Raw genomic sequence first — 234,605 nt, 5'->3', positions numbered from 1 at the left:
AAGTACAAATATAAATGTGACCATTTTACCACCAATGGATGAGGATCAACCCTTGCGGTACCCTAAGACCTTAGGATAGGGGTAAATCAAAAACATGGAACAAAATCTAGTGGTCTTAACAAAATTTTTTAACACGAAATTTCTTACAACTTTTAATTTTATCTGCATAATTATATGCAGATGCATATCCGTGAGCAATATAATATATACAAGTGCATGAACAAATATAATGATCTGGGATTGGATCAACACTATTCTTATTATTATGCATGTTATAGGGCTTCGCCAAGATTGTGTTGTTGGTTTGAATTGTTGTACAAGCACCATTGTTGTAGGACAAATAAAAACAAAATTTATATGAAATTTCTTGGTAATTTTGGCTGCATATTTCCAATTTCTGGCTATAGTTAATTTGGCTTATGATGAATTTAATGGAGATAAAGAATCATAATTATATGGAAACTGCAAATATAGATATTTCCCAAAAAAATTGATCCCACCAGTGAAACGAGAGCATTGTAAGCTTGAGAACTAAAGTACATATAGGTACTTTCCACTGTCAAAAACTATTTGGAGGCCTTTGATAGGGGAAGCTTGGCCGCAAAAATTGGATGTCTGCCAGTTCCAATGAGTAGTATTTTCTGAAACGGAGATAACGAGTCATGCTCGTTTCTCATGCACTACTGATAAAGCTTGTTGGAATCAAAGGGATCGAATTTCTACCGCCTTACTGCTCGAATAAAAGGCCAAGATTCAAGGGATACATGTTATTGGCTGATGCACGAGCTCGGGCGTCGCGAGTTTGAGAAATGGCTGATATTTGCATTTGGGCAGCAAACCAAGCGACCACTTTCTGTTACACATGGTGAACTAATGGCCATACTGGAAGGACAAAGGATCTTACATGCGAAAAGATTTCAAAATGTCCAAACAAAGAGTTTTTTTTTGTTTGGTGGTGCTAAAGATCTAATGGTTTCATCAGTTTTCCGTATTAAACTATCAAAGAACATAATTACACACGCTTTAGCAAAAGTTTCTATTTTTACCTCTGTTTACGAATCTTGAATTTTTCCAAAAAACAATTAACATAAATTTCAAGTCATGAAGTGATGGTAGTGAGTGTTTCAGAGACTTTTTGATCAAGAAGAGTAGTCTGAAACAATGGATCACTGTTCACTCCAATTATAGCCCAAAAATGGTGTGGCCCACCAATTGACGGCCCATTTAAAAAAAAAATAGACCAACCCATTACCATGTCTGAGAATTAAGAAACAACCCATCAAATAGAACGAACTGCGAATTCCAACTTCCATAATCGCCTGAAAGAGAGAGAATCGGGGAATTCACTTCAATTTGTAGATTTGTACGCTTCTTGTTCTTCTCATTCTTTTTTGATTTTTTCCCTGCGTTGGATTTTTTCTGATAAATCGTGTGCTTGGAACCCGAGCGTTGTGCTCCTCGTGCCCGCGGGATCCGATTTGGCATGGATCCGCCGCTCCGTATCGATTATTCAAGGATTCGATCTGTGTAGTAAGAAGATATATTGATGTTTTTGTGCGTTCGTAGTGCTGCAGCAACTCTGTTTTCATTTGACAGATTTGAGAGTAGCTGCCCATTTTTTTCCTTGTTTTTGGGGTTTAAAATTTCTAAATGTGGGTAGGTTGTTTAAAGTTTATACACTGGAGCCTCGTGATCTGAAGTTTTTGTAGTAGATGATAAGCAGCGATTTTGTTTTAAAAAAATGTTTATTTATTAAGTTACTTCTGGGCCAAGAAAATTAGTTCTTTTGAATCTTGCTTTTTGTCTTGAGTTATTTTTTTTTTCTTGTCTAGGAGATTGATAATTTTCCTGAAAAGTGTGGGCTGCAGTAGTAGTTTCTGAATTGGAAGGATCGAGTTCTAAAATTTCGCCAAGTTCAGTGTTCATTTAAGCGTGCGTTCTTGATCCATCAAGGGAAAAAAAATAGTTTAAACATTTCTCAAAACGTTGCTTAGTTATTTTTCATTTTAGGGATCCCCTTTTCGTTATGAGCTGATGTATTAAATTGCAGAGCTTGCCTAATTTGCGGAGATGTATGATAATATTGGACCACAGACTGGGGTGCCTAGGCCACCTAACACGCAGCCAAATCCTTTTGGGAATACGTTCTATGGTGCGAGTTCAGGATTCATTAGAGGTGGATTGGGTGCTTATGGAGAGAAAATTTTAGGATCTAGCTCCGAATATGTGCAAAGCAATGTAAGTAGCACATGGTTTATGACCATTTATTTGTTTAAGCTTTTATGATTGGATATGCTAGTTGCTTGTTGTGCTGAGAAGAAGATTGGATATCACCGTGTACGATCCCCCATTATATAATTTCTTCCTTCTTTGGCTTTCAATTGTTGTTGTAAACAGATTAGCAGGTATTTTTCCGACCCTCAATACTATTTCCAAGTCAATGATCAATATGTGAAGAACAAATTGAAGATTGTTCTTTTCCCATTCCTGCACAGGGTGAGATATCTATATCCTCTAAGATACTTGGAAATGCACTTGCGTTGTATTATTTCTCCTTTCTCGTCTCTATTTTTTTTCCCCTTAGAAAGTAGATTCAACTTATGTGTTGGTGTTCTTTAGGGCCATTGGACAAGAATTACAGAGCCTGTTGGTGGAAGGCTATCCTATAAACCTCCAATCTATGATATCAATGCCCCAGGACTTATATATTCCGTTGATGGCATTTGGAACCTATGTTGTTCTTTCTGGTTTATCATTAGGTCTTCATGGAAAGTAAGTTCATCCTTTCCTTCTATATATGTTGTGTTGATTTAATTTTCTTAGAGTACAATCCACTGTTGCTCACCCCCCACCCCCCCACCCCCAACAATACAGTGCCCTTGCCTGGTGATTTCTTCTATATTTTATTTTTCTTCTTCGAGCTGAAGTGAACTTTCCATCCCTCTGTATATGTTTTAGCTCACCACCCATGGTTAGAATTTCACTTCACTACCTAATAAGTGTACATGCCATGCCAGGTTTAGCCCCGAAGCTGTAAACTGGCTTTTTGCCAAGGGAGTTGTAGGCTGGACTTTTCAAGTAGCCCTTCTAAAAATGACACTGTTCTCATTGGGTAGTGGTGAGGCACCATTACTCGATATTGTGGCTTATGCTGGATACACTTTTACTGGACTGTCTCTAGCTATCTTGGGAAAAATCTTTTGGAGATACACATACTACTTCATGTTGCCATGGACGTGTTTGTGCATGGGAATTTTCTTGGTGAAGACTATGAAGAGGGTTCTTTTTGCTGAAGTGAGGACTTATGATTCGAGCAGGAATCATTATCTTCTGCTCTTCATTGCCTTGGCACAATTTCCACTACTCATTTGGCTGGGAAACATTAGTCTTAATTGGCTTTTTTGAACTGTGTATTGTCTTCATGTTTGCAGCAGGGGAACACACTCTGTTAATACGGATGGCAGTTTCACGATGCAATTTCATTAGTTTGTGTTAAGATTCTCGTTCTTGTTTGGAAATTTTGTTTTAATTTTTTACTATATAAATCATTAGATACTCACTGATACGACTAATCGCAAAGTCCGCTTGGCCGGAAAATAAGAAGAGAGATGTGACTGCCTGAACTTTGCTATATGAAGTGATTTGAAATAAAAGATTTTTGATATTTTTGTGGAAAATTATTTTAGTTGTTTCGGATGATTTTAGTAGCCATTTTGTTTAATTCATGAATAATAAAAGCTAAATATGCATAGAATATTACGTTTTTTCAAAATTTCAATTCTTTTTTGACAAAAACTTGTCTGAGATGGTCTCACAGATCGTATTTTGTGAAACATATATTTCATTTGTGTCATCCATAAAAAAATATTATATTTAAGACAGATAAAAATTCGTTAGTCTGTCTCACAAGAGATTTACTTTTTTTTTGTTTGAATCCATTGAAATTATATTAATTTGGAATCAATTCCAATCGGCAAAGTCCTAATAATTCTACCCGTATCTGTTCCCTCGCAAAAATCTCTCGATCTCTTGTTTGAGGGATAGACGATTGTCTCACGAAAAAATCTGCAACCCGACACTTTCCATGAAAAATATTAATTTTAATGTTAAAAGTATGATATTATTTTGTAAATATAGATCATATCAACTCTCTGTGAGACAATTTCACAGGAGAGTCAATCGTTTACCGTGTTAGTTACAAATTATTGTTACTTTTTTTTTTATTTTGAAAGTTTCCTTGTGTTAAGATTAGGTTAACCATCAAATTCTTGGGTTAGAAATTGGAAAATCTTTGATTGCCAACTTTGATGCAAAGAAGAAAAAAATTTTGACGCAAAGACAATGAAAATTCAACCACCAAAATAGCATCACCTAAATGCTTTTTTTTTTTCCGGTCGCGTCACTAAAAGTAAACCAATTAAAGGATCGACAATTGTACTCTCTGCAATAAAGATTTTCTCAAGGGAAAAGAATGAAATCTAAAGTGGAAAAGAGATCTAGAGCGAGCATCCCTCATTCTAAGGCAGTGTCGATATGTAAAAAATGTGATTCAAACTCAGCACGACACGTAAAAGAGAGGGTAGTTCAAGGTCAGTCCCATTGGATAAAAGTGAGGATTGTTCAAGATCAGTGACTTAATGGAGTAGTGATGAAAGTGAGAAATTGTCAATGCCATCTAGACATAACGGGGAAAATGAAAAGCAGTATCCCAAAGAAATCTTAAAACCATCACCATCATCATCACCATGACCGCCATTTCAGAAGGGGAATTCGTGGGCTGGTCAATCCCAGAGTGTTGGAATTAGTTTGTCAAATGAGAAGAACCCAGAAACTTGTGTGTCAAAAGATTGTGGATGAGAACTCTATGAAAAAGAAAGTGGTGTCTTTTGAGCTGGAGGATGCATCAAACCAGGACGTTGATTCTCACGAGTTGAGTGGTGTAACTCCATTGTCACCTCATGGCAATCGGGATCTGCGGGAGGTTGTTGCTGAAATCAGAGATGATTTCGAGATGGCATCTGGTTTTGGAAAAGAGGTAGCCATGATGCTTGAGGTTGGGAAGCTACCGCATCAACCCAGTTTTCCTAAAGGTGCTATTCGTCCACGGTAATCGTGGAAAAAAGCTTGGATCGTGGAAAAAAGCTGTTGAAGATGCAATTACAAAAGAAGTGGCAGCCGTCACGAGTCCCGACCTATACAAAATCACTTCTTGAATATTAGAAGACTCGACTGTCCATGGTCCATAGGCACCTTGATACAAATCGTCACTCGGTGTCTCGGATGAGCTCCCACCCTCTCACACTGCTCCAAGTTCTGTCTTTGACTTGCTGCCTGAATTTTGGCAGAGGACTGCTGAAATTTTTAAGAGGAAAGCCGTGAGATTTGTACAAAATCGAAACTGAGATGTTTATCATGATTATAATCACCAGAGATTTTTTATTCATTCTTTTATATATAAAATAAAATAAGAATAATATTATTATATATATATTAGAATATTAGATAAAAGGATACGAAAGACAGGATTGAGGTAACTTTGACAAATTCCCTCCCTAGCCCCACCAAAATAAAATAAGATCCCCGAGTTGGAGGGCGAAGAATTTCCCAGTTCAAAACCCTAGATAAATACAGGCGAGGCCATAGAGAATACAAGGCCAAGTCAAGAGAAATGGAAAAAGAAAGAGAAAGTCATGAAAATGGTGAGAATAGCATCGTGTGGAATGAGAAAGAGAGGAAATTCGAGACGCGAGACAGAGAAGCTTACATCCAGTACGATTTGAGAGGAGGCGGCGGCGGCAAAGTGATGGACTTAGTTCACACATATGTGCCGCCGAGCAAGAGGGGCTTGGGACTAGCTGCTCACCTTTGCGTCGCCGCCTTCTCTCACGCGCAGGCGCAATCTTTATCCGTCATACCGACTTGCTCCTACGTCTCTGTAAGCACATTATTTCTTCTTACCATCATCCAAACTCTAGGGATTACACCTGAAACAAGGCTAGTTGAGTGTGCAGGATACATTTCTTCCGCGGAACCCAGCTTGGAATTCCATGGTGTACAAGGAAGATGTCAAATCTAACATGTGATGGAGTAAGGCAGCTGCCCTTTGTTTATCAACATGTGTAATAAAATGCTACAAAGTTCGTCTCCCCAATTCATAATCGTTATGATGAATAGTTTTATTTTAAGATAAATATTTGATGAATTTGTGCAAAGAAACGGACTTTCCCAAGTCATTAATTATCTTCACAAGTTTGTTTCCACGCGGACAATTTTGACTTCTCCGTTTGCTGAATTTACATTCTCGAAAACGTACAGGTTAAGGTAATTAAATTTATAACACAAAAAATTATGTTGAAATTTTACATGGGAACTTAGAAAACGGCAACAGTAGAATCTACTCAAAAATTCAGCATATTTCATGACACAAGAACAGCAACCAGGATATAATTCAAATGTATTACAAAATAGAGTAGCCCTATTTACAGATCTCCATACACATACAAGAAAAGCAACCGGGATCTTATTCGAATACAAAGAGGTTTCCACTGCGGAGCTCCAATCAACCAGGTACAAAATAATCCATCTTGTCCACAGGCAGATTCAATACTGATGTCCCAACCTACCATATGCAGGTCAAAGATACTCAGGATAAAACTTGAATACTAACTCGAAACAAATTCATATACCGTACTGGTGATACAATTGGACCCTTTTAAGAAACATTGAAATTATTTCATTGAGATGATCAAATGTTTTTCTCATTGATCTCGACTATGAGTACAAATGTCTTGAACCGAACCAAATATTGTTTTGATTCATATTTGATATTTCAAATCTGAAACTATCAAATGCGACCCCACCATGATCATGTTCAAATACATCAAGAATCTAAGTTGAGCTCAAATTATGTTGGTTGATAACTTGTGTGTCACCATGTGCTTCTTAAATAAACTAATGACCTCAAGCAGAGCATTTGCTCAATATCACTCGATAACACGAACCTTAATCAAATAAGAACTTCAACTCAAGCAAAAAATAATTCAATTTTCACGTTTCGAACCAGCTAAAACATATTCTAACCTGAGATCAAATAATAAAATATTCACCTTGATTTGGTTCATTAGCACCTTTAGTTTAAACCAGCCAATTGGGTCTAAAATCACATAAAACACACGGGTTCCTCATTGATCCATCCAACCGTCAAAATCCAACGTAGAAATACCCAAAATAAGAAATCAAGTGTAGATGAGACATCAATGGAGAAAAGAAATACGTACTTCATCAAATGGTACGAAGACGAAAGGAGTTAAACCCCTTCTATGTGAAATTGCTGGAACATCAAGATTATGTGTTTCATCTTCTTCCCATCCTTCAACTACTCCAAGAATCGCCTCATCAGGCCCGCTGGCCTCTGCATCATTCACACCACAGGTAACGAGTGAAAGAAGATCCATTCTATTGTTAGCACCTACAGTTGTACCCCTCAACCTAGATGACATTGCGCAAAGGTAAGGAAACATCAAAATAATCTTCGGAAGATAAGAATCTTAATATTAACTAATAAAACGAGAAAAAAAATCCCATATGAAATATCTTTGTTTAATTGTTCCAAATGCAGTGAACTCTAAAAGTACCTCAAGCGCATTCTTAGCACAGTTGGTCGCAAGCCAGGATATAAAAGGGCAGCTTCAACCTGAAAATGCTTATATCATTCAAAATAATATGCCTTACGAAAGTGAAACAGCTTTGAACAGCGAATATAAAATCTAACCTTGTCTTCGGCAAGTGTGTACTGCCCACTAAAAACACAATCAGTTTTTGTGGCCCGAAAATTCATGCATTTCACCACATCTTTTACTTTTTGTGACGAATTCTATCGACGTTGGCAAGAAGAAAAAAAGGTATTTATAATCAGATGCCATAATACAATTCTGAAACTGGACTACAACAGAACATCAGTGAACAATTCCGACCTTATAGAGAAACCTTCCAGAAGGATAGAATCTCAAGTACCGATAATAGCACACCTGGAATGCAAAATATGGTTGGTTATATAATTATCTTACATCCAAGGAGATATAGTAGGAAGTAAACCATCGAACTTGTTTGCTTTCTTGGATAATAACATACAAAAGAAAATATTTTCTTCTCCTGTATAATCCTTTTTTCAATTGTTTTAGGTAGCGCTCCTTAATTATGAGCTGATAAAAAAACATTCAAGATTTTGAAACAAATAGCAGAATATGCTTCCAAAGATTAAAATATTACCATTAATGACATCTTAAATATGACAAATCATCTCTCCAGCTGTCGAGAACAAATTTTCTGGAGGTTTTCAATAATGACATTTTAAGGCAATAATACATTAATGACATTTTAAGGCAATAATACATAATGGATTACTCATAGTCATCAATAAAGAAGGAAAAAATAGAATCTAATGAATTCCATGTGGCTTTTAGCTGACATAGTCTATTCTCTCATTGAAGAAGACGTTATCAATTTGGAATCTCAAGGCACATTTTTTATGAAACTCGTACCAATATTCTATCAGGGTCCGGGGAATATCAAAACTGAAAATACATAAAGCATACAATATGAACTGGATTGCTGATCTTCCACTCTGCAATTCCAGCACGAATATAGGTATTCCGACTGACATAAAGACCTGAAAATTAACATTTAGAGATATAATTCTATTAGTAAAATTCCAAAATATCAAAAAAAAAAGGAAAAAAAAATCCATGAATTAACATCTTGAAATGTTTAATGCTAGCAGCAAAACCACACAACCCAAATATTTCTGCTGCTCAGAAACATTTGTAAAAGTTAGTTCTCGTCTTCAAGGTATCCAAATAAAAAATGGCAGAACAAATTTCAACATGATATACACGGTCCGACCCCAAAATGTTGATGAAAATACCACATGAATTTACTAGGAACAGAGGAAAGCAAATCAAGTACCTGGAGTCTTGAGGTATATGTTAAATAAAATACGCTGGTAAAATAAATATACCTAATAATTCTTACCATCGGTTCGAAGTCTTGGCCTTAAGAGCCACATTTTCTTCCACGAACCATCATACTTAGAATGAAGAATCTTATAATTTTCTGTGAGTCCATTGACCTAGCCACATAACCAAAGAACTCATAATGAAATCCGGCACATGTAAATTATAAAGAAATGATTAACAGGAATAATAGTGGCCACCTGCCAAGCTTTTAGACATGCCCTGCGCCAAAACACAGGGATACGTATTGTATATCTCCATTTTCGGCAAACACAAGCTGCCCTCCCTAGGGTATATGGAGTCATTCTTGAAAAGATCTGCAATTAATACAATACAACATTTATGACCTCCGAGAATATGCAAGCTAAAGCAATACCGCTAAAAGCAATACCCTAATAGATTATATGATTGACACATGACCATTAGATGATATGATTGACACGTGACCAAGGGAGTCAATTGACCCTATTTTTCTTTGAAGAAAAGCATTGCAGTTTTTGGAAACTATTGTAGAAGCGAACATGACTTACAGAGATTATTATTCAAAGACCCATACAGAGTGTTGCAGTGAGACAATATGGTTAGTCATCATAAGAGCAATCCACAACCAGCCCAAAACCTATTTATGTCTTCTTTTTTTCATGTGGTCTAACTGGTTAAAGTAATGATAGAAAGCTGAGGGTTTAGAATGGCACTATATGACAAGACTTTCAGGATGCAGCAAGCTTTAATTCTATTACAGAAGATATTAACAACCTTAATTGGAATTTCTTAAAATTCCATTGATTAAAAATTAGGGAGAGAAAAGGAGAAAAATCGCATTCTTGTCCCAGTTTATGGTCTTTCTGAAAGAAATCGTAGAGCTAAAGGTGTCAACATGTTATCCAGGCATTCCTTATTTTGCAAAGCTCACTTCTAGTTTCCAAAACTCGCCTTCGTAATAGTATTGGATATAATTCAAAACGGTGGCCTGATAATCACTTCTCAAATGGTGGTTCACCACCTAACACTCCTACCAATCAAGTGTCTCTTTTTTCATTCCATTTTTGTTATCATGTTAGTACATATAAAACATGAACACGTCTACAAAATTATGACATTATCACTACAATCAAGTTTGAAACATATGCTTACTTCGCAGACGAGTCATACCTCGAAAAGCAACTCATCAGGCAAGCACGTGTGTATAAGTGCTAGATCAACGTATGGTTTTCTACTGACGCTCCCAACCGGAGCGACGGGTCTGACATTAATCCCATAAAGATCTGGCGATCACAGAAATGCATAACACAACATTCATAAATTAATGTTAAAAAAGTCATGTAAAAACACTTAATCATTTTAGCAAGTTCAATGTTAGCCAAATTAGTCAACCTCCATTTCACCTACTCGTTGTCCCCCTGTTTTGCCCTTCCCCTAAGGGGTGGTTGTGTAACAAGCACATAATGTCCATTGGAACGTCCATGGATTTTATCATCAACTTGATAAATTAATTTCAAGATAAGGCTTTCCTATTATAACGGTTGTTCAAAAGGATTGTCCTTCCTTCCATCAAATATTCTACTTTTTCCTGGATACTCAGGTTCAAATACCTATGAATTTGCTGTTTGTTTACTGGCTTCATATAATTAATTCAGAAAACACTAGTTTTCTCAAAGCTTCTTGTCCATATCTCTCGTCAAAAGGTGAGGAGCCGCTGAATTGATTCAATAAAGTTAAATCCAAAATAAGTGACTAGGAATATGATTAGTTATAATTACCAAGCCATGGCCTTTGCGTTACGAATAATCTAGCAGCCCTCGATTGCGAAGCTAATTCAAGCTCAGCCGCAAGGTTTGCCACGGTATCTAGTAAAAACAAACAGACTCTTCAGAAATTTTTGACCAAAATTGCATTGCATAAGCACCAAACATGACCCACACTAAACAACAAGACAGTTACCAAAAATCACAAGAGATCAATCAAATAAACACCCGACATCAAAGCAATGCAAGTTGGAAAACTGTTGAAAATCACTGATAAGTTTACATTGAAAAGAGGAAACTTTAGCAATTAACTCCAAATTCTAAGTTGAAACCCATTGAATTCAGACCACCAAATAGAGAATTCGACGTCTCCTAGATAAAACTAGATTCCCAGATAACAACAAGGCTCAAACAATTATAATCTCTTTGTAGCGAGTAATAGGCAAGAAGATTGAAATCCTTGTGCCTGAAGTCATAAGTTTGTGCTGCAATTGTGTTCCTCCTCCGCCAACACAGCTGGAAATTCGTTTTCCCAAGTTTGGATGGACGTCGAGGAAAGGAAGACTCAATGATTTTTCTGTAATAAAATCAAAACCGCAGCCTAACAATTGAGGTAAACTAACGGGTCGAACCGACTCAATTATTGATCCATGACCCGATCTCTTTTATTTACGCACTTCATCTTCAAATTATCATTTTATCTATCTATCCATCTATTTATTATAAAAATAAATATATGAGTTTTAATTATGAATTTACATCTATGTTTTTATTTTTATTAAGAGACGGGCTCACGAATCTTTATCTGTGAGATGGGTCAACCCTATCGATATTTTGGTACACATGATAGGACAAACATGCGATATATAATATAAGGATAAGTTAATTATAAATAAGATGTAGGATATTATATTTAATGTTTTGTATGATTTTAATAAGAGTGATTAAATTTATATATTATATTGTAATGACAAAATTAATTTTATCATAATAAATTTTATAATTTCAAAGTTGTTGCTTGAGTTCATATTTCTTATCTGTTCATGCGCCGACAGTGTTTGCATGATTTATTTTTTTTACCTAATTTTATATATTATATAATATGATAATTGAACCCTTAATTTTGTGAGTCAAGTCAAATATAAATTTTCAAGGTTAATCGAATGATACTAATAATTTTATTGAGATTTATACAAATCATTTATATAATTATCTCGAGTTCATTTATATAATTATCATATTATATAATATATAAAAATAAATAAAAATCTTTTTTTGATTTTAAGTTCTACCTACAAGTGAAATGAGATAACAATAGGGTTCAGGATTTTTATATATTGAGGGCAATTAAGTCATTTGTGGTGTTTTTATCATTAGATTAATATTATCACATCTCATAAAAGGGATATTTTACCACTATATAAATATCATGGGCTTTCTAAAAAGGTACCAAATGTAGGATAAGGAAGATTATTTATCAATCCCTCTCTTATCACATTTATCAAACTATACCTTAACATAAAAAATAATATTTTTTCATAGATAACCCAAATAAGAGATCTGTCTCACAAAATAGGACCCGTGAGACCGTCTCACATAAGTTTTTGCCTTTTATTAAATAATATTCATTAATACATATCACTTTATTTGTTTTGTTTTCATCTATTAAATAATGGAATCTAAACTACATTGAAGAAAAATAAAATTTAGCATATATATGAGTTTGAATTGTGATTTACATCTATGTTTTTTGTTTTTTTTTCTCCTAGCTATTAATGACTTCTACAATAAATTGTTTAAAATTAAAATTTAGCTACCATTTTTTAAAATGAAAAATTTAGTTACTATTTTTTAGCACAAATTATTGGTTGTTGAGATATTTTGGTAATCTTTGAAACATTATAAATATATGAGTTTGAATTTTGAATTTACATCTACGTCCTTATCTCCATTAAACAATATTTATTAATACATATCACTTCATTTGTTTTGTTTTCATCTATTAATTAATGAAATCTAAACTAAATTGAAGAAAAATAAAATTTAGCATATATATGAGTTTGGATTGTGATTTACATCTATGTTTTTTGTTTTTTTTCCCCTAGCTATTAATGACTTCTACGATAAATTGACCATTTTTTAGAATGAAAAATTTAGTTAACATTTTTTAGCACAGATTGTTGGTTGTTGAGATATTTTGGTAATTGTGAATTTACTTTATGTACTTATATGATCCATTAAACAATATTTATTAATACATATAACTTCATTTGTTTTGTTTTTATCTATTAATTAATGAAATCTAAACTAAATTGAAGAAAAATAAAATTTAACATATATATGAGTTTGGATTGTGATTTACATCTATGTTTTTTTTCCCCTAGCTATTAATGACTTCTACAATAAATTGACCATTTTTTAGAACGAAAAATTTAGTAACCATTTTTTAGCACGGATTGTTGGTTGTTGAGATATTTTGGTAATTATTGAAAATTGAGTTTCAAAGTTGATATTTGAATTGTATTTTTGGATTCCTGACAATATGTTCATCAACATATTGTTTTTAAGTTATTTTTAACAATATCGTGAGGGGTAAACGAATAATAAATTCAAGCAAACGAATACATAAAGTCTGGAGCGAAATCAGAATTATGTGGTAGCGAGACGGTTTCATGGATATATATCTCTGATACGGGTCGACCCAATCATTTCCAAATTGAAAAACAATATTTTTTCGTGATCCGGGTCGGATATGAGACATGTTTCACAAAATTGCCTCATGGAACAATCTCATAGGAGTTTCTATGCCATTTTATTTTTAACTTGAGTACATTAACATCAATAAATAATATAAATAATAATAATTAATATATGTCTCTTTGTTTATTTATTTGTTTTTTCCATCTATTAATAAATAAACTCTAAAATAAAGTTAAGAAAAATGAAATTTAGCCATCATTTATATATATATAAAATGAAATTTAAAATAATAACAATATCGTAAAAATGTGATTTTACATGTATGTCTTTATTTTCATTAAATAGTATCAATAAATACATGTTATTTTTGTTTTTCAGGTATTAATGAATTTTACAATAAATTAAAGAAAAAAGAAATTTATTTTGGAATAAAATTTACAATCCATTTTTTTAAAAAAATTATATCTTTGATAAAATTTAAAATAATCGACACAATGTTAGCAGTACGCACAAGAACTCCCTAAGAATTCATCAATCTCAGTATTATTTTCACGCATGCATGCTTAATCCAACAAAACTGAATGATAGTGAAAGATTAATCTTTTATTTCAAATGTTTCTTGATCTTAATTCAAGTCAAATGTTATATTTGTTACTCAAGACAAGAATTTTATTTCTTATAATTGTGATACACTGTGTAAAGCCACACACAAAGCTAATTATGAACATAATGAGAATTGCACTGACGCATGTGTCAATGGGTCAAACCGTAAAACTTTATGCATGACAAACTCAAATAATTGTTTGGTGCCATAAGAGAACGCTTCAAAAGAATGAAAATGAGTTTAAATTGGTTTTACGTATAATAATTACTCTTATATGCATCAAAGTGATAGAAAATGAGGAATAATAACGAATTCAAATCTTTTTTATGTGAAACAAATTAGTAATACATATATAGTTACTTAAAATGATTTATAAGATTTTAAAATTTTTCTTATGTTTTTTAAATATTTTTTTTACTCGAAAAAATAAAGTTTTTAGAAATATTACAATTATCTTCAGGTCAAATGTTATATTTATTACCTAAGACAAGACTTTATTTCTTAAAATTGTGATACACTGTGTAAAGCATATACAAAATTAATTGTGAACATAATGAGAATTGCACTGACGCGGGTGTCAATGGGTCAAACCATAAAACTTTATGCATGACAAATCCAAATAATTGTTTGGTACCATGAGAAAACAGTTCAAAATAATGAAAATGAGTTTAAATTGATTTTACGTGTAATAATTACTCTTATATCCATCAAAGTGATAGAAAGTGATGAATAAGGATGAATTCAAATCTTTTTTATGTGAAACAAATTAGTTTTACATATATACTTACTTAAAATGACTTATAAGATTTTAAAATTTTTCTTATGTTTTTTAAATATTTTATTTACTCGAAAAAATAAAAGTTTTTAAAAATATTATAATTATCTTCATGTTTTATGCCTGTCAAATTTCTTTCGATGAATACTTATAGTTACTTTTTCAATGACGTGATTTATATATAAGACTTTATAATTTCGAAATATATCATGAGAAATTCAGAAATTATTGTTGTTGTATGTTCCATCTTCGTATGATCCACACGTTTATAAAATATACGTATCTTACATAAATTAATGATACTATACGTTTAGGAAGGCTATCATTTAGAAAGAAACATATTGGCTCCGATCACTTTTGGTGGATAAAATACGCATCTTTCTATGGCGCGATCTCATTCCTACTCCGGTGATTTAACACCTCATCATTTGTTGACAGACGATATGTGTTTATTATGCAAGTCTTGTAACGCTTCTGCTAACCACTGCCTTATATTTTGTCCGGTAAGTTTGGAAAAACACCTCATTATATTGTTGGGCTAGCTTAAAATTGATTCGTGATGCTCCTTTCTCTGATTGTGCATTATTTATGCTAAAGAATATTAAGAAATAAGAGTTTGAAATGTTTGTGATTCTATGTGGGGCAATTTGGAAAGAGACTTGTAAGATTACTCATGAATCTCCAAGGAAGAATGTTAAAATATAACTGGATTGGGTTTATGTTTTTGTTGACAATGTTCGAAACAATAGGTTGGAGTTGGTCATGATGCACTGCAGCAATCGGAACAAATGTGGCCGGTCACCTCCGCCTACAAATCATTTCAGATTTAGTTTGATTCCAACAACAATAGATATAGCGTGGTAGCAGTGATTCGTGATGATCAGGCACACTTATGTGATGTGAAAGCTTGTCTGATCAGAAACCTAGGTAATGTGGAAGGTGCGAAGCTGATGGGTATCAGATATGGTATGAACTTTTCCTTGCGCCTTAGTATGGCCAATGTGTGTATCTTCTCGGATTGTCTCGATGCTGTGCGTGCTGTGAATCAACCTTCTGATGCGCTCGGCCCTGTTGGAGTTTTATCTTTGGAAATCTATTCTATGTTTGAGCTTCATGCGAAGAATGACAAACGATGTGGTACATCTTATAGCCCGTCAAGCCTTATTCTTTTCTTTGAACTTCGAATGGGTGTGATGAGTTTTGCCATCTTGGCTCACGAATGTTATCACCCGAGTCTCTCCGTTTAATTTAATGGTAATTTCATTTCAAAAATAATAATCTCAGAGACATGGTCTAATTATGAGGGTAGTATTTTATCATGGTGTCCGCTCCTAAGTTTTTATGGATTCCTTCTTTGTTAATGGGGTCGACCCAAAAGCCATAATGTCTCAAAACCAGGAGGTCATAGAGAAAATCTTTTTAATTTTTTTGTTTCGAACTTCGTGAAGAACTCCATGTCTCTCGTTACGAACAAAAAAGGGGTGCAAACTAGTTGTACGCTCTTTTCGTTCTACGAACCTTGTTGATTCTGAACTTCGTTCGCGAAAGAACCGGACTTTTGAAGGACCGGCCTTTTTTTATGCTACATGTTTATATTATGATGATCATGAAATAGATTAATGATAATTAAATATTATACTAGATAAAAAATTCTAAACTCGTGATTTAAAAACGTGAATATACTACAAAACGCATCAAGCCAGAACCAAGGTTTTCTACCTGATGACTAAACTATATGCGAATTATAATTTTTATATGAAAAAGATAATCTTTAATTTAATTAATGTGTTAAGATACATAATAAGTGTATTAATATTTAAGCATAATAACACAAAAACAATTCAGTCAAAAGGATTAAAAAAATACTAGCCATGGTAATTAATATAATCAAACAAGTTTAATGATATGATATTTTACATGCTAGACTTCCCGTCAAACTAATGTATTATCGATTCAACATATATCGAAAAAACAAATTCTCGCTCATCGTAAACAATCTTACAGTGTGACCGAATTTCGTATTCCATTTTATCATATGATCAATTGTATATTCACAGATTAATATGCTGATTATTAGATAATAATTCTGGAAATAAATCACTTACAAAGACTAGAAGAATTAAGCATACTAACACACGATAAACCCTAGTCATCAAAGGATGATTAAAAAAAAATTAATGATTTGACGAGGTTTGGATTAATTTAGGAAAAGACTAGCTAGATTGGGGGCTGCTTTAAAAAAAAAAAAATTTTGGAAAACAACTTTTTTTAAGAAAAAGGAAAGTAAAAAACAGAGCTTTCAGATTGAGATACTTTGTTATTTATTTATTTAAATTCAATACTAAACTTCAATTGTGCTGTTTTATATATATATATATATATATATATATATATATATATATATATATATACATGCTCGAAGTACGGATTGGTCCCTTAAATCTGAGACGTATTCAAGAAATTAATTGAAATAATGCAAACAGCAGCCGAGGTAGGAACGCAGAAGAAAGCTTCGAAAATTCGAGAGTGTGCTGGATTGTGTCTGATGGAGTTGAAGCTTGCCTTCTGTTTATAGGCACTCCGGTTCCATATGACTGTAACTGTTGGTCATCCGAAAGGCCAAAGGCCAGCCCAGCTGGAGCACCAACCGTCACCCAGCTGGAGCACCAACAGTCACGCAAGCCATATGAAGAGTTAGGCAGCTGGAAGGTCATTCATAACTGAAATTTCGAAAAAGAAAATTAGCAAAAGCCAGGTGAACCTTGGTGGGAAATTTTGCCTTGATTGGTCCGACATTCGACGCACCCAGGTCGCGCTCGTACGCTTGCACACAAGTCAAGCCTTTTTCCACTGCAAATCGGGCCCATGATTTGCACCCCCCCTGCGCCGGCGGGCGCGAGAGATAGCCTCTTGACCAATCTTACTTACACTTCTACAAAGTATAAATCAATATAAGCTCACCAATGCCTTGTTCTTTTTCCGATGTGGGACAATTCCCACTTACCATCCACTAACTTGTCCAATTTCTCATTCAAATGGACCAAGCCCAATACACATAAGTCCAACAATCCCCCACATGAATGAAAATTGAAAGATATTCAACGGTTTTCGTGATAAAGTTCAACAGTTGAATCTTGCATAGGATATATAGGTATTACCCTTTGAACCTTCCCTTGTGAAAGCATAATAATTCACTGGTTGACAGTAGACATGATGTCTTTGAACTGTACAACCGTTTGTGTGAGTTAATATATACTTCACACAAGACTCTTCCTAATACTATTCAGTTCTCATGATTGTGTTCGTTTTTGGCCATGAACACATTCCTGGTTCTGCAAGAGGGTCTAGAATTGAGCCCTGCAATTCCTTCGAAGCGGCCCCACTTCTCTCTCACATAGGTTATTCTATATTGCTTCTCATCAGAATCATTAAAAGCCGTAAGCTTATCCTCAATATTCACTGTTTCATGATAGGAATGGATTAGGGATAACCCCCACAGTGATTCTCCAAATTAGTGCGATTAGGTTGTCCCATTGAACCTAGTTCTTGGGATCTCCAGTCAGCGTAAGTTGGGTTTTCCTTCACACCAATTTATTCTATAGGCTTGAGCCCCATTCCCCTTGACATTTTCGCAACTAACTCTCTGTTTAACCCTTTGGTTAACGGATCCGCTATATTATCCTTTGACTTTACATAGTCAACAGAGATAACTCCAGTTGAGAGTAGTTGTCTAATGGTATTATGTCTACGACGTATATGCCTAGACTTACCATTATACATATTATTTTGTGCCCTACCAATCGCAGATTGGCTATCACAATGTATGCATATAGCCGGCACAGGTTTTTCCCATCCTGGAACATCTTCTAAAAAGTGACGCAGCCATTCAGCCTCTTCACCACACTTGTCAAGAGCTATGAACTCAGATTCCATCGTGGATCTAGCTATTACAGTTTGTTTAGAATACTTCCACGCAATAGCTGCACCTCCTAAAGTGAATACAAATCCACTTGTAGATTTTGAATCTTTCATATCAGATATCCAATTTGCATCACTGTACCCTTCAATAACAGTAGGATATCTGGTATAGTGCAGCCCATGATCACGAGTGTACCTTAAGTATCTTAGCAATCTGATAATTGCTTTCCAATGTTCAACTCCTGGATTACTCGTGAATCTACTCAATTTGCTTACTGCATATGCTATGTCTGGTCTTGTACAACTCATTAAGTACATCAGACTTTCAATGACTCGAGAGTATTCTAATTGAGACATACTCTCCCCTCGATTCTTTGATAGATGCTGACTGGTATCTATCGGGGTTTTAGCCAATGCAGAGTCATCGTTATTGAATTTCTCAAGTATTTTGTCAACATAATGTGACTGACTAAGGACTAGCTCTTCTGATGTTCTATGGATTTTAATTCCAAAGATTACATCGGCTAAGCCCAAATCTTTCATATCAAATCTTGAGTTCAACAGTTTCTTTGTGGATTTGATCATCTTATCATTACTACCAATGATAAGTATGTCATCTACGTAAAGACATAAAATGACATATCTCATTTCAGTGTTCTTTATGTATACACATTTGTCACATTCACTGAATTTAAATCCACTTTCCATCATGGCCTTATCAAATTTTTCGTGCCATTGCTTTGGTGGTTGTTTTAAGCCATACAGAGACTTCACCAGTTTACATACCTTATTTTCTTGCCCAATCGCAGAAAATCCCTCAGGTTGTTCCATGTAAATTTCCTCTTCTAAATCTCCATTTAGAAAAGCTGTCTTTACGTCCATTTGGTGTACTTCAAGGTTCCGCAAGGCGGCAATCGCAAGTATCACACGAATAAAGGTTATTCTCGATACAGGAGAATATGTGTCAAAGTAATCAAGCCCTTCACGTTGATGGTAACCTTTAATTACCAATCTGGCTTTATACTTATCTATGGTTCCATCTGATTTCATTTTCCTTTTGAAAACCCATTTACAGCCTAGTGGTTTACTTCCCAGAGAAAGATTTACTAATTCCCACGTATGGTTTTGTAAAATGGATTCCATTTCAGAATTGATAGCCTCTTTCCATAGAGGTCCCTCAGATGAACTAATTGCTTCCTTGAAGCTTTGAGGTTCACTTTCCATCATGAAAGTGATGAAATCCGGACCAAAGGATTTCTCAGTCCTAGCTCTCTTACTACGTCTAGGTTCAATATCTTGATCAAGCTCTTGTCCTTGATCAATTGTCTCATACAATCTTTTGGATGAACTTGATTCTTCCTTAGATTTGTATGAAAACATGTGTTCAAAGAACGAAACATTTCTTGATTCCATTATCGTATTCTTATGAATATCAGGTATTTGAGATTCGTGTACAAGAAAACGATAAGCGCTACTGTTTTGTAGCATATCCAATGAAAATGCAATCAACAGTTTTTGGTCCTATCTTTACTTTCTTTGGAGTGGGTACTGCTACTTTGGCAAGACACCCCCACATTCGCAGATATTGGTAGGAAGGACTTCTACATTTCCATAACTCATATGGACTTTTATCTTGCTTCTTTCGTGGAACCTTATTTAAAAGGTAATTTGCTGTTAGAATAGCTTCCCCCCACATGTTCTGTGGTAAACCAAAACTTAATAACAATGCATTCATCATTTCTTTCAATGTGCGATTCTTTCTCTCTGCAATGTCATTTTGCTGTGGAGAATAAGGTGCAGTTCTTTCGTGTTTGATAGCGTGTTGAGCACAAAACTCAACAAATGGTGATTCATATTCACCCCCATGATCACTTCTTAGCACCTTAATTTTCTTGCTAAGTTGATTTTCAACTTCACTCTTGTATTGGACAAATTTGTCAATCGCTTCATCCTTACTTTTAAGGAGATACACATAACAAAATTTTGTGCTATCGTCAACAAAAGTAATGAAGTATTTATTTCCACCACGAGTTTGTACACCTTTTAAATCACATACATCACTGTGAATTATATCAAGCGGTTCACTATTTCTTTCAATAGTTCGAAAAGATGATCTTGTTAGTTTTGCCTCAACACACGTTTCACATTTGTGTTGTTTATCAATTTGGAATGCAAGAATGCTTTTCATGTTAATTAGTCTACGAATTGTATCGTAATTAACGTGTCCAAGTCTACCATGCCGTAAACAAGAAGACTCAAGCAAGTAAGCAGAAGTATTAACTTTATTGATCACGGGCTTAATAGCCATTACATTTAGTTTGAACAAACCATTACAAACATAATCTTTGCCTACAAACATTCCACTCTTTGACAAAACCACCTTATCTGACTCGAAGACAATGCGGAAACCATGCTTGTTAAAAAGCGACCCGGACACCAAGTTCTTGCGAATGTCCGGTACATACAGCACATTGTTTAGAGTCAGTTCTTTTCCAGATGTCATCTTCAAAATAACTTTCCCTTGACCCTTGAATTTCAGAAGTAGCGGAATTTCCCATGAATAGTTTTTCACCATTCTCAGATTCCTCAAGAGTAGCAAACATCTCCTTGTCTGAGCGAACATGGCGAGTGGCACCAGTGTCGATCCACCACTCCCTTGGGTTAGAACCCACCAGATTAACTTCTGATATTACAGCACAGAGATTCATATTCGAAACCTCTTGAGATATGTTCTCTACCACATTCGCCTCTCGGTTTCTCTTCGGCTTCTTACAATCAGATGCCTTGTGACCCATGCCATCACAATTATAGCATTTTCCTGAGAACTTCTTCTTTGACACGCCTCCTTTGGGTCCCATGTTCAACCTTTTGCTGGAGGAGGAAAATGTTCTCTTTTTCGAGCTTTGGCCATGCTCGACAACATTTGCCTTAGCGGCAACAGGAGAAAATAATCGTCTTTCCGAACTCTTGTTGTCTTCCTCGATGCGAAGTCGAACAATGAGCTCTTCAACATTCATCTCCTTTCGCTTGTGCTTCAAGTAGTTTTTGAAATCCTTCCAAGCTGGTGGTAGCTTCTCAACAATAGCAGCCACTTGGAATGATTCGCTCAAAGTCATCCCCTCACCGTGAATCTCGTGAAGAATCACTTGGAGTTCTTGAACTTGGCTGATAACCGGCTTAAAATCCACCATTTTAAAGTCCAGAAAGCGACCAACAAGAAACTTCTTGGCCCCGGCATCCTCGGTTTTGTACTTTCTGTCTAGGGATTTCCACAGCTCTTTAGCCGTTTTCTTTTCGCAAAACACGTTGTAGAGCAAATCTGTCAATCCGTTTAGTACATAGTTTCCGTACAAGAAATCAGAATGATTCCATGCCTCAATCGCACTAACAGATTCAACATCTCCCTCACCCTCGTTGAGTTTAGGAGCATCCTCAGTGAGGAATCTGGCCAAGTTCAGCATCGTCAAATAAAACAGCATCTTCTGCTGCCACCTTTTGAAGTCCACACCAGTAAACTTCTCGGGTTTTTCACCGTGACTTGCTGGAACAGCAACCGCACCAGCACGTGGGGTACCATGAGGGACAACTTGAGGAGGGACAACATGAAGAGTTTCCCTTTGCACGTTAGTCTCAGTAGCCATATCTGAAACAAAACTCGTCATAAGTAATCTGTTTTAAGATTGTTATCCAAAATATATGGAATGGTACAAAGCAGAAAGCAATGTGCAAAAGAAGCGATGCAGTGCGATAAACAGAACAGCATGACAATGCAGAAAATAAAGCAAACCGAGGTCTGTATGAAATACAGTGTCCTTAAAACAGATTCGTCCCCTCCGGTGTGTGCTGCGAGGATGAACGTGGACGTCTGTTTCCAAGGATACAACGGAAAACCAGTAGTACCGTAGCACAAGGCACCACCACGGCGAACCGAGAAAGTACCTGAACTTTATCACGAGGGCAGAGGAATGACAGAGGAACAGCAGTCGTGGACAGCAACAGCAGCCGAGGTAGGAAAGCAGAAGAAAGCTTCGAAAATTCGAGAGTGTGCTGGATTGTGTCTGATGGAGTTGAAGCTGCCTCTGTTTATAGGCACTCCGGTTCCATATGACTGTAACTGTTGGTCGTCCGAAAGGCCAAAGGCCAGCCCAGCTGGAGCACCAACCGTCACCCAGCTGGAGCACCGAACAGTCACGCAAGCCATATGAAGAGTTAGGCAACTGGAAGGTCATTCATAACTGAAATTTCGAAAAAGAAAATTAGCAAAAGCCAGGTGAACATTGGTGGGAAATTTTGCCTTGATCGGTCCGACATTCGACAGCCCCCAGGTCGCGCTCGTACGCTTGCACACAAGTCAAGCCTTTTTCCACTGCAAATCGGGCCCATGATTTGCACGCCTCGCGCCGGCGGGCGCGAGAGAGAGCCTCTTAACCAATCTTACTTACACCTCTACAAAGTGTAAATCAATATAAGCTCACCAATGCCTTGTTCTTTTCCTATGTGGGACAATTCCCACTTACCATCCACTAACTTGTCCAATTTCTCATTCAAATGGACCAAGCCCAATACACATAAGTCCAACATATATATTTCATACAAAAGTTAGATATATATTTGCCATGGATGTACATGTTTTTATGAGATTGATGTGACGCCCGAGCAATAATAACAACCTTCCATTTTTCATATCTTGGAATAAAATGGAAAGGTGGATATGTTGTCTGAATTTCACCGAATTTGCAACCACAGACAAGCTTGCAGTAATCCCATATTCAAAAAGAGAGACGTGGATAATCAAAGCATGTGGAGGAGTGGAGAAACAGATTGATATGGAAACCCTAATCTCGTTACACTGGCCCATCGGTGTGCTCTTTTTTTAAAATCTTTTTCAGTATTATTATGTACTTTTAGGCAATGTTGCCCAAGTAACCTGACAAAACAATGTGCCTAATAAAGACTTCTTTGACTTCAAATTGCAAAAGTAGCTCCTTATTTACTAGTGAATATTTGAAATCAAAATACCTTTGGTACGCATCCTGATTTTTTTGGTGTAATAACAATAATGATTATACAAATTTATTTCAAGGATTGAGGTTTAAAAAGACGAATTTATATATAATTTTATATTTTTCGTCTTTAACGCAAGTTGTTCCGAGTTTTTTTGTTTTAAATTAAAATTAAAAGGGTATACATTAATCGCAGACAACGCTCGATCGATCAAACCTAGAGGAAGAATATAATTTATGATGGAGCAACCGAGAGTTAGTTGACTCGAGTTGTCATTTTAATTAATTTGCTCTTTTCTTAACACTAAAGCATTGATTGTCCAGTGGATATGTTAATTAAGACGACCTAACAAAAGGGACACACTACCCTACTATCTTCTTTATACCAGACTATTCGATGGTATAATTAATCGAAGTTCTCTGCACATGATGCTTTACAATTTGCACTTGTGGGGGGGAAAGGGCAAACTTTACTATATATTAAAAAATTTTGCGGAAAATTACCAAAAATTTTAGATGACATGAAGCATGTTTTATAATCATGCATATTTTAACTTGCTTTTGTTGAAAAACTAATTAAAAGAAATTTTCTTGATGGTAGAAATCGTGTGGCCCTAGCTAATTTGGTGGAGCACCTAACAGTATTTGTTTGTGTTCATCCCCTCTACAGAATCGGCAATTTTTTGATTTACGTGTACAAAATAAGACACATAATGGGTGGGAGTTGATAAATAATAGAGTCTAGCTAGCTAGTACTCAAAGACATTGATTGATATATGAATCAATCAAGTCTAATTTACGTGAATTTAGGATTATTATAATTTCAAATTCGCACAGAATAATAACAAAATTAGATAGATATGGATGGATATGTATGTATATATAACCTATCCTAAGTAGGTTTAACTCGGATAATGATGACGATTATGTTATGTTCACAGAACAGTATGTAGATTTTGTTATGGCATTCAGTCTTTGTGTGAAATAAAGATTCAAATATATACAAAAAATATATGTCACAGTACCCCATAGTTAATTAATGGGATTTAAGAAAACAAAGCACCCTCAAATTATTATAATATCATTTCAATCATATCGTAGATTCTATTATTACTTCCAATTTCATATCAAGACAAGCTCTCACAGAGATGTATAAAATGGAGCAGTGAAAGAAAAGCTCAAGTGTCGCGTTCTATATATACAAATCCCTTTATTTATTTTTCAAGTACTCTTTGTGAGAGTCCTTATCCACCCATATTTGAACTTTGCTCCTTCTAGCTTCGTGCCCACATGGCACATATTACCTTTAGTAGACCTCTTCCATTTGAGGACATGGAAGAGATGGCCAATCCGTCTTCGCCACCTCAGCGTCGTGCGTGGCTTCACATGCTCTACCACACTCTTGATCTCCTTGGCCTTGTGTATCGTATGATCATTCAAGGGCACTTTAGAGTTTTTGCCAATATTGTCCCACGAAGCGACACCATTTTCTTCAAACTTGATTGATATGAAGGAGTCTGTCTCACGACCAAAGCAAAGGCATGAAATTCTCAGTATTACTTAATATGGTAAATTTTAAGCAGAAAAAGGAGTCGGAAAAGTGTTTCCACATAAATCTCTATCGATCGATTATCGCCGTATGCGTCATTAAAAGTTCTAGAGTATATTTGATGATCATCGTGTATACCGAAGAATAGGAACTGAGAAATTTTAACAACAAACAGTAGACCAATAGGGTGCCTTTGGATCTCGTACCAATATTCTCTATAATATCTAGTGAAGGTTCGTTATAAGTAATTAATAAATTCCTCTCAAAAGTTGGTTACTTTACATGATCACATTAATATGTAATCGGCATCACCCAAGAAAAATTCTGCAGCGCGGTAAATATCATCGATGTATCATATACAATAGTGGGTATGTTGTCGTAATTTAAAAAGATCGAAACGAGATATTACTGATGTAGCTATGAAACACTAAAATCTTTTAATCTTTATTCAAACCCTTTTATCATTTTCCTCTTGATTATTCTTTTTCTTATTCCTGGCTCTGGAGAATAATAATAATAATAATAATAAACAATGAAAGAGAAAAAAAAAAGAAAATCTTACCTTCTTGACTGGTAGATGAAGTGCAAAAAACCTCAGTTTTCTGATGTTTAATGTCCAAACGACTAAGCAAATTTGTGAGGGCAAAAATCTTTGGTAAGGCTTTGGAGGGCCGTTTAGGTGCCACACTCGAAGAACTTTTTCTGATAATTTGGTGAAGATGGGCTTGTTTCGAAGCTAGAATTAAGAGCCTTTCATTCAAGCACAAGGCACAAACTCCTACAACCAGCATTTTGGGATGAAGATTGCAGCATTTGATCCTGTCATCGATATAATAGTCATTCATTTTTACGATTTTTTTGTGAAAAGGGATGTCGACAAGAAACTAGTTAGATAGAAATAAGAGCACCGAAAGAGGGTAATTTGATGGCATTATGTGTGTATGTGATGTGGTACTGGCTGTGAGGCAAGAATAGAGGGCTAGATGTCTAGGTGAGTGGGAAAATAGGGTGTCTAAAACAAAGTAACAAAGAGAAAAAATAGCATACGCATGTGAATGAAATATATATATATATATATATATATATATATATATATATATATTACTTGTATATAATTTATTCATTACTAAAATATTTAATTCGCTTTAAAAATTCACATATTATTTCTACAAATTAAATATCTAATATAACTCCATTTCACTATCCAAATATATTTAAAAGATCACTTACGTAGACGATCACATTCTTTGTATGATCCCGGAAGCAAAAAAATAAATTAACCTATAGTTTTCAAGAAAAGTGTGGCAGGAAAAAGTAAATTTTATTGGCAAAAACTTGTATGAGACGGTTTCACGGGTCGTATTTTGTGATACAGATATCTTATTTGGGTCATCCATGAAAAATTATTAATTTTATGCTAAGGGAGCGTTTGGTTGGGCGGATTAGGTGTGATAGAATATTTTATCACACCTAATCCTGCGTTTGGTACGATTTTTATTTAACCAGCTCAATCCTTCCTATGAGTGATTAGGTGGTATTACGTGTGATAAAATAATAACTCCTTCCTCCGTAGGATTATTAATCTATCCTCTATCCCTACTCTCTTTCCAATTTTACCCTTCTTCCTTCACCGCTATTGAACCACCTCGGCTGCCGGACCGCCGTCGCCGCCCTCGCCGGACCTCCGCCGTCGCCGGACCGCCGCCGCCGGACATACGCCGGACCGCACCGCACAGCCATCGCCGGACCTTCGCCGGAACGCCTACGCCGCCGTCGGACCGCCGACTCACCGCCGTCGTCGGACCGACGTCGTCGCCGTCACGTCGGCTGCCGGATCCGCCGCCGAACCACCGCCGGACTGCCGGAACGCCGCCGCCGGAGTGGAAGAAGGAAAAAAAGAGGAAGGGCAATTTTGTCCTTTCATAAAAAATTTCAAAATTATCTTACACTTAAAAATCTTACCAAACATACTACCATATATTACATATCTACGACAATCATTTTCTTTATCATTTACATACTAATCATTAGTTTATTTTATTCCTGCAACCAAACGCAGCCTAAGAGTATTACTTTTTATTGTGAATATCGGTAGGGTCGTCTCATAGATAAAGTGTCATCGATCATCCTCCCATAAAGAATTAACCCGAGTGTCGCCAAGGTCGGTCTCAGAGCGCGAGCTAGATGATCGGACCGATAACATCCAAGTATGGTGGAAATTATGACCGTCTTTTGATGGAAGAGATGTAAATGAGGCTTTTGGTTGGAGGTGATGAGAAGTTTTTATTTTATTTTTTATTTTTTTTAAGGTTAGTTTCTAATAGGTTAACTGGTAGATCGAAGTTTTTGAAATTTGACGTAACCAAATCACATCAAATTATTAGTTAGTAAATGTCTCTTGTACTTAATAAATAGTGGGGGATATGACTAAAGTATATATTTTGTGATATAAAGTGTTTGAGTATTATTTGTATTGGTGAGAGTTTATAGCGTAAGAGTGTGGAAGATGTTTAAAGGAATGAAAAAACCTACAAAAAAGTAGACAATTTTGGAAGTCTATAATTTGCGCTAGAGTTTGTCAAACACAAACTCGGAAGGCGTTCAAGCACGATAGTTATCTGAGAATACATTCTGGAAAAGTCAAGCTAAGTGACAGGCTCGATCGATATATGTAACCCTCAACGCATGAACGTGCATTCTAGAAATTTCATGGTAGTTGTCTCCGGATGGACATATGGAACCAAAAATAAATACCAACATGCCCGTTTCGAGAAGAAATTTATGCAATGCTTACAAACAGCGCATCTTCTTACTCTTGACAAAACCCAAAACCATCTTTTTGCTTAGCCACCGAGATATATAACCAATCATATATACATATTACATATATAATAGTTAAAAATGTGAAAATAGAGACTAAATTTTATGAAATTTAATACACATATTTGGGGAAAGCTCTACAAATCATTAATATCTAAGCCAAGAGCCAGAAGTTCTTGTGCCATCTGGTGCTGATGAGATACCCACTCACTCCTTTGCTCTGCTTTTGAACTCCAATTGTCAAGCATTCCATCTTATTGATGCATTGTTCCACAAATTCCTCTGTCCCGCTTTTCAAACAAAGGCTGCCAAAATTCCAGACAACACAAGCACACTCAACTAAGAATCCATATACCAAATAATATTTCATGTAATATTGGTGACATTTTGTACAGTATTATATATTTTTCATCTGTGGATATCATGAGTGAGATCTTGTTCCGATAAGCTATGAATTTGGGGATTTACAAAAATTTGGATAAGCTATGATAAATGGATAATGAGCTAACCAGTGGAGTAATGGGGAGAGCTTCTTCTGACCTAAGACCAGAACAGAAACTTCAAGCTTCTTCACCTGGCTCTTCACAGTAGCCATCTTTGGTCCTTCGATTACTAGTACTTCTACTTCCACCTTATTACATTCAAATCCCATAAAACGAAATGAAAATTATTAAAAACCCATCTCCATGTTCTATTGAAGAATATAGAAACAAAATGTTTATGACAATATCAAGTGATAATGAAAAAGCTAAAATCTTTTGAATCCCACGGTAATCTACACACATCTTGACATCTCACCGCACAGTAAAGCAAATTGCAATACGATCATAAGTTTGTGAACTAACCTCGGGCTTAGACGCTTTACAGAGTGAACCAAGTGTGGGAGCAAGAGAATTAGGAGATGAAGAAGAAGGAACAATGTGGAGCAGAGTGAGTACATCTCCCTTATTGGCCACATGAGTAAGAGCCCACATCATTGCGTGCTTCGAATATGAAGATTGATCCACTAAAACCATCACTCTTTTCTTCATAACAAACATCCCATTTTCACACACATTGCTCAGCCCTTCCATTCGCTTCGAGCTACCCGGCCCATACCCCACCCCGCCCCATCTCTTGGAACTTGACTTCCGATATCCTTCTTTGCTACTTAGCTGCCGTAGAAATGAATCTGAACTTGGCATTTTTGTTTTCTGCTCTAAACTTTTGAACCAGAAAAGATTGCTGGTTTTTCTTGAACTATGAGTCAATGCATGTACATAATCACAGGGGGAGGCGGTGGGGTGTGATGAAAAGTTCTTATTTTTAAATGCTACATATAGTCAGAGTGGTATTAACGTAACTTTAAATTGCTCCACGTGAATCTCTGGCTATTTTGTGGACAAATTTTCAAAATTTAAGGAAGATGACGAAATATACGGTGAACTATAAATCATTTGTTCAAATTTCGGGGAAAAAAGGTTGAATTTAACATCCATATTTTGTCTGTAGACAAAAAAAATAAAAAAAACGGTAGGCAATTTTGAAATTCGCCTCTTCAAAAAGTCAAATTTTTATTATTATTTCAAATTTGAAAGAAATATTGGAACCCATCTATCGCAAATGAATTTTATAGCACTTGGTCAAATTTTTAATTCTCGAATTTATGTTATGAGTAGATCTCTTGTGAGACGGTCTCACGAATCTTTATCTGTGAGACGGGTCAACCCTACCGATATTCACAATAAAAAATAAATACTCTTAGCATAAAAGTAATACTTTTTCATGAATGACTCAAATAAGATATCCGTCTTACAAAATACGACATGTGAGATCGTCTCACATAAGTTTTTGATTTATGTTACACACAAAATCTAAGCATGGACAAAATGATTGTTGACTAATTAAAAGGCAATAACAATTAACTCTCAAATCGTAATTAAGTCCGTGACTCATGAAGATAAAGTATATTCACGAGGAAATTGAATGCATTAAGATATGTATCACTTTTTATGAGAAAACTAATTTAGCTACAAAATCTAATGTTAATATTCTTATTATCATTATTACATAACGAAATAAAAAGGTAAAATGAAGTAATCAAAGTGAAAGGAAGCAAACAAGAAAAATGTAATCTCGTCATGTTACAATAGATTTTTATTTTATTCATATAACGTATATGTCTTTAAAAAAAATTTGTTCTTTTTTTACCTGAATTCATCATATTCTCTTAATAAAAAAGATTAAAAAAAATCTATATAAAATTTAAAAGACCAAAAACTTTAAAAAAAAATTTGCAAATTACAAGAATTAAAAAAAAGTTCACTGTAACATAAACAAAAATAAAAAAATTACAAATTATAAGACTAAAAATACAAATTTAATAAAATTAAAAATTTAAGAATATATATAAATTACAAACCAAAAATACTCCCCGGTCTTTTTTTCTACATTGTTTATGTACTATTCTGCCCTCCAATTCGTTTTCACGGATATGATCTAGAAAGAGAAAAATCTAAAGATTCTATATCTATAAATATGCATCATATATTATTATTGTATATATACTATATAGTATTATTCTGTTTGTGTTGAGTCAAGTTTTCCGGGCCTTGTTGTACGTTTTTCTTTACAATATTTTTTGTCCGATATTTCGTGTCCTGTCCAGGGGTGTCAGAGTAACATTCAGTCGATGTCTTTACTTATATGGTCTCAAATTTTGAAACGAAATGTAAGAATATTAGTTTACAAGTGAAAGAAATCTCCTCGCAATACAGTCGTACTTGAACACACGGTAATCTTCCAATTCTTTAATCTTTTGATCAAACAGAACTTCAAAAATAATCGATACAGTCATGTTCAAAGAGAAAATCAATGGTATTAACGGTACTCTATTTTTTTTCTTTTGAAAAATTTTGTGACTGTTTTACATTGTAAGATTCTAATTATACAAATTCATTATCAAAGGGGGTTATGTGAATTGAAAGGGGAAGAAACTGTACCAATCAGCTTCCAACGTCCTAATTGGTTACCAAAGAATCATGACAAATTGCCAAGTTTGAGGCATTTTTTAGCTGCACATATAGTCAACTGTCAACATAATCTTGTGCTCTATTCAATTTTGGGAGGGAAACTCATTGTAAATCCTGTTTACTCCGAAGGTTCATCGAACCAGCTGAACCATAATGGCTGTCGTTTAACTGAACCAGCTGAACCATAATGGCTGTCGTTTAACTGGGCTAGCCGTCGTCAACATGATTAGCTTTCGTTATTTGAGACCTTTCATCTGAAATTTTCATAGCCAAGAGAAGCATCCAATTTGTAGGCATTGTATTGCTCCAGGTAGGATATTTCTTCTAATGACATTGTTGATGAGCCGGAAGTCAAATAATGGCGAGAAGCACGGGCTCTAGTAGATCAGGATAATATTATTAGCAAATCAATTATAGATATAAATGCTACAAATCAACTTATATGATTGCTGGACTCGCACTCGGACATGCAAAATATACCTTCTTCGTTTGTTATTGCCAACGCTTTCAGATAAACGAGAGGTTTCAAATCTTGAAATCTGGCTTAATGTTGAAAGGTATTCATGAAATGCTTCACCCTTCACTGCTAGGTATGATCTCGATTGAACTACAGATTCGAATATATTGCAAATATGTGGATCTGATTTGCTGCATTGCAGAAAAAATTACAAAAATAGCATTATAACAAGAAGCTGCATATAACCAAAAGCTACCCCGTATGTCGTTGAATTAGGCCGATGAATTAGGCCGTTCTGCAATTCACTTGCATTATCGTATAAAAATATGGCGAGTAAAAGCAGCATGGCAAGTGCCACCAAATATGGTGGGTGAGTTAAAAACATCATACCATGTTAAGAGATTGGAGCTTTTGGTTGTTTTTGTGTCTGATAACTCAACCATTTTGCGCTCCAGACTAGACAATTTCCCAAGCGCAATCGAGCTTACTGAGGATGATAGCATTTCTGTGGTCAGATCCAAGCTGATTGCAGATCCTGTGATTGACCCTAAAGACGCAATTTCCTTGGCATAAAAACACATCCCATGTTGAGCAAGAACAGATGACATCTTCAATTGGTCATCATGAAAACTATATGAATGAGTTTTTTCACATGGACTCATCAATGGTCGCAAAGAATCCTGCGATATAAAAACAAATCATTATGCTCATCAAAATCATATGCAGAAAGTAGTATCAATATGGAATTGAGCACTCACATAGAGTAGAGTGTGGCAATCATTGAGTAAGATATCGGTGTTTGAAATTACATCAGTTATTCCATGCGACAATTTCAGAATTTGCCAATAACTTTTCTCCTCTGTAGTGACATAATTCCTCAAGTCCTTGCATTGACTACGCAACCGATTCCAGGATTCTTGCACAGAATCAAAAACATTATCAGTTTTATGTTGGTTGTCAAAGGATTTCAATCTACTTACAAAATCCACACAACTACACTCGTCTAACACTTGATACTCTCTTGGGACATCTGCCTCACATTTTGATAGAGACTCTCCAACCTCCTCTTGATAGACAAAAGCTACACCAGTCTCAGAATGATTTCCAAACATTTCCTGGTCAGTGGGAATTGCATGGAATGATTCATTATAGTAGGCACCAACTGTAGCTTCCAGGACAGGTAATGTATCTTGGACAAATGAATTAGCAGCAGTTGCATTTGCAAAATGACCATAAGATACTGTTGTTGAGTATAGATCTGTATCATGGATAAGCTCTGTCTCGGGAACATATGATGATTCTGGCACACACGATATGTTGGGTGACTTGCAGATGTAATCCATACATGAATAATCAACTCCTTCAGAAAGCTGAAAACAGTGTTCTTCCAACTTGTCTACAACAGAACTGTAGATTAGCTCAGTTGGAAGGGGGCCTATTTGAGTCGTTAAGCAATGGGAAGCTAGCATTTTGACATCGACATCTAGTAATCCACCTGAATCTAGGAGAGTACTGCCACCCAAAAACTCATCTTCAGAATCTGAAGAAAGAACTGTATTGGTTTTTCTCCGACGACGTTGCCGTCCAAATGCAATAGGGGAGCAAGAAGAATCGAAAAGCTCAAGGTTGGCATCAAAAGCTGTATATTCAGCTTCATCCTGATGCGATGTGTTCAAGCTTAACATTGCTTTCTTTTTCGCCACAAAGGGATCTAGTTCATCATTCTTCCTACGGATATTTTCTGCTATACTGTCATTTAGTTCCTCACAATTAATTGGGATTTCTTCTGTCAAAACTAAAGAATTAACCTCCTTAAACACAAACTCGGAAAGCTGTGAAAAGTATCCCCAGGGGATCATTTTAGGTAGGATGTGGTGCCCAGCGTCAAGATCAAAAGGAACCGGGTTGTATGTTGTATAAAGTTTATTGCCTGGACAATTAATACATTAGGTGTACATGAAATCAAGATGGCAAAGCAAGTTGAACAAGAATAATAACATGAATTAAGCAAGCCCAAAATTTTTACATACTCATGCAATATGCAAGTACTTGAATGCGAATAAAACATGAAACCTGGTGGAAAAACTCGAGAGAAATTGGTTCCATCAATTCACAGAACACGCAGAGTATTGGTGCAGATGAATCGATGAAATATAACAAAATTGATTTCTAGGATTTAAGCTTATGAATAAATTTCCAAGTCCTCATTTCAATGTACATGAATGGCAATGAGGCCTAAAGCAGTTAGTTGAATGTTATCCTTGAATTTATACATAAATGTTACTCATGGTCAAAAGAAGCCAGAAAGCATCTATTATCTTATTGGGCAGACACATTTATCTAAAGAAAAAAATTGATGGTTAATTTTTGACAGGAGAAACCAAAGAACATAAGGATTGGTTCAAAAATAGAAGATCTATGCCTAGTAAATCCATCAAGACGCATCACAACTTTATCAACAGAGAGAAATTGAAACATCAGTATTGGTCAATGATTATAACCTCTCTTCGTACTTTGTCCACAGCACCAAAACTGAAGAAGCATGATGGTTTTACGAATGTCTTTTTGACAATGATCGACAAATCTTTCCACCAAGAAAGGATGGATTTTGATATTTTCTGCAGCACAAATCTACAAGGGTGTGATAATATAGTCTGGATGGAAAGTACTCAGACGGTATTTTGATTGCATAATTCACTAGGAATGCATACCACACTAATATGTCCAAGAAGATCTTTCAATGATGGCAGAAAAAAGCTCAACTCTAACCTGTCCAAACTCTTAGGGAGGACAGGACTATTACCTGCATATCAAAAAAACAAAAACAAAAAGAAAAACGGAAAGAAAGAAAGAAATACAATCAATTAACCAGTCAACTGGCAAGGAAAATAAGGGTGTAAGTATGACGGATGAAACTTCTTACTGTTGCTAGTTAATATCATGGGCCGCTTTGCAGTCTCTGCTAGTTGTTGTATAGTCGATATAAAACCATGATCTTCACATAGAGTAGCATCCACATCCTCAAAAAGAATCATTGTCTTATTCCCATTTTGACACTTATCAGCAAGGTTATCTCCTGAGGTTATTTTGTCCGACAATGCATCAGCATTTTGTGAATCTTCCTTATCCAATAAAGGTGTCATCTCCAAAACTTCCATGTCAGGGCAATGAGTCTTGGTATTGACAGGCGAAAAGAACATTGAAAGAGACTTGTCCGAATTTATAGGGTTTCCTGATGTTCTGAAAGAAAACCAGGCGAAAAAATATACGAGTTTGTTTTCCTACTAAAGATCTATTTCATTTTAGCCTTCCAAGATTAGTTTAAATTTAAAAAAAAACAAATCAAAATTGCAACAGATATGCTTACACATTCATTTTTCAAAATGGTTAGTATCAGAAACTTAAAATGGTTAGCGCTTGATACTTCAATGTGCTCTAAATTTATGTTGCGAGAGTAATAACCACCCACATTTTCTTGTAATGGATTTTGAATGATTAAACGCGAGAAACGAATACACATGTTAACCTATTACAACAACTTCCTTATATCAAGCAATTTTACCACATGAAATACAATTTTCTTAGAAGGCTGTATAGAGTACTAATGGCAACTCATACATGGCTAATGAAATCGAATCTCATGAGGTAAAATTCATAGAGAAAATACTGCTTCAGACACCCACACATTGACCCATCTCTATCTTCCAATATTATAAAGTCAAGTAAATGTGAGAGATAAGTGTATGGAGACTGGCTATGAGCAGACTAGAAATCAATGCTGGATGAGTTATCCAATACGTTAGCACAACTCCCGTCTAAGGTATGATTCTGCTCCACTTTAGCGAAAACGAACATTCGACATTGACTCATTGGAGCCGCAAAGATCAGTAATGTGTATTCCTGATTGACCATACAAAAGTTACAAACTAGCCTTCCAAATGAGATTCATTTAAAAAGAGGCTTTCATTCAGAATTTTTAGTTGCTTTAGCTCGTGCACTCATTCCATCCAGTAGTCTATCACCTACACAGCACCTTTATTTGATATTTTTTGTCCCTCCCCATCTACCTGCTCTTCTGGAAACCCAGTATTGTACAAACACCGGATAGAGTTCTCATGTGGAGTCCTTTTACTTTCTTCAAACTTTATCTCACTTTGGTTCTCAGTTTTTCACTAAGCTATCTCATATATATATTCAGCCATATTAACAATAAAAATTAGTACAGGAATGTGTTTCTGCTAGCAAGAGAAAAACCAGACACTTGCTTTTGTAAAAACTTTGGCCGTTAAATGTAGGAAAAGTTTGAGACAAACCGTTGAAGCCAATGAGATTCCACAGCCTCGCCAAATTTTTGCTTTACAAGAGCTCCATTTCTCCAATCTGATGCATTAATCTAGACAGACCAGAAACATAAATTAGATGTCTTGTGTCCTCACAGCTTTTATACAGCTAAATGGTAAGGTCATATAGAGCAATAGAGTTAGTGAACTATTTTCCAGATAAAGCAGAGGTAGCTAATAAACAAGTTAAAGTTTGTTCCAGGAGTGTAGTCAGCAACCGATTCAATTTCTTCACTGGCGTCAAACATTTGATCCTAAATATCAATCAACAGATCTCGGATCTGACTTACCCATGAACCATGATAAACAAAATCCATTTTTGGTTTAAACACAGAGGGAGGAATGAACAATGGGAATTCAACCATGCCACAACTGAAAATCTCCTAACTATGACATATGGATAACAATTCAGTTTTACATTCTGCCACATGAACTGCATGCTAACAAATCATTTTCATACGTGGCATGACGTTAAAAGGTATTTATGACTGATGTATACCAAAGTTGCATAGCGTGAACCTTAAGCAAAGTCGTTCCAGTATAAGAAGTACCTCAATTATCTGAAATCCATGTTCTCTTGCACAAGCATAGATAGCAGCAGACTTCCCACTCTGCAAAAGCCAACTCTTTCAGATACCAACAATCAAATAAGCTTCGAAAGTAGAACTGCTGAAAAAGGAAATTTATGCATTTGATATAGTATGTTCACAAGAAGGAACTAATACCAGAAAATACCATAAATTATTAAAGAGATGGAACTTTTAAGCTAATTGTTGATCAGATATTAAAAGGGTAATGGAAAAATGGGAAGGTGGAATACTGGATCAATTTATTTTTTAGCTATTTTTCCTACGTCCGGTCAATTGATTACAGTCACTTCGCAGGCAAAATCAAACTTTACAAACGAGCAAGCAGGAAACAGATGAAATCTGCTACATACCCCAAACGGTCCAGTAACTAAGAGAACGTTCTTCAAGCTGTCGTCACCATCTGTAGTATCTGAGTCACAGTCACTTTGCAGACAGTAGTGACCATCATCTTGAGTGAGGCATTTATCTTCATCAATGTAACCCCTACTCGCCGGAGAACCCTTTTTCTGCCAGAGTTGAAGCCATTCACTTAAAAACTTCACTGATTCACCATTACCACATATCTGTCATGAAATTCATATGACTGTATTAAAAAAGAGACAAAAAGATCAAGAATGTCAAAGATCAGAAACTTTAAGAGCTTATAATCTAATTAATAGGGAAGCATTGATCATGTTCCCATAGACTAGTAACTCGTCCAAAATGGGTAACAGAAAAAAGTAATGCTCAACTTAAACAATAAGCATACTGACAACATCAACAAGGCATCCTATAGGATTCCAAGTAGGTGAGGAATGATTTCTTGTCCGGTATTCAATCACAGAAAGAAGGTATAACATGCTGCTTCCACAGAGCAGCTCAATAAGACACGAATTGATACCAATTAATGGAAAACTTTGTGCTTTGCTTTAGAGGAGTTTGCTTGAGTCACCAAAATAATTCTAAATAAAGTGAATGAAATGTAGACTAACATAGAGTAAAGTAAACTAAAAATTGTGCCGTAAAGAAACCATCAAGCATCCCATCAAAGTTATGCTCAATTAAACTCTTTTGGCTTTAAAACATATAATCTAGGTTCCTTGAACTGACCTCTATGTCTGGATTTCAATTACTACCAATGAAGCACAAATTTAAAGCGAAAAAATTGATCTACACTAGAAAAACTTTTAATGCACTTTCAACAAGAACCCACTAATGCTGTTGAATTTGACAGACAGATGCAAGAAACTGTAATTAATAGAGAAGGCTTCACTTGGGGAAAAAAAGTGTAAATGCTTGCTAAAATGGAGAAGCAGACATGCAAACTACTTAGGTAGTGTTTGCAAAAGCTTATTTTAAATGCTTCCAAGCTTCTGGCCAATAAATGTTTGGAAATTGTATGTAGAAGCTGGGAAACACTTAAAATAAGATATTGCAAACACTACTTTAATATCGTGTATCAACTGAAAAAGAGATATACATAATTGGTCTCTTCAGAAAATTGAAGTTATCACTAACACATCCTACAGAAATGATACATATAATTGCCTTGAAAATCAGTCGAATGTCACGTAAAAGAAATTAAACCTGCTTGGCATTATGAGGTCGGTATTTGTCGGTCCATAGGCAATTTTCATGCTGATTGTGACTGGTATTGTAATTAGACATAATCCTGGATTGGCAGCAGGAAGAAATACAGATAAAATGGTCAGATATAAACAGGAATGACATCTCCATGGAAAAAGTAATATGTTACCTTTCCTGGAGGTTGGAATCCAAGTTTCCGCAGCTAGAATTTCCAGCAAATAAATCATTGCTTTCAAGTGTGAGATCCTGCCAATGATGAAAGTAATGGTCTCTGGCCATGTTCACATTGATTTTGCCATGATAGACCAGACATAACTTTTTTTAAAAGAAAATACAAGAAGAATCATCAATAATTCCAGTGAATTTTCATATGCATCAGACACTTCTTTAAAGGAGCTCAATAGAAAGAAATGTCCAGTGAGATAGGTGTCGTGTCATGCTAGACATTCCAATTCTGAAATCGTGAGTACAACACCAGAAGTGAAAGTGAATATTACCACTGCAATTTGAACTGATGAAGCAAGTATCTCTTCTTTGTTGTATCTTATCATATCCACATCCTTCAGGTATGCATCACATAGTACTCTATTACCATCCGATGGTGAGGATGTAATAGGATGTAAACATTCAGGTTGATCAAGCGACCACATTGAAACCTCTTTCAGTTGAATAGAGCTCTGATGAGAGTTTGGGTGTAATGAAGTTCGTGTGAAACGAGAGCCACTCAAATAATTATCAAAACTCAAAGACTCAACTGATCCTTCATAAACTGGAGAGCATTGATAGTAAAGAGCATCGCTGACACTTGTTTCTGGAAATCGCAAATGTCCCCAATCAAGCTTTATGTGGTCCTCCTGGGTGTGCAGATTACAAATGGTAAATATTTTTTTACTAAAATGTTTTCACAGAAAAAAAAGACAAATGACATCCCAAACACTAATTTGGATTAAAAAAAAACAATTGGATAAATACCTCAACATTTTCAAATACATGGATAGGATTGAAAATAATGCCTTTCTCCTTTTTCTCAAAAAAGGACCACTTGCTATCTGAACCAGTCAAGTCTTGGTTGTTTTTCCCCGATTTCCATGATGTGAAAAATGGATGTACTTGTTTTCCAGCAAATATACGAGAATTTTCCTAAAAAGTGCAGAAAATCCTCAAAACCGACAATTATCATGCAGAGTTCTTGAACACATTTAAAAGCCAGAAGGTGTTGAGCAAGACAAGAGAAAAACATCCAATTTATATTAACTACCTCTGCAGTCAATTTTGCCTCCAATCTTAGATTAGGGATTGTTGGCAACTGTTGTTCATCCGGTGTAAGTTCAAATGCAATTTCAGTTGAACACGACTTTCTGGAACCATTTTTTGTCTTTTTGCTCGGCGTTGAGTTCATTTTTTCCTCTTTTGGACTAGCGTTATGCTGCCTCTTTGGCTTCTGAGGTGTACTTTTTCCATCTAACCGAGTCATAGTTAACAAATATTCAGGCATGCAGGATTCAAAATAAAAAATCTACAGAGTTCTCTCACTTGTCAAATGCCGTACATGTATTATATCACATCGTCATCATGTAGAGTGGCGGATAACAACATAAAATTTTAGAAGAATAAATTAAGGAAATTTACATGCTGGTGATATGGATTGAGAAGGAAAAAGTATTTGAATGTATTATTCTTTACCAATAGAGATGCATCTAATTAAAAACACAGAAAAAAACTGACTTGTAAATTTAAATATTAGGTGTTATATAGATTCCATCCCTACCCCTATTTAAGGGGGGTGGATTTTGGAGTCATTTGACAGTTTCAAGAATTTTCCAAAGATCTGAATATATCTAATCAAAAAATTGATGATCTCTGTAAATTCTACCTTTTTCAAGTATTAACTGCTTATTGACTCCTGTAATGCTCGAAAGTAATCACAAAACCCTTAAGAAAAAAATAGGCATAAAACCCTGTGATTTTAAATTTATTGTTAAAACCTCGATGTCTTCCGATGGCGCACAAGTACGCACATGTTCTGCACGTATTTATAGTTCTTTTACTTTTAAATCAACCACGCTAACATAATACACCTTTTAGCCTACTAAAATTGGAAGTTCGTTCATATAAATTGCAAATGTAATAAAAGAAGATGATTTGTGCTAATTGTTACCTTTTAAACCTTTCTTTCTCATAGATGTTATTAGACGGAGAAGAACCAAAAACCTTCAGACATGCATTTGAGTCACAGATTGCAAAGAAAAGAGTCCAAAAATTATAAATGAAAAACATGTGTGTGTTCAATCACAAGGACTTTTAGATGCATATTTTAGAATCAGATAGACTATGTGTCTATCTTTTTCAAGGGATTTTTTAGCTATTTTTGAATATCAATGGGGGCAAAATACACTTTACCCTCTTTTGCATATAAGCTAAATCATTCCCAACTTTATTCATTTGATCTAAAAGACTAAAACAATATCATACATTAGGGCCCACAAAAAACTGTGCAGCCTGCAAGTCAGTCCCTTACACAGAGGAAGCGAAAAGCATAGAGCAATTCAATTAGTCAGGCCCTCTAATCCATTATATTTAAAACTTACTAGTACCAATGGGTGCTCATCGTAGAATGGATAAATCATCACCATTACTTAATCTGGCACCTCTCAAAAGATTTTCTTTGACAAATCCTCTTTAAGACCACATTTTGACATGCCATTGCAAAATTAAAATATGAGCTAAGAAAACATACTGGCAACGGAGCTTGAAGGCGAACAAAATTCATCATTTTTTTCAGGTGAATCAACATGGACCAGCTGGTTTCGCTGCTTCTTGTTCTGCCCCCGTTCAGAGGCCTTCACAAAAAAACTTGACTCTACAATAAATTTAAAAAGCAATAGAGTCATATACCATTTAATCCATGTTTCTTCACCTATTAAATATCCCATGACATTATAAATCGAGAAGCGACAATATTAACATAATCCCCGCTGTTGCTTGACAAGGATCAAACAAAAGGTAAGATGAAATTGATAAATGTTCACTTACTAATAGTAATTGGGGGATCATCAAAGTCCACTTCTTTGCTTGAAGTCTCCTGGCTAATATTTTTAACCTGAACTCAAAGCACAGGAAAGCGAGAGGAAACAAGGCTGCTTGGGTTATACGTAATTTTTCAACTAAATTTTATTTATCACCATATATTCAGGTAAAAACCATGCAATACAGATGCCAAATACTTGCTTATGCCAGTTGTATACTTAGCTGTATTTACAATCATTCATGATTTAATGAATTCTTGAATTACTGAATCAGCATTTTAATATAACTTGTTTAAACAAAAAACCATTACTGTTAGAAAAACATCAATACAGTGTGTGCCAGAGACAGAATTACAACAACAGCAGTCTTATGATCATCAAGAAGACTAAACAAGCACTCCAGGCAACAATTAACTCGATACAGCCTCTACTAAGCTTACAAACTCATTAGTACCAAACCGGCACCGTGCAGGACAAAATATTATTTACTATAAAGCACCAGCACAAAAAATCATAAATTTTTGGAAAATATTTGAGGTTGAAACCATTGAGTACCCAATTCTAAATGCTGAGAAAATAAATGGACCCTTTAACACTTTACTTGGTTCTTCGCATTTCGTGCTCGTTTCGCCAGCCACGGGTTCAAAATTTGAAAAAATTGCCGCTACGTATTTTTAATTAATCCGCAAGTCAAAAAATATTAATTTTTTGAAAGGGAAAAGGAAGGTTCGATCCACTATTTTCCCTAATCTTCCCAGTGACAATGTCCTAAACTCATTGAGGTAGCAACAACAAGCTCTTCATCAAAACAAGCAAAAAGTGCCGATCAAGTCGAGCAATTAATAAAGTACGAGGTATACCACAAACCTTTGTAGAAGAACCTGGCGGTGTCGTTTTTTTTTCAGAATTAGGCTTTCTCTTAGTTTTCCTGCGTTTTTCTATGCTGCCACACTCCTCCTCTTCCTTCACCTCCTCTTCTTTATTCCCGTTTCCAACCTCGATTTGGATCAGATCGCAATTCTCAGCTTCCTTGACTGAGCTCTCCTTGTGAGGAAAGAGCGTGGATTGTACCATTCGCCGCCTGACTCCCATCCCCTCCATAGCAGAATTAAGGTTGGATTTTGACCGATCTCTCGCTCGATTACGTCGGGGAGAAGGGGAATTTCGATTCACGAGAGAATTGGTGAGCCAGAAATACTTAAAAACTGAATCGCACTTTCACCCCTGAAATAGGGAGCAAAAAGTAAATATTGAAAGTGGTAGGATTCCTGGAACCGGTGGAAGCGTTAGGTTATCTGTCGTTTGGATTTCCCGCGCGGTTCTGGCTTTTTTATTTTTTCCCGCGCTTGTATTCTGGACTTGAGCACATTGTCGTCGATTATACTTTGCCCGGCCCAATTTGTAATTTTTGGATCGGGTTTATTTCACAATGCACACTATTACAATCATCAGGGACGACAATAAGTCGAGACTGAATACCTGACCTATTAGGATTCTAAAGACACATCCCCGTCCCGATCCCCGTCCCGATCGATTAGTTAGTTATTGCCATATTAAAAAGTTCCTTTACAGATCGAATACAATCTCAAATAGCATATGTATTTGTCATGATGAATACCAGGTATGCATGTACTGAGCTAATTGTTCTTATGATTCAAAAGCAAGAATAACTTTGGTTCTTCTAAATTATATTTACGTTCGACACATATAATGTATATTTAATATCTAAAAGTACATTAATATCTAAAAAGGGATACATCATGATAAAGTGGCATAATTATTGAATAATAAGTAATATGTTACAAAATATGTCAAAATTATATGTCATCTTGATTAGCATTTCATGTCTTTTGGAGTGATAAAAACTTTGAATTTGCACCAATTTCGATATCTTTATCAAGAATCACTTGATTTTTTATGCCGACACCATCAGACAGTTTATGGGCTTTAGTCATATCACTCGTTAATCCCTTTGAATCAACATTCTCTTTGCTTTTGCCCCATATCACGGAGTAAAGTCCAAACACTATAACGACGGCTCCAATTAAACTACAATTTCAAAATAAAAGAACCCAAAATTAATCAATCACTTCACTAGCCTTATTTGCCGAGATAACTCAAAAAATTCAGAGTGAAATTTAACATCATTTAGATAATTACCTTCCAAGGTGAACCTGCTCGGACAAAACAATGGCTCCCAAGATAGCAGTAATGATCATACTCAAAGGGCTAAATGCGGTAACGAACACCGGACCCCTTGCTTTGTTCACTACACTTTGCAGGTAGTATGCAATTCCAGAGCAAACTATTCCCTTTTTGTCATCAAAATAAATATTAATTTGCTGTAATCTTCTCTTTTTTAAAAATAAAAATAAAATAAACTCACAGCATATGCAGCAGCTAGAAGCCTTAAATCAAATCCAATAACCCAAGCACTCCTGTGTGGTTCCGCTATCGCGGCGACTATTCCACCTTCCACCGTCCCCATTAAACATATCAAAGATGTGAGAGATAGTTCTGCTGGGTATTCCTTCAATGTTTTATTCTGTACAAAAATTGAACTCCATTTTTTTTCGATCTCAAGACTGATAATGCAGCAATAATTTAATGATTCTCTAATAAATAAATAAAAAAAACCCACTTGCAAGATAAAGAACATAGACCAGCCCACTATACAAGACAACACCATAATAGTGCCTGTGATCCAATGCTGATCAGCAGAGACGGCAGCGGTTTTTTGGTGGCCGCCGCCGTGAGAGTACCACAGAATATCCACAATGGGGCCTTTGTATAATGTCATTATCATTGCTCCCGCCACTGTCGCCAATGTACCGATCACTTTAGCCAAGCTGTACGTTTTTTTTAGATTGACTTTCTCCAACCTGAGGAATAGTACCAAAAAGTTTGCACTAAATTCATTTAGAAATTCTTTTATATATAAAAAAAAAATTTACATGGCTTTCGCCTATGATTTCCTGTTACCTTTGAAACAAATAGATTAAATCACTCGAGGTGATTGATCCAACATGAAGCTAATTTCAAGAACACTAAATTGAGGGATCTTTAATTTTATTTCAAAAACAATAATTAAAGAAACGTGAAATGCTTCTGATCTCACGACCAATATATTCGAGCATTGTGTGACCAAGATTTATCAATTTATATTAAAGTCAATGGAGAGATATTTGTACCTGAATATTACTGCCAATATGAAAGTGAAGGCAGGAAGAACATTAACAATGGCAGATGCAAATGTAGCAGACGTATACTGCATTCCCATATAATACAGGTTCTGGTCCAGCACCGGCCTGTTAATTAATCAATTAAAAGGTTTAATAAAAAAAATTATTATTTTAATATTGCAAGAATATAATAATGGCTTGCAAGAACAATAAACGAAAAATTAAAGAAGGATACATATAATAGAATTAAGAGAAATATTCGAATTAAGTTAGATGGAATCGGAAAGCAAAACACTAGTGACATTATGCAATTTTTCTATATATTGAGAATAGGTCTCTTGTGAGAAGGTCTCACGAATCTTTATCTGTGAGACGGGTCAACTCTACCGATATTCACAATAAAAAGTAATATTCTTAGCATAAAAAGTAATATTTTTCATGGATGACCCAAATAAGATATTTGTCTCACAAAATACGACTCGCGAGACCGTCTCACACAAGTTTTTGTCATATTGAAATTACCAAACTGCCACGAATAGTATGGATTATTTTAGAATAATAAAAAAATATGTTTTTTTATTAACCATATAGTCTCTTCAAGTAGAACTTTAATAGTTCCTTCACATATGCCAGCGCTTGAAAATATAGATGGAATGTTGAAAAATGCCGACATAGAGCAAAAAAATAACGACATGTCTGACATCACGTCAATAATTAAAAAAAACTCAAAATGAAACAATTTAGTTAATCACAAAAATTATTACCCCTTAAAAAAATATTTGAGGCGAATTTATTATATATGAAATTAAAGACATGCATGTCTAACAAAGAATATATATTGTTGCTGTAAGCTTCGGTAAGATAAAACATGTGAGAAGTCGGAGGACATTACTCGAGGAAAGCAAGCACAGCTATCTTCAATAATATTGATTTTGTCACTTTAGGCCTTGTTTTTCTGCAAAAAATAAAAATAACATCACATTAAATATCATATTCACATACTATATGAAAATTAACTACCAGCTAGTACATTTTACCATATAAACTTAAGTATAACTATGTGGTGCCATAGCAGGACCTACGCTCCATGCGAATTTCTCATGATATAACTTTTATCTTATTTTCGTGATCGTTTTGTCGCACACACGCATATATAATATACGTGTGTGTGTGTGTGTGTACCTTTCAAGAAAATATGCGAATGGAGCAAAAACTAGGGTGGCAATTGCATGACGATAGACAACCAAGATCCAGTGACTAAATCCACCCTTCAAAGCAACAAGGGCGATGATGTACATTCCGGAGTAGCCAAATTGAAGCGAAACCATGGCCAGATAAGGCTTCAACTTGTTGAGAAAAGGCGATTTTAGGAGTCCCCATAGACTTTGGCAACCCATTTGATTTCTCTCTTCGCATGGAATACACAAGCATAAATGTTGTGCCTTTTTATACCCACAAAAGCAAAACATAAAGCACAACTTTGATTCCCAAAATACAACGTCATATTTGTGAACCTGGAACCCATGACGAGACTGTGGTTGTGCATATCGATTATATTCTTAACATTCATCTTTCCATTGCCTCGAAATATTAACTCATTTAATTCGTGGTATGCTTCTTTAAATCTGCAATAAATTTTGGAAAAATTGCTTTTTGGTCGTTTATATTTGTTTTTTTCAATTTTAATCGTCTATATTGTCAAATTTCAGTTTTAATTATTATATTTGTTTTTTTAGCAATTTTAATCTTTATTGGATTTGACACTAACGTGACACTAAGACACTTTTGAATGCGACGCTGACGTATAAAATGTTATATCAGCATTCTCGATGAAAAATGACTAAAATTGTCAAAAATAAAAATATATATACATGGGACTAAAACCGAAATTCGTGATATAGATGACCAAAATCGCAAAGTAAAAAAAAAAAACAAAAAAACAAGACCAAAAAAATAGTTTTCTCATAACTTGCTAAAACATATATTTTATGTTTATGATATCTGTTTTGAATCAGAACTCATGACCCGCACTGAAAAATTAGAAAACAATCAGCGCACTAATCTTTTAAATACTTATATAATCTTTTAAATACTTATACAATTTATTAAGCATCGACACTTTTAAAGATTTTTTCTACCCCTTGATATTGTCCACTACTACACTAATCAGTCAAATTTATTGAAAGAACCAATTTTTAATTATTTCACTTAAACTGGAATTTAAATCTTTTTGTGAATTATCATTCGAACTTAATAAATAATAATTAAAAATAATATTTTTTATATGAAATATAAATCAAAACATACATACTATATAGCTGACCTATATTATCAATAATTTATACTAGATTTGGGATTGGGACCGGCTCAAAAACTAATTTTGATCTCCAAACGTGCCAAATTTTTCAAAATATCCTCTCCATTTACTAAAAAGAAAAACGAAATTTTATAAAATATAACTTAAATGTGACATTCGATGAGAATATATAAATTATCACGCCATAATTCATAGAAGTTATACATAAATTATTTATATTTTAAAATAGTTTTCATCAACAAAATTAAAATACTGCTAAAGGACTCTTTGATTAAAAAAAAAAAACTGAAAGAAACCCAAAGATACCAGTCCATAACACTAGGCCACAGGAATTTCACAATTGACTGAAAACAGCCAAAATAAAAATAAATAAATAAAACCATGGATCTCCATCAGATAATATATCGATGTGTATCATACGACGTCCAAAAAAAGGGTGTCCAATATCGTTATCTTTCTAAACAAATTAATTTATCCACTTTGATAGCTCCTTTTGTTAAAATTGTAGAGCTTTAATTCCTGGAAACTTGGCTCATTTGGTAATTTATGTTATATTATTTGGAAGTTTATTGACCAACAAATCTTGTTAGGGTTTAGTGGTTAGTGATTGTAATGTAGGGCTATTGTTTCTTCATTGTGGATGATGAGTGGACACTTTTCTCAAAAATGGAATACATTGTAATCAAGTTGTGTTCTTAGAATCTCAACTTTTAAATTAATCAGTGCTTGTAATTAAGATGACCACTATATCATTGATGATGTAAATATGGTGATTTGGGCAACAATTATTCATACTCGAAACATGGTGTTTGATCTGTCATACGATACGTACAAAAAATTAGATACGGAATTACAAATATTCAGTTCTATTATAAAGGATAACTCAAAATAATGTGTTTTTTATATATATAATTTTTGAGTTGGTATGCAATACTGATTATCCATATTAAAAAAACGACGATCTTATGTAATAATATCTAAAATATAGCGAAATTTTCGTGAAAAAATAGATACAACGTCACTCACTTCCGATCCAACCCTGTGATTTCAAAGTTGGGGTTAATTAGAAATATATTTTCAATTTTAAAATTAAAATAAAAAATGAATTGCAGGTCTCCTTGATTGACATTTTGATATGTAAGCGAAGTGCATCAAATGGAACAATTTATAGAATTAATATAAAATATTTTAATTTTGAGCATAATCGATCACTCCGAATCACATAATTTTTTTATTAAAATTTATAAAATTCCACGGTCGGTGATCATTATTGTGATAACGCGTCACAACAAACATCTTTATGGAATTATTATTTCGTTTATCGAGTAGAACGATTTATACTTTTTCAATCAAATATAAATAAATATATTTGTTTTTTTTACTCATAAATAAAGATATTTGAATAAACACGTGTGTTCAAATCTGATTAAATTAAAGTAGCGTGTGCAAAAGTTTAACAAAAAGTTATTATAATTTTTTATTTTTTTTTTGCAAATTTGTAAAGAAAAAGCTCACAAATATTTTTTTAAAATAATTTATAAATATTATTCAAGACAAGACGAGATAATCGTGAAATGCCATTAAATGAAAAAGAAATTAGTGCTTATCGTGTTAAGATTCCAATGTCCAATTTTGGTGGATTCCATTTTACATACGGGGGGGGAAGAAATATATTATTTTATTCCATTTTATTTTTCACGATGTGTGAATTCACGACCACTGTTTTTCAGGTGTATATTAGATAAATCATCTAGCTAACGCAATAGCTCACAAACTACACTTGTCAGATAAATCACAATGGATAAACGTTGTGCTATAAGCTCCGTCCGATAAGATGTTGATAGGAGAGATCGAACTACTTGTCACTGATCAAATAACAACTTTGAGATGTATATATATGTATCTTTGGCAGGTCATGCATGCATATTGACTATGTTAGATTTTCTTGTTATTTTTAAGTATACTTTTTTTATAATAATTTTTTCAGTAAGAATTATATTGTAAAAATATAAAAGCTTAAATAAAGATGAAATAATATTTCAATAGTTTTAAAATTTTTAAAAAGTGGATATTGTATGATAGTTATAGATAAACTGCAAGCATATGGAAAACGGAATTTTATGATATTTTTATGACAAAAACTTATATGAGACGGTCTCAAAGATTCGTGAGACCGTCTCACAACAGATCGACCTACTCTATTTTTATCAAATAAAATCATGTAACTTTTGTGGAGACCATTATGTATTCTGTAGACATCACACATGACAATGGATAAGAATAATTAGACAGCATCTTATAGCAATACCCTAGTACAAGAAGTCAATTACTCAAAATATTTTTCTCTCCAATTTGTCTATTTTATCGTTGAATATCGACTCACCCTCCGATTGTTCTTACCTAAATTTTAAATTTCTATTTTTGTTCATATTTCTCTAGCCATGCAAATTGCAAATCACCTACCAACACACAAAAGTATTCTATTTGATAAATTATTATTTTCAAAACATGTAGATGAATCACTTGACGTGAAAACAACTTATTGATACTTTAACAAGACAAAGTTGTGTTTAACTTGGCAACCCTTTTTGTTCTCACAATTAATCAGGGTTAATGAGATCCTACATATGTGAGCATTACACTCACTTCATTTCAACGGGTAAGATCTTGCTACATATACAATTTCAAAAAAAAAAAGTTGGTCCTACATATGCATGGGCAAATCTTGGTCATCCATCCTATCATGGGGGCAATGCCCACATGGGTATGATGAAATAAATCATTAATCAGTGTCATGAAATTAGGGGGTGTATTCATTCTATACTTTCAAAGATTTTTAATGACTTTTTTTAAATGATGGACTTTTGTGGAGTTAATAGATTTTTATTGACTTTTATGGAATCTCATAGAATTATAAAACAAATTTCATAGACTCTTATAGACTTTTTTTCAAGATTTTTGTAGACTTTTGTAAACTTTTTCATATAATTAAGTGAATTTTGTTTATAATTGTGATTTATTTTTTTATTAATTTTTTAAAATAATTATTGGACATAGATAACCTCTTCAATTTTAAATTATTATTTTTATTTATGAATGTAAATGAATTTTACTTACTTAAAAGTTAAATCAATTTAATTTGTGAAAAACGACAAATGAAATATCCAATTTATTGAAATCAAAATTTCAATTCTTTATGTCAATTCAACATATTAATGAATAATATTTTTATAAGTTCATAATAAAATTTTATTAAAAGAACACTCGAAATAATGAGTAGTTTTTTATAAAAAAAATCTAATCATTACTGACAATTTGATCAACATCGTTCTACATTCCATTGGCTATGATATACCTCCATGCATTAGAATTTGCTCGTTGTTATTTTTGAGTATTAAATAACTGATCAAAGTCGTCACCTTCATAAACTTGTGCTGATAAAGACAATTGAGTTTCATTATCTAGTTCAATTTGAAATTCATCAAATTGACACTTCTTTCAAAGAAAATTGTGTAATATAGCACATATCAATACAAACCCTGTTAGGGGTGGGAAAAAATACCGAATTTACGGTATACCGAGATTACTATAACAAAAAAATATTGAATTTACCGAATTTTAAATATACGAAGATTTCGATACGGTACGGTAACAATACCGAATTGTTCGGTACGGTAACGATATCCAATTTGAAAATTTTGGTATATATCGAAATAACGGAAAAATAAACAAAAATTTTAAAATATATAATATTTTAAAACAATAAATAATAAATTTTTTTAAAATGTAAGATTTTTTTGGTTCGGTATACCGAAAATTTTGGTATAGTATCGGCATGAATTTTCTTATACAATAATTTAATATATAGATTAACTAAAATTAAAGAAAATAATTAAAAATAAAATGTTATATAATAATTAATAAAAAAACTTAAATTTTAATTATGTTTTTAAAAAGTACAAATAAAAGAAAAAATAAATAGATGAGAAAAGAATGAAAGTTTGTATTGAATTTGGGAGATTTCTCAATTAAATGTACATCCAAATCTTTAGGTTGAATCAAAGACTTTTGTTGACATTTTATTGTTGTACCTTAGACTATAATTCTTGTACTTAATAGAATTCCATAGAGTCATTAAAAGTCTATTGATATTTTGAATACATATAGACTTTTGTAGAGTTTTTAAAAGTCAAGTTTGAATACCACATGACTTTTTAAAATTCTACAAAAGTTTACATTGAATACCACTAAATTTTTATGGAGCATATAAAAGTCTAGGTTGAATACCTCTAGACTTTTAAACTCCATAAAAGTCATTAAAAGTCTATAACCAATACACCCCTAAAAAAGGTTACATTGAGATAGGGAGACCCTATATGGAAATGGATTTGTATTCTATAGGAATGGAAATCGAGTTGGACTGGATATTATCCACATAAATCTATTTATTGTGTTAAAAAACCTTATTTATATTCCATTTTTCAGTTTAAATTTTGGCATGAATTGTAAAAGAGAATATTTACATTCATCTTCCATTCTATTAGATAAAAAAATGCTCGGCATATGTAAGCTTACTTTCTCTATGTCAAATCAAAATTTTACAATTTACATTATTTATCCTTTTTGAATAAATGAATTTTAAAATATATATATATAATTTGTGATTTTTGTTATCAGATACATTATTTATACTTTTTGTGCTCAGTTATTTGAGCATACAAGAGTTTTTATTTTACTTTTTTTAATCAATTTGAATTAATTATTTTTTATAAATTAATAATCGATATCCTCATTCTTAAGTACTCACTGCAAATTTATTTTTTAGACCGACGAACATTCCAAATCAGAGGTTTGATATCTTGGACATCTATTTTTGACGTAAATGTGAGCACAATTGAAATAACATCCACTTATTTGATTTACATCATCTCACCGATGCTCACAATGGATGTTCAGGAGAACAACTTTACTCTTATTAATCTAAGACATTCCAAAATATCATATAAAAATATTATGTTCTATTTTTTGACTGCTTAATTAACACTGCGGTTTGGTCTTATTGCCTCGAATAGCATCTTAACCACGACTCTTCCATCATAAGATAAAGTCGCATTTCAGGCTTCATCGGTTTCTTGACCCGATTTTGGAACAGGAAGCATCAGGTAGAGGGGACTGAAACGAAAATGGCGAGTTGGATTCCCATTCGAAATGTGGCCGCCAGACCATTACTATGCAAGAATTTGAGATTTGGATTTAGTCCCACCGTCCTTAATGCCCAAACGGTGTTATTCACCGCATCAGCTTTGTCTGCTTCGTCCTCGGCGCCTAGAAGAAAACTCATACTCTACTCTAAGCCCGGATGCTGTTTGTGCGATGGCCTCAAAGAAAAGCTCGATGCGGCATTCTCTCTTTCCGGGCCACATTCTATCCATGATGTCCAGCTACAGGTTCGAATACATCTCCTAATTTCGTTTCACTCTCTGCTGAAGTCTGGATGCATATAATTCTAAAGCGAAGGATTTGTTATGAGGTTCGAATCCTTCATGAAATTGCCCGATCGAAAAATTTTAAACTCTATTTTATGTGCAACTTTGGAACGCATTAAATTGCTCCAGTGTATTTAAAATTATTGCTTTTGAAACAATTTTCAAGTTCAAATTCCAATGTTTCCCATAAGTATTAAAAACTGCTTTGGGTTTTTGTAGATAAGGGATATCACGAGTAATCCCGAGTGGGAGAAGCTTTACCAGTATGAGATACCTGTGTTGGCCAGAGTCCGAGAAGATGGCACCGAGGTTTGCAATTAATCAGTGTCAATTAATCCTTGGAGAAATGGTGCTTAGCTTATTTCAAATCTTTTACCGAAGTGATGTTATTTTACATTTTCATACGTTGAATAAATGTCCCCACTTGTTGTTAAAAGATTTAGACATATACAAACATCAGATCCAGAGATAGCTAGCAAGAATGGGCTATATTAAGAAAATACATCACTTCATTTTATTCATATGGTCTAAGAGATAACCTTGATGGAGTGGAGTTAAGGATGGCAATGGGACAGATATTAAGAAAAGACATCACTTCATTTTATTCATATGGTCTAAGAGATAACCTCGATGGAGTGGAGTTAAGGATGACAATGGGACGGGGATGGGGATGGAAATTCTATCTCCACCCGTATCCGCCCGATCCCTTTTTTTTCGGGTTAGGGGAAACCGTGGGGATCAAATCCCCATCGTCTAATGGGACAAGACGAGAGCGAGAATTCCCCGAATAATTAAAATTTTGTGTTAGAATTTCTGGATCTATGCATGAACTTTCTTTAAGTTAGTTTAAAATATAATTCCTCGACCGCTTTCCCCAACTCGGATATGGAGATGTTGGATTTTCGCACAAGTTGTGAGAAATAGTTGTATTCGTTTTGTTTAATAAAGCTTGTTTAGGTTGTTTTCTAAATCTGAAAATCTCAGAGACTCCGATATCTGTTGCAGGAGGTGCTTCCAAGATTGTCACCCCGCCTTGGAGTCGAACTTGTTCAAAAAAAGATAGCCGCTGCATTTAGCTCATAGACTATTCAAAATGGTAGCTTACCTTGTAACTGTATTTTATTTAATATGAAAGTGATGGAGGAGCTTATTGCTATAAATTCATTTGTGATTTGTGTGCACACTTGATCATCAAAACATGTGTTATTCAGACATCAAATCTTATTTAAAATATACTCTCTTACTGAAATCATCAAACATGTTTTACAGGTGAAAGTTCAAATACTTTTAATGAAAGTTCTCGATAATTTTTTTTTTCGAATTGTACATTTTTTTACCACTTGAGATGCGGACCACAAGTTAATCCCATAGACCAAAAAAATATTCTTCAAAAATTGTTAAGCACTTCAGAGTACATTGCTAAGGCGAAAAAAATGAGTAATTAACGAGTAATTTTGTTGTCTCTAAATAAGCTTTTTCTTCTGGAAGTAGCGCCTCAGATACCACAATTGGAATACGGCAGCGACAATGCACAGGCCAAGGGCCATAATGCTATACCACACAACTCTAGCATTTGTTTTCTCGCTCACTTCCCTCATATCCGCTTCCCTGCAAAAAATAAAATAAATTTTTGGCCGAACATAACACGAAAACAAGTCATAATATAATCGGTCAAATAATATTTCTTTTATGTAGACCATAGGTTCATTCCATCAAAATAGTTCATCAAAAATAAATGGTTCCCCCTAGGTTTCAAAAAATTATCAATTCATTAAAATACACATTGATTTTCAAATAAGCAACATCTTTATTATTGTAATTTTCCCGATTCGTCGCCAACAACAAAAATACTGAACCGGCAAAGAAGTGATTGACTAGAAAGTTAGTAAATACCTTCATTGTGAAAAGAAGAAAATTTAAGATAGTTTCGAAACAAAACACTTGCAAGAAAAGGGAAAGACAAACTTGGCTGCATAACAAGGAAGGTGAAATTGGATGTGGCCTCGGAAATTACCTAGAAATCAGGTAATTTAAATTCTCGTGAATTGCTTGCACAATTCCTTCAAGCTTTGTCAACTCAAGCTCGAGACCCTACAAGCAGATTAAATTTACAGCTCATGATTATACAACAAGATAACTACAAATTTGAAAGTGACAGAGAGATAGTCGAATAACAACATATGAAAATTGCATGAACTTGCCTCAATTTTTTCTTTCTTTGCCACTGAATCCCAATCTTTTGCAGCAATCCCTGTTTTCCAGTCGATCCCTACCGTCACAATTTTGCCTCCATGATGATCACCATCCACGGTGAAGCAGGCCATGTAGCTACCAGTTTCAGACGCTGTAAATGCGAATTGTCCAATAGAGGTATTTTCCTGGTGATAAAGCTCGGTTCCATATGGCGAAGTAACCTAATAAAGATAATAAAGCGTCTATATGAGCTTCCATTTTTTAAATCTATAATGTAGAGAAAGCGAATCAATCAAAAGAGCAAAAAAAAAAAAAAAAGTCGAAGAACCCAGATCTCTTGAAATTGTAAGGGTTTTGTTGGTTTCATAAAATACAACCAGATTTGATACCGTGTATGAGGAAAGCAGCAGCTTTCTAACATATTGTTAAGACTTCAAACTGAATTGAACAAGAATTGGAAATTCAAGGCTGCCAGTTAGCTCCAGAAACTGAGAGAGAAAGATAAACCAACAACAATAACAACCAAATTGGGACAACTTATTTCTTTTATTAATTAACTATGCCATCTATAAGACTCGCCAAGACCATGAATTGGGCAGGTGCTTGCAACGCATATCCTCGTACATGATTAAGCAGTGGTGGATCGTGAATTTTGGAGACTTGGTTACATTTTAAGCATCATTGACATACATTTTAGAAAAAATAATCTGGTGAAATTTAAATACAAATTTATATGCGAGCTCCTGTGATCAAGTGCCTGAATATACACAACTTTAGAACAGATGGTAAGATTATGAGAACATCTTCAAACTAGTTAACTAATGCGATCGAGTGTCCAAATAAATTCAGCTCCTGATGATGAGATGGTAACACATTTACCAAGATACGTATAGATTCAGCAAACCAACGGTTAAATGGAGACAAAGGAAGTCAATATTATATTTTTACAACCTAGAATTTGTGCTGATCCCATCAACTAGGACAAGAGGTCAGATCTGCTCGTACTTATATCAGTTAGTTACTAGAATTTGCCTAAAGTATCGAATAAACACCGAAAGTTTTCTGGATCGAAAAGTTCTGCTGGGTCGGGGCAAGTTTATCAATCAACTAAACTGAAAAATTGAAGCCTCACCTTAACCGATACAGTGGGTGCGACAGTATTATTCGAATCATCTTGTTCGCCGAAGAAAGAATGATAATCACCCAGAACGACGACTTTGCCGTGCAATTCCTCTGACACGCACTTTGACCCCGAGCTCGGCAAGTTCAGCCATAATCCACGCGCCACCGGGATCATCACCACCAGCAATATCGCCGCCTCCACCAACTTCATTTTGATAATTATTTAAATACGATATATTGAATTTACACGTAAAAATGCCAGTGTTTTTTACTGGATGGATGTCTGAGGAGTTCGACGGGTTTGAAGCTGATGGAACCAGAAACGCAACGCTTGACTTTTTTGATCGTGGAATGCACGCGTTGTAAGGTTAGGTGTCGAGTTTGACTAAAGTAGTGAGCTTTTACAATTGAGGATTCCTGGCTCCACGAAGTTACAGGTCCTTTGAACAAATGAAAATTCGCCATGTCATTGACTGGAATTCCTAATTCGGACACGTACTATTATTTGGCACCTTCTCCCGCACTTTTCTTTTATCATTTTTCTTTGGGCTCTACCCACAGAAGCCCCGATGATTAATGGGCTCGTTTCAAATTATGAAATTTGGGCCCCAAATCCTACCCTCTTTTTTTTTCCCTTCATTTTTAGTGGTGGCCTGTGTCAATTAGAAAGTCCTGGCAAAATCATTCGCATATTATATTCTTCTTTTGAAACAAGTGGTGCCTAAGTGATCTAAAAAAGGGGAAGTCTCGGCCTGAATATATTAAAAACTACTTGTCCATGGAGTTGATTTTGTCATGAAAAATCGAATTGAATATATCGCATTCTTCTGAGTTATTTCCCTCCGGCATGTATGTGTCGTTGCCTGAGTCTTCATGGTCCGACAACCTCCGAGATTCAATGTTTCTGTCATCTTATCCTAAAACAAATTGAACATTTATGAAACCATCGATCACCAAATAACTTATTTGCCCTTTTTGACCTAAGAAACATAGTCCACGCACCATTAGCTGTATTGGCCTACTAATTAATGACAGTACAATGTCTCTTTGCGCAAATCGATGCTGGCTGGGGTACGTACGGAAGGTCCTCTACCCAGAGTTCACACTTATAAGTAAATAATTAATTATTATATAACCTAATACGAATCCAACAGCTATTCGATCATTTTAATTTCATTATAAATGTAAATTATTTACGCGATGAATAAGAAAAATAGAAACGTGATCGTAATTCACATATAAGAAAAAATAATTTAAAATACAACTTAAATTTATAATTTTGAAGCTGGAAGGAGGCGGGATGGTGTGTGAGAATGAGTTGGTACAATAATAATAATAATAATAATAATAATAATAATAATAAGAGCAAAGTCCATCAAAATAAAATTATTATTATATTTATACGTGTATACAACTTTAATTTAATACAAATTATTGGTAATTAATTAAATGTTGGCAAATTCATAATGATGTCATTCAAATTTTTCGTCAAATCAAATATGTCAATTCAATTGCAACTTAAAATCGCAAATCGTAAATTTTATTTTTGGTATATCGTTTTTCATGTGTGAAACCTGACCCAAATAGAAAGAGTCATTATCATGTAATTTTCAATCGCTTTTATCAAAATCCTACATTTGATTTTTTTTTAAAGTCTAATAATACCCCAAATGTTTTTCAAAAGTAATTAAGAAGCCGATTGAGGCATGCTTTAAGCCCGTTGCCCATAAAATTAAACATGCATATATATAGTGACACACGTTTTCTTAATTTTTTAATTTCATTAACTATCTAAAAATAATTATATTTTTTCACTTTCCTCCTAATATTTACTCTTGATCTCCCTAAAAAAATTACATTTTTTTGCCTTCATTCTCCATTTTCAAGCTCGTCTGTGCTTATTATATATTCTAAAAATGTATTATTTTATTATTATTCAATGAGATTAATTATTATATTAATTTTAGTTTTTTAATAGTTTATTAATGGCGTTTCTGTTTCCCTTGATTTCTGAAAGATGGAAGAAAAACAACGAGAAACATGAAGTTATGAGATAACGCGTTCTTAGTCTCCATGCATGACAGAGCAGCACCAGCTGCTTTCTTCTCTAAATGTACATTAATTATTTTTTTATTTTAATATCTTCATTTTCTTAAATTAATGGACTATTATACAGCATCCTATCATATATATATATATATATATATATATGGGACGAATTTTATTTTTCGTTTTTTCCAAATATACAGTCAAATTTTCATTTTTAATATTATTTTTTCTACTCTTTTATCAATTTAATTACCCATGTTTAATTTGCTTTTTTATTACTATTTTTTTCATTCAATTACTAAAATATTCATTCAATAATAGAGGCACACTCCTCCCAGGCTTCTCGCAAAATCCAGGAAGCTGCATATGACAGAATTAATTAATAAGGATACTTCACTTAAATATGCATAATGCTTCCTAAAATTTAATTAATTTTTTTGTAAAATGTTGATCGACAATTGACACTTTACTTTATTATATATATTCGAATATTATATTTTACGAAATTATATATACATGTAATAGATCGGAGTTTATTTTAATTTGCGAGTATAAACTCGTAGGATTTTATGCAATCCATGAATTATATATATATAGCGGAAAATGATTATTATAAATAATTAGTCTAAGATACGGTAGGTTAAATCTATAATTAATTCTAAGCTACCCCATGTGACCAAATGACTTTGTTGCCTAAAGAGAGGTAACCTAAATGTCAAATTTTTTACTGTGCGAACAAATTTATTATTCTTTCTTTATTTTTTTAAAATTATTCTTCCCAATTTATTTCTAGAGGAACTCATGGTTTGAGTTTAGTTCAATGTAGAAAACCAATGGTTCATTAATGGGCAATTTGATTAATGTTTCCTTTGAAATTTTGGACATCTCTCTGCTGTACTCAACATGTTACTCATGCAATCGTACAATAAATTCGTGGTTTTCTCTTTTCATCAGTCAAAATAATCTATAAGGACGACCAATTAATTTGATAATAATAGGATTTATTTTTAAATATTCTTGAGATGCTTCTAATTTAATTCCATTGCTTTTTTCCAAGTGTGCTAACTTAACAACTACTGCCATTGCTGCAAATATATTTGAACAAGTCTTCTCAAAAGACTTTCTCTACCGCGGCGAATAAGAGAAGTGATGTATCGAATGAATGAATGAATGAATGAATGAATGAATGATGAATGATATAGCTAGGGACTTCAACTTTAATTAAATTGTAAGGTTTTCCAAATATTTTCCTTAGCGTGTAAATTTGATATCGCTTACATTTTAGTACAAATAGTTTTTAGAATTTATTTTCTTAATTCCATTTCATAAGAGTTTAGTTAAAATATAAAATCGTGTGTACGTGTGTGAATGTCAAAATAAAAATGGTGAATATTAAATTAAAGTTAAAAATAAAATGTATATACAAATGCGAATTTATTTATTCAAAAATTCGAAGTTAAATTAATATCACGTGGACTGGGAATACATCTTAATTAACGTTTTGGGTTGTTTGCGTTAAAAATTGTGGAATCAGTTTTCCTACTAATTATGTTGATTAATAGATCGGCCCTTCTTGGAAAGACCCGTAAACTTTTTTCTATCCTTGTTAAAATATTTTCAATTACCTAAAAAGTGGAATTATTTACCGACGGAGGGCAGAAAAGTCATTGTCGTGTGAAGTAAGAAACATCTGATTCTCAGTATAAATTACTGGAAAATATCGTCTGTCAACCAACATTGCATGTTATTTCATATTTTGACATTACTATTCTTTGACAATGGGATATTCCTATTTTCGATTACATATTTCAAACAGTTTAGTTTTATATCCTATACAGAATAAATATATTGTTTAAAAAATTTCACTTTATATTATAAGATTTAATTATTAGCTGAAGAAAAATCTTGCATTCAGAAAATGGATCTATAAATATCAGATATCCCTTGTCATTCCAAAATCACTTCCCATTTGCATTTCCCTTTTCTCGAAAAATAAGGTTTTTGAATACTCCCAAGAATGGTGAAGACAAAAAACAAGATCTCATCGACAAACAATACACCAAAATCTCAATGCAAGAACAAGTACAAAGGAGTGAGAATGAGGAGTTGGGGCTCATTTGTGTCTGAGATAAGGGCACCAAATCAGAAGACAAGAATCTGGTTAGGTTCTTATTCTACACCAGAGGCAGCCGCTAGAGCTTATGATGCTGCAGTTTTATGCCTAAAGGGATCCTCAGCCAATCTGAATTTCCCACTTTCAAAAGCTTACCAACAAAATATTGACCCTGAAAACGTAATCATGTCGCCCAAATCCATCCAACGAGTCGCAGCAGCAGCCGCTGCGGCGAACGACATGGTTCTTGGAAACCCGTATAATCCGAGCCCTAGTTCTTCTAAGTTCATAGCGAAACCACCAACAGCATCACCCAACGCCATATTCTTAGAAACCCCAAAAAATCTAAGCCTTTCGTCTAACACTAGTATGACTGCTACTACTACTTTATCGTCGTTTGATTCGAGTTCATCAACGTCTCTTTCATCTTCCTCTAATTATTGTGAGCTTCAAATTATTGATGAAGATGATCATATTTCATTGGATGCTTCACATGTTCGTGACTACATGGCCATGGCCTCGTGGTACAACTTTGATTCTCCAAAGTACAATGACATGATAAATGGGGTGTTCTTTGATCCTTTGATGGCAGAAGATACTTACGAGGATACCGATATCCGTTTATGGAGCTATATGTGATCAAGAAATATTCAAGTTAATTCATTTCCATTAATTATAAATATCATAATAATATTATTTATTTTTCAGTTGTCTTCAATTTATTTCTTGACGACACAACTGACAATAAAATATGTTTTTTTTAGCAATTATTTTATAGTAAAATTCGAGGGTTTCAAATGAGGGAAACATACATTTTTGCCTCGCTACCATGTGAATTATTCCCGTTGTTATTTACGCGTACCATTTACGTGGAAATGCATTTATTCTAATATTGTAATATGTTTGTTGTTAATTATATTTTTGCATATAAGTATATTTGTTTTGAATTATCCGAAAATATATTTACCTTTTCCCTTTCGATTATTCTCACCTCATACGTAGTTCGATTCAGATTTGGTATAATTTGATGCGGAACATGATAAAATATCGATCGAATATCGTTAAATATCCATCGTCTCAAAGCATTCTTAGGAGATTAACTCGTTAATTAATTTGTACAATCCATCTAGCAGATGAAAACCGATAAAAATCAGCAACCATTAATTTACAATCAAGTTTTGGTAAAATTATAACATTCATTTTAAAATATTCAGTTGCAAAAATTTTAGTAACTAAAGACTTCCTTATCTTGTTTGGGCTTGGTTTTTGTGAGATCTTCCAAGTATTACACCATGCTTGAGTTTGATTAATTAGCAACGCGAAAGGTGGCTTCATTAAATCAAAATTTAATTATTGGTTAGAGGCGATGTTCGGATTAATTTCTATTATATGGAAAAAATATATTAGGAAAATTGTTTTCAAAAAAGATTCTGGGAGATAAAAGTGCATCCTTGATATTAAATCTTTCATCGTGTGACAGATTATGTGATATTTTCTTTGATAAATATTAATGTTTTATTTTTACATATTCTGAAATTTTAAAATATAATTTACATGATTACAATAATATATATTAAACAAAATATATAATTGTCGAAAACTTTGAAGTAAACATAAATATTATTTGTAAAAACTGAAATGTGACCCCTGCGTCGAGATTTTGTTGCATTGTACTTGGTCTTTTCCGAACAAAAATTGCGGGGCATGCTCACGAGTTGCGGATATTATAAAATTGTTTTCTTATTAAATGCTAGGATAATTTTTTCCAAAAGAATATAAGAAAAAAACTGAGATGCAAGCAATTTATTATAGGGCCTACGCAAGATTTTGGCCCATCAATTCAATGAACATGGCTCTATGCACCGGTTTATTATTTTCAAATTTGTATACTCGTTTTTTTTTTCAGTATATAAATTGTGTATAATTATTTTTATGATAAAAAAATTCCATTCAAATTAGACTCCTCATCAATATGTTACCTTATATTGAATCACTTGACATTCTTTTTACATGTACATATTTTTGTTACAGTAGGTCTCTTATGAGACGGATCAATCTGATTTATACTTATAGTTGAATATAATAGTTTTAACATAAAAATTAATAATTTTTCATGGTTAGGTCGAGTTGAAGATATCTCTCGTAAATTTGACTCATTAGAATTTATATGTTTTTTCTAAGTGTGTTTTAAACCTACTCCGTCAATGTAACATGTATAATAGAGCGTAGTTAATTGTAATTGAACAATACCTAAAGTGGTGTAATGAAAATAAACTTATGCCAATTAAACAAGATTAATATAAGTTAAAAATATTTTGGTAGTGTTCGCTGAAACTTATTTTAAGTGCTTCTTAGTGTCTGCGTATAATTTTTAAACATTCCGTTGACTAAAAATTTAAAAACACCTAAACTAAACTTTTATAAACACTCCCTTAAAGCAGTTGTAATTGTAATGAAGTAGCTTATGAGTTATTCGTGCAATTATTGAAAACAGATTTTCGAATATAAAAAAAACTTATTTGCAAATATATATCGGCTTGGGTAAATCTGTAGTAACTAATATTCAATCACTTTTAGGATTTGGTTGGGAGCGATTTGACTGGTCTAATGTTTGTGGGTGCTTCAGTCAAAAATATAAATTTTGCTTGATTTTATGAATGGGCCCAGCCAAGATATATTGTTGGGCTTTCTTATGAAGAAATTGCCCAAATATTGTGTGGACAAAGCCCAAGTTTATTCCCAATTCCATGTGGATGTATGGTAACAAAAAGGTTCGAATCATGTTCAACATGGATTTTTGTTTGAATCTGAGAGCAAAAAAATTGATTTTTCAGAAAATTATTCATTCCAACAAAAATAAAAAAATAAAATAAAACAAATCAAACCATGATGCAGATAGAGTGATTTTAAAGTTCTTATAATTGTACTTGTTTGTCAATTTTGAATTTATGAATTCCAAAATTTTATATTGTAGTGAATATCTATCTAAGTAGATTTCGAATCCTCTCAAAATAGATTAATTTGAAATTCATCCGGTCATGCACAAATCCTTATATTAAAATCCAAAGGTTCTAAAAAACGTGAAGCGCCCCAAAACGCGGATGTCGAGCTGGAAGCTTTTCAAGTTTAAGCGAGATTAGCACATGCTTACGCGTGAAAAATCGTTTTTTATTTTTAGTGTAATTGTGATTATCTCAAACCAATAAATAGATAAAATAATACATAAATATGATAAATTTAAGTCTGATGCATTAATTCTCATATTTATAAAAGCATAAAAATCTCAAAATCGATCTTTATTTGTTTTTGCAACTAGACCACATTAAAAATGCTAAAAATTTGTCAAATCATTATCAGACATGATTTATCATAATTAAAATTAAGAAATAAACATCTAAATTATAAAATTAATTTATTATTTTAAAATAAAAAAGACATATCTTCAAAATAAAAAATTAAAAATAAATATTTGCGATTAATTGTGCTTAAGTACACTTAATTAAAGTATTAATTTCGCTTAATTCGGTCAAACTACGATTTAACTGTTTTTCCCTGCTTTTCTCCGAAGCGGGACGTTTTTGTCGAGCTTCAAGCTTAAACAGAATTTTTAGAACACTGCTAAAAACACGACATAGAAGTACAATAACATAATGAGAAGATTTGGTCAATGATGCACGTAGTATGGCATAATTAGAAGATGTATGGTAAACTCTACTCAACTGCCCTAAATCCCCCTTTAAAATTTAGGCCATTTACATTGTATACAACTGGCTAGGGTGGCTGCTTTGAACAAGCACCGCTTTCAAATTTTCGGATCGGGTGTGATTATTTAAATCGATTTAAACACTATTTGGTCTTTACTCAAGTTTAATAATAATTAAAGTTTTAAAAATAGTTGTATTATCATTATATTTCGATTTATCTGTATCATCCCACGAACTAAATGGTACTTTAATATAGATTAAATTCCAAACATTTAACTTATCTGGGTGATTGATCAATTGATATAATGCAAAAACTTGTGTGAGACGATATCACAGATCGTATTTTGTGAGACGAATCTCTTATTTGGGTCATCCATAAAAAAATATTACTTTTTATGCCAAGAGTATTACTTTTTTTTTGAAAATCGATAGGGTTGACCCGTCTCACAGATAAAGATTCGTGAGACCGTCTTACAAGACACCTACTCTTGATACAAAATATAACAAACAAAGGGTATTCGAATTAAATTTGTTGATCATATGTAAATGATTTACTGTGATTTGATGTAATAAAATTCGTATTTAAAACAAATTAATATATAAAATAAAATATCTATATTCTCGAGGGGAAAAAAAATTGATATCGTGATTTGCTTCACAGGATCCATCAAATAGGTGACCACGCAACCTATGTAGAAAGTCAAAGCAGTTATTCAAAAGAACATTATTGTAAAGACTAAAATCATTTTGTTATATATATATATATATATATATAAGTTGGGAAGAACTTAGGAAGGCGATTGTGCGACAATTTATTTATTATTAATAATAATAATTAATGACGCTCCATTAGACCGACAATGGCAACCAAGTCAATGAATTAGACTGATTTAGGTGACCTACCATGCTCATAAAAATTAAAACCCTAGCTACTTTTACAGGAGGATTACATATTTAACAATACATGATCGATAATGTAGTTTTATCACATGTTATAATTGTATAACTTAAATCTTTTAAATCATATAATAATTCAAATTAATATTATATTTTCGTTCGTTCTTCTACTTCGAGCAAGGACGATTTTGATTTCTAACAGTTATTATTGTTTTTTTAACCAAGTAAAACTATTTAAGCACAAAGTTTGCTAGTGTGTTTCTTGTAATGGTTTGACTTGTGTTTGATATCCACATCAAATTCAAAATGTAATCAAAACGGTATGTATTTGATAACCGCTTGAATTTTAAATATTTTTTTATATTATATAGAAAAAAACATGAATTTAAAATTTTCATAATCCGATTGACGTTGCTGAAATCCGGGATGGTAGTGGGGAGGTCGGATCTTTGCTTGGGGAGCTCGGATCGGACCTTCGATAGGTAGCTAGGAGATCGGATCTTCACTTAGGGAGCTCAGGATCGGACCTTCGAAATTTAAAAGCACAAACAAGAGTGTTAGAAGGGGGCCGGAAGGTTGTTCCGGCGTAGCCCATCCGACGCTCAATTCAGAGAATAGGAAACTGAGAGAGTAATGTGTGTGATGAGAGAATGTGAATATATGAATGCATAAACAGTGAACGAAACCTGATATTTATAGGGAACGATAGAGTCCTGATTTGGTAGGTTTAGATGCTCAGAAGCTTGAAAGATTTGAGTATATCTTATACCAGATTTGGTTAGATATTGTGCCGGATTTGGTTAGATTTTTAACGGGCTTTGATTTCTGTGGGCTACGCATTAATTCTTGAGTAAGAGCTCTCGTAGATACGAGCCTACATGAAGTCTGGACCTCACGGGAGCTCGGCCGAGATGTTTCCAATCACACCGATATCATAATTTGGGAAGTCGGTTCGGCATCATCTTGGGAGGTCGGCATGGGAGCTCGGCGTGGGAGGTCGGCTGACCTCCCCGATCGACGGAACTGCTGTTATGGGAGGTCGGCTGGGATGACCTCCCAGATGACCTCCCGCGCTTCCCTAAATGTCGAGTTCTCAACTAGATGGGCTACCGAGAGCGGGCCGAGCCTATCCTTTATCCGGGGGTATCACGACTCCCCCCCTCAAGTCGAGCTGACGTTGTAGACCAAAAGCTCGTTGTGGTTTGAGCTCTCGGTGGCCCATGGGTTGTCCTGAGATAGATCGGCCAGGCACTTGGAGCTCGGCAAACACTAAATAATAACATGATGAGGTCATACTGAGAGAGGTCGACCGGGCTCTTGGAGCTCGGCCAAACACCTGATAAACAATTACCCGAGGTCATCCTGAGAGAGATCGGTCAGGCTCTCGGAGCTCGACCCAACACTTATAAGATAATGACCCGATGGGTCCCGCTGGGTGAGGTCGGCCGGCTTTGGGAGCTCGGCCACATACCTAAATAAAATAGTAACCTAATGAGGTCACACTGAGAGAGGTCGGCCAGCCTTTGGGAGCCCGGTCCAACACTTAATAGATAATAACTCGAGGAGATCATTCTGAGAGAGGTCGGCCGGGCTATGGGAGCTCGGCCCAACACAATAAAATATTGACCAGATAAGGCCGCGCTGAGTGAGGTCAGCTTGGCCATGGGAGCTCGGCCAACACTTAATAGATAATAACCCGAGGAGATCATTCTGAGAGAGGTCGGCCGGGCTATGGGAGCTCGGCCCAACACTTGATAGATAATAACCCGAAGAGGTCATCCTGAGAGAGATCGGCCGAGCTATGGGAGCTCCGCCCAACGCTTGATAGATAATAACCCGATGAGGTCATCCTCAGGGAGGTCGGCTGGGCTATGGGAGCTCGGCCCAACACTTCATAAAATAATAACCCGAAGATGTCATCCTGAGGGAGGTCGGTCGGGCTATGAGAGCTCGGCCCAACACTTGATAGATAATAACCCGAGGAGGTCATCCTTAGGGAGGTCGGCTGGGCTATGGGAGCTCGGCCCAATGCTTCATAAAATAATAACCCAAGGAGGTCATCTCGAGGGCGGTCGGCTAGAAGCTCGGCCCAACACTTCATAAAATAATAACCCGAGGAGCCCGAGGAGGTCATCCTCAGGGAAGTCGGCTGGGCTATTGGAGCTCGGCCCAACACTTCATGAAATAATAACCCGAAGAGTAATTAAATATGCAATAATATTCTTTCAACGTTATATGAACAATATGTTTCGTGATGTCGCCCGATAAATGTCCGGCGAAGAGTCGACCGCCTATTTCATATTCAATAACCAACTCAATCCATCGCATTATTTATGTCTTCACCAATCATGTATACAAATTTAAAAGATTTCAGGAGTGGAATCTCAGTTTCAATCTGTTTCTGACATAGATTAATTAAAAAATATTAATTTTTATATCAAAAATATTATTTTTCACCGTAGATATAAAACACATCAATATATCTTATATATAGATCTTCGATACCGTACACACATATATATATATATATATACATATATATATATAGTCTATTTGACATCGTGAATTATGTCAGTGATATTTAAATATATACTAGATTAGATTCGAGAAATCTTACAAAATCCCAGAAATATAAAATAGAAAGCATCCCTACCCTATGGATAATGGGAGTTTCAGTATTCGGAGCCCCCACAGGAAAAAGAAACAAAAATTATGAACTAATTTTGCCACTGCAATACACTGTATCATTTGCTGGATCTGAATGATCAACTTTCTCGGTTAACTTATTAGGTGAGTCGGCATTTAAATAAGTTCAAAACATTAATTATTTGGAGTGAATATTTAATAATAATCGTGATACCTACCACATCCAATGCTAATAATTTGAAAATCAACCAATTTATGCTATGAAATTTGGAGATAATTTTTGTGTGACATGATTTTTACGTGCATTCATTATATTCGGAAGCGTGAGTTACATGCACGTTGAAATCCCAAATGACACTTGCCTTTTTGCGATAATCGATACGATAAACACTTGCATGCTTTTGACTAAACAAGCTTTTTCCCAAATAGATCCATTGGTAATCAAACAAAAGAACATAATCAGTTCTGTCAATTAAAAAAAAAAAGATTAATAAAATCTCATTGATCAAGGCTAGCTACGAATGAAAATGCATGTCATGTGAGGGTAGTTGGATGTACATGTAAAGCAAAAATGAAAGGAAGGAACAAGAATCTCAACAGGCTTTGATTTTAAAATTTGAAAGAAGCAAAAGTTATTGACTTTTTTTACGAATAATTATTTCTTCCAAAAATCCTCCGGTCAAGTTTTATTTTTTTTAATAAAAGAATTAATAAATATTTATTTATTATATATCACTAATCTTCTGGGAAAAGACAGGAAAATTATTTCTGAATTTTAATGTGGTGTTAATTTTGAGTCACGCCATTATATAATTCACAATATAAAATGTTTGTTGCTTCTTGAAGCATATGATATTGACCAGATCAGAGCACTAAAATCAAGACAAGATGCTGATTTAATAAACCGATCGGTTCATTTTCCCCGGGGGGAAATGCATGAAAACAAACGTACTGGAACAAAAAAAGTTTGCCTGCTGAAAATTAATCTTCCATTAATGTATACATAGATCTATGTACAGGTTACAGCATGGTTAACCAAAGCACAACCGTAGGTTTGCTTCATTGTTTCAGGGAATTAGTAAATTTACAGTTGCCTACAATTCCGGTTTTAACTGTTAGCTAGTATCGCAAAATTTTCCATGGATCCTATATTCCTATTCTGGACGGCTTTCACGGCAGCAACCCTCGCAGCTGTGGCAGCCCGGTTCGCAGCTATCACGGCCTTGTTTACTTGTTCGTCTACTCGGCCAATGTGCATCGCATTTCTTGCTGTTTTTCTTGCAGCCTGCAAAATATGCACCAGTACAAATGAGAGGACGACCAAAATTTGATATGTTCTTTTAAAGGGTTGATGACCAGGAGTTCGATTTTTCAAGGTGTGTCACTGTTGTCACCTCAACAGCACGAAGGACTGTGTCGTTTAGATTGGGAAGAGGCGTTGTGAGATTTCCATTGTCCCATTCACCACATTTGGTGTCACCCTTTCGAAAAGTATACATTCCATAGCCTTGCTTACGCCCCTCGTGCCAAGATCCCTCGTAGCAGTGACCATTTGCAAAGTTATATACGCCAAAACCATGGACTTTGTCTCCAAAATACTCACCAGCATATCTATCTTCATTCCTACAGCACAATCAAATTATCGTGAGATTATATTGCCCAACTCATTTATCCGACCGGCCAAGAGATACAAATCCGTAATCCATGCATAGAAGATCATTGATCCTAAGCTATGATCCAATAATCCTATAAAGGTGAACTTTTAGTGACAAAAAAGAAAGTCTGATAACGGAAAATTCCGAACCATCACACTTCCCTGGACGAGCAACCAAGAGATCATATGATCCTCAACATGAATATATACCAAAAAAAAAATTTGATTAAAACTTCTAGGATCTTTATGAGCAATTTTTTTCCAAATTAATAAAAGATTCCATCTCGATCTCATACGACCCAAATTCAAGAAACACAATAGACCAAATACTAATATCCAAAACCCCACCACACACCCACAGAGACACAAAGACTAATATGAATCAAAGAAAATCTAACATCACCTGAAATGGTAACAACCAAGGCCATGTTTAACTCCGCACTTAAATTCCCCAACAAAACAGCTCCCATCAGCACAAGTCTGCACTCCAACCCCATGACTCTGCCCATTACACCACTCTCCAGTATATGTATCCCCAGTGTAGAACTTGTAAACCCCATACCCGTTCCTTAATCCTTGCCTGTACTGCCCTCTAAATCTACTCCCTCTTGCCCAACTCTCTATCCCGTAACCATCATACTTTCCATCAATCCAGTCCCCTTCGTACCGACCATTCACAAAGTAATTATACACTCCACTCCCATTGCATCTGCCCTTGTGAAATTCCCCTTCGTAAAAATCGCCATTACTGTAAAACTCAACCCCTTCTCTCGCGATCTTTCCAACACTACCCTGCTTTTTGCTAAGCTTCTTCCAGTTAAATTGGCTGATGTTCGACTCACCGATTAACCATTGCACCGGTTTTGACTGATTCTTGAAGGTAAAGCAGGAAAGTCCGTATCTTTTAGCACATTCGTTGCACAACTGCTTGCAAAAGTTGAGTTTTTGGTTAACTAAAGCTCTGTTTCTGGAGACAAAAAACAGTAAAACGGCCACGAAAATCAAGGCAAAAAGTAAATTCTCCGAAGCGGGTACATCACTCCTATGGAAAAAGGCGAAAAGGGTGCAAACAGACAGCAAAAGGATCGACAGAACCGGTCCCGAACGCGGAAAACCGGATCTAACCATCGGACCGGTTCTCTTGTGCGGCTTCTGCTCCTCGAGGTCCACCGTATCCTCTTCCTGATCAGATGTTATCTCATTAACCGAAGATAAGCTCTGAATCGAAGATCTAACGGTGGTGGAGGACCTGAGGAGTGAAGAATCGGTCCTAGTAAGATTCGTCAGGCTTATCTGACCGTCCATGTCAAAAGCAAGGTCCCTTAATCCAATCTCAGCCGAAGAACCTGTACCTAGATATTCTTATCACGTATTCCGACGGAGGTTTCATCTCCGGTGGTGCGCAGGATAACCAGCGACGCAAGTGTGCAGGTTACAGTTGAGAGGAGGAAGAATTGGAACAGTGGAGCATGGGGAAGGGGTGAATTTATATCCGGAAAAGGAAGATTGATTGGGGCCCACCTGTAATCGTGCAGAAACATCTACGGTTGATATTTGTGCGTTTTCTTGTCCGTTGGATTGGTTTTTGCGGGAATATTTGGTCGTCGGATTTCCATTGTGGACGGCCGGCACGTGTAAATAATTTATATTTATTTTAATTAATATTAGTTCATAAATATAAAATCTACATTTAGAATAATATTTTTTTTATTTAAATCAATTTGCATGCAATACTTTCCCACAAGGGGTGGCATATCCACAGTTCAAACTTTGAATATTATTGGGGAAGTTCAAATTTCGTGCCATTCACACCAATTCTTCTTCACATATTTGATTAATATGGCAAAAATTTTATTATACGCGTTATTGCAGATTTTAAAACTAAATGATGATATGGCCTGCCTGGCTTTTCTTTTTTTCCCTCTCCCTACTCTTTTATACTAAGTGGGTTTTAAAAATAAAATTCAAATATTATGTTAAGGGCAAAAACTTGTGTGAGACAGATATCTTATTTGGGTCATCTATAAAAAAATATTACTTTTTATGTTAAGAAAAATTAAAAGATTCGTGAGACCGTATCACAAGAGACCTAACCACCTATGTTAAGATACAATAATTTTATCGTTAAATTAGAATACTAAACAGTGTCCTAAAAATAACAACCTTTTCTTTGACAAATAATCAATTGTCCATCGAAATAATAATTTTATTCCTTAAAAAATTGTTTATTGTTTGGATAGCTCTTCCACCCAATCATCCAAGACTGAAACCCAAATTCAAAACGTTTCAATTATTTTTAGTCTTGGGCTGTAAATCTTGAAAAGGCTCATTCTTTCGATAAAGGCCTTTCATAATTGGTATTTTAATGGTGGGCTGTAGCTTTTGAAAAAGCTTGTTATTTGGATAAAGACCAAATTACAGTCCTTAGGGCCTTAATGATTATTTGTCTAGACCCAAATAAAAAAGTAGGCCTAGTATTAGATGGCAAATATGCTTCATCGTGGGTTGATATATTGTGTAGCATACACTAAATTGAGCCCAACATTTACCCCCCTGCATTCAATCGCTGATATGCAGATCTTTTTGTATATTTTCTTAATTGTCAAAAATTATTTTAAACTATAGAGAGTTTAAAATCCAAATAACGTAAAAATTTTCTTAATCCACACAAACTCACAAGGTTGGTTATATTTATATTGATGATGTGACATGTCCGGGTGAATTGGATATGAGTTCAATGGACAATCACACTAGGTTGGGTTGGTTTTCATGACTGAATATATTGGACTTTGAGCAGGAAATGTCAGGGCTCTGTAACTTAAAAACAAAAAGCGTTAAGGGGGCACAGGAAGATTCTCCGACGTAGCTAATCAGACGCTCAAGTCGGTTAAGTGTTTGATGGAGAATATATATAGAAAATTTATGGCAAGTATATGTGAATGAATCACTAATGTCAAACAAATATGGTATTTATAGAGAGAAAGCCAATAAAAACCTTGAAAAAAGTGTCCGACTATTGCTTATGGTAAGATGGTTGTTCATACCTTGTTTTTTGACACTACCAACTCTGAGACTCAAAAGATCGATAGCTAGTCTTCCACACATACACATTCGAATCATTTTTCAAACGTAAAAAAAAAATCTTAAAAATAATTAATAGAAGCAAGTAGCAAGTTGGGGTGGGGACGGGGGTATATCCGTAGTTCAATTCTTGTTAGATTACAACGTCACAAAAAATAAAATAAGATAAATGGCTTTCAACTGGGGTATTGAAATGTCAAAGCCTACTGTATTTTTTTATTTTTATATTGAATTGAATCTAAAATATTATGAAATAATTTGAGGAGTAGTATGACGCATGTACAGCAAAAATTAGTCATGTAAGTTATGAGTTTGAACAGTTGGGAATGCACTAATTAATTATTTCGTTTGTGTAACAAATAATGGGACAAGTCGTCGCCAATGACTTAAAAACAAAAGTACGATTCACTGATTGAGCTATGCTTTTAATATTCACTTTTTTCACAAAAAAAAAAAAAAAACTTGATATAGTGTCATAATTATCTCTGAGTTTGAACTCCGGAGGCAACAAAAAACCTCTTCCCCGAGTTATAACTGAAAATATTTTACCAAAAGGGTGTGCATCAAACAATATGTCTTGGTTTATTAATATGAACAATTTATTTCGACAAATATTTGAATTTATGAATGAGTATTTTTAGATTGAGAGAAACTACATGCCCGATTCCATCTATCTACATATAAGTATATGAATTTTTTTATACTCAGAAGAGTATATTTAATATATTAATTGCATATTTAATTTGTTTGAAATGTTGTGATATCATCAAAAAGGGGTTGGATTATGTTGTATGAAAGTACATTCGATGAATCTTCCCATGAATACCCTCTTGAAGAAAAAGTTCAAAGTCAATTGGAGAGGGGTGTCTCAACAACCCGAAGTGGTTGGTCGGTCAACTGATAAAGTTATTATTTAATTATGATAGTGAAAATTATGAAGTTTGAAAATATGTAGAGGGAACTATTTTGAAGCCATTATCGACACTTTTCTAGCAAGGCAAAATTTAGAATTGGAACAAGAAAAATAAGGGAGGGTTATTGTATTTGACAAGTACGGATTGAATCAATGAGCGAGACAACATGCACTTTGAAAATAATCACAAATCGTTATCTTTTGAGCTCCAAATTGAAACCGATAGTAGGCTTCTCGTTTTCCATCCTAATACAAGTTTGTTTTTGCCCAATCCCTCCACCCTGTAACCATCATTATATAATCCTATTAACAAATTAGCTTGACAATGGTTTGCGAAACTTATATTTATTGGACAAAATCCATCCGTCGCCAGCCGTCGCCCCCAAGAACACCCCTCGTCCTCACCGCGGCCACGGTATATACGGTCCAATGACCCGGATATTCGTGGACCCAATAAGACCCGCTCCACCAATGCTCGTGCCCGGCCTTGCATTGGAAACCCGGCTTCGAGTGAGTCATACATGGCCGAGTAATGGTGTAGTGTGTCCATGAACCGGCCCACGAACCCTTCATCTTCTGTTGGGCCCATTTCTTCCTCAACTAGGGTTATAAGTCGTGGGCATAGGGTTTTGGCCCCTGCCATAAAGGAAGCTATGGAATTGGGGGCCCGGTAACTAAAATGTGGCAAGTGTAACATACAATTTATTACAAGGGCTTCTCCTCTGACTAATTTTAAATTAGACGGTTTAAATGTTTCGTCCGGATCCAACCTACATTGGTGGAAAGAAAACGGTTGGCCAATCGAAGCTGCGAAAGCAGTTAATCGTCGGCCGGTTTCTTGGACGGTGCTGAACGATCGACGACCTCCGCCGCCCCTCGACAAGGCTGTAATTCTTAGATGTGGAGTTGGAGGGCCATCTTTCCTTGAAACCAAGGCCTGCATCAACGAGGCCCATTGGATTCCCTCCATTATGTCATAGTCCACAATGTGGACCCGCTTATCATGTGTCACAGCATCCAAAATCGCCTGATTGGCCGTAAAATGCCCAAATTTGACATAAGGTGACACATCTTGTAGCAATTGAAACGCGGCTAGAACATCCGTCGGGTGGTGCTCCGCCTTGTAGTGGTGGTTGCTTCTGCACTTCCCGTGCACACCACCGGTAGTCACCCCCCCGTCTAGCAAACCTTGTAAGGCGTCGGTGAAATTGGCAGCTAGTCGCTCCATGTTGGTACCTTCTTTCGGCGACACCAACTCCCTGAGCCGAACCAATATCACCCGAGCCAATTCACGACACTTACTCGTCCCCTCCAGTGCCTCAGCCGCCGCCATGAGAAGGTGGATGAGCCTCGTCCCCTTGAAATCCTCCATGCTATTGGATTCATCATCAGTCTCCGTGGCATAGCACTCGGGGGAGTATAAATCGTGGCACTCCTCGTCTATGTTAGGCCTAACATTCAAATTATGCAACATGTCACTTTCATCCATCATAGAATCGACGAGGTTGTGGAAATCTTCCTGGCCGCCGGAAAGCGCCTCCCAATCAACAACGGGCGACCATGCATTCCAATTGCACCCATCATCAGTTGAGGCGGAGGCCGTGGTGGCGGCTGTGGTTGTTGTAGTGGTGGTTGTGGCACTATAACCAAAGTTTGTAAAATCGAGATCCATAAGCATAGCCATGACTAAGAAATAAAATTTCACTCGATGAATACAAAAATTCAGAGCTTCTCGAATGGAGAAAAGTTACTATAATAATCTGAGAGCTTTGCTTAAGGCAACGTTGTTATGTTTGTATAAAAATGGAATGAATTGAGGAAAGAGATGATGCTAGAGACAGTGTATGTTGGAAGTGATTTAACATTGGTGCATTAATATATATATATATATATATACACACACAAAAGAATTTGGGAAGAGTCATTTTCAATTAAAAATAGGGATTCACTAATTAAAATCTTATAATTTAAAGTTATTTAAACAAAATGATTGATGCACATTCGTAGCATAGAGTAAACAAAAATATAATATCAGTATTGTGAAATTAAATTATATATTTGGATTTGTATTAAACTCACAATAAATAAAATCTTGAGACCATTTATTCTAACTCTAATTCTAATTAGTCAAGCAATTAATGGGGAAAAAATAAATAAAGAAATGGATGACATGGAAGGGTATTCTCATATCCCGAAATATTTTAAAAAAACCGATAGTTCTACTTCTTTTAGGCTATTTATATTTAATTCTTTGAAATTTCGCCGTCTTATATTATTCCTTTTGGATGTCTTCTTTAACTTGCCTGTCCGAATAAAACAGCTCTAGTTCTTTACATTCCGACCAGACCTTGAATCAAACAGTTATTAATCCAACATATATGCAAAGTCCAAAAAGTTTGCGACTAAATTTCAAATTATTAAAGCTAAATATCTGAGAACCAGTGGCATCGTACTTGCCTTGAAATCATCAAAGTGAAAACTCCATCGATAAATGAAAAGGTCTCAATTAATTATTATACTATAATGTCTGTTATGAATACGTGATCATGATATAGTCCAATTCCATTGATTGGAAAATTTCATTTACTTTGGAGTAATTTTAGGGCAGATTTTAAGTTTATTGGTTTGAAAATTTATGGAGTAGATCGCACTAGACAAACAATGTGTTAAAAGTTTGTCAGAAAATTTGTTGGTAAAATTAATCGAAGTCATAACCATTAACTCTTGCTTACTCCACCAATTTTTTTTTTTTTTTTGAAAAAAGCATTAGATACCTATTTTATTCATAGGTATGCTATGATATGGTTTAATGGTAATAATAAATTAGATGTGTTGACTAGTCTAAATGTTGCATTAATTAAATAATAATAGTTGATAAATTTTATATGACCCTGTCACAAGCCAGTAACATCAGCTTTGCCGGCTCGTCCGGCTTAACCCGTCTCCACCGTCCGCTCCACATGAGAGAATTCCCATTTATTTTCTTTTTTAATTATGATTATTACTTACATATATATGTAATTTCCATTTATTTTCTTTTGATTGCAATTATTGTGTATACATATATGTATATGATATATACTTCTTGTCTCATGTGACAAAAATTAAAGATTTAAAATGAGTTTATAATAGGCTATAATGAACTTCTATGACAATTAGGGTTAATCATTTTCGTTAAGCGATAACGAATATGAAGTAGTTGCTATAGAAACTCATTATGCAGTTACGCAGACGCAAGCCCGGGCTTGGAAATTGAATGTTATTAGAGCCGGTCACCGACATGAAACACCAGGAGATATGTGCTATGCGGGGCAAAGTGATACGCGCATGAGAGCCACCTCTTGAACTTGTGAGGCAAAGTGCTACATGACGGGAGCCACCTCTTGAACCTATAGCAGCCACCTCTGGATTCTCGGCTTTGGTGGATTGAAGGATCAGGCCGCGACGAGGACGTCGCGTTTTTTAAGGAGGGGTGATTGTGATACCTCTTGTCCCACATGATAAAAATTAAAGATTTAAAATGAGTTAATAATGAGCTACAATGAACTTCTATTTAGTTAATCATTTTCGTAAAACGAAATACGAATACGATCGTATTAGATCCTTTATATATTTATTAAATTAATTTGACAGACATAATCATTTAATGCACATATATTAAACATCTTATCTTCCATTATATTGTTTCTAAACATATTTAGTTAGCCCACCCATGTCTACCCTTGCCATAAAAGTTTTTTATTGTATTATTTTAATTGATATTCGTCGAGTGATTTAATTTATTTCATTCCTAATAACAACATTTCATCCGAAATTTCACAATTATTATATATAAAATGTAAATTTGTTCCATTGATCCGATCATCCCTAATATTTTGATTGGGTGGTTTTAAAAAATGGATGGATCTTTTCTAAAGCACCAATGGTTTTAAATTTTGCTGTACATTAGCCAATATTTTATAATATGCCATTAAAGAGGAGGAAGAAAAGGCCTTTGTTGGAAATAAATAGATGACGTCTAACGAAGGCGATGGGTTTGAAAAATACAATTTTCACCAATTTAAAATTAACAAAGTTCTCCATTGTTCAATCACATCCATGGCCCCGTTTAAAGAAATCATCTTCCCAAAATTAATTATATATTGTAAAAGATAAATAAATTTATTGCCATTAGTTTCATTTTAGTGACTCTTGACAGGGAAATATCACAAGTCAGAATTTATGAAGATTACAAGAATGCAATATCGTTCCTTAATTCTAAAGTTAAACCTAGATTTTATGTTTCAAATTCTGCCATAATCCTACTATTAAATTGTAATCACGACTTGTGAATGGTGATACGAACCACCCTTATTTTGAGAGAGAGACGCGAGTTCGAAAACACGTAAAATCGTTAATGTAATAAAACAATCCTATGAAATTAAACCTCACATAAAATTCAGATATATGTCTTCTTAATAAAAGTGTAATTAGCTCACAAATATATTCACATCTATATAGTGTACTATATAAACGCACCCTTGTAATAATTTCTTTAAATGATTGAAAAAAAGAAACAATTTTATATTATGCTACTTCCGTCCCAATTTTACTGGGTTGTCTCAAATATATAATCTAATTTCTACGTTTGGTTATATTTTTTCTTGATTATTAACTAAGTTTTGAAAAACATACAACTATTTTTTTTACATGAATTAAATAATGATAAAATAAAAAGTGTATATGTAAATTTATTTATATAAATATATGTGTGGAAAAATAAAAAAAACAATTTTATGTCATATTATTTATGTAATTAATTATACACGTGGAAATGTTGGCGCCGTCAAATTGGTTGAAACGACACGAAGTTTAAATAATTTTACGGCCGGCATGTTTTCTGGGAATGAGGCAGTCATCTAGCACGCCGGTGGGTACACACACCACACCATAATAAACAATTAAAATATGAATTCATTTTTTTTTTTTTGGCTCTCTTTTGCTCAAGTAGATAGATGATGTGCCTCTAGTTTATAATTTAAAATTCGGAAAATTAATTGTTTAATTGCTGAACTTGTTGATCGATCGTCAATTTTTATTTGTAATTGATTTAATATACCATTGATGGCTGCAACAGGGGATTGGGAACGTTTTTATTCAGACATCATGTGTCTGATTTGATGGAGTCGATTAATTTTGAAAATTTTCAATTTTCGGGTTTATTGTATTTTCTGGTTGGTGTCGGGCTTTTTTGGGTTGGGTGTTTGATTTTTTAAAAAGCTTATAATTGGTTTGCCTTTTTCTACACTTAAATAAATTAATTGAACAAGTAATTAATTTACCTTTTCTGAAATAGTTCTATTCCTAGTTCTTTGGTCTTCATTTCTCGTAGCAAGAGTGAGTGAATAAGATTAGGCAATTTCAAATTATTGTTTCAAGGAGTTGGAAATTACCGATTTTATTTCTGTGCTAAGACGAAGCAAAAAACGAAAACAAGAAGCAGAAAAGATCAATATCCGATTATCGGTTGCAGACTCTAAAAATTCCTTGTGATAATTTTTAAATATTTTCCAACATAGTTATTACTAGGAAAATACACTTTCGTATTATATTTTAATTCAATATAATATAATTTTAAATATTACACACGTTATTAGAAACAACTATAATAAAATGACGAACCAAAAATTTCTCCAAATTCCTCGAAATAATCACCAAAATTAAATTGCCAACTTCTTATAATTTATTAGTAACAATATTTATTCTATTAAAGCTAATTAAAACACTGATACGTTACTTGTCCTCTCGGTTAAATTGTAGTACAACAAATGATTTTGCTTTTTATTTTTTGTTTTATTCTAGAATTCAAATGAAATACATATAAAGAAAGTGGTTGAATCATTATTAGTTAGCATTTCGCAATAATTTATTTTAAGTATTTTTAAGTTTCTAATCAATAAAATATTTATAAATTATATATAATAATTAAAAAATAATTAAAATAAACTCTCTCAAACACTATCTAATAATAATAATAATGATTCCTTCATGTTTATTTGGCATCCATGATAATTTATATATTAAGTTGGTAGGTTATCTATGTACATGCCATTTTTTTTAAAAAAATTTACCCAATTTAAAAAGACCACCTTCCGAAGTAGTCGTGAATTCTCTAATCGTACAAACGGAATGACATATGATTTAGTACTGTTCAGAAAACGACCAGCAATATTTCACAGAAATAGTATTATGTAATATAAGGACAATTTGGATCCCTTTGTGGCCTTGTTTTTCTATGTGGATTCATTTGTGATTAGTGACATCTTAGAATTAACACAAAATTTACCATATCTCCAACCTAATTCAACCCAACTCAATTCATAACAAAATATTGTTTTATATTAAAAATATATTTTTTTTATGGTGAATATAGATCGGATCAACACGTGTAAATTCGTGACCCTCACAAAAGATCTACTCTAAAATTAATTGTTTCAATTAGCTATTAAGTTAATTGTTATACTATGATGGATCTATCTCTTATTGTTAATTCTCATCATTGCTATCAGAATCGAAATTATAAAGACCATTGTTGAATGAAAATTCATTCAACATTGATATGATGAAAGGTAATTCTATGCAGAAGTAGGTTACGTGGCTTAGGCTTGTAGCAGTGACAGAAGTACAGAACTATTTATTGTCTCCAATGCCAAGCTCATATCATTGAGGCCACAGCTACTTAATTAAAAAGTCTAAAGTTTCATTACATAACAATTTAGGAAAAGACAAGATCATTGTTGTAGATCATACCCCATCTCTACTAGTCTATACATTTAATAATGTATAATATAATATTTAAATCAATATCAGTAGCTTATGACCTAAATGTCGAAATAAAATTTTTCTTTGTTTTTTTTTTTTCCATTCTTTTTAATTAGCATACACCGTCTCAACATGAGCATCAAATCGCATACAATAACAATTCACTCTTTGGAATTTATACTATACATTAAATATATATTGAATGGATTAAGTTGAAATATGTATTTCGAATGAAATCATTTTGGGTATATTTGAAATTTAACATGCAACTACTATTGAAATTATAATAACTTAAAATATAAAATAAATATGAAATTCCATCAACTTTGAAAATTCAAACATGTCAAAGAAATTAAATTTCATCGATCAAAGCAAACCTACACTTGAATTTGTTGTAATGACCAGTGGTTCACCATACTCAAAGATCGCGTTTATCAAGAAACTTAGCAATGAACCAATTACTTTATTGAGACATATATGCACTTGAAAGAGAAAAAGTTAAATGTAAGATCTTACGGCCGCAGTAATCAATCCATATTTAGTTAAAATATTCTTGGCTAGAGCCTGGAAGCTGTGATCAGAAATGAGATGCAGACTGAAGTTAAACAGGATGAAGCGGCAAACAAAAACAAGCCCTTCATTCCTGCGAACAAAGCGGCTATAACAAACACAACCACCACGCATCAAATCAGGGAACACTCTCCCCCCCACCCACGCGCCCGCGCGCACACACACACATTTACACCATCCCTCGTTCATGAAATTGCATCCGATATCGGCAACATTTCATTTCTTAACGTCCTAAAACTTCGACTTGAGCTCCTTGTAACCATGGATTCAGCAGTAGTACCATCTTCTACTGTCCACGACATATTTAAAGTCATGCAAATATTACTGAAAGTATGAGCTTATATACAGCCTAGCAACGATATTGATGGGCCCATCGTCCCCACCCACAGCATGCAGAGCAATGGGGATTTTTGATAGGAGATTCACTGTGAGTGGAAAAACAGCAGGCTTGTGTTGGATATCGTGACCAATTAACTCATTTTTCTGTGAGTCTTCAAGCTCTTCCCCCAAATTTCCCAGAGAATCCAAGTCTAACTTCAAATCAGTTGGATTTATCAGCAAAGCAACTTCTTCAAGCACCTTGCACTTACCTGGGCTAGTTTTTCGGTTTGAGCGTTTACCCATGGAATGACTCAGTATCAAGGTTGAGGTTGATTCCAGCCACTCTACTGTCAGACCTTCGGTTTCATCATAATATATCCGGAGTTCAATCTACATTAAAACAGCCAGTGAGCAAAAAAGGCATGTTCCTGTTGTAAAAAAATTGACAATTTCAGAAGGGGAACAAGTCAAGAATGAACACTCACCGCTAGTTTGGAAATATATATAGACATGAACCTTGGTCCAAGACCTAAAACTCTAGCCTCCGAATATAATATCTGCAGGAAGGGAAAGTTCCAATTTATGCTTAAAACGCAGCAGGAGAAAGCAAGGAGTTAAATAGGATAACATTTGCACAGAACGAAAAACAGTAAATATATAGCAATAATAATTTTTGGCACAAAGGTTAGATAAATAGATCATCTAAGGCATACACTGCGAACCAATTAACTGAATCAGCCACCACAAGAGGATTTTATGACTGGTTAATGAGAAGAGCAGAGCAGAAATTTAGTAGAACGTAACATCATAAGATCATCAAAAGAGATTGTGGAAAAGTGTTCATAATTTTAAAGGTCGATTTTGAAAAGTTTTGACACTAAACTGTAGAGTGTACTGAACATCTATTCAAGAAAGAAAGAAAACCGCAAATGTACTAAATTATTCGGCTCAAACCAAGTACAAAATTAATAAACTATAACCAAAAAGAAAAAGTGAAAGTACGGACCTCTTTCTTCTTCAGAAATAACCACATATAGAGCTTATTGGTTGCATCTTTTACGTGTCTAGCAGCCAGCTTCCTCTCATTGCAACGAGCGGCCACATCAGCAAGAGTTTCAGCACAAGGAAGTTTTAACTTTGAGGCTGAAATGGATAGAGCTTCTTGAGCTTTAACCGATCGAATTTCATGTTCGTCGAAGCACAAACCAGTAAAGCATCGGCTCAACACTTCATTTCTTATTGGGTCTTCAAACGTTCTTATACCCTCCAAATAGATAATTTCAGCCTCTACGATTGCAGCCAGCATACGGTGTACCAAAATATCAGGATATCGACGCAATGGAGAAGTGAAATGAGTGTAGCGCGGAACAGCCAGCGCATAGTGACCCCAATCAGTATCAGTGTACCTCAGATCTCCAGTGCAAAAGTACTCAGCTAACTGCATTGGCCTTGCGGCATAAGACATCAAAATATTAAACAAGCCTGGGTCGTTCTTAAGTTCCAGCCTGATATGCTCTAATGACCGATGAAGGTCAACAGAGGATGAAATATTCAATGCTAAACCATGCTTATCACAAAAGGATTCAAAATCTTTAAGTTTCCGTGAATTAGGTTCTGGATGCCTTCTAAGTAAAGCATGAGATGGATAAGCTCTAGTTATCACTTCCGCAGCTGTCAAGTTGGCCAACAACATAAACTCTTCCACCAGAAAATTTGAGTCCTTTCTCCCTAAGAGCATAGTATCATATGGCACGCCTTCTTCATCAAACAAGAAAACTATTTTTGGGCTTTCAAATGACAGAACCCCACCCTTAAACCTATTCAATTTCAACATATTTGCAAGGTCATTAAGGATTTTTACAGATTTAGTTACATCACGCCATTCAAATTGGCCATACAATTCAGGCCAATGATTCCTGCATTGACTAAAATCCTGGACATCAAAGGCACCGTCAATGATTTCCTGAGCATGCTCGTAAGAGAGCTTGCAACAAGACCGTATGATTGTACGGTAAATCCAGTGGTCTAGAACTTCACCCATAGAATTAATGCGCCAAAAAATAGAGAATGCAAACCTATCCACTCCAGGTTTCAGGGATGCTAAGTTATCTGAAAGCACTGGAGGAAGCATTGGTATTTTGTGTTGCAACAAGTAAACACTTGTTGATCGAATTTGAGCATCAATGTCTAAAGATGTGTTGGGTAGAACAAAATACGAAACATCAGCTATGTGGACCCCCACCCTAAAATCACCGTTTGACAAACTTTCAACGGATAGTGCATCATCAAGATCACTTGCCGTATCTGGATCTATGGTGAAAATACACAAATTTCTCAAGTCTCTTCTACTTTGTAATTCTTTGGGGGGCAGCTCCAGAGGAAGACGTGGAAGACAGGCAAGCGTTTCGGAGGAAAATTCAGAAGCTACGATTGCATTATCGAATAAAATTGCGGCAATAAGTGCTTCTACATCACTACCTCTACCAAAAATTTGTATCACACAGGCTTCTGGAATATAACAGTCTTCAGCCCAATCAACAACTTTGGCCGCAACTATGTCATTCTCCACTGTTAAATCACCCACTTCCAATCGTTTCTTAATGCTTATAGGTAAATTTACAACAGGGACGGTCATTTTGGTAAATTTGGGATCGGTTGGTGTCAGCAGAATGTATCCTTGATTCAGATTAGACTGATGTTTGGGCTTCTTAGAGTCCTTTCTTTTCATATCTCTGCTGTTAAACCACTGCTTTACACTCAAAAAACCAACAATACTGTCCCGCCGAGAAGACCCTGCAACAATGGCAACAACTCTACCAGTGGGCCTCCTTGATGGAAATAAACTCACCAAGTGGCACAACTTCTCACAAATATTCACAAGTTTGTAGTCATCACAATAGCATGGTTTGGTAGAATCGTGTATGGACGGCTGATCCGACACTCCATTCACATACCTATTATCAGCCATTGCTGCAGATGAAGAACCAGTCTCATAACAAGTACCATCTTCGGAAAAACCCAAGTAATCAACAGAACACACATGTTCAAAATCCAGTTCTAATTTGCTTTTTCCTTTTGAACTACCTCGACAAAGCATAAGGGCTTCACTTTGCTCTGAACAACTTGCTTGACAAGCACTCTCATCGAGAGTTTCATTCGGACCTTTCATCTTTGGCCACAAGGAAGGGGGGTCAATGACAATAGCTACAATGTCTCCTTCAAACTACAACAATCAGAATTCACCAAATCAAAAGGATGATTAAACGTGCAAAACTAACGGAAGAAAATAAATACAAGCATGTAGTAAACATCCAGAAAAATCAGTAAACAAACAAGAGAACACCTACAGCTCTATTCTGAGCCACCACTCCACTGATGAGAACATCAGTTGGTACCCCATCAACCTTGCAGTAGGCCTAAAAGAAGATAAGTTTAGTACTTACAATTAACAATCAAATACACAGGGTCACAAAAAAGGGAAAAAATAAAACAAAAAAGCTATGAGAGCCCACCTCAACTCTGTTATGAGCATTGACATGAAATAAAGCTCTCAATAATTCACCTTTCTGCATATTTAAAAACAATGATATTATGACAGAAAATGAGAATATTGCAACCAAATCTGACATAATAAAATATCTACATGTGCTTGATTTAACTTGCCTCCAACGCTTTACTAACGACATCTGCAGACAAATATGGAGGAAAATACTTTGGCCGAGTATGAGAATTGACACGACGGGGTATCAAAACAAGCCCATCGGTCTCCTCATTAACCAAACCCTCAGGGACGGATTTGGAAATTATGGATTCGTCTAAATTATGTGAAATCAAGGGCTGATTCTGTATATTCCCATTTACAGTTTCTTCGTTCAAATGCAATGTGGGAATTGAGCGGCAAACAAAATCATCATCAGCCAGTGAAATTTGGTTCCCGGATGAAGCCTGCTGACTTGATGAGATACCTCTCGGTAAAGTTGACTCATCAACTAATATCTCACTTACAGAACTAGAAGCTGCATCAAAATCCACAAGTAATAGAAACCATCAGAGCCTACTAAGTGACCGAGGGCAAGAAAATGTACCACGTGTCCAGATACAAGGACAACTAAATGTCCAGTGTAAATACGGAACCAGATGACTCTATTAACTTGGTAAATCAATGTACGCACAGTAGTAAGTGATCAAGGGCAAGAAACAGTAGCCGCATCCCCAATTAAATTGACTCGAATCGTTTGACTTCCCCCCACAATCCAAGAAATCTCATATCGGAAAACACTAGTTTCAAATCCCAGTTAACTAAGACTTGAAAGCACCATTAAAACCGAAGCAAGATAAATTTCCACACTTGTCCAAAAACCCAATCAAAAGAGAAAACAAAATTACCAGAAAGCGAGTAGTTTGTCTTGGATCTTCTCGATCGACGCTTCTTTTTCTTATTACCATCTTTAAATCCCCCCTCATCCACAAAATCTGTGGTATGAGTAGCAACCCTGCTTGATTCAACAATAACACCACCCATAGTTTTCGGATAAATCTAAAAGCGGACACCGAGATGTAATCAGATCAAAGAAAACAAAAATAAAATAAAATTAATAATCCTATGCAGTTGGGTCTTCCGTTTTCCCAAAAAAATCCACGGAAGAATAACCCAATATATGTATTCGAAAAATTAATTAAAGAAAAAAAAGAGAAGAGAACTGCAGAGTCGGAACACGAAAGAGATAATTGCATTTATGAGCGAGCATGTATTATAAAAGTGTCGAGGCGAACGTGATAATTGCGCGGACATTGTTAACAATAAATAATATTATCATAAATTCAATTAATGCTCTCCTCTTTCCATTTCCTTCATCTTTTTTCCCTCTGTTTTTAAAAAATCATTTCACAAAGACAACGAGTGTACAAATATATTGGACATATCCCCGACTATCCAAATATTATAGAATTCTTACTAGAATTATCTGACATTTCGAAAGAAAAAAAACGCTTAATTGATGACGAAATTTATAATTCAATATATATTAGAGTTGGTCTGTTGTGAAACGGTCTCACAAATATTTTTCCGTGAGACGGATCAACCTTACCTATATTCACGATAAAAAAATAATTTTAGCATAAAAAATAATATTTTTCATGGATGACCCAAATAAGAGACTCGTCTCACAAAATAAGACTCGTGAGACCGTCTCACACATGTTTTTGCTTATATATTATCAATGGAGTATATACTTTAAGGGTCCGTTTGGTACGTGTGATATGATAAGTAAATGATTAATAATTAGAGTGATTAAAAAATGAGATATATGGATTAATAGTATGATGGGATAAATAACATGTGTTTGGTATGCTTTTAAAATGATAGATTAATTTTATAAATTTTAATATAATAACCAAAATGCCCAAAATGCTAATTAAATATATATTCTTAAAATAATTGGATATATAATTAAATATTTATAATTATAATTTACATTTATTAAAATTAATTTAAATATATTTATTAGAAATAAATTTGTAAATATATATTTACTTTAATAATTAAAATAGCAATAATATTTTATTAATTTAAATGATTAAAAAAATAAATTAGAATTGAAAAAATATTTATTTTCAAAAAAAAATTAATTAACAAGATTACAAATTTATAAAAATTTAATTTAAGATAGATTTGCATTAATAAAAATATATGAAATTAATTTATAAAAAAATATAATAAAAATTTTAATATTATATTAATTATTAAATTTTCACTAATTTTAATTTTCATATTATATTGAAGAAAACAATTCAAATGTATCATGGTCAATATACAATCTTATAATGATCACTATTCAAAAATTATTAATTATCACACCCTTTGAGGAGGGATATTTATATATTCGAAAGACAACCACCAATGTGGCTTTCTTTATATTATCCATTTTTTTTATGCATAATATGTGTGCATATTAAATTTTATGATGTCAAATATAATCCTATTTAGTTTATATATATACACACACAATATTTTAAATTTAAATATATTAATTACATAATATCAATAATTTTAAGCGATTGTTCAATTACTCATGAGTTACTAATTTTAATAATTAATTACATAAAATTATGTTACGTGCATCGCACAAATGAAATACTAGTAAAACAAATGTTGGATGTAATGATTCTCTCTGCTGTGTAGAACGATTGAAACATGGTTCTTGAGCTGTTGTACGATTTAAAAGATTTGAGTTTCATTGTTACCACCGATTATAATTTTTTTGTAAAGTGACAAGTGTTCAGCCTTACGACAAAAATGATTTTGAAGTGTTTAATTTGTCATAATTATCGACAAAAAATGAAAATCCATAGAATTATCTTTAATTAGACAAAAGTTTTTAAAAAACTTGCGCTTTTTTAAAAGATTTTGAACAGTTCTTGTAGATAGTTGAACACCCTTTTTCCAGGAAGTGATTGTATTTAGTTTTCATGCGTGGTGAATAATGATTTTTTAAAAAAATAAAAATTCTGCCTATATATATATTTTTCATTTACGACCTTCTTTATTCTTCTAAATTATCATAAAACTTTCTTTTATTTAAATATGGTCAACAATAAATAGAACGTCTCTGGGGATATATACTCACATGTACTGTAGAATGAGATAATTTGATGTTGATACTGTACTTATATGATATTGAGAAAATTGATTTTTGATATCCAGGAAATAAATTGATTTTGTGGTCTTTTTAAAATATAAACATCACATATGAATATTTTCACAAACCCTCAATTAATATTCACATATTAAATATACATAAGATTTTCAAGTTTCTCACACAAAAGTCCTCGTACCCTCCTCTCATTCAACTTAAGCACACTTAGAAGTTAGATCCACCCATGGAGTTCTTCAAGTCCGTGTAACAAGGACACTCATCCAAGTGCTCATAAGTCCCCGACCGCACACAGTGACACTTTTCACAATAAATCTCACAATACTTGAGACACCATTGATGTAACCACGCATATTTTAGTCGCACAAAAGGCGATCCATCCTGCGCAAATGCTGTTTCGAGCAAGGAAGAGAGATGAGAACAAGGGCTGAGGACTAGAGTTGCAACCTTCATTTTTTACATTTTTTACGCTAAGTTCACTTGAAAATATACCGACAAGAGTGTTTTTACTGATATCTTTGTCAATTGATGTATGTTGGAAAATTGGCATGCTCAAACATGCGGAATTAATTTAATGCGTTCAATTCAAAATTAATCTGTATAGGTTATTTTCCTAATTTTCTTTATTTAGAGATTTCTGATAATATATATATTTAAAGTGGAGATGTGAATATTCAAAAAGAATCTGTAACGTACAAATCAGCAATATTTAATGCTCCTGATATCACCCTGATATTACTCTACTCGCGCTTTATTATGAAGTACATATCTACACACGTCACGTAAATATATTATCATTAAAACAAAATTTTTATAAGAACTAAATCAATCGAATATGTGATATTTAACTCGATCGGTACCAATTATAGAGAAAATTTTAGATCATAGAAAATAGGAAGAACTTGAGAACTTTCGTGGTTAATAATATTCGGATTATTAGAGGGAGATGTATGCTCAATAGTTTTACATGTTAGACAGGACGGTTGTCATATTAGATTATTACACGACTGATATATTTTATTTGTAAAAAAAAAAATACATTTACAAAGACAACATATGTTCCCGTTCGTAAAAAAAAAAATCCCATGTCTTTTTTCTTTCGGAAAAAATATTAATTTTTGCCTTTTTACTACTAATAATACTGTAATAGTTTGACAAAGATTTTGCGACTTAAAATTATGACCATAAACACTGCAGTAACATTACCACTAATCAGATTTTCGAAATCAGGAAAAGATTTATGGTTTATATTGGAAAAAGCACTTGCATATATAAACATGAAACAAAATAAATGAGGATTATTACATTTTTAAAATTTATAAAATAATGCAACTCCACCGTGATAAAAATTAGCTAAGGTTCCATCCCTTGTAAAATCAATTGATTAAAACTCCAATATCACTCGCAGAACTGTGTTCACAATATGACATGTAACATGCTAAAATAAAAGTCGAGACATGCCATATTTTTTTAATAAGTTCGTGTATCCATAAGACGAGACGATTTCGGTACAATTTTTTCATTCATAATATTGGTTTTTTTGGTCTTCTCCGTTATTGTAAATTCTCATAAAACTTTCTCTTATTTAAATATAGTCAACAATAGATAGAATGTTTCATGAGATATACTCACATGTATTGTAGAATGAGCTAATTTGATCTAGTAGATAGTTGATTTTTTGATACTCAGGAAATAAATTGATTTCATAATATGTTTAAAAGTAAACATCACATATGAATTTTATTGAACAACCTCAATTATTATTAATATATTGAACATATAACATAAGATTTTCATGTTTCCCACACAATTGCCTCATGCCCTCCTTCCTTTAACTCAAGGGCACTTAGGTTCACCCTTGGAGTTCTTCAAGTCCCTGTAACAAGGGCACTCATCCTTGTGCCCATAAGTCCCCGACGGCACACAATTACATTTCTCGCAACAAATCCCACAATACTTGAGACACCGCTTTTGTAAATGTGCCTTGGAGCACCTAAACGCGCATTTTGAGTCGCAAAAAGGCGATCCACCCTGCACAAATGTGGTTTCAAACAGAGAAGAGACAAGAACAAGGGCGAGTAGGAGAGTTGCAACCTTCATTTTCTCCATTTGTTATGCTTTCTTCGCTTGAGAATAAACTAATATAGTGTTTTAGTGCTATGCTTTGTCAAATGATGTTGTAAAAAACAAGACGAGGTCGGCTATTTATTGGCAAATGGACACGCTCAAACATGCAAAGTTAATTTCATGCATTCATTGCAAAATTAATTTGTAAGATTATTTTCCTAAATTTTTGTTTATTAAGAGATATTTTAAGAGATATTTTCTTAAAGTCGGGGATTTGAATATGTGACAAATATTATCAATATATTTAATGGAATTAATTTTCCCAATATCCCCTGATATTTTATCTTTAATACACATGCATGCATGATATTCAGTTTGATTTTGAACTCAAAAAAAATATTCAGCTTGCTTTTTTTATTATGAAGCATATACTCGCATGTTACATTAATATATTATCATTAAAAAAAATTTTGCTAGCTCTAAATCAATCGAAGAATTTTTTATTTAATTTCGTACCAATTGCAGAGAAAGATCTGAAAATTTAGAGTCAGAAATACGAAGAACCCGAGAAAATTACGAGGAAACAGATTCATTGTTTTATATGTTAAACCAATAGTGCATATTTTTCAAGCTCTATATATAATGTTGAGGATCAGGTTGAGTTTAGAAGGGGGGTTGAATAAACTCAATGGTCAACTTATTAAATTCTTTCGAATGATGTGCTAAAATCATGTTAGAGATTTTAACGATTCTTGTTCAAGTATAAAGACCAGCAGATCACAAGATAATGTGCGGAAAACGATCTGTTGATTAGTGGGTGAAAAATAATAAAGCCGAAAAGCAGTAGATAACACAAGGTTTGTTTCTGGAAGTTCGAAGATGAATCTTCTACGTCTCCCCTTTTTCTGTTTCCAGAAGGTATCACTAAAAGACTTTGGTGAATACAGCACAACAATTGTACACACCCACTTCAACAGGACTTACCCTTCGCCTATTGAAACTCTTAGCTTTACAACTTAACTTCTTGAATGATCTTAAGTAACTGGAAAAGACTCTTTTCCAGTTACAAATTCTTCTATCAATGAAACAGTGAAGTGAATAGCTTGAGAAGATATAACAAAAAATAGCTAGCTCAATATGATCTCAATGATCAAGAGTATGCAATGAAGCGTGTGCTGCTTTTTCAGTGTTTGAGCTCTTTAGATAACTGAAAGTTCTAACAATGCTCGAATGATGTTTTTCAATTCAGATTTTTGTTCAATGCTACGTACTACTTCACGAAATCCTTCATCTCCATATATAGGCTCAATTCAACGTTCAAAAACTGAACGGTTCTTTTCTTTTTGGTGGTTCAGCTTTATTGCTTAAAATGGACCCTGCAGAATACATCAAAAGTAATCAGTCGCAGTTCATACCAAAAATGGTATACCGTCTTAAATGTTCTTGTATAGCATTTAATGGCATTTAATGAAGCAATAAATGCTGGTATCACGTTAATAGATCAACGGTAATATTTAGAGACTTTGAGATACGCAAGATTCTGTTAGTGTATATTTCGAATTTTTTATCCTTCTAGTTCTGGTTTTAGCTAATAAATTATTTAAGCAGGTTTTAGCGCGATATAAGTACTTCTGGTTTACAACATCTACTGGTTCTACTGGTTTTGAACTAATCCAACATCTACTGGTTCTACTGGTTTTGTACTTAATCCAACATCTACTGGTTTTTCCTTAGCATCTCCACAATAAATTTAATTCTAACATATAATATATTTGAAATTTTTTTTTTGGACAAAAACTTTAAGCAGATTACACAATTGATATATTTGTTTGTAAAAAAGTAGATTACAAAGACGACATATGTAACGAAAAAAATATTAATTTTTGCCTTTTTACTAGTAATAATAATTATAGTATTATAATAATTCGACAAATATTCCGACTTAAACTCATCACCAACATTGAAGTAACTTGCTCAAAAAAAAAAAAAAAAAAAAAAAAAAAAAAAAACCCATTGAACATATATATGACCACTGATAAGATTTTATGAATCAGGAAAAGAATTGTGACTTATATTGGAAAAAAGCTTGAATATACATATAAGGAGAAAACAAGATAAAAAAGAGGATTGTTGTTTCATTGGACTTAACCGAGTTCGAATCAAGTTTTGATTGAGTTGCTCACACATTAGTAATTTGACTCACTTGCACCCTTAGATCCCCATTTTTTATTCTTTCTAAATCAGACATGGCAGTGTAAAGTAAAATCTGTTTAATTTTGTCGAACATGGGTCGTAGACTTTACAAGGAGCATTGCAATAGACTATCATTTTTTTTTTTTTTGCTATGTTGAGAGTTGTTATCATAGGGTTTTTCAGCAAAAAATTCACGCTCGTAGCGACCTTCGCGGCTTGCTTTCTTCTGTTTCAAAAACTCCTAATCCATTGAAATTTTAAAAATTAATTGGAGAAACAAGATAGTTTTAGGGGGATTTGGAAATATCTTGGTATGTAATTTTTCGCGAAAAATTAAAATTATTATAAGGCTACAATAAAAGTCGTGGCATGCCATATTTTTTAATAAGTTTGTGTGGAGATCTGGATATAATCATCTTTGTGGTTGCAATCAGCTCCATGGATAAATTTCTCATGCAAATCTTATTTTGACTCCCAGATTCAGAAAAAATAATAATATATAATACACACATTTCTTCGGTATTTTTTCAGTATTCTTCATTCTTGTAAATCATTAACAAATATCTTATTTTTAGATATAGTCAACATAAGATAGAATGTTTCATGAGATTTTATTTTCACATGTATTATACAATGAGATATTGTCGATATGTAACTGAAAAAGTTAAATTTTGATACCCAAAAAATAAACTGATTTTATAATATTTTTACAAGGTAAACATCACATATGAATATCCTTGCACACCCTCGATTAATATTCATATATTAAACATACATGAGATTTTCAAGTTTTTCACACAAATTAAATATCCTCGTACTCTCGTTTAACTTAAGGACACTCAGATCCATCTCTAAAGTTTTTCATGTCCATGTAACAAGGACACTCATCAAAGTGCCCGGAAGTCCCGGACGGCACACAGTGACAGTTATCGCAACAAATTCCACAATATTTGAGACACCGGTGATATAAATGTGCCTTGGATCACCTAACCGCGCATTTCGAATAACAAAAAGGTGATCCACCCTGCACAAATGTTGTTTCGAGCAAGGAAGAGACGAGAACAAGGGCGAGGACGAGAGTTGCCACCTTCATTTTAATTTCTCCATTTGTTATGCTGTATATGTTCACTTGAAATAAACTAATAAAGTGTTTTCAGTGCTATGCTTTTATTTGTTTAAGGAAGTTGTCAAAAAGCAAGATAAGGTCGGCTATTTATTGGCAAAAGGGCATGCTCACACATGCAAATTTAATTTTATGCTGTTAATAATACATTAATTTGAATATATTTTTTCCCCAATGATCGTTTATTTAGAGATATTCTAAGCAGATATTTTCTTAAAAGTTGGCAGTTTGAATGTGCAAAAGAGAATCTGTAACAGATCATCAATATAATCAACTAAATTAATGCTCTTATCACCCCAGTCATATTACAAGATATTTTGTTATCTAACCTTAGTCAACATTATTTTTAAAAAATGAATTTATGTAGTATATTTCAAATACACTTAAAGATGTCGTTTTTTTTAAAAAATAGTTGATCATGTCCATTTTCCTAAATATCCCTGATATCAACATTCGAGCTGCTTTTTATTATGAAATATATTCGAAGATGTGGTATTTAACTTGGTATCAATTATTATAGAGAAAGATTTGAAATTCTAAAGACAGAAAAAGTAGGAAGAAAAATTGTCACCAACAACATTAAAGTATCATTAGCAATAATCAGATTTTCAAAATCAGGAAAAGAAATGTGGTTTATATTGGATTAAGAGCTTGCATATACAAGCAGAAAACAAAATAAGAGGATTAACATTGTTTCAAGAAAGAAAATAATGCAAATCCATTGAGATAAAGTACTCTTCAATCTTAGTTTTAACCTACTGTCCCATCTTCTATATATAAAATTCATTGATTAAAATAATTCACAGAACTTCGTTCACGTTGTAAAAATTATATTGGAGTTAACTAAATGAAAAATAAAACCTATAATATTCAAAATACAAAATAAGAGCTCAGCCGATAAACAGTCAATTTTCATATAGCAGTTAATTACAAATTTTCTTGAGAAAGAACCATGATCATCAACATGTGCGTGACTACAGAGAAAGCGAACGCTTAACTCTTAATATCCCGTAACGAAATTGTAAGACTGTGTATTAGTTTTGGTAACAATGCAATTCAAAATTTTTAATCGTATAGTTGCTCAAACGTAACGTTTCGATTGCTTTGCCAAATAAAGACAATTATTGCACGCACCCAACAATTTTTCTCCCAATAATTACATTTATCATAATTAATGGAAATCGAACATGTGATATAGACTCTGATACCACTTATATGATCGAGCATTTGTCGATTTACCAAAAACTAAAGTTGTTGAAAATGATAGATATCGAATATTTTAAATCGAATTCGACGATTATTGAAAAAAGAGAGTAATATTTCAATATCTATTAATAAAAATTACGAGTTTCACATTCCTCGTAGACGTTAAATTGATTCTTTTATAATGATATCTACACCTTTTGTTTTTGCCGAACCCTATTTTCTACTCTCTCTAAATCGGTATAACATAAATGTTGTATTTTATTGTTGGCAAAAACTCATGTGAAACAGTCTCCGGGTATTTTGTGAGAAGAATATCTTATTTGATTCATTAATGAAAAATATTACTTTTTATGCTAAGAGTATTACTTTTTATTGTGCATATCGATAGGGTTAACTCATCTCACATATAAAAAATCATGAGACCGTCTCACAAGAAACCTATTCTTTATTATTTTGTTGACTACGAGGAGCATTGCAATGAGATTCCATGTGTAATTTATTTTTGTTGTTGATGTTATTCTTAATTTTAGTCTGCTGCATTATTCGCATATTATTAATGGAATTCAGATATATTTAAAATAAACATCGAACAAACCCAGTGGGCATCGCCTTTGTTCGGAAAGAATAACTTTTGGCTTCACTTAATTATACCGATTCACATAAACATTGTACCTTTTTTTTTGTGAGTTTAGTTATCAATTTTGAAACTGAATGTTCAAATCTACGGATAAATAATTTAATTTATAATAGAAAAAAAGCTGGTTAAAAGAATATTAGGTTAAACACAAAATATAACATGAGACGTATCTCCGACTCGATCCAACCCGACATATAAAAATATTAAATTTAAAATAATATTATCATTTTACTAAAAATTAAAATTTAAAGTAAATTTTTTTCAAACACCTAAATTTTAACTTATATTAATTTTAGACTTTTATTTCCAAAATTTTTATTTTTATTTCTCAAACAGTTGAAGATGATATCTAAAATAATCAGTCTTATTGGGTTTATTGAAATTCTACCTTTGGGCCCCATTCAATAAGCCTAATTAACCCTTTCTCTGACCCAAGCCCGTACATAACTATGTCCTAATCCTAATTTTCTAAAACCCTCACGTGACTAACCAAAACTGCAAGTCTACGAGTCGACGCTACTAGCTCCTCCAAGGAAACGGCACTGGTGGCGGCCCTCGTAGCGGCCTCGGCGGTTTGTTTCCGGCGAGTAAATTTTCTATTTGGTTCAATTTTTCTGACGGTCCTGAAAAATTGATTTCTTCTGCTTCAACTCGTAATCCATTGAAATTAGATAAAATTAATTGGAGGAACATGATAATTTTACGTGCTTGTGACAGATGGCTGATGGTTACATAATTGAACTAGGAAGCCTTCGCGGTTCATAAAATTGCTTAAAGTTCCAATCTTGATAATTGCAGAGAGAAAAATGGAGTTTTTTCTCGAAATCTTTATTGCAGGCTTGTGGATTGACTGGAGCGATTGCTTCATCGTCTTAATTATCTTTTACAACTTAACTAAGTTTCTGTTTGCAAATAAGCTCAACCTGCTGAAGTTTGATTTTTCCTTGATAAGTGTTTGTTGGGTTCCAGTTCTGTTTTTGATAATGATGCTTATTCTCTTGTTAAGGTAAATTGTTTATTAAGTTAGTGTTTTGTTCTTGGGAAAAGCAACAACTTGTGATTTTAGGTGTAACTTATTTTGTCGTTAGTAATGTAATATATGCTTGAGAGATTTTATACGGTTGAGAAATAATAAGCTCCAAAGTGAAGTTGCTTGACTGTTTCAAATTAATTTGAATATCTTGTAATTTCAGAACTAAATTCCTATTCCACAGACGTTTGTTTTCATCAAGTAAATCACCTCCACCACTGCTGTTACTACCTATACAAGTAGCATCTCAGCGGTTGATGGGATCTCAGGCAAGTGAATTGGAATGGCCTGCCAACAGAGTAAGGGATACCTTTGTCAAATTCTTTGAAGACAAAGCGCATGTTCATTGGAAATCAAGTCCCGTCGTTCCTCTCAATGATCCAACTCTTCTCTTTGCAAATGCCGGTGTTGTATTTCCCCCTTCCTTCCCTCCCTCACTTTTATATATGATTGTAGTGGCCGTGTGACCTTTCTTGTGTTGTACTGAATACTGACATCCTTGTAATATCGTGGGCACAGGGATGAACCAGTTCAAACCCATATTTCTAGGCACTGCCGACCCCAACACTGAGTTAAGCAAACTGACCCGTGCTTGCAACACCCAAAAATGTATCCGTGCTGGTGGTAAACACAACGATCTCGATGATGTGGGCAAGGACACTTACCACCACACTTTCTTTGAGATGCTTGGAAATTGGTCATTTGGGGACTACTTCAAGAAGGAAGCCATTGAATGGGCTTGGGAGCTTCTCACCAAGGTAAGCCTGCTCATATATCACCAGTCATTATGACCAAGATGGAAAGAAAGATGATATACTTCATCAGTGTTTGTCTTTTTCTGTTTCAATGTTGTATTTCTTTCAGGTGTATAAATTACCTAGCGATCGAATATATGCGACCTATTTTGGAGGTGACGAAAAACTTGGTCTTCCACCTGATACTGAAGCTATGACAAATTGGCTCAAATTTCTCCCTCCTGGGCGCGTATTGCCTTTTGGATGTAAAGTACGTCCATTCTTCATGTTCAACTTCTGTACATATGCATGAACAGAAACTACAACGTACTAGTCCCATATTACGAAAAGATTAAGCTTCTTAATTATGCTCAAAGCTGCATGAAAATTCTATAGCCTTGATTTAAGTTGGTATTAGGGTTGGTTTTCACCTTCTCAAATAATGCGAGACCGTTGCTGCTTTCTATTACCATGAAATGTTGGAGGCTGTGGCCAATAGAATTTTTGTGACCTCTCATTCGCACGGTACGGCAAGAAAAATCTTGAGCAGAAGAAAGAAGTCTGATAAAAAAACGTAGTGAATGATAGACCATCGTGCTGCTAACTGGAGTATTACATAAGCATGTAAAGTAAATACTAGTTTCTTTCCTTTTTTAAATTTTTTTAAAATTATTTGCTGCTTTGAATAGGACAATTTCTGGGAGATGGGAGATACTGGACCTTGTGGCCCCTGCACTGAAATTCATTTCGATAGGATCGGCAATCGTGATGCTTCATCGCTTGTGAACAATGACGATCCTACAGCAATTGAGATATGGAATCTTGTGTTTATTCAGGTCAATTCATCATTGTTTATGGGCTCTTAAACTGCTTATTTCAAGTCTGAATGTATCATAGTTTCTCTCAGATCGTTGATATATTTTCTTTGTTGACATTCACAGTTTAACAGGGAATCTGATGGCTCATTGAAATCTCTACCTGCGAAACATGTTGACACCGGAATGGGTTTCGAGAGACTGACGTCTATTCTCCAAACTAAGATGAGCAATTATGATACCGATGTGTTCTTACCCATCTTTGATGCAATACAGAAGGTAAACTGCGATTCAAAATTTATTACGTCCCGCCCTTGAGATTTATTACAAATGACACTCTTTTTACTAATTTAATGATCGAATAATCTAGAATAAATAACATTGTGATTTTGAAGATACATTCTTTTATTGACTGGCATGAATCATAATTAAGTACTTTAGATTTAGATGTTTTGTGTTATGGTGTTTGTGTTGGCAACATAGTTTTTCATCACTACTATATTATTTTAGAGTTGATTATTTGTGTTATGGTGTTTGTGTTGGCAAAATAGCTTTTCATCACTACTTTATTGTTTTAGAGTTTGATTATGTGGTGTTACAGTGTTTGCTAGCGATGTAATTTTACTTTCCAGCTTCTCTACTGTGGTCCTACGTAATGTTGGTATCAAGTTCTTTGAGTAGTTTCTGAAATCTGATCTTTCAACAGGCTACTGGATGCCAGCCATATACTGGCAAAGTTGGATCTGATGATGTGGATAAAGTTGACATGGCATACAGGGTAGTGGCTGATCATATTAGAACGATTTCATTTGCCATTGCTGATGGCTCGTGCCCTGGTAAACTGCGCACTTTATCTTGGCGATCAATTTAATTCCTAGTTCATGGTTATCTTCAACTGGCAAAATGCGTTAGTAGGAATTTTGGTTATCTGTGCGTGAGAAGGCCTTCAAAGTTAGATTATTATAATGTTGAGATTCCATGTTTTCTGATATTACCTGAAGTAATATGTTCAATATTGGTTATTAAAAGTTAAAACATGTACTTGGAGTCCATGTTGATTTGGTAATTTTCAGGCAATGAGGGGCGTGAGTATGTACTAAGGCGCATTCTTCGTCGAGCTGTGCGATATGGTACTGAAGTCTTAAAAGCACAGCAAGGCTTCTTCAATGGGTACAAAACGACATACTTGTTTTTTGAATAATAATATCATTATATTTACTTATATATACATCAAGAAGACAAGTAGTGGTTTGAACTAGATATCCACCTGAATGACATGTAGATGGAACAGGCTGGTCTATTGTGTGTTTTTGTGTGTATGTGACTATGAGTGTATATGTGTGTAGGCATGCATTTATGTGTACGTAATATATTTATGTGGGAGTGTATCTGTGTATTTTTTTCATTTGTATTTATATTACTTAACAAAATCCTATGATACCCCAAAAATCCTGTAACATCCCGATCTATCGTTTTTCAGTTCATAATTTTTATTCATCTCTTTTTTCCGACTATAGTTTTATACTCTATTTTTTTCGTTACTACCTTTTATGTCCTGTTCTATGTATATCATTCGATAATGCATTCAATTTATCTGGGAACTTCCCAATTCATATTTGGGATATTTGACTGGTTGCAATTTGAAAAATTATTAGACAATTTAATTTCAAGGAGGTATTTGCTTGTATTAATGTCTAAATTTGAGTTGGGCTTTCTTTAAGAAATTTAATGTGTTTTTAGATGATTGTGTACGCTCGAAGTTGGTTTTCTGCTGATCAAAATTCACATTTTACATGGATGCATACTTGTAGTTTGTGTTATAATCAATGAGATTTGGTAATGGCCATCTATACTTCAAGTTGACCGACATCAACTTCACAACATTTTGTACCATCCAGTTGGATTTGTTTTTTAACTCTATGATTTTAAATTGTAAATATTTTTTTAGATTCCATGCCGCACGAGTTCATCTTTAAGTATTGTACTTTATGAAATTTGATTATTTTTTTAATACTGAGGTTGTTTTTAAAAATAAATGAAATGAAACAGCTCTAGCCCTTTAAGTGGTAGCCACATCCTCACGTTGGGCCTGTATTGTATATATGTAGCAGTTTTCGGGCTGGGAATTCCCAGCAGTTTCCTGCCCAGTTATTTTGATGGTTTCTATTTGGTCCAGTTCGGTCATTAACATATTTTTTTTATAGCTAAAATTGTGTTTTATGTAGTTTGCCATAAAATCAATGTATTTTGTTCAATGTGGTGTAATTGCATTGTCTTCCCATGATTATATCATTACAAAACAGGCTGGTAGATGTTGTGGTGGATGTCATGGGAAATGTTTTCCCCGAGCTGAAGCAACACAAGATAAAAATTCGGGAGATCATTGCAGATGAAGAAGCCAGCTTTGGCAGGACTTTGGTTAAAGTATGTATGCTATTTTTGTCTTCCTTATCATTTGTATGGCTTTACTTTGTGTCCAGCAGGGATGGTTAAAGAATATAACTTCCATGTTTTGACCAGTATAGATTCCTTTAGAGTGTTTGTTCACCTGAAACATACAATTGCTAGATAGTGTACACAAAGAACTTCTTAAACTAGGGAGTGCCACTGATTTTTAATTTTTCCACATTATCAGAATTAAAAGTTCTTGGACGATGAAGGTTTATAATTTTACTTCTACCATTTTTAAGATATTCAGTAATAGGCGGAGTAATGATGAGTTTTCTATTTGTTAAACCACTCTGTAGCTAAGTGGATACCGAAATTGATACGAATCCTCGTACGAATGAGAAGCAAACACGATTAATTAGAATCGCGCCCTCAATTCAATAACGAACAAAGATCGATTAGGTTGTCCCGATCTTTTGAAACAAACAACGATTTGTGATATTCACCTCTAAGCGATTAACACTTAGCAACAAATATCAACGATAATAACAATCGAATTTCATACGAACCTTCAAAGAACTTGTTTTTGACAATCCGTGCGAAAACAATTGACAAACGCCACAAAGATGCAATCTTTGATAAGTTTGATTTGGTAATGAACAAAGCTTTACAAGCCTTGAGAATTGAGAGAAAACCTCAAAATATTTCTTATCAATCTGAATTGGTTCGTTCATGGTCTCATACAATCATTATATAATCAATAAAACATGAAAAAGTAGTGTAAAAAGTCATAAAAAAAGTTGTGAACAAATTCTACACGGCAGGGCGCGCGGCTGCGCATGATCATCGTGCGGTGGCGCGCGAGATTCTGTCAAGGCGCGCGATGGCGCGGGTTTTACGCGCGGTGGCGCGCGCATGGGCGCGCGGCTGCACTCACTTGTGGCGCGCCTAGTGCTGCTTAATGCGCGCGGCTGCGCGTCTTTCTTGTGCGGGTGCGTGTAAGTTGCTGTATTCATGGTCTTTTATCACTTGAATGACATTCCAAACACTTCCATTATTGTGTCAATGTTCCCCAAGCTTTTCTAATTTAGAAACCCCATTTGTTGAACTTCCTTGGTAGCTCACCATGAATCCTTGAAGTGCTTCTTTAAACTTCTTGCTATGTCCCCTCGTTATAGGTCCTTCGTTATATTCTTTGTTGAACTCCACCACTTGCTTGAATATGCTTGATTCATCATCTTTAATCACAATCAAGCTTGAAAGTCCGAGGCAACAACGCATTTTAAATCTCCTTTCAACCATTAGCACGTAACACCCGGTCAGATTCGTATCAGAAATGCTCCTGAACTACATGTGATTTTGTTATTATAATAACGATAATGCTGGCTTAACCTATATGTGCTCTATGGCTTAACCTATATGTGTTCTATGGCTATAAACTGTGAAGATTATTCTGCCCTCATAGTAGTTTTATCAAAATATATATAGGATGCCCATTAATTGTGATAGTTTTGTGTTTATTTGGTAACCCACTTATCTCATTGTTTGACCTCTTCTTCAGGGAATCGAGAAATTTAAGAAGGCTGCTCAAGAAGTCCAAGGGGCAATCCTCAGTGGGCAGGCAAGGGGTTCTTGTTGGCTTTTGTTCTTGTTTCAACTTTATCTTGTTATTGTATTTGCTCTGATATGTGTAATATGGTCAGTATCAGTTCTAAATTATTATGTTACAAGTTTACTATGATTTATTGCTCTTACTTGTAAATTTGTCATTTTTATAGACCGATAATTGTCAATTATGCGATTGAATCAATAATTTGAAGTTTATTGCTACTTCAAATTAAATAAGAGTCGGATTGAACCAACCATTTCTAATTCCACATTTGATGAATAATGGAAGTAATGTTGCTTTGTCTTCTCAATATACTTTTCTCATCTATTTTAAGTAAAATTAGAGGAGCAACATTAACAACTTGATAAATTTATCTTTACAACCTCCAAGGCAACTGTAGTAACCACACATAATAAGTAATAAGCCATCAACTGACTTTATTTTATAATTATTGAACTTTTTGAGGCAACATGGTTTTTTTTTTCCAGAATATGGAACGGAATTTATTAATAAATATGAAGGTTATAGTCTAAGTGGTTTTAGCTTTAGCAGAACTTATCATACATGCTTCCTACCTGTCAAGATTAAGTATTCACAATTAATTGTTAAAATAAGTTCTGCTACTTCAGCTGGCCATCGATGCTCGTTGATTTGCAGGTGCTTTGTCTCATCGCACTTACTAAAATGAATGCAGGATGCTTTTGACTTATGGGACACATATGGATTTCCTCTGGATCTAACACAGGTGACTATCCAACCATATTTTGGGCATGAAAAAATAAATTTTTCGTGAATAATACTTACATCTTATGTCTCACAGTTGATGGCAGAAGAAAGAGGCCTGTCTGTTGACATTGAAGGTTTCAATGTGGCTATGGATAAGGCAAGAGAAAGGTCAAGGAATGCTCTGAATAAGGTGGACAATTGGTGGTTCTACTTGTTCATATAGATGATGTCGTTAAATATAGTTAAAATTTACTGCTTCTCGTTCAAAGTGAAATTTTGATATTGATGGATGAAAAAATTGTCAATAATAAGTTTCGTTCTAAATTGGTGGGGTATTGTTTGTGAATATGATCTATAATAATTCTTGGAGGGTTCTTTTGTACAAATCAACAGCAAGCTGGTGGCATTATAGCCATGGATGCTGATGCGACATCTGTATTGCACAAAAGAGGAGTTGCTGCTACAGATGACTCATTTAAGTTTTCGAGGATTCAGGTTTGTGCCTTGATGGACTTGAGCATTCTAGTGGTTACACATTTTGAATGATGCCTGCGATGTATTACTGTTTGGACCTCTTTGTTAGTTTGTTATATCATTAACAGATAACAACATTGTTTCTGAACCTAGTTTTTTTTGTTGAAAACCCAATAGTGTGATGAATCAGTGTTCCTTTTGTTGAAAATTGATTTCTAATTGCTTTTCGTTATAAATATGGTTGATTGTTCTAGTGATTGTTATTTGCCTCTTTCGTTGAGTGTAATAACTTACTTTTACCTCATTATTATTATTGCTATAATTTTTACATGAGAGTTATGCTGATCTCAATTGATTGGCCAGACCAATTGACCTGAAATTGACTAGGTACCTAGTCAACCACTTCTTTAAAGCTGAAAAAATTGATAAATGTTCTTACAGTTTGTTAGGTTCCTGAAGTTGAATTATTTGGTTATTTTCTTCCTAAGAAGTGAACTTAGTCGTGCAAATCTGTTATAACTTCTTCTTTCATGTAGCAAATAAATTAAAACTTGAAGATCAATGTATTTACATGGCTTGTGATTCTAGGATCATGAAAGTGTGATAAAGGCTATTTACACCGGAAGTGAGTATTTGGAAAGTGTTGCATCCGATGAAGAGGTTGGCATTATCCTGGAAACTACCAGCTTCTACGCTGAGCAAGGTGGTCAGGTGAATATTTTGTTTTGATAAGGATCTGTAATGGATTTTTTTTTTTGGATTAAATCTGTGATGGATTTGAGTATAAGTATCGTATATAATTTTACGGTTTAAAAGGTATTTTAACCAATGAATGAAGTCAATGAATAAAGTACCTCGATCAGGAGCTAGATTTTTCAGGCATAGAAGAATTACTCACCTCTTACACGATGAATTATGCTTGATTAGTTTATGCATCTTAGTAAGCTCTTTCATTGTACATTGTTTCTGTTTGCTTTGATGTTAAACAGTAAAGCAGCTCTTTTTATATATTTTTGAAGTCTCTCTTGGTATGATTGCATGTGCACGACAAACTTTCATATGTGCTGGAGTTGTCTCAGATCATTTCCTTGTAGATATATGATACCGGAACGCTAGTAGGCCATGATGGAGTTTTTGAAGTGACTAACGTTCAGATCTATGGTGGATTTGTTGTTCATATTGGCTCATTTCGTGGAAAAACTGGCAGATTGTATATTGGAGATAAAGCTATTTGTAAGGTAAAATGTTCCTTCATGCTCTCATAGATGATCTCTGCCTTTCAACATGCCATAATAATTGCAGTTTTCTTTATTTTGCGTTGAGCAGGTTAACTATGAAAGACGGACAATGATTGCTCCGAATCATACATGCACACACATGTTGAATTTTGCTCTAAGGGTATGGCTCATGAATAAAGTTCATGGAAGCTTCTAATTCTAGTGGTTTTTTTAATTATATCTCAAGTGTAGTCTTTGACTAAATTGCATTATGTGCAGCAAGTACTTGGGAATCATGTTGACCAGAAAGGTTCCATTGTTCTTCCTGAAAAATTGAGATTTGATTTTTCTCATGGTAAGATTATTGTTGTTTTTTTATCATATTCATTACGAGTATTCCAATTGTTTTCACACTTGAAATAGGAAAACCTGTAAAGCCTGAAGAGCTGCGAAAAATCGAGTCAATTGTAAATGAACAAATACAAGAAGGGCTGGATGTATTCTCAAAGGAGACCAGGCTGACTGATGCAAAGAGTATAAAAGGTCTAAGAGCTGTTTTCGGGGAGGTAAGCTTCTCCAAACAGTTTCTCTATAGTTTATTAGACCAAGGATTAAGTGTTTTGTATTTTCTACTTTTCAATATTGACGCAAGCGCTCACTTCTGTTGATGCAGGTGTATCCTGACCCTGTCAGGGTAGTTTCAATTGGTAAGAAAGTTGAGGATCTACTTGCTAATCCTGATAATGAAGACTGGTTGTCAATCTCTGCAGAGCTCTGCGGAGGTAAATATAATGGAAATTTAATTTTTATCTAGAGGTGAAACTTTTTAGGATTCTAAAGTTTTTGTTCATGTCTACAGGTACACATATGTCAAACACGAGGGAAGCCAAGGCATTCGCTCTCTTGTCCGAGGAAGGGATTGCTAAGGGAGTCCGTAGAGTTACGGCAGTGACGTTAGATTATGCGTTCAGAGCCATGGAACTGGCATTCTCCCTTGAACAGGAAATAAACGAAGCATCCAGGACTGAAGGAACCATTCTGGAACAGGTTCTTACACTAATCATTCTGGATTGCATGAGTCATGGATTGCTATATATATTTATGATATAAAGATTGAAACCTGCCCTATCTTCCTACCTTACCGGAAGAAATATCATATATCCTCGAGCACTGACTCGTGCTAGTCCTAATTCAAGAAGGGATTTTTCTGACTCTTTCTGATCTTATGAGTTAATAAGTTATTTTTTATTTCCCTCGATATCAGAAAGTAACCTCTTTAAATGGCCGTGTGGAAGGAGCATCTATCCCTTCTGCAAAGAAAGCTGATCTCAAGGCCAAAATCTCGGAGCTCCAGGTACCTTCTGTAAATTCTTTGTGGTGTTAGTTGTCAACAGAAGCTCATTCAGCTGTTCTCGACTTCGAAAATCATATATGGAGATGCGATGCTACTTTTCCTCTTTTTTTTCTCTTCTTTTTTTATTGTTTGAGGGATGAAAAATGGGCTTTTGACTTGGAATACAGGTGCCTGTGTAAATTTCTTCGTGAGTGCATAGGTAACTGAATTTCCAAAAATGTTCCACGCAAGTAGAATCGAGGTTAGGAATTATTTTTCTTCAATAAAAATTATGATTAAAATGTTCTAAACATTCTCACAGAATTGAATTGAACGTCAAGGAAACATTGTATTCTTCAGTTATTAGTTATTGTTTCAAATTAGATGTTAAATGCCAAACTTGGTTTCTCCCATAACTAAAGATGACAGGAGGTCTGAATCTAACTGCCGTTCATGGTAGAGGAACTAGATCAGACTAGTGTTAATGTGGATTAAGCCCAGGTTGTAGGGATATTTGTAAAAGTTGACACGTTCCCCAATTTTCCTCTTCTTTTGACATATCCGAGACAATTCAAGACAAATATTTGAGAAAGGTATTCAAAACTAACTCCAAGATTGCTGGCAGAGTCAAGTGATTAAAGCCAAAAAGAAAATCGGTGAAGAGAATATGCAGAAAGCCATTGATAGTACTGTGCAAATGGCAGAAGCCGCTGCTTCAAATGGAAAAGCCTACTGCATCTCGCATGTCGATGTTGGTTCAGATACTACTGCCATCAGAGAAGCAGTTGTCAAAGTCATGGAGAAGAAGGTTTTAAGTTTCCTACTCGTTATCTTGCTACCCACTGTTCTGATTCATAAGTTACATGAAATTACACCAGCCTTCTTAATTTCATTGGTGGATCAATAGGGTATGGCGGTTATGGTTTTCAGTAAGGATGAAACAGTGAAGAAGGCCTTTGTTTGTGCTGGTGTGCCGGAGAAAGAAGGCAAGTACAAGCAATTAAATGTCACAGAATGGTTGAAGAAAGTTTTGGATCCCATTGGCGGAAAGTGCGGCGGAAAAGGGGGTCTTGCACAAGGCCAGGTTTGGAATATGCTGCTTTTATTGCTTATCGCAGTGATACTAAATTGTTCATCAACCTAATAGCTTTGAAGTTGTGGATTCTTGTAAAAAATGATCATATTCTTCGGGTTTCTTCTCCCTTGTGTTTCAGTACTACAAAATCAGCCGTGCATATAGAAAGTGTTAATGCTCTTTTATCGTAGTTTTGTTATTTTTATAGATGAAAATACGCTCTTTGTTAGTGAGACCCTTTCCCGAAAGCTAGTTTGATGCTTATCAACTGATCTCATAGAGGCATTTAAAGTTCACTACCATTCTTTGATTGTGGGTATCTTTTGTGCAAAAGTGTTTCCTAGCTAAAAATGATTTACAAACTATTGATCCCAGCGTTTATGTGCTTCAAATGGTAAACAGTGTAGAAACACACCTGTTTTCACTTGTTTGAGCAAATGAGTTTGAGTACATGTACATATTATTGTTTGATTCATCGTACGCTTACTGCATGCTAGCTACTCCTCGTTGTTTTATTTAGATTCCTTCCTTCTTTCGTTCAGGCAAGTGATGTATCCCATATGGCAACTGCAATGGATGTGGCTGAATCCTTTGCTGCCATGAAGTTGAACTGATGCAAAAGGCATTTGACTCGTAAGAGAGTGTTTCAATTGTTCACTAAACAATCTATTGTTTATCAGTATTTATAATACTTGAAGTTTACCTGGATTAGAAGTTTGAAGTATACTCCCCCATCAGAATCAACCTTTTACTGGGAAACTAAAATGTTTACTGGAATTTTCTCTCTTTTTCATTTCCTCGTTCGGTTTCATGCCCGGAGTTGTGCTTTCATTTTTTAATGACCACGATGTGGAATCACATGCTGGTTTGATGTTTGAGAGCATGTATTATTCGCATCCCGGTTTGTCTTTTCAACTGAATCAATTATTTTCTTCACGAGGGCAAATACGAAATATATACTTGGATTGTGTGGAGTTTTACTTTCCTCCCCAGTAGCGGGGATTTCAGTGGACCATGAATAAATTGCACATGTACATATAATTAATGTTATATCAGAATAAATACTATTTGTGTAATGAAAATTGTTGGATGTGAAGAATTTACTGTGAATTACGTATTTTTTTGTATGTGTGTGTGTGTGTGTGTCATTTCAACAAAAAGTTACCCAAAAGATGAACTGTTAAAATTCTGAAAGCTTAATTGTTTATAATTAAAATCAACTAAATAAAAATGCTATAATATAAACCTGCAGCAACAAATTATCGGAGCTGATCTTGAGAGGTACTCCACAGGTGGTTTAGAGTATCATGGCGCCTTTTAAGAGTATCTAAAAGTATGGGAAGTAATTACAAAATGAAATTATATATTATGGTAATTCATTTCACACTCGGTTGTAAATCAATAAGTATTTATTTATTCTCCTTTATTAGTCTATATTATGGTACATATTTAGATTCTTGATTTTGAATAATGTATTTTTCCAATACTATTTTATATATCATCTCAAACTTCACATTAACTACTAAAGACACCTAGATTAGTCTGTAATACATATATTTAAAGAAAATCGACATTCATCAACAAACTTTACGCATATAATTGAGGATATTCTTATAAACACCGCATGAAATTAATTAAATTACTTTTGCAACAAAATTTTCTTAAAATGTTTGAGTTCACACTCTTCAATTCATGATTTTCAAGCACTTTATTTTAATTTTTTTTGAGAATGTATGCATTTAGTAATATAATAAATAAGTGAAGAAAATTAAAGCATACTCATGAAGCACAAACTTTCTTGATGCTTTTCTTTGTGGTTAAATAGAGAAAATAACATAATAAAAAAAATTAAATGTTGCTGACTTTTGTTTAGGATAGGTGAACAAATTCATAGTGCAGAATAGAATAAATATAATAAAAAATTTATAATTTTTTTTATGATGATTGCTTTAGTCCTAATTAAATCCATGAGATAGAAAAATATATATATCAATTTTAATGCCTTGTGAGATTAAATAACACTCTTTCGTTTTAATAAAATAAATTCGATTGATAATTTGAATTCAAAATTGAAATAAATAAATGAATCGAACACTTATTTTAAACACATTAGTTAAAGGCATATAAATAAATATGTCAACAGAAAACAAAATGTTTTCTATACATTAGAAAAAGAATTCAACACGTTTTTCAGGCAAGATTCTTTTTCAAATCAATTTCCTAGACATTTCCACGAGGTTTGATCCACGAAGAACTGATGCACAGTATGATTAAGTTTTATTAATTATCACAAAATACTAAATTATTACGTAGAAATAAATTGAATAATGTGATTGGCGGCCATGTGACTTGGTTGTCAGAATTGACTGTTTCACGCTGTGCTATTTACAACGTGTCTGCTGAAGTTTTCTTAGTTCCCGAAAAACCCTTGTTGACTCTATCCATTCAAAATCTTATTTCTTGTTCCTACAAATACAGCCCTCTTTCACAGTAAAGTCTCAAATTATATCATCTTTGCTTAAGCGTTTTTCTAAGGCTTTCTATAACTTTGAATCCCAAATACACATTATCTTTTTTCCATTGTGCTAAGATCAAATATGTCTATGACTACAAGCTCTAACGTTGTCTGCCACGAGTCGACCCGGTTCCAATTGAAGCTATATCAGAGACCTCAAGTTATGTCATTGAATCCTGTCTCCAACTTGGGTATCTCAAATTTCAACATCAGATTTGAGGGCAACAAATCAAGTGTGCAATTTTGTAGGAAACTCAAAAGGTATGTATATGTATATGTATAGGTTTAGTTCTTGATACGACAATAAAATTTGTACTACAAAGTTCTGCAAAAAAAAAAAAAAAACTACATATATATATGCTATATATAGTTGAGTTTCTCTCTTGACATCTGTAAAAGAATTTTGTTTTGCTAGATTGGAATGATGGATTTTATATATGTTTGTTTGTTTGCATTGCAGGAGTTCTTTTACTGTTTATGCTACTAGTGTGCCGGCAGCTCCATTGCCTTCTACCCCTCCACCTTCCGGATCAATGTAAATTAATTTGCTCATTTGTAACTCCACACACACACACACACACACAGAGAGAGAGAGAGAGAGAGAGAGAGAGATTTCATTTCATCAATCAATCCTGACTGATACACTTGATTTCATCTACCAAAATTGCAGCAAAAGTTGGATTCTTGGAATGGTGGTATCCCTGATACTGCCTTTCTTCTCTCACAAATGGGGGCCATTATGGGTTCTTCAAAGTAAGGAATTCTCCCCGAACTTAAATTTTTCTTCCTTTTCTACAAATAACATCATATTTTCAAGTGTCCTCCGAATTTTCGATGCTCAACTCATTGGACGAATTTAATCTGTGGATTGCAGAGAGGATTGTGAGTGCCGTGCAAACAGTGGAAGATATAGTGGAAGTGGTTGAAAAAGTGGCGGAGGAGGTAGAGAAGATTGCCGAAGACATATCGGATGATCTTCCCCAAGGAAAACTAAAGGAAATGGTGGACTTTGTTGAAAATATGGCTGATAAAACTGCTAAAACTGCTGATTCTCTCGATCAACTTATTGACAAGGTAAAAAAAAAAGTGTCTGAAAACAATGAAAAAAATTCAAGAACTAGAATTTAATAATTCTGTTTTCTTAAAGGCAGTGATCGAATATTATTTGAACTATAAAACAAAATATCTATGGCATATGATAAATTAATTAATAGAATGCAATATACATGAGGTTGTTTTCAAATGTTTTTTGAAGAAATTTTAGAATAAAAAATACGTTCTCAGTTTATTTTAGACTAATTATTTTGAATACAATGTGAAAATGCAGGTTCAAGAAGTGGAAGAGAAGGTGGAATGCATAGTCGAATCTATAGACAAGGAAGGCAACAGTTCTCCTACAGAAGCAACCCAAGGCAATTGACTAGTACAATTTGTTTAGGCTCATATTTCTTTAAATTTAATTCATTGTTGACTAATCAGGAATCACACTTGCAATTTTGTATATAAGTGCATGCCAATTGCTATCCATATTAATAATAAATATATCTTTTTTTCCATCATTTCCGTAGAAAGCTAGAGTTCTTCTGACTATTTTTATTTTTATTTTTTGAAATTTTTCATTAGAATAATTTGTTATCTCAAAGATTATTGAACTAATCTATAAAACTTTAATGTATTGAAAGCTCGAGACAGGATTAATAGACTAAAAATTTACATCAAACCCTAAAACTTTTGAAGTACAGACACCTGATATGTACGTATTTCAAAATCACAAAAGATTTTTGACCTATCATTATCATTATCTTACAAATCATGTGTTATATACATTGAACATACAAATTACACATAAAATTATTGAATTTAGGTACATAGATATAGATCATCCACCCACCCACCTCGCCCTAAAATATGCAATTAGGTGGGAGCTGCGAAATAGACTTATAATATGTCAATGACTTATTTTTATATAAATTGACTACGTAAGTAGTAAAAAATAATTCTATTTCGTGTGTGTGTGTGTGTGTGTAACACGATAAAGATTGTGTAATTAATTTATATTAAGAGCTTAATTACTTGTTTGGAGAAAATGAGATCAAATTGAAATGAGCATTTCTCTTCTCATTCTCAATACTTAGAAAGACATTGAAATGTGAATGTTCATTCAAATGAGAATGATCATCCTCATACTCATGAAAATAGTAATTCTATCTATTTTAGATGAAAATATTCATTCACACGATCAATTTTTACCTATTTTACAATTTTTTTTTATTTTATTTAGCTCCTTCATCATAATGATAACAACAAAAATAATAAATAAAATATTATGATTGTTATTGTATGTACTTTATTGTTATAATAATTATAATAATAAATAAAAAATTATATATTACATTAACAATAATAATATATATTTATATAATAATAAAAAATAAAATGATCATACTTTAATAATTATGTTAATATTAATAATTAAAATAAATAAAATAATAAGTCAATAATCATGTTAATAATATTAATATATAAACTAAAATAAATTAATATTTTATTGAATGATAGCTATTTTATCAGATAAAATAATAATAATAAATCTATATGATAACTATAATTTTAAAATAATTAATAGAGCATCAATAATTTTATTTTTGTTATTTTAACAATAATAAAATTAATATTTTTTTGATTTAGTTATTATTTTAATTTTAATTAAAAAATATTTGATTATTAAAATTAATTTCATTCAATGCTATTTTTATTTCTTTTGATACCAATCATTGAATGAAATATAATTATCATTCAATCTCATTTTCATTCTATTTCAAGATTGATTTTTTTCATGTATTATTTCATTCACTCATATCAATCATGTCGTAAGAACAAATGTAAGAATCATTGCTAATATTTATCAAACCTATTTTTGTAAATGGAAAGAAATCACAGTGTAGGACCGAGTACTTACCGCTTTACCAAAAGCAATAAATAGTGGTAATGGTGCAACTCAAATATTTTAAACAGCACAGCAGCTCAAGCATTATAGTTCGATCGCTCTATCAAGCAGGGACAATTATTGCACCAAACACACGGCAAGACAAGCGGCCTAAAAATAAGGCATGCATGTGATACAGCTATAGTAAATTGGATGCTATACGTGAATGCCTAAGTGAAAAGCCAGATTTAAACAAATTAAAATCTAATTAAATTAATTACAAGTGGAACCTGCATTTTACAGATATAAAGATATTAAATTAATACAAAGTTTTTAACGAATAGTTATTTGCACCTTTCTTTTAATTCGTGAATAAGTTCGTTTTTGATACAATTTGACTCAACAACATGTGCTGCGGATATCAATTAAAAAAACAATGCTAACTAAATGTGACCGGTTTTGTCGTTTGTGATGGGTGGCCCTAACCAGGTTGTCATTTTTCTCTTATTTTTTTTCCCAAGTTGTAATAAAAATTTCTTTTTTTTTTTCATCTTGTTTACCTATGATAATATTAAAATAACACGATACACATGCAATACGTGTGTTTCGTGGCTACTGTTAATAAATTTATCATTAGATGTAGTCTTGGATAATAACATGAAAGCTTCTCATCATCTCCATGGATTCATTTGATATACTACAGTCCTAGTTTGTATCTCAATCAACTAGAATAAAATAATGAAATAATTATTATTTTTAATTCATCTGTAAAGCCCAGAAATCATAATAAATCGATTGATCGAAAATAATTCCCTTGAAATATACTAAAATAAGGAAAGATGTAATAGTTAGTTTGATTATAAGTTGATGTTAACTCAAATTTATCCTTAAAAAATAAAATAATCAATTATCAGATATAATAGTTTATCCGATCACATCATAATACCGAGTAATCTTAGGATTTAGATCACTTACTGTGTTGAAAACATAGCACTTTGTGCTGTGCACTTTTTATACGAGATGATCACATGAACATCTTGTTTAATCAGACAACTTTTTAAATTTATCTCATAGGTGTGATGTTCACAGAGATGATCATGCGATCATCTCGTGCAAAAATTGCACAGCATCAACTGCTGTAGATCTAAATCCGTAATGCTGTTTGTTTTGTTTTCTCAGTTTAGGTATGTTCATGTTTTAGAATTTTCAAAGAGAATTTGGAGGGTGTGGTGACGTTGAATCCCCGTCCCCACTCTTTCATTAGTGTTTATCCACACAGACAAAATCAATCCCAAAAGATGGATAAAGTATCCGATGATTCTGGGCCATAGATCCGGGCAACCATTCTCTATTAACACATTGCATCGGCGACCAAGTTCAACAACAAATTCTTGATAATATGTGAAAATTGAGGTTCCAGGTACTGCATATCCTCAGTCGATGGCGGAAACAGGGAGATTGACGGGGACGGTGAAATGGTTCAGTGGGCAGAAGGGATTCGGCTTCATCACCACCGATGATGGCGGCGAAGATATATTCGTGCACTTCTCGGAGATCCAGTCGGATGGTTTCAGGACTCTTCGGGAGGGCCAGCGGGTCGAGTTCAAGGTGGGAAGTGAGGAAGACGGGTCAAGCAGAGCTGTGGATGTCATGATTCTGGCAATGAATTACACCCATGGAGGAAGACGCGGTGTTCGTAGTGGTTATAGAGGGGGGAGGTCCGGCGGTGGGTACCGAGGCGAAAGTGTGGGTAATGGGATGGAGTGTTATAACTGTGGAAGAACGGGTCATCTGGCTAGGGATTGTTATCGTGACGGCGGAGGAGCTGCTGGAGGATACAGAGGATATAGCCGCCGCGGCGGCGGCCGCGGTAGAGGTCGCCGAGGCGGTGGCCGCGGCAGGGAGTGTTACAATTGTGGTGAAGAGGGGCATTTAGCGAGAGATTGTCCAGTTCAGCAAAGTCGATGAATTTAACTATTTATTATTATTATTTAAATTTATATATTATATGTTCTTCTTTTGGCCTATGTGAGTCTCTGTGGATTTGGTTTTATTATTTTGAATTGTAAGTTTTTTAGTGAGTGTAACTCATTGTTGCTATTTTTTAAAAAAAAACAAATATTTTTATATTATTTTAAATATGTCATTCACATAACATAAAATGTATAGTCTCGAATCATATTATATATTTTTTAGACTTGTGACCAAAAGAGAAATTACCATTCTAACCCTATTTATACTAATCTTGAAATATAGATAAAGAAAAATTTACACCAAGATTATCATATTATAAAAAAAATTATTTGAAAACTAAAATTAATATCAAATTCAATATATATGCACACACAAACACAAATAATGAGAGACTCAAATTAATTTTGAAATGTGACAGACATGAAATGATATTCAAAGCAAAGAAAGAATCTTAAATTACGATAATCAAATAACTTTATTATAATATAAATGAAAAAATTTAGAATTGTTGGAGTCCATAGGTAATTAAATTGAAGGTGGGCCTTGCCTAGTGTATTATTAATTTGTGTCTCGAAGAGGGGTTGTACTATGTAATATAGAAACATTGGCTTGGAATAAAAAAATTGATGGGCAAAGCTGCGACTTTACGAGTCTTTAGAGAAGTGTATAAGGGGAATTCCACGTTAGTTAAAGATGTTACTTGGTCCAACTATGGTTTACTAAGTGTGGAAAGGGAGAAATAGAGTCATGTTCAAAAATGAGAAGCAAAATATTGATGCAAGATGTATCTATAATTTCATTTTAGTTAGTTACTTAGCTATTTGATATTTGAGTTGTTCTATCTCATGAATGCTTAAATCATCTGACCGTTCGAATTAATGGCTTTTTTAACCTAAAATACTCCGATTACCTTTTGTGTTGCTGCATTTAGTTTTCTTGTGAGTTTCTTCGATGGATTTCTCTTTCTTCGCCTGTTTTGATATGTAATTTTGCTTGCTCCGAATCACTTTATCTTCTCCACGGGTAAGTTTAAGCTTATGGTTTGGCTTCTGCTTTGTTTGTTGCTGTTCTTGTTGTTGTGCTTGAAGGTACCTGCAGGTGAAGAGGCTCCTTACGGCTGCCCAGGAATGTGGTTTCTGATCATGACCCTGGTGTTTGATCCGAGAATGGCGGCGGTGGTGGTATTTTTTTGGCTGCATCTCTTTAGGTTTATTTATGGGATTCCTTCTTTTAGCCGCCATCAGAGAATGAGGTTGAAGATAATTTGATGGAATTTTTTCCTCTTTTTGTGTATACAAGGAGCAGATAAATTAATAATGGCAGTGAAGAAAGTGAGACAAAGATAGACTTTTACAGAGAGGATAATGGCCATGGGAAAGACATATATATACCATATATGTAAGTATAGTATAATACACATGAAGTTGGCTTTGAGAAATCAGAAAAGTATATCATTATTAGAAACATATAAAAAAAATGAATAATATAAATATAAAAATGTAAAAGCATTTTACAAAAATCATAAAATTTATTTTAATTTTTTTAATGAAACAGTTGATATAGTTATATTAAAATTTAATCAAATCAAATCATAACTGTTTGAAATGATTTTCTTATTAGTAAACTTTTATGGAGTTGATTTTATGTTGGTCATTGGATTTACTAAGATGCCCAATTATAAATATTTTTTAAAATATTTAGTTATGAATATAAAATTACATATACATGTACACATTCACAATCATCATATAAAATATAATATTTGTATAAAAATAAAATTTGCATTATATGTAAGCAGTAATAAGCTTAAAAAAATTAATTGAATCCATCGATTTAGTGTGTTTTAGGAAGAGAAGATTAGCTTTTGTCCAAACTGGTTTTTATTGAAATATGGTTTTTAGATTAAAAAGATGATCAATAGTCATTTGATTTTGAATATGAATTTTCTTATATATATCCACTACAAGAAATTTCAGAATCAACAACACACATACGACAACGGTTTTAACTAAAACCGTTCAACGGTTTTTATAAAACTGTTGTCTTTTGGGGGTCAAAGACAACGGTTTTTAAGGTCAATGACAGCGGTTCTGTAAAAACTGTCGATTGGCGTGAGTTTAGAATAAAACAAGAAACCGTCGCTATTTTTAGCGACGGTTATTGCTAAATCAACGCTAATTTCACATTAGCGACGTTTCATTTCCACCGTCGCTAACTTTAGCAACAGAATCAAGTAACACCGTCGCTAATTTGAAATTAGCGACGGTTTATAACCGTCGCTAAAGTTAGCAACAAAATCAAGTAAAACCGTCGCTAATTTGAAATTAGCGACAATTTAGCTATAACCGTCACTTTTCTTCCACCTCTCTCTATAAATACCTGCAAATTCACTACATTTTCTTCCACTTCACTTCACAACACTTAAAATTTTTCTCACTTACACGATTTTACAACTTCACAACACTTAAAATTTTTATCTCTTACACGATTTTATCACTTCACGACACTTAAATTTTTTTATCTCTTATACGATTGTACCAATTCACAACACAGATTTATTAAATTAATAATTTTTTTTATTTTACCTAAAATATTAGCGACGGAATTCATGTATAAACCGTCGCTTTAGCGACGGTTTTGCACATGAATGTGTAGCGACGGTTATTATTAAATCGTTGCTACGTTTAGCAACGGTGTAATAAACAGTCGCTAATTAGCGACGGTTTATATATGCATTCTGTTGCAAATATCATTTGCGATTGTTTTCAAAACCGTAGCAAATTGTAGCTACGACAACGGTGAAAAACCGTTGTCTTTGAGCGAACAGTTGTCGTATGATATTTTTCTTGTAGTAATCGTATAATGACATAATTTCCATTACGTATTTCATACTCAAACGGGGGACAGGATAATAACGTTGATAGAAAAGGGTGGGATCGTCGTATTTATTATTATTTATTATTATTATTATTATGAAATAGACAATTAATGCGAAATAACAAAAAAAACCTTCAAAGAGAAACAAGGATGGAGAAGGGAGACATCATTTACTCACTGACAATCAACATGTGCATATTATTATAATTAATGGTGCAAAAAGATTCTGATCTTTAATACGTAATTCAAGTACTTAATATTAACTTCAATGCCGAAAGAAAAATTATTAAAAAATGAACTCCTTACTTGCAATGTTTCAAATGTTTAAAATAGGACATCCGGATATTTAGGAAATGCTACTCTCTAGTACTAATTTACAAATGTGGTGAACCATTCTCGTTCATGTGTTTCCCCCAGATCCCGGTAGATACAAATTTCATTATCTTTTTAATAATAAGTTATATATTTTTTAAACTAAGAAACAACAGATTTTTTTAAAAAAAGGACAGAAAGAAGAAAACTTTCATAGTTTTGCTCAAAAGTAATTTAGTGGGCACGCAGATTATGGCACATAGAAATAATAGCATTGGTAAGAACAAGGATAACAGTAATTACATCATAATGCTGCTTCAATCAGCTAGTTTGATTCCATTTGCCTCATAAACATTTGAGACACATGATGGGTCATAAAGTTTGGTACTTTCATTGACTTAAAAATTCATATTCATTCCACTCAATTTCTAGCAAATTTCTTTTATTATCATTTGTTCAATCCAAATGAGGAACATTGACAATTCAAATGTTATATTTTTGGAAAAATGTAGAATCATGACAGCCGCTGCAAGAAGACCTCTATTAGAACCACATCATAATATTATGATAATATGAAAACCTCCATCCTAAAAAAACCAAGATCGTGTGTGTGTGTGTGTGTGTTTGTTTTTTCTAAGTCCGTAGCAAAGGACACCAAAGAATGTTTCAATTCCATTATATCTTTCAATAAAATGAGAACATGTGTATCAGTATAATGTGTATGCCATATTAAAGTGTATCATGGATATGATTCTAAGAGACTAAAATCAGGGAGTCTTCCAGAATTCGAATGGAGCTCCAAACATATCAGAGTCTTACATTGCAATGCAACTGCAGGTGCTTTCACAAAACAACATTCAAGCATTCATGGCAATTCGAGAGGCATATTATAAAGTGAACCTTTCTTTACACTTGCTAGAAGTAAAACTGTGCACGCGAGATTATTTTTCAGAAGTCACTGATGGCTGAAGCACCCAGGCAACAAAAATCTGTATGAAGTCACAGCCGAAATTCGTTTTCCTTATAATTTTGCAGCAGAAATTGCGCTTTGGAAGCCTGCAATGAAAACAGAATGAGTTAAAGAATTCAATTTGCTATCCTTGTAACTTATTTGGCTGTTCCCAAGACTTGTTTATGATAGAAACAGGTAAAGTTAGACCAAACTCAGGCACCTAAGATGAGATTAAGACTTGCTTATCTATTGCGCAATAACAATTGTATGCTAGTGGTCAGTGTGGATTTTAAGCCATGACTAAAAATTAAAGAAAATATACATATGAGTAACATAAAAATGGATTCTTTTAACATCAGATTGACGATATTTCATTTGTTTAACACGACCTGATTATCAACCTTTCTGAGAAGGTTGACTGTCATAACTGAATCAATGGTTGCCTAAAAGTTCTTTCAGAATTTTTTAGAAAAAGGTGTACAATAAATGGGAATACCTCTAATCAAATGCATAGGGATCATCAGCATAAGGATTAAGAGATCCTTCTGAGAACAAATCGCCTAATTTGGAAGGATTTTGATGGCCTCCGCCTTTAGTTCCCTGCAATAAATGAATAAATATCACGATGAACTACAAATATTGCAGTTCTTGCCTTCTCTTAATCTATTTATATGTGTGCGTTGTGGGAATAATAAGCAGACAGAGCCACTAGTTTACAAGAAGAAGCTTTCTTTTGCATCACATGAGCCATTTGACAGGAATACGAACCAAGAGCAATCAGCACACACTTCTTACCCTGTTTTCTAAAACTACTAGTTTATAGTTGATAAACTTAGATCTAGTTTAACCAAGCACGGATGAAGTAGTTATTGTCAGACTACTGTTTGCAAGAAATTGGTCAAGCTACAAAATATTAGTCTGTCGGACTACTACTTAAACTAAGACAATATGAAAGGATCATAAATGGCAGGTGCAATCACCGGAAATAAAGACATTTAAGGATTTGTTAGTGTTTGCTTACCTTGGTTGCTTGATTGGGAGTCTTAGGTTTTGGCTTATCTCTATTCCCATGCTTTCTTGGGTCCTGAAAGTTAAAGAATGTGAATCAAGAGTTCAATCATAAATTTCTAAAACATTAGGCAAAAGCTATAATGATAACTGTTATGTAAATACAAACCCCAAACATTACTGTGCTCTTAGTTTTTCTTCGCTTTGTAATTGTTCTTCCATTTGATGTTTCAATTTCATATTCATGGTGAGTCACCTGCCATTGAACATTGTAATCATCGAAATATTAAGACAGGTGATGCTAATATCAGGATCTTGGTTTAACGTGAAGGAGACTAAAATAAGCACGCACCACAGGAAACACACATAGAGGTCCGTATACACGAGAATTCATGCACAACAACAAGTGAAGTGATCTTACCTTCCTACTATGTTTAGGAAGACTCATTACACTTCCAGGGTTAACCTTTTCCACCCTTTTCAACAAATTTGACACTGGTGTTTGAGAATCTTTCTGGTTTGGTGAATCCTGCAAAAAATCAATTGAAATTCAGGCCAATCATAACACCAGTTTGTGAATCTTAACAATTTTCCTTCAAGTTTCACCTTTTCATCTCCTTTTGTTCTGTCCAGATCATGCTTAGTTCTCTTGCCACTGCCAGATCTTCTCGTCTTGGTTGACAAAAATTGGATATTTATATAAATAGGACCTCAACTATGAAAAGTGGTGAAGAACAGAAAAGGTGAAGAACTCAGTTACAAATTAATCAATAATATGCTTCCAACCTGACAAGATCTGGTAATTTGTATTTTTTTATGACAACATTTCAAAGTCAGACTATTTCTTCCCATACCAGCTTGTGAATTAAGGAGAATCTTTGTGTAAGTGTAATGCATGCAGAAAGAAAAATAATAATTGAGTCATGAGCTATATTAGATCAGTTTTCGGAAACCTCATGAATGTTTGTTATTATCATGTATGGTCATATTATAACCAATTCTTGCCAGTGGCTAGAGTTTATCAATGTGAGCTCCTCAGCAAATAAAGACCACGCAGTTTCTCTCCTCAATTGGAGAATCAGGCCAGGATATAAATATTTGCACCCATCTGACGTAACTGTTTATATTCCTATGCAGCTTCCAAACGATAAAGAAAAAGATTTAAGCTATGGACCATTAATTTAGCATCAATTCATGATGGCAATTATAACACAGATACTTCTTGATTTTCGTCAGTTTGGGGATAATGGAAGGGAGTATCAAGGTGTTACAGCTTACAGGCAGACCTTTTTAGAATTGACTTCTTGGTCGTCTTGTGGGTTGTCACCCATTACTTTCCATTGCAGTTGCAGTAATGCCCTCTGCTGCTCTTCCTAAGATATAACAACCCATGACCACAATAAGGTAGTGATAACATGACTATGGTGCAATCACATGAATTACCTTGGTTTTTAAAATATCCAACTCCTCCTCCAGTCTTCTGCACTCATCTTGGTGCTCACACCTCAAAGCTCGTAGCTGAGCCTCGTGCTCAGACCTAAGTGATGCGGTTTTCTACAGAAAATATATGTAACATTAAAATGTATGATCACTTGTTACAATTGTTTTCAAATTAAGAGCTACAGTGACAGACCTCTCTGAGCTCAGTTTCAGCTTGAAGCTGGGAGCGTCTCAGTTCTTCACTGTGCTTAGATATGAGGGTCATTTCTTTGCTATTGTATCCCTGCTGAATGCGGCCAATCTACATCGACAACACATTAATCTCACCATTTTATCAGAATTTTTTCCTAGATTCTCTAAAAATAAAGCCAGCAAAATTATAGAATAAAAAAGGTACCCTGAGAATACCATTGTGTTCATTTACAAACAATCCAGACCAACAGCACATTCACATTAGCCCATAATTCCCAGATTTCCAAATGCATAAAATCATATGACCACATATGGCAGCTTATCAGTGGCAACTGCCAACTGGAAAGTTCTCTCTTTAATTCCTGAGTTATCTTCAGTAGAGAAATAGAGAGTACTAGTGTGGGAGAAAATCTTTGTGACCCCAAATAAAAGAAAAAATTCACCCTTCACGTGGAATGGGGACAAAAACCAGGTGAAGTTATCGGTTCTTGTTTGTGTTATGCTAAAAAACAATAACAAATTTCACTTGAACCGAGCAAGTGGAATTACAAGGCCACTCCAATGTTCTTCCTATGGCAGTTTCACAACGGTTCTTTTATACTCAAATCAAATACAACCAGAAGAATAAACCTCAATGGAATTAATTTAACTGTAAAATAAGAGTAAAATATTATTAGCTTAAGACGGCTTATATACAGTATCATACCAATGCAGCATGTTCTTCTTGTACACGAACCAAGTATTCATGAGATTCTTTTTTACTTTCTGCCACCTTTTCCTCCAGTTGCTTTTCCACATCCCTGATAGCTTTCTCGGCCTAGAAATTGACACAGGTAATCAAAATTAATCAAATTGAAACAGAAACTCAAAAAGGAAAAATGAGTATCAAAACCTTTTCTTTTTCATGATTAACACTCTCCTGCTTCTCCATCTCGTACTTCCTCCATATATCATTAATTGCCTGATCAATTCCAACCAGTCAATTGCACACATAAAAAAAAGAAGAGATGTGCTGTTAGAAGCTGCTGTAATGTTGATGGTGAAAGAGAGTACCTGGTCATTTCTCTGAGATATTTCTTTCAGATGCTTTGACAACTCTATTTGTTTACTTTCTAACAACTGTTCGTATTGATTCTTCGCTTCTTCTAGGTTATTTACAGCATCATCCAGTGATGCCTTGATCTAAAACAGAAAGCCAAATCATATCTTACACATTCAAGAGGCTATACTACACATTTAAATTAAAAGACTTGTGAAATAACCTCTTCTTTCTGATCTTCCCAACTGTTTTTCTCTCGTCTTGAGTTCCAATATTAGCTGGTCCTTCTCGTCCAATGCAATGTCAAGCTCACTGACTCTTTTTTCGAGTGATACTAAATTTTCTTCATTTTTTTCAATATCGTTCTTCAAACGATTGATAACTTCTTGCTTTTCGAGGATATCTGCTTTTAACCCTTTGATAAGATTATTACTATCATTATCTACCTTTGAAAGTTTCAGAGACAAATCTTTCTGCATGGCACAACATAAAAACAAATAAAAAGCTTGACCATCATCACATATCGAGTTTAAAAGGCCAATGGTTGATGAAAATTAGCTTTCACCATTTCTTTTTCAGACAATCTTGAGTTTTCTAATGAAATCTTCACAGTATCCTCTAATTTGGCTATGAAGGCTTGCATTTCAGTCTGCTTAGATAAAAGTGTTTCTGCTTCGGATTCCAATTTCCGAATTTTCTCTTCCGCCAACCGACAATCTTCTGCATGCTGCACCATTGCGAATTCCTGACCTTTCTGAAGCTCAAGGACTTTACCATTCAATTCTTGATTAACCAATTGTAAAGTATTTTTCTCTGATGTGACACATATAGACTGGTAGAGGATCTTATCAAACTTTTGTTGAGCATTCTGAGCAGCAAGCTCTTTCTCTTTCTTAGCTAGGTCAAGACACGAATCATATAAAGCATTAAGCTGAATTAAATTTTCGGAAAAGGTTAGGCTTTGATTCTCCAATTCTGTAACCCTCTCAACAAGCAAGTTGACAAAATCTTCCATATTCTTGAACTCCATGAGTGCCGTTTCTAACCTGTTAGCAAAATCGTTTTTGCCAGATAGTAGATCCATATTATCTTTCACCAATTTTTCTTCGGAGTTCCTCAATTGTAGCAGGTCTTCTTCTTTTACTCTCAATTCAACTTGCAACTCTTCCAACTTAGAAGTCAAACTTTTCAAAGCCAGTTGATTACTGTCATCAGCTTCTTCCAATTGTTTAATCTTGTTATCTGGTTAAAAATAGAAAATGATGGAACATTATTCAGAGCAAAAGTGTCTTACAGAAGTGTAAATACCAAAATCCTGGGATTGCATCTTAGTTCTCAATTTCACAAGGTAGTGGCATGAGCAAAGGCGTTAATTTCACGTCAAAAACCGTTGATATCTATTGACGACCAGTTACCTATATATTTTGGTTGTTTTGATTTATCTTCAAGTAAATTGAAAAAAATACAACATGTATCTTCTCCTAACATTATCACTAAATGCAAATTGAGGTGGGTAAAACTATCAAATCATGTAAACAAAACTCAATGTGCAAATTAATTGGTTTCTTTTCAATCAGCATTAGTTGAAATCCTGAGGGTTATTTAGCTCCACTTATTTAACCAAACCACAAATCCTCTCGCTAAACCAAACAATGTGATGGGATTACAACTTATCATGAATAGCTATTAGCCGATAAAAGCATGCTGGCTCTAAAACTGAAAGAATTAGAGCTACCGGAAAATAGACCAATGATTATCATCCTTATAATGATAACTGTATTCATTTTGTTTTTTGAAGCAAATAACTGTACTAATTTTCAATGGCAAAAGGTGTGTGAACGACTTTGTGGAGTTATATTACAATACCAAATGATTAGATTAATGGTGTTAACGGTACACTTGATGAATAGAAAAGGTAAAACAAATATTTTGGATGTTCTTAGAATCATGTATATTTCATTCATTGAACTTATTAGATTTGGGCTAATAAATATACAGCGTCCCAGAAGCTTTAGCTGTGAATTAATTTAATTTTTCAAATTTTACTTGATCGGCATTACCTTTCTCCTCAAGCTGGATGGTTGTCTTAATCTTTTCATCCAGGAAAAATTTCTCCATTTGTTCCTTAGCAAGACCAAGTTCCATAATTTCTTGCCCCCCTAGATTTATCGTAAAAAAGGCATGTCATTGTCATAAAAGTATCACAAAAAGATAACACAAAGAATCAAGTCCAATAATTTGATATCACTTCTTCGATGATCCATTCAAAAAATAAATCTGACTGATGGACTAATGGAGTTAGTCGCTCACTAATTTTAACCGTTTCTTCTGAAGACTCCAACCTTGAGGACATAGACTTCATCTGCTCATGTAATTTATCAAGGGCAACTGATGTTTCAGACAGTTTATCTTCAAAATATGCCTTATCTTTCTCAGCTGCAAGAGCGTAGATTCAGTGCGACAGAATATCTGTAAAACTGAAATAAGCAATCTCCTGCTGTACAGAACACATACCATCCTGAACCTGAATAGTTAATTGCTGCAAAGTTTCATCGAGTTGTTCGCACAACGTTTTTGTCAAATAGAACTTAGAGTCCAGTCCTTTCCAGAGCTTCTCATCCTCTTTCTGCTTCACTTTTTGCTTTGCATTTTCATTGAGTGCAGTTTGCAATTTCTCTTCCAGTATTTGAAGCTGCTCCGTCAGTTTCTTGAGCTTAGAATTCTGCATGTCGTCAAAGTTCACACCGCAGTTTAGTTCATTAAATGAAGAAATCAAATGAAATTTCCAAAAAACACAAAAAGATGTGGTAGCCTGACTTCAGTTTCAGGTTTTGCATTTAAAAAATAAATGCAAAACTATGATACATGTCCCTGCTTAGATGTACCAAATATATGAACAAATTTACATCTACCGGTAGTTAGCCTCTTTCCCAAAAAGCTCAGGCTTACGGAAGGGGGACCAATCATAGTTTTATGATTCCAAATTTGTACGCCTGTTAATATAAGAATAATGGAAACATATACACAACACATATTTACTTGCTTTCAGTTGAATAAACCAGTCTCAAACAGCTATACAATCATGAATGGACGAAAAACTGCAATAAGCATACGGACAGATGCATATATACATGTTCTTCTGCGCATCAAAGACTTTATAACATGCAGAAAGTTATGAGTAAACAATGTGAGAGTTATTTTTTGTCTTACTGTAAGTTCGAGGTCCTTTTTAGCAGAAGCTTGTTCTTTGATCAATTTTTCTATACAAAGAAAAATCAGTGTGACTAGTTAGATACGCACAAGTGTTTTGGCAAAGCATAACTAAAAAATGTACAACCTGCAGTACTCTTCAGATTCGAGAAGCTTCCAGAGGAAACCGAGTCCAAGGAGATCGGAAGTGTCTTCGTTTTCGCAGCTCCAGACTTAGAACCTGGTTGATACTTGAACTGTTCGAGGCTTTTCAAGCCTGACAGTCCTAAAATCCGACTCATTCTGTAAATCACGATGAAATCTGGAATTGAATCCCTATATTTCAATCTGAAGAGTCACAATTCAAAGTTTTTATCCGAGCTTCAATTTATCGAGTCAAGCGAAATGCACTTCATTACTTAATCGAGAACCTGCGGATTGAAATTTGTGAAAATTATAACCGGTTAAATGCGAATAAATTGGTTGATCATCTCTTCACCTTGAAAATAAATCAGAAATTCTTTGAATGAGTAGAAAACTGAAACTGAAAACCTGTACGAATCGAATTTTCTCTTCTGAGAGTGTCGAGGCTTGTGAGGAGTAAGCGTATAGTGAGAACCAATGATGGGTATTTATAGATTTGGATTAGTTGACGGTGGATTGTTTCCTGAAGCAGTCAATGATACCCTGCGGGAGGGTACAGCGAATGTGAGAACCTAGCACATATTGCCTTCGACAGAAACTTTGTGTCGTATTTTGTGAGAGAAATCTCTTATTTGGATCATTAATAAAAAAATATTTTTAAACTAAGAGTATTATTTTTTATTGTGAATATCATAGGGTCTCACAGATAAAAGATTCGTGAGATCGTCTTACAAGAGACTTACTATTTGTCTTATTTTACTAATGACAAAAACTTGTGTGAGACGGTCTCAGGAGTCGTATTTTATGAGACTGATCTCTTATTTGGGTCATCTATGAAAAATATTACTTTTTTTGCTAAGAGTATTACTTTTTATTATGAATATCAGTAAAGTTGATCCGTCTCATAAATAAAAGTTCTTGAAACCGTTTCACAATAGAGCTACTCTTTACTAAATTAAACCTCAGAGTTCAGCATGTTATTTGCTTTGAACGATTTCAAAATATTAAAAAGGAGTTTTTTTGGAAGGCCGAAGCCACAAAAAAAAAAAAGGAGTTTTCAAAACGCATGTTATAGGGTAAATTTTTTTGAAAAGTATTATAACAATATTTATTTCTGTCACGGACGGTACAGATTTGAATATACAATAGACTTATGGAGTAACTACTGTTCGTCTCCACTTTACAAAAATAATTAACTCGAATTATTATAAAAATATAAATAATCCTAAACTATTTAAACTTTCATTGTCTAACACTTTTATTTTGTAATTTCATTTGGGAGAAGAAAATAATTTATATTTGATAACCAAAAAAATTAAACTCGCCTCTAGGGTCTATGCTTGTAATTTTTATTGCGATTCAATAACCAATGTGCCAAGCACATTTTCTCTGGGTAAGATTATTCTAAGAATGTACAGTATGAAAAAATAATGATAATAATTTCACTGGGTACTATTATATTTATTTAAGTAATATAATATTCGAACCACATTCCAGTCTCGATATTGCCACTCCAAAAAGTTCAAAATAAGAGGGGCAACGCAAGGCGAAAACTAACACTTGCAATTTTTTTTTTTTAACCAAAATTTGCCATTTTATAAAAACTATATATACACGAAATTTTATCAGAAAAAACAACCCCCAATTACCAGAAATCATGCACGATGAAGCCATAAATACGAAAGGAAGACGAGACAAGAAATTATTTTCCCATCGCCAACAACATGAAATCCTACAAACCATCAACTTCAGTTCCTGACACACGGATCCACATTCAAGAGACTGTCAGACCTCGTCTTCATGAAGCAGCATATTGGGAATCCCCTTACTGATAGGAAACTTCCGACCCGTCTCAGGGCAAACTAAGGCACCATCTTCAAGGTGAAGCTCGAGGAGGGCATGATGGAACTTCTGAAGGAACTCATCAGATTCGAGCAAGGAGGATTCCACGTTGTCGGGTAGCTCAAAGTAACCCATGGTTTTCGAGGCCTCCACCAGAGCATTCCATTCAACCTTTGCAAACATGTTCTTTAAGAAGTCGGCATTGAAAGCCACGGTCTTTTCTACTACTCTCTCTACTTCGATCCGTAGTGGGAAGCCATTAGTCACACCTTTGATATTTGACGATAGCATATTATGAGTTAAGAGCCTCATGACTAATTTCCTACTACTTCCACAATTCAACCACGCGGGTAAATCTTGCTATGGAAAATTTCTGTGGGAAAAGAAATCATCAGCAACATTAATGCCGGAATAAATTACCAACTTGGTACAAGTTCTCCACTGTACCACCTCAATTAAAACAATACATCATAAAGATCTTATGATAATAATCTTTAAGATAATAGTTATCAAGGCGTGGACTCGAGTAAGATCGAGGCTCAGCTCTTCCATGAAGCAAATGCCTTCAAGAGTAAAACCCCTACTTAGGTGTGTCTTTTAAAAGTACCTTAAATGTAAGAATGATAAATGTAATGTGAACTACAAGATGACAATCATTCAATTCTGCCCGATAACTGATGAATATCTGTTTTGTTGTTGTTCAAAAGTTTGTAAATACATATATGATTACATATGACGAAATATCATCAGATAATTAGGTTCTATAAGGTTATTCCTTACGTCTGCTACTTTACATTTGTTAGATTTAAGATTTAATGGCATTGCTTAAAAAAACAAAACGTTGGGCTTATTACCTCTACTAATACACGCTTCTTCTTATGCATACACATACCACACACAGCTCTAGAGCGTCGGAAAAATTAGGAATTTAGGTGCATCGGCCGCTTCTTTCCGATTACAGCCAAAAATTATAGCCGTTATTAACAGAAAGATAAACTAACCTTAGTTTGTGGTAATAGGAAAGGTTCTGAACAGAGAATGTAGGGCGGCAGTGGTGGAGTTCTCTTCTCCTCGTTTCTTATTTCGCTTGATCGGCGCAGAGCTTCGGTTTCGAGGTTTTACTTTATGGGCTACGAACGATGGATTTGGAAAACGTTTATATGATTGGAATTATGGATCTTTCTCGTAAAGCCCAAGCTCAAAGCTCGGGCCGATCTGTACAAAAAAATCGGAAACCAGATCACTTAAAATCGCACTTACCCAATAAGAGTTTTGGTTGAAGCGGGACTATAGTTTGTTGCACGTTTTCAAAAATCGAAACCTCGATTGGGATTTCTGTAAATCAACATACCGGGTTTCCTAAGATATGCAGCTCACGCTCGAATTCGGGTAATTTTCTCATCTTCTTCTTCATTTTAAAAAAAATAAATTAATTTCTATGATTTCTTTTTTGCATTTTGGTGTAACATGTCGAGTTACTGGAAAATTAAGTAAGAATTGCGAATCTAGTTGCAGAAATTTGCTATCGTATGTATTTTAACAGCAGGGCACGAATTTGTGTTTCTTTCATGTTAACCTTTGATATAGCTTATGTTCTATTGACTGGTGTTTACTTTATTTTTTTTCATTTCATTTGGTTTTCTGGTCTACAATAAGATTATATATATCATATTATATATCAAATGGGAGATGAAGAAAGCAGGTTCTTTCTTGACCATTTTGTTCTAAAAATGGGATTTTGATACCGACCCGTGATTTGAGGAGCTACGTAAGATTTGGATCCTTATTTTACTGCGTTTTGAGCACAAAAGAGGATGCTATAATGGGAGTATTTCAATCTGGTAGTTCGTGTTTGCTGTTAATGAATTATTGAATTATATACTTGCTTTAGTTTGTTTCGCTCTTGCGACCCTTGGGACATTCTTGAAAAGGCAAGTTGGAAAATATAGATATATGTTGAGGAATATAGTAAAACCGCACTTTTTTTTTTATGTATGTCTGTCTTTTCACAGAAATTCTTTTAATCACACCATTGTTCCGTAGCTTATGGTAATGCTCTTAGTTATATATGACCATATCTCGATTAGAAGTTATTGCGTAAGTCATCTGATCCAGCTTCCAAATAGATAAACAATCAAAAGAGCAGCTTCATCTTGGTCTTGAATTGAAAAAAGATGGTTCCATGGTTTTGAATTTCTGCATACAGCTGTCAGCCATTAGCAGGCCCTTAGTGTACGAGTACCTTTTGGTTATTGTCAGAATTTGATCATGGCATTGTGGCAAAAGCATGTATTATCTGATGCTATTGAGCTGCTTGAAGACTTGTGAAGTTCGGCTAACTATTCTTTTTCACTTCAGACCTATTCAGCTGATAATGATTCACTCTATGTGAAATATATGATGGGCTTGTTCTTTAGACTGCTTGTCAGTGTATATAAACTTCATAATCTGCCGCCGTAGTTTTCTTTTTTTCCTTGTTTGCTGCAATTTTGAAGTCCATGCTTCTGAAAAACAGTGGAGGACTGGAACTTTTATGCAATTTTGTGAAGATCCATCAAGTAAATGTCGACCTACAGGCTGAAGAAAACCAGGTGAATGTCTTCTGAATTACAGTTATTTTTCTCACCGGTAATCTGCGAGTTTTTTCCCGCTAGTTGACCATGTGAAGTTATGGTTTATTTTGTTTCATTTTCAGGCAATTAACTATGAAACACTTGCTCTCTTGGGTCCGCACCAATTTGATTAAGGAAAGGCCCGAAATGTTTATGAAAGGGGATACTGTGTAAGTGACTCATTCATTATAACTGTGTATCTAAAAAAGAGTCCTTTCTGTACAGTTGATGATTCAATTTTCAAGCAGTGTTCGGTTAGAAATTATTTTTTTCCAAAAGTTGGATCTCATCCATGTGGGCCAACAATAATATTATGTTTGAACACGCCCATCACTTGTGAGTTAGGGATGTAGGAAATATTCCCAGGATTAATATGTAGGTTCTGCATATATATTGGTCACGTATTGGGAAATAGAGGCTCGAATATAACTACTCAAGATCAACTTTTGTCAAGTTGATATCTTAAACATTTGACCTCTTGGTTCGTTGATCGTGTAAGATATTAATTTTTTCTCAAAAGTTTGAGTTCATGGAGGTGGGTCGAGAATAATTTTATGTCTTTAACATTTTCATCCAAAGAAAAAAATGGTCATTGTAACCTGGCCCTGGAATGACTTTAAGCATAACGAGAATTTAACGCGATAGTTTCATATCTGATGCACATGCAGAAGACCTGGAGTTTTAGTCCTCGTGAATGACTGTGATTGGGAACTCAGCGGACAGCTTGACACGACGCTAGAGGAGAAGGACGTCATCGTTTTCATCTCAACATTGCATGGAGGATAATTTTATTTGTGCAACTACAAGTATAGTGATTTATTACAGGGAAGGTGCTATGCTATATGCTATATTAACTATTAAGGATTGTCTGGTCGCTCATCTTCATTATTGACTCTTGGCACAAGAGCACTGATGCATGGTGTATCCTACATGAATATTTTCCCACCGAATGCATGAATTTGATGTTAATTTTTTTGGCTTTTTGCTTTAGTTCTACAGTAATTGACTTTACAAATTTAACAATAGTAGAAAAAAATATAAAAATTTTATTTTTTTTATTTAGCTCTTGAAGAAAGAGTTTCTGCGTCCAAATAATGGGCTTAAAAAAAAAAGTGCTTTGAAACAAGGACGCTTGATGAAATTCGTTCAGTGTCAAGGTTTCTTAAATAAACAATAATCATGAATCACAGTGACATTTCAAAGAAATTTTAATCAGTGACATTAACGTGTGAGTTTATATATCTATTTTGTGTGACGGATTTCTTATTTTGGTCGTCTATGAAAAAAGTATTATTTTTTATGTTAAGAGTATTACTTTTTATTGTGAATATCGATAGAATTGACCCGTCTCACAGATAAAGATTCGTGAGAACGTCTCATAAGATACTTACTCTTTAAAAGATCTATAATCAGTGACATTCACGTGTGAGCTTGTATATCTATTTTTGTATAACATAGAGGTTATTTCAAATTTTTTTGCATAAGCGAAAACGAAAGGGATCAAATTATAATAGAGTGGGTATTTTGGAAGACGATATTGCCGACGAGTTCAAGCGAATAGGAGACAAGTAACTATGTATGTAGAGTTCAGATCCCAATCGTTTTTTGTTCCCATGAAATTAAATTAAACTGATATTTCTTGTGATGTCCCTCCAACGACCACCCCCTATCGCCTGCGCTCTCACATGTATGGTGGGTCATTTTTTAATTGGTATCATCCCATTAATTCGTCTCCTCAAATTTCTCACTAATTACTGCATTTATTTGACTATTGACATTAATCGTGCCATCGATAAGTGTCGTGATCAAAATATGTGTAACACGATGACTTTAACAGATCAAAAAATATTTTTTTAAAAAAGGAAAAAATTAACCAGAGGGTGATGGGTAGTTGGAAATACATAATTACTACTCGTGGCTTGCGTTGCAGTCATTAAAAATGCTGACCCAATTAATAAATCGCAAGGGGTCATTTACAATTAATGAAATGTAACGGGAGATATATTAATAATATTAATTTGTATTTATTATCCTCCACCAGTATATCTCTACTAGGAAAATAGACAACTCTATACATTTTTCACCAATTCCGACATCTCCTTGGGCCAATTTTTTTTTATTTAAAAAAATTACATTATGTTTTATGAGCAATAAGGGAAATTCTTGATTAATTTTGACAGTATCTAATTAATGTTATTAGAGATGGAAAATGACGAATACTAATATTACAGTAGGTTGTCCTAATTCTAATTATGAGTTTTAATGTAATGGGCCTTTAACAAGGTAACCCATCATGTAAAATCAGTCTGTTTACCAAACTAATTACAGCCTGAACCTATGATTAGCACCAAATTAATAGACTTAAAATCTATAGAGGATCATACCATAAAAACATAGGGCAATTTCGCCATTAAGCCCAAGAACACAGGTGTTGTTTCTGTACAACAAAATGACCTGTCCTGCCCCTTTCACTGTCTGGAAAATTACCAAATCTTGTGTTGCTAACTGTTTATAGCTCATCCTAGGGGTCAGGGCGTTTGCCAAATTGTGTGTGTGCATCGATCCAGCGTATGCGTGCGTTTTGAGCATCTTAGCCGCGGACATAGGGATGACAAAATGCAACACGACCCGTCAACCCGACACGACCCAACACGAAAAAAATAGGTTCGGGTTCGGGTTTTTCGGGTTCGGGTTGGGTCGTGGGTTGACCCGGAATTTTTTTTAAAAAAATATTACCTATATTTTTATATATCGTATGTTTGAACAAAATTTATTATATATTTATATGATAAATTTTCATCGTTTAATATTTATTTTATATTTTTTTTTAACAATTGTTTGTTTGATTTAGTAAATATACTTTTAATTTTCTACCATTAAACTTTCAAATTTAAATCGAAAATTTTGTTATTATTTATTTAAATTAAAATACTATTATTATTTTTTATTTTTTCGAATTTTTTTTCATTAATTTTTTTAAAAATAAATAAATAAAATTCGGATTAGGCGGGTTAGACGAGTTCGTGTTCGGGTTGAGGGTTTTCAGGTTGCTTCGGGTTCAGGTTGGGTTTTGGTTGGAAAAAAAAAATTTGCGCGGATTGACCCGAAATCGACTTACCCGACTCGATTGACACCCCTACGCGAACCTTCTGTTAATGTTTATATAATTTAATTTAACTTTAAAAAAGTATAGAAAATTATATAGTATCTGATACCGAGGATAACTACTGTTAATTTTTTATTGGATAAACCCCAAATACATGGGATAGTCGATAAATCACCTGCAACAATTAAATTTGCAGAAGACTGGGGACAACTTTTCTAGTTCACAGGTTAGATCAACTCTAGTACTCAAGTAAGTGAGATGTGTGTGTTTTTTCTTTTTAATATTTGCAATTAATGAAGTCTACATGAAACCATATTTCGATGCAAGATTGAATAAAAAAATACATTTGATTTTCTCAAGTATTATTTCTGTAATTTTAGCATTAACAACAAAGTAAAACTTGTATAAGTATATATATTCCACAAACAGATATACTAGTAAGTAATGCTATATGTCATGCAAAATTGCCAAATGTATTGCCTTTGCATTCAAACCTCGTTAAAGTCGTGATATTATTTTCTAATGAAAGTTCGAGTTGGTGAAGTATGTGGACATTTGATTTGTAATCAAGAGTTCGATTCTCTTTGTTAACATCTTTTCGGACGAGCGTGTCGCAGGGAGCTTGCCTAGTGTGATTTAATTGGTTAATGTGTTTCGTATACTATTGCATTAGTCAGAAAAATTTACTCAATACACATGAAATATTACGACAACAAATTCTCACATCACGAAGAAAAAGTTGTGATGTTATCAAGATTCATACTAATGCGTCATTTGTGATTTTTATGGATGCAAAACAAACAATTATCATATGTACATTTCACTGATATATTTTAAAATTATGTATATTAAAATTTGCTAAATAAGCAGCGAGTTAAAATAGGTTACTAAGTGTGGTGACCCGGACGCTAATTTCAATTTTAATCATTCTTAGGAATGAATCAATCAATTATTATACACAGGGTCTAAATTTTTTTAAATAAAATACAAAACGGAAACGTAATGTAATTTACTTCAAATTACATACTAAACATAAACATACAAATCTTGTATTATCTACAAGAACTCAACTAGGTTCAACTATATATTAATGCTGAATTCTAAGTTGCTTTGGAGCTCGGATCTCCACGCTATCTAGTCCAGCCTCGTTCTCTTCATGACCCTTATCCTATCCCACCTGTTGTCATGCACACATACAAACAAGACAACAGCCGGATAACTCCGGTGAGAATTACATTCTCAGTATAAATCATGTATACATGCAATAATATAATCAATATAAACGCATATAACCGACATTCATAACATGTATCCAAATCAGATTATAAATCCATATAAAAAATAAATCATATTCTAAACATGTACCATCATCAGGAACATAAATCGACATGTACCATACTCAGGAACATAACCAACATAAATCAATATAAACTGTCACTCGTACTCGTGACTCCACCACTCAGACTAGACTCAATCCTCATCTAGGGATCCCGATTTCCAGATGTGGGTATTCCTATATCGACCAACAGTAATAGAAAAGACTTCAGTTCTATCCACGTCGATATAACCAAACATCCAGTGTCCTGACCTAACCGTCATGGACTGTGGCCTTATCGCCAATATCCTATCTTGTGACATCGTGCAATGTGCCCGTGACGATCCCACCACTATCAGGCACATCTGTCCCAAGATTTCTATAATATCTTGTGACATCGTGCAATGTGCCCGTGGCGATCTCACCACTATCAGGCACATCTGTCCCAAGATTTCTATACTATCTTGTGACATCGTGCAATGTGCCCGTGGCGATCCCACCACTATCAGACACTTCTGTCACAAGATTACTCGTCGAGACTCGTCTAACACATGCTCTCTATAAATCCGTAGAACAAGTATATCAAATCAAGTCAATGCAAATAATAACAAATAGTATGTGATTTAGGGAAACTCAAGTCCAAACCTCACTCGAGTTGTGCAATCCCAACTCAACATTAATTTATACCTTTATCTTCTCGGTCTGACGAAGACGAAGTCCCGAATTCAACTCTGTCCATATCCAATCTGATAATGACAATCGAATAGATACAATATCAGTATATAACTCAGTTCAAAACCTTGTTCTGATCAATACTCAAATCAAATCATAATCTGATCAATGCCAATCGACATATGGTACCACAATACAATCTCAACCAATACCGAATCTGATCAATATCAATTTATGGATGTTTCGACGGTATAATAATACAATCTCGATAACGCCGTCAATCTCAACATCACATATATAATACCAGAACTCATAATCTCAATAACAATACAAATCTGATATCGAATCTCAATTAAATCGACTCCGAAAATCATAACAATTACATAAACAGTCTGTTCTTTAATCTGACTTCAAATATACGATGTCTACTGTATCAGAAACACTATATATGATTCATGTTCAATTCTGACAATATCATAATTTCAAATCGTATCTAAACGTAACAAAACTTACGTCCAGTTGTAGCATGCGTCGATAGGAACACAGTACTGAAGTCGGATTTAAATTCTAACGGACGGATTTTTCACAATCACAAATCTAAAAGGCGTAAGGATTTTTCTCTCCAAAGCTTCGACCCTTTTCCGAATTTGTGAGGGGAAAACGTGCAATTCTTATATATATATATATATATATATATATATATATATATATATCTCGCACATAACAAGAACAAGTGGCTCACTTTCCTTCTGCATGCCGCGCGCATATGCGCGCCCAAGGCCCGCGTATATGCGCCGGAAGTTCTATCCGGAAATCAGCTGCTGGACTGCTCGCACATACGTCGCGCATATGCACGAGACCTACTGTCTCGTGCATTCCACCACCCGCGCATATGCGCCTTCTGCCGCGCATGTGCGCCGAACTCTCTGGAGTTCTTACTTGTGCTACCTATCACCTCGCGCATATGCGCGATCTTACTCCGCGCATATGCGCCGGGTCTTCTGGCCAAATTGCGCATAGCTCGTGCATTAAGTCGCGCATGTGCGCGAATGACACCTCCCTCGCACATATTTTGCGGCTTTCCCGGTCTAATCCATACCGTCCATATTTACCTTAATTAACCCAAAAATCATCTCAGATTAATCTTAGATTACAGTAATTAAAATCTCGGGCATTACACTAAGTCATTTTAAGAAGAGTCAAAAGTAGTATAAAAAAAGTAATAAATAATGTTTACTAAATCAAACTACACTTTTTTACAAAATTTTAAGGAACGAATTTGACTCGAATTAGTTATATTCGAGTTCGAGTTCGATTTAAAGTTCAAAATTTTTTATTTTTTTTTGCTCGAATTCAGTTTGAATTAAAATTCGAGTTTGCCTCATTCAAATATGTTCATAAACTATTTGAATTATTGTTCGAAAATAAATACTCGAAATGTTTGAAATTTATTTATTTAATATATAATTATATTATTTTAATTAAATACTAAAACTCACGAGTAACTTATGAACTATCGAACAAAATAATTTGAGTTTGAGTTCGGTTAGAAAAAAGTTCGAATATATTCAAATTTAATAAGCTCGAATATGAATCAAATATTTATCGTATGGTCCGGAAAAACTCGTAAACCTAATGGCTTCGGCAAAAACTTGTGTGAGACCGTCTCACGTGTCGTATTTTGTGAGACGGATATCTTATTTGGGTCACTCATAAAAAAATATTATTTTTTAAGTGTATTACTTTTTATTGTGAATATCGACATGATTGACCTGTTTTACAGATAAAGATTCGTAAAATCGTTTTACAAAAGACCTACTCAATAGATTCGGTTATATATCTTAAAGCTGTAAACGTCACCGAATAATTTCTCACAAGAATATTATTTTCATCTAAATTATTTTTTTATGTGAATGATTATGTGGTTTTTTTTTAAAAAAAATTACTATTTTTTACCAACTAAAAAAAAAAACTTCCCCTCCAACGCTTTTGTCTCTCTCACGCACAGTCATTTATTCCCACATTTTCTATTTCTCACCGATCTTTTCTCCACTCCTTCATCGGCCTTTTCAGATTCCTCTTATTCATTTCTTCTGTCTCTCTCTCTACAAACCTCCCCTCTACACTACTGTTTACTGGATTCTCACCTTATTCCCCCCAATGACAAGTTACTGAAACTATTCTTGTTCGTCTCTTGAATTCTCTCCGGAGTTGAGAGAAAAAGTATGAAATAGGCCGGAAAATGCTGCCGGAACTGGGTCACCTAGCTTTTTGTCAAATTTCCCGTCCACGAAGCTGAGCGCAACGAGCCAACGGAGAGTTGCTTAAGTTAATATCATGCAGGAAACCTTATTATTTTGCTTGCCAGAAGAGAAGAAAAGAATGCCAGAGCCACTGTTATGCATAAAGCTTGTAGAAAATGACAAGAAGAAAACGAATGGAGAGACTTTAGATACCGACTCGGAGAAATTCCTTGATATTACTAGCACAACCATTACGCCGAGATCAGTTGTCATTATTCCTAGAAGCAAATCACAAGGCACCTGCCGTAGGGTAACACCCACCTCCATTTCAGAGAACAACGCAGCTTATATCGTCGAGAAATATCTCCCAAATGGAGATCTGTATATTGGAACATTCTCGAACAATACGCCACATGGATCCGGTAAGTACTTGTGGAAAGACGGGTGTATGTATGAAGGCGAGTGGAAGAAGGGAAAAGCGAGTGGGAAGGGGAAGTTTTCCTGGCCTTCCGGAGCGACCTTTGAAGGTGAATTCAAGTCGGGTCGGATGGAGGGTACTGGCACTTATATGGGATCCGACGGAGATATGTATAAAGGCTCGTGGTCCGGGGATCGGAAGCATGGCTACGGGGTAAAGCATTACGGTAATGGGGATTGTTACGAAGGGCAGTGGAAGAAGAATCTGCAAGATGGCCAAGGGAGGTATGTTTGGAGTAACGGGAATGAGTATATTGGGGAGTGGAAGAATGGGATGATTAATGGGAGAGGCGTTTTAGTATGGAATAACGGGAATAGGTATGACGGAAATTGGGAAAATGGGATTCCAAAAGGGCATGGAGTTTTCACTTGGCCTGATGGAAGTTGTTACATTGGATGCTGGTCTGCTGATTATAGTAAAAATAGTAATAGGACCCAGGTTTTGAACGGTACTTTTTACCCAGCTCACAATTCCAAGAACAAGAATAGGAACTGAAGAAGGTTTACAGGGGTATTTTGGCAGTAAGCTATCCACTCCTTTGCTGATGGTGGGGGATGAGAGTGTAAATGTGGTGATTGGGGGCGGCGGTGGGAAGAAGAGGTCGTCTGTGGATGGTTGTGTTATGGCGGAGAGAGTTTTTCCGAGGATTTGTATCTGGGAATCGGATGGCGAATCTGGGGATATAACTTGTGATATCATGGATGATGTGGAGGCATCAATGTTGTATAGAGAAGGGTTTGCGTCGGATCGAGATTTGATAAAACAGTTTCGTAAGAATCCGTGTTTTGGTGGCGGGGAAGTGAAGAAGCCTGGACAGACAATATCCAAAGGGCACAAGAATTATGATTTGATGCTCAATCTCCAGTTGGGTATAAGGTAAGAATTAAGCTAATTTTATGCTTGGCTGCTGTCTATCAATATTGAAACAATTGCTCGAGTTTACTTGACTTTTTGATTAATTTTTTTAAATTATTATTTCGGTAGATATTCTGTGGGAAAGCGTACTTCCTCTGTGCGTGATCTTAAGCCAAGTGATTTTGATCCTAAGGAGAAGTTTTGGACTAGGTTCCCTCCCGAAGGATCCAAATTGACTCCGCCCCATCAATCTGTAGAGTTCCGATGGAAAGATTATTGTCCTGTGGTGTTTAGGTATGCGATCCTCTTCAAATTTAGTTTTTGGATTCGTGTCTTAATTGCAGTTCATGCCTATTACCATCAGAAGTTCGATATATTTCCTCGTTTGCATATTTTTGTGTATGATCTCATTTGCATAGATTTGTTACTTTATCTGATTATGGTGATTTCGGAACATTTTACCGTTTCTGCATCCTAAAATGGTGAATTCTATTTGGAATTTTCAGACATTTAAGAGAATTATTCCAAGTAGATCCCGCGGATTACATGTTAGCCATTTGTGGGAATGATGCACTAAGGGAGCTTTCGTCTCCAGGGAAAAGTGGAAGCTTCTTTTACCTGACACAAGATGATAGGTTTATGATCAAAACAGTGAAAAAATCAGAAGTCAAGGTTGGTTTCCTATCCCCTTGACTTGTTAAAAGTTAAAAAATATGCTTCTAAAGCATGAAAATTGTTTTTTTCTTTATTGCACCATGTCATGGGTTAATCATCGCTGCAAATTTGAAGTTGGGTTATTTTTTTATTTAGGTGCTTGTAAAGATGCTTCCTAGTTACCATCAGCATGTCTGTTGCTATGAAAATTCCTTGGTCACAAAGTTCTTTGGCGTTCATTGCGTAAAACCAGTTGGTGGGATCAAGGTACATCTATTTTGAAGAAAACTAGCTCTGTTTTTTTTTTTTTTACTAGTGTTTTGCCAAATTAGCTCACTTATCTCAAATATTGGTGAATTAGACTCGATTCATCGTAATGGGAAACTTGTTCTGCTCTGAGTATCGAATACATAGAAGATTCGACTTGAAAGGATCATCCCATGGACGCTCAACCGAGAAGCCTGAGGGTGAGAGAGATGAAACCACAACTCTCAAAGATCTTGATCTAAACTTTGTATTTAGGCTTCAGACCAACTGGTATCAAGAAGTTATCAAGTGAGTATGTTACATCTCTTGTTACCGCAATATTATTCTATTTCACAATGTTGGCTTTTTTTCTAACTCGATAAACTTATTTCTCTAGACAAATCGAACGTGATTGTGAATTCTTGGAGGCTGAGGGAATCATGGATTACAGTCTTTTAGTTGGTCTTCATTTCCGTGACAATAATTCTGCAGAAAAAATTGGTTTGTCACCTTTTTTGTTGCGTACAGGTAAATTTTCATAATTTTTTGCTATACCTAGTTAATGCATTGGTAATTATTATTCACCATTTCTTGAATTTAAAGGTTGCTCATATCACCCTCAGGTAACAATGGTTCTTATCAAAATGAGAAATTCATACGCGGCTGTCGATTTCTTGAAGCAGAACTTCAAGACATGGATCGGGTGTTAGCCGGCAGGTGTGCATGTTCAACATATGTAAATGCATATTGGATTCTTAATTGTGTGTTAAATTTGTAACGAGGACCTTGGATATTTCTCTCTAGCGTGAACCCCCAAATTATTTTCTTCTAATATAATAGAGAAAACTGCAGATATGAATGTTTTAATTAGCAATATTCCTTGTCATTTAATTTTCCTTCAATTATTTTAGCATGGTAGTTGGAATAATTGCAAGGTCATCTTGCCGTGGTGGCAATATTGTTTAGGCATTTAATTAGTAGACAGTTGTTTGTGGGGCACCTTATTATTGCCTTTTGGGATAAGAGCAAGATCTTGGTCCAGTCCTGTTTAATTTTTTTACCCCATTTATAGCAAATATTGATGGAAATGACCCTGGATTTTGGTTGGAGGGTGGCTATTCTGAATCTTTTGGGGCAAATTTACATTTGTTGGCATATTTCTTGTTAATATATATATAAATATTTTTCGTGACTGAGTTCTGAGGTTGTGGTCGATTTTGCTCTTGATCAGGAAGCCATTGATCAGACTTGGAGCCAACATGCCAGCACGGGCAGAAAGAGTGGTTCGGAGGAGCGATTTTGATCAATATACACCAGGTGGATTTAACAATTTGAGGCCTTCCCGGAGCGGTGAAATCTACGAAGTTGTCCTCTATTTTGGAATCATCGACATTTTACAAGACTATGATATTAGCAAGAAACTCGAGCACATGTACAAATCCTTACAGGTCAAGTCTACTTCAATTTCAGCAGTTGACCCAAAACTATATTCCAAAAGATTTCGAGATTTTATTGGGAGAATATTCATTAAAGATAGGTGACACTACTTGAGGCAATACCAAGAGGGATGTATCTAAAGATTCTCTGTTGAATCTCTGGGAACGGAGGATTTTTGCCAACAATTCAGGGATCGGAGGGAGAAGTATTGAGGTCTGAATTTGGCTGAATTTTGTGGATCAGCCGTTATTGGAAGGAGGTCTATTTTGTGCATCAAAATTAATTGGTCTTTGGGGCACTTTTGTGTTAGTGTTTTCATCAAAGATAAGGTATAGTGAACAGAGCAAGTACTTACTTACCTCCAAAGAAGAAGATTGAAATAATGGGAGTGGGGGATAAGTGTACAGTTATACAGGGGAAAAAAGTGGTGGAAATTATGATATTTTTTGGTGAGATTTCGGAGCTCTCGTTCTGAGAAGCCCCCACACCCTCTCCAGTCTTGTTTTCCTTTTCTTTTAATTTCGATTTTGTTTTTATTACTGAACTTGGCAAAATTTTAAGAGTAAATATTTCACTAACAAAGATAGGCAATACTTGATTTTGTGAAAATATTTTGTTCCGACAATAAATTAGGTAAATTGAAGTTTGTGTACTAAGCTTTTGTTTGCTCCGCATTTGCTTTTATTTTCGAATGTGACAATGGAAGAGTTGTAAACGCAGTGAAAAGAAGAGAAAGCAAATGTTAAAGAAACGCTTCAATTTGAAACTTAAAATAAGATAATGTTTTGCTTCTTTTGAAAAAATATCTGATAGGCCCCAAGCTCCCTTGAATATTTCTTACTAAAGTAAATAATTCAAATGCACGCTAATGACGCTATTGATTCACGTACTTCCCGTGTTGAGCACACTACTTGGAGCAACTTTAATATTTCTAGTTGCCTGGATTGATATTAAAATAAACAAATTCTACGACTTATTCAAATGTTTTAAAAATCACAATATTATTTATGTATCCAATATTCATCGACCCAACTAGAAAAATCCCTGAGATTTATGTGTGTTTTCCAAATAAATAAATAAAAATATATATAGAGTAGTGTTTGAGGTCAAAGTTTTTGCAGTGGTCAGGGTGGATGAGGCCCATCTAGTTGTCTTTTTGACCTTTGGTGCTCTTTTTTCAGGGGGGGATCTTCTTTCGTCTGTTACCCCAGATCCTACTGTCTCATTCACTCCCCAATGCTTTTTTCCTCGCACAAACTGCCCGCCACTGTAATAAAAAAAGTAATCTGTCGATAACAATCACACAACATTATGTTGCAGCACTTTAATCTTCAACATATTCATGATTGCCTTTTGGGATCATTATTACCCCTGACTACACACATTGGATACATTCAATTTTAAATAAGGACGGCGCTACATGACCACAACCTACTCGGTCATATTTATTTATTCTTGCTGAACTAGGTTATATGAAATCTTATTCTTTGGCAAATATTTTTACTTTTTGCTCTTAGTTCATATCACATACATACAATTATGTGTGTGTCTTGACATTTAGGTGTCATTGATTTTGAGCATTTCATGACTAAATCATGAAAAAGAAACTCATTCTAGACAAAATCATGGAAAATGCAGGAAATTTAGTGTAAACTATTCTTGATACAGCGGCATACATTTATGCAATTAAAGGAAAAAAAAAATTGAAGACGCATTTAATATAAAAATTTCATTATATTAAATTATACATCACATTTTATTCGTACGTATACCAATCGTGTGTGTCCATCCGTTAGTGTATATATAATTTATAAACTGTTTTACAATGACCAAATCGAGATGGGCTTGGATTTTCTAGGACCAGTTCCACTGTACCAAGGCAGTTCATAGTTCAATAATATATCTAATTAATGCATCACTTTAAATTGATGATGAAAATCGTTTAATATGTTTGGGTTCAATATTTTGTCGAAAGAGCCAATTCATGAACCGAACGAACTCTTTGAACTACGAATCAATTTCAGCCAGGAATTTGGCTCCTCTATGTGATACTTTGTTGATAATTAAATTATAATCCAGAAAATATACAAAAATGTTATTCAAGGTTCTTTTTCAATGGAGCCAGGGTAACCCTAACCCCACGGAGTTGAATGATGTGTGGCCAAGTGATTTGTAAAAAATGTACAACTTCAGCATTATCCAAGGGTGGACAAAGCCACCATTAACATTTGAAATGAAACTTCGTAACAACCATTTTAGTCCACCTGCATGAATATTGTTAAAGTCATGAAACTGTAGTTTTTAATCATGTTCCATTTGAGGACCGATGTGGCACATATAAATGTCGATGTGGCGCCAGAAAATTGCTGGCACATTTCTATGAAATAGGACTAAAAACCAACAGATCTCAAAGTTAACAAGACCAAGGTCCAACTTCGACAAGTTAGATGACGAAATAGAAAATATGATGAGTTAGGGAACTAAATGAGTAGTTTTTTTTTTCTTTGTTAAAAAAAAGTACTTTTTAAAGATGTAACTTGTAGGAGGATATTTTGATCATAGAGTATTTAAAATATTAACAAATTGGACTTATGCTTAAGGGATAAACCCCATTAAAAAAATATACATTTATTCTTATCTCGTTCCGAAATATGATTCATCACTCCCTAACCCTTTTGACATAAATTCTAGATCAGCTCCAAGTATTAACATATTTCTTTCTTGTTACTATCAATGGAGTTTGAATAGGTTGATTTTGGACCACTAAATCCTTCAAATAAATGTCAATTTCAAATCCGAAAGAGATATATCTACACTTGAGTGATTTCGAAATGAGGTCTAGAACGAGAATTATGGGTTACCATATCTCGCATCTGTTTCTTGTGTAGGTGCATTGTTTCGACTCTTTCGCGAAGATGCTAATTACGACATCTTGCAAATTGCGTGTCCACTCCCCTTCGCATATCTGAAATTTGATAATATTTTTGGATTATGAAGGAACTATACAATTCACAATTAAATGTGGAAAAAAAATTGAAATATAAAAAATGTATATGCTAATCTACTCGGGCAATTTTATACCTTGAATTTGTGTCAATATTTTTAAAGCCCATACATATTCCAATCCAAATAGCAATACCAAATGGTCCATTTAAATGGAGTCCATTGGGCTTTCTAATTGGACCCGTTCTACAGATTAATATCCATTTACGTCAAATCAGGAACGGACCCATTCTTCAACAGGTAGATGATATCAGCCCAAATCATATCACCACGCACAAAAGCTTGTTCATAATTTGATAGCTTGATCATCTTAGGATGTTAGAAGGGATTTCTGGAGACAGGGAAGAGCTTAAACTTGACGGACATATACAATCCGTTTTTTCTTTTCAAATCAAACAATAAGTAAAAAAAAAAAAAAAAAAAAAATAGAAAAATTCGGAATGATTATCGTTGGGTGCCTTTGGTCGTACAATTGTTCGCTTTGTTATGATATTTGAGATTTACTAGCCAGCTGAGTTCTTCCATTCGTGGGTTTAGAGATCGCTCACCACCTACGTTAAAAAATCATAATCTCAACCAATATTTTAATTGAGATGAAAATAAATGATCATGGTTTTCTAAAATTCTTTTCACCTGGCTTGATTTGTTTAAACTCACATTCAGAACACAGCCCAAATATTTATTCGAATGATGCAATTAGCATGAATTATATTTTATTTTTCACGTTGTCCAAGCGACTTATTCGAAAAAACATACTTGACCAATAATATATACAACTGCATCAGAGACATTGAAGTAACCAGCTAGCAGCTATCTGTTTATCACATCTTAAAACTCGTTTCTCATTCCGAATGTTTATAATCAAGACAAGAGAGTTTGAAGTATGTGCAGTGATAGGACAGGCTCTTTATTGCCTTAATCATGCAATGCATATATCCTCCGAAGTCCTGTATCTATGCAATTCAAACACCATTTTCTTTAAATTTCGGTCAAATAACCTTAAAGGGGCACTTCGAAAATTATACAAGTAAAGCGGAAAAAAGTCATTTACAGGTCCGAATGAAGTACGAGAGGATGCATATCATCAAACTGCACACATTGCCTTTATTCAACTTCCAAATGCTTAAACCGAAATAGGAAACAGTCAAAAACCTGGGAATGCATGCAGTAACTTTTTGTTATCATAAATTAACACACACACACACACACACACACACACACACACACATGTTATAAAAATTTCTAAAGGAAACTGATTAACCTTAGAGTGAAAGTTGAGAACGTCGGTGGTGTGGTTGCATTTTCATGAAATTAACCTCAAAAAATCCTCTTAATTTTTTTTTTTCGACATTTTTTAGTTTATTTTTTTTAAAAAAGGCGATGTTTTTTTTCATTGAGAAGCTTGTTTGTATATGAATTTATATATGTTGTGTAGGCGTTTCCCAAAAGGCTGGTCATCCGCCGCCAAGATTTCTTGTGTTGTCTGGTTGCATTTAATGAAGTGCTATAATTAGATACTACCTAAACCGATCTTTCCTAATTGTACAAAATCCATTTTACTCCAAAACTGTGCCTTGTCTCTTTCACCGAATAATATATTTACTATATTATTTTTAAAATAACATATATTATTCATTCTTCCACAATATAATGCATATTTTTTTCTTAATTTTTATACGATAATATATTTAATCAAATTCGAAATTTGAAATAACGCTCGACACATGATGATTATATTTTATGTGATTAATATGTGACATGAAAAAAGATTTGTTCATGTTACTTTTTGAAATTTTTATTGTGTGTGTTAAATAATTCAAGATCTTGTGTGAAAAATAATAAGCATTACAACATAATATATAATGCTATGTTTTCGAGAAAATATATATAAAAAAACAGAATGTAACATAGTTATAGATAGTAGCAATAGATCTTAAATTTTTTTATTTATCGAACTATATAGATAAAATTTCTGCTATCAACAAAAATTCTTTAGTTTATATATTTCTATTACCGACCATTTGGTCGGAGTGGGTTTTTTTTTTTTAATATTATTAATTTTAGATTTTGTAATTTTTTAAATTGTTTTTTTAATTTTAAAAAATATATATTGTACAAACAATGTGAGTGTGAGAGTATTAATTAGTACTAATTATTCTGCACACATGATGTATGTGTATAGTTTTTTTATCATTATCGATGGACTAAAATAAATTTTGACAAATTGTAGAGAAACTAAATTGATATTTGAATTGTTGAAATAAAAAAAAAAGTGTGTGTTGAAATTTAGGGAAAAAAATAAAAAAATATATAATATTAGTATCATATAAGAATAAAGTTGGGAAAAAATTTTATATAGAAGATTATTATCATGTCTTCGTTTTTAATAAAATAGTTTAATAAAACAGAATAGATATATAAACATGAAAGGTAGATTTCTTTCTACGCTGCGCCATTTTTTTTCTCCTGCACCTTGATTCGACCATGTGCGTCAGACTCCCAAAACCTCTGAACCCTAACGCAGAAGCATGGAGTCCAAAGCAAATCGCTCCACCAGCTAGTCCGCGACCGGCGATTCCCGTGTTTCCTTACCCTGCTGCCATTGCCACTTATAATCCGAGTTACTCTATATACAAAATGAGCCAACCGTATTACCTGCCACTCACGAGTTCTCGTATCTTTTTTCCGGTGGGAAATGGGTGTTTGAAACCCACGTCCGATGGTGGAGAAGAGATTAGTATTCCACGGAAGAATTCGAAAAGCCAGAATGCGAGGAAGGCGGATGGTCCTACTCCACTCGACGGTTTCAAGAAGGGCGTCCGAAGACATTTACCCCCTCGGTTCCAAAGGCCAGTGAGGTCCGTTTATGTGGACAAGAATCCACCCAATCTATGCTGGAGGCCCAGAAAGTTGGCAGAGCCTGACAACGAGGCAGCCGTCGACGCTGGTGCTGCTGACTTTCCTCCTCCGCGTGTTTCTCTTCCCATGGCTCCGTTAAGTGGTCAGGGCAGTTCACCTTCATGGAACACTACTGTGATGATAAAGAATATTCCTAATCGGTTAAGGTACCAAACTAATATATATGCGAAATTTCAAGAAAAATAGGAATAATTTCCTTTGTCCCATCGTGTTCAAATTTGTGCTTTTGTATGATGTGTAAAATTTTATTTCTTTGGCATCTCTTATTCTAGAAACTATTCATTTTTAATGGTCTTTTCAGCTACCCATTTTCTAGATGTAAGATCTTTTTCTAATATGGTCTCATTTTTATTTCGGTTCCAAATTTCAGGCTTAAGTTCGATGTCTTTGATTGTGTGCTCTTTCAATCATTTTTCCGAGTCTGAAATTTCATGGAACATGTAAACAAGACCCTGGCATCATTTCACCAATATGCAGCATCACGTGAGTAATATGTGGAAAAATGATTTAAAATTACAATAGAAACGAAGACGGTGAAGTGAGATTGAAAATATATAATTTAAATTTAAAAGGATCATAAAAAATTGAAAGCTAACTCATAATAATACCAATATGACAAATTTTCCTTAAAGGTTTCATTTTTTTTGTTTTTTTTTTCATTTTTTTAATATTAATTATTGTCTTTTTCATGGCCAAGATGAAAATATAGTAGGCACTCGAGTAATTTTGCTGTTAACGCAGCATGCATTAAGTGTCATGTCATTGGATTTTTCCAGATTGAATGGTCGGCGAGGCATTAAATAATAATGATAAATCTTATATATATATATATATATATTTAACATGAATGCATATCAAAATTTATCATCTGCGTTTTTCATAAAATAATGAGATACTGTTGATTGGAACTTCTTTTTATTTCTCTGGATGGGGAGTTTTTGAACCTGGACGTTAATGTCACTTTTAAGATTAAACAGATAATTCCCCTTGGCATAAAAAAGGATTGCATGTTTTCTCCTCTGATTCTTCACTGATCCTGTCCCACTAACTATGTCTGCGCGTTTGGGATTTTTATTGTCCTGGAACCGAACAGACTGTTCAGAAAAAACAAATCTTTTCAACTTTTATCCTTTATGTCTCTGTCGCATTCATGTATGCATCGACATACATGGCGTATATTACTGCATTAAATGTTGTGATCATTTAGTACATTTGCTCATGTAAATATTTATGAGCTTTTTTATTGATTTTTGAATGATTTATTTTCCAGAAGGGATGATATACTAAAGTTTCTGGATGGTTACTGCTGTGCATACTCTTTGGAGTATGATTTTCTGTATTTACCCATGGATTTTAGGTAATTTACCCAGGCTGTCACGTAGGTAATTAGTGTCAAATATTTTAGAGTACTGATTCCATTTGTTTTGAATCAATAATAAATTGTAGAAAGAAGGGTAACTTGGGATACGCATTTGTTAACTTTACGACTGCCATTGCTGCGAACAAGTTCAAGAAAATTCTGCAAAATTTCAAGTGGGAAACCGTCAAGAGTGACAGCGGGTCTTTTATATCCAAGAAAATTTGTGAAATCACTTGGGCAAGAATCCAGGTAAAATTTCTGCTTTCCAAGTAGAATCTTTCTTTTATTTTTTTCAAAGTCTTTTCGTTCTGATTTTATTTGTTGTTTTCTTAGGGCAAAGAAGTCTATACGAGAAGATTTAAAAACTCCGAATTTGCTTGTCGCGAATTGGATTTTCTGCCAGTAGTTCTGGATCCACCTCGAAACGGATCCGACCCAAATCCTTGCCCGCCACTGGTTCTTGGAAATATACAGCTTCAACGCCGGTTTTCGAGATAGAACTACCGATACTGATAATTCCGTACCAGGTTGTGTGTTGTAGGTGCTGTGGGTTGTACGATGTATATTAGTTCATGATTACGTCTAAGAATTCTAGGTTTTCTTTTTACTTTTTCATATCTCAGAGATTATACTGCACATGTGCAGTTAATCTGGATATTTTGCGTGTGGGTGGGGTTGAAATTTCTTGACATATAGGGGGAGTCCTGTGTTTTCATTCTCCCCCTAGGGTTTATGGTTTCTTGATAAACTGGGGTGAAATGGAAACATGGGTTTAATTTGATTTGATATACGTCGTACTTTGATTAATGAGAGTTTTATGGAATGTGATATATACCGCCTTTAAAACTCATTATCTTTTAGATTTCTATTTGGAGAGAGACTCATTTTACTGAAGAACTTGCCTAATCATTCATTATAAAATGGAGAACATTTTATTTATAAATGCCATTTATCAGAAAATGTTTGATTAGGCAGGCAACCTAATAATCCCAGAAGAGTTTATAGAAGTTTCGAATATATCCGACTTTTATTATTTCTCAAATGTATTTATTGCCAAGGAGTTACCTGTACTCGAGCCATCCGGGCTTCGGATGAACTAATATGTTACGCACACGAAATTCACAGATATCGCAAGAATGGCGTTGGCATTACTTGCAAAACATGTGAATCACGGATTATTTTGCAAGGAATAGTTGTTTAGATGTTCTGATACCCTGGATTGCATGCAATCGACTCCTGGTAGATCATCTCCTTTATCTGCTCTTCAGCCATGTCTTTCTGCTCAAAGTAGTCGTCGAAGGGCTTTAAGCAAACAGGCTCGTCATTGATGTCATGCAGATACTCCAAGTATGGATGTTCCAATGCATTTTCAACTGAAATCACAAACACACACACACGTCACAAAAATTTGATTACAATGAGACATAAATTGACAATTTGAGGAAGGATTAACGGAACAGGCCAATCTCTGATAAAGAACTATATCATAGGATACCATTCTCCCGAATTTAAAGAAACGGTATGTGAAACAACAGAAAATGATGTCACTTTATATCTGGATCGAGGAATATAGCTCAGGCAAGCGCACAATTCCAGAGAAGAGGACTCGGTCAGAACTTCAATTTCTCACAGAGGAGAGTTCCATACCTGTAATCCTTCGTCCAGGATCAAATGCCAGCATCTTCTCCACGAGATCGAGAGCAAGCGGGGGTACGTGAGGAAACTTTTCAATAAATGATTTTCGTTGATATGGTGGTAGTTGCCTGATGTATTTTTTCCCGTTTTCATGCAGGAATTCCAGATCGGCCTCTGAAGGGGTGCCAATCAGCTGAAAAGCAAGAAAGTTCCATATTAACGCTGGGACATGGTATCGTGTTCGTGGCAGTGCAATACATCAAATGAACCAGTAAGGGGAACCATGTTCTGGACGATATGCAGCATCATGGATATAATGAAGAATGAGAACATTTCAAATCAAATTGATATTAAGATGCTGCATCCGACAGTGAACAAGCATTGGTATAGTTTTGAACTACAAATAGACAGTTCACAGCAAACACAATAAATGAAAAGAAAGAGTGGTATTTGTAATACTATAGAGTTGCAGAACAAACTCAGGAACAAAACTATCAATAGCAAAGTAATTTCCTCAGTCTTCACTCTCGGTATTCAAGTTCAAATAAGACGAACTTAAAACTTGTAGATTTGCATCACCATAATCAAGGAGTTGCATCTAATTCCTTTTCTGGAGATTTTTCAGCAAAGGAGAATGTATTTACATTGTCATAATTATTGCTGATATTCAATTTAAAAAAAAATAGAATGATAAAACATTTTAATGTAGTTGTTACTAGAAATTCAAATAGTACAATGCAAACAAAGGGAGACACACCTCCAAGAGCAGACGTAACTGATGCACTTGATCTCTTCCAGGAAACAATGGTTTACGATTCATCATTTCCATGAAAATGCAACCCACTGACCACACATCAATGGCCGCAGTATAACCACGTGACTTTAACAAAAGCTCTGGTGCACGGTACCACCTTGTGACAACATATTCTGTCATAAATTCAGTTTCAGACGTAACACGGGCCAATCCAAAATCACATATCTTTAGATCACAATTCCTATTCAAAATAAGATTGCTGGGTTTCATGTCCCTGTGCAGAACCTTCGCCGAGTGTATGTACTTCAACCCACGAAGGATCTGATACAAGAAATACTGCACCAACAATATATATGGTTACTCTCATATAATAAATTATGTGTGAGAAGCATGTTTTGGCAACAAATGGCTAGACACTGGTCCAAACTGATACAAAAGTCCGTTACAAGATGCAGAATGGCTGTTTATTGACTAACAACATATACATTCCAGTTCATATAGAAGCAATTAAACATATGGAAGAGACCTATTTGACTATGTCGACTCAGCCCACCAATTACACCCAATATAATGGAAAAGGTTGTTTTTCTAGATTCACCTGTTCTTACCTCCTGACATGATCATATTCACAATAGATCTCTCCTCAAAACACTGCATCAACTCCACCCTAACAACTCAACATTTAAATTATGTTGGGAAAGCATTATAACCATATATAACAATATCAACCTGCAGCTAAATCGTGTTACCTGACAACTTTATCCTTCATAAGTGTCACAAGCAGATATGTTCATCACTTATCTGGTTGTCGTATAACGACCATGTTTTTTGAACATGAGAAAACATACCACTACAATTATGTAATCATGCCCACACTACTTGCATCATCTTGTCAAATGCTTCTCCTTTGACATCAAGTTTTTTAAAATTAAGAAAAGAAAACGTCCACCTGAATCAAGCCAGTGTCAATCACAACAATAATTTATAGGTAGTGCAGATAAGTCATGAAACATAAAAGGCCTGGCCAGTTTGATACAGATCAACAGAGAAAATTTCATTGTAGGGCACAAAGACCCTGACTTATACACTCAAGATGCAGCAACTTAGTCCTCTTAATATTTCAAGACAGTGCTTTAGAAACAAACCTGGCGATGCTCCTCTGACAAGGCTTGATTAGAATGGATAATTTGATGGAGATCAGTGTCCATAAGTTCATACGCAATATAAACATCATTAAATGTTTCTCTCTGCGGGGGTGGAATTATATCTCTAATCGCCACAATCTGCGACATATAAATTCGCATAATTACCATATGGCTTGTGTTCTAATGAATAAATAATTGTGCCTTGAATTCTCAATGTCAATAATATTATGTAGATGCAGGTGTTATTATTAAACGCGCTGAATGTAGATTGCACGAATAAGATGGCACGTGATGGTGGTACAAATATTTTACCAATCGCATCCCCCTATATATCTTTTTAAAAAAACTTAACGGTTATTTGGGACCCAAGGCGAGTTCACAGTCGACTAAGACTATATAATTTCTGAATTCATTTATCGTTCCGAGGCTACAAAACAAAAAAATGCTAGAAAAAAGTAAAAATGGTTCTCTAAAGTATAAAAGGACAGAGTAGCATAAAATTTTACTTAATTTGTCGAGCCAAGCAACTTCCTTAAGCACTGAGAAACCATGAGCCGAAAAACTCCCTTAAGCTCGAAGAAACCACAAACACGCTCGCTAAAGCTCGTGATCACCCTCTTAAATGATGTAACCAAATAAGAAATACTCTATAACACTTAAGTTAATTGCAAAATAGTAAAATCTACAACTGAACTCTGAAATGCAGGGTCAGTGCCCCCTCCCCCAAAATAAAGCACCATAAAAAAAAGGAAAGAAATGTCAACAACATTTCACGCATCTATTTTGTTTAATAGTCACCTTATATAAACTATATGTATTCACATTCGGACAAAACAAATTGATGCGTAAATGACACAATACAAAGTTAGCAACCAAATGGAACTTCCAATGTATAATTCCATGAGAATTAAATGATTTCGGCAACCATAATGTACCTGGTCATCATTTTTTTCTCTTTCAGCCACAATAAGGTACGAATGATTAAAAGATGAGTTAGCCTCGGAGAGACACGCATGCATTAGGCGTTTGCATTAGCCTCAGAGAGACACACATGCATTAGATCACCCTTCTCGAAATTTAGACACGTTTGTTTAATCATGCATTAGGCACGATTTCACAATTACGTAAATAATATGATCACAGCTCATTTTTCCAATTTGGATCGATGTGGATCATGAATAAGTAATAATTAATATCTGATCAAATCAATTCTGCCACCCAAAAAATTCTGTGCTCCAACTGTCTCGGACGACACTTGATTTTCTATCTATTTCGCATAGAAATAATATGTCCTGGTGATATTAATACTAATCATATTCGATGTAAGACATATAAAAAAATTCACAAGAAAGAATGACTCCAATTGTAAATTCTTAAAATATGCAAGTTGAACAGTGAGGAAAAAATCGCATGTGGTCATCAATTCGTGCGAAAATAATGAAGTCCGTAAACAGCGTGAACTCTACATGAGATTCGGATTCCCATTCAAAATTAGCACTATATTAACACCTTAGGTATTTGCTGTGTAATTTTCAATTTACATAATGTTGAAGGCCGAGATTTTAAACCTATTAGTTCATGTGCATAACATACGAATTGCAAATTAAAACGAGATCTCTGTTGTGTAAAGAGTAAAATTTTAGAGTTTGTATGTATATAAAATCTGCTATTATCATGTGTTTTAATGTTTGCAAGTAAGACTAACTCAAATAAATCACACAGTGCCATTTTTCGAGTTTCCTCCCCGCTGTCAAATACGACCTTTACTCTTGTGTGAAATAATCATTGAAATTGAGAGATAGAAGGAAAAAAAAGCTGATATCTCCTATATATGTCATGCGTGAAACTAATAGTCAGATCATGAATTTAAATACAAATAATGTACAACCACTTTTCTATATCTGGTAATCAGGAAACATTATTCAAATAAGGATCCAGGGCATTGTTTTAAAACAATTACCAACTCAAACTAGCTTGTAATTTGTAATTAACATTAGGCATCCAAATTCTTAGATGACTCTATAAAACCTCTAATCTCCTTGCGATACATGTTTCCTGATTTTGGATATTACTTTAGGAAGAAATTATCAAATCAAAAAACTTGAAGAAATAAAATCAAATATTTTTCCTCGATAGAACTATAAGTAGAATAATTCCCCCAGAAAACTACTTTCCCTTGAATGCATACACATCAAACAGTTTCACAACAATTCCATTTCATATTTTATCGAAATGATCGCAAGAGAATATTAAATCACACACTTACTCGCGATCCATACGTGTAGGAATATAATTGATGGTTAACCAAGACATTTAATTTACTCCTTCAATCACAGGGGAAAAAAAAAAAAAAAACTATGACTGATCGAGTAGAACAAAGTCCCAACTTTCGGCTCTCGCTCACTACCAATTGCACCATTCTTGGTATATTCTAACATGGCTTAATAATCAACCAGATATAATGTACCGAAACAGAACAAAATAATTGAAAGACTGAATTTTGAGAAGCTTTCAAAATGTCATACTCGATCCAGCCAACAAATATACAAACAACCGTCAGAAATTTGCAGTTTCTTCAACCTTACAAAAATGTTCATCTTCTTTTTATACAGATTAACTGATGACCCATTAAAGTAGACAAAGAAAGGTTAAATCTTGTAATTAAAAAAAGAAAAAAGATTAAATAAAAACTTGATAAATCCACGAAAATACTGGAGTCAACAAAAAATAAAGAATAAATGACTTCCTGATCCACAATTCGCTATCAGTAAGAAGTCAAGGAGAATGATTTTTAATATAAAAAAAAAACTACATACAATGCACATGCCAAACGCAAACATTTTTACGCATAGAAATAATTCCACTGACGTTTTCATGCTCCAAGTGCCGAAGAATCTTGATCTCACGTAGAGTCCGCTTCGCATCGGTTTTATTAGCAAAAGCATTCGCTATCTTCTTTATAGCCACCAGCTGGTTCGTCTCCGAATTCAAAGCCGAGCTTACGCACCAAAAGAACAAAATCCAGCACTTCATTAATGATGGAAAAAATACAGCGCATAGTTATTTTAGCAGAAGTAGCCAAAAAAATATTACCAGACGACCCCGTATGCCCCTTTACCGATGGGCACTACAGGGGGCTTGTACTTAGCGGTGACCTCGAAGAAGTTACCGAAGATGTTATAGTGAACGAATCTACCGCCATGGGTGGGTGTGGGCGGTGTGCTTTCGGTGGTGGGCGATGGAGGAGGTGGCGGCTCCTCGGCCGGCACCGGGGTCTCCGGAGGCTGCGGGTCACTGTTCATTTCTGTTGATTCTTGTTAGTAACTGTACAACAAAACGAAACACACGAGTGTATCTATTTCTCCCTCCCCCTCATTTCGTGCCTGTGTGTGCGCGTGTATCTATTTGTGGGGCCCACTTCATTCTTTTTAAAAAAATCAAATTTAGAATTTTCTTTTTTAAAGGAAATTTTATATTTTACGAATTTCTGTCGAAAGATTTTGTTAATATCTAACAAATCTTTTTCGGATGTCACACTCTAAAAATTTATAACAACAGTAATGATTATTATATTTTTTCAAGTCATAAAATGCATATATATATATATAATAATTTTATATATTTAGCATAATAATAAATTAATTAATTAATTAATAGCTGACTGTTGAGAAAATCCAACGGGAATGCGGCTGCGCTGTCCCAATGTGTACTTATAGATTTTGTTATGCCCCACTCAGGTGACGGGGCACGGGCCGCACGGCTATGTTTCATTTTACAATATACGAAGCCTCAAAATAACCGAATAATTAATTCTTTCGATAATAAATATAAATATATATGCAGAGGAAAAATATATAATTAACTAATTACCACCTAGACAATAATCTTTTTCAATATTAAAAATAATAAAATATTGGCCACAGCCATTTATATTTTTCAAAGGATAATTGTGATTTTAATGCGATTTATTAGACTTTAATCGTGTAATTTTTCAAGATTTTTGCACGGTTGTGGACCTTTTTCCACCCGACAAATGTAATAATAACACCAACATCGTAAATTTTGATTTATATAAGATTAAACATAATATTATATTTCAAAATCTAAAAACAATGGTGATGGCATAAATATAATTTATCAATGAATTACTCAGAACTTGGTCGTAAATTATAATTCACAGGTTTAGCAAGATTTGGGAAATATCTATAATTTCATTTAGTAAACCTGTATCTTTTTATGGCAAAAACTTGTGTGAGACGGTCTCACGGATCGTATCATGTGAGAGGATATCTTATTTGGGTCATCCATGAATATCGGTAGGGTTGACTCATCTCACATATAAAGATTCGTAAAACCGTCTCACAAGAGAATCAGTTTTCTTTTTATATATCAACCGATATCAGGCGATGACATTCGATTTAAGATTATAATGGCACTGCGTTTAATGGAGTCAGAACAAGGGAAAAAAGGCAACTTTTTAAAAATGATTGTTTTAAATATTTTTTTCCGGATAAAATTATAATACATCTTTTCACACGGAATATTTGGTGGAAAAGTTCATCTAAAGATTAATTTGATTTAACTCTTGGGCGAAAATTTGTGTGAGAGGTCTCACATATTGTATTTTGTGAGACGAATCTCTTATTTGGGTCATCAATGAAAAAATATTACATTTTATGCTAAAAATATTACTTTTTATTGTGAATATCGGTATGGTTGACCCGTCTCACAAATAAAAATTCGTGAGAACGTATCACGAAAAACATACTCAATCTCTTAACAACGCACATATTGGTACATGCCATAAACAAACAATATTCGCGACGTATATTGTATACACAGTCGTTTATATAATGTCATCAATAGCACACTCATAGGTGCATGTGATAGAAAATAGTATCTGTCGTGTACTTTTAGTACACAATATAGCGACGTATTTACTTTATTGAACTCTGTTATTTTTTTTATTTGTACGTTTTCAGTCATGAATCGAAAGATCGTAAAGGGACGTGTATATTGTATGAGCTTTCAGAATTTGGGTTTGATTATGCTTGATTGGGGCTCCAGTTGGTCTAACATATCTTGAAAACTTTTGAAAAGGCCCAACTAATTAAATGAATAGTCCATTTAGAAATATACTGACCCGGTCCAATACATAGTTCACACAATAAATATTATATTTATTTCCAGTTAATAGTTTACATCTGCTTTCATATTTTCTACCATGTAAATTTTTTTTTTTTTATTTTTGATGAAATAGTCACTATGTTGCGTGCGTCTGTGTACTTAATATGTATAGTAAATAAGAGGATAGTGTTGGCATTTTTAATTTTTCTGATTAGGGTTTGGTTTTGGTCAAGTTTCTTTCTATTTTAGATGTTCACGACACAAAACTATACGAGAAAAATATATAATTCCAGATAAATCATTAATTTATTTATCATGTATTTATTTATTGATAGGATAATCGGTATTATATATTTATTTATATTATATTATAATAATGGAAAAGTACAAAAACGTGACATGCATCTTGTCTCTGAGCAGGTGTGGCTTACTTGTCCATTCAACTGACATGTCATTTTTTTTTATTGTTGTGTTGTGAAGGTTCATGCAAGTTCAATGCACGCGCTTTTTGTTTGGATAGCTAGATTTCTTAGACCATGTTATTCATTTTTATAGAATTTAAAAATGATTTAATTTTTTTAAATATATTTAAAAATTAATAATAAACCATAAATTATAGACAAATTATAAAAATAGTTATATTTCTGTATATTTTTTGCAAATTATTTTATTCTTTAATTACCACATGTTTCAAAAAGAGTTGACGGAATATAATACATTTCATTTATAATAATTATGATAGTCTTTGTTTTGAAAAAGGAAAAATATATGTCAATTTGATATTAAAATTGTTAAAAATAATTAAATATAATGAGATATGTAATAGTTTTGAGTACATGTTGATTTATCAGTGCAACAAAAACGAAAAAAATAAGTACAACGGTTTTTGTAAAATAAAATTTATATGTTTTTATTGTTTTTTTTTCTCAATATATGTTTCTTTATACGATTTTAATTTTTATTTTGTAAAATTTCATTTTTAATTTGTTATAATTTTTTCACAATTTTCGTTTTTTTTTCGACGTGACGCATATGTATCATAAATGCAGTGCTAATTTGACGTTAACATGTGTAGTTCTACATCAACACTCATGACTAAAAAAGCTTAAAATTGTCAAAAATCGAAATATACATGATTAAATTGACATTTGATTATACATATAACCAAAATAACAAAAAAACGAGCATATAAGATAAAAAAATAGTTTTCTTATAAAACAGTGTAGATGATATCATATTATATTTATGAAAAAGATGTGATTTTGTAAAAGTCGAACTTTGGTGTAACTTATTTGAAAATGAGGCAAAGTAAGTTCAGTCAGGTTATATAATCATGATACAAAGCGTGCATTTTACGACTCTCATATAAATACGATGTTCATAAAAAAAGATATGATATATATTGACACATAATTTTCTCGTGTTTAGTAATATAATTTAATATATTAGCATATATAAAAGAAAGAAAATATATTTGTGTAAATTAAATTATCTAATATAGTTCATTAAATATGTTTTTTGTGAGTATCAAACTTGTAAAACAATGTTTTCTGTTATATTTTTGTGATACATTTTATTACAACAAATATTAGATATACATGTCTGATTTAATTGAAAACTAATTTTATTATCCGGGGAAATAATTACATAGCATATTTTTATGACATGACGTGATGTGATTAAACATTTTTTTGATTTATGACATTTCTTTTAAAAAAAATTATTTGAAAATGACCTTTAAACATATATTTAATACAAAAACTAAACAAATGATAAAGATTTTTAAAAATAAATTTCAAATTCATGATCAAATAAAATTAGTTAAGTAATTTGTAAATAATTTCAGTCGCAAATCATTAGGTGATTTGTTTCCAGTGAATAAATAATACTAACGACATTCCCAAGTAGGTAGAGATGACGGAAATAAATGGACATTTGGATGGGCGTAGGTGTAGCCCAAGCGCGAAGAAGCGCGTGGGAAATGTAGAAGACAGTTATGACGTCGTCTCACACATTCCCGTAATTCCCAGACAAAGGCGAGGGTGTTTTTGCAACATTTTAAATATTCATCGGTTTGCCCCACACCCCTCACTCTGCCTCTTCAGTCCCCGCCTCTATACGTAACCTATACATACACAAATACGTACACGCCTCCCACCGTCGACGATGTCTAAACCCTCCCCCGCCTCCGAGGTCGACGCTGGAGTTTGGCGCGCAATTGCCGGTGCCTCCGTCCAAATCCCCTCCCTTCACTCCTACGTCTACTACTTCCCCGAAGGCCATATCGAGCAGTGCCCTTCTCCCGCCATCGTGAATTCCAGTATTCCCCTCAAGAGGCCATTGATTTTCTGCCAAGTTCTATCTGTTCGTTTACTCGCGAGCCATATCTCCGACCAGGTCTTCGCCAAAATTCTCCTCCAGCCACTTCACCCCCACGTGCAACGCGTGGCGAATCACAACGGCAACGGCGATGACCTTCACAACGTCGTGGTTTCGTTTGCGAAGATTTTGACTCCATCGGATGCGAATAACGGCGGAGGGTTTTCGGTCCCGAGATACTGCGCTGAATCGATTTTTCCACCACTCGACTTCGAGGCTGACCCCCCGGTCCAAAAATTGACGATGAAAGACACCAATAACAATGCATGGGAGTTTCGACACATCTATCGGGGCACACCACGCCGCCACTTGTTAACCACTGGTTGGAGCAAGTTTGTCAATGCCAAACGCCTCGTTGCCGGAGATTCCACTGTTTTTATGCGGAAAGAATCCACTGCTGAGCTCTTCATTGGAGTAAGGAGAGCTGTTCGATTTGGTACCAAAAACGCGTGGACTTCTGCCGAAAACGCTGCCAATGGTAGCAAGGATGAGGCGATGGAGGCGATGGAGAATGCGGCCAAAGGAATGGCATTCGAGGTGGTGTATTATCCCAGGGTTGGATTACCAGATTTTGTGGTGAGCGCGGAGAGGGTGGAAGATGCATTGCGGATTTGCTGGAGCCCGGGAATGCAGGTAAAAATGGCAGTAGAGACGGAGGATTCGTCGAGGATGACATGGTATCAGGGATCCATAACGGCTGCCGCGTCACTGGAGGCCGGGCCATGGCGCGGTTCTCCCTGGCGCATGCTTCAGGTATGACACGATGCAACTGTTCATGCATGTAGAATTTATATGACATTCTTGGGTGGATATTTATCTTGACTATGAGATTGCATAATAGTAGGTTAAAAATGTTTTTCCTTTCTGGATTCTTTTGCTATAGTTTGAGAGTCGAATGTGTTTTAATGTTAGCTACAGTAAGCATTGTTTTGATGTTTAGAACAGTTCCACATCATGGATGTTGGATTTTGGACGCTGTATATATGTGTCTTTGAATTCCGGTATTGGCTTGAGTTGATTATGGGCTGTCCGGTCGATGTTATGTTCTCTATTTTTTGTTTTTTTTCCTTTTTCCCCAAATTTCTTTGGTCCTAGCCCTTTTATAATAAAGTAAAAACATTAGAAATTAAATTCATGATTTGCTAAATGTGTTGAACAGATTGAAAGAAGGGTTTATAGGCTATCTGTTTCTGTTACCGACGTTATGCAATTCAAGACTGCTGCATGTTATTGCAATACATTGGATTTGTTTCATTGTTCAGAAGATGGAGGCGCACAGGCAGTGATGCAATATTCAGAGCGTTTCATTGAAACACGGTTTTTGTTTGTTTTGTTATGTTTGAGGCAATGATGCCGTGTGCTTGATTTGGTTAGATGCTATATAATAGAGAATAATTATAAGCTCTTGTATTTGGCTCTGTGGTTGTAAAGTCAAAGATGCTTTGTAATATTTGCCCGATATGAAAATCAGTGTGTTTTGGTCTTGTGTGTTTAATTTGACTTTATGTTCGGACTGGAAGAAAATGTCGTTCTCAAATTGTCAAATGCATGTTTAGCAGTTATCATGATGGGAAATTGAGAAATTGGCAATGTATTGGAAATGCCAAGAGATCCAAACTTTGAAGTTGCGTGGAATGATGTTTGCATTTGTCTCTTCTTGCTGATGATTTTTTTTTCCTGTTCTTCATCAAGTCATCCTAGTACTTTTGAATACTGCAGGAAAACGCAACATTCAAAAGCTTTCTACCACCATCTTGTTCTGAAGTTCTTTAATTTTCTCATGTAGGTCACATGGGATGAAGCTCAACATCTGCAGAACATGAACATATTGAACCCTTGGCAAATTGAATATGTTTTGTCTTTGCCACAGCTTCATTCTCCATTTCCTCATCATAAGAAATTGAAAGTTCTGCAGCATCATGGGAAGCTACCCAATGAAGGGACAGATTGTTATGTCACTATGAAAGAGATAACTAATGTAACTGCAGAGAATCTGAACTTGTCCATGTTCAACCATTCTTTTTTTCCTGCCAGCATGCAGGGAGCCAGGCGAGATCAATGTAGTATATCCAGTTTGTCCAACTCCGAGAGTGATAACTCCCTCCAGATTTTCACCAACCTACTTACAAATGGTGCAGATTCAAAGTCGAAACCTGTCTCTGCAGCTCCAAACATTAAAAACTTTCCTTTGGACAACTTATCATCAAGTAGTCAGAACAGCGATCAATTATGTGGCATTGGGTCATCTGGACAGCAGGTGCGTCCTTCTTCAAGTCCAATTGGTGGTGGTTCATTTCAGTTGTTTGGAAAGCTCATCCAGATACCCAAGCCCGTGGAATGTGGTTTGAGCAATGAGGGTTGTCGCACAGATGGTGAATACCAAGAAAATAGTATTTTCAGCAACCAACCAAATTCTTCTCCTAGACAGAATAGCAGCGGAGTGTTTGTAGGCCTGATTGTCAATTCTAAAGAGCCTCAGCTTTAACAAGAAGCATGTTCTATATCAACTACTCTCTGATGGCAATTCGAAGCTGTACAGGTAACTCCAAGGATTCCTTTTTTATACTACTAGAAGAATTCGAAGTATAAGTTTCTTGGTAATGGTTAAGTGGAGAAGACTCGATAAAAATACATGTTCTCTCTTTGTTTTTTGCTTTGCATTCTCACGAACCTGATCTTTGATCTTGCTATGCAATCTTGATCTTGGTTTTCCTTTTTCTAAAGGTGATTTTCTACCTGATGTTTTTTTATTTGATGGTTCTTTGCTTACAATTTCTGCATGCAGGTACTTGACACAGGAATTCGACTGGAAATCTGACTCTTTCAACAGCACAAACAAATTCTTCTCTATGCTTTTTGTAAATGTTTAGGCTCGGTTACTAATACCGTGATTCAGACTTCCGCCATTAAAGATTACTTGACATAGTTACCATTTGAATTATAATTCTCAGAGTTGTGCAATTGAATCTGACATTTTTGTTTGAACGTGACGTGATTGAATATAGACATTCTATATGGCAGCGCTTATTCTGTAATGATGATCTTTAAACGTTAGTTTTCGTAACCACTACTTGAGAGGGCAAAAATTTTAAACATAACTAAGTATATATTTATCAACTATCTTAAAGAAAAAATGTATCCGTCATTTTAAAATGTAATGAACGATGGATAGTCACGAACTTTGTAGCACGTTGACATGATTTGACCAACGTGTTTCTCTTTCCAAACGCAATCACCCTTTTATCGTGGTTGAGGCCTTGACTGCACAATATATATGTCTTTTCCGACCAAACATCCTTCTACATCTTGCGGGACCCCAAACTTCTGCTCCAGGAAGAGACCAATGGCACCGAGTCGCTGTCCGAGCTGTTGTCTATAAACTCTGTCCACCGTCAAGGGTTTCTTGCTGTAATCAACGGTTAACTGCATCACTTCTCCGTCGGCAGGGCTGCTGCCTCCCACCACCAACTCAGAGCTGAAATTGGCGAATGCCAATGTCTGCACCACACCAACAAACTTCCCGCATGAGAGACGCCAGGGAGTTCCTCTTGTACCCGAAGCCAGAGTTTCCCCGAGACCAGGAGCAATCTCAGCCTCCACCAAACTATGATCTTTGTCTGTAGGGCTAAGAGTATGTAGCACAAAAGACAGGTCTGGAGACAACATTTCTTGGACCAGAACAGCCATCACTGCCTCAGCCTGTTGCACGCCAGCAGCTCTGCGGCTTAGAACTGCCCTGCATGTGTACAATGACGCCCAAACACGGGCGACAGCATGTCCAAATATGGTTGGATTCAAAGGGCTGATGTTCGGAATGGATTCATAAAGTCCCGCAGCTGACATTCCGGCTAAGTCCTCCACATTCGCACTGGAACGGACTATTAAGCGTGCAGTTGTGGGGAATATTTGGGATAACCCGTCGATGATTGCTTTCGAAGGGTTTAAAGAAGATACAAGCTCCTGTAATTCCTTGCAGAGTTTGTCGAGTTCTTTGTCCATTTTTGCTGTTTCTATTCTTTCAAGAAGGGATCTGTAGGTGTCTAACGATCCACTGTTTTCCAGAGTCATTTCCATCGAACCAAATGGTATTACTGCTCCAGCAGGGACTTTAAACGACGCTGGAACTCCTTGTTCATTGTGCACTGTAATTTAAAGGGAACATTGCATCAATAGTTTATCGGAGGCAATGGGATATCCAAAGTTTCAGGTAGCAAACCCAGAAATTTAGTTGACTGGAGCGGTGAAACTTATTACATATGAAATTTCAATATTTTTTCACTTGATACATGCAGCTCCTTCCCGGATTTAGTTCTCATGAAAGATGCCAATAGACAACTCAAGTACAAGTTATATAACCTTTGTTCGAATCAACTGCTAATGAAGCCAGGCTTCTACAAGCTGTAGCTTTTGCACCCGAGCTTTGTAGATCAGCATTTTCAAGCAGTATAATGCCTGCTTCAGCTGGTCGGCCCTGAACGAAGTTTTCAAGAAATCAGTGAAAACATCCCAGACAACTAATGCTGCATGTTAGACCTGATGGCTTACAAAGAACTTGATTGTTCGCAGTGAATGACTATTATCTGTCAAGTTTCCCGTGGATGTTCGTTTTTCCAATGTGATGTTGTCATTTCTGCTATCTGATAAAGATGGGGTCAAAGTGACACCAGTTGTTGATGCCTCTAACCTGAAAAAAGACATAAAGCTGTGGAGAATAAACAAAACACAACAGAAAAAGATTGTCCAAAGGCCATGAGTCGACCAAAAATATATTAAATTGCCCGTAGAAATTAAAATTCTATTGGAATATATCCAAAATATTACTTGACAAATTTTCCATCCAGCATTTTGATATCTGCAACTTTCTCATCATCTTCACATGTAACAAATACAACCTTTTCCTGCAGTTAAAGAACCAACTTTGAATGCCATTCTCATTGAAAAAACACAAAAACTGATGGCCCAGACTTACTTGTCGAGCCCGAACACCAAGATGAGAGAGATGAGGCAGCTCGTGCATCAGTATAACACCAGCAACATTTGCCCCAACAGATGTAACCTATCAAATTGGTCGCCAGCAAAACTTAATCTTAAATGTAACAGTGATCTTTTTTTCCCTAACCCAAAAATGTAACAGTAATCTATCTGATAATTGTTTTTTTAACAATTAATTTACCTCTTCATCTCCATCAGCTTTGTTAACCACAAGAATAACTGGTCCTCTTACAGTTGATGGAACTGATCCTGGTTCAATGTTCTCCAACTGAGATGCAGTTTAACGATATGTAAGTCCTAACAATCACGTGTGCACATATACCCTGGAGCGCATTTTTAGGCATAAGATATAGTACCTGGACAAGAGTTCCAAACGCATCTCCAGGAACAAGAATATCCCAGCCCTCAGAACCAAGAACCTTTCTTACAGCCTTCAAAAGAAGACTGCAGAATTTCGAAACCTGAAATATCACACTGTTTTCCACTGAAAATTAGATGGCTTTGCTTACTTTGTGGGGTTTCTTTTAGAGGACGGGAATGTGTTAAACTGCACTCGGTTTGAGAATTGTACCCTGCACGAATTTCGGCTTCGGCGTATGTCCTCACTGTATATTCAGGAATCCCTAATGCTTTTCCTAGTATCTGCAAGAACCAAGAGTCATATATACAGTAGAACCCGAATTTGAGAAGGCAAGCAAGGTTGAAGATTTGAAACCAGGAATATATTTGTTATTAGATTCACGGCATCAAAACATATATATTCAAATGAATTATATGGAATTATTTGCTAAATAGAAACAAGAATTATTAGTGCTCATGAGATGCCAAAACATTCATTTACCTGCACATTTTGAGGGAATATTTTAAGAAGTTCCTCGGAATATTCTTCAGTCAATCTCTTAGCTCTGTCAAGCGTAGCTTTAAGCTTCAATCCCCATATTCTCTTCCCATCCTCAATGCCTTATACGGTTACCATGATCAATGGCAGAGAAAAAATTGGTATGGTTAAAAACAAACAAATATTATGAATTCTTATGAAGAAACAAGATACCATCGTTTTCCAAAAGGAGTGTCTTTTGCCATGCCAGAAGTTCATTTCCGATGGCAATGCATTCTTCAGGCTTCCAGCCAGATAAGCCAACCTGATGGATACTGATGACTACAGCGTCAATTGGATCAGTCCAAGAATTAGCATTATTCTGCTCTATGTTTTCCGCAAGCCAAATCGCTCCCCCCCTAGCTTCAAGTGCATTTAGAAACCTATCATACAGCCAGACACAGTAAATAATTATTCCAACTTAACATTCTTAATATTTATTTGAAAATGCAGTGGTCTACCTGCTAACAAGGATAAAGGCATAGTCTTCGAGTCCAATCTCACAAAGACGCCACTGCAATGTGCAAACACATCTATTAGCATCCCCATCGGATATCATTGAGAAATAACTAAGTTAATTTTGCCTTTTGGCGAATTGCTATTGCAGCATCAGGAGCATCATTTCGAAGACCACTTTCGAGACCCTTTATGATTTCTTCGCGAAGATTGTCCATAGCTTGTATCGTTTTCATCAACACACTTATCCATCCATTTTCTGCAATATTATCACTTCCTTCCATATTATCCAAAACCTGAAAAAATGTTATCTTAAAATGAGGTGTGAATGAACATACCTAAAGCAACAAATCAAAAGATGTTAATAATGAGACTAATAATTATAAATAACTTTGGCTGAACACATTTAACACATCAATGTTAGTTCCGGGGAACTATCAAACTATAATATTATAAACCGCTGAGAAGAAATACCTTTTTTGACTCTAGAAACAAAGGTAAAGCTGCTGAGCTCTGATCCAATGAATCTCTTATTGATTCCAGCTGTTCTTCAAGACTTCAATGAAATGAATCACAAGCAAAACATCAGAAGATGGTTAACCCAAAGTTCTACTATCCAAGAAACAGCAATATTATATTATATATACACATGATAACAACATAAATTCAAAAAGTTAATACCAGGTTACAGAAAATAATTAATTTTGAGCCCGAATAATTCGCTACAACACTCCAAACGAGCAATATCCCATACAGCACTTCTTTATTGATATAGGCTGTAGTTTATAAAATAAAATGGGTCTTACTTTCCAGCATTGAAAAAATCTTTAAGTTCTCGGTGAAATATCTTGAATTGCTCAATGAATGATTCGCTATATTCTCCAGGTTTCTTGGTAATTCTTGCAAGCATTGCTTCTGTGGCAACTAAATCTTCAGGACCAGCATTTCTGTGAAGCTTGTTTTGTATAGGTGTGCTTAATTTCTTGCTGAAATGTTTGTTTTATTGTCAGAAGCTCAAACTCTCAACACATGATAAAAATGATAAAAAGAGCATTTCCAGTGAATTACCTTAAGATCGTGTGGGATATCATTCCTATGAGCAATATCTCTTATTCTAGTCAATGGAACTGATGCTGTGAATTCTGCCTTAAAAGACGGTAGACAAGGATGAATCTTGCGGATAACAAGTGTTTCCTGTGTACCACAAGATCACCACAACCATGCGGACAAACAATGACATAAACAAGTAAAATCCAAGAGAAAAAACGAAGTGTAAAATAAGTTATCAACGTGATACTAACTTATCCTGATATATGAAACAATAAGTATCATGCAAAACCGACAAAAGACAATGATAAAAATCTATATTAGTTAAAACAGTAAGATTACTTTTGTTAAAGTTAAATTGCTTCTAAAATTACAAAGAAGGAGACCTGAGGTGAAGTATCTTTCCTGGCGGAAATTCTTTCTAATTCACGAAATATAAGTTTTGAAATCTCAGCATGCTTGTTTGGCCGGTGATGACCACCATCTTCAAAGCAAGCAATTTGACCAGTATTAATCCACTACATAAAAACGATATGATCAGGCAAGGGTACAGCTAGTCGTCCTAGAGAGACAAATTCGATAAAAAATAATAATAAAACCTTCAGATAAATTGCTGAATATATGAGAGCCTCCAAGCGCTTTCCATTCTCAATATTCTCAACCATGAGCTCTCGTATGACTTCAAGCTGGAAATATTAAATGCAGAAAATAATACTCACAACCAGAAACTACAAATTGACCAAATGAGACTCCAAAAGAGTTCACGAGCTTTAAGAGGCTCAAAATACCTTACGCCACCAGTTCCGAGCGATCCGATCACCTTCCACTAACTTCAACGGAACCCCTTCTAGCCCGGAGATGTCCCAGTTTCTCTTCTTTTCTGCATCCAAATGATCTTTTGAATGCACAAACGAAACATCCTTACCTTGCCATTGCCCCACAAATTCACTTGGTGTAGCAACCTCTTCTAGTGCATCAGGGATAACATTTCCATTTCCATTTTCTTCCTCCACGATTGTTTCTTCATATTCCTCCTCCAAAGGTAGCACTTTTACTTGCTCGTTTGTCATGTTCCACTTACAATTTATACTGAAACTTCCACTTTCTGGCAGCTTTAGAATGCGGTTACCACTGTTTTCCCAGATCAAGTCTTTATCATTTCCTACTATCACAAACTTATATTCAAGGGGCTCTTCATTGATCTTTAATTCCAAATCACAAACCCAACCATTTTCCGTCCAGTCCATCATCACCATCTCCGTCCAAAATCCTAATTCTTTGGCGGACCCCAAAATTGCAATATGTTCCCCAAATTCAACTTGATGATCTAGCCTGAGTTTTAGCTTAACTTTGTGACCACCAGACCTTTTAAGATGATTTTCCGTTTCATTTCCCCTCTTCAATTCTCCATCACTAAATCCACAGAAGATGCCAAAAAATTCACCACTTGGAGTTTCGACAGAACCAAAATACATTATCTTAAAACTAGTAGTCTCGACATTTTTTTGCTTTAGTTTTAATCACGAGATTGAGTTTTAGGGACATGAAGGAAATAAGGCTTGCTTTGTTCTCAGATTCAATACATATTTGCGTACTACATTTAAGTATACACAACTAATGACAAGAGCAAAAAAAACTTTACCTGGTTTCAACTGAAGAAACAGCAGAGACAGCCAGTTTAAGAAAATTCCTGTTGATGGATCTAACAGAGCATGAACGAAAATTTCTTCTAAACGGCAGGAAACTTGAAGGTTTCTGACGAAGAAAGTTAATCGAAGAACAATTTTGAGGGAATCTATCTAATGATGCAATATTTCGAGGTAAAGAACAAAATTTGCTGTGCAACACACAAGGACAGTCCATTTCCGCGAGTCGAAAGAACATAAATTTCAAGAAATCTGCGACCTTTTAGCTGTATTTATCTATATATGTGTGTGTCTCTGTGTGTGTGTGATGACTGAATCGGAAATCTTGATTGAATTGGGAAGCGGAAAATTTTACGGGCGAACACGTGGAGGGAGGAAAGCTTTTGTTGATATTGATAATTAACGTAGCAGTAGTATGGCTAAATTATTAAAGTACATGTGAATATCCCCACGAAAGAACTTGGGGACATGTAGAAGAATCGATGCTTTGATTGACAAAAGGAAGTTCAAGACCAGATTTTTTTTTTCTCCCAAGAACAGAATTTTCCCTGCTCTGGATAATTTTCCTTAACATGTGGATGATTCCGTGAATTATCACACGATTTTTGTATTATGTCTTGTTTTCCTTTTTTTATTGGATTTCCCCCCCCCCTTGCTTTCTAGACCTTTCTTTCTCATCCCTCCCTGCCCAAGGGAGCCAGCCATCAATATATTTTTTGTACATAAATTATCAACTCTAATGTTTATTATTTCTATATATTTTGGATTATTTAACTTGATATCTGCTCACTTATATTAGATTATTTTAAATTTTTAGTGAGTAAAATTGGAGTCTCTTTTGTTGATAAAGTGCAACGCAATTATTTATTATAATAATCATAACTGTAATAAAGCACAAAACCAATGGATGGAAATTAGACAACAATTAGCTTGATGGCAAGGTTCTATAAATTGATACTTGACTGTAGATCCTGCATAGCTAGAGCCCTTAGCTATGAACATTAGTTCCATTGTCGGGTTTAGTTTGACTTCTCTCAGGGTAAATTTAATTGTCAAAGTATTGATTTTTTTTGTAAGACGAGTCAATCATTGATTTCATATATTTGAACCGATAACGACGATTGGATCTGTACTGAATGCAATACTCACATGGTAAAACCTCATTAGCTCATTCTCAAATGATAGAATGAGAATAATTGCAGAAATGGAAGCACAAAAGTAAATACTCATTTGTTGTTATTTTAATAGAATGGAGTAAGGTGCACACGAGTGGAGTTCGAATATCAATTTGAAACTCGAGTATGACTTATGAAAATATTGAATTACTGGAGCGAAATCTCGAAATGATTTGTAGCATAATTTTAGAGTTTAAATTTTATATTTATAAAATTAGAAACATAATAATAATAATAATAATAATATATAGTTATCATATTGCACTCTCCCAATTTCACGAGATAAAAGATTGCACTCTCCCTATATATTGGTGTTCAAACCCATTGGTTTGAATACGAATGTAGTGTTAATATCAATGTGGGTGGTCCACTTGTGCATTGTAACGTGGGCGTTCACATTATTATTTTATATATATATTATTTTATTATTATTTTTTTAAAAAGAGTGAATGAGTTGGGCCAAGCATTAATTACATGTATTAATATTTTATATATATATATGTATATTATTTAATTTAATAATGTTTTTTAATAATTAAATAAAATAAATAATAATATGTTCTGGCCAACTTATTGGGGACCACTACACTTGGGATATATGAGGATCAAGTTATGCCAATGGTTCCGTTGCTAAAAAACTACAGGTGGCTGCATGGGTGCACACAAGATTAGAGGAGATGAGGGTCAACGTCAAACCGGGGGGGGGGGGGGGGGGGGCGCGATCGATCCCTTCACCTCCTGTCCTTGGGTGAGACTGTCTATTGTGCGGCGGGCGGCAGTTATAGGAAAACACCATCACATGAACTTATATATACAGGAATTGCTAGTCTTATCTTCCGAGGCAACATAAAAGACGGAGATGCAACTGCTGGTTGAAAAGATGATTATGCAGAAGCCTTAAAACCAAAGCACCGTGTTTTTAACTTCTATCATAAAACATGTTTACTTGAAATTTTTAATGGTTTGATCCTGTAGCTTTAAATCTTGTTACAAGAAGTATTTTTACTTGGTTTTAATCAAAACTGGATTTGTTGGGTCGAGACTTTCTATGAAACTAGTTGTTGAATGATTTTTTCACGGCTCTCGTTATTTGTATTATATCCGAATTGAACTTTCAGAGAAATGGCAAAGATAGGTCTAGCTCCGATGATTTCCAAGAAGGGGGCAGTCTGCCCATTCTGAAGTCCCTTGTCAAGGCATACAAGGAAGCTGTTTCAGTCGGTGATGAAAAGACTATATATGAAATCGAAGATATGTTATGCATGGTGGATAAATAAAATAAAGATCTGGTAGAGAAAATTTCAGCTTTGTCTGCAGAGATATCCTCGGGAAAGGGAAAATACATTCGTTTGCAAGCAGATTTTGATAATTATAGAAAAAGAGCGGAGAAAGAAAGATCAACGGTGAGGAGTAATGCCCAAGGAGAAGTGATTGAGAGTTTGTTGCCCATGGTTGATAATTTTGAGAGAGCCAAGCAACAGATAAAACTAGAGACTGAGAAAGAAAAGGAGATCAATACAAGTTACCAGGTCATATACAAGCAGTTTGTGGAAATTTTGAGGAGCTTGCACGTGATTGCCGTTCCAACCGTGGGGAAGCCATTTGAGCCCTCGGTAAAACTAAAGCATCCCTCTTTTTTTTCTTTCCTGAAGACGTGTTTAATTACTTAATTTTGTGCTATCCATGACCATGAGTTGGAATGTTGGATTGTCAAGACTTCTTTAAAGTTTTTTAGATTACTTGGTCTTCATGGTGGAACCTCCGATAAAATTAATAATATCTGATTTGCTGCTTAAAGCTTTTCTACGTTTCTTGTTTGCCAATTTGACACAATTTTTTTGCTGGAACCGTAGTAGTCTACTCATTTCTTCATTGGTTTAAGGTTTAAGACGTTAGTTAATGTGATTGTCCCGCGCAAGTTCATCTCTATATTGACACTTCAAACTGACTACCATTCTTAAAACATCAGTTGAGTTTTCCAAATGAAAAGGATTTCTCTGTCTTTTGCTTTTAGAAAAACAAAACTAAAGGCTCATACCTTCTTTTTGTAGCTTCCAATAAATTAGCCAGAAAATTAATCGAGTTCCTAATAAAATTATATAATAATATGGATTGCCTGAGGCTAATTGGTCTCATTACTCTATTTGCCTGAAACTGCTCTTTTTACCAAGTAGCAGGTACCATTGTGCCCTTCTATACTTGACACCGGTTAATTTAAGTTCATGAGACATCAGAAATCGTTCTTTGTTGCCGCATATTTGTGGCAATAAACCCCGAGGTCAATCCTAGGCTTTTTCATTCTGCTTTGTGAGTATGCTGAATATCTCTTGATTCAATCTGCTGTTAGATTGATGTGTAGAAGTATCTTGAATTTGGTTTCCTTTATCTAAATCAAGATTTCAAATGTGTACAGATGCACGAGGCTATTGCTCGCGAGGAGTCATACGAATTCAAGAAAGGAATTGTAACCCAAGAATTCCGTTGTGGGTTCCTTCTTGGAGACTGCCTATTAAGAGTTAAGACCTGCCATGGTTAAGGTTCCATCCGGACCTGGTAAAAGGAAACCTCCTGCAGTGAAAGAGAGATTATCTGCACAGCCGCCCTCAGTTGTTGGCCTCGAAAACCCATAAATTAATCAAATCACATCTACTATTTTCTCTAGCTTGCAGAGGTAGGGAAAAAGATTCCTGCTCCCGGTTTAGTGGCATACTTACGTGCTAGTTAGTTATTACACCATGAAATGGTACGTCTCTTGTCATTATTAAGCCAACATTGCCATCCTTCAAACACATGGAAATGTCAACCCATTAGATATCAGTTAGTTCATTGATTAATTTAAGCTGGATTCGAATCGCTACTCGCTCAACTCGAGCTAATCAATCCTTGTTGAGAGCCCTTTCGAGCAATAGCCTCTGCATCTGAACAAGCATGCGGCTTAATGGTCGGCATGTTGTTCTTGTGGTTTAGTCCACTTGATTTTATACCATGAACTTGCAATCTAAGTTAGAGCACCATTCACGATGACGGTGACTGCTCTTATCTGTCATGAATCAAATCTTTTTTAAAAACACTTGACAAAACTGAATTTATTAAAATCTTTAATTTCAAATTCTCATTGTTTGGGCTCGAAGAGTTCTGATAACTAGAACATAGCATGAATATTAAGGTAAGGGAGGGAGCTAGAAATTCATCATATCTAAACGTTTGTGAAAAGGATGTGAATTAAATCATCGAAATTTATTTGTCTCAAATCTTTCTTCTTCGTTCTTGGTATTTTTTCATCTTATGATAAATAGAAGATTCAAATTCTTGTTTCTCAAGTCTCCTTCGAAATCATTCGAACACAAAATTTATAATATGCCTATAATTTGAGTAGGACGGAGAGGGTGTTTTGCAAATACAAATCACGATGCATTGAATCCATAAAAAGTCCTAAAATTTATATCAATTTTCATAATTCGACACCATAAAAATTAAACGTTTAATATGTGGATGATAGAAGTGGGGAGGAAACAGTGTTCAAATACACTCACGTGCACATGTTGCATGAGAAATTTTTTGCGAGAAAAACATTCGGGGAAAAGAAAAATTCCGTTTTGCAATTGCTTGCGATGATGATGGAAAACGACTTTGAACGGATATGGCATTAATGAACCACTGTAAAAATATGGTGGAAAAGATGAACTAAAAATTACCCGTTTAGCTCTCGGCATTAATGAACCACTGTACAAAGATATACAGAAGGGCAGAACAAGTCCATGCACAATTCATCCAAAGAAGGCAACCCCTCCTTGAACTTCACTCTCACAAGGTGACCTACAAACTGGAACAAACTAAACCTCAAAATTTCAATGATGGAGGCTGAACTTGAAAGTTCAAAGCGCATTAAGTTGGAGTTGCAGCAATCAAGGGCTGAGGCCCAGAACTTGGTAGCTGTGAAGAAGGAGCTGGTTGCCAAGGTGCAGCAGCTTACTCATGATCTTCAGATGGCTCACTCTGAAGCTCAACAGATTCTGGTCTGATGTCTGAGCTTGACGGTTTGAGACAGGAGTCTCAGCATCAAAGGTGGCCTTTCTTTTTCTTTTTCTTTCCGGTTGAAATAAAAAGATCACGAGTTATTGAATCTTGAAAAGGAGAATACAAGACACCACAAAATTTAGCCTATGTCCACGGCAAAATGTCAAGAGGGTCAAAACTTTTTTAATATCTCTTAATTTGGATTCTAACAAGAATGCATTTGATGTTTGAAAGTCGTTGGATAAATTTCTGAGATGGGAAGAGAAAGTACATGTCTTGCACGCACATTTTCTATGTATAATCATTCTGATGACTTCCCATTTCTAGATTCTCGAAGAAGAATCATGAGTTGATTTATTACATCTTTTGATTTCCTGATTTCAATTTGGTTTTGCAGATAGTATTTCTGATGTTTATTGTCGAATATACAGGGCTACTATGAAAAGAAGTTATACAGTACCAGGCTGCTGTTGAAACTAGAGGAAAAGAACTTCGAAGTTTTAGAATTCGATTTCTCAACTGGTTTTCTATACTCGGTCCGCGAGCAAAAAATGATGTATGTTTGCGGACATATCTCAGCGCTTGCATCATTACAGATGGTGTTTCGGCAATGCGGGATTACTATTGACGGCTCGTAATCTCATTACTTTGATGTGCAAGATCTAGTGGAAAATGTTCACATGGCATGCTCAAATCCAACCGAGGCTGAATTCTTGAAAAAGACTTGGTTGTGATCATGGAACTAAGTTGGGCTATATCCTATCTTTTATCATCTGTTATGGATTAAAATCAACGTCAACATGCACTAATTCAAGGAAATGGATTGCCACATTTTGATGAAAATGTAATATGTAATGTAATTTTGTTATAATAAAATCATTTATTTAATAATAATATTTTTTCCCTACAGGAATAGAGGCATAAGATCAACTCATTCAAAATAATATCGTCCAAAGATGTAATGTGGTATGCTAAGTATAAACCTATTATTGCTGTTTTGAAACCTTACAACAGCTTTAAACATCCTGAAAAGGTATTAATTTATTTGGATAATGTTGACAACAAGTTACATTTACTTGTTTAACTTGTGAATAATTATGATGTGTAGTCAATATATGATGGCCCGACCTTGGAAGAAAAACAAACTAAAAATTCCTTTGACTGCTTCCACGCCGTCCTAATTGTTGGATCTTTAAAAGTCAAAAAATATAACACGGTGGAGAATTATGTAGTTGTTCAGAACAGTTACGGCACAAGGTTTGGATTGTTAGGTTTCGCAGTCATCCCGTTGGATTGCGATTATATTTTTACTGATTTCGTGATACCTATGGATACAATTCCACATCATGAAGAAGCTACTCAATCCGCAGAAGCGAGTGCAAGAAATATGCAAGGAACAACGACTTGATGATTTTCGACCTCACTATTTTGTAGTAATGCTAATGTCATAGAGAATACCCTATACTAACTCTTTAGAATACATATATAAAGAAGTGTAACCAAGAGACTGCTCCTCGGGTGTTTTTCTCATGCAACTATATGTGTGTGAGAAAACGATCAATTAATCGAATGCTATAATTCAGAAGCCAAAGCTCAATTGCTTGAATTTAAGCAATTGTTTTCTGGATTGCGTAACACTCATTAGAGATTGGGTTAAAGATTACCTCCGCTACCTTCATTGGTATTGGACTGTGGGTCAAGATCCATGGGCGTCTATTGAAAATCTTCTTGAAGTGCCGGTCGGTTTGGCCCTGAACCTACGTGCCTATGACTTTGTTTCTCAGGAAATTCGTGCAGCGGAAGATCCTGAATTTTATATTTTATACACAAAAAATATTCTATTAAATGAAGGTATTCGTGCTTGGATGATTCGCTGCGGAAAGCTCCTCACTACACAAGTCATACAATCCAGAAAACAAATGTTTAAATTCAAGCAATTGAGCTTTGGCTTCTGAATTATAGCATTCGATTAATTGATCGTTTCCTCACACACATATAGTTGCATGAGAAAAACACCCGAGGAGCAGTCTCTTGGTTACACTTCTTTATATATGTATTCTAAAGAGTTAGTACATGGTATTCTCTATGCCATTAGCCTTACTACAAAATAGTGAGGTCGAAAATCATCAAGCCATTGTTCCTTGCAGATTTCTTGCACTCACTTATGCGGATTGAGTAGCTTCCTCATGATGTGGAATTGGATCCATAGGTATCACGAAATCAGTAAAAATATAATCGCAATCCAACGGGATGACTGCAAAACCTAATAATCAAAACCTTGTGTCGTAACTGTTCTGAACAACTACATAATTCTCCATCGTGTTATGTTTTTTGACTTTTAAAGATCCAACAATTAGGACGGCGTTGAAGCAGTCAAAGGAATTTTTATTTTGTTTTTCTTCCAAGGTCGGGCCAGCATATATTGCCTACACATCATAATTATTCACAAGTTAAACAAGTAAATGTAACTTATTGTCAACATTATCCAAATAAATTAATACATTTCCGGGATATTTAAAGCTGTTGTAAGGTTTCAAAACGGCAATAATAGGTTTATGCTTATCATACCATATTACATCTTTGGACGGTATTATTTTGAATGAATTGATCTTATGCCTCTTTTCCTATAAGAAAAGAATATTATTATTAAATAAATGACTTTATTATAACAAAATTACACTACATATTACCTTTTCATCAAAATGTGACAATCCATCTCTCTTCCTTGGATTAGTGCATGCTAACGTTGATTTTAATCCATAATGGATGATAGAAGATAGGATATAGCCCAACTTAGTTCCATGATCACAACCCAAATCTTTTTTAAGAATTCAGCCTCGGTTGGATATGAGCATGCCATGTGAACATTTTCCACTAGATCTTGCACATCAAAGTAATGAGATTACGAGCCGTCAATAGTAATCCCGCATTGCCGAAACACCATCTCTACTGATGCAAGCGCTGAGATATGTCCGCAAACATACATCATTTTTTGCTCGCGTACCGGGGATAGAAAACCAGTTGAGAAATCGAATTCTAAAACTTCGAAGTTCTCTTCCTCCAATTTCAACAGCAGCCTAGAGCCCAAATGACTATCAACCAAAATACAAAATGATGTTAGAAAACGACAAAAAAAGACAGGCAATACGCACTCTAGAAATTTCAATAAAACAGTCAAAGAAATTTCAATGAAACAAATTTTCAGATATATAGCAGCGAACATCCCCTCAAGCTGCAAGCAAGTATGTTGATCATACCAAGCTTGGACATAAGAAAGTGATCCTGATCCGGACCCAAAGCCTTGGTTAAGATGTCTGCGGGCTGACAATGAGTGGAAACATGAGCCGTAGCAGGTTCACTATATGCCTTTAAGAACAAGTTCGATAGGTCTAACAATGTCACGTACAATAAAATGAAGATAAGGGTATTATTGGGAATTTTAAAAGAATGATGAGTAAAAACTAAGTTTTGTAGGGAGAGGAAGTAAAGAGAAAGTTAAAAAAAGTTTAGGTATTTTTTACAAAATTACCCTTTTAAAAACAAGTGCGACGATCTCTCGTTTAATTAATAGTGTGTGTGTGTATACATATATAATATATATATATAACACTGTTCACATAAAATACAAAAGTATTTAGTTGAATACAGCTAATTGACGATTCAAAAAACCCATCCATAAACAATCGTTTTAAAATTGAATTGCTTAAAATTTGTGAAATTTTTATTTATTCTTCGGCTTTGAGGAAGTAAATAGATAAACACACGATATATTGCAGAACTCAATAACTTCAAACCTAATCTCCCAAAATAACACTGAAATTGAAACCTAACATAGTGCATGATAAAAATCCAGTCCTTAAATTGTTCACACCAAAACCACATGAATTTGAAACTATTCTATGTAACAGTAGTAATTTCATTCAAACTAGCTCCCCTATGCAAGCAACATCAGAACTGGCCATAAACCCAACATTTACACTGCATAAACATCAAAAATAGTTATCCACAAAACCAACGGCAGAGTCACCTCCGAGATCTTTTTCGATCGTTGCATGTTCCCCGCACAAGCATAAAGGGACTCCCAAAAATTATAAATATGTTTCAGCTAAAAAATGGGATGTTCAATAATACACCAAAAATTTATTGAAACAAAAGAAACCATTTATATTGACAAATGAAATATCCATTGAATATCTAAGCTAGTTTTGTCGTGGCACATCACTAAATTAATATCAGCAGCACATTCAACTTTTCCCAACCATCCCATCCCGATCCTCACTACTCAAATTTTCTGACAAAATCATAAAACCTTTCAGATTATCAGGATCCAATCATTCACATAACATAGGAATGGTCCAATTAATCCGATAATACAGTAATAGATATTAGATAGGACTGATGCCATTCCAAACAAGACAGACAACTTTAAAGCTAGACATCACAGATACTCAATGGATGACCAACGATGAAGCACAAAACATGTCAAAGTACGATTTTGTGGATGCATCGTACCATGTGTAAGGGCAGTGATCTTCCTTGCTCACAGATAATGCCTCAACATGATTTGCAAGGTCGCTCAGAATCGCAATGCCACCGGGTTTCTGAAAGACATAACAGAAAAATCATCTTTAAAACAAAGTTTATTTTTCGAAGGTCATGCCCAAACGTAATGTATGCACAATTGATACAACAGTGTCTCAATTCCGACAAATGTCTCTAACAACAATTTAGTAAGAAATTTGCGGCAGACTCTTCTTTCCCCAATTCTGCATCTCGACCACAGAGGAAAAACGTAAGAGATCATCATCCGGATGATCGAATTACATAGAATAGAAAGCCAGGAAAACGTACCTCGCGGAGATACAAGTCCTGATCCGTTAGATTGATCTCTGCAAAATTAGAATCCCATCCAATTGAAGCCATTCCGTTGATCCCTCACGATTTATATGAAAATAAAATCAAAATTTTTCCCGCAAAACTCAATTTGCGTTTTATATTCTGCCCTTCTCGAATAAATTTGGGAGAAATTTCAATTAACTCCTATCTAAATTCAAAACAGAACAAAATCAAACATGTATCGCCGTATCTTACCTGGTTTGACGTGCTGCATCATCGATTGGGATGAGTACGATTGCGCCATAATCCTTCAAGTTCAGAGACTTTTGTTCTCTCGTCGAACGACTTGGATGTAGTGCTTTGGAAAATTGAGGTGGGCCGGGCTTACGGTCTATAAAAGGGCTTTTCTTTTTAAAAACTAGTTCACTAAAGTGCGAGTATTTTTTATAATTATTTTGATTTATATATAAGTAAAGATTAAAATTTAATTATAAGAAATAACAAGATATTATATTACAATTTTGATATATGAATTAAAAAAATAAAAAAAAAGATATAAGTAGAAATTGAATCTGTAACTTGATAATTAGAAAACGAGAATTTTATTTGTTGAGATACATGTAATTTGTATTAAGATTTTAACAATTTATTATATATGTAATTATTAAAATAGAATATCATGTGCATTACTACACAATGGGACCGACATTCGAATAGCCAATTTAAGACGGAAGACCAAATCGAAAGCTGAAGATTCATTTAGTAATATATATATATATATATACACACACATACATATACACATACATATATATAAGAGTATTGAGTTTCGATTTGTTTATATAATATTTCGATCTGCAGCGTATTGAGTTTCTATTTGTTTATATAATATTTCCATTTGCAGGGCGTATCAGGTGCACAAATATACCAATTTGTGTAAAAATGATAAAAAAATCTAACTTTTAAAAACACAACGATTGTAGATACTAAATTTGACCGTCTGTTATAATCCCCTAAACAAATATGACGTCATAAACAAAAAAAACTAGATAAACACTATTGAAAATTAAGAGATAAACTCCTAATATGATCTATATTTTCAATAAAATATATGAATTCAAAAAATATTAAAAATAAAACAAAGGACATTGTCAAAATCTGAAAGAAAATGACTTGAACTAATGAAATCTTGAATGAAAACTATGAAAATGATTGATTAAAGTCATGAGAATTATGTGCAGGGAATTGGATAGAATTTGTGCTAGAGATTGTGTGTGTCCTCTTCTTTGGCCGATGATCTCTTTTCTGCTTAACCTTGGACGGTTATTTCCATTCTCTCATAACCCATGATCTTCTCTTGTTTCTTCCCATGATATTTACAGTTTCTTCTCAAGATTTTTTGCTTGGACATTATTTTTTAATTCAAATAATGTGATGAACTTCTTTGTTTCTCTCTATTAATTTAAAATATTGTGTTGAACAATTAATTGGGCTCAGTTTAATTTTTGGTGCAAATTAAAAATGAATATTGAACCTTCGTGTTATATGACATTCAAGCCCGAATTCGCCAATCAACATACCTCAAGGCTATGTTTGGTAGCCATGATGAGGGAATGATTTTTAAATAATCATCCATTATCTCGCGTTTGGTTCATTTTTTATTTAACCTACAGGCCCTTGATTATGATTGAAAGTCCACACTATTCATGTTATTTGTTTGATTAAATATATCTCATCAAAGATGTGATAATGTATAATTTTTAAATAGTGATCATGATATGTTTGTATGTTGACCATAATACCCTTGAATTGTATTCTTCAATATAATATGAAAATTAAAATTAGTGAAAATTTAATAATTAAAATAATATTTAAATTTTTATTATATTTTTTTATAAATTAATTTCATATATTTTTATTATTTTCAATCATTTTAAAAAAAATAAATTATAATGCAAATTTATCGTAAATTAAATTTTTAATCTTGTTAATTATTTTTTTATGAAAATAATATTTATTTAATTCTAATTTATTTTGTTTATTGATTTAAATTAATTTTAATAAATGTAAATTATAATCATGAATATTTAATTATCTATCAAATTATTTTAAAAATATTTATAATTATTTTAAAAAAACAATAATATTGTAATTATTACTAAACTTTATTTAATATTAACATTCAAAATATTATTGCTATTTTAAATATTAAAGTAAATGCATATTTACAAATTTATTTCTAATAAATATATTTAAATTAATTTTAATAAATGTAAATTATAATTATAAATATTTAATTATCTATCCAATTATTTTAAGAATATATATTTAATTAGCACTTGTGTCATTTTGGTCATTACAATAAAATTTACAAAATTAATCCATCATTTTAAAATCATACCAAACACCGTGTTATTTATCTCACCATGCTATTAATCAATATCTCTCATTTTAATCATTTTAATAACTAATCATTTACTTATCCATCACACATACGAAACGGAGCCTTGTTGTTAGGTGAGAGAAAGAGAGGCATTTAACAACACATATTTGGTGGAAAAGATGTACTAAAAATTCCCCGTTTAGCTCTTGACAATCATGTACAACTGTACATAGAAGGGCAGAACAAGTTGATGACATCGATCACACATTATCCAAGCAATCCCAAACACAACGCCGGTACTCGATCTCCAAAATCTTGAGATTCGGCGAATTCAAATCTAAATCCGTGAACCTATCCTCAGGGTTAATCCAACATTTGCTCAAAACCAAAGTTTCAAGATTCGGACACCATGTCGATAACCACCCGTCGTATTTCTTATCCGCGAACTTGAATTTGTCAAGGCGCAGGACCTTTTGGTTGGACAAAATTACAGATTTTGGCAGCTCCATGCCACGTCCATAGGCATTGTGCAGGTGTAAACTTATCGATGAAGTGGAGGTAAGCAACAATCTTGGCGATGTGGTGGGCTTATGAAAATCCATGAATTTTTAAATCTTGTACGTCGTGTTGCGCCGCAGAAAAAGCAGAGTCCTCGACGAATGTAGATCCCGCCATTCTTTAAAATAAATAGAGTAGGTCTCTTGTGAGACGCTCTCACGAATCTTTATATGTAAGACGGGTCAACCCTACCAATATTCACAATAAAAAGTAATAATCTTAGCATAAAAAATAATATTTTTCATTGATGACCCAAGTAAAGATCCGTCTCACAAAATACGACCCGTGAGACCGTCTCACACAAGTTTTTGTCAAATAAATATTGGACAGTAGCCATTCTTTCAACTTGGCCAATAGTCGGGGCAGCACTTGATTTTTTCTTCAAAAAGAAGATTGAAAGAGCCTTGCAAGGAAAAACCGCCTGATCAAAATTTATCACAGTTCCTGTACCAGTTTGCGTAACAAGTCTGGAAATGCTGGGATGTAACTAAGTTTCAAGAAACTGTAATACGACTCAAGTTCCATTTCACATTGAATATCATTACTGCAAATAATAATATGATGCATTAATTCACGTTATTACGCCATTGCCGTTGCGAACTCTGCGTTACGCTATCAGATACTAATCATTTACATTTGTGTTGTGGTGTTGGCTGTTCATAATAAAAACAAAAATACATATGAAACAGTTAAAGCACTCGGTAAATGACATTCTTCGATCAAATATCGTGCTTAACTTATCAGAAAACCATCAGCTTAAAGCTCTTGAGCGAAAATCAGTCTATTAATCACTATCACACCAAGAATCAATCCAGTTGGAATAAACGAACAGAAGTTTTCAGCTAGTGGTCAAAATAAAGAAAACCAAAAATTTGGGCTCTCACTGGAAACTTAACGCAAGAGCACCGTTGAGATGTAGAAACAAAAGAGATCAATCCTCTTTAGTAATAGCTACTCTCGCACGATGCCTGAGCTCAGCTCTTTTCCATCCAACAATCAGTTGACATAGAGAAAACAAATTGTTCACCTGCAAATAGAAAGCGTAAGACAAACTGTAAGGCGAGAAGTAAATGGTAAATATCAAAAGAAAAAGGACCGACACATAACCGACCAAGATTAGGATCACAATCACCAACAGAGGTCCAGACCAAAGTACTGATAGAAAAAGCCCCTGCGTGTCAAAATAGTTTTGGCCGGCAAAGCTTGTCCAGTTACCAGCTAAGAAACCATTGAGTCTCTCAGCGAGATATACTCCTCCAACTGCATATGAAATACACACACAAAAAAAGTGAGAACAAGCGGACATGCAACTATTACTTGCTGCTTCTCCTCTTTCATTGTTTAGTTAGTATGGAAGAGAAGTCCCCTTAAACCTACAAGAGAGTTTGCATCTCCTACATGACAGACCAAGGTTTATCCAAACGGTCCCACTAACATTCACTTTTCCCTTTTATTTAAAGGACTAATATCTCCTATTAATGCATACCCGAGAGCTCTCTTTTGATGATATCAAATCATGCCATTTGTAGTCTTGTAGAGAAAGAAATTAAGAATGCATTATAAAATGAAAAAATAAGATTGCTTACGGGCAAGAAGAAACAAAGACATCTGTAAGTTTATGTTCTTCCGCGAAGTAAAAGCTACTAGCAGAAACAACGCATGGAAGGAAAAAAGGCATATCAACCACGGTTCCTGCAGACAAAAAAAGAAGGAAGAGGCAATGTAGTGGTCTACGGAGGTAATGCTACATAAATAACAGCCAATCCTACACAATAATGAACTCAGTCTAAGATGACATAACTTAAAAAAGAAAGAGTTACAATCGGGATAAGTCAAATCTTTGATCTGGATTCTGGAAAAATACTAAGAAATTCAATTAAGAAGAATCAAGAGTGAAGGTTGAAAGAATTAAGCAGTGAAAAAGGAATACTGAATTTATATTCTGATTATCACCGTAAGACGAATAGGTGGTAGTAGCTCCCATTCCGTGAAGTACATTTTTCACCTAATTAATGGTAATAAGCTCATAATGCTTGAATCACATTTACACCAAATCAACTATTTAAAAAGAAATTTTCAACCTAGTCTCGTGACAAAACAAATAAGCAATGCATATAAAAAAGCCTCATCATTATAAAAGTTCTCTCTTTTTATCAAAACTCCCAAAGGAAAAGAAAAGAAGAACTCAACTCATTGCAGAATCCCACGGGCTAAATCAAGCAAGACTAATTTTACAAATTCCAAAGTAATCCTCAAATCGGTTCTAAACACAACATCAATTTTCTTACAAAGAACGCATTTTACTCGACACACATACGAAAGAAGACTATGTGTGCGTGAATACACATGCATGGACAGGTATTTTTAGAGCACCTTCCAATCGATAGCGTGAAAAAATCCCATTAAATTTTCATAGACGTGTCTGATTCCTGAGCGGAGTTCTGTGCCGAGTTTCTGCACCAGATCTGCCATTTGATCCATTTGAGCATTGAGGACGGATTGCATTCTTTCCGTTTTTCACTAATTTTCTCCTTTTCAGAATCTCAATAAGCTACGCCTGTAATTTTAGGACAAAAACAAATGCGGGAAAACAACATATGCACACGATCACTCATATTATATTATAAATAAAACATCCACCATATTATATCGATGTAGTCTCCTCTTTAGTTATTATTTAGATGAAACTATATTTTGTAGATGATTATTTGAACTTTGTTAAAACAATCTTGTACTTACTGGAAAATATTTGTAACTATAAAAACAAAAATTAAATTAAATTACTCCAATTATATTGGTTTATCCGGAATTTTAATTTATTTTCACCTCTAAATATTCTTTTACGTGCATATACCATCATGAACTAGACCAATTCACTTGTTACATAAAAAAATACCATGATCCTCCGTTCTTCTCTCTCTTCTTAAATCTTCAAACAATTTTCAAATTTCAATGCTGTCATCAAATCTACTACAAATATAATCTAATTTCCCAAGATGATGTTTCTCTATCAATACGGATTAATAGAGAAAAAAATTGAACCTTGCTTTCCAGAAACAAAGAAAAAAAATGTAAATCGATTACAAAGGGGAAAACAGTAGATAAACAATCATACTCAAGTTTAATTTCTTATTTTTTTAAAAAAAAAACAAAAATAACTTCAAACTGTGACCTTTCAAAACGATGACAGTAAGATTTGACCATATTTTATCGAAATAAGAGGGTTAATATAAAAGATTTCAACTTTAGTAACGTAAAAAAATCAGACGTCAGCAAAAGTAGAGGGGCAAGGAAAAGAATGAGAAAATATATTTCATTGTTGCTTTCCTTCGAAAGGTCACATGGTTTTCAAAGAACACCCTGCCCTTTTAGATTTTTACATTACATAATTGTTCTTTCACTCTAGCTAACATGAACCTCCAACTTGTGAAGAACCAAAACTATGCACTAAGAGACCCACACTCGCAGCTCGCAAATACGATTAATACGCATAAGCTGCTTCAACTGCCCTCTGATTTCTCCAAAGCTGTAACAAAGAAAGAGCCAAGTGAGTTCCAAAAATGGAGAGCGGTGAACCAAAGGTGATATTATTTTGATGCTTGAAAGATTTTTTCTTAGCATCCAAGTATTAACAGATTCAATAAGCAAATAACTTATGTTGTGTTATGTTCATGGAGCGAACACAATGTGTCATGTACTGGGTGGTTAATGGGTTCTCAAATGTCCCACTACATGTATCAATTTTATCAAAACGCTGTTTTAAGTCCCTTCACATGTTTGGAAGTTCGTCTTACAAAGTGGTTTTTGTAATAGGTCCAAGTCGCAGAGTGTGATTGCAACAAGAAGATTTGACCTTGCTTTTAAAGAAGGAAAAAAGCAACAGATAGATAAATGAATTCAACAAGAAAGAGCACGCTACAGGACACATCACATATTATGGCATCCATAACCACCAATCAAAGAGATCAAACATACAGATACTAAGAATTAAACACAGCCAAGAATGATTTGTAAGGGAGAGATGACACTGACTGTTATAGTTCAGAAGCTTCTCGATGAGATCAACATGAGTCATCAGCATTCTTCGGCAGCAGTACCGAACCAGCATAAGTGCGTCTAGAGCATCGCTGCAAAGAAACTTGCGTGTTTACCATGAAATTGTAAATTAAAATAAATTTTTAAAGAACTCATCCTCACTTTCTTTCTCAACATGACAAGGACAGACAAATCAACTTTAATTAACATACAAATGCTATCCTATCACAAACTTCTGCCAAAATCTTAATATTTTTTCTCACAAAACAAGATCACACAGTTTCAAGAGGCAGGCAAAAGGGCATAAGGCATACTTAAGCAAGTCCAGGTGTTGTATTCAGTGTTCTAAAAAACGGTAGGCGGTAGGCGGGCGGTTACCTACCGCCTAGCGCCTAGGCGATTTTTTTTAAAGCTTAAATTCATTAAGTGGTTCATGAGTATTATGTTTGTACATGAAATATATATTATTATAAAATTTAAAATTGTAATAATAAATATATATTAATAAATTTTTATATATGAGTCATCCACATCAGTTTACTACTTTACTACAACCGTTGTACAATGAAAATTAAATTTGTTCAACATTTTTTCCAACATAATATATTGATATTAAACCTAAACTGCATCTAATTCTTCTAGTTCATCTCCATATTTTTCCAATACTTCTTATGTATCGGATTCAAACTCAAAATCCATGGCTTCTTCCTCCTCTTCATCCGATACAAATTCATCTTCGTGAAGTTCCCTTGCATCTTCAACATTTGTCTCAACATCTTCATCTCCACCATCAACAATCCATCCTTGTGCCATAGTTGTTTCACTAGCAAGTAGAACATCCACTCCTTTTTCTTCTTGCCTTCTCTTCTTGTTGATGATCTTGGCATTGAATTGAACATAAACTAAATTGTTCAACCTTCCGGTATCTAGTCTATTTCTTTTCTTAGTATTGATCTATATTAAAAAAATATTAATATTGAATACATATATAAAAATATATAATAATAAGTATTAAATAATCAAATAAGTACTTACTCCCTCAAAAGTACTCCAATTTCTCTCACAACCGGAAGAACTTGTAAAATCGCCTAGGCGGCTTTCGCGCCAGGCGGCGCCCGGACCACCCTAGGCGGCCGATTAATATGGTGGCGCCTAGAAGTTTCGACTAGCCTAAAATCGGGGCGGTTTTGGACCGCCCAGCGCCTAGGCACCGCCTAGGCGGGTATTTTTAGAACACTGGTTGTATTCAAGGAAGACATGACAAAGCACACAATTGTATGAAGACTCTGATTTTGGTACAAGTAATTTCTTGCCATCAATGATCTAGTATGAACCTTAAATTAGCATGCCCGTGCTTAACAGAAAAGCATCCAAATAATACTTGAACAAATTCATTGAAATTTACATTTAGAAGATTAAAACAATAAATTAGTGACAATTGTCATATGTTACCCAGTACAGAACCACAGATGAATCTCAAAGGCAAGAAAACACCAAAATCATTTTTCGGTAAACTAACAATATAATTGTTCCCACTGCTTAATGAACCATAACTACGGTTTATTTTACCTTGTCAAAATTTAACTTTTATGTTTCCAGAACAGACAGCGATTCTCGCACTTTGACTCAAAGATAAGAGAACATAACTTCAAATCAAATATGCGCTTGAGTTCAAAATAACATCAGCACATTAAATTGGCCTCCTACAGGAAAAAAAATCATACAATGCAAGAGAACTCACCCTTCGGTGTAATCAGACTGGAGTAAGTCAAGATACATATCCCATTTGTTCCCAATCACCTAAAAGAAAGATTTTTAAAGAAAATCAATAACTCGACACGAAGTATTAAGCATGAGCAAATCTAAACAAAGATTACAGAAAGTGAAAGACGACCTTTCCACATGTGAAGCAACGAACCGGAATAATCATCCTGGCCTTCGCTAGGGTTTTTCTCCGTGGTAAAAGATTGTCGGCTTGTCGCCATGGGTGTTAACAAGGTACGTATTTTTCGGTCTCAGGTGGGAAATGGGTTGGGCCTGTATAAATAATTTTGGATCTCAACACGATACTTAAATTTGGGCCTTTTTAAATAATATTTTGGGCCTTTTTTCGAAACCGCATGAGTTAGAGAAATATCAAATATATTTTATGTTCTGTTAAACATGTGAAAAATAAATTATTTTTTGTTAAATTGAAGATAAAAAAACAATTAAAAAGACGTCTCTAACAATGTGGATAAAACGGGTCTCGATTTTGAGTTTCGAATGAATGGCATTATACATTCAATAATCAAGAATGAAGACAAATAAAATAATAATAAATGAAGCTCTCGAATTATTCACGTAAAAGTTATTTATTTAACTATCATTGAGATGGTAGCTCTAGGATATCACCTTAAAGTTACATTCAATTATCCTTATTCATTTTCACACGTGAGATCCACATAGAAAAATCATAAACCTCATATGTAAAATTAATACAAAAATTCATATGACACTGTCATACATTTTTTGTAATAACCGAGTACTTTACCGTTTACCGAATCCCATTCCCAGTCGATAATCAATTCTCACGTTTGCCATAAATAAATGCTCTCTCATTAACTAGACTTTGGTAAGAATTTAATATACGTTCCCCATCCTTTACTTAATAACAACGATAAGATATTAACTAGTGCCGCAAGTGACAAGTTATAGCCGTTAGAATCCAACTTCTACGCTTGTACATATTCAACAAGCACACCTTCCCTTCACAAACTTCAACAACCCCAAAATCCATGGCTACCACCGCGGAAGTTGATGACTTCAGCTTCCCTGCCACCACCGCCGTCCCTTCACCACATTTCATCGAGTCCCCACCTCTGTGGCGGCGTCTCCACCATAACGATATGAATTTTGTTCGAAGTGAACGTAATTCTGAAGGGAAATTGAAGTTCTGTTTAGTCCAAGAACTGAAACCCAAAAGTGCTACTAGCACTAAGAGAAGGAGTTACTCTTATGATGATTACGAAGACGAGAGAACGGACTTGTTGTGGCAGGATTTGAACGAAGACTTGTCGAGAAATTGTGTGAAATTGGCGGAAAGTACTCGTGCTAATGCTAGTTCATCACCTGGACGAGCGGTGCAAGTAAGATGCATTGAAGCGTTAAAATTGTCGAGATCAAATGGACACAGGTTATCTGGGAAGAAACCAAAGATTCTAGTTTTCATCAAAATCTTGAAGAAGGTTCTTGTCCACCGTAATTCTCGTCGTTCCATCAAGAAACAAGCATGGTAATTATCTTTATTTTTAGTTTTTAATGCAACGAGAATAGGGTTTAAATATATTAGGAAATTACAGCTTCTCTTGAGGTTTTAACTTTTAATATTGTTGACGAATGCGTTTCCTTTTTATTTGTTAATCTTTGTAATTCTCGAACAATCGTGTGTGATTTATCGACAAAACAGCACGTGCATTTGTATATTCAAATGGAGACAAGATACATTGATTCCATTATATTGCTTCATAAGTCATACATGCCAACCAATTATTGCACATGATTTGCATATAATATAAACATTGCATAATTATGTTCATTTAGAGTAATTTCTTTATATATATATATATATATATATAATACTATTATAAATATATGAGTTTGAATTGTACCCTTTAATTTATTTACAATTTGTTATGTTTATGAGGCTCTTTAAGTAATTTTCTATGTTAATTTAATATGATCATTAATAGTCTACTTAGTTTAAAAAAATTAATAATATTTAATCTATTTTACTTTTATAAATATATGATTTTCATTTGTAAACTTATTATTTTACCATTTTATTTGTTTTATAAATTGTCATGTTCGTTCTTTAAATTAATTTCTACATTAGTTTTATACATTGACATCAAATTCATAAAAAATTACTATAATAAACTTTAATTATTCATTGACATCAAATTCATAGAAAATTACTATAATAATGTTATAAATTAAAAATTTGTTAATATTCCGAATATTAAGGTAATAATGGTAAGACAAATGTAGATAAGTGAGGTTGAATAAAATTAAATTATTAATAAAATTAAGATCATATAAAACATCTTTTTCTCATTTAAAATAGATATATTTTTAGACTACTTATGTATCAACGTAGATACATGATTGAGAGAAAAAGTTTGTATGTAAGTTATTTCAATACAAATACAAATATTTAAGTATTTAATCAATTTCGATATATGATTCTAAAAAATATCTTTAAATAATATATTATCTATTAATAATAATATCTATTAAATATATGACATTCAATTGTGAGCTTACTATTTTACCAATTTTTTGTTTTACAATATTCGTCATATTCATGATGTTATTTAAGTCTTTTTTATATTAGTTTAAAATTATCATTAATAGTGTACTTAACTCAATCAAAATAATTATTATTTTAATTTAATTTTAATTTCTTAAATTTATACAGTGCAATCAAATTTATGAAAATCTCTACCATGTTAATGATAGATAATAATGGGAAGACGAAGGAATATGAGACGGATTGAATAAAAATAAATTATTAATTAATAAATATTAAGCTCATATAAAAATTCTTTCTCCCATTTAGAATAGAGATATTTTCAGACTCTTTATGTGTCAATTGAGATACGTGATTGAGAGAAATGTTTGTATGTAACTGATTTGAAACATTGTTTTTAAGCCATTTGGTCAATTTTTTATATATGCTGCTAAATAAATATTATTAAATAATATGATTAATTTGATCATTTAGTGTTCTTACAATGAGATGTGTTTTTTACCATAGAGTTAACATGTTTTATTGTTATATGTCATTTGTGTTGATTATGTTGTATGAATGTCATATAAAATGTCAATATTTCTAAGAAAATAAAAGCGTTTTCAAAAAGAAAAAATTCTTCATCCAGATAAAGAAATTCTCATTCTATTTATAATGGTATGAGAATAATTCTAAAGTTTTGTGGACATAATAGATCAATTTTGTAAATTAATTTTAGTAAATTGAGGCATTGAGCCAATTGAACTTTATTTCATCCAATATCATCTCGATATATTCCGAGGTGGCTAAGAAGTTGTTTTTGTCTTTTTTTAGTCAAAGTGACTAATCAGCTAATTCATAAGATATAAAATGGTAGTATTGAAAACTCCTCGCCAAATACATTCACTTAACCAAATTGTGAAATACAAATATAATTCTACAACATTTCATCAAATTAATTTTGACTATCATAAAATGCTCATGAAATCTAAAAGTTGTATTATTATATGAGATATTGAATAAAATAAATACTTTTATATATATTTAAATGATATCTATTATCTCATTTGCATTTTAATTATGTTATTCATGTCTCTTCTCAAAATTTTTAAAATACAATAATTAATTTTGTATGTCGTTCCACAAGATATAAAATATTATAAACAAAATGTAAACTCGATAGAAGAACATTTGTTTTGTTTCAATGAATAATATAATATTATGTTCTAGACACAACAAATGAGATTGAAACTATATTATCCCCATGATATGAGAAACGCAATCATTGTTCCAAAGTTTCTAAAAAAATAACTAACGAGCTGACTTTCCTGAATTGTGTCAAATTAAACGAGAAAACAGTTCTAATATAGTAATTTGAGTAGATATATTATCCTAATAGCTATATATAAACGGTTCTAATTTATCAACCTTATAGCTATATGTTAATAATATTGATATTAAATATATAGAATTGATATTACAAATATCACGATGTTTGAAGAAATTATAACATCATTCATTGATTATGTTGTTGAAGGATATATAGGTTATACATACTTTTACTCACAAGTGAAAATCTATAACGACTAAAATTTTTTTTTCTTAGGAGTTACAGTTGATGATTGTCATAAACTGAAAAATCATTCAAAAAATAAATAAATAAATAGTCGAAATATAAGATTACCGGATAAAAATAATGTAGAAAACTGAAAAAATGTCGTGATAGAGAAACAAACTACAAGCATGTCAAATCTCCGATGAGGATTCTAAATAATATAATAAGTGTTAAAGATTATCATATACTTGTTGAGTATACCAAAATAATTATACGCATATTATAAAAATTACGACAAGAGTTGTTGAGTTATCAAAATCAACCAAGAAGCATATTGAAAAATGTGTCATGTGGATAAGATAACTTTTCTGATTCATATACCGTCTATGATCATGATTTTTATTTTTTGTAATTTGATTTGTTTCAATTGATAAATACTACTATCCTTATTTTAATTCATTTAAATATTATCAAAATTTCATTCATATATTTTCAGCAGTTTAGTTGTTTACGTACAACGCACGTGCACTCTTCTAATATATATATATATATATATATATATATATATATATATATATATATATATATATATATATACATACATACATACATATATGTGTGTGTGAGCACTGAGAAAGTGTAACAACTCACTATTTGATGTATAATTTTGATATGTTTAGTTTCATCAAATAAGTGAGTGTCGTCTTATCAATGCTCAAATAAGTGTGTACGATGGATGTACAACATATCAAAACTATATATATCACTTGTCATCAATAAAGTCAAATACAATACATTATATATACATATATATATATATATATATATATATATATACATACATGAGTACTTGTCATCAACAAAGTCAAATACAATACATTAATCTTAATGCACAAATAGGGTCCGTTCGCCTTTGCAAACGATCGTTATTTATGAAAAGACAGAATGACATTATTGTATAATTATTTGAAATTATTAAAGAAATAAAATATTGTGCTGAAAATTCAACCAAAGAGGCTTCAAAATCTTATAAACTTCACGAAGTTCATTAGGGATTTGACGAACAAAATAAATAAATCACATTGAATGAAGTGAAATTAAGATTCTTAAAATAATTACTAATTGACATTCCATATATATGGAATGGATATGCAAATGCATGTAATTCATGAAACTCTCTCTGAATCATATTTTCGATCTCCTTCTTGCTTCAATTCTTTATTTTCCTATATTTTCTTAGGAGACTAGCAATATCGAATTCGCTACTGTAACATGTGTATACAATTACTTTCTGAAATTTTCATTATCACAATTTTCCAATATAAATATAAAACACAATATTAATTGTGAAATTTTATTTTAATCAATATTATTATTTCGTAATTCTAGTTCATGTCCTATTTAAATTATGTTGGATAGTTGAAGTCGCATTAGCACTTCATTTAGATGGCCACGCTTTTTGTGAAGATTTAAACAGCAGGGTCTCGTGGAGTGGAAAGCACCGAATCAGTGTTTCTGCTCATCTTCTTCATCGCACGTCATCAGTCCAGCAATCCAAGGTACTCTGTTTCTTATTTTTCTTACAAATTTTTGTCGATCTTATAATAGATTCAATATTTTCTTTATGGGTTTTCTATATTTTTGAAATCTGTGCTTGATTGTGTGACTGGGTGTGTGTTTGTACTTTGTACTGTTCCTGCTTTCCAGCTACGTTAACTCGCTGATGGAAATGAGACAGTAAATACGATTTCATGAGAATTGGAGTAATATTTATTCTGTTCGCAAAAATTTAACTTTTAGAATGGAGTTGCTTGTTTATTTATCAGTCACTTTCTTTTCTTCTCTTCTCTCTTTTTAGGTAGGTATGCTGGGAAAATGTTTGGCTTCTCCTCTACTGACGTTTGATTCAAAAGTGCGCTTCTGTTCATATGTGAGTCTTGTTTGGTTTACTATTCTAGGAGAGTAATTTTGTGCTAAGCGTCTGAAAAGTGAAGCCACTGCAAACTAAAAAAACAACCAACCGAAAGAATGGTAGAAATTTGTTTTTGACTAGGAATATGTCTAGCTAACTGGTGTTTCTTTTATAAATTCCTACGAAGATAAGGTTTGGGAAACCATAGCTCTGTAGAAACTAATACATACAGAAAAATACCAGAATTAGCAACACAACAATACTTTATGTGCGTTTGTCTGTTGCAAGTAGTAGATGCCTTTATTAGGTGGGAGATCTAGTTAGAACTTAGAAGTCACAAAGTTTTGATCTTTATGATTTGTTGTTTTCTTGTCATAAAATATCCTTACTCGAGTGCAAAATAACTTCACTGATATGAATCCATGAACTCATGTCGAATAATTGTGCATCTATTAAATCAAGCATCACGTGTTTTCTAATTTCTGCAAGCGTCCCTGTTCCCTATACGGTCAGCACAAATTAGAGCATGTCTATGTCAGATGTATGACTCTCTTTCATCCATTCGGGGGTGTTTGTGCAACAGCTTGATTGCAACAATTTGCTTTCTCCCCTTGCAGTCTGATTCTGCCTCCGCAGTATCAACCAGCAAACTGCTTATAAAATCAAACATTCGAAATTCTGTACCCACATGCTTTGTGTTTAGCAGTCGCGAGTTGTATTCAACTGCCCCCAGTCAAAATGCAGTTGTAACCGATGAAGATGAGAACACACGGGAATCTTGTAAACGAGCCATTGTCTCATTCGGATTTTCTGACATGGAAGTAGAGAAGATTCTGGGCAAAGCGTATGGTCGAATTCATTCTCCTTATTGGGGTGAGGAGCGGAATAAGGAATCTCCAAGATTTGAGGTAGTAAATGGAATACTGAATTATTTAAAGGATTTAGGCCTTACTGATGAAGATCTTGGTAAACTTCTCAAGAAATTCCCCGAGGTACTTGGATGCAGCCTTGAGAATGAACTGAAAACAAATGTGCATATTTTGGAAAAAGAATGGGGTATAAAAGGAAAACCACTGAGAAACCTTCTTCTTCGAAATCCCAAGGTCCTGGGTTACAATGTAGATTGCAAGGGAGACTGCATGGCACAATGTACTCGATGTTGGGTTCGGTTTTAGCTGATACCAGTGTCTTATTTTTTGTTCCATGATTCATATTATCAAATTTCCCATAAATACAATCTGACCAATGATGCTCGTGTTTATAATTCATTGATAATTCAACAGATTGAATATTTTTTAAAAACCATTATTATTATCTTTGGATTGAAAGATCTTCACTAGATTACCCGACCTTCTTCTTCAATGATACACGTGCAGTCATAACAGTGGGGGGTCGGGTTCAGGTATTGAAAACCACTATCCACAAATTGAGTATCCCACCTGAACTGCTCGACTAACCAGATTATCTGACACGTGCCTAGGATTGTTAGAAAATGTGGAGTACGGGGACAAGACTAAAATTTACTAATTTGATGAACCACAAAGGTAATATAAAGCATGAAATATTCAAGTACAACCGGTGATCGATGATGCTTCTATACCATGAACAGTTGTCAGAATTAAGAGCAACTTTGGGATCCATAAGAACGTTTACAGGCTTTGAAGACAACGAGCCAGTGTGTCACAACCGGGCTCTGGCCCATGTCTGTGTAATGGCATAACGATCTCTTATAACAACTATTTTATTTATGTTCAAGATTTTTAAAAAAAATAGTTAATATAAGTTGTTATAAAAATCAAGTGTATATAATTTTAAATCCATTTTAAAATTTCAAATTTTTCATGTGGGACAATGTTATTACACAATGTCTTCCAGAAGCTTGAGTGTGTAGCTTCGTTGCAAAGAACCTATACCAACAGCACAGCGAACTATTTTCAAACCCAAGAAAAACTTCAAGCCACCTAGATCAGCAAGTTTAAATTTCTGATTATGAACTAGCTTGGCGGAATCGATGGTTTGTGAGGATAAACCAACTAGGATTATATATTCGACATAAACTAACATAAACTGACATGAAAATGAAATGTGTTCCAGAACTGCGTGTGAAGAGTGAGTAATCAGACTTATTCTTAGTAAATCTCAATCGAACAATGAACTATGAAAACTTGGAGTATACAGATTGAAAAGACCACACCTCTCGAATATACTCGAGTGGGAAATCTGTAAAATCCTATTCAAAAAGATCATCGTGTAGGAAAACATTGTAAACGTCCGATTAAACTAATTTCCAAGATTGGCTTGCGGCAAGGGCACGAAGAAGTTTCAAAGTCAAAAGTATGGCTATTCAAGAAATAATTATGGTTCATACTATGAAGACACTGAAAGTCAAATTTTTGCATGAGTGACTCATCCCATCATATCAAATATAACTAGACATAGGGTAATGTTCAATTGAAGAAGTATTAAGGGTCTTGCTATCAGTGAGTAGATTGCAACGATAATCTCGCAAATGAGATGAAGGATGTGTCACTCTTGTAGACCGGCGAACAAGTGGATCAACTGAAGCAATTTCTCAATGGGTTGCATGGCTGAAACAACATCTTGAGAGTCAGACACAAACAAGTCCATTTGGTTGATTGGTAACACCAAATCAGGAAATGGGTCAACATCTTCCAACTGATGGGAACGAGAATTGAGGGAATTTTTGTGAAAAACAGCATCGCAAGAAACAAAAAATTGCTCTGTATTGATGTCATAAAGCTTGTATCCCTTGATGCCAGGTAGATACATAACGAACACACAAAACTTGGTCGACCCAAGTTCTTGGTCGATTCACGCTTGAGTACCAAGTGATAGACCCAAAGTAGTGCTTGGTAGACCCAAACTTCTACTGCTTGGTCGCCTTGGTAGAGACCCCATGGAGCTTGGGTCGACCAAAAAATAGCGGGTCGACCAAAAGCGCTTGGTCGCCAAGTGTGGGTCGACCGCTTGGGTCGACATAAGCTTTTGTCGATTCAAGCGTGGGTCGACCCTTTCTTCTTCAAGAAAGTCGAAAAAATAGAAGAAATAAATCGAAATAAACAATAATATTATCAGATTTTTGGTCATTATATCGATTAAGTTTGCTTAGATTAGAAGTATCTGCGTCGTCCGGAAGAGAAAGACGATTTACATTGAGAATCATCGTCGGAATGAAAATGGAAGGAGGTCGACGGAAGTTGGAGTCGACTGAATGAGATGGATGAATATAATATTAAGATAAATTTAATCAAACGGAAGAATATTTATGTAAATTGACTTGTGCATCGTTTTTTAAAATAAATAATAGTGGAGTCGCTTTTCCCTAAATTCCCCCAAACTGAAATCCCTTTCCATGGGAGGCGACTCCAGAAAACCGGAAACCAGAAGCTCTAGTGCCACATCATCTTCTGAGGACCAGGTTGAATCGTCATCGAAGCTTCGCAAACGACGTTTGAGGGGGGAGGAGCATAAGAGCAAAAGGTCCCGGAAAGATCATGAGCGGAGGAGGAAGGTCCTCGGAAGAAGAGAAAGGGAGAAGCATAAACGGAAGGAGACAAAGAAAAGAAGGTTTCAATCTGATGAGAGTTTGTCTGGGTCGGATACTGAGTTGGAGAATCCAGAGGATGTTGTTAAGTATATACTGGAGGAATTTCCTGCCGTTGCCGGGGATTTGGAACAGGTAATTTCACTATTTTTATTGTTTTGTTGGCATAAACGAAACCATCTTTTTGATATGTGATGCCTTTACTTGGAGATTGTATTATTTGATGTCAATTATCAAGTGAATTTGATAAATGAAACTCTTTCACCCTCTATATTCATGAGTCATGACCGAGCTTTGTTTTTGGATAAAAAATTAAATTTCTGTCACATCTGGTTTGTATCATAAATTTTTCAGATGCTGAACTTGCTATCACGAAATTTACTTTACTGGAATCCATGTTTATACATTTTTCTTAACTTGAATTTTGTTTTCGTAACTAATTATCCTTTAAAATTTTATTCAGCTTTTGTTGATGATAGACCAAGGGCAAGCTGTTGATATAAGGGGATTATCTGAAAGGTCATTAGTTAAGCATCTTAGAAAGTTATTCACGTGCTTGAACCTCAAAGAAAACGGCGATCGAGTGTTTCTACTACCACACAAAGCGACCCCCACCCTGAAGGTTGTAGGTCCAATTATCCGCTCTCAAATGCAACCTCAAAACCAACTTGATCATTTGGATTCACAGGAGGAGGCACCCTTGGTCGTATCAGAATCTAGACACGTGAATAAAAATGTCGATGATACAAAACAAGATTCTATTGTCACAAGAAGGAGGTATTAATTTTCATCTCTGTGTCCCACTCGTCCATCATTTGCCTGTATATAATAATTCAATTCTCTTAACTGTCATCCTGCTATAGGTACATTAAACCCACTCGTTTTGTAATATATTAGAGAGTATGTAATGGAGACCATTTAATAACTCTCTCTTTATTTTACGTGAATGAAATAGAATTTGTCTAGAAAGTTTTAAGTGTTAGCTTTTTTCCTTCCCTCTTCTTGTCATTCACTGATTTTACGCTCCATTCGAATCATTACCTATCTGTTGGTTCTTTTAGGAACATTGGACCTGAGATGCCTTCTGCTGAGTTACTTGCTGCTGCTGCTAAACTAACAGCAGCAGAAGCTGAACTGAGGTATCTTGATTGTTGTTTATTTATTCACGCTATTGCTAGATGCAGAACTATTAGGCCCATCTTATGAATGCTTTGCTAATACGTTTTATACAAACAGAGAAGCTGAGTTGGACGGAGACAGTGAATTATTTATAGGACCGCCACCTCCAGCTATGGTTAAAGAAGCTGAGTCTGCCAATGAAGCTGAGCGTTTTGAGGAGGTTTATTTCATCTTCCAATTTTACTGATAGTAGTACCTTATTATTCTTGTATCCCCTGAATTTCAATTTTTGCTCTGAATTTTATTCTTATTTGATGGGCAGACACTTCTAACTTTTTAAAAGTTTTGATATAAATATTTGTTCTATTGACTTTCCATCACACAGCATACTAATTTGGTGGTTGCTTATGCAATCAATTTTTTAATTATCATTGCGTGGGATTGACTCAAATAATTTATGTTCAGATTACAAGAATAATCGGTGCTGAAGAAGCTAGTCCGTACGATGTTCTGGGGGTGACCATAAAAATGTCACCTGAAAACATGAAGAAAAGGTATACTTGTAATGATATTTTAGGATGAACAGAAAAATCTCATACCATTTGTGTGTTAAGTATCGTTTGTAACATTCAGTTTCTTCGTTCTATAGCTCTCCGACCATCTCAGAAACTAGAAAAAAATAGGTGTGTTTTATGGTAGGTCATGATATCAAGGTTTGATGTATGTGAATGCCAATATGGTTGGAATCCGCTCTTTTTAGAATACGTGGCTAAAAAGATGATATAAATTGTAATGTTATTTTTAGGTACTGGAAGTTGTCCCTGATGGTCCATCCTGACAAATGCTCTCACCCTCAAGCTAACCAAGCATTTGCTAAGTTGAACAAAGCATTTAAGGATTTACAAGATCCTGATAAGGTAAGTACTTCGACGAGTTTCTTCATTTATATTGAAGAAAGCATTTACTAGTTCTGTAATTTTTAATATTAGGTTAGATAAGAATTTTGAGTTACATCATAAATATATTCTCTTTTGGAAGCGAAAAGCACTAGAAGACAAAATAAAGCTGAAGGAGGAACAAGAATCATTTCAGGTACTATATGTCGCTGTATACAGTGTGACAGGAACCATAGAGCTGCTTCATGACAAAAACTGTTTAATTTTATGCAGGCAGAGCTGAAAGTCATGCGAGAGGCTGCACAATGGAGACGTCTGCAAGGTGTGGTATTTTCTGGAAAATTTTGTGTGATACGTGTGCATGAAGTGGGTGGGCGAAAAAAACTTGCTTGTAGTCAGTCAATTTGTTAAATTAAATATCTTCTTGATTAAAGTCAGCTCAAGTGGTGTAGTATTCGTGACTGAAGTTTCAAGCCCATTGCAGAACAGGCAAATTTGAATAGATTTGACCTTATAGTTTGAGTTGCACTCGCACACTTCATACATAACCATTTTCGACACGTCTCATTAATCCTTTGCACCCTGCACCCTGCTCTTCTATCGCTCCTGGATGTTATTGAAAAAATTTAACATAAAGCCTGTGAATCGATTAAATCTGTACTGCTTCTGTGTGCCATATCTCCAGCTTTTCTTTATCAGGTATTATAAGGTCTCAGTTATCATAATTGTCTTGGTAAGAATAGGTTCGAAAATATTTAGCTAATGAGAATGATTTTGTTATGAAAATGAAATTCTTTGCTGGTAGGTATATCTATGAAGGGCGATGACATACTTTTGGCAGAGTTGGATGTTAAAACGGCCCCAAAGAGAGAAGAATGGATGACGACATTACCTCCTGAAAGAAAGGTAAGTTCAATGCTGTCATAGACACTCTTTTTCGGCACCTTTGTAATTCAGGTTAAATTTCTAAAAGCTACAATGTACTATGCTAGCTGTACACAATAAGACTCTTGGTCACTGCATTTGCACGGACTTTGTCTATGCTCCACTTAGACTAGTTCTCCCATATGATGTTCTCAAATCTTAGCCTTTCGATCCCAAACACATGATGTAAATTTCCATAGAAATATGGAGGACTCGCATCACGTAATAGTCTTGAAATGATACAGGGAAATTTTTTTCTAGTTGGAGGCTTGGAGCTTAGACCCACCTGGTTTGCACCTGAATTAGTAACTGTAGCAGAAGGCATGTGATATGACTCTTAAATGTAAAGATTATAGTTTACAGCAAAGTTCAATAGTTATGTTGAATGTCTCATGCGCTCTTGGAGAATTCTGTAATGCATCTTCAATGTGTGACTAGGCGTGATAGAATTGTTCAAAAGCGACACATCATCTTGTCAAAAAATTCTCTACCCATCTTTCGCCTCTAGTGATTTGCCAATTTAGACGATAATAAGATTATAGGTTGATAATAACTAATATCGATGGCCAAGAGACAAATCAGATCATTGTGAAATCTAATCCCTTTGTCTAAAGTTCTTGTATAAAACAAAGTTTTGTTTCAGTAATCAGTAACAAGAAAAATGCATGAAAGTTGATTGGTGTTGAGAGTTCAGTTGTGCGTTGTTCGATTTTTTACTTCTTTCCTGACATTAGCTTCTCCCTCCTAGCCTGGCGTGAGCATGCACTCAAGTAAGTTTATTAAGAGCTCTAAAGAAGGACGTGGTGATACCAGTGTTTGGACCGACACACCTTCAGAAAGAGCTCAAAAGGCAAAGATGAAGTAAGTGCTCGTGCATGTTGCTTAGTTGCATAATATTCTTCATAGAATCTGATATCTGATACTGAACTATTTGTTGCAGTTATTTAGAAGCCTACAACGAAGCTGCAGCCCTAGCTTCAAATGAACAAGAGACAAGAAAAATGAGTTCTGAAGCGGAACTGGTAGATGAGTATAATAAGGCGAAACGATCAAAATCATTGGTAGAAAAGCACCAGGAGGCGTCAGCAAAGAGTCGCGTGAAGAAGAGGTCGAAGCAGGAGCAGGAGTCCGCGAAACAGGAATGGGAGGGGAATCATCCATGGAAGCCTTGGGACCGTGAAAAGGATTTAACTGCCGGAAGGCAAAGCGTCAATCTTGACCGCGAAAACATGACTCAGGGCTTGTCTTCGAGGTTTTCTTCTAGTTCTTTCCAAAGAAACTTCCTTTAAACTTTAAAATAAAAAGTTGTTTTCCTCGCACGCTAAATATAAGGTGCTACGTTAAAGGAACCTGCTACTTGTAAAATTTCAAATGTTTGTTAAAAATTTGATTGCATTTATCGGATAAAGGAGTTTTTTTTTTAAAACCCGTTGTTTGTAAATTTGTGCCATTAATCAAACTTTTAAAATATGACGATTATATTGAATATTTTTTAAAAAACTTGTTGCTGGGACCTTGTATATTTTTCGAGCTCAACGTGAGGAGGATCCCAAGTGATGTTGGACTGTTGGTCCGTAAAGATATGAAAACTGATTCCGAAAACGCCCAAATTGATTATAACTTGAAATGAAGCAATCGTCTATGGGTACAACTTTTTGGCTCTTATGATCATCCCTCTTGCAATGCCCAATAAAATAATGAAATTTAATGAGGAAAGGACATTTTCAAAAAAGTATACACCACCATTTATATATATATATATGTGTGTGTATATATATACACACCAATTTGGATAAAAAGGAATAACCTTGTGATACGTCAATCATCAAACCGTTGCTGTCCAATGATGTAATGAGAGACAATACAATATATTTGGTATTGTGTGGAGGCATGTCATAATCAGTCTCAGTTAATAAATGGTCACTTGGGTCCACACTACTGGATCTAGAAGCTTTGTTGAAGTCATTTTCAAGCTTAGTTACCGCCACCAGAATCCCATATATACTTATATGTGTATCTAAAAGATTATATATATAGTTGCTAAGAAGTTAATCCAAGAATCATGTTCAAGTGTCATAAGACTCATAACATTTTCCTTAGTCCCACAAACCGCCCCAAAAACACTCCTTTGCTTGATTTACACTGTTACTCTTGCTTTGCTAAAGCAATCTGACCCTTTTAAGATATCTATGGATGAAATTATAGAAACTGATAGATACATAATTATATTTTAAAAATTCTTTGGATAATATATTTGTTATTTTTGCTTGTAATCTCGATCGTTAGTCTGAGCTCATTGATCTCTATCTTTCCGTTACTATCATATAAATGAATTCAATGATTTTGTGCCCAAAGTGTTCAAACTAATCGATTCCCCGCAATTTAATCTCTTCAGGCTTTGTTCATATATATGTTTGCACCATATATATATATATATATGCACACACACATATACATATACATATACATATCCAATGAATTAATTAAAATGATAGTGCTTCCTTTTTCTATATTCAATGTTCACATTAGAAACCGGATTCAAGAAAATCCATGCTGCGTAAAATCGACCGCCCTGAACTTTACATGATGTATTCTGGTGGAAAATCTGAAAGTTATAAGTTTGATCAGTACTGAATCTTGAGCTTGAAGACCCCATGCATATATATTGTTTTCTGCATGTGAAGCAAAGTTCAATTGGGGGCATCACCTTTTCGGACTCGGAAAGGGCTATAAAGATCGATTAACGCTGCAAATCTTTTCGCACGATGTGTGGATTGCTTAGCAAACTTCAGGGCCCACATCTGTCTTAATTTAATTAATTAAGAGGGGTAATCAATCAAAATTTAAATTAAGGAACAATTATTTTTTTTAGTTTTTATTAATTTAATTGTTTCTGTAGTTAATATTAACTCTGATGTTCTGTAAAGGTGAAAAAAAAGCTGATTTCCAATTGATGGAGGAAACAATCATATTTTCCCAAGAAAAAAATTTGGAAAATTTCATTTTACGGTACGAATAATTATTTGCTATTATTCTTATAACTAATATGCAGAAATTCTGATTTGTTTTGGTTTTGTCTAGACAAGATCGAGAGGTAAAGTTTGCATACTTTGGACAAAAATATATTTTCCGGGAAGAGTGATCAAAATGTTGAAAGTTTCCTAGCCATATTCTGCATGCTAATGAATGTGGAACCATGCATATATCCAAAAAAGGGTTTTCTTAATTGAGAATAAACTTTAAGCATTGATATTTGATGGTATTAGGTGACTAAAACAAAAGTTGATATAGCCATGCGTAAGAGAAATTCATGAGTTGAAACTAACACTTTTCGTTATACTTTTACCACACTTGTCAACATCGATTCCGAAAGCTCACTCTAGCCTCTCTATTGATTAGAATTGATCTAATATACAAAGCCCTAATGGTCCAAATTCATTAAATTTTTGTAGGGTTGGGGAAATTTTCGTGCTACCCTCAGGGCAAATGGTTGGTATCTGTTCTTGTATGTATCGTGTCAATATATATATATATATATATATATATATATATATCCAAAACTGGATCCAATAAATGATCTTTTGACACGCATGAAGAGTGTGTGTGTATTATATGTATAAAACTGAACTATCTTAATTATTAGGTTACATGGTAAAAGCAAGTCATTCTTTAATGTAGTTAATCACACATTTTTGTAATTAAGTTTATGTATCCGTACTCGTTAATCCATTAATTAATCTTGCACTGTCTAGGTTTTTTGTGAGAGAGTTTCACGAATTTTTATATGTGACACGTGTCAACCCTACCGATATTCACAATAAAAAGTATTAATACTCTTAGCATTAAAAGTAATGTTTTTTCATGGATGACCCACATAAGAGATCCGTCTCACAAAATACGAACAGTAAGACCGTCTCACAAAAAGTTTTTACCATCTTTCTTTCAAAGTATATAGTAATTTTCAATTTATTTTTTTAATTATAAAGAATAGTGACTCAGGTTTCTTATGTACACAATTTCTTACTTCGATATTACCAAAAAATTAGGGGAAAAAAATAATATTTCGGTGGTGAAAATTAGGTACCTGTAAACCTCCAAATCCAATGGATAATTAAAGTAAATTTGTAAAACTTGACGAGGAAGTTGCCTCAAAGTTAATATTGCGTTAGTTAAATCTATATCGCTAAATTTTTTAAATTGCTTAATCTCAAACAATTATGGACCACACTAAGTAATAAAAACTTTAAATGCTTAAACATTTGTATTAATAATTTTATATATCAGGTTGGTCGGGTCCTTTGTCTAAGCTGCCAATTTAATATTTCATTTTATTTTCTTAAAAAATAATGATATTATAAAACAGAGATTAAACAAATGACTGTTGCTTATTATCTCTTGAGACACACTCAACGCAAGTAGATCGGAGTGCCGTCGAATATAATAGAACGAGATAAAGTTTTAATTAGATAACCAGTTCCAGTTCAGAAACGTGTGTGTGTGTGTCTATATATATATATATATATATGTTGTGTAAAAAATTGAATTTCGAATCATATTTACTACAGTTTGAGCTCATACGTCGTTCAGTTTGAAAAACATGTAACATTTTCAAATAATTGTTTTATCTAATATTTGACCTAAATTTATGGTATATATTTGAAAATTTCTCGCTAGCATTTAGAACACAAATGATTAGGTTTTGGAAGCAGACAGCTGGGCCTATTCCACGTGGCCATGTATTACTGGTGCCACTGTGAAAGGGCGGCGCAACAAAGAGACGAGGTCCGCGGTGGTCTATGCCTAATTTAAATTTAAATAACATTATTGTAAATCATATATGATATACGTATACATTATAAACAACATCATATATATTTTCAAATAAATAATAATAACAATAAACAACAACATACATATATATATATATATGTTTATTATTAATATATTATTAATAAATATTTTTTTGAGAGTATACTAATGACTATTTCGCTATTGATAAATTTACAAAATATTTAATTAACTATAGAGACAGTAAAAAAAATATTGTCATCTTAATGTAAATTTGCATCTTCAAGTGCTATATCTACGAATTTCAAGATTTTGATAAAATAAAATCAAAATTTTATGTATTCTAAACTTTTTTAGTAATTATTATTTTATGATCAAAAAAGCATATGGTTTTAGGTTGTTGCTTAAATAAATGAGGCAAATGATTATCGATATTTATAATTCAGACGAATATCTGGACAGAGATTAGTATTACTCTGAAAAACCAAAACCTCAGGAATGGCGTGAAATTTAGTGTCACGCCGCCGTCCAAACAAGCCTTTAATTTCATATTAAACTATTTATTTATCTGCCCCCTACACATCACGCGTAATCAATAGTATTTACATATTTTCAAAAAAAAATTATGGATCGAGTGATATAATTCGCAGAATATTAGGTTAGCTAAAGATTTATTAGTGTGTATCAAAAATAGAGATTGCGGATTCTGCCGTAATAAAAAAAATAGTATGTACATAATATTCCTTAAAACAAAACGCCCACTTTTAACATAGCTAATTAATTATCCAAATAGAACTAATTATAATCTTATATCTATACATAATTTAATACACTTTTTTGTCGTTGAATCTTGAATTTCATTCAACCAAAGACCTAACACCGCGACTATTTCAATTGGGAAAATTAAAATATTAATGTATAATTTTTTTTAAAAAAATAAAATTTGATTCCTCTAAATCTATTGAGTTGTCCTCTCGTCCTTGTATGATCTTCACCCTTTTATATTATAATATAATATAAACAAATTTTTAGCGTAGGCCTTTGGGAGTATAAGAATAATTATAAAAATTATAGTATATTTTCTCTATTTGAAATTGCTTTATTATTATATGGTATAAATAGACAATACGCGACCCTATCACCAACAACATTTGATGATCATACAATTCAATAAATTATTTCATTCCCTTCACTTCACCAACCTATACCTTTCCACTCTTGTATAAGTCTTCCAAAACTGATTCAAATAGCTCTCCCTTTCCTTTGCCGAGCTGATCAAGAACATATCGATCGATCTGCAGGTTAGTGATATATTTTCTTGAAGAAAGGATATATCATGCATGAACTTTTAACTTCATTAATAATGAAGTGATTCTTAAATTTCATGCTGCATATGGTTAACGCGATCTCGCACCTCACGTTTTTAAACCCAGTCTTGCTAACAATTTTTGGGTCAAGATTAAATCTATGATATATGTATATATATGCAATTGATGTCTCACCAATAGAATAAATAGTTTAGTGATAATCTCCCATAGGTTTTTATTTATTTTACATCAAAATATTGGATGTTCTTTTTTCGTTCTCTTGGTAAACTTGGAGAGTTCAAAGCCATGCCTATTACCGAGCTATATTTAAAGTAATTAAACTAGTCAGAAAGTGATTAATTAGCACCTTAAATCGCTCTAACATGGAAGCTAATTAGCAAATCGCTTCTTATTCTTGAAATAAGCTAGGGGGAAAAAGTTTAAAATTTTAATGAACATGTGCTATTTCGATCTCTCGTACTCTTATGAGATTTCTCATACACTATTACTTGTATTATTTTATCCCTAAAAGTGGTTTTTTTTTGCATTCCCAAGACTTTCAAACTTAAGTATCTAGAATCCTGAGTATCAATTGAGAGAAAAGTATAGATAATACATTAATTTATACGTTCAATGATGTTTCCCAATTCATAAATTATGGAACAAGAATTTCGGATGTGCAAAACCCCATATCCACTATTAAAGAAAAAAAACATGTAGTGGAATGCACTCAAAGAAAATGAACATGCCCATTACTCTCAAAAAGTCCATTTTTACGGCCTCTGCTTTTGTGTTCTATATACTTCGTCTAAATTCAATCACTAGCCAATATATACATATATATTTGTACCCATTAAATATCAAGGTATACATATATTTTATGCCCATCATCAAGATCTATAATTAATAGAATGTAAATGAAATTCTATTTTTTTTTGTAAAAAAAATATTTTACAGCAAGTTAATTTGATGATCTCGTTTACGTGGATCGCTCTCGATTTTTCAAGCTCGTGTAGGAAAACATTTTTGGGACCATATGTTTTATGTCATTCCCTTATGCTCACGAATGGATGGATCATATGAAATGAATCATGGCAAATTCACTATACATATATATCGCAGTGTTGTGTGAATTTCACTCTCTTCAATTTTGTGACCTTTTTCATTAAGGGGAATGTCTTTCAAAATTGAAGTAACTTCACAAATAACCTAAACAAGAAAATATATATCTATAATATCTTCCTTGTGCTTGAAAAACAACATTTTTATTAGTAGCTATATCTTTGCTTCTTTGTGCTAGGAATGGAATATTCATGTATACCTCCGGGCTTCCGATTCCACCCGACAGAAGAAGAACTCGTCGGCTACTATCTCAAAAGAAAGATTAGCTCTTTGAAAATAGATCTCGATGTGATAATTGAAATTGATCTCTATAAAATGGAGCCTTGGGACATTCAAGGTACGTTGATTGAATTTAACTAGTGAGTGAATTATTACTGTGATTTATCCCTAAATATTCTTAATCAAGAATCAAATCTCATTTCCTTTCAGTTTTTTTTTTATTGGTTTTTGAATCGGTTACCAAGATATGGTAACAAAGCCAGTGTAATTAATCAAGAAAACTGTGAATGTTTGCTTTTGTTTAATTTTAATGCTTTAGGAAACTAAATAGATCGGAGAAAAAAATTCGTGGGATGAATTTGTCAGGTAAATAGTTATGTTTGAAATTTTTTTTCAAGGTGATTATATATTTGCATGTCGAATAATAATGTATTATTTGTTAATAAAATTTTATAAATTATAATTAAATTTGTATTTGTGTGAATAATAACAAGGAATGAGATATTTTAAATTATGAAATATTTCGTATTTTCTTATTGGGTTTTTGATGAAACCTCAACCAAACTCGATCAAATATTTAATTTATAAATTAATTTCCATTTATTATATGCGTGATAATCACCCAAAACCCATCGTCATCCATGCATGTTAAACTTCTAACATATATAGTTTTGTACGTAATCCATATTCAAAATTTAAATCTTGTCTAGCAGCTTGAAATTAAAACTAACGAACAAAGCTACTGATCAGATAAGTGCAAACTGGGACATGAAGAACGGAACGAGTGGTATTTCTTCAGTCACAAAGACAGAAAGTACCCCACGGGGACAAGAACCAACCGAGCAACGACGGCAGGTTTCTGGAAGGCCACAGGGAGGGACAAGGCAGTGCTATCCAACGAAAGAATCATAGGAATGAGAAAAACATTGGTGTTTTACAAAGGACGAGCTCCCAACGGGCTAAAAACCGATTGGATCATGCACGAATATCGCCTCCAAACATCTGAACATGGACCTCCGCAGGTACGGACATATGCACTAGAAATTCTAGGCACTCTTATATATAAAATATTCTCCTGATGTATATAGCATATAGTTAAATTTTAATTTAAAAAATATTAAATGAGTGCTGATATATAATCTGATAAATTCATGCAAAAGGAAGAAGGATGGGTGGTTTGTCGCGCGTTCAAGAAGCCGAATCCGACCCAAAACCAACGGTTTGAAGCTTGGAGCAACCCTAATTACTACACCAGAGACACCGCCATTAATCACATGAATATGGCAACATCATTCTCGGGCACTCCAAGTAGCAGCACTATTTTGCATAATTGTGGGACAAGTTTTCATCAGTTTCAACAAGGAACAAATGCAGCTGTCAACCCTTTTGATCAGAATCCGATGGTGGAGCTTCCGAAGCTCGACAGCCCTTCGATTTCTACAAGTTTTCCGATGACAAATGATTTTGAGCACGGGGTCGCAGAAAACGAAGGGTTCGAAGATGAAAAAATGGAGTTTGGCAACCGTTTTAACGATTGGAAAAGCTTTGATAGAGAAGTAAGTGAGCATCCCTTATCATACGAAGACGCAAGCTTCTCATATACTGATGCATTTGACTGCTTTCCTGGCTTGTAGCTATATATATAGAATACATTCATATATAGAATTTTACATTCTTGGAACTGTAAAATAATATAATATGCTTTTGGCAATTCATTATTGAGAATTAATATATAATTCGAACAGTGTTATGGGCGGGATATTCATTCTACTTTTTATTTTTTCGCTGTAAGAAATTGTGAACTTTATATGTTTTGTTAGAGCTGTCTGATTGAATTATCAAGCAGAATTATGAGAAAGAAAACCAACAAATTAAAGGAAAAATCAGAATAAATTTAAATTACAAAAAAAACCCATAATAACATTTTGTTATTCCAAAAATCCTTATAATATCTAGTTTCCAGTATAAGATTAATTTATCATTAAATTTTTCGAAATTATTATTATTTTCTTGTTTTATGTGGGAAAAAGAAAAGAGAGGACAGATAATAATAAAAAAATATTCTTTTTTGTTAATTATATGTACTTTGAGAGGTTGAATTGAGTTTGGAGTTAGCCTACTGTAAAATTCCATTCTATGTTGTTTTCTCGTTATTTATATTCTATAGAATTGAATATTTAGTCGCTTACAGAATTGGAAATTAAAATAACACACCGGTTAATATAATGTTGTAGATAAATTGTCGTCACTTGAGGTAAAAAAATATTCAAAAGTCGATTCTTTTTAATTCTTTAATAAGAAAATATTCCAAATTAATGTCCATCTGTCTTAATTTATTTATGGATGTGCATAATATAATTAGCCTCTTGTGTGATTCCATTACATCTAGATATATGCTAGGATTTTATCAGTACGTACATGACGAGAAGACAAACTAGAGGATCGAAAGTATACTTGATTTTGTCTGGTTACTCTCAAATCCAAATTTCTTGAAGCCTAATTTCAATCCAATCTTATAAATGAACCACTTCTTTTCTCCTACTCGACAATACTAATTAATACTTAACTCGCACGTCAAGAGAAAAATGGATGCCTTTTTATCATACATGATCCTGCTTGGTCTTCTTCCCCTCTCGGTTTATATAGTCTCGTTCATTGGTAAAAGACGTTCCGGCGACACGAGCCTCCCTCCCGGTACAAATGGCTGGCCAATGCTAGGAGAAAACATGGAGTTTGCGCTTTTAGGCCCTCAAAAATTTGTCAAGGATAGGATGCAAAAGTACTCCCACGACGTCTTCCAGACGTCGTTATTAGGAGAAAAAATGGCCATATTTTGCGGCGCACAAGGCAACAAGTTCCTTTTCATGAATGAGAACAAGCTTCTCACTTCATGGTGGCCACAGTCCATGAAAAAGGCTCTGTTGTTCCCTGAATTTGTTGAAAGCAACTTGAAGGAAGTGTCGGCCTTGAAACGTAGCTTCCACCACGATATTCTGAAGCCTGAAGCTCTTAAACAGTACATCCCGGTAATGGACGAATTGGCCCGTCAGCATTTGGATCAAAAATGGATCCCTAATGCAGTGGTAAAAGTGGTGCCACTAGCAAAAAAGTATACATTTGATTTAGCCTGTAAATTGTTCTTAAGTGTGGTCGAGCCTCACAATATAAAGAGGTTGTCTGATCCATTCACACTGGTGACAAATGGGATGTTCTCTGTGCCATTGGATTTTCCAGGTACGGCTTATAATGGCGCGATCAAAGGAGGGAAAATGGTACGAGAGGAGCTGATGAAGATCATTAAGAAGAGGAGACAAGAATTGATTGAGTGCAAGGAAAGTGAGGGTCGAGATTTGTTGTCGAAAATGCTGCTTGTGACAGATGAAGATGGCCAGTTATTAAGTGAAATGGAGATTTCTAACAATATCATTGGTTTGTTAGTGGCTAGCTTCGAGACTACAAGTTCTGCGGTCACTTCTGTCATGAATTATCTCGCAGAACTTCCCCATATTTATGAAGAGGTTTTAAAAGGTAATGAACATATATGTGACAGATTTAAGAATGGTTTGTCTCTCTATTCAATTCAAGGCATAAACTCATAAATTTGTCTTGTCGCAGAACAAACGGAGATAGCAAATACAAAAGGACCCAATGAGCTATTGACATGGGAAGATATAGAGAAGATGAAGTATTCTTGGACTGTTGCACGAGAATCGCTCCGTTTGATGCCTCCTGCTCAAGGGGCTTTCAGAGAAACAACAACTGAGTTCACCTATGCTGGTTTTACCATCCCAAAAGGATGGAAAGTAAGTAAATATAATCCAAACTCACGCGTCAAATGATTTTATGATACGCTAATCTTATACTAGATTCTAATATTGATTGACGTGCAGACTTTTTGGACGGTGCATTCGTCGCACAAGAATCCTAAGTACTTCCCGGATCCTGAGAAATTCGATCCATCGAGATTTGAAGGTAGTGGACCGGCTCCTTACACCTTTGTACCCTTTGGTGGAGGACCCCGAATGTGCCCTGGAAAAGAGTATGCTAGGCTAGAAGTGTTGGTTTTCATGCACAATGTGGTCAGAAGGTTCAAACTTGAAAAGGATATTCCGAATGAGCAGATAGTGTACTATGCTTCGCCTACACCAGTTCATGGCCTTCCTATTCGCCTCCATCCTCATGAAACATAAACCCATTCCACTCTCTGGTTACTTCAACGGTATAATCTGCAATAACAGAACTCTGAATGTAATAAAGAAAATAAAATATTTTGTCTTATTTAAGTATTATTTTCGTATGTTTCTGATAAATAAATGGCAATCCTCGATCGAGTACTTGTGTTCATTTAAATTGTCTAGTATCACAGTTTTTCCCCGGCTACACAGCTAAAGATAACTGGAGGATTTTTTTTTAACAAATGCACATGGAATTGGACGATTGAGTGGAACAATTATGTAGTAAATATTCGACGGAAAAACACTCGAACAATAATCTGGTAAGTAGAGAAACAATTGTCAAACAGCAATGCACCTGAATTTTTTTTCTCTTGAAAATGTAAACCATGGCAAACGAATACTACTTCGGACAAACGATGTGCTGCATAAGACATAGGAGATTAAAACCAAACACAAGAGACATGGTCACCCATAGATAGCCATGTGCAAGGAAGCTTACTGCAAGATCAAGAAAATAATAAAAGTGAAGGTGGTGTGGCTTGTAGTATCGGCAAGGAATGGTTTGTTAATCTCTTTTTCTTTCGAACAATTGTAGTCTGTTGCTCTAGAAACCTTTCGGTTTCTTTACTAACTTATATTTTACTTCAAATTACTTTGATGCCAGGAGCTTTTATTTTAATATGGCATTCATTATCTTTCATATCCTGCTTAGGTGAAGAAAGCAGGCCATGGTTGTGTAAATATCAATATATCCACAGCTTTGAGTCTTTTTATGAGCTAGGATGAAATTTGGTCGGAGTGACTCGAACCACAATAATTTCTGAAATTTACGAGTAGAAAAAGACTTGCACGTGAATAATGCGGTTTACTGATTTTTTTGGTGTGAATTAATACGACACAAGTCGGGGAATTTTTGCTTTTGAAGTTTATTAATTAGATTGTTTGACATATATTGATATTTTTTGGTGTGCTAGAAAACTTATATTATCTTCATATATATTATATATAATAATTAAGGAAGATGAAATGAATTTTGATTTTTAATCCGCTACTCAAAAAGTGTTGAAAAAATACGAAAATGAACAGGAAGAATTAGACCTTTATGTTTAAAACAAAAACCCGTCCAGGCCTAGACGCTGCCTAAGCAACCGGCCACCAACCTCATTTTATAACACTGCTAAAATCACTACTTTCCAATGTATATGCATTATGCAAGTAATTGGACGAATAACCCATGAGCCTACTCTCCATCACCCATTAACAATAATTACGATATCCATCTGCTTTGAATATGATGTAACATTCATGCAAATACATTTAAACTCATGAGCATACTAAAATTTTGAATTAGAAGTTAAATTATATGAATTTAGGTGTAATTAAATAAATATTTAAAAAAGTGCAATGAAAATTAATTTTGCAATGTAATGGCACAATTTTTTTTTTCCTTTTTTAATTATGGGGAGGGTTTTTTTTACGAAGGTCTCGAACTCAGAGACCTTATACCATGGGATATATAATGATGACCAAGAGATATGTGTCAAGATTTTGATGCAAACTGGATATACAAATTCACACGACTTACAAGCATCACACAATTTTTAGTTCCGGACTATCTTGGACTCCGCTACATGGATGAACCAGTTCCTATATTTTCCTATGAAGCAACCATATTCGTGGTTCACAACATTGACGAAAAACTATCCATTGAATGGGTTAAGTTATGATGTCCACAACCTCTGCATGATTGACAACTGCCGAAAATCAGTGGACTTCAGTGACATCCTATATAGCTCAGAGAGCTTTTTAGCATCTGAAGATTTACCAGATGGAGATTGCTGGATGTTGGATGGAAAATTGTTTGTTTTTGTGCGCCGTGTTGTGGCTAACATACTCTTCAACAACGTTTGCAGCTGACTCCAAAATTTAGCACAGACCTCGGGATTTAGGTCGTTTAGTGATGGTGATGCTTCTTCAGATACATGGTGCCCTTCAAGCAGCCGAGTTAGAGCAGAGTCGAGCATCTGATACACAAACCAAACAAATCAGTATAGTACATCACATGCCTAAGATGTATATGCAAGAAAGCTATTTCTTTGAGCAAACACTAAGAAGAGGTTTAGAAACAGCTGAAAGTTTATCCAAACATCAAATGCAAGACATGTTTTCACTAATAAATGGTGCAATTCTTTACTTGGCACGTGATAGTTCACCAATTGGTCAGAAATTGATTCAGTCACTACTACAGTATCTTCTTGTGATGGTCCATCATGACAGTATATTTCCAGATAAGAGTTGATATATAATATAATAACTAATAAGGCATAAAAATATAAGTTCAAACCAGAGGAGATGAGAAGAAAAGAACCCATAAACATACCCAAGTAGAGTGAAGGTAATCTGAGAGGCTTGAAGACAAAGCTGACATATCAATAAGAATAGTCAGATACATCACAGGGTGTGTTTTTGGCCCATAGAAATCCATGGACTTTTGCCAATTCCTTTCGGCCAGGGAAGCATACTGCTTTACCTTTTGAACCACACTGTTTTCACCTTTTGCCAAATTGTTCATTTGATCTAACTCTAAAAACCTCAAGCAACAATCTCGTTGATAACAAGCAAGTTGAAAGTGAGCATACGCAGTCTCCTGCCTTCGCAAGTCACCCAGCGACTCGTATAGCGACAAAGCTTCCCTGATTGCATCATTTGCTGATATTTCATGTTTCCTATGCTCTATATGAGTTTGCACCGGTGAAGAACTAGTGCAATCTTCTAGCGCACAATTTTCATGAACCTCACCAACAGTATTTTCTCTGGCCAATAGCATGCCAAGCTTCAGGTATGTATGGGCAAGCTGCGTGCTCACTTCATTCTTCAAACTGGCGGAGACAGGACATGTTTTTTCAGCAAGTGTATTTAGTTCTGTTTTTGCGGCACCATAATACCTTAGTGCTTCACCGTATTGTAATTTGGTGGTCTCAAGGGCATGCAAATATGCACTTCGGAATCTAGCGTGTTTCTTGAGACTTTCAATCCTTGATATCATATCTTCTGCTAACGAGCGGCGCCCATGGCCTAAATTGCAGTTGATCAAAATGATATTGATGTGGTCCTCAACTTGTCTAAACGCATCAATTGCTTTGAGAAAAGCAGTTTCAGCTTTGCCCAGATCTTTACTTTCTAGCCTGATTCGTCCGAGCTCATTGCACACCCATCCTTTCTTTTTAACTACAGATTGTAGTTCAGCTGAACTTGCAGGAAGTCCTTCCATAGCTTTTCCAGCTTCTTCATAGCAGTTCAGGGTAACAGAGAGAGTAGAATCTACATCTCCAAATATTGAACCCCTCAGGTATTTAAATATACCACCACGTTTTGCAGCATGCTCTCCTTTAATGGAGGTCTCCGAAGAACAATCTTTTTGCATGGACCCTTCATTATCCTTCTCCATAGAACCCGTTTCTCTTTCAGATCCGATTGCTTCCAAGTTCATTTCCTGCAAACCATCCAAAACCCTATATGTTTCATTCCTTGGATCAATTTTGTGGTGCTTCAAATTTTCACTTTGAAAAGAGTTGTTCTGGCCCACTTTCTGAAGATCATCACCATATTTGCCAACTCGTAAATAGGGGCTGCTTCTGCCCTGTGATATTTTACCCTGCTTTCTGCCATAACCCGACGATTGTCTACCTCTGGTGCTGCTGCTAGCACTGCTCCCACTACTGGCCCTATCACTCCGGCAGCTGCAATTTATCAAAGAACATGAACTACAATTCTGATTATATTGACTCATTTTCTTCTTCAGCCTTTCAACCTCTTTTAATACTTCGGATGACATTTTCAAGTCCTTGGTGCTGTGTTTTCTTTCTGCCTGCCTTGAGGTTTCTTGTCCTTTCATCAAGTAAAACTCGACAAACACATCCCCAACAAGAGTCCAAGCCTTGGACCAGAACAGGTAATTAGAAGATAAGCCATCAAAGGTCAAACAAAAGTCACCCATGAAAGACTTCATATTTTCACTTCTACCTTTAATTTCTGGCTGCATTGCCGAGCTACAAACCATGGAAGAGATAAATCTTGTGTCTTGAGGCATTGATCCATAAATTAAACAAGCCAATTCTACAACCTTCAAGGCTTGACACAGCTGGCCAGCATCCTTATAAGCCTGGCCGAGGGCCAAATAGGATTCTCCAAGCAATAGGACAAGTTTTAACAGTTTATCATCTATTTTTGATGTAGGGAGCCACTCACGAATGTCACAAACTTCAATACAGTCAGAGTCCCCACAGGCACAAACAGAAAAGTCCATTGACGAAGGTAGATCATCCTCAAATCCATTTTCAACATTTAGCTCAGGTCTGGCAGTTTGTAGTTGACGAGTCCATCGGAGAGATTTGATGGCTTGAGAGACATGATGTATTGCAGCCAGTTTGGAGGATAATGGATCAGAAACAGTCTCCACCACATCATCCGAGGATTTAGAAATATCAGAGACCACAAATTCAGCGTTACCAAGAGTGGACTGTTTCTCATCTGCCACTCCTGCACCCGATACTAATTGGTTGTCAGATGAATATATGTTTTCAGTGGATGATATCTCAGCTGAATTTTCTCTTACAAAATTTTGCAGATGCAGTGCATTTTCAGGTTGTTCAGCTTCTTTAGCAGGGGAATTAACAATATTTTGGACACTTGTAGCAGACAATCCATTTATAAACACAAAGGACTCTTCTTCAGCGTTGGCAATGGTAACTTCAGACTCAACTGGGAACATATCTGATGTCAACTCCAAATCTTCATCATAACTTAAGAGGAGCCTGGCAAATTGTTCGTGCGCCAGTGCACGTACAACCTAATCACCACACTCAAAAACAGTCACAATGGTTTTCTAACTTAGTTCAACACATGAGTGAATCTATAAAATTTACTAACTCAGCTTTATTGGAAACATACTAGATGATTTGGCTCATCCAGGAAACTGAGACATTTTTTGAAAAAACTATAGCACCTCGCCCTGTTATCTGGAGACTGCTTAAAAAGAAAAGAAAAAATCAGTTTAATCGTGGAAAAGAGACAAAAAATCGAATTGATCATAAAATGCGTATCACCATTGAGAGTGAAAGTCTATGTGCAATTCGGTACAGTAGAGTGCCCAATGAGAGTATTGAATCACTTCTGCCTCTGTATAATAAAGATGGCAGAGAACCAGCGCTATCATGACAACGATCAGCACCATGGGTTTGGGGAAGGACAGAAAGATCAAACAGTTGGATGACATCTTCTCCAGCGCTTTTACACAGCTGCAATATGATAGCAAATCAATTAAACAAATGTACAACCAATGAAACAAAGTTTAAGAAGATATCATACATAATAAATCGTACCCAGTAAGAACCAGGATCTTGCTTGCAGTTTTCCTCAAGAAACCTCAAAACAGAAAGTCCATTCTGTTGGACGACATGGGGCTGGAAAGCTGGAGTTCCTTCGTCAGAGACACCCTTAAGAAGAAAAATATCATCCGTTTTCAGTAGTTCATAACCTTGAACAACACCATCTTGATGATAGCAGATGGCCAATTCCGGAACACTGGCCATAAAGTTGTCAAGCCAAGCTTCAAGCCAGGTTAATGGGGTGACCTGAAAATGTCTTCAATAAATATGCATACTTGATAGAAATCATATGGAATTTCAAATAACCAAAATATAGAGTGTGCAAATATGAGGTGACAACAAGTCCCATTTCAATGTTCCAACACCCACCTTCCTTGACACATCCCACAAGTGCAAGCTCACGGCAGCATATTTTTCGTTACTAAAAATGAGCAAGTCACTACCGAGAAGCAAACGGAAATTGTGAAACTGCAAAAACAGCATCCTTAAGAATGCATCTTCACCAGCTCTTCGGTACTTTTCAGATTCTTGCACAGGGTGCCTCAGCTTTTCTTTAACTTCTGAGACCTCATTGGCACCATCAAGATCTTTATGCCTCTTATTCTTCTTCTTCCCCCAAAACAAATTTTCCTTTTCATCCAACTTGAAGTCCTGATTACGGGCATAGCCTTTTCCTCGAATGCCATCACTCTCTAAGGAAGCATGTCCATGTGCCAGATGGTCCAAAGATTGAAGTGAGCCATCACTTGACATGTATCGATCAGGATAATTAGATGATCTAAAATTCTCATCTGACGAAGAATTGTGACTAGGTGGGCAATCACAAGCCTCCATTCTTACTGAATGCATAGCAAAATTCAGAAACAATGACTGATCTACACATTTTGGCTGACGATTATGTCTTCGAATAAGTGTTTCTCCCTCTTCAGCATCAGGCCTGCATAAAAAAACATTGAGAAAAGCATTCAACAGACAGAAAACTACAAATTGCCATGATGCTCACCCAGCATTCAGGATAAGTGTCTGCCCAACACGGTGAACAGCTATTGAGACTCGTGCCTTGGAGTATGGTATCTTAAATATTTGTTTTAAAATATCAGTTGGGGAGATTACATCAATCTCATCCCCATACTCCACCAAACCAGATACGGCAAGTGCTTCACCTTTCCTCACAAGACTTGACATGATTGGCTCATCTTGCCATTGTGAATCTGCCAGCAGTAGCACAAATATAAACATTTTCAAGAGACTACTACTTTTAGAGGATTTTCTTATCTACCGGTTACTCCACTCTCAGAAAACAACCTAAAATTCCAGAAATTTGTATAAAGGATATCCCTTAAACCTAGAGGTTTTGTACCAGTCTCAGAAAAAATCGATTATATTCGCAGTATTAGTGAAGAATAAACAGTTTGCGAATGAAGGATTTCAATGATTGACTAGAGTTTATAAAAAGTACAATCACGTTGCAAGTGCTGATGCAAAAACTAAAGCCGGAAAATTGAGGTTCTATCAGGAGACCATAAGAGACTACTACTTTTAGAGGATTTTCTTATCTACCGGTTACTCCACTCTCAGAAAACAACCTAAAATTCCAGAAATTTGTATAAAGGATATCCCTTAAACCTAGAGGTTTTGTACCAGTCTCAGAAAAAATCGATTATATTCGCAGTATTAGTGAAGAATAAACAGTTTGCGAATGAAGGATTTCAATGATTGACTAGAGTTTATAAAAAGTACAATCACGTTGCAAGTGCTGATGCAAAAACTAAAGCCGGAAAATTGAGGTTCTATCAGGAGACCATAAGAGACTACTACTTTTAGAGGATTTTCTTATCTACCGGTTACTCCACTCTCAGAAAACAACCTAAAATTCCAGAAATTTGTATAAAGGATATCCCTTAAACCTAGAGGTTTTGTACCAGTCTCAGAAAAAATCGATTATATTCGCAGTATTAGTGAAGAATAAACAGTTTGCGAATGAAGGATTTCAATGATTGACTAGAGTTTATAAAAAGTACAATCACGTTGCAAGTGCTGATGCAAAAACTAAAGCCGGAAAATTGAGGTTCTATCAGGAGACCATATATATACTAGATTATCTAGCAACCATATACATAAACATTATATAAAAGAAAATGAGGGAATAAAACATTCTACACTGTTTTTATGTTGCCCTCCTGAAATGGCTGGACAAGTCAGTTTTAGTTAGAAGTATTCTGATGAGAAAAACCAAATATTTCATAAATGATGGGAGACAAGAATCACATAATATGATGCGAGACAACATTCACTATTTTTATGTTGCCCTCCTGAAATGGCTGGACATATGGAAAAGTCAGTTTTAGTTCGAAGTATACTGACGAGAAAAACCAAATATTTCATATTTGATGCGAGACAACATTCGCAAAATAGAGATGATAGATAGGTCATCAAATATCAACATGCAGCAATAGTCAGTAGTCACCCGTCAACATGCGTCCATTTATTTTAAATTTTCTTACTACAGCAGAGAAAAAGGGGCAAACTCTTAAAGGACGATGATCATGCAAGTGAAAGGACTACCACTGCTTGTCCTTGACTGTGCAGCTGCAATCGGGAGTACTCTATCTGGAATACTTGAAAGCAAAGGAAGTGCATTCAAATCCGTTTCTGTAGGAATCATCTGATACCTTGGAGCCTTTACCCTAAATATGAAAAGCCAATAAACAACAAGACGTGACTCATAGATGATCCCCACTAGTTACACAGTAAAGTTAATTTTTTTTAAGAAAAGGAATCTCAAATACCTAAAAGCATTCAAGGTTATATATACACTGAAACCCAAATAAAAAAAATCTGTAATGAAAAGAGTCTAAAAAAATTCACAAATGGCTCCATGAAAGAAACTTTCTTGAGAAAATAAATACTTAAATCGACGGTAGCTAATGACATATGCTAAAAGGTGTCAAGACCAAATTTTTGAAAGCATGATCATCAGATGCACACAAACACACTAACATATATGGAAGAAAGCACAATAACAACCACTCTTAAAGCTCCAGACAAAAAAACGCACATTAATTGCCTCGACTACTGATATTTACCAAAATTCGATTCCTACAGAAAAGCCACAATATTCTCTCAGTTTACCCATCGAGAAACGCTCAGTTCTGCTCCAATTTCTGATAGATAGTCAATCAAATAAAAAATGACAATTCAGCTATGTTTTAAGTTTACCGTAACGCAATAGAAATTCGAACACCTTCATATGAATTATACAGAAAACTTTTTTGGCAAGTATTTCCAAGAAGGATGCACCAAGCATACAAGAAAAACATTGCAAACACGACGTTCCGGTGATTCAGCCGTATACATACGTATGGATAGAAGGAACCAGGGCGACCGAGGAGACATCATGAAACTCATTGGTGGTCACAGGTATGGATCCACACAGAAAGCCCGCGGGCTTGGGCCTCACGATTTCCAGTCTCCCAACACATTGCAGCTCCCGTGAGCCCGAGCCCGAGCCTTGTTTCTCCATTTCTCGCAGAAATACCAATGGCCGAGCTAGGTTTTTACCAAAGCTAGAGTCATGTGAATGATGATTATTGAATTTTTCTCTTTGCGGTTTCTACGATACGTGTTTATTTATGTATATGTATATGTATATGTATATGTATATGTATATGTGTGTACATATATATATATATTGGACTTTGAATGGGCGTATTATAGACGTAACTGGGCCAATTGAAATTTGGTCCAGTATAATTCAATTCTGGTGTAGCCCAAAATAATTATATAAACATATTATATTATTAATATTCAAAAATAAAAGACCCCTTCCTTTGTATCGCCTGCCCTCCTTCAGTTTCTCACTCGAGCTGTCTTCACAGCATCGCTAGAAATCACAGAAGGCAATTTCTTGTTTGATTTTGATTAATCGTACGTATTTTTTGTTGTAATTTATTTTCGAGCTATAGTTTTTTTAAATATCTGTTTGTTATTTATTTGTTTAATTCATTGTGCGTCACATGCACGAAAATTTACAGATTACATTCTCATCGGGCATGAATTCATGGTACGAAATTTAGTCATTTATGCATTTTCGATTTTTTCCTTTTCTTATTTGTTCATTTTGGTTTGTAGTCGACACTTCATCACCTATTTTGTTTAAACATCACTGCAAAACTGAATTCTTCTGTTAAAAAGCTTATTGCATGTGATAGAACAATAATTGGAGAAGAACCATGAATTTGGGTGATAGATTTCAAGTTGTTGTTTGGTAAAATGTTGTATGTGGACTTTCATCTTACTTGAATTTTTTTAAAAAGTTTAAATGGCATTGAATTGTTCTGTTTTTTTTATGTAATTCATTCAGGATAGATTTTCCGAAGTGGTTAATGCATTTTTTAGTTTATGGATTGAGTAGTTGGTTAATGAAGTTTGAAGGGACAATAACTTTAACTACATCCCGAGATTGTGTTCCTCACAAGGCTGTGGATTTGAATTATTCTGCCATCGGGAGAAGAAGCTCTAGAATATTTCCTTTCTAGAGAGAAATTGGGTATAAAATCATTTTTTTTAATGGATCTTGACTTGAGCCATCCAGACAAGATATTTCAAATTTTGTAAATATTTTTTCTTGCTTTCTGATCTGATGGATTTAAGTTTGTATCCCAGTTTTCTTTACCATTAGTTGTCTACATTAGTTGGCTTAGTTTGTAAGTTGGAAGAGAAGAGAAAAGAAAAGAGAGAAGAGTTTCCTCCCAAACAATCGAAGTTTTTAAATCTCCATTCCTTTCTTTCTAAATCCGAACTCCCAAATTAAGTCTAGGAGTTTAGTGGCACCAGGGTTAAGGAAGGAGAAGAGGATGGAGCTTATTTTCTAACTCTTGGGACTTGGTTCAATTAATGTGTGAATGTAGGCAAACTTAAATCTTTGTTCATTAGACATCCACACGCTTAAATATTTTTTACCTTATTCGAGACTAGTTCCTATTTACAGTTGTTAATTTTCCACTGGTGATTCTTAAAATTTTATTGCTTAACATGACCGGTAATTTTGATTGTGTGGGAACCTTGACAATTACTTAGGACACTTTGTGGTGTAATGTTTTTTTTTATCTTGCAGCCATATTGTATATTTCATTCTTTTATCTTTGAATTGTGATAAAAGATGCTGTCTTCTGTGTTTCAGTTTATTCAATTATTAACAATTTTTTTTGGCTTTCTTTGAAGTTCATGTAAAGGTGCTAGTTGCTTCTGATGTATTCCAAAAGATCGGTACAAGGGGATGGACCTGATTCAAGGCCAGTTCGTACAAGTGACAGGCTTAAAACTAGGCCGAAGTTTTGTAGTCGCAAATACTTGTATTATACTCCTACCACTATCTTGCGAACTAAGAGGAAAAGGACTAAAACAAGGACAGCAGCTGCACAGATAGCAAAGATGTTGCGTCCTGGAAATCACCCATTGCGATCATCAAATCCCAATGTATGTAACTTTTTCTATTAGCTTCTCATTTAACAATTAGTGGATTATGTGTTTTAATTGATTAGAATTAAACTCAAATTATCACTTGCTATTCTTGATCAATGCATTGTTCCTAGACTCTAATTGGAGCTTCACTAATTGCAAAAAATAAATTTTGGAAAGTTGATGTGCTACTTTTTCTTGTTGTAGTCATCTGCTACAAATCTTCGGCGCTCTACTAGGAAAAGGAGGGTTCCAATGAGTCATGTAGAATACACAGATAGTTCTGGAACCGAGGACAATGATTTAATGGCAAGGCTTGCATTTTTTCTATTAATGAAATATTAATGCAATCCATAACATTCTGATTTTAACTGCTTTTATAGCTTCAATATTCTCTGTCTTAAGCTAAAATATGAGCAACTGTGTTTCAGATTCCTAGATTTCACAGAGCTACTAAACGAACGAACAAGAATAGTGCAAGGCAAGATGAATTGACCCCTCGTCGTGAAGGACTTAGACCTCGTCGGGGTGGACTTGGAGCTCGACGAGAAGTAGATTCTAGGGAAGCGTTAAGCATGGAATCTGATGAGGAACAGAGTTCATCCGAGGAGAAAATGGGAGACAATGTTCCAGAAAATGCAAATGATATGGAGGATGCTGATGATGCAGAGGGTGAAGATGAAGGTGCTGGTGAGGATGATGGCGAGGATGGGGAAGAAGATGGTGATGATGAAGAAGGTGAAGAGCAAGAAGGTAGACGACGGTATGATCTCCGAAATCGAGCAGATGTTCGCAGGCTTTCTATTGAGGAGAGTAAACGTAGGCCAAGCTCTCCAAGAAGAATACTGCATCAAGGAATGGGAAGCAAAGTGGGCAGAGATGGGAGAAGAGGTGGGTCACGAGTTCACAAACGTCATCGCATGACACGAGCTGATGATTCTGATGATTCCCTTCTAGTGGATGAGCTTGATCAAGGTCCTCCAATACCATGGGGGAGAGGTGGCGGGAGGTCTGGAGCGCCTTGGTTGCTTGGGGGACTAGACTTACATGGAATGACAGCCTGGGGATTGAATAATGCAGCATCTGGTTGGGTTCACCAAAATGATAGCCTTTCTAATTTGACTTCCGGTATTCAAACCGCTGGTCCTAGTTCCAAAGGAGGGGCTGATATTCAGCCTGTACAAATTGATGAGCATGTGAGTTTTAACGATATAGGTGGTCTCTCTGGATATATTGATGCTCTGAAGGAAATGGTGTTCTTCCCTCTTTTATATCCAGACTTTTTTGCAAGCTACAACATTACCCCACCCAGGGGAGTCTTGCTATGTGGTCCTCCTGGCACAGGGAAAACATTGATTGCAAGAGCATTGGCTTGTGCTGCTTCAAAAGCAGGGCAGAAAGTAAGTTTTTATATGAGAAAGGGTGCTGATGTGCTGAGCAAATGGGTTGGTGAAGCTGAAAGACAATTGAAACTGTTATTTGAAGAAGCTCAAAAAAATCAGCCTTCAATAATTTTCTTTGATGAGATAGACGGGCTTGCTCCTGTTCGGTCCAGTAAACAAGAGCAAATTCATAATTCTATTGTCTCAACTTTACTAGCCTTAATGGATGGACTAGATTCTCGTGGACAAGTAGTCTTGATTGGAGCGACCAACAGGGTTGATGCCATCGATGGAGCCTTGAGGCGCCCTGGGAGATTTGATCGTGAGTTCAATTTCCCCTTACCTGGCTGTGAAGCGCGAGCTGAAATATTGGACATACATACTCGTAAGTGGAAGCAACCTCCTTCAATGGAGCTAAAGTTGGAGCTTGCAGCCAGTTGTGTGGGATACTGTGGAGCTGATTTAAAGGCTTTATGTACTGAAGCTGCCATTCGTGCCTTTCGTGAAAGATATCCACAGGTTTACACAAGCGATGATAAGTTCTTGATTGACATTGATTCAGTAAGGGTGGATAAGTATCACTTTGTCGAAGCGATGTCCACAATCACTCCTGCTGCTCATAGAGGCTCCATTGTGAACTCTAGGCCCCTATCGCCTGTTGTGGCATCCTGTTTACAAAGACATCTTCAGAAAGTCATGAGTACTATTTCTGACATTTTCCCTGCTGTAACAGTTTCATCAGAAGTCACGAAGCTTTCTATGCTTTCCTATGGCTCTGCAATTTCCCTTGTCTATCGACCTAAGCTTTTACTTTGCGGCGATGATGGTGTTGGACTGGTAAATGTTTTGATTCCTTCTTCTTATAGATCATTAATGTATCTTGCTCTTAACTAAGCGTACTTACTGCACTAGTTTTACAGGATCATATAGGGCCTGCAGTTTTACATGAACTAGAGAAATTTCCAGTACATTCTCTTGCATTGCCTTCTTTACTTTCTGATCCTGGGGCCAAAACTCCCGAGGAAGCACTGGTGCACGTTTTTGGTGAAGCCAGAAGAACTATGCCCTCAATACTCTATCTGCCTCAATTTCACTTGTGGTGGGAGAGTGTGAGTGGATGTTGATTTATGTTTCTGTTTTAGGCTACTGTTCAATTTTTTTTGTTCAGAATCTTATGGATAAAAAATGTTTGTATTTTGTTTAGGCTCACGATCTACTTAGGGCTGTACTTCGATCGCTGATGGAAGAATTACCGTCAGACTTGCCTGTATTACTGTTTGGAACATCCTCAACGTCACTTGCTGAGATATGCGATAGTTCATCCTCAATATTCTCTGAACGCAATGTGTATGTATTTTGAAAAATCACTTCGCAACATCTCAGTTGTATCAAGTCTTTTGTGAAGTTCAGCTGTTCTTTTTTTCCTCCTTCCTACTATATGATTTGGTAATAGTTTTATTCATTTTAACATCAGGAACTTCCTTGTGACTTTTCCTTTGCTACACACCCATTTTTCTCGCCCACCCAACAGGAAATATTTTTTTTTAAAAAAAGGACTCACCTCTGTATTAAGAGCTTGCATCTTGGTTTTTCTACTCATCTTCATGGCCTTGTTCAATTAATCTCGTCTCTCCCTAGGTATTGGAATAGCTGAATTCCAGGAATCCAATGGTCAGGAATTTACTTAAATTGGTGGCGGGGAAGATTGGAACTTCCTTTGTGTTAAGTAGCATTTTTGCTTTGGTTAAAATTCAGAAAGTCAAAAAAAGCCTCTTTTGGGACAGATGAATACTTTATTCTGTATGATGAAGTTTGAAGAACTGTCTTGAGGCTTTTACATACTTCTTTTTGTGTTTATACTGAGATTGCTTGTTTGTCCCTGGACTGTGCTTTTTTTAAAAAAACCATTGATCAACACAAAATTAATGGATTCTTATCGTTCCAGATTATCATCTCTTCTTCTAACTGGAAATCTCTACTATATTTTTAAATTAAGCTCCAATTTGATATAATTTCCTTTCCTTTCTGACAGTTTGCATTTAACGGCACCATCTTCCGAAGACAGATCTCTGTTCTTTGATCGGCTCATTGAAGCTGCATTGTCAGTTCAATCTGAGGATGTAATAAAAGATTCTCTTAGATCCGAGGGTCTTCCTGAACTTGTGAAAGCACCAAAAGTCGATGCTGGACCAAAGGCCTCTGAATTGAGAGCAAAAGCTGAAACTCAGGGACATGCACTTCGTCGACTGCGCATGTGCTTTCGTGATGTTTGCAATCGGTTAGTTTCCATTTTTACTTGATCTCAATGGTTTGTATCTATGGCATGTTGATTACTTGATTTGCATGTATCAACTTCGCGTCCTATGTGCAATATAGTTGATATTGACGTTCTGTTCAACTCTGTGTTGGTTTAGAAGTGGTATAATGTATTATGGCCCAAAAGTTGAATCAACTTGATCAGTATACTGCTCATATCTTTGTTTACTGAGCTTCATCTCTGTAATTTTCTGGCAAGAACATGTAGACATTCTTGAAGTGATTTAGTAATAATTTGAAACTTCAATTTCTTATTATAACGTTCCACTCCATTTATCATGAAATTAAGACTCCGTATGTGAATTTGTTATTAATATCAATTTCATGTGTACGCTATATTGGCTGCAGCATCAAGTATGATTGTATATGCCGGCGCGGTTGCTTCTGGAAGCATGGATTTTGGTAGTGTTTCTGATGTGGCCATTATTTACTATATTTTCTTTTGTTGTTGCCTCTTTTTCTGTGTCTGATTTATATCTGCAGTTGATACAATTCTCTCTAAAACCAGCTGTGATTCAAGATTGACTAGGCTTTTCATGTTCTCATAGTTGTGGCTTCTTAAATATTTCTTCCTCTTCTTTATAGGATACTATATGATAAGCGCTTTAGTGTCTTCCATTATCCGGTGATGGATGAAGATGCACCAAATTATCGTGCAATAATCCAGAATCCCATGGACATGGCCACTTTGCTGCAGCATGTTGACAGTGGAAAATATATCGCTTGTAAAGCCTTCCTTGAGGATTTCGATCTCATTTTAACTAATGCCAAGGTGTGTGACCAATGATATTGATCTTGAAACTTTAGGTTTCTCTTGAGTTGGTATTGTTTCCAGGGCTTCCTTCAGGGATACCCAACCTTATTTATAAAAGTTTGGTACATATTTGTTCCTTGTTTTGAAACAGTTCATTATTTTGTGAAATGCTGGTCGAAAAATCTGTGAACCAATTGACCTGTTTAATTTTGCAAGATTTCCTGCTCGCTCCGTTTGTTAGTTTTACCTTGTCAATAAATAGAACTGAACCTGTTCTTATGTTTTCTGTTGCTCTGATTAGAAATACAATGGAGATGATTACAATGGGGCAAGGATTGTCAGCAGAGCTCATGAACTTCGAGATGCAGTATGCTCATCTACCACTCACTCCTTTAATTTTCTCTATGAAGGTTCAAGTTATTATCTTAAAGAAGAAGCATTTCATTTTTCAGGTGCATGGTATGCTATCCCAGATGGACCCCTCCCTCGTTGCATTTTGTGACAAAATCGCTGATGAAGGAGGTCCCATCTCCCTGCCTGATGATACAGGGGAAGCTGCACTCCCACAAACTCCGGTTGTCCAGATGACGGCTGTGACTAGGGCTAGTGCACGTCTTCGTAATGTCCAGCCTGAAGTTAATCTAGATCAAGGCTATGAAGGGTTCAAAAGACCTAAAAAACATATAGATGCATCTCATGCAGGTTCCATTCCTTTCCCTATAATTTTGGAATTTGGTGGCCATTTTTCCTCAACTTTTCTCCACTACTTGGCATATCAGTTAATCCTGAAACGCTAACATAATTACTGTATTTTTCATCATTTTGTTCTTTTTAGTTCCAATTCATATTATTTTCAACTACTACTTCAGTAAAACTCATCCCAGCTACAATTTTCACTCTGCATAGATTTCAAAGACTATTATGTAAAATTTTTCTTCACAAAAGATGTGCCTTGGACTAATTTATAAGTGTGTGCGGGTATTTGATTTTCCTTTTAGGAACTTACTGTTCTTTGTTTTATTTTCTTCACATGCGTGATATTGGGACCTCGTTGGCACAATGTTTTGGTAGCAGAAGAGGAATCACAGCTTGACTCGGCTTCACCAAAATCGTCGCAAAATACTGAAGTGAATGGAATAGTTCAGCACCAACATCAAAATTCAGTTGCAGATGGCAACCTGCATGAAAGTATTGATTGCGACGCTGGAGATGTCTCCCAGGACATTTCCATGACTGATGGAGAGATTTCCTATCGAATCGAGTCAATCAAGAATCTGCTTGTGGTGCGGTCAAAAGATTACAGCATTCCACAGCTTGAGAGACTTTACACTCACGTGATTAAAGGTGTTTTTGAAACAAAAAGTAGGGCTAAGGTCGAAGATCTCAAGGCGTCAATTATAAGTTTTTTGTTAAAGTTTGCCGAAGATCCATCTAGGTTTTAGCAATGACCATAAATTTTTCCAACTTTATGAGATTCAGCCTCTTTATTTTTAAGTTTCTGAATATTTTTTTATTTCAAATGCAATCTATACCTCTTACAGTTCTTTACACTTTTGACTGTCCAAGCTCATGAAGTAAACCTGACTCAAATCCAAAACTCATTCACCTAACTATTATGAGCCCTTCATAGAGCCTTTTCAGCTTTTCCCACAAATAAGTTATTGTGGCATTTCACTTCTTCGGTGCTAAGCTCTGAGTCGCCTCAATGCGATATAGGCTAATAATCTGTATCCCACAAACATCATCATCAATATGCTTACACTCATTGCAGGATGGATTTGATCTCGAATGTCCTCATCAATAAATTTGTAGGTCGCCCTGTCTTGTCTAGCAGATGAGCAACCAAGGTACGTGGATATCCCTGCCCCGTCTCCGTATTGAACATTGATAAGAAGCCTATAGCTGTAGAATGTAGTGGAAACATACTTTATCCATGACATGAAAGACGGTACTTTGTGTACATAGTACCCTCCTGTCAAAACAAATGCCAACATTGTGACAGTGACCACAGTCGAAGCCTGCTTGATCCATGATCAGTGCACCTAGTGCAAGGCCGAGCCCCTGAGAAACAAGCACGTAACCAAGCACAACTAGAAGAGTAAGTGCAAAAGCAGATAGTTCAGGCTTTAGCCCAGTCATCCAATATGCTATGGAGAGGAATAGTGTGGGGAGGATTAGCTCCATAGGCAAGTCTCCCGTTACCCGGGCTATGAAATAAGATGACAATGTGTACATCCCAGAAGCTCTTTCCTTCGTGAAAATGGCTCGTTCTTGAGGAAAGGCAAACACCGCATTGAAAGAAGGAAAAACTCCCCAGAAAATGGCAATGAAGAAGAGAAGGCCGAGGCCATCTTGAATGTCCCGGTAATCTGAGTGCCACCACATGAAACCTGCTAGTAATGAAGCTGTGATCACTTGAAAAACTCGCATAGAATTGAAGGTTTCAGGTTTCTTTCCTTGAGATTTCTTTGGAGGAGAATGCTGAATTGATTGAACCATGTGGAAATATGTCTAGTGCAGCCATGATATTTAGTCGTTTCGATCACTCGCTCTTTGGGTACTGTATGTGGGGAATCCATACTAGTGGATTTTGCCCTTGGAGCCAGTAAGTTATTGTAAGAAGATACAAGGACTTGCTTAACATTAGGCTTTTCTTTCTCACTTGCACCATCAAGCTGGCATACCCCTACGTTCACAAAAGTGGATTAAACACATGTCAGATAACGTCTTGACAAAAGCCATTTAAATATGCACGATTTAAAAATTCAGATATTTGAATTTTGAAATGCCATGTCGAAGGTCGTCCCCTATCGGAGTCGTCCTTAATTCGAAATGCCATTTATGGACGCCATACGTTGGCCATGTAAACAAACTAGCCACAAAAACAAGTTTAAAAGACCCATAAATTAAACCAAATGTTATGTTGTTAGCCTAAAAGCAGGAGACTACATACTTCAGATGTTTGAGTCATAATATCCCAATTGGCACATCAATATTCAACATATTACACCTTATGAACAACTAAAGCATGCTATTTGTGGTGTGGTAAGACATCAAGTAATACCTAAGAATTCAAGCATCTGATTTCCATTCGAAAGTGGTTTGAATTAAAAAAAAATCCAATTTCGCCTTTTTGAATGTCAATGGTGTGTGGTTACAATAGAAAAAGAAAAAAAAAAAGAAAGAAAGAAAGAAAGAGACTCTTAACCTATTTGATAGTACTAAAAATAAAGTTATCTTCAAATAAATGAAATACATGCTTGGAAATACAGCGCATGTTCAAGTGTACATCAACTATTGGGTAAATAATGAGAAATTAGTGGAATAGGGAAGATAATAGAACTTGTCCAATGGTGGCGTTGAAGTGGGGAGTCCACTCAACATTATGCTGCTGATGGATTGGCTCACCGTAAAAAATTTCCAGTTTATTTTAGTAAAAGAGAACCTCATCTTGCATAAAACCCTTGCACGTGTGTATTTATTACTAAAATTATCAGATCAGATGCACGACAGCTCAACAAGATCGAACAAAGAATCGTGAGATACTAACTATAAAGTGTCCTGAGGTTATTTGACAGTGAATATATTAAATATCAAAAAATGCAGAAATTGAGAACAAATTCCGTCAATATTCTTGTATGGAATATTTAATTCATATGCCAAAACCCACTTTTTTAGTCACCAGATGGTATCCTAAGAAAGCAAAATTACAAAATTTAACATTATCAAAAACGAACTCAATTACTTGTGGGGCAGGCATTTCTCTGAGACCATAGACGTCTCTTGCCACCGCACAATAATTCATTTGAAAAAGATCATTTTCATACATAGTACGCCCCGAATCCTAGCTAGATGGCACCCTGTCATTTTGTATGGCATTTCTATGGCAAAGAATATGACATGGGTTGGCTTTTAATGTTGATACACACTGTCCATTCATTCTGAAGAGTAAAAAATTGTACTACGGACATGGGAGATGAGGATGTCCTCTTGTCAAGGGAAGCTAGTACAAGATAATTATATTGATATATACAAGTACTCGAGATGTTCTTCTCTAGGAGAACCATAACTTGTCTCTTTCAAACTACAATATATAATGACTGGTCAACTTTTGTATCTCAATAGATAAAGACCAATTAAATATTTCAAAATTTGGTAAAATGAAGAAAGCTCCAATCCCAAGTCCACTTCAACATAGTCCATTAAGCATTATTCAAGACAACTTTTGGTTTTAAACCAATGAATTCAAAGGATATGATCAACTTTAATGCACATTTTCCCCAATTAATAGTTAGTTTCATTAGGAGATCAACAGATCCTGAACATGTCATCGATTAACCACAAATTATCAATGTTCTCTTATCAGAATCTGAACAAATTTCGAAGCAGAAACAATTAATTCTTGATTGAATCCATATCCAGCAAGTTTTGCAAAATCAAGCCTCCTATCTGGTATTGTCGGAGATATAAGAATAATGATGAGTTAATTTAAATCCAAGTGAATTTCAATTTAAGTCTATATCAAATCAAACATGTTCGATAATAATTATAATAAATTTCAAAATCTAAATCAATCCATGCAGACATTTACCAAAGCATGGCCCAGAAACTCGGCAAAGAATAAAAAAAAAATGTTTCGACTTTTACTGCATATTTATGATGTAATAAGTCATTTATGTTGTGCACATGATATTCCCACCGAAAAGTATCTCCTTTCCATCTCAATTCTCAACCAATTGCGCCATAAAGAATTAAATTTCCAACACCTTTAGTATTAAAGAACTGAAATGATTGGGGGCAAGATGGAAGAGATTCCAATATTGGAATGAGAACACGACGTTTAAGGGTTAAGGGGGATATATTTCATTTCTTAACTAAAAATTATGTAAAAAGTTAATTGTTGGATATCAGCTGAGATAGATCCCGCTAGCCTTCAGTGGACCCTTCATCTTCCCCTTGATCCTCGATAAGAATTTAGATCAACAAATAACTTCGTGTTTAAATAAATTTGAAACAATTATTCAAAATTTGATGAATGAGCACTCCACAACTTGACCAACTAGTCTACAATTATTATTATTAATAAAATGCGTGGAGAGAAGATAAGGACAACGTACCATTAGCGATATCAAGCAGGAAATCAGCAGGATTCATCGGGAAACTGGGTGAGAACCCAATGCTTTCGAAATAACCCATTGCTTCGCTCCCTTTCCCGAAATATATACACCTTCCCTCCGACAACACCAGCAAATCATCAAACATCTGGTAAACACGGCTCGACGGCTGGTGCACCGATGTGACCACCGTCTTCCCCTTCGCTGCGAGCCCAACCAGCGTCGTCACTAGTCTGAACGCCGCTGTTGAATCCAGCCCTGAAGTGGGCTCGTCCAAGATCAACAGACTTGGGTCTACCAGAATCTCATGCGCTATGCTCACTCTTTTTCTTTCACCGCCGGAAATCCCGCGGATAAAACTGTTGCCGATTATCGTGTTCTCGTATTTCGACAAACCCATTTCGTTAATCACAGATTCGGCGATAGAAATCTTCTCCTTTTTGGGTACTGAATTCGAGAGTCTAAGTAATGAGCAGAAAACAAGGGTTTCTCGAACTGTGAGGTGTGGGTATAGCACATCATTTTGTGTTACGAAACCTGTTTTTTTAATAACCGGTTTTGATAACTTCCGGTTGTTGTAGAGGATACTTCCGGTAAGGCCGTGTCCGTGGTGGAGCCGGCAGCCGAGTGCGTTGAGCAGTGTTGATTTGCCGCTGTCTTAGGGTTTTTTTATGAGATATAAACATGTGAGTTAATATTAATTCATAAGACAAAAGAATAAAAAATAACAATGATGGCTTAATAAAAGAAAGTAAATTTTATAAATAAAAATTGTTTGGAGTTCGTAATAATATAAAATTTATAATACGTTTACGCACATGTATATGGTTGTTTTGATGAAATTTGTTGGTTTTTAGTATTGTTTCTATGTCTATTGCATAGTTTAGTAGGAGTAATAGGTTTGATTCCATGTTAGATATGTTTCGTAATAAGATGCCCAATATTGAGCTGGAGTAAAATCTTTTTGTTAAGTTGGTTATATATTTCTGAAATAGATAGTTATATTGATAGTGTTCACATTAAATACATGTATAGTAAGCATTGTTTTATATTGAATTTGGTTCATAAAGTGAATTTGTAGTTAGTAAAAGATGGATATTAAAAAATTATAACATAACAAGAATGTTAAACGGTAGATAATTAAACATATAAGTATGCATGTGGTAAAAAAAATTAGAAACAAAAGCCGTTTTGAAGATTACATGCACTAAATTTGTACATGTTTGTGTGCAATAGATGTAAGGGCTAAAAGTTTTAATTGCATATTTAAAGTATCATTATTATAGCTTTAATTAACTGAGCATCTTTAGTGGGGTGTATTCAATCTAGAGTTTTGATAACTTTTAATGACTTTTTCAAATGATAGACTTTTATGGACTTGATATTTTATTGACTTTTACAGAATCTCACAGATTTATAAACACATTTATGTGGATTTATGTAAACTTTTTTGCAAGATTTTTATAGACTTTTGTGAACTTTTTTTTATAGAATTTTATAGATTTTGTACTTAATCATAACATATTATTTTTTTATTAATTTATTTGAACTAATAATTAATTGACATATATAACATATTCAGTTTGAAATTATTTTTCAATATTTATATTAATAAATAAATTTTTACTTATTTAAAAGTTAAATCATTTAATCCTTACATGTGTATATATGTGGGTTTGTATGTATGTTTGGAAATTTTTTAAAATACATCAATTGATTAATCTGTAATCTTGTTTTTAAATTGATAATATACATGTGAAAAGAATATTATTATTATTGTGTGAATATAATTTTGTATAAAAATATAATAGCTTACATATTAATTGAAAATGCTAAAATGAATTTAAAAAATCATGGTTGTTACGAAACTATTCAATTATTAAGAATTAAGCAACATTTTTTTGGATCATCGTTTATTATTATTGAATATTACATTAATTTGTATAAATAATAAATTAAAAATCACAAAATCAATTCTACAATTCAAAATTTCCTGTGATATTAAAATAAAAAATTATAAATGAACAACCAGCCAAAAAATGAAAATTTTGAAAAGGAAAGATGAAAATATATATAGAGATACACTTCGAAAATTTGATAGAGTGATAGAGATAGATGAGAGGAGAGAATATAAGAAGAGATGTGATGTGAAGCGACAGAGAGAAAAATAAATAGCTTGTGTATGAGTTAAAAGTTTAAAAAATCCATCCAAATCTTTGGGTTGAACCAAATACATTTTTTTACAATTTATAGTTGTACATTAGCCTTTAATGTTTGTTTGTTAATGAATTCCATGAAGTTATTAAAAGTCTATGGAAAATTTGAATACCTATAGACTTTTATAGAGTTTTTAAAAGTCAATGTTGAATACCACTTGACTTTTTAAAACTCTATGAAAGTCTATTTTGAATACCACTAGACTTCTATAGAGTATGTAAAAGTCTTAATTGAATACATCTAGACTTTTAAAATCTACAAAAGTAATTAAAAGTTAATAAATCTCTTATATTGAATACACCCCCCTTAATTTTTTTCTCAAAACGACAACAAAATGTAGGCATCAAACGATATTTTGTAAAGTAACATAACCAAATTATAAAGTACATGAAATTTACTTTGTGTTTTCCAAAAGTAGAAACCCAAAAAGTACAAAAAGAGTTGTTCTGCATTCATCATTATAAGCATAGGCGAGCCTTTGTGGCTAACTGTTGATTTGAACCTGAGGAAAAAAGCCAAATAACATAAAAAAAAAAAAAAAAAACAAGCTAACATGTAGTATATGATGTGTCACCAAATATAAAAATTTAAGCAATTGTAAAAAAGGAAATGAAGGGAAGACAGAACAAGGAAGCAAGCAAACCATTGTCAAGGTGGCTGTGTTAGGTAGACATGGCGAACAAGAGCAACAGAGGAGCAAGCACAAGCTATTTTTATAGTGAAAGAGGGCATAGTTGGACCTTGAAAATAATAAACCATATATTCTACTAATCGAATTAGCAAAAAGGATATCAATAAATAGCTCACATCTACCTGAATTCAAAACCTTTCAATTTCCAGTGCTAGGAATATGGAACTTGGATTGAAAAATGATATAACATCGCTGTCTTTCAAACTCCTCTTACTTATAATTAGTTTGGGTTAGTCAAGATTTGTCAAATGCATTTAAAACTGATAACGGTTTATATATCTCCATGAAAGTCGGAAGTCACAATCTTTTCAATTCAAGTGTACAGTAATTTTGGATAAGCAGTTTTTTTTTTAGTTCGAAGCTATAAACCTTAATATTCCTAAATAGCAATGCTGCAACTTAACGCTTAAAAAATAACATATTCTTTATTGTAGGATTTTAAACATTCTATTTTTTCCTCTCTTTTGAAGTTGAAAAATTTTAGCATTCTGTAGCTGAAATAAACAGGAGATGATTAAATTCCTTTTGGTATATGCAAAGTTGTAAACATTCATCAGTCGTTGTGATTAATGAGCAGTGACTTAATGATTGCATTTTCAATAAAATAATATTGAATTTAGTGGTCCATTTTCGGTGGCTGCATCAAAGGATGATGACAAGGCCGACTTGTATCATTAATCGGTATTGAATTATATGACTAAATTTTCAATCTTTTTCAATTATTGGGAATTTCATACATTTCAAAGGATGGAAATATCAAATTTCATATCACACCAAATATAAAAGGTTTTCAAACAAACTGTAAAATGCTAAAGATGATGTTAAAAGTATAAATATATTTGTGTATGCCAACGTTCAGGCAATCACCAAGAATTTGGCAAATTTTTGGGTGGCTTGACTTTTATTTATGCAAATTTATGCAGGCAGAGAGAGGTGGTATGGTAGAAAAGCATCTCCGTTTTTTCAAAAAGAAAATAACTCAACTAAACCAAATTGAACATGAATGTTTTTGGATGCCAAAATTCAGGTTGTAACCAACAATCATTAGGTCTTTGGCAAAGTTTTAGGTAAATCGAACCTTATAACTCAGAGCCTTGCAGGTAAATAATTGAGTCATTTAGAAATTAAATAAATTATAAATTTCAAGTCTATCCCATTTTGTTTGGAAAGTTCCGGTACGGGAAGATTTCCAATTCTCTTAAATAGAATATGATAAGTTGTTTCATGCACAATAACAAGAACATCCGGTACGGGAAGACTATATCAAATACAAGAAGTTTCAATACATTGGAATTTTACGGTAACAAGAAATACTTGAGATTATGCACCACAATAACAAGAACATCCACGAGTGAAAAAAAAAACATGCATCCATAGCACAAGTTTTGAGAGTTTATCAGAATAGCATGATTATTGCAAGCCCCAATTCTTAAGAGTTTATCGGAACAACATGATTATTGTAAGTGCGAATATAACAATAATAATTTTAACATCAAGCGGTCACGACGGTACCATGGAAGCTAATTTTCGCTGCCAATTCTTTCTTACGTGCTCCAACAATCCTGTCCACTTCCTGTCCGTCTTTCAGGAACAAAAAAGTCGGCATCGCCTCCACA

At 34.5% G+C, this 234,605-nt stretch overlaps 32 protein-coding genes, 1 long non-coding RNA gene and 2 pseudogenes across 49 annotated transcripts; 18 read left to right on the top strand and 17 right to left on the bottom strand.

The window, feature by feature from the left end:
- The first annotated feature begins 1,369 nt into the window (after positions 1-1,369).
- LOC142533795 (uncharacterized) lies at positions 1,370-3,664 on the top strand. Its single transcript, XM_075640689.1, is given in 6 exon segments — positions 1,370-1,530; positions 2,051-2,238; positions 2,398-2,496; positions 2,620-2,697; positions 2,699-2,772; positions 3,018-3,664. Coding segments are annotated over 5 exon segments (807 nt in total). The 5' UTR covers positions 1,370-1,530; positions 2,051-2,070; the 3' UTR covers positions 3,406-3,664.
- Positions 3,665-5,510: 1,846 nt separating this feature from the next.
- Positions 5,511-6,191, top strand: LOC142532792 (acetyltransferase At1g77540). The gene is made up of 2 exons (XM_075639252.1): positions 5,511-5,935; positions 6,012-6,191. The coding sequence occupies exons 1-2, from the start codon at positions 5,669-5,671 to the stop codon at positions 6,081-6,083; spliced, it is 339 nt and encodes a 112-aa protein (XP_075495367.1). The 5' UTR covers positions 5,511-5,668; the 3' UTR covers positions 6,084-6,191.
- Positions 6,192-6,346: 155 nt separating this feature from the next.
- Positions 6,347-11,384, bottom strand: LOC142532791 (F-box protein 7-like). Its single transcript, XM_075639250.1, has 11 exons — positions 11,223-11,384; positions 10,772-10,858; positions 10,164-10,276; positions 9,212-9,328; positions 9,031-9,127; positions 8,595-8,668; positions 7,974-8,027; positions 7,772-7,873; positions 7,635-7,693; positions 7,278-7,488; positions 6,347-6,619 (listed from the first exon to the last, which is right to left on the bottom strand). The coding sequence occupies exons 1-11, from the start codon at positions 11,230-11,232 to the stop codon at positions 6,560-6,562; spliced, it is 984 nt and encodes a 327-aa protein (XP_075495365.1). The 5' UTR covers positions 11,233-11,384; the 3' UTR covers positions 6,347-6,559.
- Positions 11,385-28,126: 16,742 nt separating this feature from the next.
- On the bottom strand, positions 28,127-29,520 carry LOC142533302 (uncharacterized). The gene is made up of 3 exons (XM_075640028.1): positions 28,971-29,520; positions 28,635-28,756; positions 28,127-28,430 (listed from the first exon to the last, which is right to left on the bottom strand). Exons 1-3 carry the CDS (start codon positions 29,307-29,309, stop codon positions 28,280-28,282), a joined length of 612 nt encoding a protein of 203 aa, XP_075496143.1. The 5' UTR covers positions 29,310-29,520; the 3' UTR covers positions 28,127-28,279.
- A 1,367-nt stretch (positions 29,521-30,887) lies between these two features.
- On the bottom strand, positions 30,888-42,473 carry LOC142533546 (uncharacterized). Of its 3 annotated transcripts, none has more exons than XM_075640359.1 (19): positions 41,983-42,473; positions 41,123-41,189; positions 40,827-40,949; positions 39,348-39,550; positions 39,062-39,229; positions 38,587-38,943; positions 38,259-38,335; positions 38,090-38,174; positions 36,874-37,086; positions 36,485-36,544; positions 35,907-35,986; positions 34,517-34,833; positions 34,305-34,396; positions 34,095-34,224; positions 32,352-33,523; positions 31,984-32,273; positions 31,617-31,784; positions 31,342-31,513; positions 30,888-31,307 (listed from the first exon to the last, which is right to left on the bottom strand). In XM_075640359.1, the coding sequence occupies exons 1-18, from the start codon at positions 42,214-42,216 to the stop codon at positions 31,387-31,389; spliced, it is 3,963 nt and encodes a 1,320-aa protein (XP_075496474.1). In that variant the 5' UTR covers positions 42,217-42,473; the 3' UTR covers positions 30,888-31,307; positions 31,342-31,386. The 3 variants fall into 3 exon arrangements, with proteins under 3 accessions (XP_075496474.1, XP_075496475.1, XP_075496473.1); XM_075640360.1 differs by having other exon boundaries at positions 30,888-31,513; positions 38,587-38,766; positions 38,845-38,943; positions 41,983-42,458; XM_075640358.1 differs by having other exon boundaries at positions 30,888-31,513; positions 41,983-42,458.
- A 355-nt stretch (positions 42,474-42,828) lies between these two features.
- On the bottom strand, positions 42,829-45,732 carry LOC142533547 (WAT1-related protein At4g08300-like). The gene is made up of 7 exons (XM_075640361.1): positions 45,480-45,732; positions 45,190-45,252; positions 44,307-44,423; positions 43,757-43,997; positions 43,502-43,660; positions 43,276-43,427; positions 42,829-43,164 (listed from the first exon to the last, which is right to left on the bottom strand). The coding sequence occupies exons 1-7, from the start codon at positions 45,692-45,694 to the stop codon at positions 42,957-42,959; spliced, it is 1,155 nt and encodes a 384-aa protein (XP_075496476.1). The 5' UTR covers positions 45,695-45,732; the 3' UTR covers positions 42,829-42,956.
- A 5,956-nt stretch (positions 45,733-51,688) lies between these two features.
- Positions 51,689-53,279, top strand: LOC142533460 (uncharacterized). 2 transcript variants are annotated; one of them, XM_075640229.1, is made up of 3 exons: positions 51,689-52,061; positions 52,320-52,449; positions 53,106-53,279. In XM_075640229.1, exons 1-2 carry the CDS (start codon positions 51,798-51,800, stop codon positions 52,419-52,421), a joined length of 366 nt encoding a protein of 121 aa, XP_075496344.1. In that variant the 5' UTR covers positions 51,689-51,797; the 3' UTR covers positions 52,422-52,449; positions 53,106-53,279. The 2 variants fall into 2 exon arrangements, with proteins under 2 accessions (XP_075496344.1, XP_075496343.1); XM_075640228.1 differs by having other exon boundaries at positions 51,694-52,061; positions 52,320-52,409.
- A 202-nt stretch (positions 53,280-53,481) lies between these two features.
- On the bottom strand, positions 53,482-55,786 carry LOC142533459 (transmembrane emp24 domain-containing protein p24delta4-like). Its single transcript, XM_075640226.1, has 4 exons — positions 55,426-55,786; positions 54,302-54,514; positions 54,115-54,191; positions 53,482-53,708 (listed from the first exon to the last, which is right to left on the bottom strand). Exons 1-4 carry the CDS (start codon positions 55,624-55,626, stop codon positions 53,564-53,566), a joined length of 636 nt encoding a protein of 211 aa, XP_075496341.1. The 5' UTR covers positions 55,627-55,786; the 3' UTR covers positions 53,482-53,563.
- Positions 55,787-59,439: 3,653 nt separating this feature from the next.
- LOC142533443 (ethylene-responsive transcription factor ERF014-like) lies at positions 59,440-60,318 on the top strand. Its single transcript, XM_075640205.1, has one exon. The coding sequence runs from the start codon at positions 59,482-59,484 to the stop codon at positions 60,214-60,216; it is 735 nt and encodes a 244-aa protein (XP_075496320.1). The 5' UTR covers positions 59,440-59,481; the 3' UTR covers positions 60,217-60,318.
- Positions 60,319-67,790: 7,472 nt separating this feature from the next.
- LOC142533647 (uncharacterized) lies at positions 67,791-69,920 on the bottom strand. The gene is made up of 3 exons (XM_075640481.1): positions 68,882-69,920; positions 68,219-68,447; positions 67,791-68,109 (listed from the first exon to the last, which is right to left on the bottom strand). Exons 1-3 carry the CDS (start codon positions 69,781-69,783, stop codon positions 67,933-67,935), a joined length of 1,308 nt encoding a protein of 435 aa, XP_075496596.1. The 5' UTR covers positions 69,784-69,920; the 3' UTR covers positions 67,791-67,932.
- Positions 69,921-72,656: 2,736 nt separating this feature from the next.
- LOC142533490 (protein NODULATION SIGNALING PATHWAY 2-like) lies at positions 72,657-74,293 on the bottom strand. The gene has a single exon (XM_075640293.1). It carries the CDS (start codon positions 74,154-74,156, stop codon positions 72,657-72,659), a length of 1,500 nt encoding a protein of 499 aa, XP_075496408.1. The 5' UTR covers positions 74,157-74,293.
- Positions 74,294-79,720: 5,427 nt separating this feature from the next.
- On the bottom strand, positions 79,721-84,937 carry LOC142532541 (DIS3-like exonuclease 2). Its single transcript, XM_075638823.1, has 7 exons — positions 84,551-84,937; positions 83,824-84,180; positions 83,677-83,726; positions 83,512-83,580; positions 81,171-83,387; positions 80,650-80,721; positions 79,721-80,554 (listed from the first exon to the last, which is right to left on the bottom strand). Exons 1-7 carry the CDS (start codon positions 84,684-84,686, stop codon positions 80,165-80,167), a joined length of 3,291 nt encoding a protein of 1,096 aa, XP_075494938.1. The 5' UTR covers positions 84,687-84,937; the 3' UTR covers positions 79,721-80,164.
- Positions 84,938-94,495: 9,558 nt separating this feature from the next.
- On the top strand, positions 94,496-106,255 carry LOC142533853 (alanine--tRNA ligase). Of its 3 annotated transcripts, none has more exons than XM_075640762.1 (24): positions 94,496-94,630; positions 95,237-95,478; positions 95,593-95,831; positions 95,938-96,078; positions 96,497-96,643; positions 96,749-96,901; positions 97,329-97,458; positions 97,696-97,792; positions 98,926-99,046; positions 100,572-100,631; positions 101,314-101,364; positions 101,440-101,535; positions 101,739-101,840; positions 102,408-102,530; positions 102,914-103,057; positions 103,146-103,217; positions 103,316-103,391; positions 103,460-103,602; positions 103,710-103,818; positions 103,896-104,083; positions 104,301-104,390; positions 104,995-105,177; positions 105,277-105,453; positions 105,987-106,255. In XM_075640762.1, exons 2-24 carry the CDS (start codon positions 95,331-95,333, stop codon positions 106,056-106,058), a joined length of 2,862 nt encoding a protein of 953 aa, XP_075496877.1. In that variant the 5' UTR covers positions 94,496-94,630; positions 95,237-95,330; the 3' UTR covers positions 106,059-106,255. The 3 variants fall into 3 exon arrangements, with proteins under 3 accessions (XP_075496877.1, XP_075496879.1, XP_075496878.1); XM_075640764.1 differs by having other exon boundaries at positions 94,498-94,630; positions 95,258-95,478; XM_075640763.1 differs by having other exon boundaries at positions 94,507-94,626.
- A 1,683-nt stretch (positions 106,256-107,938) lies between these two features.
- Positions 107,939-109,515, top strand: LOC142533038 (uncharacterized). The gene is made up of 5 exons (XM_075639629.1): positions 107,939-108,220; positions 108,420-108,494; positions 108,630-108,712; positions 108,834-109,033; positions 109,287-109,515. Exons 1-5 carry the CDS (start codon positions 108,042-108,044, stop codon positions 109,377-109,379), a joined length of 630 nt encoding a protein of 209 aa, XP_075495744.1. The 5' UTR covers positions 107,939-108,041; the 3' UTR covers positions 109,380-109,515.
- A 2,552-nt stretch (positions 109,516-112,067) lies between these two features.
- Positions 112,068-112,943, top strand: LOC142532891 (cold shock domain-containing protein 3-like). The gene has a single exon (XM_075639427.1). It carries the CDS (start codon positions 112,326-112,328, stop codon positions 112,851-112,853), a length of 528 nt encoding a protein of 175 aa, XP_075495542.1. The 5' UTR covers positions 112,068-112,325; the 3' UTR covers positions 112,854-112,943.
- A 3,752-nt stretch (positions 112,944-116,695) lies between these two features.
- On the bottom strand, positions 116,696-124,559 carry LOC142533818 (synaptonemal complex protein 1-like). Its single transcript, XM_075640719.1, is given in 21 exon segments — positions 116,696-117,104; positions 117,497-117,600; positions 118,022-118,084; positions 118,178-118,264; positions 118,430-118,537; positions 118,615-118,680; positions 119,295-119,381; positions 119,452-119,562; positions 119,642-119,749; positions 120,347-120,457; positions 120,533-120,601; positions 120,694-120,822; positions 120,903-120,923; positions 120,925-121,152; positions 121,245-121,921; positions 122,740-122,838; positions 122,990-123,115; positions 123,194-123,401; positions 123,890-123,939; positions 124,017-124,299; positions 124,421-124,559. Coding segments are annotated over 19 exon segments (2,604 nt in total). The 5' UTR covers positions 124,171-124,299; positions 124,421-124,559; the 3' UTR covers positions 116,696-117,104; positions 117,497-117,498.
- An 887-nt stretch (positions 124,560-125,446) lies between these two features.
- On the bottom strand, positions 125,447-126,999 carry LOC142533847 (multifunctional methyltransferase subunit TRM112 homolog A-like). 2 transcript variants are annotated; one of them, XM_075640755.1, is made up of 2 exons: positions 126,856-126,999; positions 125,447-126,227 (listed from the first exon to the last, which is right to left on the bottom strand). In XM_075640755.1, the coding sequence occupies exon 2, from the start codon at positions 126,164-126,166 to the stop codon at positions 125,798-125,800; it is 369 nt and encodes a 122-aa protein (XP_075496870.1). In that variant the 5' UTR covers positions 126,167-126,227; positions 126,856-126,999; the 3' UTR covers positions 125,447-125,797. The 2 variants fall into 2 exon arrangements, with proteins under 2 accessions (XP_075496870.1, XP_075496871.1); XM_075640756.1 differs by having other exon boundaries at positions 125,447-126,210; positions 126,856-126,985.
- An 83-nt stretch (positions 127,000-127,082) lies between these two features.
- Positions 127,083-129,435, top strand: LOC142533849 (ubiquitin-related modifier 1 homolog 2-like). Its single transcript, XM_075640757.1, has 4 exons — positions 127,083-127,243; positions 128,370-128,445; positions 128,551-128,636; positions 129,135-129,435. Exons 1-4 carry the CDS (start codon positions 127,221-127,223, stop codon positions 129,250-129,252), a joined length of 303 nt encoding a protein of 100 aa, XP_075496872.1. The 5' UTR covers positions 127,083-127,220; the 3' UTR covers positions 129,253-129,435.
- Positions 129,436-135,593: 6,158 nt separating this feature from the next.
- Positions 135,594-140,108, top strand: LOC142532982 (phosphatidylinositol 4-phosphate 5-kinase 1-like; annotated as a pseudogene).
- A 6,560-nt stretch (positions 140,109-146,668) lies between these two features.
- Positions 146,669-147,488, top strand: LOC142532183 (protein MEI2-like 6). The gene is made up of 3 exons (XM_075638460.1): positions 146,669-146,751; positions 146,841-147,003; positions 147,088-147,488. The coding sequence occupies exons 1-3, from the start codon at positions 146,741-146,743 to the stop codon at positions 147,250-147,252; spliced, it is 339 nt and encodes a 112-aa protein (XP_075494575.1). The 5' UTR covers positions 146,669-146,740; the 3' UTR covers positions 147,253-147,488.
- Positions 147,489-147,752: 264 nt separating this feature from the next.
- Positions 147,753-153,619, bottom strand: LOC142533022 (mitogen-activated protein kinase homolog NTF4-like). Its single transcript, XM_075639606.1, has 6 exons — positions 153,382-153,619; positions 153,157-153,286; positions 150,289-150,426; positions 149,147-149,479; positions 148,402-148,582; positions 147,753-148,127 (listed from the first exon to the last, which is right to left on the bottom strand). The coding sequence occupies exons 1-6, from the start codon at positions 153,588-153,590 to the stop codon at positions 147,952-147,954; spliced, it is 1,167 nt and encodes a 388-aa protein (XP_075495721.1). The 5' UTR covers positions 153,591-153,619; the 3' UTR covers positions 147,753-147,951.
- A 3,888-nt stretch (positions 153,620-157,507) lies between these two features.
- Positions 157,508-160,775, top strand: LOC142533751 (auxin response factor 17-like). Its single transcript, XM_075640629.1, has 3 exons — positions 157,508-158,547; positions 159,581-160,333; positions 160,580-160,775. The coding sequence occupies exons 1-2, from the start codon at positions 157,582-157,584 to the stop codon at positions 160,277-160,279; spliced, it is 1,665 nt and encodes a 554-aa protein (XP_075496744.1). The 5' UTR covers positions 157,508-157,581; the 3' UTR covers positions 160,280-160,333; positions 160,580-160,775.
- A 95-nt stretch (positions 160,776-160,870) lies between these two features.
- Positions 160,871-167,350, bottom strand: LOC142533750 (phosphoglucan, water dikinase, chloroplastic-like). The gene is given in 20 exon segments (XM_075640628.1): positions 160,871-161,936; positions 162,151-162,265; positions 162,340-162,478; positions 162,616-162,692; positions 162,764-162,850; positions 162,968-163,054; positions 163,143-163,260; positions 163,358-163,428; positions 163,628-163,746; positions 163,838-164,046; positions 164,125-164,177; positions 164,248-164,415; positions 164,594-164,675; positions 164,926-165,086; positions 165,088-165,105; positions 165,188-165,313; positions 165,553-165,684; positions 165,766-165,852; positions 165,955-166,579; positions 166,809-167,350. Coding segments are annotated over 20 exon segments (3,618 nt in total). The 5' UTR covers positions 167,051-167,350; the 3' UTR covers positions 160,871-161,034.
- Positions 167,351-167,806: 456 nt separating this feature from the next.
- On the top strand, positions 167,807-170,804 carry LOC142532490 (uncharacterized; annotated as a pseudogene).
- Positions 170,805-172,089: 1,285 nt separating this feature from the next.
- LOC142533366 (uncharacterized) lies at positions 172,090-174,056 on the top strand. The gene is made up of 3 exons (XR_012816733.1): positions 172,090-172,848; positions 172,915-173,037; positions 173,113-174,056. It is a non-coding gene; the product is annotated as an uncharacterized LOC142533366 (long non-coding RNA).
- A 584-nt stretch (positions 174,057-174,640) lies between these two features.
- Positions 174,641-177,252, bottom strand: LOC142533364 (uncharacterized). Of its 6 annotated transcripts, none has more exons than XM_075640109.1 (4): positions 177,096-177,250; positions 176,856-176,893; positions 176,517-176,605; positions 174,641-175,096 (listed from the first exon to the last, which is right to left on the bottom strand). In XM_075640109.1, exons 1-4 carry the CDS (start codon positions 177,142-177,144, stop codon positions 174,907-174,909), a joined length of 366 nt encoding a protein of 121 aa, XP_075496224.1. In that variant the 5' UTR covers positions 177,145-177,250; the 3' UTR covers positions 174,641-174,906. The 6 variants fall into 6 exon arrangements, 3 of the variants coding, with proteins under 3 accessions (XP_075496224.1, XP_075496226.1, XP_075496225.1); XM_075640111.1 differs by lacking the exon at positions 174,641-175,096 and adding an exon at positions 175,400-175,982 and having other exon boundaries at positions 177,096-177,252; XR_012816731.1 differs by lacking the exon at positions 174,641-175,096 and having other exon boundaries at positions 176,093-176,770; positions 177,096-177,252.
- Positions 177,253-180,514: 3,262 nt separating this feature from the next.
- On the bottom strand, positions 180,515-182,449 carry LOC142533586 (uncharacterized). Its single transcript, XM_075640413.1, has 4 exons — positions 182,155-182,449; positions 181,368-181,473; positions 180,893-181,041; positions 180,515-180,808 (listed from the first exon to the last, which is right to left on the bottom strand). Exons 1-4 carry the CDS (start codon positions 182,284-182,286, stop codon positions 180,713-180,715), a joined length of 483 nt encoding a protein of 160 aa, XP_075496528.1. The 5' UTR covers positions 182,287-182,449; the 3' UTR covers positions 180,515-180,712.
- A 623-nt stretch (positions 182,450-183,072) lies between these two features.
- On the bottom strand, positions 183,073-185,841 carry LOC142533884 (DNA-directed RNA polymerases II, IV and V subunit 10). The gene is made up of 4 exons (XM_075640796.1): positions 185,711-185,841; positions 185,558-185,616; positions 183,814-183,908; positions 183,073-183,307 (listed from the first exon to the last, which is right to left on the bottom strand). The coding sequence occupies exons 1-4, from the start codon at positions 185,744-185,746 to the stop codon at positions 183,282-183,284; spliced, it is 216 nt and encodes a 71-aa protein (XP_075496911.1). The 5' UTR covers positions 185,747-185,841; the 3' UTR covers positions 183,073-183,281.
- Positions 185,842-186,593: 752 nt separating this feature from the next.
- LOC142532489 (uncharacterized) lies at positions 186,594-192,855 on the top strand. Its single transcript, XM_075638772.1, has 4 exons — positions 186,594-187,056; positions 191,031-191,200; positions 191,500-191,571; positions 192,171-192,855. Exons 1-4 carry the CDS (start codon positions 186,594-186,596, stop codon positions 192,726-192,728), a joined length of 1,263 nt encoding a protein of 420 aa, XP_075494887.1. The 3' UTR covers positions 192,729-192,855.
- Positions 192,856-194,878: 2,023 nt separating this feature from the next.
- LOC142533015 (uncharacterized) lies at positions 194,879-199,465 on the top strand. Its single transcript, XM_075639600.1, has 11 exons — positions 194,879-195,253; positions 195,582-195,895; positions 196,180-196,257; positions 196,355-196,457; positions 196,703-196,791; positions 197,043-197,154; positions 197,276-197,329; positions 197,407-197,455; positions 197,939-198,039; positions 198,806-198,918; positions 198,998-199,465. Exons 1-11 carry the CDS (start codon positions 194,927-194,929, stop codon positions 199,344-199,346), a joined length of 1,689 nt encoding a protein of 562 aa, XP_075495715.1. The 5' UTR covers positions 194,879-194,926; the 3' UTR covers positions 199,347-199,465.
- A 4,601-nt stretch (positions 199,466-204,066) lies between these two features.
- Positions 204,067-207,249, top strand: LOC142533250 (NAC domain-containing protein 30-like). The gene is made up of 4 exons (XM_075639939.1): positions 204,067-204,146; positions 205,453-205,611; positions 206,244-206,515; positions 206,654-207,249. Exons 2-4 carry the CDS (start codon positions 205,455-205,457, stop codon positions 207,125-207,127), a joined length of 903 nt encoding a protein of 300 aa, XP_075496054.1. The 5' UTR covers positions 204,067-204,146; positions 205,453-205,454; the 3' UTR covers positions 207,128-207,249.
- Positions 207,250-208,024: 775 nt separating this feature from the next.
- Positions 208,025-209,929, top strand: LOC142533139 (beta-amyrin 6-beta-monooxygenase-like). The gene is made up of 3 exons (XM_075639787.1): positions 208,025-209,021; positions 209,109-209,296; positions 209,384-209,929. The coding sequence occupies exons 1-3, from the start codon at positions 208,079-208,081 to the stop codon at positions 209,681-209,683; spliced, it is 1,431 nt and encodes a 476-aa protein (XP_075495902.1). The 5' UTR covers positions 208,025-208,078; the 3' UTR covers positions 209,684-209,929.
- A 1,215-nt stretch (positions 209,930-211,144) lies between these two features.
- On the bottom strand, positions 211,145-218,681 carry LOC142533907 (uncharacterized). 4 transcript variants are annotated; one of them, XM_075640839.1, is made up of 9 exons: positions 218,415-218,681; positions 217,621-217,742; positions 216,059-216,266; positions 215,425-215,992; positions 215,050-215,301; positions 214,774-214,965; positions 214,619-214,696; positions 212,049-214,517; positions 211,145-211,692 (listed from the first exon to the last, which is right to left on the bottom strand). In XM_075640839.1, the coding sequence occupies exons 1-9, from the start codon at positions 218,576-218,578 to the stop codon at positions 211,390-211,392; spliced, it is 4,356 nt and encodes a 1,451-aa protein (XP_075496954.1). In that variant the 5' UTR covers positions 218,579-218,681; the 3' UTR covers positions 211,145-211,389. The 4 variants fall into 4 exon arrangements, with proteins under 4 accessions (XP_075496954.1, XP_075496955.1, XP_075496956.1 ...); XM_075640840.1 differs by having other exon boundaries at positions 214,619-214,693; XM_075640841.1 differs by having other exon boundaries at positions 218,411-218,610.
- Positions 218,682-218,868: 187 nt separating this feature from the next.
- Positions 218,869-226,426, top strand: LOC142532149 (ATPase family AAA domain-containing protein At1g05910-like). Of its 3 annotated transcripts, XM_075638403.1 has the most exons (12): positions 218,871-218,982; positions 219,090-219,118; positions 220,279-220,533; positions 220,723-220,824; positions 220,947-222,734; positions 222,818-223,006; positions 223,102-223,244; positions 223,930-224,175; positions 224,799-224,985; positions 225,269-225,334; positions 225,420-225,669; positions 226,042-226,426. In XM_075638403.1, exons 3-12 carry the CDS (start codon positions 220,306-220,308, stop codon positions 226,407-226,409), a joined length of 3,567 nt encoding a protein of 1,188 aa, XP_075494518.1. In that variant the 5' UTR covers positions 218,871-218,982; positions 219,090-219,118; positions 220,279-220,305; the 3' UTR covers positions 226,410-226,426. The 3 variants fall into 3 exon arrangements, with proteins under 3 accessions (XP_075494517.1, XP_075494518.1, XP_075494519.1); XM_075638402.1 differs by lacking the exon at positions 219,090-219,118 and having other exon boundaries at positions 218,869-218,982; XM_075638404.1 differs by lacking the exon at positions 219,090-219,118 and having other exon boundaries at positions 218,884-218,982; positions 220,290-220,533.
- A 226-nt stretch (positions 226,427-226,652) lies between these two features.
- Positions 226,653-230,739, bottom strand: LOC142532151 (ABC transporter G family member 25-like; the record flags this gene model as incomplete). The annotated part of the gene is given in 4 exon segments (XM_075638405.1): positions 226,653-226,992; positions 226,994-227,414; positions 227,417-227,653; positions 230,085-230,739. Coding segments are annotated over 4 exon segments (1,653 nt in total), but the record flags the coding sequence as incomplete, so codon positions are not given.
- Positions 230,740-234,605: the final 3,866 nt, after the last annotated feature.

This window comes from Primulina tabacum, chromosome 18 (assembly GCF_025594145.1).
Source record: "Primulina tabacum isolate GXHZ01 chromosome 18, ASM2559414v2, whole genome shotgun sequence".
Classification (NCBI taxonomy): Eukaryota; Viridiplantae; Streptophyta; class Magnoliopsida; order Lamiales; family Gesneriaceae; genus Primulina; species Primulina tabacum.
This window is presented reverse-complemented; position numbering and strand designations above follow the sequence as displayed.

What these genes read in the sequence shown, in the direction of transcription:
- LOC142532792 (XM_075639252.1), top strand. Translation starts at nt 5,669, where the DNA reads ATGGAAAAAGAAAGAGAAAGTCATGAAAATGGTGAGAATAGCATCGTG. An exon ending in CGACTTGCTCCTACGTCTCT is followed by an intron (nt 5,936 to 6,011) that starts GTAAGCACATTA and finishes TTGAGTGTGCAG; the next exon opens with GATACATTTCTTCCGCGGAA.
- LOC142532791 (XM_075639250.1), bottom strand. An exon ending in CTGATGAGTTGCTTTTCGAG is followed by an intron (nt 9,329 to 10,163) that starts GTATGACTCGTC and finishes TATTAATTGCAG; the next exon opens with ATCTTTTCAAGAATGACTCC. An exon ending in TCAGCAATCCAGTTCATATT is followed by an intron (nt 8,028 to 8,594) that starts GTATGCTTTATG and finishes TTTGCATTCCAG; the next exon opens with GTGTGCTATTATCGGTACTT.
- LOC142533302 (XM_075640028.1), bottom strand. Translation starts at nt 29,309, where the DNA reads ATGCCAAGTTCAGATTCATTTCTACGGCAGCTAAGTAGCAAAGAAGGA. An exon ending in GTAAAGCGTCTAAGCCCGAG is followed by an intron (nt 28,757 to 28,970) that starts GTTAGTTCACAA and finishes GAATGTAATAAG; the next exon opens with GTGGAAGTAGAAGTACTAGT. An exon ending in CTCTCCCCATTACTCCACTG is followed by an intron (nt 28,431 to 28,634) that starts GTTAGCTCATTA and finishes GAATTTTGGCAG; the next exon opens with CCTTTGTTTGAAAAGCGGGA.
- LOC142533546 (XM_075640359.1), bottom strand. Translation starts at nt 42,216, where the DNA reads ATGGAGGGGATGGGAGTCAGGCGGCGAATGGTACAATCCACGCTCTTT. An exon ending in GACCTCATAATGCCAAGCAG is followed by an intron (nt 37,087 to 38,089) that starts GTTTAATTTCTT and finishes ATTTCATGACAG; the next exon opens with ATATGTGGTAATGGTGAATC. An exon ending in TTCTTGGACATATTAGTGTG is followed by an intron (nt 34,225 to 34,304) that starts GTATGCATTCCT and finishes ACACCCTTGTAG; the next exon opens with ATTTGTGCTGCAGAAAATAT.
- LOC142533547 (XM_075640361.1), bottom strand. Translation starts at nt 45,694, where the DNA reads ATGGGTTGCCAAAGTCTATGGGGACTCCTAAAATCGCCTTTTCTCAAC. An exon ending in TTCGCATATTTTCTTGAAAG is followed by an intron (nt 45,253 to 45,479) that starts GTACACACACAC and finishes TATTTTTTGCAG; the next exon opens with AAAAACAAGGCCTAAAGTGA. An exon ending in ATATTGGCAGTAATATTCAG is followed by an intron (nt 43,998 to 44,306) that starts GTACAAATATCT and finishes ACTATTCCTCAG; the next exon opens with GTTGGAGAAAGTCAATCTAA.
- LOC142533460 (XM_075640228.1), top strand. Translation starts at nt 51,798, where the DNA reads ATGGCGAGTTGGATTCCCATTCGAAATGTGGCCGCCAGACCATTACTA. An exon ending in TCCATGATGTCCAGCTACAG is followed by an intron (nt 52,062 to 52,319) that starts GTTCGAATACAT and finishes GGGTTTTTGTAG; the next exon opens with ATAAGGGATATCACGAGTAA. An exon ending in TCCGAGAAGATGGCACCGAG is followed by an intron (nt 52,410 to 53,105) that starts GTTTGCAATTAA and finishes TATCTGTTGCAG; the next exon opens with GAGGTGCTTCCAAGATTGTC.
- LOC142533459 (XM_075640226.1), bottom strand. Translation starts at nt 55,626, where the DNA reads ATGAAGTTGGTGGAGGCGGCGATATTGCTGGTGGTGATGATCCCGGTG. An exon ending in CACCCACTGTATCGGTTAAG is followed by an intron (nt 54,515 to 55,425) that starts GTGAGGCTTCAA and finishes TATCTTTATTAG; the next exon opens with GTTACTTCGCCATATGGAAC. An exon ending in TTAAATTACCTGATTTCTAG is followed by an intron (nt 53,709 to 54,114) that starts GTAATTTCCGAG and finishes TATTTTTTGCAG; the next exon opens with GGAAGCGGATATGAGGGAAG.
- LOC142533443 (XM_075640205.1), top strand. Translation starts at nt 59,482, where the DNA reads ATGGTGAAGACAAAAAACAAGATCTCATCGACAAACAATACACCAAAA.
- LOC142533647 (XM_075640481.1), bottom strand. Translation starts at nt 69,783, where the DNA reads ATGGACGGTCAGATAAGCCTGACGAATCTTACTAGGACCGATTCTTCA. An exon ending in CTTGGTTGTTACCATTTCAG is followed by an intron (nt 68,448 to 68,881) that starts GTGATGTTAGAT and finishes ATTGTGCTGTAG; the next exon opens with GAATGAAGATAGATATGCTG. An exon ending in CAGTCCTTCGTGCTGTTGAG is followed by an intron (nt 68,110 to 68,218) that starts GTGACAACAGTG and finishes CATATTTTGCAG; the next exon opens with GCTGCAAGAAAAACAGCAAG.
- LOC142533490 (XM_075640293.1), bottom strand. Translation starts at nt 74,156, where the DNA reads ATGGCTATGCTTATGGATCTCGATTTTACAAACTTTGGTTATAGTGCC.
- LOC142532541 (XM_075638823.1), bottom strand. Translation starts at nt 84,686, where the DNA reads ATGGGTGGTGTTATTGTTGAATCAAGCAGGGTTGCTACTCATACCACA. An exon ending in TAGTAAAGCGTTGGAGGCAA is followed by an intron (nt 83,727 to 83,823) that starts GTTAAATCAAGC and finishes ATATGCAGAAAG; the next exon opens with GTGAATTATTGAGAGCTTTA. An exon ending in TATTTCTGAAGAAGAAAGAG is followed by an intron (nt 80,722 to 81,170) that starts GTCCGTACTTTC and finishes CCCTTCCTGCAG; the next exon opens with ATATTATATTCGGAGGCTAG.
- LOC142533853 (XM_075640762.1), top strand. Translation starts at nt 95,331, where the DNA reads ATGGGATCTCAGGCAAGTGAATTGGAATGGCCTGCCAACAGAGTAAGG. An exon ending in TGCTGATGGCTCGTGCCCTG is followed by an intron (nt 97,459 to 97,695) that starts GTAAACTGCGCA and finishes GGTAATTTTCAG; the next exon opens with GCAATGAGGGGCGTGAGTAT. An exon ending in CTCTGCAGAGCTCTGCGGAG is followed by an intron (nt 103,819 to 103,895) that starts GTAAATATAATG and finishes TCATGTCTACAG; the next exon opens with GTACACATATGTCAAACACG.
- LOC142533038 (XM_075639629.1), top strand. Translation starts at nt 108,042, where the DNA reads ATGTCTATGACTACAAGCTCTAACGTTGTCTGCCACGAGTCGACCCGG. An exon ending in CCTCCACCTTCCGGATCAAT is followed by an intron (nt 108,495 to 108,629) that starts GTAAATTAATTT and finishes CCAAAATTGCAG; the next exon opens with CAAAAGTTGGATTCTTGGAA. An exon ending in TCGATCAACTTATTGACAAG is followed by an intron (nt 109,034 to 109,286) that starts GTAAAAAAAAAA and finishes GTGAAAATGCAG; the next exon opens with GTTCAAGAAGTGGAAGAGAA.
- LOC142532891 (XM_075639427.1), top strand. Translation starts at nt 112,326, where the DNA reads ATGGCGGAAACAGGGAGATTGACGGGGACGGTGAAATGGTTCAGTGGG.
- LOC142533847 (XM_075640755.1), bottom strand. Translation starts at nt 126,166, where the DNA reads ATGAGGCTCTTAACTCATAATATGCTATCGTCAAATATCAAAGGTGTG.
- LOC142533849 (XM_075640757.1), top strand. Translation starts at nt 127,221, where the DNA reads ATGCAGCTCACGCTCGAATTCGG. An exon ending in CAGCTCACGCTCGAATTCGG is followed by an intron (nt 127,244 to 128,369) that starts GTAATTTTCTCA and finishes TCTGAAAAACAG; the next exon opens with TGGAGGACTGGAACTTTTAT. An exon ending in TACAGGCTGAAGAAAACCAG is followed by an intron (nt 128,446 to 128,550) that starts GTGAATGTCTTC and finishes TTCATTTTCAGG; the next exon opens with CAATTAACTATGAAACACTT.
- LOC142532183 (XM_075638460.1), top strand. An exon ending in TCACTTGGGCAAGAATCCAG is followed by an intron (nt 147,004 to 147,087) that starts GTAAAATTTCTG and finishes TTGTTTTCTTAG; the next exon opens with GGCAAAGAAGTCTATACGAG.
- LOC142533022 (XM_075639606.1), bottom strand. Translation starts at nt 153,590, where the DNA reads ATGAACAGTGACCCGCAGCCTCCGGAGACCCCGGTGCCGGCCGAGGAG. An exon ending in AGTTACGTCTGCTCTTGGAG is followed by an intron (nt 148,583 to 149,146) that starts GTGTGTCTCCCT and finishes CTTGCTTTTCAG; the next exon opens with CTGATTGGCACCCCTTCAGA. An exon ending in TCCTGGACGAAGGATTACAG is followed by an intron (nt 148,128 to 148,401) that starts GTATGGAACTCT and finishes TTGTGATTTCAG; the next exon opens with TTGAAAATGCATTGGAACAT.
- LOC142533751 (XM_075640629.1), top strand. Translation starts at nt 157,582, where the DNA reads ATGTCTAAACCCTCCCCCGCCTCCGAGGTCGACGCTGGAGTTTGGCGC. An exon ending in CTCCCTGGCGCATGCTTCAG is followed by an intron (nt 158,548 to 159,580) that starts GTATGACACGAT and finishes TTTCTCATGTAG; the next exon opens with GTCACATGGGATGAAGCTCA.
- LOC142533364 (XM_075640109.1), bottom strand. Translation starts at nt 177,144, where the DNA reads ATGGCGCAATCGTACTCATCCCAATCGATGATGCAGCACGTCAAACCA. An exon ending in AGGACTTGTATCTCCGCGAG is followed by an intron (nt 176,606 to 176,855) that starts GTACGTTTTCCT and finishes TATGTCTTTCAG; the next exon opens with AAACCCGGTGGCATTGCGAT. An exon ending in GATCACTGCCCTTACACATG is followed by an intron (nt 175,097 to 176,516) that starts GTACGATGCATC and finishes TTTGGTTGATAG; the next exon opens with TCATTTGGGCTCTAGGCTGC.
- LOC142533586 (XM_075640413.1), bottom strand. Translation starts at nt 182,286, where the DNA reads ATGCAATCCGTCCTCAATGCTCAAATGGATCAAATGGCAGATCTGGTG. An exon ending in TTCACGCTATCGATTGGAAG is followed by an intron (nt 181,474 to 182,154) that starts GTGCTCTAAAAA and finishes TTTTGTCTGCAG; the next exon opens with GAACCGTGGTTGATATGCCT. An exon ending in TGATTGTGATCCTAATCTTG is followed by an intron (nt 180,809 to 180,892) that starts GTCGGTTATGTG and finishes TTCTATTTGCAG; the next exon opens with GTGAACAATTTGTTTTCTCT.
- LOC142533884 (XM_075640796.1), bottom strand. Translation starts at nt 185,746, where the DNA reads ATGATTATTCCGGTTCGTTGCTTCACATGTGGAAAG. An exon ending in CAGTCTGATTACACCGAAGG is followed by an intron (nt 183,909 to 185,557) that starts GTGAGTTCTCTT and finishes GTTTCTTTGCAG; the next exon opens with CGATGCTCTAGACGCACTTA. An exon ending in GAAGCTTCTGAACTATAACA is followed by an intron (nt 183,308 to 183,813) that starts GTCAGTGTCATC and finishes TCTTTGTTACAG; the next exon opens with CTTTGGAGAAATCAGAGGGC.
- LOC142532489 (XM_075638772.1), top strand. Translation starts at nt 186,594, where the DNA reads ATGGCTACCACCGCGGAAGTTGATGACTTCAGCTTCCCTGCCACCACC. An exon ending in GAAGAAGGTTCTTGTCCACC is followed by an intron (nt 187,057 to 191,030) that starts GTAATTCTCGTC and finishes TCGTAATTCTAG; the next exon opens with TTCATGTCCTATTTAAATTA. An exon ending in CATCAGTCCAGCAATCCAAG is followed by an intron (nt 191,201 to 191,499) that starts GTACTCTGTTTC and finishes CTCTCTTTTTAG; the next exon opens with GTAGGTATGCTGGGAAAATG.
- LOC142533015 (XM_075639600.1), top strand. Translation starts at nt 194,927, where the DNA reads ATGGGAGGCGACTCCAGAAAACCGGAAACCAGAAGCTCTAGTGCCACA. An exon ending in TTGCCGGGGATTTGGAACAG is followed by an intron (nt 195,254 to 195,581) that starts GTAATTTCACTA and finishes AATTTTATTCAG; the next exon opens with CTTTTGTTGATGATAGACCA. An exon ending in AGGAACAAGAATCATTTCAG is followed by an intron (nt 197,330 to 197,406) that starts GTACTATATGTC and finishes AATTTTATGCAG; the next exon opens with GCAGAGCTGAAAGTCATGCG.
- LOC142533250 (XM_075639939.1), top strand. Translation starts at nt 205,455, where the DNA reads ATGGAATATTCATGTATACCTCCGGGCTTCCGATTCCACCCGACAGAA. An exon ending in GGAGCCTTGGGACATTCAAG is followed by an intron (nt 205,612 to 206,243) that starts GTACGTTGATTG and finishes GCTACTGATCAG; the next exon opens with ATAAGTGCAAACTGGGACAT. An exon ending in CTGAACATGGACCTCCGCAG is followed by an intron (nt 206,516 to 206,653) that starts GTACGGACATAT and finishes TTCATGCAAAAG; the next exon opens with GAAGAAGGATGGGTGGTTTG.
- LOC142533139 (XM_075639787.1), top strand. Translation starts at nt 208,079, where the DNA reads ATGGATGCCTTTTTATCATACATGATCCTGCTTGGTCTTCTTCCCCTC. An exon ending in TTATGAAGAGGTTTTAAAAG is followed by an intron (nt 209,022 to 209,108) that starts GTAATGAACATA and finishes GTCTTGTCGCAG; the next exon opens with AACAAACGGAGATAGCAAAT. An exon ending in CCATCCCAAAAGGATGGAAA is followed by an intron (nt 209,297 to 209,383) that starts GTAAGTAAATAT and finishes ATTGACGTGCAG; the next exon opens with ACTTTTTGGACGGTGCATTC.
- LOC142533907 (XM_075640839.1), bottom strand. Translation starts at nt 218,578, where the DNA reads ATGGAGAAACAAGGCTCGGGCTCGGGCTCACGGGAGCTGCAATGTGTT. An exon ending in CTGGTTCCTTCTATCCATAC is followed by an intron (nt 217,743 to 218,414) that starts GTATGTATACGG and finishes TTTCATATTTAG; the next exon opens with GGTAAAGGCTCCAAGGTATC. An exon ending in ATTACCTTCACTCTACTTGG is followed by an intron (nt 211,693 to 212,048) that starts GTATGTTTATGG and finishes TTTGTGTATCAG; the next exon opens with ATGCTCGACTCTGCTCTAAC.
- LOC142532149 (XM_075638402.1), top strand. Translation starts at nt 220,306, where the DNA reads ATGTATTCCAAAAGATCGGTACAAGGGGATGGACCTGATTCAAGGCCA. An exon ending in TTCACTTGTGGTGGGAGAGT is followed by an intron (nt 223,007 to 223,101) that starts GTGAGTGGATGT and finishes TATTTTGTTTAG; the next exon opens with GCTCACGATCTACTTAGGGC. An exon ending in CTCATGAACTTCGAGATGCA is followed by an intron (nt 225,335 to 225,419) that starts GTATGCTCATCT and finishes TTCATTTTTCAG; the next exon opens with GTGCATGGTATGCTATCCCA.